The 256,695-nt window shown below is 51.5% G+C and overlaps 3 protein-coding genes and 1 long non-coding RNA gene across 6 annotated transcripts; 3 read left to right on the top strand and 1 right to left on the bottom strand.

The window, feature by feature from the left end:
• The first annotated feature begins 11,749 nt into the window (after positions 1-11,749).
• Positions 11,750-16,192, top strand: LOC134336985 (cardiotrophin-2-like). Its single transcript, XM_063031728.1, has 4 exons — positions 11,750-11,902; positions 12,848-12,949; positions 13,038-13,205; positions 16,016-16,192. Exons 1-4 carry the CDS (start codon positions 11,750-11,752, stop codon positions 16,190-16,192), a joined length of 600 nt encoding a protein of 199 aa, XP_062887798.1.
• A 64,918-nt stretch (positions 16,193-81,110) lies between these two features.
• slc43a2a (solute carrier family 43 member 2a) lies at positions 81,111-163,552 on the top strand. 3 transcript variants are annotated; one of them, XM_063031043.1, is made up of 14 exons: positions 81,111-81,258; positions 89,992-90,169; positions 98,812-99,019; positions 100,370-100,425; positions 100,522-100,598; positions 119,856-119,948; positions 123,186-123,319; positions 144,895-145,094; positions 146,234-146,380; positions 151,307-151,448; positions 152,937-153,111; positions 156,553-156,626; positions 159,674-159,797; positions 161,619-163,552. In XM_063031043.1, the coding sequence occupies exons 2-14, from the start codon at positions 90,010-90,012 to the stop codon at positions 161,778-161,780; spliced, it is 1,752 nt and encodes a 583-aa protein (XP_062887113.1). In that variant the 5' UTR covers positions 81,111-81,258; positions 89,992-90,009; the 3' UTR covers positions 161,781-163,552. The 3 variants fall into 3 exon arrangements, with proteins under 3 accessions (XP_062887113.1, XP_062887112.1, XP_062887114.1); XM_063031042.1 differs by lacking the exon at positions 81,111-81,258 and adding an exon at positions 89,040-89,197; XM_063031044.1 differs by lacking the exon at positions 81,111-81,258 and adding an exon at positions 89,041-89,197 and having other exon boundaries at positions 152,985-153,111.
• On the bottom strand, positions 161,894-173,324 carry LOC134336687 (uncharacterized). Its single transcript, XR_010015851.1, has 2 exons — positions 173,218-173,324; positions 161,894-172,575 (listed from the first exon to the last, which is right to left on the bottom strand). It is a non-coding gene; the product is annotated as an uncharacterized LOC134336687 (long non-coding RNA).
• A 50-nt stretch (positions 173,325-173,374) lies between these two features.
• LOC134336686 (phosphatidylinositol transfer protein alpha isoform-like) lies at positions 173,375-252,724 on the top strand. Its single transcript, XM_063031045.1, has 12 exons — positions 173,375-173,501; positions 203,416-203,446; positions 225,524-225,669; positions 230,991-231,082; positions 236,765-236,772; positions 237,542-237,616; positions 238,535-238,618; positions 242,253-242,330; positions 243,630-243,740; positions 244,388-244,510; positions 251,857-251,925; positions 252,598-252,724. The coding sequence occupies exons 1-11, from the start codon at positions 173,482-173,484 to the stop codon at positions 251,902-251,904; spliced, it is 816 nt and encodes a 271-aa protein (XP_062887115.1). The 5' UTR covers positions 173,375-173,481; the 3' UTR covers positions 251,905-251,925; positions 252,598-252,724.
• The last annotated feature ends 3,971 nt before the right edge of the window (positions 252,725-256,695 follow it).

Raw genomic sequence — 256,695 nt, 5'->3', positions numbered from 1 at the left:
TCCTCAGTACCTACTTCCCAGCATCTTAAAACTGTGCCCTCTTGTGTTAGCCATTTCAGCCCTGGGAAAAAGCCTCTGACTATCTACACGATCAATGCCTCTCATCATCTTATACACTTCTATCAGGTCACCTCTCATCCTCCGTCGCTCCAAGGAGAAAAGGCCAAGTTCACTCAACCTATTCTCATAAGGCATGCTCGCCAATCCAGGCAACATCCTTGTAAATCTCCTCTGCATCCTTTCTGTAGTGAGGCAACCAGAACTGAGCACGTTACTCCAAGTGGGGTCTGACCATGGTCCTGTATAGCTGTAACGTTACCTCTTGGCTCTTAAACTCAATCCCACAGTTGAAGGCCAATGCACTGTATGCCTTCTTAACCAGAGTCAAACTGCGCAGCAGTTTTGAGTGCCTACTCAAGGTTGAAAGAGTACAGAGAAAATTTACAAGGATGTTGCTGGGCGTGGAGGACCTGAGTTATAAGGAAAAATTGAATAGTTTAGGACTGTATCTTTAGAATGTAGAAGCTTGAGAGAAGATGCAAAATTATGAGGAGTACAGATAGGCAAATGCAAGCAGGCTTTTTCCACTGCGGATGGGTGGGCCTACAACCAAAGGTCATAGCTGAAGGGTGAAAGGTGAGAAGTTTAAGGGGAACATGAGGGGTAACCTTCAATCAGAGCTGCCGGCTCGATTTCAATTTTTAAAAGAGTTTGGATAGGTATAAGATGGTAGGGGTATGGAGGGCTATGGGATTAGGCAGATTAAATGATTTTGGCATGGACTAGATGGGCAAAGGGCCTATTTCTGTGCTGTACTTCTCTATGACACAATAACACCTCACTAAAGTCCATTTAGTCAAGTTTGTAAGACTTGAACTGTCCCACACAAAGCCAAGCTGTCTGTCTTTAATCAGGCCATGCTTTTCGAAATCAGCACTAATCCTATCCTGAAGAATTCTCTCCAATAGCTTCCCTACCACTGATGTGAGGCTCACCAGCCTATAATTTCCTGGATTTCTCTATTTCCTTTCTTGAACAAAGGAACAACATCAGCTACCGTCCGGTTATCCGGTCCTTGCCGGCTGCCTGTGAGGGCACAAAGACCTTGGTTAAATTGGTGTTGCTTGTGTTGTTTGGCTGAACACGGAACATTGAAACATACTGTATCTCTCCATTTGTCAGTCATCCATCTGCCTTACTAAGAGTCTCTTAAATGTCCCTGATGTATCTCCTCTACCACCACCCCGGGTAGGGTGTTCCACCACTCCGTGTAAAAAAACTTCCTTTGACATCTCCCCTCCCTCACCGTACTTTCCTCCAATCACCTTACATTATGGTAACAATTGAACATTGTGAGCATGCTATGTTGGTGCCAGAATATGTGGCAACACTTGCGGGCCGTCCCCAGCACATCCTTGGGTGTGTCGGTGATTGATGCAAATAATTTCTATAGAACATAGATCAATACAGCACAGGAACCAGCCCTTCAGCACACAAAGCTGTGCCGAAACAAACGAATTAGTAATCAAATGGCCATCTAAACTAATCCCTTCTGACTGCACAACGTCCACATCCTCCCATTTTCCTCACATTCATCTGCCTATATTGCCACAGATAGCTGCACGGGCTCTCATTGGGTATACTTAAGTCAGAGGCTGATCATCATCACCGTCATTATGTCCTGTTATATGACATTATTATTATGTGCCATGTCATATGACATCATCAATATGTGCTGTGTCATATGACAACATCACTATGCACTGTGTTTTATGACGTGGACGATCATGATATTCGACCCTGATTGTTCTTGCCAAATTTTTCTGCTGAAATGGTGCCATTGTCGTCTTCGGGGCAGTGTCTTTACAAGACAGGTGACCCCAGCCATTATCAATACTCTTCAGAGATTGTTTGCCTGGCGTCAGTGGTCACATAACCAGGACTTGTGATATACACCAGCGGCTCATACGACCATCCACCACCTGCTCGCATGGCTTCACGTGACCCTGATCATGAGGTGCTACACCTTGCCCAAGGGTGGCCTGCAGGCTTACACCTCCTTCGGCAGAGGCGTATCTCCATCCTGCCAACCTAGAGGTTGATAGGTCAGGGTGTCAAAGGTTACCGGGAGAGGGTAGGAACATGGGTTGAGAGGCATAATGAATCAGCCATGATGGAAAGGTAGAGCAGACTCAATGGGCCGAGTGGCCTAATTCAGCTCTTATGGTCTTTTATAAACATTTCTTAGAAATCTCTAATGTATCGGCCTCTACCACCACCTCAGGCGCTCACCACTCTCTGAGGAGAAAAAGCTTGCCCTTCACATCTCCTTTGAAGTTACCTCCTCTCTCCTCAAGCACATGCCCTCTGGTATTAGACATTTCAACTCCGGGAAAGAAGATTGTCTCACTGAATGTTTCTGTGTACATGTGATAAATAAATGAATCTGAATCTGTAACTGTGGGGCTGCTGGCGTCGAGCTTCCGGGGCTGAGCTGTCACTTCTGCCGGCCGGGAGGAGCAGGGCAGACTAGTTGTAGGTTCCTCTCTGCTGCTGTACGTTAGACCATGGGCTCTAGCTGTGAGTGTGATGTCCTTATTGTGATCACGTGATCGGAAACCTCAGGCAGAGAACAGATAAGCAAGATCTTGATACCCAATGACAGCATGGAGAGTATTTCTAAGGCAGTTGAAAGAATTTCAGATAATGGGGAAGTGCAGGGCTGCGGTGTCAGACTGCAACCTCTACACATATCCAGTCTGAGTTCTGAGAGGGAATTGGGAAAGCCCTCATATGAGGGGTACCTACTAGAAATCTCAAAACAGCAGTCAGAATGAGAGAAGCTCAAGAGGATTCTGTCGTCACTAATATGTCAAGAAAGAGATTCATCCCTTAAAATTAAACCACCCCTATTATGAGAAAGACTCTGAGCCTGGGATATCTGGGACTTTTGGCAAGAGGTGGGGGTCCTGGCTGAGCTATGGGGTAGGGGGGGATTTCAAGAAAAACAGGCAGGGAGCTCAAAACCTCAAAGTTCAAAGTAAAATTTATTATCAGAATACATCATGTCACCACATACAACCCTGAGACTCTTTTTCTACAGGCATACTTACCAAATCTACAGAACAGTAATTGTAAACAGGATCTGTAAACTGTAAACATCAGGAACTGTAAACAGTGCAAATGCAGATATTAATAAATAGCGGCAGGAAGGCAGGATGGCTATGAAGCCAAGGCTGGGTTTGGGTGAAACGTTGCGTATTGCCTGTTAGGTAATATCATTTGCTGGGTTTGGGCCAATTGTTGGGTATTGCCTGTTAGATAATGTGTAAAGGATCTGTTTCCTTTCTGGCTTTTTTCCCTCTCTTACTGTACCATTTAAATGGCTGCGGTGTGCTCTTCGTGCCAGATGTTGGAGAAGTGGGAGACACAGCGTCACCCAGGGGAACGACATCTGCGTGAAGGTGCATCCAGCTACAGTTCCGTGTTAGGGATCTGGAGCAGCAGCTGGATGACCTTCAGCTTGTATGGAAGAGCCAGGAGATAATTGATTAAATTTACAGGGAAGTAGTCACCTCGAAGTTGCAGGAAGCAAGTAGCTGGGTGGCTGACAGGAGGAATGGAAATAGGCAGTTAGGGCAGAGCACCCCTGTGGCCATTCCCCTCAAAAACAAATATACCACTTTGGATACTTTTGTGGGAGATGACCTCCAGGGGAATGCCACGGCAAGACCGGGTTACAGGCACCGAGCTTGGGTCCGTGATGCAGAAGGGAAAGAGAGAGAGAGAAGGGAGTGGTAGCGATAGTGGACTCAGTAATGAGGGGAACAGACAGGAGATTCTGTAGATGGCAGTGGGACACCCGGTTGGTATGTTGCCTCCCAGGTGCCGGGGTCAGGGATGTCTCAGATCGCGTCGTGATCGTGGAGAAGGACGGGGAGCAGCCAGACGTCTTGGTACATATTGGTACCAATGACATAGGAAGGAAAAGCAAAGAGGTCCTGAAAAGAGAGTTTAGAGAGCTAGGTAGAAAGCTGAGAAGCAGGGTCTCAGGGGTAGTAATTTCTGGATTGCTGCCTGTGCCACGCACCAGTGAAGGTAGAAACAGGATGATTTGGCAATTAATGTATGGCTGAGAAGCTGGTGCAGAGGGCAGGGCTTCAGGTTCTTGGATCATTGGGATCTCTTCTGGGGCAGGTATGAGCTGCTCAAAGGTGACGGGTTGCACATGAACCCGAGGGGGACCAATATTCTCGCGGCAGGTATGTTAGAGCTGTTGGGGAGGGTTTAAACTAATTTGGCAGGGGGGTGGGAACCAGAGTGAAGGGACTCAGGACAGGACAGATGGTAAAAAAGTAAAGATAGCATACAGTCAGATTGTCAGGAAGAGCAGGCAGGTGATGGGACTTAGTTGCAGCCAACAGGCTGAGTATCAAATTATTAGGGATGCAGAGTCAGAAAGGACAGCAAATATGGTACTCAAGCTGTTGTATCTAAATGTGCGTAGTATAAGAAATAAGGTGGATGATCTTGTAGCACTATTACAGATTGTCAGGTGTGATGTTGTGGCCATCACTGAATTGTGGCTGAAGGATGGTTGTAGTTGGGAGCTGAATGTCAAGGTTACATGTTGTATCAGAGGGATAGGAAGGTCGGCAGAGGGGGTGGTGTGGCTCTACTGGTAAAGAATGGCATCAAATCAGTAGAAAGATGTGACATGGGATCGGAAGATGTTGAATCCTTGTGGGTTGAGTTAAGAAACTGCAAGGGTAAAAGAACCCTGATGGCAGTTATCTACAGGCCTCCAAGCAGTGACTGGGAGGTGGACCACAGGTTACAACAGGAAATAGAAAAAGCGAGTCAAAAGGGCAATGTTATGGTAGTCATGGGAGATTTTAACATGCAGGTCGATTGGGAAAATCAAGTTGGTAATGGATCTGAAGAGAGTGAGTTTATTGAACACCGATGAGATAGCTTTTTAGGGTAGTTTGTCGTTGAGCCTATAGGCGATCCGCTATACTGGATTGGGTGTTATGTGATGAACCAGAGGCGATTCGGGAGCTTAAGGTAAAAGAACCCTTAGGAGCCAGTGATCACAATATGATTGTGTTCAACTTGAAATTTGATAGGGAGAAAGTAATGTCTGAGGTAGCAGTGTTTCAGAGGAGTAAATGAAATTACAGTGGTATGAGAGAGGAGTTGGCCAAAGTAAATTGGAAGGAGCTGCTGGCACAGATGTCAGCAGAGCAGCAATGGCATGTGTTTCCGGGAAAAATGAGGAAGGTGCAGGACATATGTATTCTAAAAATGAAGAAATGCTCAAATGGTAAAATAATTCAATCGTGGTTGACAAGAGAAGTCAAAACCATTGTAAAAGCAAAAGAAAGGGCATACAACAAAACAAAAATTAGTGGGAAGATAGAGAATTGGGAAGTTTTTAAAAATCTACAGAGGGCAACTAAAAAAATCATTAGAAGGAAAAGATGAAATATGAAAGCAAACTAGCAAATAATATTGAAGTGGATAGTGAAAGTTTTTTTCAAGTATGTTAAAAATAAAAGAGAAGTGGAAGAAACTAGCAGTATGCCTGATGTTGAAGTGTGTGAGGGAAGAGAAGTGGGTGCAGTTACTATTACAAGAGAGAAGGTGCTCAAAAACCTGAAAGACCTAAAGGTACTTATGTCACCTGGACCAGAGGAACTGCATCCTCAGGTCCTGAAAGAGGTAGCATTCGAGATTGTGGTGGCATTAGAAATGATCTTTTAAAAATCATTGGACTCTGGCATGGCGCCAGAGGACTGGAAAATTGCAAATGTCACTCCACTCTTTAAGAAAGGAGGAAGGTAGCAGAAAGGAAATTATAGACCAGTTAGCCTGACCTCAGTGGTTGGGAAGATACTGGAGGCAATTGTTAATCATGAGGTTATGGAGTACTTGGTGACACAGGACAAGATAGGACACAGTCAGCATGGTTTCCTTAAGGGGAAATCTTGTCTGATAAACCTGTTGGAATTCTTTGAGGAGATTACAAGTAGGATAGATGTTTGACAAGGTGCCACACATGAGGCTGCTTACCAAGTTAAGAGCCCATAATATTACAGAAAAGTTACTGACATGGTTAGAGTGTTGGCTGACTGGTAGGAGCCAGCAACTGGGAATAACAGGATCATTTTCTGGTTGGCTGCCAGTGACTAGTGGTGTTCCGCAGGGGTCAGTGTTGGGACCACTTCTTTTTATGCTGTATATCAATGATTTAGATGATGGAATAGATGGTTTTGTTGCCAAGTTTGCAGATGATACAAAGATTGGTGGAGGAACAGATAGTGTTGAGGAAACAGGTAAGATGCAGAAGGACTTAGACAGATTGGGGAAATGGGCAAGAAAATGGCAAATGAAATACAATGTTGGAAAATGCATGGTCATGCACTTTGGTAGTAGAAATAAATGTGCAGACTATTTTCTAAAAGGGGAGAAAACCCAGGAATCTGAGATGCAAAGGGACTTGGGAGTCCTTGTGCAGAACACCCTGAAGGTTTACTTGCAGGTAGAGTCGATGGTGAGGAAGGCAAATGCAATGTGAGCATTCATTTCAAGAGGTCTAGAATACAAGAGTAAGGATGTGATGCTGAGGCTTTATAAGGCACTGGTGAGGCCTCACATTGAGATTGTGAACAGTTTTGGGCCCCTCAACTTAGAAAAGATGTGCTGGCATTGGAGAAGGTCCAGGAGGTTCACGAGGATGATTCCAGGAATGAAAGGATTATCATACGAGGAACGTTTGATGGCTCTGGGTCTGTACTCGCTGGAATTCAGAAGGATGAGAGGGGATCTCAATGAAACCTTTCAAATGTTGAAAATCTAAGACAGAGTAGATGTGGAAAGGATGTTTCCCATAGTGGGGGAGTCTAGGACAAGAGGGCACAGCCTCAGGATAGAGGGGTGCCCTTTCAAAACAGAGGGGCGGAGAAATTTCTTTAGCCAAAGGGTGGTGAATTTGTGGAATTTGTTGCCACATGCAGCTGTGGAGGCCAGGTTGTTGGGCGTATTTAAGGCAGAGATTGATTGGACATGGCGTCAAAAGTTACGGGGAGAAGGACAGGAACTGGGGTTGAAGAGGAGATTTTAAAAAAAGGATCAGCCATGATTGAATGGCGGAGCAGACTCGATGGGCCAGATGGCCGAATTCTGCTCCTATGTCTTATGGTCTTATCACCAATCACTGGGTTTGGGCCAATCGTTGTGTATTGCCTGTTAGAGAGTGGCAGGTGACAGAATTCTTCTGTTGCAAGTTTCATCTTGCTGCTTTCAGCGTCCTGTACCTCTACAGATCCAAACCGTGGTTGGGAAGTTAGAGATCATGAGGCTGGTACTGAGGGAGAGTCACACTGTGGGAGGGGTGGTACCGAGGGAGGGTCACACTGTGGGAGGGGTGGTACAGAGGGAGGGTCACACTGTGGGAGGGGTGGTATTGAGGGAGGGGTGGTACTGAGGGTGTCACACTATGGGAGGGGTGCTACTGAGGGAGGGTCACACTGTGTGAGGGTGGTACTGAGGGTAAGTCACACTGGGAGGGGTGGTACTGAGCGAGCCCTGTGCTATGGGAGGTACATGTTGTGTGACATTGTTGAAAGTGGTATCTATCAGATAGAAAATAAACCAGGAACCCTTAAATTGTCTCACGTATGGGGGAGAACTGGTGATGCTGTCAGCTTCAATGTTTTACCAGTAACATCAGGTCAGAGATCCCTGGATCGAGTTGTTGCTGTTCCACACTTTCCACTTCCAAAGGACTGCTCGTCCTGGGGGGGGTTGCACCCCATTGTCTCTGAGGTGTCCCGCACTGACAGCTGGGTATGTGACCATGGAATTAGTAAGGTTCTTTATTTTTCTGCTGGTCACATTGCACTTTGCAAAAGCATGACACAGCTACTGTGAAATGTGCCCCTCTTTGCCCCAAAACCCTGTGGTGACACGGGATGCTGAGAACCTCTGCTCAATGTCCAACAGGGAGACATAGACTGTGTGTGCTGGGTGCAAGCATTCGATGGCTCCACCCAACCCAAATGCCCTGCAGTTTTCCAGGGCGGGGTATCTTGAGATCAGCGGTTCCAAACCTTTTTTATGCCATGGACCAATACTGTTACGCAAGGGGTCCATGGACCCAAGTAGGGAGCCCCTGCACTCGAGAAAGAACACAGGCACCAGGAGGGTGTTGAGGCCTAGATAGGGTGGATGTAGAGAGGATGTTTCCAGTAGTGGGTGAGTCTAGGACCAGAGGATACAGCCTCAGAGTAGAAGAATATCTTTTTAGAATAGAGATGAGGAGGAATTTCTTTAGCCAGGGTATGGTGAATCTGTGGAATTCATTGCCACAGACGGCTGTGGAGGCCAAGTCATTGAGTGTATTCAAAGCAGACGTTGATAGATTCTTGATTAGTCAGGGCATCAAAGGTTACGGAGAGAAGGTAGGAAAATGAGGTTGAGAGGGATTTGTTATCTCAACAAATACACTCAAAAACGTCTATAGTTGTACTGTGGAGAGCATTCTGACAGGCTGCATCACTGTCTGGTATGGAGGGGCTACTGCACAGGACCGAAAGAAGCTGCAGAGGGTTGTAAATTTAGTCGGCTCCATCTTGGGCACTAGCCTACAAAGTACCCAGGACATCTTTAGGGAGCGGTGTCTCAGAAGGGCAGCATCCATTATTAAAGACCGTCAGCACCCAGGGCATGCCCTTTTCTCACTGTTACCATCAGGTAGGAGGTACAGAAGCCTGAAGGCACACACTCAGCGATTCAGGAACAGCTTCTTCCCCCCTGCCATCCAATTCCTAAATGGGCATTGAACCCTTGGACACTACCTAACATTTTTAATGTGTATTATTTCTGTTTTTTGCACAATTTTTAATGTATTCACTATACATAATTGATTTACTTAGTTATATTTTTCGTCTATATTACGTATTGCATTGAATTGCTGCTAAGCTAACAAATTTCACGACACATGCTGGTGATAATAAACCTGATTCTGATTCTGAAATCAGCCATGTTGGAATGGTAGAGCAGACTTGATGGGCTGAATGGCCTAGTTCTGCCTCTGTCTTATTGTCCTATGGCCTCTAACATGCACCTAGTAGGCAGAGTCAGTGAGTTGGGCAGAGGGCAATGAGAGTCAGGAAGCAAGATGGAAGATGGTTTGGTGGGAGTTCATCAAAGAGCAGAGGGTGGGATAGACCAGTGGGTAAGGTCGAGGACCAAAGACGCGGACATGGGACATCCATTGTCTGGTGTCAGATGTCAGGCTGGCACAAAATGGACAAGGTCAGTGGCTTCCAGAGCTGGGGTTCTTTGTGGGCAGGAGGAACGTGTTCCAGTGACCCTTTGGGTTTATGATTCAGTGAGACCGAAGTTTGGGTCCTGCCATCGGTAAGACCAGAGTCTGAGGCCAGTGTTTGGTGTTGGGCAGATCCTGCAATCAATGTCAAGGGTCGAATAAAGATTCCAGAAATTGAAGCCCATTGGTCGGAGCAGAGACTGCGAATCTCTGCGAGGTCACTGGAGAGGTTGAAGCCTGACTCTACATCCACTGGAGTCTGGAGGCTTGAGACTTGCCCTACGTTTAAAGGAATGTGTATGTGTGTGGATGGCAGGGAGGAATGGTGCTTGTTTTTGCTGTTGTACTCTGAATTGTTCTGCTGAGCATTGAGGACATGCTATGTCGGCATCAGAAAGTGAGGCGATACTTGTGGGCTGCCTGCAGCACGTCCCTGGGTGTGCTGGTTGTTGATGCAAGGGACACAATTCACAACAGGTTTCCATGTTCTCAGGATCAATAAACTTGAATCTTCCATCTTGAATAAGCTTGAATCTTGCCTGTGTCTCTAACAATCATTGGGGACGGCCTGGGGTTCCCTGGAGTGTTAGGAAGGAAAAGTGTTTGTATACATTAACAGCAACTTTCAGATCATTTCTTGGAGTTTCCTTAAACTGCGCTGTTTAATTCAAAGCTGAAACTTGAGGTCTTGCGAAATTCAGAAAATTTACGGTGTGGGAGGCTGCAGTCCTACAAAAGGAAGCAGGTTGTGTTGGCTACTACAAAGCGAGGCCAGGGGAGCAAAGGAACACAGGCCCTCCACTCCAAGCCCAGCCACAGACACATCTCGAGACACCGGTGAGGAAGACCAGGTGAGTGTGGGATCCAGGAAGGGATAATCCATTCCATTTGAGGGGATAAGATCATGAGATTATCTCTCATTCGTTACGTGCCATGTCATATGATATAGGCAATCACAGGTCGTTCCATGCCCATGAGCGCTCCTGGCAAATCTTTCTACAGAACTGGTTTGCCATTGTCCTCTGGGCAGTGTCCTTGTCTTTACAAGACGGGTGACCCCAGCCATTATCAATACTCTTCAGAGATTGTCCGCCTGTTGTCAGTGGTCGCATAACCAGGACTTGTGATGTGCACCAGTTGCTCATCTGACCATCCACCACCTGGTCCCATGGCTACACGTGACCCTGATCGGGGGGCTAAGCAGGTGCCACACCTTGCCCCAGGGTGACCTGCAGGCTAGTGAAGGGAAGGGGCACCTTGCAGTCCCTTAGGTAGAGACGTATCTCCACCCCACCACTCCTATAAGACATAGGAGCAGAATGAGGCCATTCAGCCCGTCGAGTCTGCTCTGCCATTCCATCATGGCTGATTATTATCCCTCTCAACCCCATTCGCCTGCCTTCTCCCTGTAACCTTTAACACCCTGATTAATCAAGAAGCTATCAATCTCCACTTTAAATATACCCAATGTCTTCATCTCCACAGCCATGTGTGGCAATGAATTCCACAGATTCACCGTCCTCTGGCTAAAGAAATTCCCCCTCATCTCTGTCCTAAATGGACATCCCTCAATTGTGAGGCTGTGCCCTCTGGTCCTAGACTCTCCTGCTACTGCAAACATCCTCTCTACATCCAGTCTGTCATGGACTTGGAACAGCTCCTTGATGCCCAGGTTTTTTCTTGAGAGCTACCAGGGCAAGAAGCCATCCCTGGACAACTGCAGGGCATTTGGCCCAGGTAGAGCCATCGACTGCTTGTCTCGGCACCCAAACTCTGTCTCTCTCTGTCAGACAAACCTCTATTCTGAGGCTGTGCCATCTGGTCCTAGACTCCCCCGCTGTAGGAAACGTCCTCGCCACATCCACTTTTTCAATATTCAATAAGTTTCAGTGAGATCCCCCTTCAGCCTTCTTAACTCCAGCGAGTCTCTAACTGAGTAGAGACCCTGTGTAGCAATGGACTCCCCAGCCAGGAAACACAGGGGAAGGATGTGGGATGGTGGCAGCTACTGACAGCTCGTCCTTGGCTCGGCTGAGCGAGCATTCAGTGAATCCGTAGCAACAACCCCATCCCAATCTCCTGATCTCTCTCTTTCTTCCCTCTTTTTTGACCAGTCCGTAGTACTCTCACTTCCTTCACCGTGAGAGTGTTAGAGTTGGCATCGGGGTTGCGGTTGCGGTTGAGTTCAAGGTACGAATTGCAGTATCCATTGCTGTAGTTGCTTAACTGCTAATGTCTCTCTTCCTCCATCTCTCCCCCTCTCTCCCCTCTTTCTCCCTCTCTCCCCCTCCCCTCTCTCCCTCCCTCCCTCCCCTAACACTCTCCCTCTCTTCCCCTCCCTCCCTCTCTCCTTCTCTCCCTCCACCTCTCTCATCCTCTCTCTCCTCCTGCCGCTCCTCCTCTCCAGGCCACACAATGAATGCTGCCTTCACACTAATTTTCTTCTCACTGGGAACTCTGGCCAGCGCTGCTCCCTTGGGTCGCGGAGGCCTGCACAGATCCTTCAGCAAGAGCGCCGCCCTTTCCATGAAAGTCCAGCAGGATGTGCAGACACTCCTCACCAAATACGTAAGTCCGGGTGGGCCGATGGGCTTTTTCTGAGGGGGTCTCTCAACGTAGGAGCAGGAACGGAGGGTGGAGGGAATGGTACAAAGGAGCTGAGGTTGCGGTTTTACCGAGTGGTGGGACAGGTTTGACGGGCTGAGTGGCCTATTGTGCTCCTACTTATCAGTGTGACAATAGACAATAGGAGCAGGAGTAGGCCATTCGGCCCTTCGAGCCAGCACCGCCATTCACTGTGATCATGGCTGATCATCCACAATCAGTATCCAGTTCCTGCCTTATCCCCATAACCTCTGATCCCGCTATCTTTAAGAGCTCTATCCATCTCTTTCTTGAAAGCATCCAGAGACTTGGCCTCCACAGCCTTCTGGGGCAGAGCATTCCATTTTTTCCACCACTCTCTGGGTGAAAAAGTTTTTCGTCAACTCCATTCTAAATGGCCTACCCCTTATTCTTAAACTGTGGCCTCTGGTTCTGGACTCACCCATCAGCGGGAACATGCTTCCTGCCTGCAGCGTGTCCAATCCCTTAATAATCTTATATGTTTCAATAACATCCCCTCTCAGCCTTCTAAATTCCAGAGTATACAAGCCCAGTCGCTCCAATCTTTCGACATATGACAGTCCCGCCATCCCGGGAATTAACCCGGGAACTTGCACATAAAGAGCGCGGGGAGACCAGAGCAAGTCACCTGGGTTCAGTTGCCGCCGCTGCGTGGAAGGAGTTTGTACGTAATCCGCGTGGCCGCGCGGGTTTCCTCCCACAGTCCGAAGACGTACGGGTTAGGATCAGTGAGTTGTGGGCCCGCTATATTGACATTGGAAACGTGGAGACACTTGCGGGCTGTCCCCAGCACATCTCAGACTGTGTTGGTTGTCACTGCATGTTTCGGTGTATATGTGACAAATAAAGCTAATCTTTAAATCTTTATGATGGTTTTCTCTGCTGCAGAAGGTGGTGAGGTTTGGGACGTCATCATTTGAAGACAACTCGCTGTTCCTGAGCAGCCTCCCAAGCAGCCGGATGAGTTACACACACTGGCTGGATATGCAGGTACGGTCCCCCCGCCCCTCCAACCCCTCTCCCGGTGCTCCGTCCCTTCCCCAGCACTGCCCTGGCTAACCTCCAATCCCCTTCGCAGGACGCGGAACGCCTGACGCTGGACTGTCGGGATCTCCAGGCCTTCTGGATCCACGTGGACTCCAGGCACCTCCAGGAGCTCAGCCAACCGTCGGTCTCAACCCTGGTGCGTTTGATGGAAGTTGTTTCGCTGGACCTGAGAGACCTGATTTCCCAGCTCAGAACTCAGGTGAGAGCTGACTCGTACACGGCACAGAAACAGGCCCTTCGGCCCAACGCGTCAATGCCAGCCAGGATATCTATCTCTGCTAATCCCTTTTGCCTGCATTTTAATCCTTTAAAACCTTTCCCATCTATCGCTATTACAAATGTGCTTTCAGTGTTGCCATGGTACCTGTCTCGGCCACCTTCGCAGGCAGTTCGGTCCACCGACGTTCCACTCTCTGTGTGAAAATCTTGCCCTCAGGTCCCTGTTAATTACAGAGGAGCTTTACTTGTCACAAGCACATCGAAACATACAGCGAAATGCGTCATTTATCTCAATGGCTATGACAGTACCAGATTGTGCTCATTTCTGACACAGATAGAGCACGCCCACAGTTTACTGATCCCAACCAGGTCTGTGGGAGGGCACGCATACGGTCATGGGGAGAGTGTAAGGTCGTTACAGGGAGCGGGAATTGAAACCCGATCTGTGATCCCCCGCCTCTTCAAAGCGCTCAGCTACCAATGACAACACCATCCAGTGGGACTCTGTCTCCAAAGCTGGCTGACTCAGGAAGCAAAGGCACAGCTCCGAGGTTCTGGACAGGTGGGATATTGTCTCTGCAGTGTCTAACCCCCTGGAGACAAAAGCAAGCAGAGAATGTCTAGATGCCAGCCAGAGAGCGAGCCAAGGGCGGCAGTGTGGGATGCTGGGATCACCCTGGTAGGCGAACTCCTTCCTGATCCCTGATCGGTGAATTCCTTCCTGATCCCTGATCGGTGAACTCCTTCCTGATCCCTGATAGGCGAACACCTTCCTGGTTCCTGATAGGCGAACTCCTTCCTGGTTCCTGATAGGCGAACTCCTTCCTGATCCCTGATAGGTGAACTCCTTCCTGGTCCCTGATAGGCGAACTCCTTCCTGGTTCCTGATAGGTGAACTCCTTCCTGGTTCCTGATAGGCGAACTCCTTCCTGGTTCCTGATAGGTGAACTCCTTCCTTGTCCCTGATAGGTGAACTCCTTCCTGGTTCCTGATAGGCGAACTCCCTCCTTGTCCCTGATAGGCGAACACCTTCCTGGTTCCTGATAGGCGAACTCCTTCCTGGTTCCTGATAGGCGAACTCCTTCCTGGTTCCTGATAGGCGAACTCCTTCCTGATACTTTTGATAGAACAGGGAACTGAATGATCACAGTGAGGAACCTCGTTTGTCTTCAGTTGTGAGAAGAATTTCATTGCTCGCCAGCACCCTCCTCAGACCTCACTTCACTCCATCTGCTGCTTTCTCATTTTCCTCTTTCTGTCTTCCCCCAGAAAGATCTCGATGAGATCGAAAGAGTATAGAGAAAATTCACCTTCATAAGTATTGAATAAAGGAGTTAGGATGTTATGTTATGCCCACAAGAAAATGAATCTCAGGGTAGTATATAGTAACACACATATACTTTGATAATAAATTTACTTTGAACTTTGAAGTTGATTAAGACAGTTGTTTAAGTTGTCTAATTTGGAGTATTCTGTCCAGTTCCCAACTCCTGCCTGCAGGAAATATGTAAAGAAGTTTGTAAGAGTGCAGAGAAAATTTACAAGGATTTTGCTGGGACTGAAGGACCTGAATAATAGGGAAAGGTTGAATAAGTTAAGACTTTATTCCCTGGAGCATAGAAGATTGAGGGGAGATTTGATTGAGCTATACAGAATTATGAGGTGTATAGATAGGATTAATGCAAGCAAGCTTTTTCCACTGACATTGGGTAAGACTAGAACTAGAGTTCATGGGCTAAAGGTGAAAGGTGAAAAGTTTAAGGGGAATATGAGGGAAAACTTCTTCATTCAGAGAGTGGTGAGAGTGTGGAACGGGCTGCCAGTGGAAGTGGTGGATGTGGGTTGTATTTCAACATTTAAGAGAAGTTTGGATAGGTACCTGGATGGGAGGAGCATACGGGGTGATGGTCCGGGTGCGTGTTGAGGGGACGAAGCAGAATAGCAGTTCAGCATGAACCGGATGGGCTGAAGGGACTGTTTCTGTGCTGTATTGCTCTGCCTTCAGTGACACTATCACTCATCTAACCTCTGCTCCTCTTCCTTACCAACCTACCTGTCATCTTACACCGATCCTCAGTCCAGCAATCACCTCAGCATCCTTCCCCACCACCTTCTCCCCTCTCTCCATGTCTACCATCTCCCCCTGTCCACTCTCAGCCCTGATGCAGGGTCTCGGACCTGAAACATCAGCCTGAAGCATGGACCCAGCGTGAGATGAGGAACTGTTGTATGCTTGTTCTTGCAGAAATGTGGCTTCAGGGCAACATCCCCTGCACCCGTCCATCCAGCATCCTCCTTGACTTTGTACCTTCAGGCAGGAGACTCCGGTGCATAAAAACAAGAACGCTCGGGATGTGAAACAATTAATCTTCTGAACTCCCTGCCACGTCACATTCAAAGTGTCATCAGTTATTCTGTTCTGTACCTTACAATATTGAATTTATGCTCTTTCCTTTGTTTATTTATGTGTAATTCTTACTTTCCTAAGTTATTGTGTGTGTGTGTGTAGGTGTGTTATGCTTTACACCCTGTCCTGGAGAAACGCCTCACTTGACGATATACATGTGCGGTAAAATGTCAATATATCTGACCATCAGTCTACAGGTTGCGCCATTCGCAGACTGGGCTAATAATGGATCACAATGAGATGTGCTGTGTGTGACTGTATGTACTGTGTTTTGTACCCTGGCCCAGAGGAGCAATGTTTTGTTTACCTGTATATGTGTGTGTGTGGTTGAATCACAATAAACTTGAGCTTGAACTCAATCTCCTTGTTCCCTCTGCCTTCAGATCCGAGCCTTGAATGGCACCGTCCTGGATCCCTCCGATGTCAACTACTCTCTCCTGGCCCCAAGCGCTGAAAGTGATTGGACCAGCAACTTAAAGGGATACATCATCTTCCGGGACCTGGAGATCTACCTGAACAAGGTTGTCCGAGACTTCCTCCTCCTAAAGACCAAATACTGAAAATCAACTGACTGAAGCCCACACAGCCATCCCTGCACAATCTTCCTCTCCACCCGACCCCCCAATGCACATCGTGAAATAATGCAAAGATTGACATATTTTTGATATACTTGACCCATATTTATGTATTTGTAATAATTTATTTTATTTAAATAAACTACACTTATTACAATTCTGCGTGAATAGATGTCAGCTGGGGTTACTGCGTGTAGTTCTGGTCAGAACTAGAGGAGGATGTGGTAGATTCATTTATTTATCACGTACATCGATACATACAGTGAAATATGTCATTGGTGTAAGCAACCAACACAACTAAGCTGGGAGCGGTCTACAAATGTCGCCGCACATTCTGCCGCCAACATCACATGCCTACACTTCTTAGCTTAATTGACCTGATTACGTGCAGTACATACTAATCCTTGCAAAGCCAGCAAGCAATGAAATTGTTACACTTTTACAAGATCACTTGAGCCCTAAACTGCTGGTAATAGCTGAGAAATTTAGATTTTACAATAGGAAACCAGTCAAAAGATGAAAGCCTTTCAGAATACATTGCAGAACTGCGTAAACTTTCCCAGAACTGTGACTTTAGAGATGTACTTTCTGATGCATTAGGGTTGTCTGTGGCATGCATAGTCAAAGCACTCAAACGAGGCTACTGGCAGAAGGAGACCTAACCTTAGAAGGGCTATTGACCATTGCATTATCATTAGAGACTGCAGCAAAGGATGCAGAACTACAGAAAAGGAGATTAGAATGTGAAAAGCACAAAAAGTCCCTGAATGGTGCAAAAAGCCAAAAATGTTATCGATGTGGCAAATCCTCCCATGATGCAAATAACTGTTGGTTCAAAGAACAAGTCACAGACAAGGTTACATGGAGAGAGTGTGCAAGGCAGACAAAAAGCAAACCGAGTGAAAGATCTCAAACATAAAACTAAGCAAATGCATAAAGTTACTGGATGTAAAACAGAATTAGATAGCGCAGAGTCTGACAAAGGTGAACTGTCCTGCCTAGAACTGCATAGTATAACTGAAGCAGACCACAAAACCATCTGGATTACAGTAGATGTGTCCAGTGTAAAACTGAAAATAGAGCTGGATACAGCATCAGCTTTGTCCATAATTCCAGAGGCCAAGTACAAAAGACTGTTTTCTAGGCTACCTTTAGAAAATACCTTAATGCTGCTAAAGACTTACACAGGTGAAAAAGTGTCTCTCAAAGGCAAACTGAAAGTAAATACGACTTATGGAGGCAAAACACAACAGTTAGAGCTCTATGTATTGAAAACTGGAGGGTCAGCACATCTCAGATGTGAATGGTTGAGAAAAATCCAACTAGCCTGGCACTCAGTCAATGTATCATCAACAGGTAACAGCAACCCAAATGGGAGAACTAACCAGAGATTGTGACAGCTGCTTAATGCTAATGAGAAGGTGTTTGAGAAAAGGATTGGAAAAGTAAAGGCATGTAGACCAGAAATGAACTGAATGAAGCAGCAACACCAAGAGTCAGTAAAGCATGTCCATTTGTTTATGCACTACGTCCTAAAGTGGATGCTGAACCACAGAGCCTGGAGGCATCTGGCATTCTCTCCAAGGCTGAGTGGAGTGGTTGGGCCATGCCCATTGCCCTGGTGATCAAGAAAGAGAAGGCCAGAGCCACTCTCATATGTGGGGATTTCAAGGTGAACATCAACCCTGTGCTGCATACTGTGCAGTATCCCCTGCCCCGAACAGAAGACTTCTTTGCAACACACATCAAAGTTCCTGGTGAATGCAGCAGGCCCGGCAGTATCTATAGGAAGAGGCGCAGTCGATGTTTCAGGCCGAGACCCTTTGTCAGGACTAACTGAAGGAAGAGTGAGTAAGGGATTTGAAAGCTGGAGGGGGAGGGGGAGATGCAAAATGATAGGAGAAGACAGGAGGGGGAGGGATAGAGCCGAGAGCTGGACAGGTGATAGGCAAAAGGGGATACGAGAGGATCATGGGACAGGAGGCCTAGGGAGAAAGACGGGGGGGGGGGTGACCCAGAGGATGGGCAAGAGGTATATTCAGAGGGACAGAGGGAGAAAAAGGAGAGTGAGAGAAAGAATGTGTGCATAAAAATGAGTAACAGCTGGGGTACGAGGGGGAGGTGGGGCCTAGCGGAAGTTAGAGAAGTCAATGTTCATGCCATCAGGTTGGAGGCTACCCAGACGGAATATAAGGTGTTGTTCCTCCAACCTGAGTGTGGCTTCATCTTTACAGTAGAGGAGGCCGTGGATAGACATGTCAGAATGGGAATGGGATGTGGAATTAAAATGTGTGGCCACTGGGAGATCCTGCTTTCTCTGGCGGACAGAGCGTAGATGTTCAGCAAAGCGGTCTCCCAGTCTGCGTCGGGTCTCACCGATATATAAAAGGCCACATCGGGAGCACCGGACGCAGTATATCACCCCAGTCGACTCACAGGTGAAGTGATGCCTCACCTGGAAGGACTGTTTGGGGCCCTGAATGGTGGTAAGGGAGGAAGTGTAAGGGCATGTGTAGCACTTGTTCCGCTTACACGGATAAGTGCCAGGAGGGAGATCAGTGGGGAGGGATGGGGGGGACGAATGGACAAGGGAGTTGTGTAGGGAGCGATCCCTGCGGAATGCAGAGAGGGGGGAGGGAAAGATGTGCTTAGTGGTGGGATCCCGTTGGAGGTGGCGGAAGTTACAGAGAATAATATGTTGGACCCGGAGGCTGGTGGGGTGGTAGGTGAGGACCAGGGGAACCCTATTCCTAGTGGGGTGGTGGGAGGATGGAGTGAGAGCAGATGTACGTGAAATGGGGGAGATGCGTTTAAGAGCAGAGTTGATAGTGGAGGAAGGGAAGCCCCTTTCTTTAAAAAATGAAGACATCTCCCTCGTCCTAGAATGAAAAGCCTCATCCTGAGAGCAGATGCGGCGGAGACGGAGGAATTGCGAGAAGGGGATGGCGTTTTTGCAAGAGACAGGGTGAGAAGAGGAATAGTCCAGATAGCTGTGAGAGTCAGTAGGCTTATAGTAGACATCAGTGGATAAGCTGTCTCCAGAGACAGAGACAGAAAGATCTAGAAAGGGGAGGGAGGTGTCGGAAATGGACCAGGTAAACTTGAGGGCAGGGTGAAAGTTGGAGGCAAAGTTAATAAAGTCAACGAGTTCTGCATGCGTGCAGGAAGCAGCGCCAATGCAGTCGTCGATGTAGCGAAGGAAAAGTGGGGGACAGATACCAGAATAGGCACGGAACATAGATTGTTCCACAAACCCAACAAAAAGGCAGGCATAGCTAGGACCCATACGGGTGCCCATAGCTACACCTTTAGTTTGGAGGAAGTGGGAGGAGCCAAAGGAGAAATTATTAAGAGTAAGGACTAATTCCGCTAGACGGAGCAGAGTGGTGGTAGAGGGGAACTGATTAGGTCTGGAATCCAAAAAGAAGCGTAGAGCTTTGAGACCTTCCTGATGGGGGATGGAAGTATATAGGGACTGGACATCCATGGTGAAAATAAAGTGGTGGGGGCCAGGGAACTTAAAATCATCGAAAAGTTTAAGAGCGTGAGAAGTGTCACGAACATAGGTCGGAAGGGATTGAACAAGGGGTGATAAAACAGTGTCGAGGTATGCAGAAACGAGTTCGGTGGGGCAGGAGCAAGCTGAGACAATAGGTCGGCCAGGACAGGCAGGTTTGTGGATCTTGGGTAGGAGGTAGAAACGGGAAGTGCGGGGTGTGGGAACTATAAGGTTGGTAGCAGTGGATGGGAGATCCCCTGAGCGGATAAAGTCGTTGATAGTGTGGGAGACAATGGCCTGGTGCTCCTTAGTGGGGTCACGATCGAGGGGTAAATAAGAGGAGGGATCCGCGAGTTGTCGCTGTGCCTCGGCAAGGTAGAGGTCAGTACGCCAGACTACAACAGCACCCCCTTTATCAGCGGGTTTAATAATAATGTTAGGATTAATGCGGAGGGAGTGGAGAGCAGAGCGTTCCGAAGGAGTGAGGTTGGAATGGGGACAAGGTGCGGTGAAGTCGAGACGGTTGATGTCCCGTCGGCAGTTGGCAATAAAGAGATCCAGAGCAGGCAGAAGACCAGAGCGGGGTGTCCATGAAGAAGAGGAGGGTTGAAGACGGGAGAAGGGGTCATCGGTGGGGGTGGAAGAGTCCTTGCCGAAGAAGTAGGCTCGGAGACGGAGACGGCGGAAGAAAAGTTCCGCATCGTGGCGAACACGGAACTCGCTGAGGTGTGGGCGAAGGGGGACAAACGTGAGGCCCTTACTGAGAACAAAGCGTTCTGCCTCCGACAGTTGAAGGTCGGAGGGGATGGTAAAGACCCGGCACGGATGAGAGCTGGGATCAGAGGGGGGAGGGGGGAGGCTGGGGGTGTCAGTGGAGAGGGGAGGGTTGGGGTGAGAGAAAGATGGAGCCTCTGAGGGCCCAGGAGCTGACGGTGGGATCTGAGGAAGACGGGGCTGCGGAGTGGTGGTGGGGGAAGGGGAGACGGGAGTCACAACAGCAGCACATAAAGACCCGGCCTGGAGTTCAAGGCTGGAGTCGCAGTTGGTGGTTGCGTAATCACTTCGAATGTGTCCATGGTCGTTGCTGGAGTCCGGGCCCTGAACATGTCCCGAGGTGTTGGAGCCGCCGAGATCAACGGCTGGAGCCGCAACCGAAAGTTCATGCCTGCTAGCGTCGGGGCCGGCAGGCTCTGGAGTCCACAGATGCAAGATCTTGCGATCCTTGCCCAACATGACAAAGTCAAAAAAACGGCGATTGCAGGCGTGGATGAAATAACGGGTAGGACCATTACAGACGGCGAAGAAAGTGTCCCGAAGGTGTGGAAGGGTCTGGGATAGGCACACCAAATACCTCCTCATGGCGGAGAGCGTCGCCTTCAGAGCTTGACGGGAGAAGCGGCGAGAGGCAGAGTCAAGAAGACTTCTTTCGCATCTTTGGCTGGCGGGGAGAGGTTTTCAAAGATTGACTTGTTCCAAACATATCTGTAAATGGAGATTGAGGAGTTAGGCAGGAAGATCCTCACAATCAACACTCACAGGGGACTGTTCCAGTACAATTGTCTCGCCTTTGGTTTCGCATCAACTCCAGCATTTATGGCAAAAGCAATGGCCCAAGCACTCTCAGATATCCCCAGAAAACAATGTTACCTTGACGACATCATTGTGACTGGTGAAAATGACGAAGAGCACCTCCAGAACCCTGGTAAAATGCTTACCAGGCTGAATGAGTATGGTCTGCGTGTAAAGAGGGACAAACTGAGTTTTTCAAGAATAGAATTTCATATTGTGGACATGGCATTGACAAGCACGGCTTACATAAGTCACAAGAGAAGACTGAAGCAGTGTTACAGGCACCCAGACCAGAAAATGTGTCACAACTCAGGTCATACTTGGGCCTTGTAAACTACTACCACTGGTTCTTCCCAAACATTGCTACAGTGCTGCACCCATTGAACATACTGACCCAGACAGGAGCCAAGTGGGAATGGTCAGAAAGATGTGAAAGAGCACTCAAGGAAACAAAGGGACAGATAACATCTGACAAACTGCTCACCCACTGTGATCCACCTGGCCCATCTGTGCAATGTGTGCCCTCATGGCATTGGAGCCATTTTGTCACACATTATGAAACGCTTGATTGCATTTGCTTCAAGATCACTGACAAGCGCAGAATGCAACTACGCACAGATCGACTGGGAGGCCCTTAGTCTAGCATGGGGAATAAGGAAGTTCTACCACTACCTCTCCGGACAAAAGTTTACACTAGTGACAGATCACCAGCCCCTAGTGTCCATTTTCAATCCCAGGAAGGGGATTCCGGTGATGACTGCCACCCAGTTACAAAGCTGGGCACTGCTCCTAGGAGCCCACTCTTATGACATAGAGTTCCAGAGTACCAAACAACACAGCAACACTGATGGCTTGTCACATCTCCCACTACTGGCAACTGAAGAAGAAACGTCTTCATTCTGTGACCCAGCAGAAGTGTTCCACACAGCATTGGTGGACCAGTTGTCTGAAACAAATTCTGAAATACAAAGAGAAACAAGGGATGACCCGACATTGTCAACAGTCAGTAATATCACCATACAAAGATGGCTAGCTCATTGTCACCCTGTGTTTCCAGAGTTCTCAGCAAGACGAGAACACAGTTGGTATGTCAAAGAACCCTGACGAGTGGGTCTCATGTTGTGTTTCCCTCTGAACTGCGCAACAGAGTGTTAGAAAATCTGCATGAAGGACACCTGGGTACAGTCAAGATGAAGAGTCTCTCCTGGAGCTACGTGTGGTGGCTGGGAATAGATAAACAGAATGAAGACTTGGCCAAAAGCCAAAAAATTCAAAATACACCCCTACAGGCACTGTTACACCCATGGGAGTGGCTGTCTGTCACCATGGCAAAGAGTACATATTGACTTTGCTGGGCCAGTCATGGACTCCATGTTCCTGATTGTTGTGGATGCTCATTTGAAGCGGCCAGAGGTTATACTAATGAAGTCAACCACCTCAGTAAAGACTTTCTCTGCTCTGAGGACTACTTTTGCCAGAAGTGGCTTACCAGAACAAATTGTGGGTGACAATGGACCACAGTACACGTCAGAAGAATTCCATCTGCTCATGAAGAAAAATGGCACCAGACATTTCAAGACAGCTCCTCACCACCCAGCAATGAATGGGTTAGCTGAAATATTTATCCAAACCTACAAGAAGTCCATTAAAGTGATGATCGAGGAGAGCATTTCTCTGCAGCACAAAGTGGACAACTTCCTTTTTGTCTATCGGAACTCTGTTCATACGACGACAAATCAAACACCTGCAATGTTGTTCATGAACAGGAATCTGAGATCTCACACAGACTCCTGAAAGCAGATCTACGGAGGAAGTGCAGAAAAAAAAAACAGTTCAGCCAGTTTCCAAGTGAAGCAGCAAGGACCTTCGAGATTGGGCAGGGAGTCCCAGCGCGTGATTACCGAGAAGACAAGTGGACACTCGGTCAGAAAGCTACAGAAACTGGACCACTGAGGTATACAGTTGATGTTGGAGATCAGACATTGATATATCATGTAGACCAGATACTGGATGCTCAACTGAAGAACATACATGAGTCAATTGCATCCAACAAGATGGACACATTACAGTCACTGGACTTGCCTCTCAGTGATGACCATGTCACTGACAGCAACGTGACACTGGAAACCGAGAACATAGTCTTAGACAAAGCACCCAAACCTGATGTCACTGCGCAAGTCCAGAGATGCTATCCTTAAAGAAACAGAGCATCACCCAAAACACTGAATCTTTAGAACTGTGAAGTTAGTTATAGACTGTTATTGTGAAAGCATGTTCATTTGGAATATGGGTTTATGAAAGGAAAATTGAATGTTGCATTAATCTAAAGGGGGAGGAAGTGTAATGTATGGATCTATTTCTTTTAGAGCAATAACCCCCACTCCAGCACTATGTATTGATCTGTTGTCTGTGCACGTGCTGTACCCACCCCCCACCTCTCTCGTTGCAATGTGAAAACACCATTAAAGCCATCTCCCGCATGTGTGATTTTATTTAATATATAGGTAGTTGTGAACAGACACAACAGAAGATGTCCTCGATGCTGGGGAGGCTGGTGCCCATGATGGAGCTGGCTGAGTTTACAACTTTCTGCAACTTTTCCCGATCCTGTGCAGTGGCCCCGCCACACTAGACGGTGATGTAGCCAGTTAGAATGCTTCCCATGGTATATCTATAGAAATTTGTGAGAGTCTTTGGTGAAACACCAAATCTCCTGAAACTCCTAATGAAATACATTCAGTTTTGCGCTTTCTTGTAATTGCATCAATATGTTGGGCCCAGGATAGATCCTCAGAGATGCTGACACCCAGGAACTTGAAATCTTTTCCGTTTCAGTTCAGTCCCTCGATGAGGACCAGTGTGTGTTCCCTCGAGTTCCCCTTCCTGAAGTCCACAATCAATTTGAGAAGAGAAGGGGTAAGAGAGGAGCCAGAATACACAGCCCTCCCCTCTCCTTCTACAACCAGACCCACCCAGGTCAAAGTTCAAAGCAGAGTTTATTGTCACCCGCACAGATACAATGAAAAGCTTACTTGCAGCAGTATCTCAGGCTCAGATAATCAGCATTCACAAGAAAAACATAAATTAAACCATTTTTACAAGAAAGAACAATTGGAACTACAAAAAGACCATTTTAGTGCAAGTTGTAATAGTGTAAAGTGGTAATGGTGATATTATACTGAGGCAGTGACGGGGTTGTGCTGGTTGGTTCAGGAGCTGAATGATTGAAGGAAATTCTGAACCCGGTGGTGTGATTACAACTGTTGTTCATGGACATCTGGGGTCTGGGCTTAAACCGGGCGGGAGAGATGTCACTCAGATCAGTAACTATATTGTTGGAGGTATCGAGGTGTGCTAGTGGTGAAGAGATTATGTTTAATTAATTTATTTATTTTCGAGATACCGTGTGGGACAGGCCTTTCGGGCTGCACCGTTCAGTAAACCACGTATTTAACCCTTGCTTAATTACAGGACGATTGACAATGACCAGAAACGTACTGACGAGAGTCAAGGTGGTGGACCCAAGCCCCAAGGTTTGATTGATTTAAGGGATGAGGTTGTGGCCTGCACCTAACGGGCTCCTGGACTGGCCGTGACGGGTTCCGTGACTGTGACTGGCTCCATACCTGTGACTGGGCTCCGTCACTGTGACTGGGCTCCATACCTGTGACTGGGCTCAGTGACAGTGACTGGGCTCCGTGACTGTGACTGGACTCCGTGACTGTGATTGGCTCCATACCTGTGACTGGGCTCTGTGACGGTGACTGGACTCCATCCCATGACTGGGCTCCGTGACTGTGACTGGACTCCGTGACTGTGATTGGCTCCATACCTGTGACTGGCTCCATACCTGTGACTGGGCTCCGTGACTGTGACTGGGCTCTGTGACTGTGACTGGACTCCGTGACTGTGACTGGACTCCGTGACTGTAATTGGCTCCATACCTGTGACTGGCTCCATACCTGTGACGGCTCCGTGACTGTGACTAGGCTCCATACCTGTGACTGGCTCCATACCTGTGACTGGGCTCCGTGACTGTGACTGGGCTCTGTGACTCTGACTGGACTCCGTGACTGTGACTGGACTCCGTGACTGTAATTGGCTCCATACCTGTGACTGGCTCCATACCTGTGACTGGGCTCCGTGACTGTGACTGGGCTCTGTGACTCTGACTGGACTCCGTGACTGTGACTGGACTCCGTGACTGTAATTGGCTCCATACCTGTGACTGGCTCCATACCTGTGACGGCTCCGTGACTATGACTGGGCTCCATACCTGTGACTGGCTCCATACCTGTGACTGGGCTCCATACCTGTGACTGGGCTCCGTGACTGTGACTGGGCTCTGTGACTGTGACTGGGATCTGTGACTGTGACTTGACTCCGTGACAGTGATTGGCTCCATACCTGTGACTGGGCTCCGTGACTGTGACTGGGCTCTGTGACTGTGACTGGACTCCGTGACTGTGACTGGACTCCGTGACTGTAATTGGCTCCATACCTGTGACTGGCTCCATACCTGTGACGGCTCCGTGACTGTGACTGGGCTCCATACCTGTGACTGGGCTCCGTGACTGTGACTGGGCTCTGTGACTGTGACTGGGATCTGTGACTGTGACTTGACTCCGTGACAGTGATTGGCTCCATACTTGTGACTGGCTCATACCTGTGACTGGGCTCCATACCTGTGACTGGGCTCCGTGACTGTGACTGGACTCCGTGACTGTGATTGGCTCCATACCTGTGACTGGGCTCTGTGACGGTGACTGGACTCCATACCTGTGACTGGGCTCCGTGACTGTGACTGGGCTCTGAGACTGTGACTGGATTCCGTGACTGTGACTGCACTCCGTGACTGTGATTGGCTCCATACCTGTGACTGGCTCCATACCTGTGACGGGCTCCATGACTGTGACTGGGCTCTGTGACTGTGACTGGACTCCATACCTGTGACTGGGCTCCATACCTGTGACTGGACTCCGTGACTGTGACCGGGCTCCGTGACTGTGACTGGACTCCGTGACTGTGATTGGCTCCATACCTGTGACTGGGCTCTGTGACTGTGACTGGGCTCCATACCTGTGACTGGGCTCCGTGACTGTGACTGGACTCCGTGACTGTGATTGGCTCCATACCTGTGACTGGGCTCCATACCTGTGACAGGGCTCTGTGACTTTGACTGGGCTCCGTGATTGTGACTGGACTCCGTGACTGTGATTGGCTCCATACCTCTGACTGGACTCCGTGACTGTGATTGGGCTCCGTTTTTTTTTTAACAAAATTCTTTATTATAAATGTCGGTACTATACAATAGTTACAAAACCAGTGACTAACATATTTACTACACTACAAACAGACAATACATCTTAAACCAATATATTGCCATCCTCATCAATGATGGCATTTACACCCCGCGGAGCCCAACGGTCCCGGAACACCTCTACGGTCGCCGTGTACTGTGCGTATTCCTTTTCAATGTTCACCCGGGCACGAACATACCCCCTAAACATAGCCAGGCAGTCCGCCCAGAGAGAACCTCCTGCCACCCTTTTCCAGGAGCCACAGATGGCAATTTTCGCCAGTCCCAGGAGCAAGTTGACAAGGACATCCTCATCCCTCTGTGCCCCCCTCCTTACTGGATGACCATATATGAATAGGGTGGGACTGAAATGCAACCAGAAGGCGAGAAGCAGCCCACGCAAATACGCGAAAAGGGGCTGCAGCCTCACACACTCCACGTACATATGGTACACGGTCTCCTCCAGCCCGCAGAAGTGACACGCGGCTGGGAGATCCGTGTACAGACTAAAGAACTTATTGCAGGGCACCGCTTTATGCAGCACCCTCCAGCCGAGATCCCCAAGGTGCATGGGGAGGACTCCCTTGTAAAGGGACTTCCATTGGGGACCCCCCTCACCTCCAGGTGGGAAGACCGACCGCCATAGCGTGTCGGGACGGTGGACAAAGGCTAGGAAATGGAGGGTGTGGAGCAACAGCCCATAAAGGTACCTCCTGCCTGCATCCCTGAATGGGATTGTGGGTGTCGATGAGAGACGGCTCAAGTTGTGTGGATTCGTCTCTCGGGTAAGGCTGCGGGGCCTGGGCCCGACGAGCAGCTCAGCCTGAGTCGATCCACACACACGAGCTGCACCGACATCCGCTGAGGCAGGGCAAGGGTCGGCCAGGACTCCGCCCTCTGCCAGAGGAGGGGATTCCCGGCCTGAGGCAACCATGTTCCAGACTCTCAGTAGGTCCTGACAGAAGCCTGGCAGCCTTTGCAAAGCAGCACGGCTGACGCCCGCCGGTGGTAGCTGCATATCTTCGGCAAGGCAGCAGCCCCTCCGGAGGAAGAAAGTCGCCAACACGTGCCACCTGGGAGGGTGCTCGGCGTACAGGAATCTCTGCAGAGTCCTGAGGCGGAGAGCCGCCAGTCGTGTGCGTGCACACACCAGCGACTGTCCGCCCTCTCCTACTGGGAGACTCAGAACCGCTGCAGAGACCCAGTGTTTCCTGTTTCCCCAGAAGAAGTCCACTAGCTTCCTCTGCATTCTCGCAACAAAAGGGGCAGGGGTGGCCAAGGTGACCATCCGGTACCACAACATGGAGGCCACCAGCTGGTTTATGACCACCACCCTGCCTCGATAGGAAAGCACCCTGAGAAGGCCTGACCAGCGCCCTAGCCGGGCCATGACCTTTGTCTCCAGGTCCTGCCAGTTCGCCAGCCAGGTCTCCCCAGAAGGACTCAGGTAGACTCCCAGATAGAGAAGACCTCTGGTGCTCCACTCAAAAGGTCTCATCTCCTCCGGCAGGGAGTCCATCTGCCACTGGCCTACTAAGAGTCCGGAACATTTCGCCCAGTTGATCCTGGCGGAGGATGCCGCCGAGAAAACATCTTGGCACTCGCGCATCCTCCGCAGGTCACAGGGGTCTGTCATCATGAGGGGTACGTCATCGGCGTAGGCCGAGAGGACCACCCCCATGTCCGGTTCGCGCAGAACCAGACCTGTCAGCCTTCGCCGAAGAAGGCTGAGGAATGGCTCGACACAGATCGCATACAGTTGACCGGACATGGGGCACCCTTGACGCACTCCTCTTCGGAAGTGGATAGGTCCTGTCAATGATCCGTTAATCTTAACTAGGCACTATGCGGCAGAGTACAGGAGCCGAACTCGGGCCACAAAGTGTGGTCCGAGCCCAAAAGCCTGCAGGGTGCCCAGCAGGAAACCGTGGTCCACCCGGTCAAACGCCTTCTCCTGGTGAAGAGAAAGAAACGCTGCCGGGGTCCCAGTCTCCTGGAGTAAGTGGATCAGGTCCCGTACTAGGTGGACATTGTCCTGGATGGAGCGGCCCGGGACTGTGTAAGATTGGTCAGGATGGACCACCTGTCCAATTACCGAACCCAGACGGTTGGCCATTGCCCGGGCGAAGATCTTATAGTCCGCGCACAAGAGGGAGACCGGCCGCCAGTTCTTTAGCAGGCGGAGGTCTCCCTTCTTGGGCGGTAGGACCACAACAGCTCTTCGCCATGAGAGGGGCATTCCTCCGGTGGCTAGGCTCTCCCCCGGGACAGGGCTGTAATCATCCCCCAGGACATCCCAAAAAGCCTGATAAGACTCAACACTCAGTCCATCCAAACCAGGGGACTTGACCCTCCGGAGTTGCCGAAGGGCAGTGGACAGCTCCTCCCGAGTCAGGGGGGCATCCAGACGCACTGCATCCTCTGGACTGACCTTAGGCAAATCCTTCCAGACCTCATTACACGCCTCCGCATTTGACGGATCAGGCGAGACTAAGGACCGATAGAATGAACGAACCTCGTTGTTAATCCCATCAGGGTCCGTGATGGAGGAGCCATCGGCAGCCAGCAATTCCACTAGCTGCTTTTGAACTCCCCGCCACCTCTCCAACGAGTAGAAGAAGGGTGAGCCACGGTCCAAATCCTGCAGCATTTGGATCCGTGACCTCACGTACGCACCTCGGAACTGCTGAAGCTGCAGGTCCCTTAGTGCGTCCTTCTTCTCCTGGTATTCCTGCCACAGCTGCTGGTCTCCAGTGGTCGGACCGAGGCGGGACTCCAGGTCAAGCAATGCTCTCTCAAGCCGCTCAATCTCAGAGCCCCGCCCTTTTGTCGACCCCCTAGTGTACTCACGACATAAAAACCGGATGTGGGCTTTACCCACATCCCACCATAGCCGTAGGGAGCAGAACTCTCTCCGCCTCTCCTTCCAGGAGACCCAGAACGCTCGAAACGAATCCCGGAATCGGCTGTCCTCCAGCAGCCGGTTGTTAAAATGCCAATACCCGGATCCCACCCGAGGGTGCAGAGGAATAAATTCCATCCACACAAGGTGATGATCCGAGCACCACACTGGCCGCATGGAGGACGCCGACAAGCGGGAGGCGTAGGGTGACTGGGCTCCGTGACTGTGAATGGACTCCGTGACGGTGATTGGCTCCATACCTGTGACTAGGCTCTGTGACTGTGACTAGACTCCATACCTGTGACTGGGCTCCGTGACTGTGACTGGACTCCGTGACTGTGATTGGCTCCATACCTGTGACTGGGCTCCGTGACTGTGACGGGTTCTGTGACTGTGACTGGGGTCTGTGACTGTGACTTGGCTCCGTGACACTGACTGGACTCCATGACAGTGATTGGCTCCGTACCTGTGACTGGCTCCATTCCTGTGACTGGGCTCCATACCTGTGACTGGGCGCCGTGACTGTCATTAGCTCCGTGACTGTGACTGGGCTCTGTGACTGTAACTGGACTCCGTGACTGTGACTGGCTCCATACCTGTGACTGTGCTCCGTGACTGTGACTGTGCTCCGTGACTGTCACTGGGCTCCGTGACTGTGACTGGACTCCGTGACTGTGACTGGGCTCTGTGACTGTGACTAGGCTCTGTGACTGTGACTGGATTCCGTGACTGTGCTTGGCTCCATACCTGTGTCTAGCTCCATACCTGTGACTGGGCTCCATACCTGTGACTGGGCTCCGTGACTGTGACTGAGCTCTGTGACTGTGACTGGGATCTCTGATTGTGACTGGACTCCATGATGGTACTTGGCTCCATACCTGTGACTGGCTCCATAGCTGTGACTGGGCTCCATACCTGTGATTGGGCTCCGTGACTGTAATTGGGCTCTGTGACTGTGACTGGACTCCGTGACTGTGATTGGCTCCATCCCTGTGACTGGCTCCATACCTGTGACTGGGCTCCGTGACTGTGACTGGGCTCTGTGACTGTGACTGGGCTCTGTGACTGTGACTGGACTCCGTGACTGTGACTGGACTCCGTGACAGTCCTTGGCTCCATACCTGTGACTGGGCTCCGTGACTGTGACTGGGCTCTGTGACTGTGACTGGGCTCTGTGACTGTGACTGGACTCCGTGACAGTCCTTAGGTCCATACCTGTGACTGGGCTCCGTGACTGTGACTGGGCACTGTGACTGTGACTGGACTCCGTGACTGTGCTTGGCTCCATACCTGTGACTGGCTCCATACCTGTGACTGGGCTCCATACCTGTGACTGGGCTCCCTGACTGTGACTGGGCTCTGTGACTGTGACTGGACTCCGTGACTGTGATTGTCTCCATACCTGTGACTTGCTCCATACCTATGACTGGGCTAAATACCTGTGTCTATGCTCCGTGACTGTGGCTGGGCTCTGTGACTGTGACTGGGCTCTGTGACTGTGACTGGACTCCGTGACTGTGCTTGGCTCCATACCTGTGACTGGATCCATACCTGTGACTGGGCTCCATACCTGTGACTGGACTCGTGACTGTGACTGGCTCTGTGGCTGTGACTGGCTCCGTACCTGTGACTGCCTCCATACCTGTGACTGAGCTCCGTGACTGTGACTGGGCTCCGTGACTGTGACTGGACTCCATGACTGTGACTGGGCTCTGTGACTGTGACTTGGCTCTGTGACTCTGACTGGGCTCCGTGACTGTGACTGGGCTCTGAGACTCTGACTGGGCTCTCTGACTATGACTGGACTCCGTGATTGTGCTTGGCTCCATACCTGTGATTGGGCTCCGTGACTGTGATTGGCTCCATACCTGTGACTAGCTCCATACCTGTGACTGGGCTCCATACCTGTGACTGGGCTCCGTGACTGTGACTGGGCTCCGTGGCTGTCCTTGGCTCCATACCTGTGACTGGGCTCTGTGACTGTGACTGGGCTCTGTGACTGTGACTGGACTCCGTGACTGTGATTGGCTCCATACGTGTGACTGGCTCCATACATGTGACTGGGCTCCGTGACTGTGACTGTGCTCCATACCTGCGACTGGGCTCCATACCTGTGACTGGGCTCCGTGACTGTGACTGGTCTCTGTGACTGTGACTGGACTCCGTGACTGTGATTGGCTCCATACCTGTGACTGGCTCCATACCTGTGACTGGGCTCCATACCTGTGACTGGGCTCTGTGACTGTGACTGGGCTCTGTGACTGTGACTGGACTCCATACCTGTGAATGGGCTCCGTGACTGTGACTGGGCTCCGTGACTGTGACTGGGCTCTGTGACTATGACTGGACTCCGTGACTGTGACTGGGCTCTGTGACTGTGACTGCCTCCGTGGCTGTGACTGGCTCCATACCTGTGACTGGCTCCATACCTGTGACTGGGCTCCGTGACTGTGATTGGCTCCATACCTGTGACTGGGTTCTGTGACTGTGAGTGGACTCCATACCTGTGACTGGGCTCCGTGACTGTAACTAGCTCCATACTTGTGACTGGCTCCATACCTGTTTCTGGGCTCTGTGACTGTGACTGGGCTCCGTGACTGTGACTGGCTCCATACCTGTGACTGGCTCCATACCTGTGACTGGGCTCCGTGACTGTGACTGGGTTCTGTGACTGTGACCGGGCTCCGTGACTGTGACTGGACTCCGTGACTGTGATTGGCTCCATACCTGTGACTGGCTCCATATCTGTGACTGGGCTCTGTGATGGTGACCAGGCTCTGTGACTGTGACTGGACTCCGTGACTATGTTTGGCTCCATACCGGTGACTGGCTCCATACCTGTGACTGGGCTCCATACCTGTGACTGGGCTCCGTGACTGTGACTGGGCTCTGTGACTGTGAGTGGACTCCGTGACTGTGATTGGCTCCGTATCTGTGACTGGCTCCATATCTGTGACTGGGCTCCGTGACTGTGACTGGGTTCTGTGACTGTGACCGGGCTCCGTGACTGTGACTGGACTCCGTGACTGTGATTGGCTCCATACCTGTGACTGGCTCCGTAGCTGGGATTGTGCTGTTACTGTGACTGGGGTCTGTGACTATGACTGGACTCCGTGACTGTGACAGGGCTCTGTGACTGTGACTAGGCTCTGTGACTATGACTGGACTCCGTGACTGTGCTTGAATCCATACCTGTGACTGGCTCCATATCTGTGACTGGGCTCCGTGACTGTGACTCGACTCCGTGACTGTGACTGGGTTCTGTGACTGTGACCGGGCTCCGTGACTGTGACTGGACTCCGTGACTGTGATTGGCTCCATACCTGTGACTAGCTCCATATCTGTGACTGGGCTCCGTGACTGTGACTGGACTCCGTGACTGTGATTGGCTCCATAGCTGTGACTGGGCTCCGTGACTGTGACTGGCTCCATACCTGTGACTGGCTCCATACCTGTGACTGGGCTCCGTGACTGTGACTGGGCTCTGTGACTGTGACTGGGCTCTGTGACTGTGACTGGACTCCGTGACTGTGACTGGAATCCGTGACAGTCCTTGGCTCCATACCTGTGACTGGGCTCCGTGACTGTGACTGGGCTCTGTGACTGTGACTGGGCTCTGTGACTGTGACTGGACTCCGTGACAGTCCTTAGCTCCATACCTGTGACTGGGCTCCGTGACTGTGACTGGGCACTGTGACTGTGACTGGACTCCGTGACTGTGCTTGGCTCCATACCTGTGACTGGGCTCCATACCTGTGACTGGGCTCCCTGACTGTGACTGGGCTCTGTGACTGTGACTGGACTCCGTGACTGTGATTGGCTCCATACCTGTGACTTGCTCCATACCTGTGACTGAGCTCAATACCTGTGACTATGCTCCGTGACTGTGGCTGGGCTCTGTGACTGTGACTGGGCTCTGTGACTGTGACTGGACTCCGTGACTGTGCTTGGCTCCATACCTGTGACTGGATCCATACCTGTGACTGGGCTCCATACCTGTGACTGGACTCCGTGACTGTGACTGGCTCTGTGGCTGTGACTGGCCTGCCTCCATACCTGTGACTGAGCTCCGTGACTGTGACTGGGCTCCGTGACTGTGACTGGACTCCATGACTGTGACTGGGCTCTGTGACTGTGACTTGGCTCTGTGACTGTGACTGGGCTCCGTGACTGTGACTGGGCTCTGTGACTGTGACTGGGCTCTCTGACTATGACTGGACTCCGTGATTGTGCTTGGCTCCATACCTGTGATTGGGCTCCGTGACTGTGATTGGCTCCATACCTGTGACTAGCTCCATACCTGTGACTGGGCTCCATACCTGTGACTGGGCTCCGTGACTGTGACTGGGCTCCGTGGCTGTCCTTGGCTCCATACCTGTGACTGGGCTCTGTGACTGTGACTGGGCTCTGTGACTGTGACTGGACTCCGTGACTGTGATTGGCTCCATACGTGTGACTGGCTCCATACATGTGACTGGGCTCCGTGACTGTGACTGTGCTCCATACCTGCGACTGGGCTCCATACCTGTGACTGGGCTCCGTGACTGTGATTGGCTCCATACCTGTGACTGGCTCCATACCTGTGACTGGGCTCCATACCTGTGACTGGGCTCTGTGACTGTGACTGGGCTCTGTGACTGTGACTGGACTCCATACCTGTGACTGGGCTCCGTGACTGTGACTGGGCTCCGTGACTGTGACTGGGCTCTGTGACTATGACTGGACTCCGTGACTGTGACTGGGCTCTGTGACTGTGACTGCCTCGGTGGCTGTGACTGGCTCCATACTTGTGACTGGCTCCATACCTGTTTCTGGGCTCTGTGACTGTGACTGGGCTCCGTGACTGTGACTGGCTCCATACCTGTGACTGGGCTCCGTGACTGTGATTGGGTCCATACCTGTGACTGGGCTCCGTGACTGTAACTAGCTCCATACTTGTGACTGGCTCCATACCTGTTTCTGGGCTCTGTGACTGTGACTGGGCTCCGTGACTGTGACTCGCTCCATACCTGTGACTGGCTCCATACCTGTGACTGGGCTCGGTGACTGTGACTGGGTTCTGTGACTGTGACCGGGCTCCGTTACTGTGACTGGACTCCGTGACTGTGATTGGCTCCATAGCTGTGACTGGCTCCATATCTGTGACTGGGCTCTGTGATGGTGACCAGGCTCTGTGACTGTGACTGGACTCCGTGACTATGTTTGGCTCCATACCGGTGACTGGCTCCATACCTGTGACTGGGCTCCATACCGGTGACTGGGCTCCCTGACTGTGACTGGGCTCTGTGACTGTGAGTGGACTCCGTGACTGTGATTGGCTCCGTATCTGTGACTGGCTCCATATCTGTGACTGGGCTCCGTGACTGTGACTGGGTTCTGTGACTGTGACCGGGCTCCGTGACTGTGACTGGACTCCGTGACTGTGATTGGCTCCATACCTGTGACTGGCTCCGTAGCTGGGATTGTGCTCCGTTACTGTGACTGGGGTCTGTGACTATGACTGGACTCCGTGACTGTGACAGGGCTCTGTGACTGTGACTAGGCTCTGTGACTATGACTGGACTCCGTGACTGTGCTTGAATCCATACCTGTGACTGGCTCCATATCTGTGACTGGGCTCCGTGACTGTGACTCGACTCCGTGACTGTGACTGGGTTCTGTGACTGTGACCGGGCTCCGTGACTGTGACTGGACTCCGTGACTGTGATTGGCTCCATACCTGTGACTGGCTCCATATCTGTGACTGGGCTCCGTGACTGTGACTGGACTCCGTGACTGTGATTGGCTCCATAGCTGTGACTGGGCTCCGTGACTGTGACTGGCTCCATACCTGTGACTGGCTCCATACCTGTGACTGGCTCCATACCTGTGACTGGGCTCCGTGACTGTGAATGGGCTCTGTGACTGTGACTGGACTCCGTGACTGTGACTGGGCTCCGTGACTGTGACTGGACTCCGTGACTGTGATTCGCTCCATACCTGTGACTGGCTCCATATTTGTGACTGTGCTCCGTGACTGTGACTGGACTCCGTGACTGTGATTGGCTCCATAGCTGTGACTGGGCTCCGTGACTGTGACTGGCTCCATACCTGTGACTGGCTCCGTGACTGTGACTGGGCTCCGTGACTGTGACTGGGCTCTGTGACTGTGACTGGACTCCGTGACTGTGACTGGGCTCCGTGACTGTGACTGGACTCCGTGACTGTGATTGGCTCCATACCTGTGACTGGGCTCTGTGACTGTGACTGGACTCCATACCTGTGACTGGGCTCCGTGACTGTGACTGGACTCCGTGACTGTGACCGGCTCCGTGGCTGTGACTGGCTCCATACCTGTGACTGGCTCCGTACCTGGGACTGTGCTCCGTGACTGTAACTGGACTCCGTGACTGTGACTGGGCTCTGTGACTGTGACTAGGCTCTGTGACTGTGACTGGACTCCGTGAGTGTGCTTGGCTCCATACCTGTGACTCGCTCCATACCTGTGACTGGGCTCCGTGACTGTGACTGGGTTCTGTGACTGTGACCGGTCTCCGTGACTGTGACTGGACTCAGTGACTGTGACTGGCTCCATACCTGTGACTGGCTCCATACCTGTGACTGGGCTCTGTGACTGTGACTGGCTCCATACCTGTGACTGGGCTCCGTGACTGTGACTGGGCTCTGTGACTGTGACCGGGCTCCGTGACTGTGACTGGGCTCCGTGATAGTGATTGGCTCCATAGCTGTGATAGGGCTCCGTGACTGTGACTGGCTCCATACCTGTGACTGGCTACATACCTGTGACTGGGCTCTGTGACTGTGACTGGCTCCATACCTGGGACTGTGCTCCGTGACTGTGACTGGGCTCCGTGACTGTGACTGGACTCTGTGACTGTGACTGGGCTCTGTGACTGTGACGAGGCTCTGTGACTGTGAGTTGACTCCGTGACTGTGCTTGGCTCCATACCTGTGACTTCCTCCATACATGTGACTGGGCTCAATACCTGTGACTGTGCTCCGTGACTGTGACTGGGCTCTGTGACTGTGACTGGACTCCGTGACTGTGACTGGACTCCGTGACTGTGATTGACTCCATACCTGTGACTGGCTCCATACCTGTGACTGGGCTCCGTGACTGTGACTGGGTTCTGTGACTGTGACCAGGCTCCGTGACTGTGATTGGCTCCATACCTGGACTGGCTCCATACCTGTGACTGGGCTCCGTGACTGTGACTGGGTTCTGTGACTGTGACCGGTCTCCGTGACTGTGACTGGACTCAGTGATTGTGATTGGCTCCATATTTGTGACTGGCTCCATATCTCTGAATGTGCTCCGTGACTGTGACTGGGCTCCGTGACTGTGATTGGCTCCATAGCTGTGATTGGCTCCATAGCCGTGACTGGGCTCCATGACTGTGACTGGCTCCATACCTGTGACTGGCTCCGTACCTGTGACTGGGCTCTGTGACTGTGACTGGCTCCATACCTGTGACTGGGCTCCGTGACTGTGACTGGGCTCTGTGACTGTGACCGGGCTCCGTGACTGTGACTGGGCTCCATGACAGTTATTGGCTCCATAGCTGTGACTGGGCTCCGTGACTGTGACTGGCTCAATACCTGTGACTGGCTCCATACCTGTGACTGGGCTCTGTGACTGTGACTGGCTCCATACCTGTGACTGGGCTCCGTTACTGTGACTGGGCTCTGTGACTGTGACTAGGCTCTGTGACTGTGACTGGACTCCGTGAGTGTGCTTGGCTCCATACCTGTGACTCGCTCCATACCTGTGACTGGGCTCCGTGACTGTGACTGGGTTCTGTGACTGTGACCGGTCTCCGTGACTGTGACTGGACTCCGTGACTGTGACTGGCTCCATACCTGTGACTGGCTCCATACCTGTGACTGGGCTCTGTGACTGTGACTGGCTCCATACCTGTGACTGGGCTCCGTGACTGTGACTGGGCTCTGTGACTGTGACCGGGCTCCGTGACTGTGACTGGGCTCCGTGACAGTGATTGGCTCCATAGCTGTGATAGGGCTCCGTGACTGTGACTGGCTCCATACCTGTGACTGGCTACATACCTGTGACTGGGCTCCGTGACTGTGACTGGCTCCATACCTGGGACTGTGCTCCGTGACTGTGACTGGGCTCCGTGACTGTGACTTGACTCCGTGACTGTGACTGGGCTCTGTGACTGTGACTCGGCTCTGTGACTGTGACTGGACTCCGTGACTGTGCTTGGCTCCATACCTGTGACTTGCTCCATACCTGTGACTGGGCTCAATACCTGTGACTGTGCTCCGTGACTGTGACTGGGCTCTGTGACTGTGACTGGACTCCGTGACTGTGACTGGACTCCGTGACTGTGATTGGCTCCATACCTGTGACTGGCTCCATACCTGTGACTGGGCTCCGTGACTGTGACTGGGCTCTATGACTGTGACTGGGCTCCGTGACTGTGATTGGCTCCATACCTGGACTGGCTCCATACCTGTGACTGGGCTCCGTGACTGTGACTGGGTTCTGTGACTGTGACCGGTCTCCGTGACTGTGACTGGACTCAGTGATTGTGATTGGCTCCATATTTGTGACTGGCTCCATATCTCTGAATGTGCTCCGTGACTGTGACTGGGCTCCGTGACTGTGATTGGCTCCATAGCTGTGATTGGCTCCATAGCCGTGACTGGGCTCCATGACTGTGACTGGCTCCATACCTGTGACTGGCTCCGTACCTGTGACTGGGCTCTGTGACTGTGACTGGCTCCATACCTGTGACTGGGCTCCGTGACTGTGACTGGGCTCTGTGACTGTGACCGGGCTCCGTGACTGTGACTGGGCTCCGTGACAGTTATTGGCTCCATAGCTGTGACTGGGCTCCGTGACTGTGACTGGCTCAATACCTGTGACTGGCTCCATACCTGTGACTGGGCTCTGTGACTGTGACTGGCTCCATACCTGTGACTGGGCTCCGTTACTGTGACTGGGCTCTGTGACTGTGACTGGGCTCAGTGACTGTGACTGGACTCCGTGACTGTGACTGGCTCAGTGGCTGTGACTGGCTCCATACCTGTGATTGGCTCCATACCTGGGACTGTGCTCCGTGACTGTGACTGGGCTCCGTGACTGTGACTGGACTCTGTGACTGTGACTGGGCTCTGTGACTGTGACGAGGCTCTGTGACTGTGACTGGACTCCGTGACTATGATTGGCTCCGTACCTGTGACTGGCTCCATACCTGTGACTGGGCTCTGTGACTGTGACTGGCTCCATACCTGTGACTGGGCTCCGTGACTGTGACTGGGCTCTGTGACTGTGACTGGGCTCAGTGACTGTGACTGGACTCCGTGACTGTGACTGGCTCCGTGACTGTGACTGGACTCCGTGACTGTGATTGGCTCCATACCTGTGACTTGGCTCTGTGACTGTGACTGGACTCCATACCTGTGACTGGACTCCGTGACTGTGACCGGCTCCGTGGCTGTGACTGGCTCCATACCTGTGACTGGCTCCGTACCTGGGACTGTGCTCCGTGACTGTAACTGGACTCCGTGACTGTGACTGGGCTCTGTGACTGTGACTAGGCTCTGTGACTGTGACTGGACTCCGTGAGTGTGCTTGGCTCCATACCTGTGACTCGCTCCATACCTGTGACTGGGCTCCGTGACTGTGACTGGGTTCTGTGACTGTGACCGGTCTCCGTGACTGTGACTGGACTCAGTGACTGTGACTGGCTCCATACCTGTGACTGGCTCCATACCTGTGACTGGGCTCTGTGACTGTGACTGGCTCCATACCTGTGACTGGGCTCCGTGACTGTGACTGGGCTCTGTGACTGTGACCGGGCTCCGTGACTGTGACTGGGCTCCGTGACAGTGATTGGCTCCATAGCTGTGATAGGGCTCCGTGACTGTGACTGGCTCCATACCTGTGACTGGCTACATACCTGTGACTGGGCTCTGTGACTGTGACTGGCTCCATACCTGGGACTGTGCTCCGTGACTGTGACTGGGCTCCGTGACTGTGACTGGACTCTGTGACTGTGACTGGGCTCTGTGACTGTGACGAGGCTCTGTGACTGTGAGTTGACTCCGTGACTGTGCTTGGCTCCATACCTGTGACTTCCTCCATACATGTGACTGGGCTCAATACCTGTGACTGTGCTCCGTGACTGTGACTGGGCTCTGTGACTGTGACTGGACTCCGTGACTGTGACTGGACTCCGTGACTGTGATTGACTCCATACCTGTGACTGGCTCCATACCTGTGACTGGGCTCCGTGACTGTGACTGGGTTCTGTGACTGTGACCAGGCTCCGTGACTGTGATTGGCTCCATACCTGGACTGGCTCCATACCTGTGACTGGGCTCCATACCTGTGACTGGACTCCGTGACTGTGACTGGACTCCGTGACTGTGATTGGCTCCATACCTGTGACTGGGCTCCGTGACCGTGACTGGACTCCGTGACTGTGATTGGCTCCATACCTGTGACTGGTTCCCTATCTGTGACTGGGCTCCGTGACTGTGACTGGGCTCCGTGACTGTGATTGGCTCCATAGCTGTGACTGCGCTCCGTGACTGTGACTGGCTCCATACCTGTGACTGGCTCCATACCTGTGACTGGGCTCTGTGACTGTGACTGGCTCCATACCTGTGACTGGGCTCCGTGACTGTGACTGGGCTCTGTGACTGTGACCGGGCTCAGTGACTGTGACTGGACTCCGTGACTGTGACTGGCTCCATGGCTGTGACTGGCTCCATACCTGTGACTGGGCTCCGTGACTGTGACTGGGCTCTGTGACTGTGACCGGGCTCAGTGACTGTGACTGGGCTCTGTGACTGTGACGAGGCTCCGTGACTGTGACTAGGCTCTGTGACTGTGACTGGACTCCGTGAGTGTGCTTGGCTCAATACGTGGACTGGCTCCATACCTGTGACTGGGCTCCATACCTGTGACTGGACTCCGTGACTGTCACTGGACTCCGTGACTGTGACTCGGCTCCGTGACTGTGACTAGACTCCGTGACTATGATTGACTCCGTACCTGTGACTGGCTCCATACCTGTGACTGGGCTCCGTGACTGTGACTGGGTTCTGTGACTGTGACCGGTCTCCGTGACTGTGACTGGACTCAGTGACTGTGATTGGCTCCATATTTGTGACTGGCTCCATATCTCTGAATGTGCTCCGTGACTGTGACTGGGCTCCGTGACTGTGATTGGCTCCATAGCTGTGATTGGCTCCATAGCCGTGACTGGGCTCCATGACTGTGACTGGCTCCATACCTGTGACTGGCTCCGTACCTGTGACTGGGCTCTGTGACTGTGACTGGCTCCATACCTGTGACTGGGCTCCGTGACTGTGACTGGGCTCTGTGACTGTGACCGGGCTCCGTGACTGTGACTGGGCTCCGTGACAGTTATTGGCTCCATAGCTGTGACTGGGCTCCGTGACTGTGACTGGCTCAATACCTGTGACTGGCTCCATACCTGTGACTGGACTCTGTGACTGTGACTGGCTCCATACCTGTGACTGGGCTCCGTTACTGTGACTGGGCTCTGTGACTGTGACCGGGCTCAGTGACTGTGACTGGACTCCGTGACTGTGACTGGCTCAGTGGCTGTGACTGGCTCCATACCTGTGATTGGCTCCATACCTGGGACTGTGCTCCGTGACTGTGACTGGGCTCCGTGACTGTGACTGGACTCTGTGACTGTGACTGGGCTCTGTGACTGTGACGAGGCTCTGTGACTGTGACTGGATTCCGTGACTATGATTGGCTCCGTACCTGTGACTGGCTCCATACCTGTGACTGGGCTCTGTGACTGTGACTGGCTCCATACCTGTGACTGGGCTCCGTGACTGTGACTGGGCTCTGTGACTGTGACTGGGCTCAGTGACTGTGACTGGACTCCGTGACTGTGCTTGGCTCCATACCTGTGACTTCCTCCATACATGTGACTGGGCTCAATACCTGTGACTGTGCTCTGTGACTGTGACTGGGCTCTGTGACTGTGACTGGACTCCGTGACTGTGACTGGACTCCGTGACTGTGATTGACTCCATACCTGTGACTGGCTCCATACCTGTGACTGGGCTCCGTGACTGTGACTGGGTTCTGTGACTGTGACCGGGCTCCGTGACTGTGACTGGCTCCATGTCTGTGACTGGGCTCCATGACTGTGACTGGACTCCGTGACTGTGATTGGCTCCATACCTGTTACTGGCTCCATATATGTTACTGGGCTCCGTGACTGTGACTGGACTCCGTGACTGTGATTGGCTCCATAGCTGTGACTGGGCTCCGTGACTGTGACTGTCTCCATACCTGTGACTGGGCTCCGTGACTGTGACTGGGCTCTGTGACTGTGATTGGCTCCATACCTGTGACTGGCTCCATTTCTGTGACTGGGCTCCGTGACTGCGACTGGACTCCGTGACTGTGATTGGCTCCATACCTGTGACTGGCTCCATATCTGTGACTGGGCACCGTGACTGTGACTGGGCTCTGTGACTATGACTGGCTCCATACCTGTGACTGGGCTCCGTGACTGTGACTGGGCTCTGTGACTGTGACCGGGCTCAGTGACTGTGACTGGACTCCGTGACTGTGATTGGCTCCATACCTGGACTGGCTCCATACCTGTGACTGGGCTCCATACCTGTGACTGGACTCCGTGACTGTGACTGGACTCCGTGACTGTGATTGGCTCCATACCTGTGACTGGGCTCCGTGACTGTGACTGGGTTCTGTGACTGTGACCGGGCTCCGTGACTGTGACTGGACTCCGTGACTGTGATTGGCTCCATACCTGTGACTGGCTCCCTATCTGTGACTGGGCTCCGTGACTGTGACTGGCTCCATACCTGTGACTGGCTCCATACCTGTGACTGGGCTCTGTGACTGTGACTGGGCTCTGTGACTGTCACTGGCTCCATACCTGTGACTGGGCTCTGTGACTGTGACGAGGCTCTGTGACTGTGACTGGACTCCGTGACTATGATTGGCTCCATACCTGTGACTGGCTCCATACCTGTGACTGGGCTCTGTGACTGTGACTGGCTCCATACCTGTGACTGGGCTCCGTGACTGTGACTGGGCTCTGTGACTGTGACTGAGCTCAGTGACCGTGACTGGACTCCGTGACTGTGCTTGGCTCCATACCTGTGACTTCCTCCATACATGTGACTGGGCTCAATACCTGTGACTATGCTCTGTGACTGTGACTGGGCTCTGTGACTGTGACTGGACTCCGTGACTGTGACTGGACTCCGTGACTGTGATTGGCTCCATACCTGTGACTGGGCTCCGTGACTGTGACTGGACTCCGTGACTGTGATTGGCTCCATACCTATGACTGGCTCCATATCTGTGACTGGGCTCCGTGACTGTGACTGGGCTCTGTGACTGTGACCGGGCTCCGTCACTGTGACTGGGCTCCGTGACTGTGATTGGCTCCATAGCTGTGACTGGGCTCCATGACTGTGACTGTCTCCATACCTGTGACTGGGCTCCGTGACTGTGACTGGGCTCTGTGACTGTGATTGGCTCCATACCTGTGACTGGCTCCATTTCTGTGACTGGGCTCCGTGACTGTGACTGGACTCCGTGACTGTGATTGGCTCCATACCTGTGACTGGCTCCATACCTGTGACTGGCTCCATATCTGTGACTGGGCACCGTGACTGTGACTGGGCTCTGTGACTATGACTGGCTCCATACCTGTGACTGGGCTCCGTGACTGTGACTGGGCTCTGTGACTGTGACCGAGCTCAGTGACTGTGACTGGACTCTGTGACTGTGATTGGCTCCATACCTGGACTGGCTCCATACCTGTGACTGGGCTCCGTGACTGTGACTGGGCTCTGTGACTGTGATTGGCTCCATACCTGTGACTGGCTCCATTTCTGTGACTGGGCTCCGTGACTGTGACTGGCTCCATACCTGTGACTGGCTCCATACCTGTGACTGGCTCCATATCTGTGACTGGGCACCGTGACTGTGACTGGGCTCTGTGACTATGACTGGCTCCATACCTGTGACTGGGCTCCGTGACTGTGACTGGGCTCTGTGACTGTGACTGGACTCCGTGACTGTGATTGGCTCCATACCTGGACTGGCTCCATACCTGTGACTGGGCTCCATACCTGTGACTGGACTCCGTGACTGTGACTGGACTCCGTGACTGTGATTGGCTCCATACCTGTGACTGGCTCCCTATCTGTGACTGGGCTCCGTGACTGTGACTGGCTTCATAGCTGTGACTGCGCTCCGTGACTGTGACTGGCTCCATACCTGTGACTGACTCCATACCTGTGACTGGGCTCTGTGACTGTGACTGGGCTCTGTGACTGTCACTGGCTTCATACCTGTGACTGGGCTCCGTGACTGTGACTGGGCTCTGTGACTGTGACCGGGCTCAGTGACTGTGACTGGACTCCGTGACTGTGACTGGCTCCATGGCTGTGACTGGCTCCCTATCTGTGACTGGGCTCCGTGACTGTGACTGGCTTCATAGCTGTGACTGCGCTCCGTGACTGTGACTGGCTCCATACCTGTGACTGGGCTCTGTGACTGTGACTGGGCTCTGTGACTGTCACTGGCTTCATACCTGTGACTGGGCTCCGTGACTGTGACTGGGCTCTGTGACTGTGACCGGGCTCAGTGACTGTGACTGGACTCCGTGACTGTGACTGGCTCCATAGCTGTGACTGGCTCCATACCTGGGACTGTGCTCCGTGACTGTGACTGGGCTCCGTGACTGTGACTGGACTCCGTCACTGTGACTGGGCTCTGTGACTGTGACGAGGCTCTGTGACTGTGACTGGGCTCCGTGACTGTGATTGGCTCCATAGCTGTGACTGGGCTCCGTGACTGTGACTGGCTCCATAGCTGTGACTGGGCTCCATGACTGTGACTGTCTCCATACCTGTGACTGGGCTCCGTGACTGTGACTGGGCTCTGTGACTGTGATTGGCTCCATACCTGTGACTGGCTCCATTTCTGTGACTGGGCTCCGTGACTGTGACTGGACTCCGTGACTGTGATTGGCTCCATACCTGTGACTGGCTCCATACCTGTGACTGGCTCCATATCTGTGACTGGGCACCGTGACTGTGACTGGGCTCTGTGACTATGACTGGCTCCATACCTGTGACTGGGCTCCGTGACTGTGACTGGGCTCTGTGACTGTGACCGAGCTCAGTGACTGTGACTGGACTCTGTGACTGTGATTGGCTCCATACCTGGACTGGCTCCATACCTGTGACTGGGCTCCGTGACTGTGACTGGGCTCTGTGACTGTGATTGGCTCCATACCTGTGACTGGCTCCATTTCTGTGACTGGGCTCCGTGACTGTGACTGGCTCCATACCTGTGACTGGCTCCATACCTGTGACTGGCTCCATATCTGTGACTGGGCACCGTGACTGTGACTGGGCTCTGTGACTATGACTGGCTCCATACCTGTGACTGGGCTCCGTGACTGTGACTGGGCTCTGTGACTGTGACTGACTCCGTGACTGTGATTGGCTCCATACCTGGACTGGCTCCATACCTGTGACTGGGCTCCATACCTGTGACTGGACTCCGTGACTGTGACTGGACTCCGTGACTGTGATTGGCTCCATACCTGTGACTGGCTCCCTATCTGTGACTGGGCTCCGTGACTGTGACTGGCTTCATAGCTGTGACTGCGCTCCGTGACTGTGACTGGCTCCATACCTGTGACTGACTCCATACCTGTGACTGGGCTCTGTGACTGTGACTGGGCTCTGTGACTGTCACTGGCTTCATACCTGTGACTGGGCTCCGTGACTGTGACTGGGCTCTGTGACTGTGACCGGGCTCAGTGACTGTGACTGGACTCCGTGACTGTGACTGGCTCCATGGCTGTGACTGGCTCCCTATCTGTGACTGGGCTCCGTGACTGTGACTGGCTTCATAGCTGTGACTGCGCTCCGTGACTGTGACTGGCTCCATACCTGTGACTGGGCTCTGTGACTGTGACTGGGCTCTGTGACTGTCACTGGCTTCATACCTGTGACTGGGCTCCGTGACTGTGACTGGGCTCTGTGACTGTGACCGGGCTCAGTGACTGTGACTGGACTCCGTGACTGTGACTGGCTCCATAGCTGTGACTGGCTCCATACCTGGGACTGTGCTCCGTGACTGTGACTGGGCTCCGTGACTGTGACTGGACTCCGTCACTGTGACTGGGCTCTGTGACTGTGACGAGGCTCTGTGACTGTGACTGGGCTCCGTGACTGTGATTGGCTCCATAGCTGTGACTGGGCTCCGTGACTGTGACTGGCTCCATACCTGTGACTGGCTCCATACCTGTGACTGGGCTCTGTGACTGTGAATGGGCTCTGTGACTGTGACTGGCTCCATACCTGTGACTGGGCTCCGTGACTGTGACTGGGCTCTGTGACTGTGACTGGTCTCCCTGACTGTGACTGGGCTCTGTGACTGTGACTGGACTCCGTGACTGTGATTGGCTCCATACCTGTGACTTGCTCCATACCTGTGACTGGGCTCAATACCTGTGACTGTGCTCCATGCCTGTGACTGGGCTCTGTGACTGTGACTGGACTCCATGACTGTGACTGGACTCCGTGACTGTGATTGACTCCATACCTGTGACTGGCTCCATACCTGTGACTGGGCTCCGTGACTGTGACTGGGTTCTGTGACTGTGACCGGGCTCCGTGACTGTGACTGTACTCCGTGACTGTGATTGGCTCCATAGCTGTGACTGGGCTCCGTGACTGTGACTGGCTCCATATCTGTGACTGGGCTCCGTGACTGTGACTGTGCTCTGTGACTGTGACCGGGCTCAGTGACTGTGACTGGACTCCGTGACTGTGAATGGCTCCATACCTGTGACTGGCTCAATATCTGTGACTGGGCTCCGTGACTGTGACTGCGCTCTGCGACTGTGACCGGGCTCATCGACTGTGACTGGACTCCGTGACTGTGACTGGCTCCATACCTGTGACTGGGCCCTGTGACTGTGACTGGCTCCATAACTGTGACTGGGCTCTGTGACTGTAACCGGGCTCAGTGACTGTGACTGGACTCCGTGACTGTGATTGGCTCCATACCTGTGACTGGCTCCATACCTGTGACTGGCTCCATATCTGTGACTGGGCTCCGTGACTGTGACTGGGCTCTGTGACTGTGACCGTTCACCATGACAGTGACTGGACTCCATGACTGTGATTGGCTCCATACCTGTGACTGGCTCCATATGTGTGACTGGGCTCCGTGACTGTGACTGGACTCCGTGACTGTGATTGGGTCCATACCTGTGACTGGGCTCCGTGACTGTGACTGGCTCCATACCTGTGACTGGGCTCCGTGACTGTGACTGGGCTCCGTGACTGTGACTGGACTCCGTGACTGTGACTGGCTCCATACCTGTGACTGGCTCCATACCTGTGACTGGGCTCCGTGACTGTGACTGGCTCCATACCTGTGACTGGGCTCCGTGACTGTGACTGGGCTCCGTGACTGTGACTGGACTCCGTGACTGTGACTGGCTCCATACCTGTGACTGGCTCCATACCTGTGACTGGGCTCTGTGACTGTGACTGGCTCCATACCTGTGACTGGGCTCCGTGACTGTGACTGGGCTCTGTGACTGTGACCGGGCTCAGTGACTGTGACTGGACTCCGTGACTGTGATTGGCTCCATACCTGTGACTGGGCTCCATACCTGTGACTGGACTCCGTGACTGTGACTGGGCTCCGTGACTGTGGACTCACTACTGTAAACTTCATCTGTTTGCTGTTGCTCGATTAGTTTGTTTCCTGCACATTGGATGTTTGGCTGTCTACTTTTATTTTAATGGGTTCTGTTTGCGTTTTTTATTTTGTGGCTGCCTGTGTTGATACTTTGATAATTAATGTACGTTGAACTTTGAACTAGTACGTCTTTAGAAAGAAACCGGAGGAAACCCACGTGGACACAGAAAGAAGGTACAGACTTTGTACAGATAGTTCTGTAATTGAACTCTGAACTTTGACCCCCCTAAGCTGTAATACCAGAAGCCTCGACCAATAATCTAGAGGACTGATTTCGAATCCCACCATGGCACCTGTGGGATTTAAATTGAAGTCATAATCCCGAACAAGTTAGTGTTAATAGTAGTACTGCGTTGTTGGAGAACCCGGCTGACTGGCTGTGGAGTCCTGTTCATTGGTTCATTGGTGAGACCAATGGCGGGAGAGCAGAGCCACCTCGATTGTTCCAAAGACCAGGCCCTCGTGCTGGGGTATCACCTGATACAACCACCCAGAGGAGGAGGTGTGGGAGACAACAGGGGTGTGGTGGGCGCTGGAATCCGGGCTGGGTTGGGGACTGCCCCCTGCAGGTCAGCTCTCCCTTGGGTGCTGCTCTCCAGTGTTCGCTCCTCGGAAGACAAGCTGGATTGCCTTCATCGGTGCAAGATGAGAAACTGCAGCGTACTTGTTCTTGCAGAAACGTGGCTCCAGGACAAGATCCCATGCACCATCAATCTTCAAGATGTGCCACTCAGGATTTGTGCTAATATTATTTTGTGACTATATGTGCTGCATTGTAACTATATGGACTATGTGTGACTATGTGGACTGTGCAGGACTATGTGCTGTGTGTCACTCTATGTACTGTACAACATACACAAAGCTCAGCAGGCCGGGCAGCATCCATGGTGGGGAATAAATGATCAGCGTTTCAGGCTGAGGCTCTTCTTCAGGACTATGTGTACTGCGTTTTGCACCTTGATCCAGAGCAACGCAGTCTCGTTCATCTACATACACGTGTACGGTTGAAGGACAATTAATCTTCAATCCTTGCCTTTGGAAGGATCTCTCTCCCCCCAAACCTCCATCACCTCCTCTCCCTCTCTCTCTCCATCTCTCTCTTCCCTCTCCCCCTGCCCTCCATCTCTCTCTCTCTCTTTCTCTATTTCATGATCAGGCTGGGATAAATCGGGTTTGTCAGGGGTCGTTGGGGAGGTGCAGCTCGAAGGACTGCAGGGGCCCACTCCAAGCTCCATCGCTAAGTAAACAAATAAATAAATAAATGAGATCGGGTGGGACGCAATATCAAAATGGAATGTTTTATATGATTGCTGTCAGTAACGGGAGAACCTATAATGGGGAACAGAGTAAATACATACACTCCTCAGTTCTGCTTTCACAGAAGTGAATACAAAGTACTTCCCAGAAATGTGACAGAATCAGGAAAAGGAAAAGTTAAAATAAATCAAATGTTGGTATCAAACCGTCCTGCAGTTGTGGGTAGCATGGCAGTATAGTAGTCAGCGTAGTGATAGACATTGGGCCACTGTCTGTAAGGAGTTTGTCCACCGTCCGCTTGACTGTCTGGAGTTCCTTCGCGATTCCGCTTTCTCCCAGAATCCAAACATGTGTGGGTTACGGTTGGTAAATGTGTGGGTTAGGGTTAGGAAATGTGTGGGTTAGGGTTAGTAAATGATGGGTTACGGTTAGTAAATGATGGGTTCGTGTTAGTAAATGATGGGTTCGTGTTAGTAAATGATGGGTTATGGTTAGTAGATGATAGGTTAGGGTTAGTAAATGATGGGTTATGGTTAGTAAATGATAGGTTAGGGTTAGTAAATGATGGGTGTGCTACCTCCGCAGGAAGCACGGCGACACTTGTGGGCTGCCCCCGGCACATCCTCAGACTGTGTTGGAAGTTGATAGAAATGACACTTTTCACAGTGTGCTTCCATGTACATGTGACAAATAAAGCTCATCTTTAATCTTCAGACAATGGAGGTGCTAAGCCCTAATAAATCCCAGGGTTTGGTGGTGTGCATCCCGGAATAGTGCAGGTAGCCGTGGGAGGAGTGAAGGTATAGGCTTAATTGTCATTCTACCATGCATGAATACAGCCAAACAAAACAGAGTTACTCCAGGGCCAAGGGTCAAAACACAGTACCAACAGTCACAGACAGCACAGCACATATACAGTAGCAGTAAACATACAGTCACAGTCAAATAAAACACACACTGAGTCCCTAAATCCAGGACTGTTGCAACAGTCTGCAGTTGAACACGTTGCAGCTCGTTTTCTGCTGAGTGAACACTGGGGGGCAGCACCAGCTCCAGCATGAATGCCATGGGCACCCACTCTCCTGGGTGACACTGGGGCTTGAGACTCCCCACCGTCTGCGCCCGCATTCACCAATAAACCAGTGAATCGGACTTGCAGCATTCCACACTAACAGGGTCTGGTGATCACAAGAAAGGTGACCAGGACAATCACTTGCTGCTAGACTGCACGCCTCTTCCACCCCAGGCCCAGCTCCTTCAATCTCTCCGCCAATAGCAGCTCGTTGGTGGGACAGACCTGCAGTATTTTCCGTGCTTAATGACCAGCAGGGTCTTGCAATCGTTTAAAAACGACAATGTCACCTTTGGTTGGCCCTGTAGGGGTCGCTGCGTCCGAGCACACTGCCATCTTACCAGTTATCACCTTCCTGAGCTCTGCAGGTTGCAGAACGGTTCCTGCAGATTAGAGAGGGGCAAATGTCACGCCGGGGTTTGAAAACGAGAAGAGAGAAAAAATATCACGAACTCTGGAAATTCTGCAGATGCTGGATATCCAGAGCAACACACACACACAAAATGCTGGAGCAACTCAGCAGGTCAGGCAGCATCTGTGGAGGGGAATAAACAGTCAACATTTCAGGCCGAGACCCTTCATCGGGACTGGAAAGGAAGGGGGCAGCAGCCAGAGTAAGAAGGTCGGGGGTCGGGGGAAGTACAAGCTGACAGGTGATGGGTGAGACCAGGTGAGACAGAATGTGGAGGGGTGAGTGGGGGAGGGGGATGAGGGAAGGTGGGTGGTGAGGTGGATGAGGGAAGGTGTGTGGGGGAGGAGGTGGATGAGGGAAGGTGGGTGGGGGAGGAGGGGGATGAGGGAAGTTGGGTGGGTGGGGAAGGAGGATGAGGAAAGGTGGGTGGGGAGGGGGATGAGGGAAGGTGGGTGGGGAGGAGGGGGATGAGGGAAGGTAGGTGGGTGGGGAGGGGGATGAGGGAAGGGGGTGGGTTGAGAGGGGATGAGGGGAGGTGGGTGGGGGAAGAGAATGAGGGAAGGGGGTGGGTGAGGAGGGGGATGAGGGAGGGGATGAGGGAAAGTGGGTGGCTGGGGAGGGGGATGAGGGAAGGTAGGTGGGAGAAGAGGATGAGGGAAAGTGGATGAGGGAAGGTGGGTGGGTGGGGAGGGGGGTTGAGGGAGGGGATGAGGGAAGGTGGGTGGGGGAAGGGGATGAGGGAAGGGGGTGGGTGAGGAGGGGGATGAGGGAAAGTGGGTGGCTGGGGAGGGGGATGAGGGAAGGTAGGTGGGAGAAGAGGATGAGGGAAAGTGGGTGGGGAGGTGGTTGAGGGAAGGTGGGTGGGAGAGGAGGGGGGTGAGGGAAGGTGGGTGGGTGGGGAGGGGGATGAGGGAAGGGGTGTGGGTGGGGAGGGGAATGAGAGAAGGTGGGTGGGTGGGGAGGGGGGTTGAGGGAGGGGATGAGGGAAGGTGGGTGGGGGAAGGGGATGAGGGAAGGGGGTGGGTGGAGATGGGGATGAGGGAAGGTGGATGGGTGGGGAGGGGGGATGATGGAAGGTGGGTGGGTGGGGAGGGGGATGAGGGAGGGGATGAGGGAAGGTGGGTGGGGGAAGGAGATGAGGGAAGGGGGTGGGTGGGAAGGTGGATGAGGGAATGTGAGTGGGAAGGGGGGATGAGGGAAGGTGGGTGGGGAGGGGGATGAGGTAATGTGGGTGGGGGAGGGGGATGAGGGAAGTTGGGTGGGGGAGGGGGATGAGGGAAGGGGGTGGGTGGGGAGGGGGATGAGGAAGGTCGATGGAAGGTGGGTGGGGCGGGGGATGAGGGAGAGGATGAGGGAAAGTGGGTGGGGCGGGGGATGAGGGAAGGTGGGTGGGGAGGGAGATGAAGGAGGGGATGAGGGAAGGTGGGTGGAGCGGGGGATGAGGGAGGGGATGAGGGAAAGTGGGTGGGGCAGGGGATGAGGGAAGGTGGGTGGGGAGGGGGATGAAGGAGGGGATGAGGGAAGGTGAGTGGGGAGGGGGATGAGGGAGGGGATGAGGGAAGGTGGGTGGGGAGGGGATGAGGGAGGGGATGAGGGAAGGTGGGTGGGGTGGGGGATGAGGGAGGGGATGAGGGAAGGTGGGTGGGGCGGGGGATGAGGGAGGGGATGAGGGAAGGTGGGTGGGGAGGGGGATGAGGGAGGGGATGAGGGAAGGTGGGTGGGGAGGGGGATGAGGGAGGGGATGAGGGAAGGTGGGTGGGGCGGGGGATGAAGGTGGGTGGGGAGGGGGATGAGGGAGGGGATGAGGGAAGGTGGGTGGGGCGGGAGATGAGGGAGGGGATGAGGGAAGGTGGGTGGGGAGGGGGATGAGGGAGGGGATGAGGGAAGGTGGGTGGGGCGGGGGATAAGGGAGGGGATGAGGGAAGGTGGGTGGGGCGGGAGATGAGGGAGGGGATGAGGGAAGGTGGGTGGGGCGGGGGATGAGGGAAGGTGGGTGGGGAGGGGGATGAGGGAGGGGATGAGGGAAGGTGGGTGGGGAGGGGGATGAGGGAGGGGATGAGGGAAGGTGGGTGGGGCGGGGGATGAGGGAAGGTGGGTGGGGAGGGGGATGAGGGAGGGGATGAGGGAAGGTGGGTGGGGGGTATAGGGGTGAGGAACTGAAGAAGGAATCTGATAGGAGAGGGGAGTGGACGTGGGGAAAAGGGCAGGAGAAGGAAAAGCAGAGTCAGGTGAGGAAAGAGACTGGATGAGCAGGGAATCAGAATAGAGAATGGAAGAAGAGATGTGTTAAATCTGATAACTGTGAGATGATTAACACAAGGGATTCTGCAGGTGCTGGAAATTTGGAGTAACATTCAAAGTTCAAAGTACAAAGTAAATTTATTATCGAAGTACATATATATCACTGGATGCAACCCTGAGATTAGATTAGATTAGTTTAGATTATGAGGGCACGCAGTCCTCTTTTATTGTCATTTAGTAATGCATGCATTAAGAAATGATACAATGTTCCTCCAGAAAGATATCACAGAAACACATTACAAACCGATGGAAAAACTGACAAAAACCACATAATTATAACATTTGTTACAACAGTGCAAAGCAATACTGTAATTTGATAAAGAACAGACCTTGGGCACGGTAAAAAGTCTCAAAGTCTCTTGAAAGTCCCATCATCTCACACAGACGGTGAACCTCCAGTGTCGCCAACTTGCCAATGCAGCATCCTGAAAGCATCCGACCGCAGTCCGACTCCAAGTCCATCCGAAAACTCCAAGCCTCCGACCAGCTCCCCCACACCGAGCACCGAGCACCATCTCCGCCGTGTTCCGACCCCGGCCCCAGCAACAGGCAATAGGCAAGGCCGAGGATTTGGGGCCTTCCCCTCTGGAGATTCTCGATCGCACAGTAGCAGCGGCAGTGAAGCGGGCATTTCAGAAGTTTCTCCAGGTGTTTCTCCAGGTGTTCCTCCATGCTCTCCCGGCTGTATCCATCAAACCCGGATTGTGCATTTTCTTGCAGGCATTCTCAAAAAAACCATAACAGAATCAATGAAAGCCCACACCAACCAGGCATCCGACCAGACTGGAAGATACAACAAACAGTGCAAATACAAAAGGAAAGAAATAATAATAAATAAACAAACAATAAATATCGAGAACACGAGATGAAGAGTACTTGAAAGTGAATCCATAGGTTGTGGGAACAGTTCAATGATGCAGCAAGCAAGTTATCCCCTTGGGCTCAGGACCCTGACGGTTGAGGGGTAGTAACTGTTCCTGACCTGGTGGTGGGAGTCCTGAGGCTGGTTGTGGGGTAGTAACTGTTCCTGACCTGGTGGTGGGAGTCCTGAGGCTGGTTGTGGGGTAGTAACTGTTCCTGACCTGGTGGTGGGAGTCCTGAGGCTCCTGTACCTTCTTCCTGATGGCAGCAGTGGGAACAGAGCACATCCTGGGTGGTGGGGGTCGCTGACGATGGATGCTGCTTTCCTGTAACGACGCTCCATGTAGATGTGCTCAATGGTGGGGAGGGCTTTACCCGTGATGGACTGGGCCATATCCACTACTTTTATAGGAGTTTCCATTCAAGGGCGTTGGTGCTTCCATGACAGACTGATGCCACCGATCAATATACTCTCCAGCACACGTCTATAGAAGTTTGTCAAAGTTTTAGTTGACAAACCGAAGCTTCACAAACTCCGAAGGAAGTTGAGGTGTTGCCGTGTTTTCTGCATAATTGCACTCACCTGATGGGCAGAGGACTGGCCCTCTGAAGTGATAACACCGAGGAGTTTAAAGATGCTGACCCTCTCCACCCCTGGTCCTCCGATGAGGACTGGGTCACAGACCTCCAGTTTCCTCCTCCTGGTCAATAATCAGCTCCTTGGTCTTGCTGACATTGAGAGAGAGGTTGTTGTCTTGACACCACTCAGATTCTCAATCTCTCTCCTGTATGTTGATTTGTCACCACCTTTGATTCGGCCCACGACCAGTGGAGTCATCAGCAAACTTGAATATGGCATTGGAGCTGTGCTTAGCCTCAGGGTCATCAGTGTAAAGTGAAAGAGTAGGGGCTGAGCACACAGCCCTGTGGTGCTACTGTGCTGGTGGAGATCGTGGAGCAGACATTGACGGCAATCCGAACTGACTGGTAACTTCCATGAGATTCAAGGAATCAAGATTGTTTAATGTCATTTCCAGCACACCAGGGTAAAGAGGAATGAGATCATTGTTACTCTGGTCTGATGCAGCACAAAAAAACCAACAAAATAAAGAACACAATAATAAAAAACACAATAAATACATAACGTAGCTTCTCTACACTGATTGATTGTCTGTCCATAAAGTGACACTGGGTACAGGAGTGTCTGTACACAAGGTGACTGACAGGAAATGATAAAGTAGTGGTGGTTGGGGTGTAGAGTGGTGGGTGAGTGGGTGGAGGTGTTGATCATTCTTACTGCTTGTGTGACTGTTTTTGAGTCTGGTGGTCCTGGTGTGGAAGCTACGTAGCTTCCTCCTGGATGGGAGTGGGACAAACAGTCCATGAACAGGGTGTGTGGAATCCTTCATGGTTTTATTGGCCCTTTTCTGACACCTTTCTGTATATGCGTCCTTGATGGGGAGTGGGGAGTGGGGAGTAGGCAGGTGCCAGTGATACACTGGGCAGCTTTGACTACTCGTTTTAGACCCTTCCTCTCCACTGCAGTGTAGTTTCTGTACCAAGCAGTGATGCAGCTTGTTAGAATGCTCTCTATTGCAAATCTGTAGAATAACGTGAGTATGAATGTGCAAAGTCTAGCTCTCTTCAACCTTCTCAGAAAGTAGAGGCATTGGTGAGTTTTCCTGACTGTGCAGGATGTGTTCTTGGACCGTGAGAGGTTGTGTGTGATAGACACACCCAGGAGTTTGAAGCTGCTTGCAGTTTCCACTGCTTTGTCGCCGATGTAAAGCGGGTGTGAGTTCTCCCAACTCCATAACCATCTCCTTTGTCCTGTTGATATTGAGGAGGAGTCTATTTGCCAAGCCCCTGGGTTCCAGCTCTTCCACCTCCTCTCTGTAAGCCACCCCCTTGTTTTTGGGAATGAACCCCACCGCTGTCGTGCCATTGATACTTAGATGTTTGAAAGTGCTGGAGGAACTCAGCAGGTCAGGCAGCATCTATGGAGAGGAACAAACACTCAGACACTTCATCAGGACTGTGAGATGATGCATTTTGGGAGCACTGATGAGGATAGGATGTAAGAGTGATGGGGTCCAAGGAGAACTGAGGAACAGAGGGACTTTGATGTATGGGCCCAAAGGCATCAGAATAAAGCAGATAGGGTACTGGCCACTGAAAACAAGAGAAGGGAGGCTTTGTTCCCACATTATAAACCATTGGTCAAAGGTCAAAGTTCAAAGTAAATTTATGATCAAAGTACATAGACGTCACCATATACAACCCTGGGCTTCGTCTTCTTGTGGGCGTACACACAGTAAATCCAAGAAAAATAATAGAATCAATGAAAGGATGGACAAACAACCAGAGTGCAAAATAAAAACAAACTCTGCAAACACAAAAAGAAAGAGAAAAAAGAGAAATAATAATAATAAAGAAGCAAGCAATTAATATGAAGAATATGAGATGAAGCGTGCATGAAATCAAGTGCAGTTCGGTGATGCGGTGAATGAAGCTGATTGAAGCTATCCCCTATATATAGCTCAGCTGGAGCAGTCTGGGAGCACTGGAGACCATGCAGAGAGTGTTGCCTGGGTTAGAGTTATGAGTTATGCAGAGAGATTGGGGAAGCTGTGTCTGTTGTCCCCAGAGCAGAGGGGCTTGAGGGGACATGGAGTCACAGAAATTCACAGAGTTATAGAATAGGGAGACAATTCCCAATGGCTCTACATTTCTGTGAGAAGGTGGTGGGGTTTGATTGTCGATATACAAAAGCACTGTCTTCCGAACACATAAGCTGTAAGTTCCAGTTCAGTCCCACCAGGAAGAGGTCCCAGTTCAACTTTCAGACTTCCAATTCAACCTTCAGATCCTCAGCATCGCCGCCAGAAACCGCTGATCACCATACACTAGGTCTTGAACTCCAGACTCGACAATGAGGGACCCTGAACACCAGGCCTTGAACTCTGGTCTTGCCAATGACAGGACCCCGAACTTCCCAATCCATGAACCCCAAGGGTCATCAAACCTTGTTCCCACTAACTACATGGAACTCCAACTCCAGAACTTGCCAACAACTCGCTGAGCTGCACTCATCCACATTGGCCTGCTCGTCCATCATCCGACCACGGATGTCTCACGTCCACGTTGTCGGCCTTCAAACATGGAGCAGAGAATTAAAACTCTGGCCTAACATTTAATTCCCCCACATCCCTAACCCAGCCCCTAACTCCCTTCCTGTCCTTCAAACTATCCCCACAAACTCAAAAAAAACCTGAATGTGTTTTGTCTAGTGTGGGGAGTTTAGGACCAGAGGGCGCAGCCTCGCACGAGAGGGACATCCATTTAGAACGGAGATGAGAAGGAACTTCTTTGGCCAGGAGGTGGTGAATCTGTTGAATTCATTGCCACAGACAATTGTAGAGGCCACGTCAATGAGCAGATTTAAAGCAAAGGTTGCTAGGTTCTTGCCAGCCAACTGGTGGGAGTATTCAAGGACATTTTCAATATCTCACTGCTACAGTCAGAAGTTCCCACCTGCTTCAAACGGGCAACAATTATACCAGTGCTGAAGAAGACCACTACTATTGTCCAGTACTGCTCACATCTATGGTGATGAAATGCTTTGGGAGGTTGGTCATGACTAGACTGAACTCCTGCCTCAGCAAGGACCTGGACCCACTGCAATTTGCCCATCACCACAGACACAATCTCAATGGTTCTTCACGCAGCCTTGGATCACCTGGATGACACAAGTACCTGGTCCCAACACATCAAATCAGCTACAAGGGAGGCAAGACAGAGACTATATTTCATTCAGGGTTTGAGGAGATTTCACTTGTCAACTAAAACACTGGAAAACTTCTACAAATGTGCCATGGAGAGCATTCTGATTGGCTGCATCACCGTTTGGTATGGGGGGGGAGAAGGGGGAACTTCTGCACTAGAGCGAAATAAGTTGCAGAAACTTGTAAAATTAGACCACCCTATCATGGGCACTAGCCTCCGCAGTGTCCAAGACATCTTCAAGGAGCCGTGCTTTAGGAAGGCAGCGTCTTATCACTAAGGATGCTCATCACCCAGGGCGTGCCCTCTTCTCACTGTTACCGTCGGGGAGGCCCTCGCTCAGCGATGCAGGAACAGCTTTTTCCCCTCTGCCATCCAGTTTCTAAATGGACCAATGAAGACTACCTCACTACTTTTTATTTCTGTTAATTTGCACAACTTATTTTAACTCAATTATTTATGTGTGTATATATATACAGAGAGAGAGAGAGAGAGAGAGAGAGAGAGACTTCATGTAATTCTGTTTTTTCCTCTGTATTATCATGTATTTTATTACTGCTGCTATAAAGTTAACAGATTTCATGACTTACACCAATGAGTCAGAATCCGAATCAGAATCTGATATGAAATCTAATTCTGATACTGATTAGTCAGGGTGTCTAAGGTTACAGGGAGAAGGCAGAAGAATGGGGTTGAGAGGGATAATGAATCAGTCGTGACGGAATGGTACAGCAGACTCGATGGCCCGAATGGCCTAGTCCTGCTCCAATGTCTTGTAGACAACGAAAACCAATCTGTCTGCTCTGGAGGTCGCAGCTCGGCGCCATCTGCTGGTTGTTAGCACCGCCTGACAGTGAATGGAGGGCAGTGTGTGGAGTTGCCCTTCACGGTTTCAGGGTAGCTCCAGACTCCCAGAGAGTCAGGGTGGCACCCAGGTCTGGAAAGTTCACAGAATGACGCTGGGATAAACCCAGTAACCACAGACCAGTCAGATTGACCTCGGCATTGACACAATAATCAGGGAGAAGGTTGAAGAGAGGAATCACAGACAAAGTGATATACAGACTTTTGAAACACCACTGATAAAGTACCCAGTCAAAATGATATATACAGACTTCTAAAAGACCATGAACAGAGACACTTAGTTGATGTCATACACATGGACTTCTTGAAGATGTAGTTGACTGTGTTCCCACTAAATCATTCAGTCTTCCCCAGTCAGAAGCCCTGAATGAACCGTGAGAACTGAAATCTGCTGTGCACCAGATCAGAAGCATTCAAGCCTGGAGACCAAGGAAGCTACAAGAGGTGCAGGTATGATCTCCAAAAACCAACTCACGGCTGAAGTGGAAATTCCGTATCAAACGTAAATCAATGAGGGACGCCTGACTGCTGTGGCAGGCCTTGAATGTTATCACCTCCTACAAAATTAAATCCAGGGACAGAAGTGATAACTGGACTTCGCTTCCAGGTGAGCTCAATGCCTCTGTGTGTGCTTTGACTGTCCAAACATGGAGGAGATATCTCAAAGCCCCACATCTCCCAATAATCCTCTGAGCTCAGTATCTGAAGCTGATGTGCGGGCTGAATCCAAGGAAAGCATTCGGACCGTACGGGGTACCTGGCCACGTGCTGGCCAATGGGCTCGAGTGCTCACTGGATCTTTAACCTCTTGCTTTGGCAGTGTCTGGTACACCCACCTGCTTCAGTTATGTCAGTAGCAAGAAGAGCGTGGTGACCCGCTTCAATGTCTGTCACCCAGTGGCACTTTCACAGTGATGAGGTGTTGTGAGAGGCCGGTGATGAAACATACCGGCTCGTGCCTGAGAGGTGACTTGGATCTGCTCCAGCCTGCCTACCATCACTTCACTGGCCCCTCACTCAACTCTGGAACACCTAGACAGCAAAGACGCATACATCAGGGTACTCTTTATCAATCACAGCTCAGCATTCAATACTATTATCCCCTCAAAACTAATCAATAAGCTTCAAGACCTTATCCTCAATATCTCCTTGTGCAATTGGACATTTGATTTCCTCAGCTGCAGACCCCAGTCAGTTCAGATTGGCAACATCTCCTCCACAATCTCCAGCAGCACAGGAGCACCACAGGGATGTGTGCTTAGCCCCCCTGCTGTCCTCACTTTACACCTGTGACTGTGTGGCTAAGCACAGCTCCAGCACCATATACCAGTTTGCTGATGACACCACTGTTGTGGGCTGTATCAAAGGCGGTGATGAACCAGCATACAGGAGGGAGATTGAAAATTTGGCTGAGTGTTGTAATAACAACAACCTCTCACTCAATGTCAATAAGACCAAGGAACTGATTGTAGACTTCAGGAGAAGGAAACCAGAGGTCCATGAGCCAGTAATCATCTGAGGATCAGAAGTGGAGAGGGTCAGCAAATTTAAATTCCTGGGCATTACTATTTAAGAGGATCTGTCCCGGATCCAGCACACAAGTACAATTGTAAAGAAAGCACGGCAGCACCTCTACTTCCTTAGGAGTCTGCGGAGATTCAGCGTGACAGCTAAAACTTCGACAAACTTCGATAGATGATGAGTGGAGAGTGTATTGACTGGTTGCATCATGGTCTGGTATGGAAACACCAGTGCCTTTGAATGGAAAATCCTACAATAGGTAATGGATTCGGCCATCTACATCACGGGTTAAACCATCTACATGAAAGGCTGTCGTAAGAAAGCAACATTCATCATCAGACATGCCCCACCACCCACACCATGCTGTTTTCTCACTGCTGCCACCAGGTAGGAGGTACCTGAGCATCTTCCTGGACTCCCTGCTCTTGTCTTCTGCCTGCCCTGGATCTTTTCGTTGCTAACTGCTGACGGCTCATGAACTGTCTGGACTTTAGCACTCCTTTCCCCAATTCTAACCTCAATCTCTCTGAACACACTGCTCTCTACTCTCTCCACACCAATCCTACCCTCACCATCAACCCTGCATGTAAGGTGAGTGCTGTAGTAGTTTGGCAGACTGACCTCTAAATTGCTGAGGCCAGAAATCAGCTCTCAGACACCTCCTCTTACTTACCCCTCAAACAGGACCCAACTAGGGAGCACTAGGCCATTGTCTCCCACACTATTGCTGATCTTATTAGCTGTGGGGATCTCCCATCCACTGCCACTAATCTCATAGTTCTGCATTGGTGCTGCTTCCTGCACCCATGCTGAGCTCGTTGAATTCATCAACTCTGCCTTCAACTTCCACCATGCTGTCAAAGTTACCTGGTCCATTTCCGACACCTCCCTCCCCTTTCTCAATCTCACTGTCTGTATCTCTGGAGGCAGCTTATCTACTGATATATTTTATAAGTCAACTGATTCTCACAGCGACCTGCACTATACCTCTTCCCACCCCGTTACTTGTAAAAAATGCCACCCCCTTCTCTCAGTTACTCCGTCTCCGCTGTATCTGCTCCCAGGGTGAGCCTTTTCATTCCAGAACCGTCCTCCTTCTTCAAAGAAAGAGGCTTCCCTTCCTCAGTGTTGCCCTCAACTGCATCCCTTCTATTTCATGGATGTCTGCCCTCACCCCATTCTCCCACCACACCACCAAGGGTAGGGTTCCCCTTGTCCTCACCTACCATCCCACCAGCCTCCACGTCCAACACATAATTCTCCGCAACTTCCACCATCTCTAACCTACCAAGCACATCTTTCCCTCCCCCCGCCACCCCCATTACTCTCCGCTTTCCACAGGGATCGCTCCCTACGCTCCTTCCACACATCCCTCCCCACTGATCTCCCCCCAGCCGTTATCCTTGCAAGCGGAACAAGCTCCACACCTGCCCCTACACCTCCTCCCTCACTACTATTCAGGGCCCCAAACAGTCCTTCCAAGTGAGACGACACTCCACCTGTGAGTCAGTTGGAGATATCTACCGTGTTTGGTGCTCCTAATGTGGCCTCTTGTATATTGGTGAGACCTGACGCAGACTGGGAGACCTCTTTGCTGAGCATCTAAGCTCTGTCAGCCAGAAAACGCGGGATCACTCGGTGGCCACCCATTTTAATTCGACTTCCCATTCCCATTCCGACATGTCAGTCCATGGTCTCCTCTACCGTCGCAATGAGGCCACACTCAGGTTGGAGGCGCAATGCCTTGTACTCCATCTGGGTAGCCTCCAACCTGATGGAATGAACATTGACTTCTCAAACTTCTGGTGATCGCTCACCCACTTCACCATTCCCCCATTCCCATTTCCCTCTCTCACCTCATCTCTTTACCTGCCCATCATCTCCTTCTGTGTTCTTCCCCTTCCCTTTCTTCCATGGTCTTCTGTTCTGTCCCATCAGCTTCCCCATTCTCCAGCCCTTTATCTCTTTCACCGATCACCTTCCCATCTCCGTACGTCACCGCGTTTCACCTGTCTCCTACCACCTCGCCTTCCTGCACACCCTTCTCATCTTTTTCTCCAGTCCTGGTGACGGGTCTCGGCCCTAAACATGGACCGTGTACATTTTTCCACAGACGTTTCCTGGCCTGCGGTATGCCTCCAGCATTTTGTCTGTGTTGACAAGAGCCTCGGGACTCACACAACCGGGTTCAAGAAGAACTGTCAGGCTCCCGTTTGAAGCTGAATGACGACACTCAGTTGCCCATCCACTGAGGTGTTCCCACAACGAGTGATCTCACTTTGAAAACTCTTTATCTCATATTCTCCTTATTTATTGCTATTTGTTTATATTTTCGGCGGCGCAGTTTATCCTTGCGCCGCCGTGCCCTGGGTTCCCCCCGTCCCGCTGCCCCCGGCTATCCCCGTCCCGCTGCCCCCGTCTATTCCCGTCCCACTGCCCCGGTCTATCTGTCCAGTTGCCCCCGTCTATCCCTGTCCCGCTGCCCCCGTCTATCCCTGTCCCGCTGCCCCCGGCTATCCCCGTCTATTCCCGTCCCACTGCCCCGGTCTATTTGTCCAGTTGCCCCCGTCTATCCCTGTCCCGCTGCCCCGGTCTATCTGTCCAGCTGCCCCCGTCTATCCCCGTCCCGCTGCCCCGGTCTATCTGTCCAGCTGCCCCCGTCTATCCCCGTCCCGCTGCCCCGGTCTATCTGTCTCGCTGCCCCGGTCTATCTGGCCCGCTGCCCCGGTCTATCTGTCCCACTGCCCCGGTCTATCTGTCTCGCTGCCCCGGTCTACCCCTGTCCCGCTGCCCCGGTCTATCCCTGTCCTGCTGCCCCGGTCTATCCCCGTCCCGCTGCCCCGGTCTATCTGTCCCGCTGCCCCGGTCTATCTGTCCTGCTGCCCCGGTCTATCCCCGTCCCGCTGCCCCGGTCTATCTGTCCCGCTGCTCTGTTCTCCCCTGAGCCGCTGCCCTGGTGGGCGGGGTGCGGTGTTAAGGAGAGGCTGCTGAAGCCGGCTATGTGAGTCACCGTGGTGTGTGCTGTGGGAGGTAGACACGGTGACCTCCAGGTGCCTGTGGTGGCGAGAGACGGAGCTTGCGCTGGATTTGGCACCGAGCTCTGTGGTGACAAATAAATAGTAATATGTAAATTATGCCAGGAAATAAGTCCAGGACCAGCGTATGGCTCAGGGTGTCTGACCCTCCAAGGGAGGAGTTGTAAAGTTTGATGGCCACAGGCAGGAATGACTTCCTATGACGCTCTGTGTTGCATCTCAGTGGAATGAGTCTCTGGCTGAATGTACTCCTGTGCCCACCCAGTACATTATGTAGTGGATGGGAGACATTGACCAAGATGGCATGCAACTTAGACAGCATCCTCTTTTCAGACACCACCGTGAGAGAATCCAGTTCCATCCCCACAACATCACTGGCCTTACGAATGAGTTTGTTGATTCTGTTGGTGTCTGCCACCCTCAGCCTGCTGCCCCAGCATACAACAGCAAACATGATCGCACTGGCCACCACAGACTCGTAGAACATCCTCAGCATCGTCCGGCAGATGTTAAAGGACCTCAGTCTCCTCAGAAAATAGAGACGGCTCTGACCCTTCTTGTAGACAGCCTCAGTGTTCTTTGACCAGTCCAGTTTATTGTCAATTCGTATCCCCAGGTATTTGTAATCCTCCACCATGTCCACACTGACCCCCTGGATGGAAACTGGGGTCACCAGTACAGCTCTCTTCAGGTCTACCACCAGCTCCTTAGTCTTTTTCACATTAAGTTGCAGATAATTCTGCTCACACCATGTGACAAAGTTTCCTGCCGTAGCCCTGTACTCAACCTCATCTCCCTTGCTGATGCATCCAACTATGGCAGAGTCATCCGAAAACTTCTGAAGATGACAAGACTCTGTGCAGTAGTTGAAGTCCAAGGTGTAAATGGTGAAGAGATAGGGAGACAAGACAGTCCCCTGTGGAGCCCCAGTGCTGCTGATCACTCTGTCGGACACACAGTGTTGCAAGCACACGTACTGTGGTCTGCCAGTCAGGTAATCAAGAATCCATGATATAAGGGATATTATTAAAGCCATATTGCCCCTTAATCACGTCCACCAGCCCATTTACGCGCGCGCGCGCGTGTCCACAGCTTGTGTGTGCGTGTGTGCGTGTGTGTGTGTGTGTGTGTGTGTGTGTGTGTGTGTGTGTGTGTCCATACCAGCGTTTGTGTGTGCATCAAATTTCACATCGTATGTCAGTGATATTAAACCTGATTCCGAGTGTTGACTCGGCTCTGGACTCATTCGGGAATAGTGTCGCCCCCATGTGGCGATCTATGGATATCGGGGTCCAAACTGAGTTTATTGCCCGTGCGCATGTCCGCACAGGTACATCGAAAAACTTGCTTGTAACCGCATCTCAGGCACAGAGCATCAAATATGCAGCATTCACAAGAAATGCCTTAATTAAACACAAATTAACATCAATTTAACGCTATTTTTAATAAATAAAAGGACACAATTAGAACAAAAATACACGGTCTATTTCAGCTCAATGTGGTCAGAGTGTCAGTATTGCTGAACTCTAGTGATTAGGATTGAGTCGAGTGTTTGAAGGGTAGTTACTGCTCCTGAACCTGGTGGCCTGGGGCTTCGGGCTCCTGTACCTGGGAGCCGTGAGAAAATGGCATGGCGCAAATGGTGGGGATCTTTGATGATGGATGTGTGTGTGCGTGCGAGTGTATGTGTGAGTGTGTGTGTGAGAGGGTGTGTGATAGTGTGTGTGTGTGTGTGTGTGAGTGAATGTGTGTAAGAGTATGTGTGAATGTGTGTGAGAGAGTGTAAGAGTGCGTGTGAGTGAATGTGTGAGAGTGCGTGCATGTAAGAGTGTGTGTGAAGGAATGTGTGTGTGAGTATGTGTGTGAGAGACAGAGAGAGAGAGAGAGAGAGAGAGAGAGAGAGAGAGAGAGTGTGTGTGTGTGTGTGTGTGTGTGTGTGTGAGTGTGAATGTGGAAATGTGTATCAATCAGATGCAGCCTGACACAATGTTCCTTCAGCAATTATACAGATGGAAGCAAAGGGCAGGAACCTCCACCCAGGTCTCATCACATAATGAAGCGCCAGTAGCGTTATACTGGTTACTTTTTAACTTGTGTTGTAAATGCAGCTTCAGATAAATGTCAATCTCCTGAAATAAATTTTATCATTCTTTTAATATATACAGTCATAGAAAAGTGCAACACAAATACAGGCCCTTCAGCCCATCTAGTCTGTGCTGAACGATTTAAATTACCTAGCCCATTAACCTGCACCTGGACCATTGGCCTCCATATCTCTACCATCCATGCACTTCTCTCAAACATTGAAATTGAGCTCATATGCACCATTTGCACTGGTAGCTCATTCCACATTCACATCATCCTCCGAGTGAAAACAATTTATTTCATATTCACTTTAAACATTTCACCTTTTACCCTCAACACATGACCTCTAGTTGTAGTCTCACTCAACTTTCTTTTCTTTCCCTGAGAGTTTGACTGACTTCTCTGCTGTATCTGTGTCTCTGTGCATTTCCCCAGGCTAGTGGCTCACAGTTTACTACAATGTATCCACTTTTGGGTACAGTTTGAAGTTGTTGCCTAGCAACTTTAGCCAGATCACAGTTCGGCCTCATGCTGCCTACAGATAGCAACTAGCAAAGGCATTTTAGGTTGGTAAGTCTCTGAATATTTGTCATAGATATATGCAAACAAGAACAGTCTTACTGTAAATTCTTTCTTGTTGGGACTCTCACCTGGCCTGCAGCACCAACTCATCAATGATAAACCACTTCTGACATCATTTTTTGTTTGATATTGAGGGAGAGTGCAGAGCACACCAGGACACCAGCATGCAGGATATTTAACTGAACTTTATTGATCATTCTGCTTGAACAGATGGCTAACTGAGAGGAATAGGAATAATCCAATAACTAGCACTGCAGCTTGGAACAGTGGAAGGGATTTGGGACGATGGGAGGAGTTTGGGACATTGGGCGGGGTTTGAACAGTGGGACGAGTTTGGGACCTTGGGTGGAGTTTGAATAGTGGTCAAGATTTGGGACAGTGGGAGAGGTTCGAACAGTGGGAGCGGTTGGGATAGTGGGAGGGGTTTTGGACAGTGGGAAGGGTTTGGGACAGTGGGAAGGGGTTGGGAAAGTGGGAGGGGATTGAACTGAGGGCAGATTTCCTACATCTCTTTTCTTCGAGGGATTCACTTGAAGGAAACTCGTTTCCTCCTCCTTCCAGCCTCGTGATGACAGGGGTGGTGAAGGCAGGTACATTAGGGGCATTTAAGAAACGTGGAAGAATATGGGAAAGAGGAGGGTCAGATTGATCTTGGGGTAGGGTGAAAGGTCTGCACAACATTGTGGGCTGAATAGCCCGGGCTGTACTGTTCTATGTTCGTTCTAATGGGTACGTGTTTATCGATACATCACAGAAAACATCCTACCTGGACAACCTGGTACGGCAACTGGTCTGCATGTGACTGCTCTAAACCACAGAGTTGTGAACGGAGCTCAGCACCTCACGGAAACCAGCCTCTCCTCTACAGACCCCATCTACACGTGTCTCCGCCCCGGGAAACCAGCCAGCACAATCAACGTTCTCACCCACCCCAGACATTCTCCCATCGACAGGAATGCAAAAGCACGTCCCACCAGGCTCAAGGACAGATGCTGCCCACCGCTATAAGATTATTTTAACATTCCCTCGGGGGCGGGTGAGGTCTGGGCCTGACGTCCCGCTCACCCAGGGAAAGTGAACGCGCAATACCTCGCCTCTCCTTTCCCGGTGGGGTGATCGCTGCGTGGTCACTGTCTGGCCTGCTAGGCAGGATGCCACTGCAAATGGCCTCTCCTACGTTACTGCGCCCGTAGCAACACCTTCTCGCCGGTGCCCCCCGGTTCCACCGAGCTTGCTGCGTCATGGCGCGACCGGGTGTCCGGCGGTATAACTGGACAGGTAGGCTGGGCTCGTTAGCCTTGGTTGGCAGCCAGCCGAAGAGAAGGAGAACTCTGAATCCAAAACCGGGCAGGTGGGGCTCGTTGCCCTTGTCAGGCCATCCACCTCGGACAAGGATACTCCGACATAACTCCTACGACCCGAGGACCTCGCTGTCACCGTCCCAGCTTGCTAGGCTATGGCAGATGAACCCCGGGTGTGAAGGGTGGGGCCAGTACAGCGCACACTGCACTCCACCTAAAATCCACTGCGCAGGCCGAAGGAGACGCCCACGTCTATGACCATCCTCCCCGACCATTCATCAAGCCCTGTAGCGATGGGAAAGGGGCGAAGACGGCAGGTGGAAGATGACGCTGGAAGCCGCAGTTCCGATCCTGCATGCAGGCGGTTCAGGTGTGTGGGTCGTCTGATGTTGACCCCGGAGACGACGATATCATTCGGCAGCACCCTGAACGACCAAGCAGCCTTCTCTAGAGACAGCACTGCCTGCTCCACATGGAGAGGGGCCTGGAAAAGGTGGCCTAACCAAAGCCCGTTTCCATTTCCCCCAGCTGGCTAGCCGCGGTGAACGGGCATCATCCAATGTAGTCGAACAACAACAGCGAAGAAAAGGTACACACTTGCCTCACAAGGAGTGCCAGGTCTAAAGCTCACATGCTGGAACTTCAGAACCATGCTCGATACAGCAGACAGTGGTCGCTCAGAACGACGATCCGCTCTAGTTGCGCATGAACTTTCAAGACTGAATGCCCACATCGCTGCTCTCAGTGAAGTCCACTTCCCAGAGGAAGGGAACCTTCAAAAACATGGCGCCGGCTACACCCTCTACTGGTCAGGCAAGCCAGAGACTGAGAGACGCCTTTCTGGCGTTAGCGTTATGGTCAGGAACTCCACTGTCTCCAAACTTGAAAAATTGCCAACAGGTCACTCTGACCACACCATCTCCATGCGCCTCCCACTTCAAACCAAGCAGCATGCCACATTCTTCAGCGTGTACGCCCCCACTCTTCAAGCAGATCCTGCAGAAAAGGATAAGTTTTACACGGATCTGCGCAACCTCGTGCATAACGCCCCTGCAGACGACAAGGTCTTAATCCTTGGCGACTTCAATGCCAGAGTTTGCCAAGATTCAGAAGCCTGGAAAGGAGTACTTGGCAAACATGGTGTTGGAAACTGCAACGACAACGGGCACCTTCTGTTGGAGTTTTGCGCTGAGCAGCAACTCACCATCACTAACACCATTTTCCAGCAGAAAGACAGTCTGAAGACAACCTGGGTGCATCCTCGGTCCAAGCAATGGCATCTCATAGACTACATCTTGGTGCGCTAGAGAGACCTTCGGGACGCCTTACTCACCCGAGTGATGCCCAGCGCAGAGTGTCATACGGACCATCGCCTTGTCCGCTGCAAACTCAGTCTCCATTTCCAACCCAAGCCAAAGAGAAGAGGCGCTCCAAGGAAGAAGTTTCAGGTTGGCAACCCCCAGTCAGCTGAAGTGAAAACTGACTTCCAGACGAATCTTCAGTCGAGGCTTCAGGATCCCAGTTTCCCCACAGACTCCTCTCCAGAAGTGCTTTGGGAACACCTAAAAACCACCATCCTGCAAACCTCTGAAGAAGTCCTAGGGTTTTCTGCAAAGAAGAACAAGGATTGGTTCGATGAAAACAACCAGGAGATCCAAGAATTGCCGGCGAAAAAGAGATCTGCCCACCAGGCGCACCTTGCTCAGCCGTCTTGTCCTGATGAGAAAGCAGCCTTCCGTCTTGTATGCAGCAACCTTGTATGGGCAAGTTTCGAGAGATTCAGAACGTGTGATGGACCAACTTCGCAAAGAGAGCTCAGCTTTGCGCAAACACCGGTGACTACAGAGAGTTTTATGAAGCCCTGAGAGCGGTGTACGGTCCTTCACACCAGGTCCGCGTCCCTTGCGCAGTGCAGACGGTCAGGCGCTCTTCACAGACAAGGCGTCCATCCTGAACCGGTGGTCGGAACATTTCCAGACTCTCTTCAGCGCCAACCGCATGGTCCAAGACTCAGCAATTCATCGCATCCCACAACAGCCAGAGAAAACAGAACTGGACAAAATTTCAACCATAGAAGAGACAGTCAAGGCGATAGAGCAGCTGAAAAGTGGCAAGACAGCGGGAGTTGATGGAATCCCACCAGAGATTTGGAAACATGGGGGCCCAGTGTTACACACCAAACTCCACGAGTTCTTTGCCTGCTGCTGGGAACAAGGTAAACTACCACAGAACCTCCATAACGCAGTCATCATCGCCCTGTATAAGAACAAGGGGGACAAGTCCGACTGCTCCAACTACCGGCAGATAACTCTGCTCTCTATCGCAGGAAAAATCCTGGCAAGAGTACTCCTGAACAGATTGGTGCCCAGCATTGCAGAAGAACACCTCCCAGAGAGCCAGTGTGGCCTCAGAGCCAACAGGAGCACCGTCAACAAGGTATTTGTTCTCAGGCAGCTCCGAGAGAAATGTAGGGAACAGAACAAGGGATTGTACGTGACGTTTGTCGACCTTACCAAAGCATTCGACACCATGAGCAGGGAAGGTCTGTGGCAAGTCATGGAACGACTGGGATGCCCCCCAAAGTTCCTCAGCATGATTGTCCAGCTACATGAAGATCAGCGTGGCCAAGTCAGACACAACAGCGACCTCTCAGAACCCTTCCCAATAGGCAACAGAGTAAAGCACGGCTGCGTCCTCGCGCCAACTCTCTTCACCATCTTCTTCAGCATGATGCTCGAAAGGGCCACAGAAGACCTTGATGACGAGGACGGTGTCTACATCGGATACTGCACCGATGGCAGCCTGTTCAACCTGAGGTGATTACAGTCCCACACCAAGACACTGGAGCAACTCATCCGAGAGCTACTCTTCGCCGATGATGCTGCCCTTGTTGCCCACACAGAGACTGCCCTGCAGTGTATAATATCCTGCTTCGCAGAGGCTGCCGAGCCCTTCGGACTGGAAGTCAGCTTGAAGAAGACAGAAGTCCTCCATCAGCCCGCACCTCAGGAAGATTACCACCCTCCCCGCATCACCATCGGTGAGGTAGATCTGAAGAAGGTCCACCAGTTCAGCTACCTGGGGTGCACCATCTCGTCAGATGCCAAGATCGACAGAGATTGACAACAGACTGGCAAAGGCAAACAGCTCATTCAGCAGGCTGTACAAAAGAGTCTGAAACAACAAGCAACTGAAGAAAGGCACAAAGAGCGTGTACAGAGCCGTTGTACTGAGCACCCTCCTGTACAGCTCCGAGTCGTGGGTCACCTACCGTCACCACCTACGACACCTTGAGCGTTTCCACCAGCGCTGCCTCGGCACCGTCCTCAACATCCACTGGAGTGACCTCGTCACCAACATCGACGTCCTCAAACAGGCGGAGATCACCAGCATCGAGGCCATGCTGTTGAAGACGCAGCTGCGCTGGGCAGGGCACGTCTCCAGGATGGGGGATCGTCGCCTGCCCAAGATTGTGCTGTATGGTGAACTCTCCGCAGGCCACCGTGACAGAGGGGCACCGAAGAAGAGGTACAAGGACTCCCTGAAGAAATCCCTTGGTGTCTGTCACATTGACTATTACCAGGGGTCTAATCTAGCCTCCGATCGCGAGGCCTGGCGACACGCCATTCACCAGTCTGTCTCCTCCTTCGAGAATGCGCGCAGGGCTGGCATTGAGGACAAAAGGAGAAGGAGGAAGAACCGTGACACAGCAGCACCAAACCCAGAACAGAATTTCTCTTGCAGCCGCTGTGGCCGGACCTGCCTGTCCCGTATTGGCCTCGTCAGCCACCAGCGAGCCTGCAGCAGACCTGGGCAGCCCCCTTCCTAAATCTTCATTCACGAAGCCAAGCCATGATGATGATGATGAAAATGGACTCTTCACCTTCAAGTTCAAGTTTAATTGTCAATCAATAACACATGAATACCCACGAATACAGCCAAACGAAACAGCATTAACTCTGGAGCCAAGCTGCAAACCACAGTACCGATGGTCACGCAGCACAAAGCACATACAGCACATAGAATCACGACAGCAGTAAAATACAGTCACACAAAAATTATATATATATATAGTCCTGGTCCCCCGAGTCTGAAGTCAAACTCAATACAACTTGTCCTCTGCTAAGTGAACACCGGAGGGCAGCACCGACCGCAACATGTACGCCGCACAACACCACCTCCGGCACGCTGGGGGGAGCGCACCGACTCCGGCGCCTTCTCCCTGGGTGGCCACAAACAGGCAACACCGCGGCTTGAGACCTAGGCCTCGCTCCCCCGCCGGTCGCCAACAAATCAGTGAATCGGACTTGCAGCATTCCGCATTAACAGAGTCTTCTGTTCACAGTAAAAGCAGCAGATCTCAGGTGGTGATGAGAGGGCACACAGGAGTGAGATATGCCAACTAGTGGCGTAGTGCCACGGCAACAACCTGGCACTCAACGTCAGTAAGACAAAAGAGCTGGTTGTGGACTTCAGGAAGGGTAAGACAAAGGAACACATACCAATCCTCATAGAGGGATCAGAAGTGGAGAGAGTGAGCAGTTTCAAGTTCCTCAGTGTCAAGATCTCTGAGAATCTAACCTGGTCCCAACATATCGATGTAGTTATAAAGAAGGCAAGACAGCAACTATACCTCATTAGGAGTTTGAAGAGATTTGGTATGTCAACAAATATACTCAAAATCGTCTATAGTTGTACCGTGGGGAGCATTCCGACAGGCTGCATCACTGTCTGGTATGGAGGGGCTACTGCACAGGACTGAAAGAAGCTGCAGAAGGTTGTAAATCTAGTCCGCTCCATCTTGGGTACTAGCCTACAAAGTACCCAGGACATCTTCAGGGAGCGGTGTCTCAGAAAGGCAGCGTCCATTATTAAGGACCTCCAGCACCCAGGACATGCCCTTTTCTCACTGTTACCATCAGGTAGGAGATACAGAAGACTGAAGTCACACACTCAGCGATTCAGGAACAGCTTCTTCCCCCCTGCCATCCGATTCCTAAATGGACATTGAATCTACCTCACTTTTTATAAAGTATTTCTGCTTTTGCGTGCTTTTTTAAATCTATTCCAAATAATTGGTTTACTTGTTTGTTTATTTATTTTATTTATTATTTTTTTCTGCGCTATATTATATATTGCATTGAGCTGCTGCTGCTAAGTTAACACATTTCTCATCACATGCCGGTGATCGTGAACGACGATCACTCGCTGTGAGACACAGGAAAGAAAGAGATAGAGCTCTTAAAGATAGCGGAATCAGAGGTTATGGGGATAAGGCAGGAACTGGATACTGATTGTGGATGATCAGCCATGATCACAGTGAATGGCGGTGCTGGCTCGAAGGGCCGAATGGCCTACTCCTGCGCCTATTGTCTATTGTCTACACACCTTCTTGGCGCACCGGTGTGTCTCTGATGCATCCAGCCGCACATTCCGCACATTCTGCACAAAGTCCAGCTCGTCCAGTTTCTCCGCTAACGAGCAACTCACTGATGAGATAAACCTGCAGTACTTTTAGTTCTTAGTGTCCAGCAGGTCTTGTGATCATAAGTAATATGCTTAAAAAGACATTTTTTTTTTGTTTGGCCCTGTTCTAGCCGCTGCGTCCGAGCGCACCGCCATTTTACCAGAAGTAGAGCTCAGACTCTACCTCGTTATGGCCTTGCGCCTTGCCGTGCGCCTGCACTGCACTCTCTCTGTGAATGTAACACTTTATTCTGCATTCTGTTACCGTTTTACCTCGTTCTACTCAATGCTCTGTGCAATGAAATTATCTGTAATGCAAGACAAGATTTTCACTGTATGTTAGTACATGTGACATAATAAACAAATTATATAATATAATGATGACTGAATATAACCAAAAATATTAAAACAATTCTACATAAAGGGTTTAAGTGGCATTTGGATGAGCAAGGAATAAAGGGGTATCGATATTGTGCAGGCGGAAGCGTTTAATTTAGGTCAGCATTTAATTACGAACTGAATGAATTCAGCAGAACATTGTAGGGCCGAAGGGCCAGTTGTTGTGCTATACTGTTATTTATCTACTCACACCGTTGTAATTTAGGGCAGCAATGAAGGTCTCTGTTTCTGTCTGTCTGCAGTTGGTGGTGACATACATCTGCAGATATTTGTGCCAGCCAGCTAGTGTAGGACACGGTTCCTAACTTCTGAAAAAACAGTTTTGGTCTTGGTCTCGCCGTGTTCAGGGCTTCCTTCATCGTGCCGGTAACTTCCTCCCGGTTTTCACTACTGCCAGTCATGCGAGTCCCGGGTGGAGACTCGGGAGTACCGTCACACTCAGATGCAGAAGGAATCGTCATTGCCGCTTCCATTACAATTTTCTTTTGACCAGACAGGGTCGTTGACCCTGAGCTGAACCCCCGAGCCTGCAGGACCGATGGGCCGCTCTTAGTCTGACCTCTGCCCTTTGACCTGTTAGGCATGGGTGACCGTACCAAGACCCAAAGCATAAAACCCTGACTCCAGCCAACGCAAGCCTCCAAACCCTACAAGGCTGTGGTCCTCCTGGAGACTGCTGCGTTGTTCTATTGCCTTCAGAATCTGCCCTGCCCAGACTTAGAACTTTAACTTGTGGAGTTTGTGTAAAGAACCGTGTTTAATATCACCGGCATATGTCATGAGATTTGTCGACTTTGTGGCCGCAGCTCAAAGCGATACATAATAATAGAGGGAAAAAACGTGAATCACAGTAAATACAGTGCAAAAATAGAAATAGAAAAGTAACGAGGTTGTGTTCACGGGTTCAATGTCCATTCAGACATCGGATGGCAGAGGGGAAGAAGATGTTCCTGAATCGTTGAGTGTGTGTTTCTACATTTCAAAGTAAATTTATAATCAAATTACGATAAATTACCTTGAGATTCTTATTTTTTGCAGAAAATAGAATTTTACAAAAGACGAACAACCGAAGCGCAAATAAAAGGAAACCCAAGAACGTGCCTGCCTTTTCAGTATTTTAATGATCTCTGGGAATCCTTGGCCCTGTCGACCTCAGGAGGGTTCTGATACGGAAGCTCAGGAAGTCAAAAATTCCCCAACCATTGCAGGAAACAAGTAGGGCAAACAGAGGAAACGGTTCGGGCTGTTTGTTCAGCCTGAGACTGCACTTCACCGATTGTCTCCGCTGAACACAGCGACGGGACAGAGTGTAACAGATCCAACCAGTTGTTGACAGTGATTCACACAGGAGGTATTCTCTGCTGCATAAATGAGTGCAGCCACTCCTTGTAATGTAGACCTTCGCCCCATTATCGTGAACTGTTGCCCCTGGGAACACTTTATAGAGGACAGTGACCTCTGTGCTGTGCCACCCCCCGTGAACCGTGGAGTTCGGCAGCTCTGTGTCACTGGGGACAGCAGGCTCAATGCCAAAGGACAGGTCAGCGCTGTTGGAGACGACTGCAGTCTCATGGGGCACGCTTATGTGGACGTGATGTATTAATACATAATATGTCATGAGTCGGCGAAGTTCTCAGTTCCGTATCTGGTTCAGACAGAGTGTTCCGTCCGTCGCTATGGCAAGCGGTTGAAAGTTTCTGTAAACAACCCAAATCTCAAGTGTCCGCAGGGCACGAATTCTGCTGCCATTCTCAGACCTGGCTGGTTTCCCGGCTGAATACAGAGCAGATTTGTTCATGTTACCTGCTGTCAGAGTCAGGTTCCGAGTTCCATTCCGACTCTGACTGGATCAGAGTCTATAACGAGAGGGTGGACAAACCCGGGTTGTTTTCGATGGAGCGGCGGAGGCGGACGGAAATCTGAGAGGAGTTTAAAAGATTATGAGAGACATAGATAGAGGAGACAGACAGTGTCCTTTTCCCAGGGTTGAAATGTCTAATACCAGAGGGCATTGAGGTGAGAGGGGTCAATTTCAAAGGAGACGTGAGAGGGAAGTTTTTTACACAGGGTGCCCGGAATACGCTGCCGGGGGCGGTGGTAGAGGCCGATACATTAGGGAGTTTTAAGAGACGCTGAGACGGGCGCATGAATGTTCGGAAAATAGAAGGGTCTGGGCATTGTGTAGGCAGAAGAGGTTTAGTTTAGTTGGTCATTTGATTACTAATTGATTGGTTAGGCACAGTGTTGTGGGCCGAAGGGGCTGTTCCTGCTTATGCTCTATCACTCACACCTGCATCAAGTGAAATTCATTGTCATTGAACTAGAAACACGTTTACCATCGACCTCACTCCGAAGCGCATAACTCACACAACACGTAATAACGTGTGACGGTGGGGTTCGATTACACATCGATAAACAACCTGAAGTGCATAAATGCCGTTTGCATCAACAACCAACATAACCTACGGATGAGCCAGCAAGCGCCGCCACACATTCCGACACTGATATGCTGTGTCCTCAAAATTCGGCAGAACAGCAAATACGGGAAAACAACAACAAAACTACAACAAAAATAACAGTAACAACAAAACAACAAAACAAAGAAACATTTAAGATTAATTTTATTGGTCATGCAAGGAACTGCATCGTTTGTGACAAATCAAATCAGCGAGGGCTGTGCTGGGCAGCCCGCAAGTGTCTCCAAGCTCCCAGTGCTACACAGCATGTCCAAGTTCATTAACTCTGACCGGTACATCTTTGGACTGTGGGAGGAAACTGGAGCACCTGGAGGAAACCCACACAGTCACAGGGAGAACATACAGACTCCTTACAGACAGCAGTGAGAATCGAACTGCAATCTCACAGCTTCCGCTGTAAAACTAGCCACTTATTTCTCACACTCACCCAGCCACCCTCACAAATAGACAAGCCTCCAATCCCCGGACAGGCCATCTCCAGCCTTCATTCTCCAGTGGGCTTGCAGACTCAGGACCTCAGGATTTGCCAATTCCATCCAGGCCATGCTCTCTTCTCCCAGAAGGAGGGACAGGAGCCTTGGGTCCCACACCACCAGGCCAGGAACAGTTATTACCCCTCAACCATCAGGCTCACCCACCTCAACTCTGAACTGATTCCACAACTTATGGACTCTAGGACTCTGCAATTCATGTCCCCAGTATTATTTATTTATCTATTTTTATCTATCTATTTCTCTCTACCTATCTCTCTCCTTCTACCAATCTCTTGCTATCTCTCTGTCTATCTCAATTTATCTATCTATCTTTCTATCCATCTCTCTCTGTCTCCCTATTTCTCTTGCTCTCTCTCTCTATCTTTCTATCTCTCTGTATCTTTCTATTTCTCCATCTCTCTCTATCTCTCTCTCTATCTATCTCTCTCTACCTATATATCTAGCTCTCTCTATCTCTATCTATCTATCTCTCGTTCTCTATCCATCTATCATGGCTACTCAGAGGATTGAAGAATCTCGGAGTTGTACACTTTGATAATGAATTAACCTTTGAACCTTTGATTTCTTTGCTCTGCTGTGAATTCCTGCAAGAAAATGAATCTTAGGCTAATATTTGGTGACAATTATGTACTTTGATAATAAATTTACTTTGAACTTCGACCTGGGCCTCTGACTTCCTGCTCCCGCCTGGCGACATCCCGCTGGGTGTAGTCAGATTCCGCCCTCCCCAAAGCTCCTGACCACTTGTCCTGGTCACAACAGGCCTGCATTTCCATCGAGCTCCTCCTGACCTCAGGGCCTCAACAGCCAGTCAAGAGCTTCCTGAGTGGAGTCGGGTGCTGTGGCAGAAGCAGATTTGCACAAAACACTTTCTTGTAAGGCCATAAGATATAGGAGCAGAATTAGGCCATTTGGCCCGTCGAGTCTGTTCCGCTATTTCATCATGGCTGATCTAATTTTCCCTCTCAACCCCAATCTCTTGCCATCTCCCCATTCCCTTCATGCCCTGACCAATCTCTGCCTTAAATATACCCAAGGACTTAGCCTCCACAGCAATCTTTTCCAAAGCTCCATCAATTTTCCTCCAGTGATTGAGAGACAGACTCTGGCCCAGGACACAGAAAGAGGCACCCAGCAACTGCTAAACACAGGAGATTCTGCAGATGCTGGAAATCCAGAGCAACGCACACAAGATGCTGGAGGAACTCAGCAGGTCAGGCAGCATCTATGGCGGGGAATAAACAGTCGACATTTTAGGCCGAAAACCCTTCATCAAGTCCCGATGAAAGCATCTGGCCCAAAGCGTCAAAGGTATTCATTTCCGTAGATGCTGCCTGACATGTGCTTCCTCCAGCACCCTGTGTGTGTTACTCAATAACTTTGTCAAGCTGACAGGGCAGAGACGAGTTGCCATCTCATCATCCACATGAGATGTTGCTACCCTCCTGCTGCTGATACAAGAGGGGATGTCTGGCGTAGAACAGACTGGCTGAGGGAAATGAGGGCTGTTTAGATAGAGGTATGCACAATTATGAGAGGCATAGTTAGGGTAAATGCAAGCAGGCTTTTCCCCATCAGCTTGAGTGAGACTACAACTGGAAGTCACAGGTGAAAGGTAAAATGTTTCAGGGGAACATGAGGGGGATCTTGTTCACTCAGAGGGTGGCGAGAGTGTGGAACGAGCTGCCAGCAGCAGTGATGCATACACGTTTCAATTTAACATCGAGGGGACATTTGGGTAAGGACATAGATGGGAGGGGTAGGGAGGACTATGACCCAGGTACAGGCCGATCGTAGAGTAGCAGTTTGGCGCAGACTAGATGTACCTCCCGCCCGAAGGGAGCTGTGAGAAGATGGCCTGGGGTGTTACCTGCCCGAAGGGAGCTGTGAGAAGATGGCCTGGCCCAGATGGTGGACATTGCCTTCCTGAGGCAGCGCGTCCAGTAGACATGACCGATGGTGGGGAGGGACGTGTCCGAGATGAACTGGGCAGAAGCCACTATCCTCTGCAGATTCATACGTTCCTGCGCATTAGAATTGCTGTGGCAGGCCGTGATACAGCCAGTCAGGCAGTCTCAATGGCGCACCTGTAGGAGCTTGTTAGTGTTCGGTGACTAGCCAAACCTCCTTACCTTTCTCCTTCCTTACGTTTGCATCTGTGTGTCGGCCCAGGACAGTCACCTGGTATGTTAGTGTCCGTGAATTTACAGTTGCTGACCCTCTCCACCGCCAGTCCCCCCAGTACAGACGGCACACCTTCACCCTCCTACCCCTGACTGAAGTCAGCCGCCAGTTCTTTAGTTTTGCTGACTCTGAGCGAAAGGTTTTGCTGGTGCCCCGTCTGGCTCTGTGAGTCACTCCCCGGCACCGGGAGGACACGCTCGTCCTGGTGAGGGAGGGTGTCGCGGGGCAGCTGCCGGGGTCTCCGTTCAGGGAGGGGGGGCAGACGGCCCTCGGACCATCTTCGTGTGGGACGGAGGAGCACGTCCCTGGTGTGGGTGAACCAGTCGGAAATGGGGAATGGGTAACGGTAAGAGGCGGGCAGCAGTGCAGGTGTCACAGCTGTAGGTGGGCAGGGACCAGACCGGGGAGAGGGGGTCAGGGACAGAAGAAGTAAGATAATAGACAATAGACAATAGGTGCAGGAGTAGGCCATTCGGCCCTTCGAGCCAGCACCGCCATTCACTGTGATCATGGCTGATCATCCACAATCAGTATCCAGTTCCTGCCTTACCCCCATAACCTTTGATTCTGCTATCTTTAAGAGCTCTATCCATCTCTTCCTTGAAAACATCCAGAGACTTGGCCTCCACTGCCTTCTGGGGCAGAGCATTCCACATATCCACCACTCTCTGGGTGAAAAACTTTTTCCTCAACTCCGTCCTAAATGGCCTTCCCCTTACTCTTAAACTGTGGCCTCTGGTTCTGGACTCACCCATCAGTGGGAACATGCTTCCTGCCTGCAGCGTGTCCAATCCCTTAATAATCTTATATGTTTCAATAAGATCCCCTCTCAGCCTTCTAAATTCCAGAGTATACAAGCCCAGTCGCTCCAATCTTTCAACATATGACAGTCTCGCCATCCCGGGAATTAACTTTATGAAGCTTCGCTGCACTCCCTCAATAGCAAGATGTAGGGGCAAGAGGAGGCCGACTCACTGGATCTGGACAGAGAGTCCTGGGCTCTGCGGGTCTGTGAGGAGAGAAGATCTCCTGGCCTGACCGATGGCCCAGAGCCGAGAGGTGGTGTCTCGGAACAGACACTTGATTCCCGGGAGATGGAGTCGGTCCCCAAGTGACAACCGTACTTGTCAGCTGGCTGGAAGACCCTACAAGGGTTGTTCCTTAATGAGTGCGATGTTGCTAGTTCAGAAAGAGGTGGAGGAGTGAGGGGGTCAGCGTATATTGTACGGTCAGCACGGTCTGGGCAGTTCGTGGTGCATGGAACCAGGAGAGGGTGGAATGTCGAGCCACTGCCTGCTGCGTTTTAGGAGAGAGGGAGAGACTTGATTGAACAAACACACAGGAGATTCTGCAGATGCTGGAAATCCAGAATAACACACAAAAGATGCTGGAGGAACTCAGCAGGTCAGGAAGCATCTCTGGAAATGAACAAACAGTCAATGTTTCCAGCCAAGACCCTTCTTCGGGATTGGAAAGGAAGGGGGGCAGAAACCAGAATAAGGAGGTGGGGAGATGGGGGCAGTACAAGCTGGGAGTTGATAGGTGAGACTGGGGGGTGGGGGCGGTGGGACTGAAGTGAGAAGCCGGGAGGTGGAAAGGGTGAACGGCTGAAGAAGGAATCTGACAGGAGAGGAGAGTGGTCCATGGAGGAAAGGGAAGGAGGAGGTGTTCCAGAGGGAGGTGATGGGCAGGTGAGGAGAAGCCAGAATGGGGAATGGAAAAAGATGGAAGGGGAGGGGGAAGTTGGAGAAATCGGTGTTCATGCCATCAGGTTGGAGGCTACCCAGACCGAATGTGGGGTGTCACTCCTCCATCGTGAGAGTGCCTCTGTCATCGCAAAGGAGGAGGCATGTCAGCTCGGCAATGGGAAGCTGAACTGAAGTGGGTGGTCTCTGGAAAACCCCACTTGTTGTGGCAGAAATGTCACATCGTCGACCTGAACCTGCTGGAGCTGGGAACACCAGCTCCTGAGAGCGGAGTGGACGGGTCCCAACAGGGTGGGTGTGGAGAGCATGTCCTCCTCACGGTAACCAGACCATGTGCTGCAGATGTTCTGGGCCCATGTTCACACAGGGAATCCAGACAACTGTGGGGTCTCCACAGTTCACTACTCACCCGGTATTCGCTCTCCGAGCCTGGGTACGGAGTCAGGGGCCAGGATCCGTATTGAGGTCATGGTTAGCGACAGACACCTGGTATTGTGGCAGCAGTCAGTGTCAAGCTCGGTGGCAGGGGTCAGAGTCAAGGGTCAAGGCTCAGTGACAACGATCAGTGTCAAGGGTCAAGGCTCAGTGACAGGGGTCAGTGTCAAGGGTCCCATCACTCTTGATCCATTACCCCTGACCCATCACTCCTGTCCCATCACTGCTGATCCGTCACCCCACTCCCATGACCCCTGACCCATCAGCCCATTCCATCACCCCGACCCATCACCCCTGTCCCAGCCACCTCTTCCCATCGCCCCTGTCCCATCACTCCTGACTCAACATCCTTGACACATCACCCTGGTCTCACCCACCCCTGAACCATCACTCCTGACCCATCACCCCTGAACCATCACCTCTGAACCATCACTCCTGACCCATTACACCTGACCCTTCACCCCTGTCCCACCCACCCCTGTCCCAACACCACTGAGCCATCACCCCTGTCCCACCCCGAACCCATCACCCTGGTTTCACCCACCCCACCCCTGACCCATCACCCGTCTAATCTTGACCCATTACCCCTAATCCATCACCTCTGACCTATCACCTCTGTCCCACCCACCCCTGTGTCACCAGCAATTTGGGACAGACATCCCGGTTTGACCTTGATCTTGGGTGCTAGATGTGTGGAGTTTGCATATTCACCCTGTGATCCTGTGGGTTTCCCCCAGATTCTTGGCGTACGTTCACAGCTGTGAATTGCTCCCAGTGTGAAGAGGGGGTAGAATCTGGGACAGGTGACGAGGCGGGTGAAATGGGGGTGGAGAGCGATGGCTAGGAGTGGGCAGTGGATAGTCGGCAGGGCCTGTTACTGTGCTGAATCTTTGATTCCTCTATTTTCGTCATCCCCTCTCTTGGTTCCTCAATTCCCCATAATCTCTCTCCTCTCTCTCTCTCTCTCTCAATCCCCCACCCCTCTCTCTGATCTCTCTTTCTGCAATCTCTCTTCCCCCTCTCTCCCTCCCTCTGTTATTTATCTCTCTCTTTCCTTCCTATTTTTCTCCTTATTTCTCTCTCTCTCTCTCTCTATTTCTCTCTGAACTCACTCTCTCCCTCCCTCCCTCTCTCCCTTTGCATTTCTCTCTCCATCTCCTCTCCTCTCTCTGCATTCCCTTTCCAAACTCCCTCTTTCCATCTCTATCTCTCTCCTTTCCCTCTCTTTCTACATTTGTATTCCCTCTCGTTCCCTCTCTCTACGTTCTCCCTCTCTCCGTTCTCTCTCCCCATTCCCCGTCTGCGTTCTCTCTCTCTCCCCCCATTCTCTCTCTCCCCGTTCTCTCTCTCCGTTCTCTCTCTCTCTCTCTCTCTCTCTCTCTCTCTGCGTTCTCTCTCTCCATCCCGTCTTTCCCCATTCCCTCTATCCTCTGGCCACGCCCCTTCCCAGCTTGTTTTTCGGACTCTCTCTCAAATGCCTTGCCGCCGATTGGCTGAGGTTTGTCGCTAACGTCCCTGCTATTGGCCGGAGGGCAGAGATGGCAACCAATGAGAGCAGGGCTGGGTGGTGAGGAAATTGTAAAGGTAAAAGAAATAAATAGCAGAGGAAAGGGGGAGAGAGAAAACAGAGAGAGGAGAGAGAGAGAGAGTGTGTGTGTGTGAGAGAGAGAGAGAGAGAGAGAGAGAGAGGAGAGAGGGAAGGAAGAAGGGAAGACAGCGGACGACGCAGAGCTGTCCAGCTCGGATTGAGCCGCAGGTGAGGGGCCCCTCCCGGCCACTGGCCGCTGTCACTGCGGACGGTGACAGTGCGGGCTGGGCGCACCGGGGGACCGGGGGACCGGAGGACCGGAGGACCGGAGGCTGCGGGGATCGAGACGGCGCTGAGGGGGCGATGCGGGGAGGAGCCGCAGGATTCTGAGGCGCGGGAGGGGATACGAGAAAAGGGGTCGGGATGGAGAGAAGGAGGGGAAGAGGGGATGAGGGGAGAGACTAATCCCGACAACAGGAGTCCGGGGAGGAGAGAGAGTGGGCGAGGAGGGACCCGGAGAGGAGGGTTTGTTTTAAGACTGCAGTGGAGGTCCGGGCAGGAGGGAATGTGGAGGGAAGTGGAGGAATCCAGAGAGGATGGAGTGTGGGGAGGGTGAGGGGCTCCGACGAAGAGGTGAGGGGCTTGGAGGGGGAGGTGAGGGTGAAGGTGAGGGGCTGGAGGGAGGGGTGAGGGTGAGGACATTGGAGGGAGAGGAAGAGGATCAGGTCCGGATGAAGAGGTGAGGGTCAGGAGTAGAGGGAGAGCTGAGGGTGAGGATATTGGAGGGAGAGGTGATGATCAGAGGTCCAGAGGGAGAGGTGAGGGTCAGATCCAGAGGGAGCGGTGAGGATGAGGGGTCTGGAGGGAGAGGTGAGGGTCAGGAGTGGAAGGAGAAATGAGGATCAGGAGTGGAGGGAGATGTGAGAGTGAGGAGATTGGAGGGAGAGGTGATGATCAGAGGTCCAGAGGGAGAGATGAGGGTCAGATCCAGAGGAAGAGGTGAGGGTAAGGGGTCTGGAGGGGGGCAGAAGAAAGGCAGGGGAGGGAGAGGACTAGCCCAACATCTGCCATCACCTCGAACCCCACTGGACCCTGGACCGGGCACAGCTGGATGCCGTGGACTGGGGAGGATGTGGGGGTGGGAGGTGGGGTATGTGGGGAAGATGGGAAAATCTGTGGGTGACGCAAGGCATCGGGGAGATGGGGAGGCATGAGGGGGAGACGGAGAGATGGAGAGGTGTGTGGGGGACACAGATGGTTTGTGGGGGAGATGCGGAGATGTGTGGGAGAGAGAGAGATGGAGAGATGGGAAGGTATGTGGGGGAGACGGGGAGATGTGGAGGTGTGTGGGGGAGATGGAGAGATGGGGAGGTGTGTGGGGGAGATGGGGAGATGGGGAGGTGTGTGGGGGAGATGGAGAGATGGGAAGGTATGTGGGGGAGATGGGGAGATGGGGAGGTGTGTGGGGGAGATGGGGAGATGGGGAGGTGTGTGGGGGAGATGGGGAGATGGGGAGGTGTGTGGGGGAGATGGGGAGATGGGGAGGTGTGTGGGGGAGATGGGGAGATGGGGAGGTGTGTGGGGGAGATGGGGAGATGGGGAGGTGTGGGGGGAGATGGGGAGATGGGGAGGTGTGTGGGGGAGATGGGGAGATGGGGAGGTGTGTGGGGGAGATGGGGAGATGGGGAGGCATGAGGAGGAGATGGGGAGATGGGGAGATGGGGAGATGGGGAGGTGTGTGGGGGAGATGGGGAGATGGGGAGGTGTGTGGGGGAGATGGGGAGATGGGGAGGTGTGTGGGGGAGATGGGGAGATGGGGAGGCATGAGGAGGAGATGGGGAGATGGGGAGATGGGGAGATGGGGAGGTGTGTGGGGGAGATGGGGAGGTGTGTGGGGGAGATGGGGAGATGGGGAGGTGTGTGGGGGAGATGGGGAGATGGGGAGGTGTGTGGGGGAGATGGGGAGATGGGGAGGTGTGTGGGGGAGATGGGGAGATGTGGAGGTGTGTGGGGGAGATGGGGAGATGGGGAGGTGTGTGGGGGAGACGGGGAGATGGGGAGGTGTGTGGGGGAGATGGAGAGATGGGGAGGTGTGTGGGGGAGATGGGGAGATGGGGAGGTGTGTGGGGGAGATGGGGAGATGGGGAGGTGTGTGGGGGAGATGGGGAGATGGGGAGGTGTGTGGGGGAGATGGGGAGATGGGGAGGTGTGTGGGGGAGATGGGGAGATGGGGAGGTGTGTGGGGGACACAGATGGTTTGTGGGGGAGATGCGGAGATGTGTGGGAGAGAGAGAGATGGAGAGATGGGAAGGTATGTGGGGGAGACGGGGAGATGTGGAGGTGTGTGGGGGAGATGGGGAGATGGGGAGGTGTGTGGGGGAGATGGGGAGATGGGGAGGTGTGTGGGGGAGATGGGGAGATGGGGAGGTGTGTGGGGGAGATGGGGAGATGGGGAGGTGTGTGGGGGAGATGGGAGGCGTGTGGGGGAGACAGATAGGTGGAGAGATGGGGAGATGGGGAGGTGTCTGAGGGAGATGGGGAGGCATGTGGGGGAGACGGGGAGGCGTGTGGGGGAGATGGGAGGCATGTGGGGGAGACATAGGTGGAGAGATGGGGAGATGGGGAGATGGGGAGGTGTGTGGGGGAGATGGAGAGGTGTGTGGGGGAGATGGGGAGGTGTGTGGGGGAGATGGGGAGATGGGGAGGTGTGTGGGGGAAATGGGGAGATGGAGAGACATATGGGGGGAGACGACGAGATGGGGAGGCATGTGGGGGAGATGGGAGACGGGGAGACGGGGAGATGGGGAGGTGTGTGAGGTGTGTGGACAGATGAGGGAGGGGATTGAGGACATGAACAGAAAGGGTGTTAGTATGGTGAGACCATCTCAAAGGCTCCTGCACCCCACCATCGTTCTCCTGTCTGTGACCACCCCCCACCCCTCCTCACCTTCCTCCTCCCCTCAGCACACCCTGGGGTGAGAGGCTTTCAGAAGGTTGGGGGGGGGGAGTGAAGATGGAAAGGGTGGTGGAGATGTTCCTACAGAGTAAAGAGTCCCCAGCCGAGTTTGGATGTGGGGTGCAGCTCTGTATTCTATTTTATGATGGGTATTGATTGTAGGCGTCAGTATCCCCAGGGGACACGTCCTGTCCTGTGATGCTGGGGGTGGGGTACTCCTGAAATCTGCTCCCCTCCCTTCTGTAAGATCAGGTCTGACAGCAACCCCAGCCCTGCATTCCTCCCCACTCTGTATGATCTGCTGATGAACCCCCAGATTCCCACTTACCCTTGGTAATCAGGGACCCATCCTGAAAATGTTTGAAGACTCTATCCCCTCTTCCCCCAAGACAGTTCCACAGTCTCAGCAGCTCAGGATAACAAAATTCACCTTGTCAGCCCCTCGTTTTTAAACCACGATGACCTGGTTCCAGACTGTCCATCAAGAGGCAACCCACCTGGTCACTACTAACAGCATCTTACATGCTTCAGGAAAGTTCTCTCCCATTCTTTAAGTTCAAGTATAAGTTTATTGTCATCTGTCTGTACATAAATACAACCAAATGGAGCAGTGTTCCTCCAGACCACGGTGCACCCACAAAACATCTACCACACACATCACATAAACCAGGAGACAGGTGCTCGCCATCTTCTCCAGGTGTGGCCACACCAGTGCCCAGTTACCTGTAGTACCACATCCCTGTTTTGTATCTTGCCACCAGCCCGCCCTACAATAACATGCACCGATAACCCCCACCAGCCAGGACATGCTCTCTTCTCACTGCTGCCATCAGGCAGGAGGGACAGGAGCCTCAGGTCCCACACCACCAGGTTCAGGAGCAGTTATTACCCCTCAACCATCAGCTCCTGAACCAGCGTGGATAACTTCACTCAACTCAGCTCTGAGCTGTTCCCACAGACTACAGACTCAATCTACACCTCGTCTTCACAATATGACTTTTTATCTGTACAATTTGTCATCTGTTGCTTGTTGGCTGTTTGTCATTTTTGGTTTATGTGTAGTTTTGCAGGAATTCGATAGTATTTCTTATTTTCTGGTGGATGCCTGCGAGAGAAATAGTCTCAGGATAGTAATGGTGACACATGGAGAATATGTTTACTTCGGCTTTGATCTGATACTGTTAAATAGGTGTGGTGAGGATGTTTCCTATAGTGGGGGAGTCTAGGACCAGAGGACACAGATCGAGTGGATGTGGAGAGGATGTTTCCTATAGTGGGGGAGTCTAGGACCAGAGGACACAGATCGAGTGGATGTGGAGAGGATGTTTCCTATAGTGGGGGAGTCTAGGACCAGAGGACACAGATCGAGTGGATGTGGAGAGGATGTTTCCTATAGTGGGGGAGTCTAGGACCAGAGGACACAGATAGAGTGCATGTGGAGAGGATGTTTCCTATAGTGGGGGAGTCTAGGACCAGAGGACACAGATAGAATGGATGTGGAGAGGATGTTTCCTATAGTGGGAGAGTCTAGGACCAGAGGACACAGATCGCGTGGATGTGGAGAGGATGTTTCCTATAGTGGGAGAGTCTAGGACCAGAGGACACAGATCGAGTGGATGTGGAGAGGATGTTTCCTATAGTGGGGGAGTCTAGGACCAGAGGACACAGATAGAGTGGATGTGGAGAGGATGTTTCCTATAGTGGGGGAGTCTAGGACCAGAGGACACAGATCGAGTGGATGTGGAGAGGATGTTCCCTATAGTGGGGGAGTCTAGGACTAGAGGGCACAGATAGAGTGGATGTGGAGAGGATGTTTCCTATAGTGGGGGAGTCTAGGTCCAGAGGACACAGATGGAGAGAGTGTGGAGAGGATATTTCCTACAGTGGGGAGTCTAGGACTAGAGAACACTGCCTCAGAATGGAAGGATGTCCATTTAGAACAGAGAGGTGGTCTTATCTCCAGAGCTAATGAAATCCCACAAATCAGTCTCCCTACCAGACTCCCTCGTTAAGGAGTTGAAGTGGAAAGAGTTTGGAAAAGATTCACTTCACTGATACCTGATATGGTTGGGTCCATAAAACACAGGAGCAGAATTAGGCTGTTCGGTCCATCAAGTCTGCTCTGCCATTCCATTGTGCTGATTTATTATCTCTCTCAACACCATTCTCCCGTCTTCTCCCCGAAACTTTGACACCTTTAGTAATTAAGACGCTATTAACTTCGCTTCAATATACCCAGTGACCTGGTCTCCACAGTTATCCCTGGCGATGAATTCCACAGATTCACCGCCCTCTGGCTGAAGAAATTCCTCCTCGTCTCCGTTCTAAAGGAACGTTCTTGTATTCTGAGGCTGTGTCTTCAGGTCTTCAACCCTCCAACCATAGGAAACATCTTCTCCACCCCCACTCTACTTAGAACTTGCAATATTTAGCAGGTTTCAATGAAATTCCATCCCGTTATTCTAAACCCCAGTGAGTACAGACACAGAGCCATCAAATGTCCCTTTCATCCCAGGATCATTCTGAGAAACCTGCACTGGACCCTCTCCAATGCCAGCACATCCTTACTTTGGTAATGAGCCCAAAACTGCTCACAGTACTCCAAGTGAGGACTGAACAATGCCTTCTAAAGTCTCAACATTACATCCTTGATCTTATATTCTTGTCCTCTCGAAATGGGTGCTAACATTGCATTTGCCTTCCTCACCACTGACTCAACCTGCAAGTTAATATTTAGGGAATCCTGCAGGGGACTCCCAAGTTCCTTTGCACCTCTGATTTTTGACTTTTCTCCCTGTTTAGAAAACAGTCCATGCCTCTATTCCTTCTCCCAAAGTGAATGACCATAGACTATATTCCATCTGCCACTTCTTCACCCGTTCTCCCAATCTGTCCAAGTCCTTGTGCAGACTCCCTGTTTCCTCAACACTACCTGCCCCTCCACTATCTTTCCTCAGTAAACTCAAGGCAGCACAGTGGCGGAAGCAGTTAGCCCAATGCTATTACAGCTCAGGACACGGGAGTCTGGAGTTCAATTTCAACGTCATCTTGAAGGAGTTTGTGCCTCCTCCAGGTGGTCTGGTTCCTTCCACAGGCCACAGACGCACCAGTAGGTTCATTGGACTTTGTAAATTGTCCCATGACTAGTCTAGTGTTAAATTTAGGGTTGCTGGGTGGCGTGGCATGTATTAGGCTCCTGAATCAGCTTTATGGAACTTCACTCACCCCAACACTGAACCGATTCCACAACCAACGGCCTCACTTTCTGGGCTCGGCAACTCATCTTCTCAAGATTCAAGATTCAAAGATTCAAAAAACTTTATTGTCATTCTAACCGTACGTCAGCTCTGCAGGGCAGAATGAGACAGCGTTTCCCAGGAGCAGTGCGATCATAACGTAACAAATGCAACATTAAATAATAAACCTAACAATAAATAGTAAAACACAACAGCCACATGTCAGTTAAAATCAGTTATAAGTGTCCAGTCCAAGTTAAAAGTGTCCAAAGCAGAGTCAGGTGGAGCAGCTATTTAGCAGTCTGACTGCCTGTGGGAGGAAGCTGTTTAGTAGCCTTGTGGTTTTAGTTTTGATGCTCCTGTAACGTTTGCCTGATGGCAGAAGAACAAACAGTTCATGGAGAGGGTGTGAGGGGTCTTTAATGATGTACCGTGTCTTCTGGAGGCATCGACTCTGAAAGAGGTCTTGGACAGAAGGTAGGGAGACCTCAATAACCTTCTCTGCTCCCCTAACCACCCTCTGCAAGGCTTTTTGGTCGACAGCACTGCAGCTGGAGTACCAGGTTGTGATGCAAAAGGTCAGCACGCTCTCAACCACGCCTCTGTAGAATGCAGTTAAGGTGTTAGTGGGGAGTGATGCTTGTTTAAGCTTCCTCAGAAAGTGCAATCTCTGCTGGGCCCGTTTCACAATCCCAGTGGTGTTCCTGGACCAGGTGAGATTGTCCGAGATCTGCACCCCAAGGAACTTGATGTTTTCCACTCTCTCCACTGTGGAGCCGCTGATGCTGAGGGGTGTGTGCTCAGGCTGAGACCGTCTGAAATCGATGATCATCTCCTTGGTTTTGGTGACATTAAGCATCAAGTTGTTATCCCTGCACCAGCTCTCTAGGTGTTTGACCTCCTCCCTGTACATTGTTTCACCACTCAACATTTAAAAACACCACTCAGTATTATTTATTACTTATTATTATTTAGTATTTTTGTAGTTGCACAGTTTATCATCTTTTGCACATTGGTTGCTTGTCAGTCTTTGCGTATAGTTTTCAGAAATTCTATTGTACAGTATATGGAATGCCCACAAGAAAATGAACCTCAGGGCAGAATATGATAATAAATTTACTTTGAACCTTGGTCTCACGCCATTTCCTGGCGCTAGATCCACCCTGTGCCAGAGTCTGTGAGGGTAACCTCCTGAGCCTCAGACAACCAGGGTATCACAGTGGTCGCTCCCCACGGAACCCCAAACCTTCCCCATCAATTCCACACCGAGCCTCGCCCCTGGTGAGTGGTGGCGGGGGGCGTGCAACTTCATTAAAACCTGCAGAAGCTGAGGCAAGGTCTGGTCCAAAGGTCAAAGAGAGAACGTGTCTTTGAAGAATTTGAAGAAAATAAACTGTTGCTATCAGTGGTTGTAAGGGACATCCATCTGGGGACTGATACTAAACATCCTGATAGGCAATGAGAGGTAAACGGTCCCCAGGCAAACAGCACACCAAAATAATCTGGGACCTTGACAACAAAAATATTGGTTCTCTTTAAAAAAACAGAATGTGACCTTTGTGTAGGTCATTGTTTTCAAGGAGGCAGCCTGTAAAGATTAAGTGTATAGAAGGCATTCCGTAAAGATTTAGTAGATTTAAAAACAACATTATAATATCATCTTATCAGGGAGTGAAGTCCACAAGTTGGGTGTTATTTCTAAGGAGACCTGGAGATTGGCTGAGAACTCTGTAAGCAAAATTACAGTGTAGATACCAGATGCTGAAACATTGTGTTCAGCAAGAACTTGATCAAAGTTTATGGGGATTATTCTTACAATCAGAGCTGAGTTAAGCACTTATCACAAAGTCACATGTTAGTACAGATCATCAGCCGAGGAGTTCCGACACAATAAAAGGGAAGGTGAAAGCAGCCTCTTCCTCTTCCTCGTCCTCGTCCTCGTCAGGGCCACACGGAGTCTGTGTCAGAGCTGCAGGTAGGAGAGGCAATGGCACTGGGGCTCTTTCCGAACTGTCCTGTCTTATGTGTCAGTGTGTGTGTGGGACCATCCCCCAGTGAGGGTCTGTGTGTGTGTGGGACCGTCTCCCAGTGAGGGTCAGTGTGTGTGTGTGTGTGTATAGTTTAGAGAGAGTCTGTGTCAGGGGTGTGGGCTGTCCTGTCTCTGATGAACAATACTGATAATTCCTTGAATCTCCGAACTGAAGTCCTGAACTGAACAAGTTGTAGCTCCTGTTTGGATGCTGGGCTGTTGGGGTGGGGGCGTTGTTGGGAGATAAGGGTGCAGAGCCGAGTCAAGGAGAGGCTACTGTTGCTGGAGAGGTCAAGGAGGGGGTGGGTTTACCAGCGAGGGGGTGGGTTTATCAGCGAGGGATGGGTTTACCAGCGAGGGGGTGCAGAGTTTGATGGAGAGAAGTGCTTATCAATGTAGATGGCAGTTAGTTTAATGAGGGGGTGTCTAATGCTGGTGGGGGTTTGATTTAGGGGACAACGGTGGGTTTGGGGAGGGGATGTCTGAATCTGGTGGGGGTTTGATGGAGGGGACGGCAGTGGGTTTGGTGAGGGGGGTGTCTGCAGTTGCACTGAGCTGGATGACAATGATAATGTGTCCTGGGGGGTGGGAAGGAGAGGAGGTTGAGAAGGGGGTTGTGGGGAAGAGGGGTTGGAGAGACAGTGAGGCTGAACACACAAGGTGGGTAGTTGGGTCCAGACGAGGCTCACTAACCCTGTGTCTTTCTCCTCTCTCCCCATCCACGTCCACTGCTCCCACAGTGACCACCCACAGCAGACATGGCTCCGACACTGGCTACAGCCCACCGCCGCCGCTGGTGGATGGCGTGCACGGCCGTGCTCGAAAACCTGCTCTTCTCGGCCGTGCTGCTGGGCTGGGGGTCCCTTCTGCTCATGCTGAAGTCCGAGGGCTTCTACTCCTACTTGTGCCAGGAGCCAGGTAAGGTCACCCCCCGCCCCCCCAGTACCTCCCGAGCTCGTGTCCTTCGGAAAGCAGTTCCTTCCCCAGATTGATCAACACCTCCACCCACTAACTCTATCACTATGTATCATTTCCCGTCAGTCACCCAGCGTCTCTTTATGGACATACAGTCAATCCATTAGCTATCTTCTGTATGTATATTTATCGTGTTTTTTTTATTATTGCTGCGTTCCTTATCTTATTCTGTTTTTTTGAGCTGCATCAGAGATCCAGAGTAACAATTATTCTGTTCTCCTTTACATTTACGTACTGGAAATGACGTCAAACAAACTTGAATCTTGAACAAGATCCCACAAAAAAACGGCAACATGATAATGACCAGAAAACTTGACCTCAGGACCCCGGGGTCTGTGGGATTGTTTACCCCCAGGGGTGGAAGAGGTGACACACGGGGAGGGAGCCAGGTCACACCCCAGGTTTGTATAGCAGGAATCAGCAAATCGCCTCTTCACAGCAGTGTGGTCCATAGTCATTCTGGGATCTAGCTGTTCAAGTTCAGCTTACTGTCACTCAACTGTTCATATGTAAACCACCCAATATTCCTCTGTACGTATAACTCACACACAACCATACACGTGTATACCACAAACAAAACAACGTTCCCCCAGGCCAAGGTGCACAACACAGTACATATAACTCACAACGGTACACGTGTACAGTATACTGCACCACCAAATGAAATATCATTCCTCTGAGGCCAGGGTGCTCAGTACATATAGCTCACATACAACTGTACACATGTATACCGCCAAACGAACCAACGTTCCCCCAGGCCAAGGTGCACAACACAGTACATATAATTGACACAAAACACAAAGCACAAGTTAGCACAAATAAATTAACAAATAAGGTGCATTTACAACACATATTAAGAAGTAAACAGTAGGCACTACTGGCATTTCATATGTGATGAGGCCCGGGTGGTGTCAGGGAGTTCAGTTGTCTCACGGCCCAGGGGAAGAAGCTGTTTCCCATTCTAACACTCCTTGTCCTCGTGCTACGGTACGCCGAGCGTTGTTATGGTGGAAATGCAATTTCAGAACGCTGGTTTGTGAAAGGCTTGGTGTGTGGGGGGGTGCCCACTTGTCAGTGGGTATCAGGCCTGAGCCTCCCAGAGCCGGCTCGACAGTGACTCCCTTCCTCCAGCCTGGGCTGCTCTGTGAGGGTACAGGGAGGCCAAGGTGGAATAGGAATTGGTTTATTGTTGTCTCTGTTACAGATACAGATCAAACCACTGCACAGTGTGTTGGGTAGAACGAGGTAAAACTACAACAGAATGCAGAATAATGTGCAGCAGATACAGAGAAACTGCAGGACAGGCAAACAGTAAGAAGCAAAATCAGAACAGTGTAGATGAAGGTTGAGTGTCCAGCGTATCGGGCTGGGGGACCACTCAATTGACTGACTATAGTCTGGCAGAATCTGTCCTTCAGCCTGGTGGGACGTGCTGTTGTATCTTCTGCCCGATGGGAGAGGGGAAAAGAGAGAAACTCTGGGTGGGTGGGGATCGTTGATTATGCTGGCTGATTTACCGATGCAGTGGGAAGTGCAGACAGGGTCCATGGAGGGTGAGGGCGAGGGGGAGGCTGGTTTCTGTGACGTGCTAAGGCATGTCCACACCTCTCTGGAGTTCCACAGGGTCACAGGTCGAGCGGTTACTGTATCAAACCGTGCTGCATCCCGGTAGGATGCTTCCCGTCGTGCGTTGGTAAATATTGTTAAGGATCACCCGGGATGTTCTGAATTGCTGTAACCTCCTGAGGAAGTGGGGGCTGGGGAAGGTGGTGTCAGTACGTGTGGCAGCTGGCCACACTGCATTCCTTTGGCTGTGTGGAGTTGGGATCAGGGGGCTCCCTCTCTTTTCCCAGGACACATTCCAACCCCTGGTGTGCCCACCGGGCCCAGAACACTGCCTCTCCAATGGGACACAGAGCTATCTTTGGAAAAGGGAGAGGCCCCCAGCTGGCTCACAGCCTGCCGCCGGTTATAAACAGGAGAGATTCTACAGACGCTGGAAATCCAGAGCAACACACCCAAAACGCTGGAGGAATTCAGTGGGTCAGGCAGCATCTCTGGAGGGGAGTAAACGGCCAGGACATCGCCGGTTATTTCTTCTCCATGGCCTGCTGAGCTCATGCGACTGGCCACCTCATCCAGCCCAACCAGGAACCGCCCACAGACTGCCCCACCCCTCGCGGTGCCCAGAGCTCAGCAGTGTGGGGCTGGCTTACAAGGGGACCTTGAGGAAACGCTGGCTGGGGGTGGGGACAGACTCCTATAGTCAGGGGGTGTCCGTGATATGGCCCCACCCTGTGCCGCGCTGTCTGCGCCAGGACCCCGAGGTTTAGGGAGACCTCGAATGGAGGAACCCTCCTCATTCCCGACGGCAGGACAAGGCCAAGGAAGTGTTGAGTGTGAAGGAAACTCCTTTGTGAAGTGTAAACGACTCGGGGGAGAGGGGGGGATTAACCTGCGTCTTACATTGATGGGTTGGCTCTGACGTGCTCCGGGCTGACATTTTATGGACGTGATTTGTTGGTGTGTGGAATGCGTCAGTCTCCTCCTTGCCCCACTCAAAGTTGTTTGTCAGAGATAATCCCTCACCACTTTTAATTAACTGATGTCATTTCAAAAAGCTGAGCTCAGCGACAGACAGCAAGCTTTGACCCACTGGAGTGCAATCCAGCGGCTGTTCCCCACAGAGCTCTGGGTCCCTGCCAAGGAGCAAATCTGAGTCAGCAGTCTGGCCCTTGATTCTTACCGGCTGTCAGAACACAGAACAGTACAGGCCCTTTGGCCCACAATCTTGTGCTAAACATTTAACCTACTCCAAGATCAACCTAACCCTTCCCTCCCTCGTAGTTAGTTAGTGCCTCCCTGCACCTTGTGGCGTATCGGGAGGCAGCCTTGCAAATTTCTGTAGCGTTTGTCTGTTTTTCACAAGGCAGAGTTATCAGCTCGTGCTCAATGCAGCAGGGACAGAGAGCTTGCAAGGAACTGGTCGGATTTCAACCCAGGACCAGTCTCCTCGAAGTCCAGTGTGGGCCTCACCACCGGCTGTATAGCCCCCTATTTGTTTGTCATCCGTGTGCTGTCGAAGAGTCCCTTAAACGTCCCTATCAGCCTGTCCCACCATCTCCCTACCACCACCCCAGAGGCACATTCCGCACACTCACCACCCCCTCTAAAAAACCTACTGTGACATCCCCGACACTCCCCTCCAATCGCTCGATTGAGGTGCATCCCCGACACTCCCCTCCAATCACTCAATCGAGGTGCATCCCCGACACTCCCCTCCAATCACTCAATCGAGGTGCATCCCCGACACTCCCCTCCAATCACTCAATCGAGGTGCATCCCCGACACTCTCCTCCAATCACTCGATTGAGGTACATCCCCGACACTCTCCTCCAATCACTCGATCGAGGTGCATCCCCGACACTCCCCTCCAGTCACTCGATCGAGGTGCATCCTCGACACTCTCCTCCAATCACTCGATCGAGTTGCATCCCCGACACTCCCCTCCAATCACTCGATCGAGGTGCATCCTCGACACTCCCCTCCAATCACTCGATCGAGGTGCATCCTCGACACTCCCCTCCAATCACTCGATCGAGGTGCATCCCCGACACTCCCCTCCAATCACTCGATCGAGGTGTATCCCCGACACTCCCCTCCAGTCACTCGATGGAGGTGCATCCCCCGACACTCCCCTCCAATCACTCGATCGAGGTGCATCCTCGACACTCTTCTCCAATCACTCGATGGAGGTGCGTCCCCTCCAATCTCTCGATGGAGGTGCGTTATAAGAGGCAGATTGACTGGACAGATGGAGACAGGTTTATCATTACTGACCTGTCATGAAATGCGTTGTTTTGTCATGGACAGTTCAGGAACCTGATTGCAGAGGGGAAGATCATTGTTACGTGCCGTGTTGTATGACGTGTGTGATCACAGTCTTTCCAACACCATGATTGCTCTCGGCAAATTTTCCTCCAGAAGCAGTTCACCATTGTCTTCTTCTGGGCGGTGTCTTTACAAGACGGGTGACTCCAGCCATTATCGATACTATTCAGGTAGACAGTCTCTGAAGAGCATTGACAATGGCTGGCATCACCTGTCTTGTCTGCAGGCACTACACCTTGCCCGAGGGTGACCTGCAGGCTAGCGGAGAGAAGGAGTGCCTTACCCTCCTTTGGTAGGGACGTATCTGCACTCCAACACCGAAGAGGGGAAGAAGCTGTTTGTAAAATCTGAAGCCTGGTCAGTGCATCCCTGCCTGTAGCCTTGGTGTCTATGTGGTCAGGGGTGACCCCAGACGTTGACGAGGGTGTCTTTGTGACAGGGTTGCTAGTGAATAGATAAAGCTGGTTAGTTAGTTAGTTAAGGTCCAGTTGATTGTCGTCTGCACAGGGAGCTGTGTGTACAGGAGCAGTGAAAAGTTTCCCTGCAGCCCCGCAGTTGTCACAGTCTCGGCTCAGCTCTGTTCCACTGCATCCCTGGTCACTTCCCAGCCCACCATCGCAGCATGCTGACCCCCCTCCCCCAACCAACGGCGTATGGATAGGGAACACAACACTCAGACCAGAGACATGACAGACCCAGACACTGGACAGAGACGTGAGGGGCCCAGACGCTGGACTGAGACGTGAGGGGCCCAGACGCTGGACAGAGACGAGAGGGGCTCAGACACTGGACGGGGACATGAGGGACCCAGACGCTGGACGGAGACGTGAGGGGCCCAGACGCTGGACGGAGACGTGAGGGACTCAGACGCTGGACAGAGACGTGAGGGACTCAGACACTGGACGGAGACGAGAGGGGCCCAGACACTGGACGGAGATGTGACGGGCCCAGACGCTGGACGGTGATGTGAGGGACCCAGGCGCTGGATGAAGACATGATGGACCGAGACGCTGGACGGAGATATGAGGGACCCAGACGCTGGACTGAGACATGAGGGGGCCCAGACGCTGGACTGAGACGTGAGGTGCCCAGACGCTGGACTGAGACGTGAGGGGCCCAGACGCTGGACGGAGATGTGAGGGACCCAGACGCTGGATTGAGACGCGAGGGACCCAGGCGCTGGAACTCCATGGGTTGGGCGGTGGGGAAGGAATTGTCGATTCTTTCATTGAGGGGTAACTACTGTGATGAATTTCCCTCGTCACTGAAAGATGACAAAGATGGGCTACATCGAAATGTCCAGTGAAATGTGTCACTGAGGATGAGCTGGGGGGCAGCCCGCAAGACTCTGGTGCCAACACAGCACACCCACAACTTACTAACGTGAACCGGTATGCCTTTGGACTGTGGGAGGAAACCGGAGCACCCGGAGGAAATCTACATGGTCACAGAGAGAATGTATGGGCTCCTTACAGATAGTGGTGGGAATTGAACACTGATCTGTGAGCGATGGTACTGCACAGTGTTACACTCACCAGCACAGTACTGTATTACCCATGTTGCATGACAAATACAGTTTAAAATCTCAACCCCACCCTGACAGCGTAGACACAGCTCCCTCTGAACTGTCAGGTACAAATTCCCAGGCTGGTCCTGAACCAATACACACTCAGCCCACGTTTAAAGCGTCAGCAGTCTGCCTCTTCAGCAGAAAATGTGTTTTCTGAAAGGCAGCTTCAGTTTGACAGAGAATGTTTAACAGCATTGGCACACACACACAATGGAGTGAAGTCCAGGACCGAGACAGCAGTGCTAGCTTCCAAGCACGTTAATTCAATCAGTTCCGATGGCTGAATGAGCCTTCTTTCGAAAGGCACAGATTCCTCGGGCACAGTCAGCGAGGATTTTGAGTCACAGATACAGGCCCTTCGACCTTCCACATTTCCGGAGGACTGGAACATAGAAACAAGGATGTGACGCTCAGGCTTTATAAGACATTGGTCAGACACTTGAGCTATTGTGAGCAGTTTGGGACCCTGTCTAAGAAAGGATGTGCTGGTATTGGAGAGGGTCCAGGGGAGGTTTACACGAATTGTCCCAGGGATGAAAGGGTTAATGGATGAGGAGAGTTCACTGGCTGTGCGCCTGTACTCGCTGGAGTTTCGAAGAATGAGGCGGGGGGCGGAATCTCATTAAACCTACAGTATCAAATATTGAATTATCTGGAGAGGATGTTTCCTGTAGTGGGGGCGACTAAGACCAGAGGGCACAGCCTCAGAATAGAGGGACGTCCCTTTAGAACAGAGATGAGGAGGAATTTCTTCAGCCAGAGGGCGATGAATCTGTGAAATTCATTACTGTACCACAGATGGCTGTGGAAACCAAATCATTGGATGTATTTGCAGTGGAGGTTGATAAGTTCTTGATTAATCAGGGTGTCAAAGGTTACAGGGAGAAGGCAGGAGAAAGGGGTTCAGAGGGAGAAGACATCAGCCATGATGAAATGATGGGGCAGACTTGATGGGCCAAATGGCCTCATTCTTTTCCGGTGTGTTATGGTAGAGATTGCATCTGATCTCAGCTTCTCCTCTCCTGTGAGTTCCTAGTACTGACGTGTGAGAGTGAGAGTGAGAATGTGTGTCTGCTCTTTGAGAGTGATGTGTGCATGTGAGTGTGTGATTCTGTGAGTGTGTGTGAATGTGATGTGAGTGTGTCTCCCCATCTCCCTCCCCCTCTCCCTCCCCTCCCCTCTCCCTCCCCTCCCCCTCTCTCCCCTCCCTCTCCCTCCCCTCCCCCTCTCTCCCCCTCCCTCTCTCTCCCCCACCCCTCTCTCCCCCTCCCTCTCTCCCCCTTCCCCCTCTCTCCCCCTCCCTCTCCCTCCCCTCCCCCTCTCCCTCCCCTCCCTCTCCCTCCCCTCCCTCTCTCTCCCCCACCCCTCTCTCTCCTTCTCTCTCTCACACCCCTCCCCTCCCTTCCTCTCTTCCCCTCCCCTCTCTTTCTCCCTCCCCTCTCTCCCTCCCTCCCTCTTCCTCTCCCGCTCTGTGTTTCCATATTTCTCTGCCTGGAACTATGTGTATTTCTGTGTTCATGACCTTTCCCTCCTGTTCTCTGTTCTGGTTTACAGGTTCAGGAGAGGGTGAGTGCTGTCCTGGGGTGCCTACCAGGCAGACACACCAGGGAGCAGAACGGTGGTGGGGGGGGGGGGGTCACTCAGGACAACTGACCAGACCTTTTCTGTGTGTGTGTGTAAGTTTGTGTGTGTGTGTGCGTGGAAGCCTGTGTATGTGTATAAGTTTGTGGTGTGTTTATGTGTGTGTGTATAAATTTGTGTGTGTGTGTGTGTGTGTGTGTGTGTGTGTGTAAGTGTAAGAGAGAGTGTGTGTGCATGTGTGGAAGTCTGTGTATGTGTATAAGTTTGTGGTGTGTTTATGTGTGTGTGTGTATGTGTATATAAATTTGTGTTGTGTTTATGTGTGTGTGTAAGTGTAAGAGAGAGTGTGTATGCGTGTGCACCCGGGAGCAGGCAGTCTGTGCTCGTAAGTGTGGCACTGAGCTCAAAGTGAATCTCTGAATGAAACTAACACCCTGCTCTGCTCCCCACCCACGTCACCACATCACACCCACGGTCGCTGGGCTGTCCAGCTGGGTGCGTGCTCACCCTCGTGCCAGTGTCCAGCGCTCTGACGTCTGGTCACACCTTGTCCCGGCACATCGTGGCAATGGACTGACCTGTCCAGGCTCGGGAAATGGGAGATGTGACTATTCGGTTAGGCTCAGGGGTCTAGGAAAGGTGAAAGGTCAGGGATAAGTAGACCAGGTGACCAGTTTGAGGAAGGTCAGTGGAAAACACTTCTTCAAAATAACAAGTCTATGTTGCCAAGCAGATGTGGGTGAGCGAGCAGGCAATTGGTGGTTATTTTTAGCAGCTTGGCGCTATTACAATCAAAGCGAGTTGTTTTCGAGCAGGGGCCATGAATGTAAAGTTGGACTGATGTGTTTAGTCTCGATGGTGGATTGCCTCATCAGCCCTGATGTTTATCCAGTCCAAAACCTAGTCCCCAGATCAATAACAACCGTCAGCAAGCTGGTCTCTGATCCGAACAGACCCGGCAGAGGGATGAGGAAAGAGAGGGGGTGAGGGGGAGGCAAGGCGAGGGAGAGAGGGGGAGGCAGGGCGAGGGAGAGAGGAGTGGGGGAGAGAGGGAGAGAGAGAAGGCGAGTGAGACCTGGGGGGAGAGGAGAGAGGGGGAAGGGGAGGCAGGGCAAAGGAGAGGGGGGAGAGATGGCGAGGCAGGGTAAGGGGGACGAGGGGGAGATGGAGAGGCAGGGTGAGGGGGACAAGGGTGAGGGCGGCGAGGGTGAGAGGGGGAGAGGGACAGACAGAGGGAGAAATGGAAGAGGAGGAGGCAGGGCAAGAGAGAGAGGGTGAGGAAGAAAGGGACAGGGAGAAGGCGAGGGAGAGATGGAGGGGCAGATGGGAGTGAGGGAGAGACATTGAGAGAAGACGGGCTGTGGGGTGGTTCGAGGTTCCCATGCCATACTGCGTACTAGGGTTGCAGGCTAAGGTTGGACTGGGTGGCACTGGGGTCACGGGTCGTAGTTCAGACTGGGTGGGATGGGGTCACAGCTCAGGCACAGTCTCATGTCACAGATTGGATTGCAAAGGTTCAAATCCTCCTCGTTCCCGTTACCAGAAAACACCACAAACAGCAGTGGGGTAGAGAGCGACGGGACAGAGGTGGAGCTGGTCCTGAGGATGAACGGCTGGCTTATCTGTAAGGACCAGGACGAGATGCTGAACCTGGCCTTCACCGTTGGCTCATTCCTGCTCAGCGCCATCTCCCTGCCCCTCGGCATCGCCATGGACAAATACGGGCCCCGTAAACTGCGGCTCATAGGCAGGTAAGTGCCCAGGGCAACGTCCAGCCCAGTGGCATTCACCCCCACCGTGTGCGCTCCGACCGCGAGTGCGTACATGCGGACTGTGGGTTCACACACGGACTGCGGGTGCACTGACCACACACACATTTGTCTACACGGCACGCTGTGTTAGCACCGGAAGTGTAGCTCCACCTGTGGGCTGCCCCAGCACATCCTCGGACTGAGTCGGTTCTTGACGAGACATCGCTTTTCGCTGTGAGTTTCCATGTACACGTGACAAGGAAAGTGAATCTCATGTGCTGTCGATGTCAACAACGTAGCACGGCCACAGCTCACTAACCTTAATCCCCACGTCTTTGGAATGTGGGAGGAAACCAGAGCACCCGGAGAAAACCCATACGGTCACATACAACCTCCTTACAGCCAGTAGCAGGAATTGAACCCCGATTATCGGCACTGTAAGCTGCCACACTGACCACAATGCTATCACGAGACAGTTCCATTGTCTCCCCAACACTCCCTTGTCCAGGGAGGGAATCCCAGACTGGTGCTCCCAGCACTCGGCTGGCGGTTGGGTCAGTGAGTCTGGGGGCCCCCGTGCCTCCCTACGCAGCTCTTGCCATGAGGGGAGTAACAATGGTCCAGGGAGGGAGGTGATGGCCAGAGGGGTGAAGTATCCCACAGTTACCAGGACAGCTGGGCAATCTGATCTTCAGCGATGAACAAGTGAAATATGTTGGCCAGGTGACCAGACTCACCGACGGGGCTGCAGTTTAATACTTCATCAGAAAATGGGTGCTCCCTCCCTGTCTGCCCCTCCAGTGGCACCACACTCCCTCCCCTTTTGCCACTCCAGTGGCACGACACTCCCTCCCCTTTTGCCCCTCCAGTGGCACAACACTCCCTTCCCATCTTCCCCTCCAGTGGCACGACACTACCTCCTCGTCTTCCCCTCCAGTGGCACGACACTACCTCCTCATCTGCCCCCCCAGTGGCACGACACTCCCGCCCTGTCTTCCCCTCCAGTGGCATGACATTACCTCCCCATCTGCCCCTCCAGTGGCACGACACTCCGTCCCATCCACCCCACCTGTGATGCATGGCAATCCCTCACTGTTCTCCCCACATACACGCACAGCGATCCCTGCCCAGCTACCCCTCCAGTGTCACGGCGTTCCCTCCCACACGCGTGGCACTCCCTCCCCGCCTGCCCCTCTGGCGGCACAACTCCCCCTCCCTGCTGTGGGCAACAGGTGTGGAAGTGAGGGCTTGGGGAGGCTGTTGGTGGGAGACACCCCTCCCCTGTCTGCATTCGGAGGGAACCACCCCTGTGGTCCTGGCCCACTGACTCTCCTTCTCTTCCTTTTCCAGCACCAGCTTTGCACTCTCCTGCCTGCTGATCGCTTACGGAGCCAGTAACCCTGACGGTGAGTGTCTGCGTCCTCACACTGACCCAAACCCCTTCTCTTCGTCTGCTCGGGCTTACTGATGCTCCCTCTCACTCCTGCCCCTTCCCCCTGCAGATCTCTCCATCCTGATCTTCATCGCCCTCTCACTCAACGGCTTTGGAGGCATGTGCATGACGTTTACCTCGCTCACGGTAAGCATGGGGAAAATAACTGAGAATTTGTAGACTGTTGTCTGTGTTCTCGGACCACAGAGGGATCGACTTTCTCTCGGGTCCAGTACCTGACAGGACCAACTCTCCCCAGGGTCAAACCCCGACATCCCAACTCTGCCTGGGGTTAAACCCCGACATCCCAACTCTCCCCAGGGTCAAACCCTGACATCCCAACTCTGCCTGGGGTTAAACCCCGACATCCCAACTCTCCCCAGGGTCAAACCCCAACATCCCAACTCTCCCTGAGGTCCAGCCCTGATGTACAAGCTCTCCCAGGGTCTAACCCCTGAAGATACAAACCCACGCTGGTTTACAGCCCTCCAAAGGGGAAGAGACACCCCAGGGGTCTGGCCCCTGAAGGTACTGACTCTCCCCAGGGGTCTGGCCCCTGAAGGTACTGACTCTCCCTGGGGGTCTGGCCCCTGAAGATATTGACTCTCCCCAGGGGTCAGGCTGCTGAAGGTACTGAGACTCCCCAGGGGTCTTGCCCCTGAAGATATTGAATCTCCCCAGGGGTCTGGCCCCTGAAGGTACTGACTCTCCCCAGGGGTCTGGCCCCTGAAGGTACTGACTCTCCCTGGGGGTCTGGCCCCTGAAGATATTGACTCTCCCCAGGGGTCAGGCTGCTGAAGGTACTGAGACTCCCCAGGGGTCTTGCCCCTGAAGATATTGAATCTCCCCAGGGGTCTGGCCCCTGAAAATATTGACTTTCCCTGAGGGTCTGGCCCCTGAAGGTATTGACTCTCCCCAGGGGTCTGGCCCCTGAAGGTACTGACTCTCCCCAGGGGTCTGGCCCCTAAAGGTACTGACTCTCCCCAGGGGTCTGGCCCCTGAAGGTACTGACTCTCTCTGGGGGTCTGGTCCCTGAAGGTACTGACTCTCCCCAGGGCTCTGACCCCTAAAGGTACTGACTCTCCCCAGGGGTCTGGCCCCTGAAGGTACTGACTCTCCCCAGGGGTCAGGCTGCTGAAGGTACTGAGACTCCCCAGGGGTCTTGCCCCTGAAGATATTGAATCTCCCCAGGGGTCTGGCCCCTGAAGGTACTGACTCTCCCCAGGGGTCTGGCCCCTGAAGGTACTGACTCTCCCTGGGGGTCTGGCCCCTGAAGATATTGACTCTCCCCAGGGGTCAGGCTGCTGAAGGTACTGAGACTCCCCAGGGGTCTTGCCCCTGAAGATATTGAATCTCCCCAGGGGTCTGGCCCCTGAAGGTACTGACTCTCCCCAGGGGTCTGGCCCCTGAAGGTACTGACTCTCCCTGAGGGTCTGGCCCCTGAAGGTATTGACTCTCTCCAGGGGTCTGGCCCCTGAAGGTACTGACTCTCCCCAGGGCTCTGGCCCCTGAAGGTACTGACTCTCCCCAGGGGTCTGGCCCCTGAAGGTACTGACTCTCCCTGGGGGTCTGGCCCCTGAAGATATTGACTCTCCCCAGGGGTCAGGCTGCTGAAGGTACTGAGACTCCCCAGGGGTCTTGCCCCTGAAGATATTGAATCTCCCCAGGGGTCTGGCCCCTGAAAATATTGACTCTCCCTGAGGGTCTGGCCCCTGAAGGTATTGACTCTCCCCAGGGGTCTGGCCCCTGAAGGTACTGACTCTCCCCAGGGCTCTGGCCCCTGAAGGTACTGACTCTCCCCAGGGGTCTGGCCCCTAAAGGTACTGACTCTCCCCAGGGGTCTGGCCCCTGAAGGTACTGACTCTCTCTGGGGGTCTGGTCCCTGAAGGTACTGACTCTCCCCAGGGCTCTGACCCCTGAAGGTACTGACTCTCCCCAGGGGTCTGGCCCCTGAAGGTACTGACTCTCCCCAGAGGATACGATTTGACTCTGACCTTGAAGGAGTTAGGTTTGAGCTTTTCAACAGCGTAAGGAGCCGGGGTGCCAGGCTGGGTGTCCCAGCACCATCCTGAGGGAGATCCACACTCCCCGGGATCAGGGTCAATGTCCTCTCTGGTCCTATGCTGCTGAGATAAATAACGTGCCGGCTGTGTGCGTGATCCCACTGGGCCCAGTCCAGCTGTGCTGTGCTCGCCAGGGCCCCTAGTTACTGATTCAGGTGCTGGTGAAGGAACAACGTCTTACACCCACTAACATAGGAGATTCTGCGGATGCAGAGCGACACACGCTAAATGCTGGAGAAACTCGGCAGCTCAGGCAGCATCTATGGAGATGAATAAACCCTTGTCAGTTCAGGCTGAGACTCTTTGTCAGGGCTAGAAAGGAAGGAGGGGAAGATTCCAGAATAAGGTGGCGATGGGGAGGGGAAGGTGGTCAGGCTGGCAGGTAAAACACCCCACCCACCCCTCCCATGGTCTCACTATCCCCTCCAGCTTGTACTCACCCTGTCACGTTACAGTGCCGAGGACTGGCCTTCGATTCTCATCACTGTGTGTATGGAGTTTCTACGTTCTCCCGGTGACCACGTGTAGGTTTCCTCCGGGTGCTCTGGTTTCCTCCCACAGTCCAAAGATGTACGAGTTACGGTTAGTGAGTTGTGAGTGTGCAGGTTACGGTTAGTGAGTTGTGAGTGTGCAGGTTACGGTTAGTGAGTTGTGGACGTGCAGGTTACGGTTAGTGAGTTGTGGACGTGCAGGTTACGGTTAGTGAGTTGTGAGTGCGCAGGTTAGAGTTAGTGAGTTGTGAGTGTGCAGGTTAGCGTTAGTGAGTTGTGGACGTGCAGGTTAGAGTTAGTGAGTTGTGAGTGTGCAGGTTAGAGTTAGTGAGTTGTGAGTGTGCAGGTTAGCGTTAGTGAGTTGTGGACGTGCAGGTTAGCGTTAGTGAGTTGTGGACGTGCAGGTTAGAGTTAGTGAGTTGTGAGTGTGCAGGTTACGGTTAGTGAGTTGTGGACGTGCAGGTTACGGTTAGTGAGTTGTGGACGTGCAGGTTACGGTTAGTGAGTTGTGAGTGTGCAGGTTAGAGTTAGTGAGTTGTGGGCGTGCAGGTTACGGTTAATGAGTTGTGGACGTGCAGGTTACGGTTAGTGAGCTGTGGGCGTGCAGGTTACGGTTAGTGAGTTGTGAGTGTGCAGGTTACGGTTAGTGAGTTGTGGACGTGCAGGTTAGAGTTAGGGAGTTGTGGACGTGCAGGTTACGGTTAATGAGTTGTGGACGTGCAGGTTACGGTTAGTGAGTTGTGGGCGTGCAGGTTACGGTTAATGAGTTGTGGACGTGCAGGTTACGGTTAGTGAGTTGTGGGCGTGCAGGTTACGGTTAGTGAGTTGTGAGCGTGCAGGTTACGGTTAGTGAGTTGTGGGCGTGCAGGTTACGGTTAGTGAGTTGTGGGCGTGCAGGTTACGGTTAGTGAGTTGTGGACGTGCAGGTTAGAGTTAGTGAGTTGTAGACGTGCAGGTTACGGTTAATGAGTTGTGGACGTGCAGGTTACGGTTAGTGAGTTGTGAGTGTGCAGGTTACGGTTAGTGAGTTGTGAGTGTGCAGGTTACGGTTAATGAGTTGTGGACGTGCAGGTTACGGTTAGTGAGTTGTGGGCGTGCAGGTTACGGTTAATGAGTTGTGGACGTGCAGGTTACGGTTAGTGAGTTCTGAGTGTGCAGGTTACGGTTAGTGAGTTGTGAGTGTGCAGGTTAGAGTTAGTGAGTTGTGGACGTGCAGGTTACGGTTAGTGAGTTGTGGACGTGCAGGTTAGAGTTAGTGAGTTGTGGACGTGCAGGTTACGGTTAATGAGTTGTGGACGTGCAGGTTACGGTTAGTGAGTTGTGAGTGTGCAGGTTACGGTTAGTGAGTTCTGAGTGTGCAGGTTAGAGTTAGTGAGTTGTGGACGTGCAGGTTACGGTTAGTGAGTTGTGGACGTGCAGGTTACGGTTAGTGAGTTGTGAGTGTGCAGGTTAGAGTTAGAGAGTTGTGGACGTGCAGGTTACGGTTAGTGAGTTGTGGACGTGCAGGTTACGGTTAGTGAGTTGTGAGTGTGCAGGTTACGGTTAGTGAGTTGTGAGTGCGCAGGTTACGGTTAGTGAGTTGTGAGTGTGCAGGTTACGGTTAGTGAGTTGTGGACGTGCAGGTTACGGTTAGTGAGTTGTGAGTGTGCAGGTTACGGTTAGTGAGTTGTGAGTGTGCAGGTTAGAGTTAATGAGTTGTGGACGTGCAGGTTACGGTTAGTGAGTTGTGAGTGTGCAGGTTAGAGTTAGTGAGTTGTGGACGTGCAGGTTACGGTTAATGAGTTGTGGACGTGCAGGTTACGGTTAGTGAATTGTGGGCGTGCAGGTTACGGTTAGTGAGTTGTGAGTGTGCAGGTTACGGTTAGTGAGTTGTGGGCGTGCAGGTTACGGTTAGTGAGTTGTGGACGTGCAGGTTATGGTTAGTGAGTTGTGAGTGTGCAGGTTAGAGTTAGTGAGTTGTGGACGTGCAGGTTACGGTTAGTGAGTTGTGGACGTGCAGGTTAGAGTTAGTGAGTTGTGGACGTGCAGGTTACGGTTAGTGAGTTGTGAGTGTGCAGGTTACGGTTAGTGAGTTGTGAGTGTGCAGGTTAGAGTTAATGAGTTGTGGACGTGCAGGTTACGGTTAGTGAGTTGTGAGTGTGCAGGTTAGAGTTAGTGAGTTGTGGACGTGCAGGTTACGGTTAGTGAGTTGTGGACGTGCAGGTTAGAGTTAGTGAGTTGTGGACGTGCAGGTTACGGTTAATGAGTTGTGGACGTGCAGGTTACGGTTAGTGAGTTGTGAGTGTGCAGGTTACGGTTAGTGAGTTGTGAGTGTGCAGGTTAGAGTTAGTGAGTTGTGGACGTGCAGGTTACGGTTAGTGAGTTGTGGACGTGCAGGTTACGGTTAGTGAGTTGTGAGTGTGCAGGTTAGAGTTAGTGAGTTGTGGACGTGCAGGTTACGGTTAGTGAGTTGTGGACGTGCAGGTTAGAGTTAGTGAGTTGTGGACGTGCAGGTTATGGTTAGTGAGTTGTGGACGTGCAGGTTACGGTTAGTGAGTTGTGGACGTGCAGGTTATGGTTAGTGAGTTGTGAGTGTGCAGGTTAGAGTTAGTGAGTTGTGGACGTGCAGGTTACGGTTAGTGAGTTGTGGACGTGCAGGTTAGAGTTAGTGAGTTGTGGACGTGCAGGTTACGGTTAATGAGTTGTGGACGTGCAGGTTACGGTTAGTGAGTTGTGAGTGTGCAGGTTACGGTTAGTGAGTTGTGAGTGTGCAGGTTAGAGTTAGTGAGTTGTGGACGTGCAGGTTACGGTTAGTGAGTTGTGGACGTGCAGGTTACGGTTAGTGAGTTGTGAGTGTGCAGGTTAGAGTTAGTGAGTTGTGGACGTGCAGGTTACGGTTAGTGAGTTGTGGACGTGCAGGTTACAGTTAGTGAGTTGTGAGTGTGCAGGTTAGAGTTAGTGAGTTGTGAGTGTGCAGGTTACGGTTAGTGAGTTGTGAGTGTGCAGGTTAGAGTTAGTGAGTTGTGGACGTGCAGGTTATGGTTAGTGAGTTGTGGACATGCAGGTTACGGTTAGTGAGTTGTGGACGTGCAGGTTATGGTTAGTGAGTTGTGAGTGTGCAGGTTAGAGTTAGTGAGTTGTGGACGTGCAGGTTACGGTTAGTGAGTTGTGAGTGTGCAGGTTAGAGTTAGTGAGTTGTGGTCGTGCAGGTTACGGTTAGTGAGTTGTGAGTGTGCAGGTTAGCGTTAGTGAGTTGTGAGTGTGCAGGTTAGAGTTAGTGAGTTGTGGACGTGCAGGTTACGGTTAGTGAGTTGTGGGTGTGCAGTTTAGAGTTAGTGAGTTGTGGACGTGCAGGTTACGGTTAATGAGTTGTGGACGTGCAGGTTACGGTTAGTGAGTTGTGAGTGTGCAGGTTACGGTTAGTGAGTTGTGAGTGTGCAGGTTAGAGTTAGTGAGTTGTGGACGTGCAGGTTACGGTTAGTGAGTTGTGAGTGTGCAGGTTAGAGTTAGTGAGTTGTGGACGTGCAGGTTACGGTTAGTGAGTTGTGGACGTGCAGGTTACGGTTAGTGAGTTGTGAGTGTGCAGGTTACGGTTAGTGAGTTGTGAGTGCGCAGGTTACGGTTAGTGAGTTGTGAGTGTGCAGGTTACGGTTAGTGAGTTGTGGACGTGCAGGTTACGGTTAGTGAGTTGTGAGTGTGCAGGTTACGGTTAGTGAGTTGTGAGTGTGCAGGTTAGATTTAATGAGTTGTGGACGTGCAGGTTACGGTTAGTGAGTTGTGAGTGTGCAGGTTAGAGTTAGTGAGTTGTGGACGTGCAGGTTACGGTTAATGAGTTGTGGACGTGCAGGTTACGGTTAGTGAGTTGTGGGCGTGCAGGTTACGGTTAGTGAGTTGTGAGTGTGCAGGTTACGGTTAGTGAGTTGTGGGCGTGCAGGTTACGGTTAGTGAGTTGTGGACGTGCAGGTTACGGTTAGTGAGTTGTGAGTGTGCAGGTTAGAGTTAGTGAGTTGTGGACGTGCAGGTTACGGTTAGTGAGTTGTGGACGTGCAGGTTAGAGTTAGTGAGTTGTGGACGTGCAGGTTACGGTTAATGAGTTGTGGACGTGCAGGTTACGGTTAGTGAGTTGTGAGTGTGCAGGTTACGGTTAGTGAGTTGTGAGTGTGCAGGTTAGAGTTAGTGAGTTGTGGACGTGCAGGTTATGGTTAGTGAGTTGTGAGAGTGCAGGTTAGAGTTAGTGAGTTGTGGACGTGCAGGTTACGGTTAGTGAGTTGTGAGTGTGCAGGTTAGAGTTAGTGAGTTGTGGTCGTGCAGGTTACGGTTAGTGAGTTGTGGACGTGCAGGTTACGGTTAGTGAGTTGTGAGTGTGCAGGTTAGCGTTAGTGAGTTGTGAGTGTGCAGGTTAGAGTTAGTGAGTTGTGGACGTGCAGGTTACGGTTAGTGAGTTGTGGACGTGCAGGTTACGGTTAGTGAGTTGTGAGTGTGCAGGTTAGAGTTAGTGAGTTGTGGACGTGCAGGTTACGGTTAGTGAGTTGTGGACGTGCAGGTTAGAGTTAGTGAGTTGTGGACGTGCAGGTTACGGTTAGTGAGTTGTGGACGTGCAGGTTATGGTTAGTGAGTTGTGAGTGTGCAGGTTAGAGTTAGTGAGTTGTGGACGTGCAGGTTACGGTTAGTGAGTTGTGGACGTGCAGGTTAGAGTTAGTGAGTTGTGGACGTGCAGGTTACGGTTAATGAGTTGTGGACGTGCAGGTTACGGTTAGTGAGTTGTGAGTGTGCAGGTTACGGTTAGTGAGTTGTGAGTGTGCAGGTTAGAGTTAGTGAGTTGTGGACGTGCAGGTTACGGTTAGTGAGTTGTGGACGTGCAGGTTACGGTTAGTGAGTTGTGAGTGTGCAGGTTAGAGTTAGTCAGTTGTGGACGTGCAGGTTACGGTTAGTGAGTTGTGGACGTGCAGGTTACAGTTAGTGAGTTGTGAGTGTGCAGGTTAGAGTTAGTGAGTTGTGAGTGTGCAGGTTACGGTTAGTGAGTTGTGAGTGTGCAGGTTAGAGTTAGTGAGTTGTGGACGTGCAGGTTATGGTTAGTGAGTTGTGGACATGCAGGTTACGGTTAGTGAGTTGTGGACGTGCAGGTTATGGTTAGTGAGTTGTGAGTGTGCAGGTTAGAGTTAGTGAGTTGTGGACGTGCAGGTTACGGTTAGTGAGTTGTGAGTGTGCAGGTTAGAGTTAGTGAGTTGTGGTCGTGCAGGTTACGGTTAGTGAGTTGTGAGTGTGCAGGTTAGCGTTAGTGAGTTGTGAGTGTGCAGGTTAGAGTTAGTGAGTTGTGGACGTGCAGGTTACGGTTAGTGAGTTGTGGACGTGCAGGTTACGGTTAGTGAGTTGTGAGTGTGCAGGTTAGAGTTAGTGAGTTGTGGACGTGCAGGTTACGGTTAGTGAGTTGTGGACGTGCAGGTTAGAGTTAGTGAGTTGTGGACGTGCAGGTTACGGTTAGTGAGTTGTGGACGTGCAGGTTATGGTTAGTGAGTTGTGAGTGTGCAGGTTAGAGTTAGTGAGTTGTGGACGTGCAGGTTACGGTTAGTGAGTTGTGGACGTGCAGGTTAGAGTTAGTGAGTTGTGGACGTGCAGGTTACGGTTAATGAGTTGTGGACGTGCAGGTTACGGTTAGTGAGTTGTGAGTGTGCAGGTTACGGTTAGTGAGTTGTGAGTGTGCAGGTTAGAGTTAGTGAGTTGTGGACGTGCAGGTTACGGTTAGTGAGTTGTGGACGTGCAGGTTACGGTTAGTGAGTTGTGAGTGTGCAGGTTAGAGTTAGTGAGTTGTGGACGTGCAGGTTACGGTTAGTGAGTTGTGGACGTGCAGGTTACAGTTAGTGAGTTGTGAGTGTGCAGGTTAGAGTTAGTGAGTTGTGAGTGTGCAGGTTACGGTTAGTGAGTTGTGAGTGTGCAGGTTAGAGTTAGTGAGTTGTGGACGTGCAGGTTATGGTTAGTGAGTTGTGGACATACAGGTTACGGTTAGTGAGTTGTGGACGTGCAGGTTATGGTTAGTGAGTTGTGAGTGTGCAGGTTAGAGTTAGTGAGTTGTGGACGTGCAGGTTACGGTTAGTGAGTTGTGAGTGTGCAGGTTAGAGTTAGTGAGTTGTGGTCGTGCAGGTTACGGTTAGTGAGTTGTGAGTGTGCAGGTTAGCGTTAGTGAGTTGTGAGTGTGCAGGTTAGAGTTAGTGAGTTGTGGACGTGCAGGTTACGGTTAGTGAGTTGTGGGTGTGCAGTTTAGAGTTAGTGAGTTGTGGACGTGCAGGTTACGGTTAATGAGTTGTGGACGTGCAGGTTACGGTTAGTGAGTTGTGAGTGTGCAGGTTACGGTTAGTGAGTTGTGAGTGTGCAGGTTAGAGTTAGTGAGTTGTGGACGTGCAGGTTACGGTTAGTGAGTTGTGAGTGTGCAGGTTAGAGTTAGTGAGTTGTGGACGTGCAGGTTACGGTTAGTGAGTTGTGGATGTGCAGGTTACGGTTAGTGAGTTGTGAGTGTGCAGGTTACGGTTAGTGAGTTGTGAGTGCGCAGGTTACGGTTAGTGAGTTGTGAGTGTGCAGGTTACGGTTAGTGAGTTGTGGACGTGCAGGTTACGGTTAGTGAGTTGTGAGTGTGCAGGTTACGGTTAGTGAGTTGTGAGTGTGCAGGTTAGAGTTAATGAGTTGTGGACGTGCAGGTTACGGTTAGTGAGTTGTGAGTGTGCAGGTTAGAGTTAGTGAGTTGTGGACGTGCAGGTTACGGTTAATGAGTTGTGGACGTGCAGGTTACGGTTAGTGAGTTGTGGGCGTGCAGGTTACGGTTAGTGAGTTGTGAGTGTGCAGGTTACGGTTAGTGAGTTGTGGGCGTGCAGGTTACGGTTAGTGAGTTGTGGACGTGCAGGTTACGGTTAGTGAGTTGTGAGTGTGCAGGTTAGAGTTAGTGAGTTGTGGACGTGCAGGTTACGGTTAGTGAGTTGTGGACGTGCAGGTTAGAGTTAGTGAGTTGTGGACGTGCAGGTTACGGTTAATGAGTTGTGGACGTGCAGGTTACGGTTAGTGAGTTGTGAGTGTGCAGGTTACGGTTAGTGAGTTGTGAGTGTGCAGGTTAGAGTTAATGAGTTGTGGACGTGCAGGTTACGGTTAGTGAGTTGTGAGTGTGCAGGTTAGAGTTAGTGAGTTGTGGACGTGCAGGTTACGGTTAGTGAGTTGTGGACGTGCAGGTTAGAGTTAGTGAGTTGTGGACGTGCAGGTTACGGTTAATGAGTTGTGGACGTGCAGGTTACGGTTAGTGAGTTGTGAGTGTGCAGGTTACGGTTAGTGAGTTGTGAGTGTGCAGGTTAGAGTTAGTGAGTTGTGGACGTGCAGGTTACGGTTAGTGAGTTGTGGACGTGCAGGTTACGGTTAGTGAGTTGTGAGTGTGCAGGTTAGAGTTAGTGAGTTGTGGACGTGCAGGTTACGGTTAGTGAGTTGTGGACGTGCAGGTTAGAGTTAGTGAGTTGTGGACGTGCAGGTTACGGTTAGTGAGTTGTGGACGTGCAGGTTATGGTTAGTGAGTTGTGAGTGTGCAGGTTAGAGTTAGTGAGTTGTGGACGTGCAGGTTACGGTTAGTGAGTTGTGGACGTGCAGGTTACGGTTAGTGAGTTGTGAGTGTGCAGGTTAGAGTTAGTGAGTTGTGGACGTGCAGGTTAGAGTTAGTGAGTTGTGGACGTGCAGGTTATGGTTAGTGAGTTGTGGACGTGCAGGTTACGGTTAGTGAGTTGTGGACGTGCAGGTTATGGTTAGTGAGTTGTGAGTGTGCAGGTTAGAGTTAGTGAGTTGTGGACGTGCAGGTTACGGTTAGTGAGTTGTGGACGTGCAGGTTAGAGTTAGTGAGTTGTGGACGTGCAGGTTACGGTTAATGAGTTGTGGACGTGCAGGTTACGGTTAGTGAGTTGTGAGTGTGCAGGTTACGGTTAGTGAGTTGTGAGTGTGCAGGTTAGAGTTAGTGAGTTGTGGACGTGCAGATTACGGTTAGTGAGTTGTGGACGTGCAGGTTACGGTTAGTGAGTTGTGAGTGTGCAGGTTAGAGTTAGTGAGTTGTGGACGTGCAGATTACGGTTAGTGAGTTGTGGACGTGCAGGTTACGGTTAGTGAGTTGTGAGTGTGCAGGTTAGAGTTAGTGAGTTGTGGACGTGCAGGTTACGGTTAGTGAGTTGTGGACGTGCAGGTTACAGTTAGTGAGTTGTGAGTGTGCAGGTTAGAGTTAGTGAGTTGTGAGTGTGCAGGTTACGGTTAGTGCGTTGTGAGTGTGCAGGTTAGAGTTAGTGAGTTGTGGACGTGCAGGTTATGGTTAGTGAGTTGTGGACGTGCAGGTTACGGTTAGTGAGTTGTGGACGTGCAGGTTATGGTTAGTGAGTTGTGAGTGTGCAGGTTAGAGTTAGTGAGTTGTGGACGTGCAGGTTACGGTTAGTGAGTTGTGGACGTGCAGGTTAGAGTTAGTGAGTTGTGGACGTGCAGGTTACGGTTAATGAGTTGTGGACGTGCAGGTTACGGTTAGTGAGTTGTGAGTGTGCAGGTTACGGTTAGTGAGTTGTGAGTGTGCAGGTTAGAGTTAGTGAGTTGTGGACGTGCAGGTTACGGTTAGTGAGTTGTGGACGTGCAGGTTACGGTTAGTGAGTTGTGAGTGTGCAGGTTAGAGTTAGTGAGTTGTGGACGTGCAGGTTACGGTTAGTGAGTTGTGGACGTGCAGGTTACAGTTAGTGAGTTGTGAGTGTGCAGGTTAGAGTTAGTGAGTTGTGAGTGTGCAGGTTACGGTTAGTGAGTTGTGAGTGTGCAGGTTAGAGTTAGTGAGTTGTGGACGTGCAGGTTATGGTTAGTGAGTTGTGGACATGCAGGTTACGGTTAGTGAGTTGTGGACGTGCAGGTTATGGTTAGTGAGTTGTGAGTGTGCAGGTTAGAGTTAGTGAGTTGTGGACGTGCAGGTTACGGTTAGTGAGTTGTGAGTGTGCAGGTTAGAGTTAGTGAGTTGTGGTCGTGCAGGTTACGGTTAGTGAGTTGTGAGTGTGCAGGTTAGCGTTAGTGAGTTGTGAGTGTGCAGGTTAGAGTTAGTGAGTTGTGGACATGCAGGTTACGGTTAGTGAGTTGTGAGTGCGCAGGTTACGGTTAGTGAGTTGTGAGTGTGCAGGTTACGGTTAGTGAGTTGTGGACGTGCAGGTTACGGTTAGTGAGTTGTGAGTGTGCAGGTTACGGTTAGTGAGTTGTGAGTGTGCAGGTTAGAGTTAATGAGTTGTGGACGTGCAGGTTACGGTTAGTGAGTTGTGAGTGTGCAGGTTAGAGTTAGTGAGTTGTGGACGTGCAGGTTACGGTTAATGAGTTGTGGACGTGCAGGTTACGGTTAGTGAGTTGTGGGCGTGCAGGTTACGGTTAGTGAGTTGTGAGTGTGCAGGTTACGGTTAGTGAGTTGTGGGCGTGCAGGTTACGGTTAGTGAGTTGTGGACGTGCAGGTTACGGTTAGTGAGTTGTGAGTGTGCAGGTTAGAGTTAGTGAGTTGTGGACGTGCAGGTTACGGTTAGTGAGTTGTGGACGTGCAGGTTAGAGTTAGTGAGTTGTGGACGTGCAGGTTACGGTTAATGAGTTGTGGACGTGCAGGTTACGGTTAGTGAGTTGTGAGTGTGCAGGTTACGGTTAGTGAGTTGTGAGTGTGCTGGTTAGAGTTAATGAGTTGTGGACGTGCAGGTTACGGTTAGTGAGTTGTGAGTGTGCAGGTTAGAGTTAGTGAGTTGTGGACGTGCAGGTTACGGTTAGTGAGTTGTAGACGTGCAGGTTAGAGTTAGTGAGTTGTGGACGTGCAGGTTACGGTTAATGAGTTGTGGACGTGCAGGTTACGGTTAGTGAGTTGTGAGTGTGCAGGTTAGAGTTAGTGAGTTGTGGACGTGCAGGTTACGGTTAGTGAGTTGTGGACGTGCAGGTTACGGTTAGTGAGTTGTGAGTGTGCAGGTTAGAGTTAGTGAGTTGTGGACGTGCAGGTTACGGTTAGTGAGTTGTGGACGTGCAGGTTAGAGTTAGTGAGTTGTGGACGTGCAGGTTACGGTTAGTGAGTTGTGGACGTGCAGGTTATGGTTAGTGAGTTGTGAGTGTGCAGGTTAGAGTTAGTGAGTTGTGGACGTGCAGGTTACGGTTAGTGAGTTGTGGACGTGCAGGTTAGAGTTAGTGAGTTGTGGACGTGCAGGTTACGGTTAATGAGTTGTGGACGTGCAGGTTACGGTTAGTGAGTTGTGAGTGTGCAGGTTACGGTTAGTGAGTTGTGAGTGTGCAGGTTAGAGTTAGTGAGTTGTGGACGTGCAGGTTACGGTTAGTGAGTTGTGGACGTGCAGGTTACGGTTAGTGAGTTGTGAGTGTGCAGGTTAGAGTTAGTGAGTTGTGGACGTGCAGGTTACGGTTAGTGAGTTGTGGACGTGCAGGTTACAGTTAGTGAGTTGTGAGTGTGCAGGTTAGAGTTAGTGAGTTGTGAGTGTGCAGGTTACGGTTAGTGAGTTGTGAGTGTGCAGGTTAGAGTTAGTGAGTTGTGGACGTGCAGGTTATGGTTAGTGAGTTGTGGACATGCAGGTTACGGTTAGTGAGTTGTGGACGTGCAGGTTATGGTTAGTGAGTTGTGAGTGTGCAGGTTAGAGTTAGTGAGTTGTGGACGTGCAGGTTACGGTTAGTGAGTTGTGAGTGTGCAGGTTAGAGTTAGTGAGTTGTGGTCGTGCAGGTTACGGTTAGTGAGTTGTGAGTGTGCAGGTTAGCGTTAGTGAGTTGTGAGTGTGCAGGTTAGAGTTAGTGAGTTGTGGACGTGCAGGTTACGGTTAGTGAGTTGTGGACGTGCAGGTTACGGTTAGTGAGTTGTGAGTGTGCAGGTTAGAGTTAGTGAGTTGTGGACGTGCAGGTTACGGTTAGTGAGTTGTGGACGTGCAGGTTAGAGTTAGTGAGTTGTGGACGTGCAGGTTACGGTTAGTGAGTTGTGGACGTGCAGGTTATGGTTAGTGAGTTGTGAGTGTGCAGGTTAGAGTTAGTGAGTTGTGGACGTGCAGGTTACGGTTAGTGAGTTGTGGACGTGCAGGTTAGAGTTAGTGAGTTGTGGACGTGCAGGTTACGGTTAATGAGTTGTGGACGTGCAGGTTACGGTTAGTGAGTTGTGAGTGTGCAGGTTACGGTTAGTGAGTTGTGAGTGTGCAGGTTAGAGTTAGTGAGTTGTGGACGTGCAGGTTACGGTTAGTGAGTTGTGGACGTGCAGGTTACGGTTAGTGAGTTGTGAGTGTGCAGGTTAGAGTTAGTGAGTTGTGGACGTGCAGGTTACGGTTAGTGAGTTGTGGACGTGCAGGTTACAGTTAGTGAGTTGTGAGTGTGCAGGTTAGAGTTAGTGAGTTGTGAGTGTGCAGGTTACGGTTAGTGAGTTGTGAGTGTGCAGGTTAGAGTTAGTGAGTTGTGGACGTGCAGGTTATGGTTAGTGAGTTGTGGACATGCAGGTTACGGTTAGTGAGTTGTGGACGTGCAGGTTATGGTTAGTGAGTCGTGAGTGTGCAGGTTAGAGTTAGTGAGTTGTGGACGTGCAGGTTACGGTTAGTGAGTTGTGAGTGTGCAGGTTAGAGTTAGTGAGTTGTGGTCGTGCAGGTTACGGTTAGTGAGTTGTGAGTGTGCAGGTTAGCGTTAGTGAGTTGTGAGTGTGCAGGTTAGAGTTAGTGAGTTGTGGACGTGCAGGTTACGGTTTGTGAGTTGTGGGTGTGCAGTTTAGAGTTAGTGAGTTGTGGACGTGCAGGTTACGGTTAATGAGTTGTGGACGTGCAGGTTACGGTTAGTGAGTTGTGAGTGTGCAGGTTACGGTTAGTGAGTTGTGAGTGTGCAGGTTAGAGTTAGTGAGTTGTGGACGTGCAGGTTACGGTTAGTGAGTTGTGAGTGTGCAGGTTAGAGTTAGTGAGTTGTGGACGTGCAGGTTACGGTTAGTGAGTTGTGGATGTGCAGGTTACGGTTAGTGAGTTGTGAGTGTGCAGGTTACGGTTAGTGAGTTGTGAGTGCGCAGGTTACGGTTAGTGAGTTGTGAGTGTGCAGGTTACGGTTAGTGAGTTGTGGACGTGCAGGTTACGGTTAGTGAGTTGTGAGTGTGCAGGTTACGGTTAGTGAGTTGTGAGTGTGCAGGTTAGAGTTAGTGAGTTGTGGACGTGCAGGTTACGGTTAATGAGTTGTGGACGTGCAGGTTACGGTTAGTGAGTTGTGGGCGTGCAGGTTACGGTTAGTGAGTTGTGAGTGTGCAGGTTACGGTTAGTGAGTTGTGGGCGTGCAGGTTACGGTTAGTGAGTTGTGGACGTGCAGGTTACGGTTAGTGAGTTGTGAGTGTGCAGGTTAGAGTTAGTGAGTTGTGGACGTGCAGGTTACGGTTAGTGAGTTGTGGACGTGCAGGTTAGAGTTAGTGAGTTGTGGACGTGCAGGTTACGGTTAATGAGTTGTGGACGTGCAGGTTACGGTTAGTGAGTTGTGAGTGTGCAGGTTACGGTTAGTGAGTTGTGAGTGTGCAGGTTAGAGTTAATGAGTTGTGGACGTGCAGGTTACGGTTAGTGAGTTGTGAGTGTGCAGGTTAGAGTTAGTGAGTTGTGGACGTGCAGGTTACGGTTAGTGAGTTGTGGACGTGCAGGTTAGAGTTAGTGAGTTGTGGACGTGCAGGTTACGGTTAATGAGTTGTGGACGTGCAGGTTACGGTTAGTGAGTTGTGAGTGTGCAGGTTACGGTTAGTGAGTTGTGAGTGTGCAGGTTAGAGTTAGTGAGTTGTGGACATGCAGGTTACGGTTAGTGAGTTGTGGACGTGCAGGTTACGGTTAGTGAGTTGTGAGTGTGCAGGTTAGAGTTAGTGAGTTGTGGACGTGCAGGTTACGGTTAGTGAGTTGTGGACGTGCAGGTTAGAGTTAGTGAGTTGTGGACGTGCAGGTTACGGTTAGTGAGTTGTGGACGTGCAGGTTATGGTTAGTGAGTTGTGAGTGTGCAGGTTAGAGTTAGTGAGTTGTGGACGTGCAGGTTACGGTTAGTGAGTTGTGGACGTGCAGGTTAGAGTTAGTGAGTTGTGGACGTGCAGGTTACGGTTAATGAGTTGTGGACGTGCAGGTTACGGTTAGTGAGTTGTGAGTGTGCAGGTTACGGTTAGTGAGTTGTGAGTGTGCAGGTTAGAGTTAGTGAGTTGTGGACGTGCAGGTTACGGTTAGTGAGTTGTGGACGTGCAGGTTACGGTTAGTGAGTTGTGAGTGTGCAGGTTAGAGTTAGTGAGTTGTGGACGTGCAGGTTACGGTTAGTGAGTTGTGGACGTGCAGGTTACAGTTAGTGAGTTGTGAGTGTGCAGGTTAGAGTTAGTGAGTTGTGAGTGTGCAGGTTACGGTTAGTGAGTTGTGAGTGTGCAGGTTAGAGTTAGTGAGTTGTGGACGTGCAGGTTATGGTTAGTGAGTTGTGGACATGCAGGTTACGGTTAGTGAGTTGTGGACGTGCAGGTTATGGTTAGTGAGTTGTGAGTGTGCAGGTTAGAGTTAGTGAGTTGTGGACGTGCAGGTTACGGTTAGTGAGTTGTGAGTGTGCAGGTTAGAGTTAGTGAGTTGTGGTCGTGCAGGTTACGGTTAGTGAGTTGTGAGTGTGCAGGTTAGCGTTAGTGAGTTGTGAGTGTGCAGGTTAGAGTTAGTGAGTTGTGGACGTGCAGGTTACGGTTAGTGAGTTGTGGGTGTGCAGTTTAGAGTTAGTGAGTTGTGGACGTGCAGGTTACGGTTAATGAGTTGTGGACGTGCAGGTTACGGTTAGTGAGTTGTGAGTGTGCAGGTTACGGTTAGTGAGTTGTGAGTGTGCAGGTTAGAGTTAGTGAGTTGTGGACGTGCAGGTTACGGTTAGTGAGTTGTGAGTGTGCAGGTTAGAGTTAGTGAGTTGTGGACGTGCAGGTTACGGTTAGTGAGTTGTGGACGTGCAGGTTACAGTTAGTGAGTTGTGAGTGTGCAGGTTAGAGTTAGTGAGTTGTGAGTGTGCAGGTTACGGTTAGTGAGTTGTGAGTGTGCAGGTTAGAGTTAGTGAGTTGTGGACGTGCAGGTTATGGTTAGTGAGTTGTGGACGTGCAGGTTACGGTTAGTGAGTTGTGGACGTGCAGGTTATGGTTAGTGAGTTGTGAGAGTGCAGGTTAGAGTTAGTGAGTTGTGGACGTGCAGGTTACGGTTAGTGAGTTGTGAGTGTGCAGGTTAGAGTTAGTGAGTTGTGGTCGTGCAGGTTACGGTTAGTGAGTTGTGGACGTGCAGGTTACGGTTAGTGAGTTGTGAGTGTGCAGGTTAGCGTTAGTGAGTTGTGAGTGTGCAGGTTAGAGTTAGTGAGTTGTGGACGTGCTATGTTGGCACCAGAAGTGTGGTGGCATTTGCAGGCTGCCCCCAGCACAGTCCTCACTGATTTGATTCGATGCAAATGATGCATTTCACTGCTTGTTTAAATGTACATGACAAATAAAGCTAATCTTTAATCTGTTCACTGTTAATATCCTGCCTTTGACTTCCCAAAATGCCTCATATTTTGGAGTTAATTCCATCTGCCGACACTCTGCCCAGTGGAAAGTTAGCCGGAGTTTAGTGGAGATAATTTAGTCCCACCCAACATGTAGGCCCATCTGCTGTGGCCTTGGTCAATCCTTCAGGTACAAAGCATCTGCTGTGGCCTTGGGCAATTTTCCTCAGGGTAACCGCCACTTTAGTAATGTCTTTAAACTAATAGTTATCCCTCCTGTATTCACAATTCCAGTTGTGAACAGATATCATGAACAGCGAAGGTCCCAGCACTGACCCTCCAGTATACTAGTCCAATTTCTAACCATGAAAATACCCTCCCAGGGTGCCCCTCCACGTCCTCTCACCCAGGCAGTTTTGGATTCAATCAGCCCCTTGACTTAGGTCCCACGTGCCTTGCTGACGTCTATAAAACAGCATCTGCTACCCTACCCTATCCAATGTTCTCAGCTCCATTGTCTCCCCCATTCCCAGCTGTACTTCTCTCATTGTGTATGCTTTTGTTTGTTCCCTCTCCCATTCTCTCTCTCCCTCCCATTCCCTCTCCCTCCCATTCTCTCTCCCTCCCATTCTCTCTCCCTCCCATTCTCTCTCCCTCCCATTCCCTCTCTCCCTCCCATTCTCTCTCCCTCCCATTCCCCTTCTCTCCCTCCCATTCCCTCTCTCTCCCTCCCATTCCCTCTCTCTCCCTCCCATTCCCTCTCTCTCCCTCCCATTCCCTCTCTCCCTCCCATTCCCTCTCTCCCTCCCATTCCCTCTCTCTCCCATTCCCTCTCTCTCCCTCCCATTCTCTCTCCCTCCCATTCTCTCTCCCTCCCATTCCCTCTCTCTCCCTCCCATTCCCTCTCTCCCATTCCCTCTCTCTCCCTCCCATTCCCTCTCTCTCCCTCCCATTCCCTCTCTCCCTCCCATTCTCTTTCCCTCCCATTCCCTCTCTCCCTCCCATTCCCTCTCTCCCTCCCATTCCCTCTCTCCCTCCCATTCTCTTTCCCTCCCATTCCCTCTCTCTCCCTCCCATTCCCTCTCTCCCTCCCATTCCCTCTCTCTCCCTCCCATTCCCACTGTCTGCCATTCCCTCCTGCTCTCTCTCCCATTCCCTCTCTCTCTCATTTTCTCTTGCTCTCTCATATTTTCTCTCTTTCACATTCTCTCAATATCTCTCTCTCTGTTTCTCTGTCTCTCTCCTCTCATTACCTCTCTCTCTCTCTCTCTGTCTGTCTGATTTTTCTCATCCTCTCTCTCCTTTCCTAGTGGCTGCCCTGCCTCTGCCAGTCCGTGGACTTTCACCTGTTCCTTTCTGCTTGTTGAAGTGTGGAAGTCTAAGTGTATTGACACAGCGATTGTGATGAATAACTCAGCTCTGGTCCAGATGTTCCTTCTGCTCGCTGTCAACAAGCTTCTTGCTCCGTACTTTTCCATCCGCAGATACCCCCTGTGGAAAATTTGTAGCAGGGAGCCATAAGTTATTTAATAATCTCCTAACAGTGGAGTTAACGCTGTTCTTGCTTGTAAGCACCAGAAGGTGAGGCTGGGGGAATCGGTGTTAATGCTTTGAGAGCACCGGTTCTGGTGAGGGGGCAGCACTCCCTCAGCTCTGTCCCTTCCAGAGTGCGGCTCCTCTCAGTAACAGGGCGGGCTAGGCCCCCGAGTCCTGACCAGGTGGTGTGAGTGGGGCAGCAGAGTGTTCTGTGAATTCAGAATCAAATTCAGGTTTATTATCACTGACATACGTCACAAAACTTACTGTTTAGCAGGATTACTCGAGGAAATAGATGAAAACAAATGCAAACAGGGAGCAAAATGGTGAGGCTGTGTTCATGGGTTCACTGTCCATTCAGAAATCGATGGCAGAGGGGAAGAAGCTGTTCCTGAATCGTTGAGTGTGTGCCTTCAGGCTCCTGGACCCTCTCCTTGATGGTAGCAGTGAGAAGAGGGCATGTCCTGGGTGCTGGGGGGCCTCAGTGATGGATGTTGCCCCTCCTGAGGCATCGTCTGTTCAAGATCATGGGGAGACTCGTTCCCATAAAGGAGCTGGCTTAGTTTACAGTCCTCTCAACGTTTTCTCCTCTCCGTTGTCATTTCCACATCAGCCGGTTAGAATGCTCTCCACAGTACATCTGTACAAATTTACAAGTGTCTTTGGTCACGTACCAAGTCTCATCAAACTCCAATGAAATGTAGCCACTGTCACGCCTTCCTGGTAACTGCATCGGTATGCTGGGCCCAGGATAGATCCTCAGAGACGTTGGCTCCCAGAGGTGGCCGTGCTTTGGGGTAAGAACGAGGTGGGCGGCTAGGCATGTGGGGGGACACACCCGCAGGTCTAGCTCTTTACTGACGGCAGACTGTCTCCCGCAGTTGCCCAACATGTTCGGAGACTTGCGATCTACCTTCATCGCTCTGATGATTGGCTCCTATGCCTCATCGGCCGTGACATTCCCCGGCATCAAGGTGAGGGTGAGGGGTTAACTGGGTGGTGGATGGAGGGTTTGGGGTTCAGGGCGGTCGGATGGGTTCAGCTCGGATGTCCAATGGCGCCATCTGCTGGGCTCGATGATTCACCCTCTGCTCTTCACAGAGTTTTACCACATGGAAGTAGATCCGTCTGCCCAATTTACACATGGCATCTGTCAAAGCCAGCCCCACATTTGTCTGATGGCAATCCAAACCTTTCTTATCTATGTTCCTGTCCAAATGACTTTTAAACGTAATTGTATCCAGCTCTGGCAGCTTGTGCCACACACCTACCACCCTCTGTGTGGAAAATGTTGCCCCTCACATCCCATTTAAAATCTATCCCCTCTCACATCACACCTATACCCTCAAGATTTAGATTCCCCTATCCTGGCCAAAAAGATTGTGACCATGCACGTGATCTACACCCTCAAGTTTATGCACTTCTATAAGGGCATACGACATAGGAGCAGAATGAAACCATTCAGCCCATCAGGTCTGCTCCACCTTTCCATCATGGCTGACTTATTTTCCTTCTCAATCACATTATCTGCCTTCTCCCTGTCACCTTTGACACCCTGACTAATCAAGAACCTATCACTCTCCATCTTAAATGTACCCAATGACTTGACCTCGACAATAAATTCCACAGAGTCACCACCATCTGACTAAAGAAATTCCTCCCCATCTCTTTTCAAAATGGACGTACTTCTATTCTGACTCTGTGTCCTCTGGTCATAGACTCCCCCACGACAGGAAACGTCCTCTCCACATCCACTCTATCTGTGCCCTCTGGTCCTAGACTCCCCCACTATAAGAAATATCCTCTCCACATCCACTCTATCTGTGCCCTCTGGTCCTAGACTCCCCCACTATAGGAAACATCCTCTCCACATCTACCCTATCTGTGTCCTCTGGTCCTAGACTCTCCCACTATAGGAAACATCCTCTCCACACCCACTCTACCTGTGTCCTCTGGTCCTAGACTCTCCCACTATAGTAGAGTGGATAGGGGAGAACCAGTGGATGTGGTATATTTGGATTTTCAAAAGGCTTTTGACAAGGTCCCACATAGGAGATTAGTGTGCAAACTTAAAGCACACGGTATTGGGGGTAAGGTATTGGTGTGGGTGGAGAATTGGTTAGCAGACAGGAAACAAAGAGTGGGAATAAACGGGACCTTTTCAGAATGGCAGGCGGTGACTAGTGGGGTACCGCAAGGCTCAGTGCTGGGACCCCAGTTGTTTACAATATATATTAATGACTTGGATGAGGGAATTAAATGCAGCATCTCCAAGTTTGCGGATGACACGAAGCTGGGTGGCAGTGTTAGCAGTGAGGAGGATGCTAAGAGGATGCAGGGTGACTTGGATAGGTTGGGTGAGTGGGCAAACTCATGGCAGATGCAATTTAATGTGGATAAATGTGAAGTTATCCACTTTGGTGGCAAAAATAGGAAAACAGATTATTATCTGAATGGTGGCCGATTAGGAAAAGGGGAGGTGCAACGAGACCTGGGTGTCATTATACACCAGTCATTGAAAGTGGGCATGCAGGTACAGCAGGCGGTGAAAAAGGCGAACGGTATGCTGGCATTTATAGCGAGAGGATTCGAGTACAGGAGCAGGGAGGTACTACTGCAGTTGTACAAGGCCTTGGTGAGACCACACCTGGAGTATTGTGTGCAGTTTTGGTCCCCTAATCTGAGGAAAGACATCTTTGCCATAGAGGGAGTACAAAGAAGGTTCACCAGATTGATTCCTGGGATGGCAGGTCTTTCATATGAAGAAAGACTGGATGAACTGGGCTTGTACTCGTTGGAATTTAGAAGATTGAGGGGGGATCTGATTGAAACGTATAAGATCCTAAAGGGATTGGACAGGCTAGATGCAGGAAGATTGTTCCCGATGTTGGGGAGGTCTAGAACGAGGGGTCACAGTTTGAGGATAGAGGGGAAGCCTTTTAGGACCGAGGTTAGGAAAAACTTCTTCACACAGAGAGTGGTGAATCTGTGGAATTCTCTGCCACAGCAAACTGTTGAGGCCAGTTCATTAGCTATGTTTAAAAGGAAGTTAGATATGGCCCTTGTGGCTACAGGGGTCAGGGGGTATGGAGGGAAGGCTGGGTTCTGAGTTGGATGATCAGCCATGATCATAATAAATGGCGGTGCAGGCTCGAAGGGCCGAATGGCCTACTCCTGCACCTATTTTCTATGTTTCTATGTTTCTATAGGAAACATCCTCTCCACATCCACTCTATCTGTGTCCTCTGGTCCTAGACTCCCTCATTATAGGAAACATCCTCTCCACATCCACTCTATCTGTGCCCTCTGGTCCTAGACTCCCCCACTATAGGAAACATCGTCTCCACATCCACTCTGTCTGTGTCTTCTGGTCCTAGACTCTCCCACTATAGGAAACATCCTCTCCACATCCACTCTGTCTGTGTCTTCTGGTCCTAGACACCCCCACTATAGGAAACATCCTCTCCACATCCACTCTATCTGTGTCCTCTGATCCTAGACTCCCCCACTATAGGAAACATCCTCTCCACATCCACTCTGTCTGTGTCCTCTGATCCTAGACTCCCCCACTATAGGAAACATCGTCTCCACACCCACTCTATAGAGAACTTACAATTTTTGATAGGTTTCAATGAGACCCCCCCCCCATCATTCTTCTAAAGTCTAGTGAGTTTGGGCCCAGAGACATCAAACGCTCCTCATAACCCTTTCATTGCTGGGGTCTTTCTCATATTCCTCCTCTGGATGTCTATAAGCTCCCTTCACTCTAGTCCAGACTCTCCTCGTTCCCTTGAGTCCCGGTACCATCCTCCGGACTATTCTCTGTGCCCTGTCCGGCTCAGTGACATCACCCTTTAGCTTGGCGACTGGAACTGCCCCATACTCCACGGTAACACACAAAATGCCGGAGGAACCCAGCAGGTCCGGCAGCACGTATGGAGAGCAATGAACGGTCGACGTCTCAGGCCGAGACCCCAGGGCTGGAGGCGAAGGGGCAGAAGGCAGAATAAGAAGGTTGGGAGACGGGGGGATCTCAGCCAAGTTGCTCCTTTCTCTGCCACTCTTGCTCAGTGGCTCTGGGACCACAGCAGGATATTGCTCATCGGTGGGGTCAGCAGGGTAGGGGTGCAGGGGTGGGGCCGGGAGATGTTGGGCAGGTGTTTTGGAGGGGAGGGGCGCTGTCAGCTGTGGTTAATGGGATGTGCTTGCAGGTGATCTACGACCTGGGAGCCCCGTTTATCAGCATCCTGCTGGTGTGGGCAGCCTGCGCGGGCCTCCTCTTCATGAACTGTTTCCTGAACTGGCCCCTGGAGCCCTTCCCAGGGCCCGAGGACATGGATTACACGTGAGTCATAGCCCTGAGCTGGACCGCGGGCTTCAGACTGACCCCCTCACCCTGTCCTCCCCCCCCACACCCTGTCCTCCCCCCCACACCCTGTCCTCCCCCCCAACACGCTGTCCTTCCCGACTCACCCTGTCCTCACCCCCAACACCCTGTCCACCCCCCTCACCCTGTCCTCCCCCCTCACCCTGTCCTACCCCCCCCACACCCTGTCCTCCCCCCCTCACCCTGTCCTACCCCCAACACGCTGTCCTTCCCGCCTCACCCTGTCCTCACCCCCAACACCCTGTCCACCCCCCCTCACCCTGTCCTCCCCCCCTCACCCTGTCCTCCCCCCCTCACCCTGTCCTCCCCCCACACCCTGTCCTCCCCCCACACCCTGTCCTCCCCCCCTCACCCTGTCCTCCCCCCCTCACCCTGTCCTACCCCCCAACACCCTGTCCTCCCCCAACACCCTGTCCTCCCCCCACACCCTGTCCTCCCCCCCACACCCTGTCCTCCCCCCCACACACTGTCCTCCCCCCCTCACCCTGTCCTCCCCCCTCACCCGGTCCTACCCCCCCACACCCTGTCCTCCCCCCTCACCCTGTCCTCCCCCCAACACCTGTCCTTCCCCAGACACCCTGTTCTCCCCCCAACACTCTGTCCTTCCCCCCCACCCTGTCCTCCCCCCCAACACCCTGTCCTTCCCGCCTCACCCTGTCCTCACCCCCAACATCCTGTCCTCCCCCCCTCACCCTGTCCTCCCCCCACACCCTGTCCTCCCCCCCACACCCTGTCCTACCCCCCCACACCCTGTCCTCCCCCCCACCCCATCCTTCCCCCCCCACACCCTGTCCTTCCCCCCCAACACCCTGTCCTCCCCCCCACCCCATCCTCCCCCCCACACCCTGTCCTCCCCAACACCCTGTCCTCCCCCCCAACACCCTGTCCTTCCCCCCCAACACCCTGTCCTCCCCCCCACCCCATCCTCCCCCCCACACCCTGTCCTCCCCCCCTCACCCTGTCCTCCCCCCTCACCCTGTCCTCCCCCACACACCCTGTCCTCCCCCCAACACCCTGTCCTTCCCCCCTCACCCTTTCCTCCCCCCAACAGCCTGTCCTCCCCCACACACCCTGTCCTCCCCGCCTGACCCTGTCCTACCCCCCCCACACCCTGTCCTCCCCCCCTCACCCTGTCCTCCCCCCAACACCTGTCCTTCCCCAGACACCCTGTTCTCCCCCCAACACTCTGTCCTTCCCCCCACCCTGTCCTCCCCCAACACTCTGTCCTTCCCCCCCACCCTGTCCTTCCCGCCTCACCCTGTCCTCACCCCCAACACCCTGTCCTCCCCCACACACCCTGTCCTCCCCCCCTCACCCTGTCCTCCCCCCCTCACCCTGTCCTACCCCCCCACACCCTGTCCTCCCCCCCTCACCCTGTCCTCCCCCCCTCACCCTGTCCTTCCCCCCCAACACCCTGTCCTTCCCCCCTCACCCTGTCCTCCCCCTCACCCTGTCCTCCCCCACACACCCTGTCCTCCCCCCTCACCCTGTCCTTCCCCACACACCCTGTTCTCCTCCCCACACCCTGTTCTCGCCCCCACACTCTGTCCTTCCCCCCTCACCCTGTCCTCCCCACACCCTGTCCTCCCCCCTCACCCTGTCCTTTCCCACACACCCTGTCCTTCCCCACACACCCTGTCCTCACCCCCTCACCCTGTTCTCCCCCCAATACCCTGTCCTCCCCCCTCACTCTGTCCTTCCCCCACACACCCTGTCCTCCCCCCCAACACCCTGTCCTCCCCCCTGCACTCTGTCCTCCCACCCACCCTGTCCTTCCCCACACACCCTGTCCTCCCCCCAATACCCTGTCCTTCCCCGTCTCCCACACCCTGTTCTCCCCCCCACACTCTGTCCTTCCCCCCTCCCAAACCCTGCACTCTGTCCTTCCCCCTCTCCCACACCCTGTCCTCCCCCCGCACTCTGTCCTTCCCGCCTCACCCTGTTCTTCCCCCCACACCCTGTTCTCCCCCCCACACTCTGTCCTCCCCCACACTTCACCCCGTCTTTCCCCACACATGCTCTCCTCCCCCCCCCCGGCACTCTGTCCTCCCCGCTTCCACCCCTCCGGATTCAGACTGACCCCCACACTCTGTCCTCCCCCCCTCACTCTGTCCTCCCCACCCCACACCCTGTCCTTCCCCCCAACACCCTGTCCTTCCCCCCCTCACCCTGTCCTCCCCCTCAACACCCTGTCCTCCCCCACTCACCCTGTCCTCCCCCCCGCACTCTGTCCTCCCCCCCTCACCCTGTCCTCCCCCTCACCCTGTCCTCCCCCCCACACCCTGTCCTCCCCCCCTCACCCTGTCCTCCCCCCCCTCACCCTGTCCTCCCCCCCTCACCCTGTCCTACCCCCCCACACCCTGTCCTCCCCCCTTCACCCTGTCCTCCCCCCAACACCTGTCCTTCCCCAGAGACCCTGTTCACCCTGTCCTCCCCCCACCCTGTCCTCCCCCCACACCCTGTCCTTCCCGCCTCACCCTGTCCTCACCCCCAACACCCTGTCCACCCCCCCTCACCCTGTCCTCCCCCCCTCACCCTGTCCTACCCCCCCACACCCTGTCCTACCCCCCCACACCCTGTCCTCCCCCCAACACCCTGTCCTTCCCCCCAACACCCTGTCCTCCCCCCCACCCCATCCTCCCCCCCACACCCTGTCCTCCCCCCCAACACCCTGTCCTCCCCCCCTCGCCCTGTCCTCCCCCCCTCGCCCTGTCCTCCCCCCCTCACCCTGACCTCCCCCACACACCCTGTCCTCCCCCCCAACACCCTGTCCTTCCCCCCCTCACCCTGTCCTTCCCCCCTCACCCTGTCCTTCCCCCCCTCACCCTGTCCTTCCCGCCTCACCCTGTCCTCACCCCCAACACCCTGTCCTACCCCCCCACATCCTGTCCTCCCCCCCCACCCTGTCCTTCCCCCCAAACACCCTGTCCTTCCCCCCAAACACCCTGTCCTTCCCCCCTCACCCTGTCCTTCCCCACACACCCTGTTGTTCTCGCCCCCACACTCTGTCCTTCCCCCCTCACCCTGTCCTCCCCACACCCTGTCCTCCCCCCTCACCCTGTCCTTTCCCACACACCCTGTCCTTCCCCACACACCCTGTCCTCACCCCCTCACCCTGTCCTCCCCCCAATACCCTGTCCTCCCCCCTCACTCTGTCCTTCCCCACACACCCTGTCCTCCCCCCAACACCCTGTCCTCCCCACACCCTGTCCTCCCCCCTGCACTCTGTCCTCCCCCCCCCACCCTGTCCTTCCCCACACACCCTGTCCTCCCCCCAATACCCTGTCCTTCCCCGTCTCCCACACCCTGTTCTCCCCCCCACACTCTGTCCTTCCCCCCTCCCAAACCCTGTCCTCCCCCCTGCACTCTGTCCTTCCCCCTCTCCCACACCCTGTCCTCCCCCCGCACTCTGTCCTTCCCGCCTCACCCTGTTCTTCCCCCCACACCCTGTTCTCCCCCCACACTCTGTCCTCCCCCACACTTCACCCCGTCTTTCCCCACACACCCTCTCCTCCCCCCCCCGGCACTCTGTCCTCCCCGCTTCCACCCCTCCGGATTCAGACTGACCCCCACACTCTGTCCTCCCCCCCTCACTCTGTCCTCCCCCCCTCACTCTGTCCTCCCCACCCCACACCCTGTCCTTCCCCCCCAACACCCTGTCCTTCCCCCCAACACCCTGTCCTTCCCCCCCTCACCCTGTCCTCCCCCTCAACACCCTGTCCTCCCCCACTCACCCTGTCCTCCCCCCCGCACTCTGTCCTCCCCCCTCACCCTGTCCTACCCCCCTCACCCTGTCCTACCCCCCCCCCACCCTGTCCTCCCCCCTCACCCTGTCCTCCCCCCCACACCCTGTCCTCCCCCCTTCACCCTGTCCTTCCCCCCCTCACCCTGTCCTTCCCCCCCTCACCCTGTCCTTCCCGCCTCACCCTGTCCTCACCCCCAACACCCTGTCCTACCCCCCCACATCCTGTCCTCCCCCCCACCCTGTCCTTCCCCCCAAACACCCTGTCCTTCCCCCCAAACACCCTGTCCTTCCCCCCTCACCCTGTCCTTCCCCACACACCCTGTTCTCCTCCCCACACCCTGTTCTCGCCCCCACACTCTGTCCTTCCCCCCTCACCCTGTCCTCCCCACACCCTGTCCTCCCCCCTCACCCTGTCCTTTCCCACACACCCTGTCCTTCCCCACACACCCTGTCCTCACCCCCTCACCCTGTCCTCCCCCAATACCCTGTCCTCCCCCCTCACTCTGTCCTTCCCCACACACCCTGTCCTCCCCCCAACACCCTGTCCTCCCCACACCCTGTCCTCCCCCCTGCACTCTGTCCTCCCCCCCCACCCTGTCCTTCCCCACACACCCTGTCCTCCCCCCAATACCCTGTCCTTCCCCGTCTCCCACACCCTGTTCTCCCCCCCACACTCTGTCCTTCCCCCCTCCCAAACCCTGTCCTCCCCCCTGCACTCTGTCCTTCCCCCTCTCCCACACCCTGTCCTCCCCCCGCACTCTGTCCTTCCCGCCTCACCCTGTTCTTCCCCCCACACCCTGTTCTCCCCCCACACTCTGTCCTCCCCCACACTTCACCCCGTCTTTCCCCACACACCCTCTCCTCCCCCCCCCGGCACTCTGTCCTCCCCGCTTCCACCCCTCCGGATTCAGACTGACCCCCACACTCTGTCCTCCCCCCCTCACTCTGTCCTCCCCCCCTCACTCTGTCCTCCCCACCCCACACCCTGTCCTTCCCCCCCAACACCCTGTCCTTCCCCCCAACACCCTGTCCTTCCCCCCCTCACCCTGTCCTCCCCCTCAACACCCTGTCCTCCCCCACTCACCCTGTCCTCCCCCCCGCACTCTGTCCTCCCCCCTCACCCTGTCCTACCCCCCTCACCCTGTCCTACCCCCCCCACACCCTGTCCTCCCCCCTCACCCTGTCCTCCCCCCCACACCCTGTCCTCCCCCCTTCACCCTGTCCTCCCCCCCTCACCCTGTCCTACCCCCCCTCACCCTGTCCTACCCCCCCTCACCCTGTCCTCCCCCCAATACCCTGTCCTCCCCCCTCACCCTGTCCTCCCCCAATACCCTGTCCTTCCCCGTCTCCCACACCCTGTTCTCCCCCCCACACTCTGTCCTTCCCCCCCTCACCCTGTCCTTCCCCACACACCCTGTCTTCCCCCCCCCCCGGCACTCTGTCCTCCCCCCTTCTACCCCTCCGGATTCAGACTGACCCCCACACTCTGTCCTCCCCCGCCTCACTCTGTCCTCCCCCCCAACACCCTGTCCTCCCCCCTGGCACTCTGTCCTCCCCCTTCCACCCCTCCGGATTCAGACTGACCCCCACACTCTGTCCTCCCCCCCTCACTCTGTCCTCCCCCCCAACACCCTGTCCTCCCCCCCCCCGGCACTCTGTCCTCCCCCCTTCCACCCCTCCGGATTCAGACTGATCCCCACACCCTGTCCTCACCCCCTCACTCTGTCCTCCCCCCCCACACTCTGTCCCCTCTCCCACACACTGTCCTCCGCCCTGCACTCTGTTCTTCCCCCCACACCCTGTTCTCCCCCCACACTCTGTCCTCCCCCACACTTCACCCCGTCTTTCCCCACACACCCTCTCCTCCCCCCCCGGCACTCTGTCCTCCCCGCTTCCACCCCTCCGGATTCAGACTGACCCCCACACTCTGTCCTCCCCCCCTCACTCTGTCCTCCCCCCCTCACTCTGTCCTCCCCACCCCACACCCTGTCCTTCCCCCCAACACCCTGTCCTTCCCCCAACACCCTGTCCTTCCCCCAACACCCTGTCCTTCCCCCCCCTCACCCTGTCCTCCCCCCCACACCCTGTCCTCCCCCCTCACCCTGTCCTCCCCCCTCACCCTGTCCTACCCCCCCTCACCCTGTCCTACCCCCCCACACCCTGTCCTCCCCCCTTCACCCTGTCCTCCCCCCAACACCTGTCCTTCCCCAGACACCCTGTTCTCCCCCCAACACTCTGTCCTTCCCCCCAACCCTGTCCTCCCCCCAACACCCTGTCCTTCCCGCCTCACCCTGTCCTCACCCCCAACACCCTGTCCTCCCCCCCACACCCTGTCCTACCCCCCCACACCCTGTCCTCCCCCCAACACCCTGTCCTTCCCCCCAACACCCTGTCCTCCCCCCCACCCCATCCTCCCCCCCACACCCTGTCCTACCCCCCAACACCGTCGCCCCCTCGCCCTGTCCTCCCCCCCTCGCCCTGTCCTCCCCCCCTCACCCTGTCCTCCCCCACACACCCTGTCCTCCCCCCAACACCCTGTCCTTCCCCCCTCACCCTGTCCTTCCCCCCCTCACCCTGTCCTTCCCCCCTCACCCTGTCCTACCCCCCCCACACCCTGTCCTCCCCCCTCACCCTGTCCTCCCCCTTCACCCTGTCCTCCCCCCAACACCTGTCCTTCCCCAGACACCCTGTTCTCCCCCCAACACTCTGTCCTTCCCCCCCACCCTGTCAACCCCCCAACACCCTGTCCTTCCCGCCTCACCCTGTCCTCACCCCCAACACCCTGTCCTCCCCCCCACACCCTGTCCTACCCCCCCACACCCTGTCCTACCCCCAACACCCTGTCCTTCCCCCCCAACACCCTGTCCTCCCCCCCACCCCATCCTCCCCCCACACCCTGTCCTCCCCCCCAACACCGTCCTCCCCCCCAACACCGTCCTCCCCCCCTCGCCCTGTCCTCCCCCCCTCGCCCTGTCCTCCCCCACACACCCTGTCCTCCCCCCCAACACCCTGTCCTCCCCCCCCTCACCCTGTCCTTCCCCCCCTCACCCTGTCCTACCCCCCCCACACCCTGTCCTCCCCCCTCACCCTGTCCTCCCCCCCACACCCTTTCCTCCCCCCTCACCCTGTCCTCCCCCCCTCACCCTGTCCTACCCCCCCTCACCCTGTCCTACCCCCCTCACCCTGTCCTCCCCCCAATACCCTGTCCTCCCCCCTCACCCTGTCCTCCCCCAATACCCTGTCCTTCCCCGTCTCCCACACCCTGTTCTCCCCCCCACACTCTGTCCTTCCCCCCCTCACCCTGTCCTTCCCCACACACCCTGTCTTCCCCCCCCCCGGCACTCTGTCCTCCCCCCTTCTACCCCTCCGGATTCAGACTGACCCCCACACTCTGTCCTCCCCCGCCTCACTCTGTCCTCCCCCCCAACACCCTGTCCTCCCCCCTGGCACTCTGTCCTCCCCCTTCCACCCCTCCGGATTCAGACTGACCCCCACACTCTGTCCTCCCCCCCTCACTCTGTCCTCCCCCCCAACACCCTGTCCTCCCCACCCCCCGGCACTCTGTCCGCCCCCCTTCCACCCCTCCGGATTCAGACTGATCCCCACACCCTGTCCTCACCCCCTCACTCTGTCCTCCCCCCCCACACTCTGTCCCCTCTCCCACACCCTGTCCTCCGCCCTGCACTCTGTTCTTCCCCCCACACCCTGTTCTCCCCCCACACTCTGTCCTCCCCCACACTTCACCCCGTCTTTCCCCACACACCCTCTCCTCCCCCCCCCGGCATTCTGTCCTCCCCGCTTCCACCCCTCCGGATTCAGACTGACCCCCACACTCTGTCCTCACCCCCTCACTCTGTCCTCCCCCCCTCACTCTGTCCTCCCCACCCCACACCCTGTCCTTCCCCCCAACACCCTGTCCTTCCCCCCAACACCCTGTCCTTCCCCCCCTCACCCTGTCCTCCCCCTCAACACCCTGTCCTCCCCCACTCACCCTGTCCTCCCCCCCGCACTCTGTCCTCCCCCCTTACCCTGTCCTACCCCCCTCACCCTGTCCTACCCCCCTCACCCTGTCCTACCCCCCCCACACCCTGTCCTCCCCCCCACCCTGTCCTCCCCCCCACACCCTGTCCTCCCCCCTCACCCTGTCCTCCCCCCCTCACCCTGTCCTACCCCCCCTCACCCTGTCCTCCCCCCAATACCCTGTCCTCCCCCCTCACCCTGTCCTCCCCCAATACCCTGTCCTTCCCCGTCTCCCACACCCTGTTCTCCCCCCCACACTCCGTCCTTCCCCCCCTCACCCTGTCCTTCCCCACACACCCTGTCTTCCCCCCCCCCCGGCACTCTGTCCTCCCCCCTTCTACCCCTCCGGATTCAGACTGACCCCCACACTCTGTCCTCCCCCGCCTCACTCTGTCCTCCCCCCCAACACCCTGTCCTCCCCCCTGGCACTCTGTCCTCCCCCTTCCACCCCTCCGGATTCAGACTGACCCCCACACTCTGTCCTCCCCCCCTCACTCTGTCCTCCCCCCCAACACCCTGTCCTCCCCCCCCCCCGGCACTCTGTCCTCCCCCCTTCCACCCCTCCGGATTCAGACTGATCCCCACACCCTGTCCTCACCCCCTCACTCTGTCCTCCCCCCCCACACTCTGTCCCCTCTCCCACACCCTGTCCTCCGCCCTGCACTCTGTTCTTCCCCCCACACCCTGTTCTCCCCCCACACTCTGTCCTCCCCCACACTTCACCCCGTCTTTCCCCACACACCCTCTCCTCCCCCCCCGGCACTCTGTCCTCCCCGCTTCCACCCCTCCGGATTCAGACTGACCCCCACACTCTGTCCTCCCCCCCTCACTCTGTCCTCCCCCCCTCACTCTGTCCTCCCCACCCCACACCCTGTCCTTCCCCCCAACACCCTGTCCTTCCCCCAACACCCTGTCCTTCCCCCCCTCACCCTGTCCTCCCCCTCAACACCCTGTCCTCCCCCACTCACCCTGTCCTCCCCCCCGCACTCTGTCCTCCCCCCTCACCCTGTCCTACCCCCCTCACCCTGTCCTACCCCCCCCACACCCTGTCCTCCCCCCTCACCCTGTCCTCCCCCCCACACCCTGTCCTCCCCCCTCACCCTGTCCTCCCCCTCACCCTGTCCTACCCCTCACCCTGTCCTACCCCCCCTCACCCTGTCCTACCCCCCCACACCCTGTCCTTCCCCCCCACACCCTGTCCTCCCCCCTTCACCCTGTCCTCCCCCCAACACCTGTCCTTCCCCAGACACCCTGTTCTCCCCCCAACACTCTGTCCTTCCCCCCCACCCTGTCCTCCCCCCAACACCCTGTCCTTCCCGCCTCACCCTGTCCTCACCCCCAACACCCTGTCCTCCCCCCCACACCCTGTCCTACCCCCCCACACCCTGTCCTACCCCCAACACCCTGTCCTTCCCCCCAACACCCTGTCCTTCCCCCCCAACACCCTGTCCTCCCCCCCACCCCATCCTCCCCCCCACACCCTGTCCTCCCCCCCAACACCGTCCTCCCCCCCTCGCCCTGTCCTCCCCCCCAACACCCTGTCCTTCCCCCCCTCACCCTGTCCTTCCCCCCTCACCCTGTCCTTCCCCCCTCACCCTGTCCTTCCCCCCCTCACCCTGTCCTACCCCCCCCACACCCTGTCCTCCCCCCTCACCCTGTCCTCCCCCCCACACCCTGTCCTCCCCCCTCACCCTGTCCTCCCCCCTCACCCTGTCCTACCCCACCTCACCCTGTCCTACCCCCCTCACCCTGTCCTACCCCCCCACACCCTGTCCTACCCCCCCACACCCTGTCCTCCCCCCTTCACCCTGTCCTCCCCCCAACACCTGTCCTTCCCCAGACACCCTGTTCTCCCCCCAACACTCTGTCCTTCCCCCCCACCCTGTCCTCCCCCCAACACCCTGTCCTTCCCGCCTCACCCTGTCCTCACCCCCAACACCCTGTCCTCCCCCCCACACCCTGTCCTACCCCCCCACACCCTGTCCTACCCCCAACACCATGTCCTACCCCCAACACCCTGTCCTTCCCCCAACACCCTGTCCTTCCCCCCCAACACCCTGTCCTCCCCCCCACCCCATCCTCCCCCCACACCCTGTCCTCCCCCCCAACACCGTCCTCCCCCCCTCGCCCTGTCCTCCCCCCTCGCCCTGTCCTCCCCCCCTCGCCCTGTCCTCCCCCACACACCCTGTCCTCCCCCCCAACACCCTGTCCTTCCCCCCCTCACCCTGTCCTTCCCCCCCTCACCCTGTCCTTCCCCCCTCACCCTGTCCTTCCCCCCCTCACCCTGTCCTACCCCCCCCACACCCTGTCCTCCCCCCTCACCCTGTCCTCCCCCCCACACCCTGTCCTCCCCCTTCACCCTGTCCTCCCCCCTCACCCTGTCCTACCCCACCTCACCCTGTCCTACCCCCCCTCACCCTGTCCTACCCCCCCACACCCTGTCCTACCCCCCCACACCCTGTCCTCCCCCCTTCACCCTGTCCTCCCCCCAACACCTGTCCTTCCCCAGACACCCTGTTCTCCCCCCAACACTCTGTCCTTCCCCCCCACCCTGTCCTCCCCCCAACACCCTGTCCTTCCCGCCTCACCCTGTCCTCACCCCCAACACCCTGTCCTCCCCCCCACACCCTGTCCTACCCCCCCACACCCTGTCCTACCCCCAACACCATGTCCTACCCCCAACACCCTGTCCTTCCCCCAACACCCTGTCCTTCCCCCCCAACACCCTGTCCTCCCCCCCACCCCATCCTCCCCCCACACCCTGTCCTCCCCCCCAACACCGTCCTCCCCCCCTCGCCCTGTCCTCCCCCCTCGCCCTGTCCTCCCCCCCTCGCCCTGTCCTCCCCCACACACCCTGTCCTCCCCCCCAACACCCTGTCCTTCCCCCCCTCACCCTGTCCTTCCCCCCCTCACCCTGTCCTTCCCCCCCTCACCCTGTCCTCCCCCCAACAGCCTGTCCTCCCCCACGCACCCTGTCCTCCCCCCTCACCCTGTCCTCCCCCCACCACCTGTCCTTCCCCAGACACCCTGTTCTCCCCCCAACACTCTGTCCTTCCCCCCCACCCTGTCCTCCCCCCCAACACCCTGTCCTCCCCCCTCACCCTGTCCTCCCCCTCACCCTGTCCTACCCCCCCCCCCCCTGTCCTCCCCCCCTCACCCTGTCCTCCCCCCCTCACCCTGTCCTCCCCCCAACACCCTGTCCTTCCCCCCAACACCCTGTCCTCCCCCCCACCCCATCCTCCCCCCCCACACCCTGTCCTCCCCCCCAACACCCTGTTCTCCCCCCTCACCCTGACCTCCCCCACACACCCTGTCCTCCCCCCCAACACCCTGTCCTCCCCCCCCAACACCCTGTCATTCCCCCCTCAGCCTGTCCTCCCCCCCACCCTGTTCTCCCCCACACACCCTGTTCTCCCCCACACACCCTGTCCTCCCCGCCTCACCCTGTCTTCACCCCCAACACCTGTCCTTCCCCAGACACCCTGTTCTCCCCCCAACACTCTGTCCTTCCCCCCCACCCTGTTCTCCCCCCACACACCCGGTCCTCCCTGTCCTCCCCCACACACCCTGTCCTCCCCCCCAACACCCTGTCCTCCCCCCCTCACCCTGTCCTTCCCCAGACACCCTGTTCTCCCCCCCGACACCCTGTCCTCCCCGCCTCACCCTGTCCTTCCCCACACACCCTGTTCTCCTCCCCACACCCTGTCCTTCCCCCTCACCCTGTTCTCCCCCCAACACTCTGTCATTCCCCCCTCACCCTGTCCTCCCCAACACCCTGTCCTTCACCCCCTCACCCTGTCCTTCACCCCCTCACCCTGTCCTTCACCCCCTCACCCTGTCCTTCCCGCCTCACCCTGTCCTTTCCCACACACCCTGTTCTCCTCCCCACACCCTGTTCTCCCCCCCTCACCCTGTCCTTCCCCCAACACCCTGTCCTCCCCCCCAATACCCTGTCCTCCCCCCTCACTCTGTCCTTCCCCACACACCCTGTCCTCCCCCCCAACACTCTGTCCTTCCCCCCCACCCTGTCTTCCCCCCAACACCCTGTCCTTCCCGCCTCACCCTGTCCTCACCCCCAACACCCTGTCCTCCCCCCCACACCCTGTCCTACCCCCCCACACCCTGTCCTACCCCCAACACCCTGTCCTTCCCCCCAACACCCTGTCCTTCCCCCCCAACCCGCTGGCCGTCCCCCCCACCCCATCCTCCCCCCCACACCCTGTCCTCCCCCCCAACACCGTCCTCCCCCCCTCGCCCTGTCCTCCCCCCCTCGCCCTGTCCTCCCCCACACACCCTGTCCTCCCCCCCAACACCCTGTCCTTCCCCCCCTCACCCTGTCCTTCCCCCCCTCACCCTGTCCTCCCCCCAACAGCCTGTCCTCCCCCACGCACCCTGTCCTCCCCCCCTCACCCTGTCCTCCCCCCAATACCTGTCCTTCCCCAGACACCCTGTTCTCCCCCCAACACTCTGTCCTTCCCCCCCACCCTGTCCTCCCCCCCAACACCCTGTCCTCCCCCCTCACCCTGTCCTCCCCCCCTCACCCTGTCCTACCCCCCCACACCCTGTCCTCCCCCCAACACCCTGTCCTTCCCCCCAACACCCTGTCCTCCCCCCCACCCCATCCTCCCCCCCACACCCTGTCCTCCCCCCCAACACCCTGTTCTCCCCCCTCACCCTGACCTCCCCCACACACCCTGTCCTCCCCCCCAACACCCTGTCCTCCCCCCCAACACCCTGTCCTTCCCCCTCACCCTGTCCTTCCCCCCTCACCCTGTCCTCCCCCCCTCACCCTGTCCTCCCCCCCACCCTGTTCTCCCCCACACACCCTGTTCTCCCCCACACACCCTGTTCTCCCCCACACACCCTGTCCTCCCCGCCTCACCCTGTCTTCACCCCCAACACCTGTCCTTCCCCAGACACCCTGTTCTCCCCCCAACACTCTGTCCTTCCCCCCCACCCTGTTCTCCCCCCACACACCCGGTCCTCCCTGTCCTCCCCCACACACCCTGTCCTCCCCCCCAACACCCTGTCCTCCCCCCCTCACCCTGTCCTTCCCCAGACACCCTGTTCTCCCCCCCGACACCCTGTCCTCCCCCCCTCACCCTGTCCTTCCCCACACACCCTGTTCTCCTCCCCACACCCTGTCCTTCCCCCTCACCCTGTTCTCCCCCCAACACTCTGTCATTCCCCCCTCACCCTGTCCTCCCCCAACACCCTGTCCTTCACCCCCTCACCCTGTCCTTCACCCCCTCATGTCCTTCACCCCCTCACCCTGTCCTTCCCGCCTCACCCTGTCCTTTCCCACACACCCTGTTCTCCTCCCCACACCCTGTTCTCCCCCCCTCACCCTGTCCTCCCCCCAACACCCTGTCCTCCCCCCCAATACCCTGTCCTCCCCCCTCACTCTGTCCTTCCCCACACACCCTGTCCTCCCCCCCAACACCCTGTCCTTCCCACACCCTGTCCTCCCCCCTGCACTCTGTCCTCCCCCCCCCGCACTCTGTCCTCCCCCCTCACCCTGTCCTCCCCCCCAACACCCTGTCCTCCCAACACCCTGTCCTCCCCCACACACCCTGTCCTCCCCCCCTCACCCTGTCCTCCCCCCCTCACCCTGTCCTCCCCCCCTCACCCTGTCCTACCCCCCCACACCCTGTCCTCCCCCCCTCACCCTGTCCTCCCCCCAACACCCTGTCCTTCCCCCCCAACACCCTGTCCTTCCCTCCCAACACCCTGTCCTTCCCCCCTCACCCTGTCCTCCCCCCCTCACCCTGTCCTCCCCCACACACCCTGTCCTCCCCCTCACCCTGTCCTTCCCCACACACCCTGTTCTCCTCCCCACACCCTGTTCTCGCCCCCACACTCTGTCCTTCCCCCCTCACCCTGTCCTCCCCACACCCTGTCCTCCCCCCTCACCCTGTCCTTTCCCACACACCCTGTCCTTCCCCACACACCCTGTCCTCACCCCCTCACCCTGTCCTCCCCCCAATACCCTGTCCTCCCCCTCACTCTGTCCTTCCCCACACACCCTGTCATCCCCCCCAACACCCTGTCCTCCCCACACCCTGTCCTCCCCCGCACTCTGTCCTTCCCGCCTCACCCTGTTCTTCCCCCCACACCCTGTTCTCCCCCCCACACTCTGTCCTCCCCCACACTTCACCCCGTCTTTCCCCACACACCCTCTCCTCCCCCCCCCGGCACTCTGTCCTCCCCGCTTCCACCCCTCCGGATTCAGACTGACCCCCACACTCTGTCCTCCCCCCCTCACTCTGTCCTCCCCCCCTCACTCTGTCCTCCCCACCCCACACCCTGTCCTTCCCCCCAACACCCTGTCCTTCCCCCAACACCCTGTCCTTCCCCCCCTCACCCTGTCCTCCCCTCAACACCCTGTCCTCCCCCACTCACCCTGTCCTCCCCCCCGCACTCTGTCCTCCCCCCGCACTCTGTCCTCCCCCTCACCCTGTCCTCCCCCCCAACACCCTGTCCTCCCCACACCCTGTCCTCCCCACACCCTGTCCTCCCCCTCACCCTGTCCTTCCCCACACACCCTGTCCTCACCCCCTCACCCTGTCCTCCCCCTCAACACCCTGTCCTCCCCCCGCACTCTGTCCTTCCCGCCTCACCCTGTCCTTCCCCCCACACCCTGTCATCCCCCCCAACACCCTGTCCTCCCCACACCCTGTCCTCCCCCGCACTCTGTCCTTCCCGCCTCACCCTGTTCTTCCCCCCACACCCTGTTCTCCCCCCCACACTCTGTCCTCCCCCACACTTCACCCCGTCTTTCCCCACACACCCTCTCCTCCCCCCCCCGGCACTCTGTCCTCCCCGCTTCCACCCCTCCGGATTCAGACTGACCCCCACACTCTGTCCTCCCCCCCTCACTCTGTCCTCCCCACCCCACACCCTGTCCTTCCCCCCCTCACCCTGTCCTCCCCTCAACACCCTGTCCTCCCCCACACACCCTGTTCTCCTCCCCACACCCTGTTCTCCCCCCTCACCCTGTCCTCCCCCCAACACCCTGTCCTCCCCCCCAATACCCTGTCCTCCCCCCTCACTCTGTCCTTCCCCACACACCCTGTCCTCCCCCCCAACACCCTGTCCTCCCCACACCCTGTCCTCCCCCCTGCACTCTGTCCTCCCCCCCCGCACTCTGTCCTCCCCACTCACCCTGTCCTCCCCCCCAACACCCTGTCCTCCCAACACCCTGTCCTCCCCCACACACCCTGTCCTCCCCCCCTCACCCTGTCCTCCCCCCCTCACCCTGTCCTACCCCCCCACACCCTGTCCTCCCCCCCTCACCCTGTCCTCCCCCCAACACCCTGTCCTTCCCCCCCAACACCCTGTCCTTCCCTCCCAACACCCTGTCCTTCCCCCCTCACCCTGTCCTCCCCCCCTCACCCTGTCCTCCCCCACACACCCTGTCCTCCCCCTCACCCTGTCCTTCCCCACACACCCTGTTCTCCTCCCCACACCCTGTTCTCGCCCCCACTCTGTCCTTCCCCCCTCACCCTGTCCTCCCCACACCCTGTCCTCCCCCCTCACCCTGTCCTTTCCCACACACCCTGTCCTTCCCCACACACCCTGTCCTCACCCCCTCACCCTGTCCTCCCCCCAATACCCTGTCCTCCCCCTCACTCTGTCCTTCCCCACACACCCTGTCATCCCCCCCAACACCCTGTCCTCCCCACACCCTGTCCTCCCCCGCACTCTGTCCTTCCCGCCTCACCCTGTTCTTCCCCCCACACCCTGTTCTCCCCCCCACACTCTGTCCTCCCCCACACTTCACCCCGTCTTTCCCCACACACCCTCTCCTCCCCCCCCCGGCACTCTGTCCTCCCCGCTTCCACCCCTCCGGATTCAGACTGACCCCCACACTCTGTCCTCCCCCCCTCACTCTGTCCTCCCCACCCCACACCCTGTCCTTCCCCCCCTCACCCTGTCCTCCCCTCAACACCCTGTCCTCCCCCACTCACCCTGTCCTCCCCCCCGCACTCTGTCCTCCCCCCGCACTCTGTCCTCCCCCTCACCCTGTCCTCCCCCCCAACACCCTGTCCTCCCCACACCCTGTCCTCCCCACACCCTGTCCTCCCCCTCACCCTGTCCTTCCCCACACACCCTGTCCTCACCGCCTCACCCTGTCCTCCCCCTCAACACCCTCTCCTCCCCCCGCACTCTGTCCTTCCCGCCTCACCCTGTCCTTCCCCCCACACCCTGTTCTCCCCCCCACACTCTGTCCTCCCCCCCACTTCACCCCGTCTTTCCCCACACACCCTCTCCTCCCCCCCCCGGCACTCTGTCCTCCCCGCTTCCACCCCTCCGGATTCAGACTGACCCCCACACTCTGTCCTCCCCCCCTCACTCTGTCCTCCCCACCCCACACCCTGTCCTTCCCCCCCTCACCCTGTCCTCCCCCTCAACACCCTGTCCTCCCCCACTCACCCTGTCCTCCCCCCCGCACTCTGTCCTCCCCATTCACCCTGTCCTTCCCCACACACCCTGTCCTCCCCCCAATACCCTGTCCTTCCCCCTCTCCCACACCCTGTTCTCGCCCCCACAGTCTGTCCTTCCCCCCTCACCCTGTCCTCCCCCCCAACACCCTGTCCTCCCCACACCCTGTCCTCCCCCCTCACCCTGTCCTTCCCCACACACACTGTCCTCACCCCCTCACCCTGTCCTCACCCCCTCACCCTGTCCTCCCCCCAATACCCTGTCCTCCCCCCTCACCCTGTCCTCCCCCAATACCCTGTCCTTCCCCGTCTCCCACACCCTGTTCTCCCCCCCACACTCTGTCCTTCCCCCCCTCACCCTGTCCTTCCCCACACACCCTGTCTCCCCCCCCCCGGCACTCTGTCCTCCCCCCTTCTACCCCTCCGGATTCAGACTGACCCCCACACTCTGTCCTCCCCCCCTCACTCTGTCCTCCCCCCCAACACCCTGTCCTCCCCCCTGGCACTCTGTCCTCCCCCTTCCACCCCTCCGGATTCAGACTGACCCCCACACTCTGTCCTCCCCCCCTCACTCTGTCCTCCCCCCCAACACCCTGTCCTCCCCCCCCCGGCACTCTGTCCTCCCCCCTTCCACCCCTCCGGATTCAGACTGATCCCCACACCCTGTCCTCACCCCCTCACTCTGTCCTCCCCCCCCACACTCTGTCCCCTCTCCCACACCCTGTCCTCCGCCCTGCACTCTGTCCTCCCCCCCACACCTTGTCCTCACCCCCCCACACTCTGTCCTCCCCCTTTCCACCCCTCCGGATTCAGACTGACCCCCACACTCTGTCCTCCCCCCCCATCACTCTGACCTCCCGCCCCACACCCTGTCCTCCCCCCACACCCTGTCCTTCCCCCCACACCCTGTCCTTTACCCCCACACTCTGTCCCCTCTCCCACACCCTATCCTTCCCCCACCAAACCCTGTCCTTCCCCCACCAAACCCTGTCCTTCCCCCCCACACCCTGTCCTCCCCCCCACACCCTGTCCTTTACCCCCACACTCTGTCCCCTCTCCCACACCCTGTCCTTCCCCCCACCAAACCCTGTCCTCCCCACCAAACCCTGTCCTTCCCCCCCACACCCTGTCCTCCCCCCCACACCCTGTCCTCACCCCCAACACCTTGTCCTCCCCCCCAACACTTTGTCCTTCCCCTCGCGCCCTGTCCTCCCCCCCACGCCCTATCCTTCCCCCTCTCACGTTGTCCTTCCCCCCCACACCCTGTCCTTCCCCCGCTCACCCTGTCCTTCCCCCCCTCACCCTTTCCTTCCCCCTCCCACACCCCGTCCTCCCCCTCACCCTGTCCTTTCCCCTCCCACTCCCTGTCCTTCCCCCTCCCACACCCTGTCCTTCCCCCTCCCACACTCTGTCCTCCCCCCTCACTCTGTCCTTCCCCCCTCACTCTGTCCTTCCCCCCACACTCTGTCCCTCCCCCCACACCCTGTCCTTCCCCCCACACTCTGTCCTTCCCCCCTCACTCTGTCCTTCCCCCCACACTCTGTCCCTCCCCCCACACCCTGTCCTTCCCCCCACACCCTGTCCTTCCCCCCTCACTCTGTCCTTCCCCCCAATACCCTGTCCTTCTCTCCCACACAGTCATTACCCCCACACCCTACCTTCCCTCCCACACCCTGTCCTTCCCCACCACACCCTACCTCCCCCCCACACCCTGTCCCTCCCCCCACACCCTGTCCCTCCCCCCACACCCTGTCCCTCCCCCCACACCCTGTCCTTCCCCCCCACACCCTGTCCTTCCCCACCACACCCTACCTTCCCTCCCACACCCTGTCCTTCCCCTCCCGCACCCTGTCCTTCCCCTCCCGCACCCTGTCCTTCCCCACCACACCCTACCTCCCCCCCACACCCTACCTCCCCCCCACACCCTACCTTCCCTCCCACACCCTACCTTCCCTCCCACACCCTGTCCTTCCCCCCCACACCCTACCTCCCCCCCACACCCTGTCCTTCCCCTCCCACACCCTGTCCTTCCCCTCCCACACCCTGTCCTTCCCCACCACACCCTACCTCCCCCCCACACCCTACCTTCCCTCCCACACCCTGTCCTTCCCCTCCCACACCCTACCTCCCCCCACACCCTGTCATTACCCCCACACCCTGTCCTTCCCCCCAACACCCTGTCCTTCCCCGTCACACTCTGTCCTTCCCCCTCCCACACTCTGTCCTTCCCCCTCTCTGTCCTCCCCCTCCCCCTCTCCTTCCCCCACACCCTGTCCACACTCTGTCCTTCCCCCCCACACCCTGTCCTCCCCCCTCACTCTGTCCTTCCCCCTCACTCTGTCCTTCCCCCCACACTCTGTCCTTCCCCCCAACACCCTGTCATTACCCCCATACCCTACCTTCCCTCCCACACCCTGTCCTTCCCCACCACACCCTACCTCCCCCCCCACACCCTACCTTCCCTCCCACACCCTGTCCTTCCCCTCCCACACCCTGTCCTTCCCCTCCCACACCCTGTCCTTCCCCCCCACACCCTACCTTCCCTCCCACAACCTCTCCTTCCCTCCCACACCCTCTCCTTCCCCCCACACTCTGTCCTTCCCCCAACACCCTGTCCTTCTCTCCCACACACTGTCATTACCCCCACACCCTCTCCTTCCCCCCACACCCTGTCCTTCCCCCCCCACACCCTGTCCTTCCCCCCCCACACCCTCTCCTTACCCCCACACTCTGTCCTTCCCCCCCACACCCTCTCCTTCCCCCCCACACCCTGTCCTTCCCCCCCCCACACCCTCTCCTTCCCCCCCACACCCTGTCCTTCCCCCCCCACACCCTGTCCTTCCCCCCCCACACCCTCTCCTTCCCCCCACACTCTGTCCTTCCCCCAACACCCTGTCCTTCTCTCCCACACACTGTCATTACCCCCATACCCTACCTTCCCCCCCACACCCTGTCCTTCCCCCCCACACCCTGTCCTTCCCCCCCACACCCTCTCCTTCCCCCCCACACCCTGTCCTTCCCCCCCACACCCTCTCCTTCCCCCCCCACACCCTCTCCTTCCCCCCACACTCTGTCCTTCCCCCAACACCCTGTCCTTCTCTCCCACACACTGTCATTACCCCCATACCCTACCTTCCCCCCCACACCCTGTCCTTCCCCCCACACCCTGTCCTTCCCCCTCCCACACCCTGTCCTTCCCCCTCACTCTGTCCTCCCCCACACCCTCTCCTTCCCCCCACACCCTGTCCACACTCTGTCCTTCCCCCCACACCCTGTCATTACCCCCACACCCTACCTCCCCCCCACACCCTACCTTCCCTCCCACACCCTGTCCTTCCCCCCCACACCCTCTCCTTCCCCCCACACTCTGTCCTTCCCCCAACACCCTGTCCTTCCCCCAACACCCTGTCCTTCCCCCCCACACCCTGTCCTTCCCCCTCCCACACCCTGTCCTTCCCCCAATACCCTGTCCTTCCCCCTCCCACACCCTGTCCTTCCCCCTCCCACACCCTGTCCTTCCCCCCACCCTCTCCTTCCCCCACACTCTGTCCTTCCCCCAACACCCTGTCCTTCCCCCCCACACCCTGTCCTTCCCCCCCACACCCTGTCCTTCCCCCTCCCACACCCTGTCCTTCCCCCCAATACCCTGTCCTTCCCCCTCCCACACCCTGTCCTTCCCCCTCCCACACCCTGTCCTTCCCCCCCACACCCTGTCCTTCCCCCTCCCACACCCTGTCCTTCCCCCTCCCACACCCTGTCCTTCCCCCCCACACCCTGTCCTTCCCCCTCCCACACCCTGTCCTTCCCCCCACACCCTGTCCTTCCCCCCACACCCTGTCATTACCCCCACACCCTACCTCCCCCCCACACCCTACCTTCCCTCCCACACCCTGTCCTTCCCCCCCACACCCTCTCCTTCCCCCCACACTCTGTCCTTCCCCCAACACCCTGTCCTTCCCCCCAACACCCTGTCCTTCCCCCTCCCACACCCTGTCCTTCCCCCTCACTCTGTCCTCCCCCTCACCCTCTCCTTCCCCCACACCCTGTCCACACTCTGTCCTTCCCCCCACACCCTGTCATTACCCCCACACCCTACCTCCCCCCCACACCCTACCTTCCCTCCCACACCCTGTCCTTCCCCCCCACACCCTGTCCTTCCCCCAACACCCTGTCCTTCCCCCCACCCTGTCCTTCCCCCCCCCACACCCTGTCCACACTCTGTCCTTCCCCCCAACACCCTGTCATTACCCCCACACCCTACCTCCCCCCCACACCCTACCTTCCCTCCCACACCCTGTCCTTCCCCCCCCACACCCTCTCCTTCCCCCCACACTCTGTCCTTCCCCCAACACCCTGTCCTTCTCTCCCACACACTATTACCCCCATACCCTACCTTCCCCCCCACACCCTGTCCTTCCCCCCCACACCCTGTCCTTCCCCCTCCCACACCCTGTCCTTCCCCCTCCCACACCCTGTCCTTCCCCCTCACTCTGTCCTCCCCCTCACCCTCTCCTTCCCCCCACACCCTGTCATTACCCCCACACCCCACCTCCCCCCCACACCCTACCTTCCCTCCCACACCCTGTCCTTCCCCCCCACACCCTGTCCTTCCCCCTCCCCACACCCTGTCCACACTCTGTCCTTCCCCCCCACACTCTGTCCTCCCCCCTCACTCTGTCCTCCCCCTCACTCTGTCCTTCCCCCCAACACCCTGTCCTTCTCTCCCACACACTGTCATTACCCCCATACCCTACCTTCCCCACCACACCCTGTCCTTCCCCACCACACCCTGTCCTTCCCCTCACACCCTGTCATTACCCCCACACCCTGTCCTTCCCCCCCACACCCTACCTTCCCTCCCACAACCTCTCCTTCCCTCCCACACCCTCTCCTTCCCCGTCACACTCTGTCCTTCCCCCCCACTCTGTCCCCCCTCCCACACCCTGTCCTTCCCCTCCCACACCCTGTCCTCCACCCTCACACAGCTCAGGATTCAGACTGATTCCCAAGCCCAGCTCTTTGCCCCCACCATTTGCTTCCCTCTCATCTGTTCTAATTCTTCCTCTGTCCTTCCCCCTCCCTCCCTCCCTCCCTCCCTAACTACACTCTTGTGCTCTGTCTGTCTGTTTCTCTGTCTCTCTCTGTCTCTGTCTCCCTGTGTCACTCTGTCTCTCTGTCTGTCTCTCTCTGTCTCTCTGTCTGTCTCTCTGTGTCTCTGTCTCTCTGTCTGTCTCTCTGTGTCTGTCTCTGTCTCTCTGTCTGTCTGTCTGTGTCTCTGTCTAACTATGCTTTGCTCCCACTCTCCTCCATCCCCCGTCCCCCAGGGTGAAGATCAAGTTCAGCTGGCTGGGCTTTGACCACAAGATCACGGGGAAACAGTTTTACCGCCAGGTGACGACAGTAGGCCGCCGCCTCAGCCTTGGCAACTCCATGAAGCCCCAGGACAAGCTGTGTGTGCAGGACGGAAACAAACTCTGCCTCTCCACCTTCGACCTGGAGCTCAAGTGCCAGAACCAGGAGCAAGGTAGGTCTGACCTGGGACCCCAGCCCCTGGGGCACCTCGGCAGGGTAACCAGTTCCCCTCTACCACCACTCTCCTCCGTCTAGCGGAATTAGTCCTTACTCTTAATAATTTCTCCTTTGGCTCCTCCCACCTTCCTCCAAACTGAAGGTGTAGCCACAGGTATGGGTCCCAGCTATGTCTGCCTTTTTGTTGGCTTTGTGGAACAATCCATGTTCCAAGCCTATACTGGTATAGGAGACGGAGAGGTGACCCTACGGGAGTCTGAGAGGTGACCCTACAGGAGTGTATAAAGCCATGGAGAGGGTAAATTCCCCAGACCGGGGAATCAGAGGGCATAGATTTAAGGTGAGAGAGGAGGGGAGCTTGAAGGGCAACTTTTCCACACAGTGGAACAAGGTAACAATTGACTTTATTTGGCACATGAACATCGAGGCGCAGTGAAATGCCTCAGCTTGCGTTAACGACTAACACAGTCCGAGGATGCGCTGGGGGCAGCCCGCAGGTATTGCCGAGCTTCTGGCGCCAACATAGCGTCTGCACAGCTCAGTAACCCTCAGCTGTAGGTCTCTGGACTGTGGGAGGAAACCGGAGCACCCAGAGGAAACCCACGCGGTCACGGGCAGAGCGTACAAACTCCTTGCAGACAGCAGTGGGAGATGAACCCCAATTGCTGACACTGGGAAGTGTTACCCTACCATGCCACCCTCGAGAGCAACGCGAGGTTTACCCGATCGCAGCTTCTCAAAGAGAGTCAGGCAGGCACCCGGACTGGAAGCCTTTCTGCGGCATGTTAGTGTAGCGGCTAGCGTAAAGCTTTACAGCACCTGCGTTCAATTCCTCTGTATGTTCTCCTGCTGACTGGGTGTGTTTCCTCTGCGTGCTCTGCTTTCCTCCCACAGTCCAGGAAGGACTGGTTGGCATTAGTGAGTTCAGGGCATGCTGGCACTGTAAACTTACGGACTGCCTCCAGCACATCCTTGCACTGTGCTGTTTGCTGACACAAACGATATATTTCAGCACATATTTCAATGTAAAGTGGACTTCTCTGTATAGGGTTAGGGTAAGCACAGGGCAGGTGGGCGGAAGGGCCTGGTTTCCATGCCGTGTGATCTCTGATGGTGTGTCTGTCTCCCCCGCAGATTCCACCTCCTTCATGCAGAGCATCTTCAGCCCCGTCTACATCCTGAGCCTGGTCACCATGTGTGTCACTCAGCTCCGTCTCATCTTCTACATGGGCGCCATGAACAACATCCTTGAGTTTCTGGTGGAGGGCGACATGGTCACAGGTTGGTCCCCTCAGCCTCCGGGGAGGGTCCGGGCTGGGGAGTAGTGTTCGAAAGAGAGGATGAGGCAACAGTGGCTGACAAGGGAAGTCAAAGACAGCAGAAAAGCAAAAGAGAGCGGATAGCAAAAGTTAGTGGGAAGGTAGAAGATTGGGAAGCTTTTAATGAACAGAAGAGAACTAAAGAAAACATAAGGAGAGAAAATATTAAATATGGTAAGCTAGCCAGTAATATCAAAGAGGATACCAAAAGATATTTTTTCAGATATATAGAGAATAATAGAGAGGCAAGAGTGGATATTGGACCGCTGGAAGATGACTCCATTATTGGAGGTAGTAATGGGGACAAGGAAATGGTGGACAAACCCAGGAAGTATTTTGGTTCAGTCTTCACTGTGGAAGACACTAGCAGTGTGCCAGAAATTCGAGAGTGTCGGGAGTAGAAGTGAGTGTCGTAGGGAGAAGATGCTTGGGAAACTGAAAGGTCTGAAGGTGGATAAGTCAGAGGGACTACGCCCCAGGGTTCTGAAAGAGGTGGCTGAAGAGATTGTGGAGGCATTAGCAGTGATATTTCAAGAAGCACTGTATTCTGGAATGGTTCCTGAGGACAGGTATTGCAAACATCACTCAATTCTTCAAGAAGGGAGGGAAGGAAAAGAAAGGAAATTATCGTCCAATTAGTCTGACTTTGGAGGTTGGAAAGATGTTGGTGTAATCACTAAGGATGAGGTTTTGGGGTACTTGGAGGCACATGACAAAATAGGCCGAAGTCAGCATGGCTTCCTTAAGGGGAAATCCTGCCTGAAAAATCTGTTGAAATTCTTTGAGGAAATAACAAGCAGAATAGACACAGGACAGTCAATAGGTGTTGCTTTTCAGAAGACCTTTTACAAGGTGCCGCGCATGAGGCTACTTAACGAGATAAGAGCCCAGAGTATTACAGGAAAGATACAAGCATGGATAGAGCATTGGCTGATCGGCAGGAGGCCAAGAATGGGAATCGAGGCGGCCTGCTGCCTGGTTAACAACCTCTCCAGATAGGGCAAACTACATGGGCCAAAGGGCTGTCTCTGTATTACAGTGCTGTCTGACTGTGATCCACACCCACCCTCCATTCTCGGTGTATTCAATTGCCTGTCTAAAAGCCTTAAGCATAACTGTTCTATCCTGGGGTAAGAGATTTTGGCTCTCCATGTCTAAAAGATTAGTTTTATTTGTCAATTGTACGTTTAAATGCCTCACTTGTGACAACACAACCCTGGGCGAGGGGGGGCTGGCCCTCGTGTCTCCATACTTCCAATGCTGACATAGCAAGCCCACAGCTCACTGACCATAACCAGCACGTCTTTGGGATGTGGGAGGAAACTGGAGCACGTGGAGGAAACCCAGGCGGTCACAGGGAGAACGTACAAACTCCTTACAGACAGTGTCTAAACTGAACCCAGGTCACTAGCACTGTAAAGCATTATGCTAGCCACTACACTAGCGTGACGTCACTTTACCAGTTTGTATCAAGTCTCCCCCCAGTCTCTGCTGTACAGAAAGCAACCCAAAGTTAGTACAGCCTCTCCGGATAGAACGTGCCCTCTAATCCAGACAGCATCCTGGTAAACTTCTTCCACACCCTGTCCAGAATCTCCACATCCTTCCTGTAATGAACCGGCCAGAACTGCACACTCTGTTTAGCCTAACTAATGATTTATACAGCTTCATCTTGAGTTCTTTACTCTCATTTCCTTTGTCCCAGCGATGAAAACCAGCGCACCACACACTTCATCTACACGCTATCTACTTGCATCACCTCTCCCCCTCTCCGGGAGGGATAGTCTTGGATCTATTTATCGCAATTCCAACAAAGCATACAGTGAAATGTGTCGTTTGTGTCAACAACCAGCACATCCCAGGGGCCCTGAGATCCCTCTGTACATCATTATACTGTTAAGGATCCTGCCATTAACCGTATACTTTCTCCTTTCAAATCATCTGCTCAGTATGCAACACCTCACACTTGCCCGCATTAAACTCCATCTGCCATTCTCTGCCCATATCTATAACTGATCGGCTTCTTGCTTTGACAGCCCCCTGTACTGTCCACAACTCCACTGATCTGCAAACTTACTAACCCACCTCTCGAGATTTTCATCAGCTCGCTGATCATTTTCATCAGCAGAGATCCCAACACTGATCCCTGCAGAGCAGCACTGGTCACAGATCTCCAGCCAGGATAACACCTCTCCACCACTGCCCACTGTCTCAATAGACAACAGGTGCAGGAGTAGGCCATTCGGCCCTTCAAGCCAGCACCGACATTCACTGTGATCATGGCTGATCATCCACTATCAGTATCCAGTTCCTGCCTTCTCCCCATATCCCTTAATTCCACTATCTTTAAGAGCTCTATCTAACTCATTCTTGAAAGCATCCAGAGAATTGGCCTCCACTGCCTTCTGAGGCAGAGCATTCCACAGATCCACAGCTCTCTGGGTGAAAAAGCTTTTCCTCGACTCCGTTCTAAATGGCCTACCCCTTATTCTCAACTTGGTCACCTGTGGGCAAACCAGCTCAGAATGCAAACTATCAATTCACCGTTGCATTCTGCACCACTGATTGGGGTTCCATTCCTGCCACTGTGTGTGGGGAGTTTGCGCGTCCCTCCCATGACACATTTCACTGTTTCAATGTACACGTGGTAAATAGGTTCAGGAGCAGTTATTACCCCTCAACCAACAGGAACCCCACAGTCCAGACCACGCGATCTTCTCACTGCTGCCATCAGATAGAAGGTACAGGAGCCTCAGGACTCACACCATCAGGTTCAGGAACAGTTATTACCCCTCAACCATCAGACTCCTGAACCAAAGAGGATAACTTCACTGAACTTCACTTGCCCCATCACTGAACTGTTCCCACAACCTATGTACTCACTTTCAAGCACTCTTCATCCCCTGCTCTCAATATTTATTGCTATTTATTTATTATTATTTCTTTCTTTTTGTATTTGCACAGTTTGTTGTCTTCTGCATTTGGGTTGAACACCCCGTTGGTGCGGTCTTTCACTGTTACTATTGTGGTTATATTATTCTATGGATTTATTGAGTATGCCCACAAAAACTGAATCTCAGGGTTGTATATGGTGACGTATATGTGCTCTGATAATAAATTTACTTTGAACTTTAAATGAATCTGCTGTCTGACCGTGTGGGTTTCTTCCGGGTGCTCCAGTTTCCACCACATGACGGGTTGGGGTTAGCAAGTTGTGGACGTGCTATGTTGATGCTGGAAACATTGTTGACACTTGTGAGTTGCCCCCAGCAAATGTCTGGATAGTATTTGCCTCTGCATTTCCACGTGCACGTGACAAATACAGCTAATCTTTAATCTTCTTTATGAAGCTACCATGAGGGACCACGTCCCGTTCCTTACTAGAATAATTAAACTCTTGTGCTCAGTTCTGGTCTGCTGGCTAAAGGAACAATGTAATTAAACTGGAAACGGAGCAGAGGGTTACTGAGACAGAGGGTGTGAGTTACAAGGAGAGTCTAGGCAGGCTGGGGTTTGTATCCCTGAGGTGAATGAGGCTCGGGGTAATGCGCCGGAGGTTTATAAAATCGTGAGTGCTGTTTTTTTTCATCCCCCAGGGAGATTAAATCTTTCCTGTCTCAACTTAGGCCTCTGGTTTTAGAGGGGACCTTCAGAGCAACGTTTCACAGGTGGTGGTGGGTGTGTGGGACAAGCTGTCAGAGGAAGTGGTAGAGGCAGGTACAATCACAATGCTTTTGATCAGATAGGAACGGTTCAGAGGCAAATGGGAGAAGGCCAGGTCGGCAGCTTGTCTAGCATGGACAAGTTCAACCGTAGGGCCTGTTACAGTGCAGGGGCTGGGAAAGGGAGATCAAACACCCTGTATGTGGAGACAGAGCATCATCTACACCCCCTCCCCCTGGGGTCAGAGACAGCCTCTCGGGAGGGGGTGAGCAGGTGGATCTGTGTTCTGTGACACCGGACGCTGTTCTCAGAGGGGACACAGCCCAGTCGAGTGTTCAGACACGGCCAGGAGGGGGAAGCCTGCTGGGTCTTCACTGCATCATCCATCTCCTCCTTGGCTGCTGATAACTCTTGTTTGCTGGTATTGCTGCGGATCTCCATTTGTGCGGTGTTCTCTTTGGGCTTTTCCCTGCATCGGTGGAGGAATGTGTCTGCTCGCTGCTCTGTTAATGCATCTTCTCTCTCTCTCTCTCTCTCTCTCTCTCTCTCCTGCTCTGTCCCCAACTTCCCTGTCGGCTGCTCACCCTGCCTCTTTCTGCATCCCTTCCCCTCCCTGTCCCCTCCCTCCCCCCCCCCCATGATCTGCTGCTCTCTGACTGGCGGTGGCAGTGATGGAGACGGGTAAGGGCCCAGGATGGGGTGGAGTGGAGTGGGTTGGTGGGATTTGCCACACTCTGATCTGGGGTCAGCTGTCGGACAGGAGGGGTGGGGTATGTGCCCCATTGACGGAGGGGTACGGTGCTGCTTGTTCCCAAAGACTGTGTCCCTGCACACCTTCCTGATGGAAATGGGCCAGGGCAAAGGTACCCTACCCCGAGGGAGGGTCACACTGAGGGAGGGGTGGTACCGAGGGAAGGTCACACTGTGGGGGGGGGGTGGTACCGAGGGAAGGTCACACTGTGGGAGGTGTGGTACTGAGGGAGGGTCACACTGTGGGAGGAGTGGTACTGAAAGAGGGTCACACTGTGGGAGGGGTGAGGAGTGTTACTGAGGGAGGGTCACACTGTGGGGGTGGGGGTGGTACTGAGGGAGGGTCACTGCTGTTCCGGGGCTGGCTGGAATCGTGTGTTTGCTCAGGGGGAGGGTGCATGCCTGTGTGTGTGGGGTCAATGCCTGTGAGTGGGGTTGGTGTCGGTGACTAACTGGGTCCGTGCTCCCCCCACAGTCAGCCTGTACTCGTCCATTTTCGGCGTGCTGCAGCTCCTGTGCCTGATGACGGCGCCGGTGATCGGCTACATCATGGACTGGCGGCTAAGGGACTGCGAGGACACTGACTCCGCCGAGAAGGAGCCGCCGGCTGGCGCCAAGTAGGTGGTTGGGTGAGGCGAGGCGGCAGCAAGAGATCCTCCGTAGCAAGTCAGGCTGGGCACAACCCCATCCGCACCCTTTGGGCACTTGCCCCTCCCGGGTACAGTGCCAACCCGCCACAACCACAACCCGTCAGCGAGGGGCTGGTGAGGGCAAGGAGAGGCTGGTTGTAGGGAGCGTAAGAGGGAGGGGAGGGTTAGACAAGGGAAGGGGAGTGTAAGGGGACCGGGTGGAGGGTGAGGGATGTGAGGCGGACGGAGGGTGAGGAAAGAGAGGCGGACAGAGGGGGAGGGATGTGGGGTGGACGGAGGGTGAGGGATCTGGGGCGGGCGGAGGGTGAGGGATGTGGTGTGGACGGAGGGTGAGGGATGTGGTGTGGACGGAGGGTGAGGGAAGTTAGGTGGACGGAGGGTGAGGGAAGTCAGGTGGACGGAGGGTGAGGGATGTGAGGTGGGCGGAGGGTGAGGGATGTGGAGTGGACGGAGGGTGAGGGAAGTCAGGTGGACGGAGGGTGAGGGAAGTGAGGCGGGCGGAGGGTGAGGGATGTGGTGTGGACGGAGGGTGAGGGAAGTGGTGTGGACGGAGGGTGAGGGAAGTGGTGTGGACGGAGGGTGAGGGAAGTCAGGTGGTCGGAGGGTGAGGGAAGTCAGGTGGTCGGAGGGTGAGGGATGTGAGGTGGTCGGAGGGTGAGGGATGTGAGGTGGGCGGAGGGTGAGGGATGTGGTGTGGACGGAGGGTGAGGGATGTGGTGTGGACGGAGGGTGAGGGATGTGAGGTGGGCGGAGGGTGAGGGATGTGGTGTGGACGGAGGGTGAGGGATGTGGTGTGGACGGAGGGTGAGGGATGTGAGGTGGGCGGAGGGTGCGGGATGTGGTGTGGGCGGAGGGTGCGGGATGTGGTGTGGACGGAGGGTGAGGGATGTGGGGCGGACGGAGGGTGAGGGATGTGGGGCGGACGGAGGGTGAGGGATGTGAGGTGGGCGGAGGGTGAGGGATGTGGTGTGGACGGAGGATGAGGGATCTGGGGCGGACGGAAGGTGAGGGATGTGGGGCGGACGGAGGGTGAGGGATCTGGGGCGGGCGGAGGATGAGGGATCTGGGGCGGGCGGAGGGTGAGGGATGTGGGGCGGGCGGAGGGTGAGGGATGTGGGGCGGGCGGAGGGTGAGGGATGCGGGGCGGACGGAGGGTGAGGGATGCGGGGCGGACGGAGGGTGAGGAAAGTGGGGCGGACGGGGGGTGAGGGATGTGGGGCGGACGGAGGGTGAGGAAAGTGGAGCGGACGGAGGGTGAGGGATGTGGAGTGGACGGAGGATGAGGGATCTGGGGCGGGCAGAGGGTGAGGGATGTGGAGTAGACGGAGGGTGAGGAAAGTGGAGCAGACGGAGGGTGAGGGATGTGGAGCGGACGGAGAGGGAGGGATGAGGCAGTGCAGCTGGCATGGGGAGAGTGGAGGGGCGGGTGGTGCAGTAATCTGGGAATGTCCACAGGATCCCTCAGGACAATCCCTCTGACCCCTGCACCCCCCGACCCCCCAGGCCGGCCGGGAAGAAACGGGACCGAAAGATTCAGAAGATCACCAATGCCACTCGGGCCTTCGTCTTCACCAACATCCTGCTGGTGGGCTTCGGAGTCACCTGCCTCATCCCCAACCTCCCTCTGCAGGTAACCAGCACGTGGGGGGTGGTACCGAGGGGGGGTCACACTGTGGGAGGGGTGGTACTGAGGGAGAGTCACACTGTGGGAGGGGTGGTACTGAGGGAGGGTCACACTGTGGGAAGGGTAGTGCTGAGGGAGGGTCACATTGTGGGTAGGGGTGGTACCGAGCGAGTGTCACACTGTGAAGGGTGATACCGAGGGAGGGTCACACTGTGGGGGGTGGTATTGAGGGAGGGTCTCACTGTGGGAGGGGTGGTACCGAGGCAGGGTCACACTGTGGAAGGGTTGGTACCGAGGGAGGGTCACACTGTGGGAGGGGTAGCACCGAGGGAGCGTCACACTGTGGGAGGGGTGGTACCGGGGGAGGGTCACACTGTGGGAGGGGTGGTACTGAGGGAGGGTCACACTGTGGGAGGGGTGGTACAGAGGGTCACACTGTGGGGGGGGTGGTACTGAGGGAGGGTCACACTGTGGGAGGGGTGGTACAGAGGGTCACACTGTGGGAGGGGTGGTACTGAGGGAGGGTCACACTGTGGGAGGGTGGTACCGAGGGAGGGTCACACTGTGGGGGGTGGTATTGAGGGAGGGTCACACTGTGGGAGGGGTGGTACAGAGGGTCACACTGTGGGGGGGGGTGGTACTGAAGGAGGGTCACACTGTGGGAGGGGTGGTACTGAGGGAGGGTCACACTGTGGGGGGTGGTATTGAGGGAGGGTCACACTGGGAGGGGTGGTAACGAGGGAGAGTCACACTGTGAGAGGGGTGGTACTGAGGGAGAGTCACACTGTGGGAGGGGTGGTACTGAGGGAGGGTCACACTGTGGGAGGGGTGGTACCGAGGGAGGGTCACACTGTGGGAGGGTGGTACCGAGGGAGGGTCAGACTGTGGGAGGGTCAGACTGTGGGAGGGGTGGTACTGAGGGAGGGTCACACTGCGGGAGGGGTGGTACTGAGGGGGGGTCACACTGTGGGAGGGGTGGTACCGAGGGAGGGTCACACTGTGGGAGGGGGTGGTACCGAGGGAGGGTCACACTGTGGGAGGGGTGGTACCGAGGGAGGGTCACACCGTGGGAGGGGTGGTACAGAGGGTCACACTGTGGGAGGGGTGGTACTGAGGGAGGGTCACACTGTGGGAGGGTGGTACCGAGGGAGGGTCACACTGTGGGGGGTGGTATTGAGGGAGGGTCACACTGTGGGAGGGGTGGTACAGAGGGTCACACTGTGGGGGGGGTGGTACTGAAGGAGGGTCACACTGTGGGAGGGGTGGTACTGAGGGAGGGTCACACTGTGGGGGGTGGTATTGAGGGAGGGTCACACTGTGGGAGGGGTGGTAACGAGGGAGAGTCACACTGTGAGAGGGGTGGTACTGAGGGAGAGTCACACTGTGGGAGGGGTGGTACCGAGGGAGGGTCACACTGTGGGAGGGGTGGTACCGAGGGAGGGTCACACTGTGGGAGGGTGGTACCGAGGGAGGGTCAGACTGTGGGAGGGTCAGACTGTGGGAGGGGTGGTACTGAGGGAGGGTCACACTGCGGGAGGGGTGGTACTGAGGGTGGGTCACACTGTGGGAGGGGTGGTACCGAGGGAGGGTCACACTGTGGGAGGGGGTGGTACTGAGGGAGGGTCACACTGTGGGAGGGGTGGTACCGAGGGAGGGTCACACTGTGGGAGGGGTGGTACTGAGGGAGGGTCACACTGTGGGAGGGGTGGTACCGAGGGAGGGTCACACTGTGGGAGGGGGTGGTACTGAGGGAGGGTCACACTGTGGGAGGGGTGGTACCGAGGGAGGGTCACACCGTGGGAGGGGTGGTACAGAGGGTCACACTGTGGGAGGGGTGGTACTGAGGGAGGGTCACACTGTGGGAGGGTGGTACTGAGGGAGGGTCACACTGTGGGAGGGGTGGTACAGAGGGTCACACTGTGGGGGGGGTGGTACTGAAGGAGGGTCACACTGTGGGAGGGGTGGTACTGAGGGAGGGTCACACTGTGGGGGGTGGTATTGAGGGAGGGTCACACTGTGGGAGGGGGTGGTACTGAGGGAGGGTCACACTGTGGGAGGGGTGGTACCGAGGGAGGGTCACACTGCGGGAGGGGTGGTACCGAGGGAGGGTCACACTGTGGGAGGGGGTGGTACCGAGGGAGGGTCACACTGTGGGAGGGGGTGGTACCGAGGGAGGGTCACACCGTGGGAGGGGGTGGTACCGAGGGAGGGTCACACCGTGGGAGGGGTGGTACCGAGGGAGGGTCACACTGTGGGAGGGGTGATACCGAGGGAGGGTCACACCGTGGGAGGGGTGGTACTGAGGGAGGGTCACACTGTGGGAGGGGGTGGTACCGAGGGAGGGTCACACCGTGGGAGGGGTGGTACTGAGGGAGGGTCACACCGTGGGAGGGGTGGTACTGAAGGAGGGTCACACTGTGGGAGGGGTGGTACTGAGGGAGGGTCACACTGTGGGAGGGGTGGTACTGAGGGAGGGTCACACTGTGGGGGGTGGTATTGAGGGAGGGTCACACTGTGGGAGGGGGTGGTACTGAGGGAGGGTCACACTGTGGGAGGGGTGGTACTGAGGGAGGGTCACACTGCGGGAGGGGTGGTACCGAGGGAGGGTCACACTGTGGGAGGGGGTGGTACCGAGGGAGGGTCACACTGCGGGAGGGGTGGTACCGAGGGAGGGTCACACTGTGGGAGGGGGTGGTACCGAGGGAGGGTCACACTGTGGGAGGGGGTGGTACCGAGGGAGGGTCACACTGTGGGAGGGGGTGGTACCGAGGGAGGGTCACACTGTGGGAGGGGGTGGTACCGAGGGAGGGTCACACTGTGGGAGGGGGTGGTACCGAGGGAGGGTCACACCGTGGGAGGGGTGGTACCGAGGGAGGGTCACACCGTGGGAGGGGTGGTACCGAGGGAGGGTCACACCGTGGGAGGGGTGATACCGAGGGAGGGTCACACCGTGGGAGGGGTGGTACTGAGGGAGGGTCACACTGTGGGAGGGGGTGGTACTGAGGGAGGGTCACACCGTGGGAGGGGTGGTACCGAGGGAGGGTCACACCGTGGGAGGGGTGGTACCGAGGGAGGGTCACACCGTGGGAGGGGTGGTACTGAGGGAGGGTCACACTGTGGGAGGGGGTGGTACTGAGGGAGGGTCACACCGTGGGAGGGGTGGTACCGAGGGAGGGTCACACCGTGGGAGGGGTGGTACTGAGGGAGGGTCACACTCCAGTGCTCAGGGAGGCCTGTATTTTTGCATTGTGTACTGAGTTGCCCTCCCCTCCCCTCCCTGTCGCTGTGGCAGTTGTGGAGGGAACCTGGTTGGTGTGTTGCTCCCAGCTGCCACGGTAGAGGCTGGGAGTGGGGAAGGATGGGGAGAGCCTGGTCGCTGTGCTGTGATCTCTGTAGGAATGGGTATTGCCCATTAACTCCTCGCTGAGCTCTCTCTCCATCTCACAGATTTTCTCCTTCATCCTGCACACGGTGGTTCGAGGCTTCATACACTCGGCAGTGGGCGGACTCTACGCTGCAGTGTAAGTGCTGTGGAAAGGGTTCAGGCGACGCTGGGTAGGGCACGAAGCTGGAGGCTGGGTTGCTGTGCACGCAGTGGATGCCTCTGCCTTTTGGCAAGGTGAATGTGTTCCTTGTGCTTATGGGATGTTGCCAGCGGGCCGGGGCACGGGCAGGGTGTTGCTGGCAGGCATGGTGTTGTGGTGAGATGTACGACATTGGATAGGGAAGCTTCTAAAAACCAACAGAAAGCAAATAAAAAAACAATTGGGGCAGAAGAGATGAAATATGAAGGTAAGCTGGTCAATCATTAAAATTGGTTAACAGCTGTATAAAACCCTGGTTAGATCACACTGGGAATATTGTGCTGAGTTGTGGTCGCCTCACTACAGGAAGGATGTGGAAGCTTTAGAGAGGATGCAGAGGAGAGTAACCAGGATGCTGCCTGGATTAGAGAGCGTGTCTTATGAGGAAAGGTTGAGTGAGCTCGGGCTTTTCTCTTCGGAGCAAAGGAGGATGAGAGGTGACTTGATGGAGATGATAAAAGGCATAGATCGAGTGGAAAGCCTGAGGCTTTACCCCAGGGTGGAAATGGCTGCTACCAGGGGAACGTCTCGGCAGCATGTCAGAGGTAAGTTTGGTACACAGTGAGTTGGGATGCGTGGAATGCTCTGCCAGGAGTGGTGGGAGAGGCAGATACATTAGGGGCCTTTAAAAGACTCTTAGGCACATGGATGATAGAGAAATGGAGGGCTGTGTGGAGGGAAAGGTTAGATAGATCTTTAGAGTAGGTTGGAAGGTTGGCACAAGAGGGGCCTCCACTGTCCTCTCTATTGTACTGCGCTATGTTCTAGAATATAAATAACTTGCAGAGAAATAGTGATTGCTCAAATTAGCAGCAAACAATTCAGATTCTTTTATTTCAATAGGTGCAATATTTATCACAAGTACTTAAAATATAGAGAAATGTTAACGTCAACAACCAACACACCGGAGGATGCGCTGGGGGCAGCCCACAGGTGTCACCACACCCTCCGGCACCAAAATAACTAGTCCACACCACTCAGCAGAACAACAGGAACAACAGAAAGTTTGAGAAAGGTGGGAACATGTGAAACTGTTCATATTGGAAGAACAAATTTTAATGAAAAACTCCAGAAAGCTGCAATGCAAAAGCGGTTTTAAACTAAATATTCTGCAGAAGCTGGAGATCTTGAGCAACACACACTAAATACTGGAGGAACTCAGCAGGCCAGATGGTGCCTATAAAATAACCCTCCACGGATATTGCCTGACTTGCTGATTCCTCCAGCATGCTGTGTGACACAGAGATTTGGAGATTTGTGCCCAAGACAACCAGCTAGCACATTGGTACTTTGAGTGGTAACGATGTCCAGAAGGTTGGGCCTTACTTCAATGGTTCTACAGCTTAAAAGTTATGAAGTCTTGGTGTAACTATGTGGACACTAGTGAGCCCAGAAACCCCTCCCTTAAGGTCAGTAAAACCAAACAGTGTGTCATTGACTTTGGAAGCGAGATGGACCATGTGCCCCCGTATGTATCAACGGTGGAGATGGTTGAGAACTTCAAATTCCTCATCCAGCTACGTAGATGCTGTGTCCGAGGAAGCACGCCAGCGATGGGAACGTATCAAATTTGTTCAGCAGGAGCCTGAGGAGAGTCAGCATGCCCCTATTGACTCATTCGATGCCCTTCACAAAGCATCTTTTCTGGGTGGATCACAGCTTGGCACAGCAACGGCTCTGTACGCGGCCATAAGAAACTGCCGGAAGTTGTGGACGCAGCTCAGCACGCCAAAGAAATCAATCTGCCTGGGTCCAGAGCACATTCACGAGAATGATCCCAGGACTGAAAGGGTTAATATATATAGCTCTTTAGCTTTATAGCGCCAGCGATCAGGTTTTAATTCCCACCGTTGTCTGTAAGGAGTTTGTACATTCTCCCTGTGACTGTAAGGTGCCCTCCTGAGGCTCTGGTTTCCTCGCACAGTTCAAAGACGTATAGGTGAGGGTTAGTAAGCCGTGCTGGGAATCGAACACTGATTGCCAGTGCTGTAAAGTGTTAAGCTGACCACTACGCTACTGCGCCTCCTTAAAACTTTCAGCTTCAAACATGCATGATCTTCCACGGGCTTTCCAGGGTAAACACTGAGATGGCAGAACCCAGAACAAACAACTTAGCTTCAGAATCCTGGTGTGAGAAATTTCTCCTCTGAGGATGCATGTCTGAAACTCCTTCCAGAGAGTGCTGTGAGCCAGGGCCAGGGCCAGGGTCAGGGTCAGGGACTGGGTCAGGGCCAGGGTCAGGGTCAGGGTCAAGGTCAGGGACTGGGTCTGCGTCAGGATCAAGGTCAGGGTCAGGTTCATTATCACTGACCGATGTGCTGAAATCTGTTCTTTTGCAGCAGTGCATTGCAATTCATAAACTATACTCTATATTACAATGAGAATATACGGTGTATTAAATAAAGAGAGAGCTATATAGTGCAGTAGTGTTCATGGGTACAATGTCTGTTCAGAAATCTGGTGGCAGAGGGGAAGAAGCTGTTCCTGAATCATTGAGTGTGTGTCTTCAGGCTCCTGTACCCCCTCCCTCATGGTAAAATGAGAAGAGGGTAAATCCCAAAAGACGAGGGTCCTCCATGGTCCTCCACCTTCTTAAGACATCTCCTTTTGAAGATGTCCTCGATGCTGGGGAGGCTGGTGCCCATGATGGAGCTGGCCGAGGTTACAACTTCCTGCAGCTTTTTCCAATCCTGTGCAGTGGCCCCTCCACACTCTACATGTACATCTGCAGAAATTTGTGAGTCTCTGGTGACAAACCAAATCTCCTCAAACTCCTAACGAAGTAGAGCAGCTGATGTATATTAAAGGCCGAAGTTAATAGATTGGAGGGCAAAGGGATATAGAGGGATACGGGTAAAGGACCCCAACAAAGTTGGTTCAGACAAGGTTCTATTGAATGGCAGAATGATCTAGGGGGGCTGAATGGCCTTCGTTCCGGTGACAGCCGATTGTGATGTGTGGCCGATCTTTTCTCCCCACCACAGATACCCCTCAACGCAGTTTGGTAGCCTGACGGGAATGCAGTCGCTCATCAGCGCTCTCTTCGCTCTGCTGCAGCAGCCACTCTTCCTGGCAATGATGGGCCCTCTGCAGGGAGATCCCCTCTGGGTGAGCAAAAGAGTGGTCCTCTCCGACACCATCCTTCCTCAACCGTCCCATCACACACTCCCGGGGTCAGACACAGAGCGAAGCTCCCTCCACACCATCCCATCACACACTCCCGGGGTCAGACACAGAGCGAAGCTCCCTCCACACCGTCCCATCACACACTCCCGGGGTCAGACACAGAGTGAATCTCCCTCCACACCGTCCCATCACACACTCCCGGGGTCAGACACAGAGTGAATCTCCCTCCACACCGTCCCATCACACACTCCCGGGGTCAGACACAGAGTGAATCTCCCTCCACACCGTCCCATCACAAACTCCCGGGGTCAGACACAGAGTGAAGCTCCCTCTACACTGTCCCATCACACACTCCCGGGGTCAGACAGAGTGAAACTCCCTCCACACCGTCCCATCACACACTCCCGGGGTCAGACACAGAGTGAAGCTCCCTCCACACCGTCCCATCACACACTCCCGGGGTCAGACACAGAGTGAAGCTCCCTCCACACTGTCCCATCACACACTCCTGGGGTCAGACACAGAGCGAAGCTCCCTCCACACTGTCCCATCACACACTCTCAGGGTCAGACAGAGTGAATCTCCCTCCACACCGTCCCATCACACACTCCCGGGGTCAGACACAGAGCGAAACTCCCTCCACACCGTCCCATCACACACTCCCGGGGTCAGACACAGAGTGAAGCTCCCTCCACACTGTCCCATCACACACTGCTGGGGTCAGACACAGAGCAAAGCTCCCTCCACACTGTCCCATCACACACTCTCAGGGTCAGACAGAGTGAATCTCCCTCCACACCGTCCCATCACACACTCCCGGGGTCAGACACAGAGCGAAACTCCCTCCACACCGTCCCATCACACACTCCCGGGGTCAGACACAGAGTGAAACTCCCTCCACACTGTCCCATCACACACTCTCGGGGTCAGACACAGAGTGAATCTCCCTCCACACTGTCCCATCACACACTCCCGGAGTCAGACACAGAGTGAATCTCCCTCTACTGATCTGCATTACCTTCTGACCCACTAATGTCTTCCATCCTTCTGTTCAGGCCCGTCCCTTCTCTCTCTCACCCTGCCCCTTCCTCCATCCCTCGGAGAGCATAGCATGCCCCAGTCCTGGCCTCATGTCTGTCCAACTGCTTTGTCTCCCTGACCCACGGGTCGGAGGTCCTTAGTGTGAAATGCTGCTGGTGCCTGCCCCAGGGAGCTGAACTCCATGGGCTGTGTTGTGTCTGGGCTCTCGTGGCGGCCTCCTCTACTGCCACCTTGAGGCCACTCTGCTGTTGGAGGAGTGACATCTCCTATCCACCTGGGTAGCCTCCAACCTGATTTCATAAACATAGATTTTTCCAGCTTCTGGTAATCTCTCTCCCCTCCTCCCCTTTCCTTCTTTTTCCATTCCCCATCCCAGTTCCCCTCTCTTCTCCTTGCCTGCCCATCACCTCCCTTGGCGCCATGCTCCCTCCCTATCTCCCATGGTCCACTCTCCTCTCCTATCAGATTCCTCCTTCTTTACCTTGACCACCTATCACCTCCCAGCTTCTTCCTTCATTCTTTCCTCTCCCCTTCTCCCTTTCCCGCTGTCTCCTATCACCTGCCAGCTTGTGCTCCTTCCCTTCCTCCTGCCACCATCTTCCCCCTTCCTTTCCAGTCTCGGCCCAAAACGTCAACTGTTTATTCCTCTCCATAGATGCTGCCTGGCCTGCTGGGTTCCTCCAGCAGTTTGTGTGTGTAGCTCTGGGTCTGCAGTGCCTGCAGACTCCGTGTGTAACTGGTGTACCCCCTCTCTGTGTGCAGGTGAACATCGGCTTGCTGGGTGTTAGCATGTTGGGTTTTTGCCTGCCTGGTTACCTCCTCTTCTACCGGCACCAGCTACTCAAGCAGAAGGCACGGCAAGCCAAGGACGCCCAGCTCTTCATGAAGATCAACGGCAGCTCTAAACATGAGGCCTTTGTGTAGGCGGCCAGCCCCCACCTGGGACAGGACTGTCGGCACTGGATCCCTCTCACTCCATTCTGGATGGTGCTGGAACGTATATCTCAATATCACTTGTTAATCACCTTATTTATGGAGGGGGGGGAATGCCCCTCCCCGGGTTCCTCCCTCTCATTAATGGGCCAAAGTCGCAGTGTTTGTGGTCTCTCTGACCCCAGGGAGAGACCCCAATTCTGTTGGATCATCCGTCCAGAACTTGCAACCTGGTGCGAGAAAGTTCATCCCCTCTGGCCTTTCTGGGAATTTCTCCTGCCTCCCTCCCTCCAAGTCTGTAGTCAGGGGAGGAGGTGGGGTGAAGCTGAGCACGAGATGGCTGTGGTCTGTGAGGGTCACCCCCCCACCCCGGATGTCCCCTGTGAGATGACAGCTGAGCCCGGAATCAGTGTCTGGGGTGAGACCAGCCCTCCTGGCTGTCCCACAGGCTCCAGCCACCAGGTGGTCACTCGTACCCCCAGGGTGGTGGCAGGAACAGATTGGACAGTACCTTCCCCCAAAGGGTTAAAGTTTCTACCCCGGGTTAAAGTTTCTATGCCGGGGTAAACCAGTGCCCCCTCCCTTCCTCAGGAACATGGGGAGAGTAGGGTAGAAAGCACCCCCCCGCCTCCCCGTCCCACCACTGACTCCAGGGAGGATGTCCTCCATTTCACCCTCTCTCTTGAGCACTGAAACCCCAAACTTGCCTCCTGCCTCGCACCCCTCTCACCCAGGAACCCTGATGACCCCTCCCTGGAGTCGATTGTCCCAGTGGTGGGGTTGGGCAGGGAGGACACACTGACCCCTCTGGTGACACACAGCTGGAGCATGGGTGTAGCCTCCCCTCTAACACAAAGATCTGCCCTTTAACGAGGGGCAACCTTCCCTTTAACCCTTGCAATGAGAGCCAGAGAAGGTGCGGTGTACTGAGTTAAAGGGGAGGTTCCCCTCTTAAAGGGGCAGTGTTTTGTGTTCAAGGAGGTAAGTCTTCAGTTGAAGGGTTCCGTGTAAAAGGGGAAGTTGTCCATCATTAAAGAGACAGTATTCTGTATTAAAGGGGAGTTTCCTCTCTCGAGGAGAAGGTTCCCCTCTTAAAGGTGCAGCATTCTGCTTTAAAGGGGAGGTTCTTCATTAAAGGGGCAGTGTTCTGTGTTAAATGGTAATTGGTGTAGCTCCCCCACCCACAGTATGCTATGTTAAAGGGGATGTGCCACATTGCCAAGGGGAACAGATATATTCCTTGCTGCGTGGCTGTCTCGGGATTCAGCGTGACCTCGAGGGGCTGGATGATGGGACCACGAAAAGCAGAGAGCACGAACTCCCCAGGCCCCCACCCACTGCATGGGACTGTTAGCAATAAAAGCCTCCACAGAGAGCCGTTTACCCCTCGACCTTACAGACAGCAGTGGGTAGGGTGAGCCCCCGTTCCTGCCCACTCTACATGCAACCCCACTGCCCAAAGGGAAATGGCCACTTCAACCACCTGCCTTTGGGGGCAAGGCTCCCCCATGATCTCATTGGACAGCAGGGAGGTCGAGGGGCCAAATAGCCCAGTATTGCAAAACATTCAGTTTTTTTTGTAACTGATGTCACTTTATCCAGGGATGCTGTGAATGACATCAATATCTCACTCACAGGAGATTGATTTCTCCTGATCTCGGTCATTTGCCTGTTCTATAAATGTGTATGTATGGATTATCCTATGAACTCTATATTTCACAGTTAGCTTTTATCAGGATATACATATGTATTAATAAATTTAAAACACACACAAGCTGAGCTGGGACCTGACCCTCACTGTGGCTGACCAACAACAATTCTGCATTCACACAGCACCCAGTCTCAGCCCACACCCTCCCTGTGACTTTGCAGCGGGAGTGGACGCAGGCTCTGGGGACACGAGGGACAGCCCAGCTCGAAAGCTGATGGAGGACCTTTCTTTTCAGCTGTTTAGGATGTTGGAGACCACTTTTGGAATCTGGTGTTCATTTTTGGCCAACCGCACCCCCCCCCCATGGATTTGTTCGTGATGCACTGTGTTACATGACGTGGGTGATCACAGTCTTTCAATGACCATGATTGTTCTTGGCAAATTTTTCTACAGAAGTGGTTTGCCATTGCCTTCTTCTGGGCAGTGTCTTTACAAGACGGGTGACCCCAGCCATTATCAATACTCTTCAGAAATTGTCTGCCTGGCGTCAGTGGTCGCATAACCAGGAATTGTGATCTGCATCAGCTGCTCATCTGACCATCCACCACCTGCTCCCTTGGGTCCACGTGACCCTGATCGGGGGCTAAGCAGGTGCTACACCTCGCCCAAGGGTGACCTGCAGGCTAGCGGAGGGAAGGAGCACCTTACACCTCCTTTGGTGGAGACAAACCTCCAGCCCTGCCATCCTGCCACTATAGGAAAGATGCTGTTAAGCTGGAAAGAGTGCAGAGGAGATTTATGAGGATTCGAGGGATTGAGTTAGGGAGAGGATGAACAGCCTGGGACTTCATTGATTGGAATGACGAGGCGTATAAAACCACGAGGGGCACAGATCAGATGAGTGCACTCAGTCTTTTCCCCAGGGTTGATTAATCAAGAACCAGAGGGCACTGGTTAAAAGTGAGAGAGGAAAGAATATGAGGAACAACTTTTTCACCTAGAATGTGGTTTGTAGGTGGATTCAGCTGCCAGAGCCAGGTACATTTACGACATTTAAAAGGCACTTGGATGGAGAGTTGGATAGATCAGATGAGAGATATGGGTCAAACACAGGCAAAAGGGACCAGCTTGAACAGGAATCCTGGTCAGTGTGGACCAGTTCAGCTGAATGGACTGTTTCCAGGCAGAGTGACTGTGATTTACACGGCGTTTGTCCCCTCCCTTGTTATCCCTGTCACCACCCCCACTGCATATGACAGTGGAATAAATGATCCCAGGAATGAAAGGGTTAATGTGTGAGGCGCATTTGATGGCTTGGGGCCTGTACTCACTAGAGTTTAGAGGAATGGGATCCTTGAGATCCATTGAATGGTGAAAGGCCTGGATAGAGAGGATGTTTCCTATAGTGGTAGAGTCTAGGGCCAGAGGACACAGACTGGATATGGAGAGGATGTTTCCTATACTGGGGGTGTCTAGGACCAGAGAACACAGATAGAGCGGATGTGGAGAGGATGTTTCCTATAGTGGGGGAGTCTAGGACCAGAGGGCACAGATAGAGTGGATGTGGAGAGGATGTTTCCTATAGTGGGGGAGTCCAGGACCAGAGGACACAGATAGAGCGGATGTGGAGAGGATGTTTCCTATAGTGGGGGAGTCTAGGACCAGAGGACACAGCCTCAGACAGAAGGATGTCCCTTTAGGGCAGAGATGAGGAGGAATGTCTTTAGTCGAAGGGTGGTGAATCTGTGAAATTCATTGCCACAGACACCTGTGGAGGCCAAGTCATTGTATATATTTAAGGCAGATGTTGATAGGTTCATGATTAGCCAAGGCATCGAAGGTTACAGGGAGAAGGCTAGGGAATGGGGTTGCGAGGGACAATAAATCAGCCATGATGGAATGGTAGAGTGGACGGGATGGCCCGAGTTCTAATTCTGCTCCCATGTCTTACAGTCAAAGAGAGGCCACTCAGCCCTCCGTGTGTCAGGTTGATAAGATTGTGGGAGAGGCCGCCCCTTCCCCAGCAGCTTGGCGAGGGCTGAGCTCAGGGACTTGGCCATTTGACTCACCTGGTCCACATCTGACCCCAAGTAATCAACTATTGTGGAGCTACTGATACGCAGGAGAATTCTGGGGACTTGCACTCTGGTGCTTAACAGCTATCTCGTACAAGGTGTTGGTGAGGCCTAATTTGGAGCATTGTGTGTCGTTCTGTCACCTGAATAGGAAAGATATCAATAAACTTGAAAGAGTGCAGAGAAAAGTTACAAGGATGCTGCCGGGAATTGAGCTGAATTATAGGGAAAGGTTGGATAGGTCAGAGTTTTATTCCTGGAGTGTAGGAGAATGAGGGGAGATTTGATAGAAAATCAAAGAGGGGAGATTTCATCCAAAATTATGAGGGTATAGGCTTTTTCCACTGAGGTTGGGTGGGACTAGAACTAAAGGTCATGGGTTAAGAGTGAAAGGGGAACCAGGGAGGGGGAAGGTTTTCACTGAGTTGCTGGTGGGAGTGAGGAATGAGCTGCCAGTGGATGTGAGTTTGATTGCAATATTTAAGAGATGTTTGGATAGGTACATGGAAGGGAGGGGTATGTTGGGCTAATGTCCGGGTGCAGGTCGATGGGACTGAGTAGAGTAACTGGTCGGCATGGACTAGATGGGCTGAAGGGCCTGCTTGCATGCTGTGGTGTTTGATGACTCTGTGATACCCAAGGGAAACCCTGGTGGTCACAGGGCAAACCTGGAAGCTGCACACAGAGAGCACTGGCGGTCGGGATTGGGAATTGTGAAGTGCTGCAGTTCTGAGGGATACTGAACCGCTCTTTATTCACATTGTTCTTTAACGTAATTCAGCCAGAATACATAATGTCGTAGATCACTAAGCACAGAAACACTCACCTTGTCCATGCCGAGGTGCTATTCCCATCGACCTGTACCTGGACCATTGCCCCCCCACTCCCAACACACGTATACCTGTCCAAATTTCTCTTTAATGTTGAAATCAAACCTGCATGCACCACCTGCACTGGCAGCTCGTTCCACCCTCTCACCAACCTCTGAGCGAAGAAGTTCCCCTCATGTTCACCTTAAGCATTTCACCTTTCACCCTTAACTCATGACCTAATCTCCCCCAATCTCAGGGTAAATGCCAGCAGGCTTTGTCCATATCTATACCCCTCAGGATTTTGTATACCTCTGTCAGATCTCCCCTTGTTCTCCGATACTCCAGGGAATAATGATGCAGGTACCTATTCAGCCTTGCCCTGTAACTCAGGTCCTCAAGTCGCGGTAACATCCTTGTCAATTTTCTCCGTACTCTTTCAATCTGATTGATATCCTTCCCGTCGGTAAGTGACAGGAACCGTACACAACACTCAAATTTGGCCTCACCAAAATAATCATGGAGTACCATAGCACAGAAAGAGGCCTTTTGGCCCATCTAGTCTATGCCGACCTGGTCGTCTGCCTAAGTCCCATTGAAAGGCATCAGGACCATTGCGCTCCATACCTCTCCATTCATGTACTTATCCAAACTCCTCTTCAATGTTGCAATCGAACCTGCAGGTACCACTTCCACTGGTGAACTGTTTTCCTGTAATCGGAGCAGGAACCATAGGGTTGGATACAGTAGGGTCTTTTGAGACACTCTTAATGGATCTTGGAAAAATAGAGGGCTGGGCGGTAGGGTAATCTTAGGCAGCTCTAGAGCAGGTTACGTTGTGGGCCGAAGGGCCTGTAATGTGCTGTGGATTCTCGATGTTCTAACCACATGAACACAATCCACTCTCCTTACTTCACTTCAATAACGTGCCAGGCTCTCTGTTGGTCTGGGTTGACCAGGGATGTTGTGTTCTAGCTCTCTCCAAGACGCGCAAACCTGGGCAGAACAATTTGGAGAGCAAACTGTCGCTCATGTAGCTAATTCCCCCTCCCCAGGCATCTGATGAACCCAAAGGAATGGCAGAGATCAACACAGTTGGGCACCAGCAGCATCGCAGGAGTTGCCAGTCAGCACTGAACTCAACGTAGGACTGCCTTAGGGACTCCAGCTCCGGATTTTTCCCTCGGGGTTTACTCTCGAAGCCTTCCTCATGAGTGGGTATAGCCTCAAGGCAGCGGAGGTTTCAGATCAGAGTTTTCCTTTTCCTAGATAAGCTGCCAACCATGTCTGACGAACCCCATCTGCCCAAAGTGGCTGGTTTTAAGGCTCCTTAAAGCCGGTTTTAACATGAAAGCTATTAAAATGACAACTCTGCAATGGTTTGTAGCCGTAATCAGCCACTGTCACCTGCAGTAACAGTCACCTGTGGGGGGAGGGGGGGTTCATCCCCACTGTAGCTGAACACAAGGAATATTTGGGAAGTTGGGGCAGAAGGCACACCTCGGGGTTGTGTGCTTGGCACACTGCTCTACTCTCCCTACACCCACCACTGTGTGGCTCGGCACAGCTCAAATGCCATCTATAAATTCACCAGTGACACTCCTGTTGGCAGGATCTTGGATGGCAACGAGGAGGTGTAAAGCAGCGAGACAGACTAGCTGGTTGAGTGGCGTTACAACAGCAACCTTAAAGATTACTTTTACTTCTCACGTGGGCATTGAAACATCGAAACATACAGGGAAATGTGTCGTTTGTGTCAGCGACCGACTTAGTCCGAGATGTGCTGGGGACTACGCTCCCAAAACCAACATGGCATGCCCACAACTTACTAACCTTAACCCAGGATAGGCTTTTTCCATTGAGAGTGGGGGAGATTCAAACAAGAGGACATGAGTTGAGAGTTAAAGGGCAAAAGTTTAGGGGTAACATGAGGGGGAACTTCTTTACTCAGAGAGTGATAGCTGTGTGGAACGAGCTTCTAGCAGAAGTGGTTGAGGCAGGTTCGATGTTGTCGTTTAAAGTTAAATTGGACAGCTATATGGACAGGAAAGGAATGGAGGGTTATGGGCTGAGTGCAGGTCGGTGGGACTAGGTGAGAGTAAGAGTTCGGCATGGACTAGAAGGGCCGAGATGGTCTGTTTCCGTGCTGTAATTGTTATATGGTTATATGTCTTTGAAATGAAGGAGGAGACCCACATGGTCTGGGGGAGAATGTAGAAACTCCTTACATACGGCATTGGGAATTGAACTCTTGCATTCTCCCTGTAATGACATGACCAGAACTGTGTACAAAACTCCAAATGTTTTATAGAGCTGCAACAAGACTACCTAACAATCATACTCCCTGTCCTGCCTGGTGAAGGTCAGTGTGGGTTTTGCCTCCTTGACCACCTCTGTGGCCACTCTTAAGATGGCGACCTCCACCCCAAGATCCCTCTGTACATTAGGGCTCCGAAGGCTTCTGTCATTTACTGTACATGGAACACAGGACCGTCCAGTGCAGGAAATGCCTTCTGGATCATCCTGCGTCAAACTAATTGGCTTAGTAATTAAATACCTAACAAAACTAATCCATTCTACCTGCGTGATCAAGATCAAAGTCTGTATGCATTATACAACCCGGAGATTCATCTCCTAACAGGCAGCCACAAAACAAAGAAACACAAAAGAATCCCCAAAAAACGACCACCAAACACCCCGATGTGCAGAGGAAAAAAAAACAAAACATGCACATAATGACGGCAAGCAAATAGCATTCTGAACTGAAGGTCACAGGGAGGGTCCGAGACCCCCAGTTCGGCGCAGAGCCGAGCAAACGTCCAAACTCTGACATTCCAAAATGCAACACCTCACACTCGTCCCGATTAAATTCCATCGCCCAAATTTCCAAATGCATCCACAGAATCAGGGTTAATATCACTGTGGTATATCGTGATATTTGTTGTTTTGTGACAGATATAAAAATTTACCATAAGTTATAATAGAGAATGTAGGTAATGCATAAAGAGAGCAAAATGGTGTTGATGGGGAAGACGAGTCACGCACATGTGGAGGCCTGCCTGCTGGCGGTTCTCCCAACAGCAAGCACATTTGAGCGTTTGATGCCCAAAGGTGTTGGAAATAATTGCGAAGACGTGTAACTCAAGCAGTGGTTGGACCACCGGAGCTACCCAGCTTCTGAATTATTTCCAGTGAGGTAGTGTTCATGGGTTCATGCACCGTTCAGAAATCTGGTGGTGGTGAGGCAGAAGCTGTTCCCAAAACATTGAGTGTGTGTCTTCAGGCTCCTGTACCTTCTCCCCGATGGTAGCCATGAGAAGATGGCGAGGGTTCCCAATAATGGACGCCATCTTCTTGTGGCATCGCCTTTTGAAGATGTCCTGGATGCTGGGGAGGCTGGCGCTGTCTGAGTTTACAACTTTCTGCAGCTTTTTCCGACCCTGTGCGGTGGATCCCACTGAATCAAGGCACAACCTTCCTCATTATCCATAACTCCGTCAATTTTCATCTTGCCTGCAAACTTACTAACCTCCATTTTCATCTGGCTCACATATCTTACAAACAGCAGAGGTTCCCCAGATGATCCCTGTGGAACCCTACTGGTCATGGACCTCCAGTCAGAATAACACCCCTCCACCACTGCCCTCTGCCAACTTAGTACTCGACTGATTCAGAATCAGGTTTTTTATCACTGACGTAAGACATGAAATCTGTTGTATTGCGGCAGCAGTATAGTGCAATACATAGAAACACATAAGTGTCAGAAATAAATAATTTGTACAAAGAAAGAGGGATAATGAGATGGTTCAAAAAGGTTCAAAGTATGTATGCAGTATACAACTCTGAGATTCCACTTCTCCAGATAGCCACGAAACAGAGAAAAACCATGAAAGTCCATCAGGGAGAAACAGCAAACAAACCCCCCCGCAAAAAAAAACATCAGCACGATCGACTCCAAAACCCCCCACCACCCCGCTCGAAACACAACAAGAACATCAGCCCCCAAATCCTCCTCTCCTGCACAAAAAAAATGAGAAAGAACATGCGAAAACACAGACTACAAAAAAAACTGTGACTGAAAAAAAGTGCATAGCCCATTGTCCAAATGCATAAACACAGGAAACCTTGATAACATCCTGCGGGCACAGCAACAGGCCACACGCGCTCCTCTCTTTGGCAGCGAAGCGATCCCACCAGCGATCAGAAAGCAGGCAGCTGGCGTTCACCCTCCACATTCACGATGGTGTGTGTGGCTTCATTGCCCAGACAGCAATCTGATGGCCGAGGGGAAGAAACTCGCTGAATCAGAATCGGGTTAAATAACACCGGCGTATGTCGTGAAATTTGCTGTCTTTGCCGCAGCAGTACAATGCGATACATAATAATAGAGAAAAATCAGTGAGGTACAGTAAGTATATACATTAAATAGCGCAAAAATAGAAATTAGGAAGTAGTGAGGTAGTGTCCAAGGGTTCAATGTCCATTTAGGAATCAGATGGTAGAGGGGAAGAAGCTGTTCCTGAATCGCTGAGTGTGTGCCTTCAGGCTTCTGTACCTCCTACCTGATGGTAACAGTGAGAACGAGACATGACCAGGGTGGTGGGAGTCCTTAATGATGGACGCCATCTTTTTGAGGCGTCGCTCTTTGAAGTTGTCCTGGATACTACGGAGGCTGGTGCCCATGATGGGGCTAAGTTTACAATTCTCTACTGCTTACTTCGATCCTGTGCAGTAGCCCCCACCAGCCCCCACCTCCCATACCAGACGGTGACGCGGCCAGTAGAATGCTCGCCAAGTTACATCTGTAGAAATTTTCATGTGCTTTTAGTGAGTGTGCTTTCAGGCTCCTGTACCTCCTCCCTGATGGTAGTAATGACAATAGATAGATAGATAGATATACTTTATTGATCCCGAGGGAAATTGGGTTTCGTTACAGCCGCACCAACCAAGAATAGAGCGTAAATATAGCAATACAAAAACCACAAACAATCAAACAACAAAATGCAAACTATGCCAGATGGAAATAAGTCCAGGATCAGCCTATTGGCTCAGGGTGTCTGACCCTCCACGGGAGGAGCTGCAAAGTTCGATGGCCACAAGGGGGCACTTCCCAGATAGTGAGAGTCCTGAGTGATCAAACCACCACTTGAAGATGTCCTAGATGGAGTGAGGAATAGAGCCGATGTTGGGACTGGCTGAGTTTACAACCCTCCGCAGCTTTCTCTGGTCCTGTGCACTGGCCCCTCCGTACCAGGCAGTGAGACAGCCCGTCAGAATGGTCCCCGTGGCAAATCTGTAGAAACTTGCTAGAATCTTTGGTGACATGCCAAATCTCCTCAAAATCCTAATGAAGCGTAGTCACCAATGTGCCTTCTCTGCAATTCGTCAATGTGTTGGGCTCAGGATAGATCTTCAGAGACATTGACACCCAGGGACTGGGTGCTTACTCCTTCCACCGCTGACCCCATTTTTATACGCTTTTATACTGTATATAACGTATTAGTTAAATTAAAGTACAACTCAAATCATAGTTTTAACTGACATAATTTGTATTTTTAACAAACTCATCTATTTTTCACAGTATGGTGGCTTATCCCCACCTTACTAGCAGAAGGTGATATATCTTTTCATTTTTAATTGGCTAAGTATTAGCACATTATACACGTGTTATATTTGTTTTAATTATATAATTTTTTGATTGTATTCTGTTATCAAAGGAATTTCTGTTATCTCAAGGATGAAGGTGATAGATTTTTCAAAGGCGCCATCTTCTTTTTGTTATTGAATCTGTTGAACCTCTGCTTTGCTTCTCAGCTCCTTGGTTAGTTTCAAATGCTCTGTATCTTTGTTTAACTTTAAAATAAACAATCATGAAGAATCAAAGATCCTCACTCATTCCTGAACTCCTTAAAGAACCCAGGGATCAAAAATGACAGAAATTTGACGGTAGGTCAAGGTGATCTACTTCACTCCTGTACACCCTCTTTGCTGCCAGTATTCTACCTCATTGTGGATATCATGTACACAATTTCCCTCGGGATCAATAAAGTATGTCTATCTATGTGCCCCCATCTCTGAACTAGCCTACCTTGAAGATCTTGTCAGATGTTTCACTGGTCCCTGTAGGCAATTTCTATTGCCGCAACCTTATCAATCACCCTCGTCACTTCCTCAACGAACTCCATCAAGGCTGTGAGATAGGGAATGCCAGGAAACAAACTGCTGGAGGAACTCACTGCTTCGAACAGCATCTGTGGAGGGAATGGTAATGATAACGTTTGAGGTCAATATCCTGGTGATGGGACCTGAGGCAGGTCTCCAACAGGAACTGGGGACCCTGTGACTACCCTGCTACACTGGATAGCCAGACCCCTGGGACCACCCTGCTACACTGGATACACAGATCCCCAGGACTGCCCTGCTGCACTGGATACACAGACCCCTGGGACCACCCTGCTACACTGGATACACAGATCCCCAGGACTGCCCTGCTGCACTGGATACACAGACCCCTGGGACCACCCTGCTACACTGGATACACAGATCCCCAGGACCGCCCTGCTGCACTGGATACACAGACCCCTGGGACCACCCTGCTACACTGGATACACAGATCCCCAGGACCGCCCTGCTGCACTGGATACACAGACCCCTGGGACCACCCTGCTACACTGGATACACAGATCCCCAGGACCGCCCTGCTGCACTGGATACACAGACCCCCGGGACCACTCTGCTGCACTGGATACACAGATCCCCAGGACCACTCTGCTGCACTGGATACACAGACCCCCGGGACCACTCTGCTGCACTGGGTATCCAGACCCCTGGGACCACCATGTCACACTGGAAGCTCGGACCGTCGAGGATGCCCTGCTACACCGGATGCTTACACCGCCAATTGCCCTGGATGTCCCAGGACCCGGACCCTGCGGCTCTACTCTGCTACATTAGGCGCTGCGGACCCAGGACAGTCGCTGGTGGGCCCGCTTTAAGGTCGAACCGCATGACGTCAGGCGCTCATTAATAATCAATCAGGCGCGGTCGACGCGATGTGGTGAGGCGTCGGCGTCACGACGCAGGTTGGCCAGGTGATGACGAATGGCCCACCCTCCCCTTTCCCGTAGTAGCGGCGGCCAGAGCGGGCGTTCGGCAGGATGGTTCTTATCAAGGAATTGTGAGTGGGGCCGGGGGATAGAGAGGGAGAGGGGCGACCGGGCCCCCCGGGGGAAGGAGCGGGAGAGGGGCGGCCGGGCCCCCCGGGGGAAGGAGCGGGAGAGGGGCGGCAGGAGCCGGGGGGAAAGAGAGGGAGAGGGGCGGCCGGGCCCCCCGGGGGATAGAGAGGGAGAGGGGCGGCCGGGCCCCCCGGGGGAAGGAGCGGGAGAGGGGCGGCCGGGCCCCCCGGGGGAAGGAGCGGGAGAGGGGCGGCCGGGCCCCCCGGGGGAAGGAGCGGGAGAGGGGCGGCAGGAGCCGGGGGGAAAGAGAGGGAGAGGGGCGGCCGGCTCCCGGGGGACGGAGAGGGGCGGCCGGCTCCCGGGGGACGGAGAGGGAGAGGGGCGGCCGGAGCTGTGGGAAGGAGCGGGAGAGGGGCGGCCGGCCGGCCCCTGGGGGACGGAGGGAGAGGGGCGGCCGGCCGGCCGGCCCCTGGGGGACGGAGGGAGAGGGGCGACCGGCCGCCCGGGTGACAGAGGAAGAGGGGCAGCCGGCCCCTGGGGGACGGAGAGAGAGAGAGAGGGGCGTCCGGCCCCCCGAGTGACAGAGGGAGAGGGGCATCCGGGACCCGGAGTTAGTGGGAGGGACACGGCGGCCCCGTCCCGGAGTGGGGGTCGGGGGCGGGAGGGGGTATGTGGAGGAGAGAGCGAGGTGGAGTAAGCGGAGGGCCTGGACAGGAGGGTGTGGGATCAGTGTTCTTGGGGGTGGTTGCTGCAGAGAGCTGTTGAGGAGAAGGGTAGGTAGGGAGAGGGGAGGCTGGAGGAAGGAGGAGTAATGTTAGGAGGGATGGATGGGGTATAGGAGGGCCATTGGGTTGGGGGAAGGAGGAGGATTGGGGGCGAGGGCAATTTGAGCTAGGTGAAGGGTTTTGATATGAAGCTTGGGGGAGGTTGATACTGGGGAGATGGCAGAGGGTTGCTGCTGGGCTCAGGGTGGGTGGGTGTCTATCTATCTGTGATGGCCTTGTGTTTTCGAACTCCTTTTGGCCCCTCTGTGGTTCCCTTTTTTTCCCCCATAATTTGGTTACACCCTCTTCCACCTGCACCTCACCTCATGTTCTGGCTTCCTGCTTTCCCTCCCTGTCTCTCCCATTGCCCTATGTTCTTGCATCCCCTCATCTCACTCTGGGTTTCCCCCGTGCTGTCCAGTCTTGTCTCTCGTTGCTATACTGATCCATATTTTTTTAAAAAGTGCTTTATGGCCATTCTTTTTGACACTTTAGGTTGTCTTTTTATTCACTTTAACTCCCCATTTCACTGTGAACCTTGTACATGCCTTTATTTTCATTATAAATTCAAGAATCTGCATCAATGTGTGATTTCCTTAGATACCAGTGTCATGTGAGGGTTGTTTTCTGTAACTAGGGGTGGTTCTGTTTGTGACTGTGTCACTGTTGGTCTATTCTCTCCCAGACTGTTCTTCCCAACGTGGTTCACAGTTTTATTGTAAATAATCTCCATTTCGCATGTTGAATATCCCATTTATTGAGCTTTGAATACATTTTGGAATGGACTAGGATGAATGTATTGCAAAAAATTGCTAGGTATTTGGTGAGAGCAGCAGGCAGTGGTTAGGTAAAGGTCTCATTCAGTGAGGTAGGATTGCCTCAGTGGGCCGAAAGGTCTCGTCCATTGTAGAAATGTGTTGGTGTGTGAATTGTGGTGAGCCTGTTGCCTCGAGTTGGGATTGGCCTCTGCGAGGTTAATTGTCCTCTGCTTTCTCAAGATGGCTGAATTGGTTTGACTTTGCTTTCCGTATTAGGTCATGAGGCCAACTTTTTTTTTGTGGTCTATTTAAGGGCAGGCTGAGCGAGTAAGGATTTCCTTCCTGGTGAGCAATTTTCACCAACCTCACGCAAGCTTTGCATCAGATGTTCAGGAAGGAGACTGCGACCCTGGGCTGCTGAAACACAGCTGAGTTCTCAGAGTCAGAACCAGGTTTTATTATCTGACATGTTTTGTGCCAGGCATAAAATATTAATATAATATTTAATATAAATATCAATAGAAGTTACAAAAGGAAATATAAATATGTGGAAAAAAGAGCAAAATAATGAGGTAGTGTTCATGGGCCGTTAAGAAACCGGGCTGTTCCTAAACGGTTGAGAGTGCATCTTCAGGCTCCTGTACCTCCTCCGTGACAGTAGCAATGAGAAGAGGGCATGACCTGGGTGGGGAGGGTCCCGAACCATGGATGTTGAAATCTTGAGGCATTGCTCTTTGAAAATGTGCACTAGTGGGTCGCCACTGCCCATGATGAACTTCTCTTACTGCAGAGCGGTTATGGCCAGATTTTCCTCTACACTGTCAACATAGAATGGGGCAGCCCAGGCCCTTCGGCCTGCAGTGTAATACTAGCCCCACCCTTTAACCTCAGATCAACCTAACTTTTCCCTCCCACATGATCCTTCATTTTCCATCATTTATGTGCCTATATAAAACTTTCTGAGATGTTCCTGATGTATTTGCCTCTCCCACCACCCTGTCAGTGTGATCCACACACCCACTACTCTTGTGTGGAAAACCTACCTCTGACATTCCCCTCTATCCTGTCCGATTCATTGCAGTGATGCCCTGATCGGGGGAGGATTAGAGAAGAAAATGGCTTCTGACAATGATAGTATCCGAATTTGCTTCAAGCTGCTCATGGCAAGGTCCTTGGTTTCCCCTTGAATTCTGCTCAAGGATTCAGTAATTCTTTGAATCACCTGCTCACATTATTCTGCCGGTATTGAGTCACACTTTACAATGTTTGTACAAAAGGATTAATGATGCACTGAGACGTCTTCCTATAACACCAGATATTTGGGACTTGGATTTGTATATTTATTAGTCGTGTTGTCTTGGTAGCAAGGGGCAGGATTGAAAAATGGACTGCACCAGCATTTATGTAACTTTGTCTACCCTCTAACTGAGAGACTTGTCTCATTATAATGCAGAACAGTAAATGTGAACTTGAATCAAATACGAGCCCTGAGATCGGATCTAGTTAGCGTGTAAACTTGTTGACCATGCTGAAATCAGTTGTTAACACTCTTCTCCGCAATATCTCCTCATCGTTCACAGAGCAACCACAGTGAGAGGGGTGAGACAGTGCCTTTGTGGGACTGTCACAAAGACACAGGGATCACTCAGGTTTCTGGCTGTGAACGTTGATGGCCCTGTTGTACTTGGAAACCAGCTTTCTGCTGAGCGTTGGCCTCTGATTCACCGAGTTCGGATAAAGATCCTTTCAGCCTTCTCTCATCCACAGCTATGATTTTGTCAGGCCTTACAATGTCATATCTGTGCTCTACAATTCAGTGCATTCCCACTCAGATCACTGCTGTGCCTTTAAACTCTGGAACTGCCCGCCCAAACCCTTTACACTAAATTGTTTCATTTTTCAAAATACAGATATTATTGCGGGCTTTTTGGTGCTGGATTACCTCACTTGAATTCCTATGAGAGAAAATGTTCAAAAATTTGAATCCTTGATGGCACCATACCCTGCCTGACATCTCTGCAGGACGTGTTGATAGGTACTCAACTGTACAACATCACAATACTAACAGTACACACCTTGTTCCAGTCTACAGTGACAGTGTTTCACTATGCATCATACCAGCCTATCCCCAAAAGTACCGTGGCCCGGTGTTACACAGAGACAGACCCGTCCCCTACACCAGTACCGTACCCCGGTGTTATACAGTGACAGACCCATCCCCACCGGTACCGTGGCCCGGTGTTACACAGAGACAGACCCATCCCCTACACCAGTACCGTACCCCGGTGTTATACAGTGACAGACCCATCCCCACCGGTACCGTGCCCCGGTGTTACACAGAGACAGACCCGTCCCCTACACCAGTACCGTACCCCGGTGTTATACAGTGACAGACCCATCCCCACCGGTACCGTGCCCCGGTGTTACACAGAGACAGACCCGTCCCCTACACCAGTACCATACCCCGGTGTTACACAGTGACAGACCCATTCCCACCAGTACCGTACCCGGGTGTTGTACAGTGACAGACCCGTCCCCACAAGTACAGCACCCCGGTGTTGTACAGTAACAGACCCGTCCCCACAGGTACCGTACCCTGGTGTGATACAGTGACAGACCCGTCCCCACCAGTACCGTACCCCGGTGTGATACACTGACAACCCATCCCCACCGGTACCGTACCCCGGTGTTACACAGTGACAGACCCGTCCCCACTGGTACCGTACCCCGGTGTTACACAGTGACAGACCCGTCCCCACTGGTACCGTACCCCGGTGTGATACAGTGACAGACCTGTCCCCACCGGTACCGTGCCATGGTGTTACATAGAGACAGACCCGTCCCCTACACCAGTACCGTACCCTGGTGTTATACAGTGACTGACCCGTCCCCACCGGTACCGTACCCCGGTGTTATACAGTGACAACCCATCCCCCCGGTACTGTACTCCGGTGTTATACGGTGACAGACCCGTCCCCACCGGTACCGTACCCCACTGTTCTACAGTGACAGACCCGTCCCCCCCCGGTACCGTACCCCAGGGTTATACGGTGACAACCCATCCCCACCGGTACCATGCCCCGGTGTTACATAGAGACAGACCTGTCCCCCACACCAGTACCGTACCCTGGTGTGATACAGTGACAGACCCGTTCCCACCGGTACTGTACCCGGGTGTTACACAGTGACTGACCTGTCCCCACCAGTACTGTACCCCGGTGTTACACAGCGACAGACCCGTCCCCACCGGTACTGTACCCCAGTGTTACACAGTGACAGACCCGTCCCCACCGGTACCGTACCCCGGTGTTATACAGTGACAGACCCATCCCCACCGGTACCGTACCCCGGTGTTATACACTGACAACCCATCCCCACCGGTACCGTACCCCAGTGTGATACAGTGACAGACCCGTCCCCACTGGTACCATACCCCAGTGTGATACAGTGACAGACCCGTCCCCACTGGTACTGTACCCCAGTGTGATACAGTGACAGACCCGTACCCCGGTGTTATACACTGACAACCCATCCCCACCGGTACCGTATCCCACTGTTCTACGGTGACAGACCCGTCCCCACCGGTACCGTACCCCACTGTTCTACGGTGACAGACCCGTCCCCACCGGTACTGTACCCCGGTGTGATACGGTGACAGACCCGTCCCCACCGGTACCGTACCCCGGTGTGATACAGTGACAGACCCGTCCCCACCGGTACTGTACCCCGGTGTTATACATTGACAGACCCGTCCCCACTGGTACCGTACCCCAGTGTGATACAGTGACAGACCCGTCCCCACTGGTACCGTACCCCCGGTGTTATACACTGACAGACCCGTCCCCACCGGTACCGTACCCCGGTGTTACACAGTGACAGACCTGTCCCCACCGGTACCGTACCCCGGTGTTGTACAGTGACAGACCCGTCCCCACCGGTACCGTACCCTGGTGTTGTACAGTGACAGACCCGTCCCCACCGGTACCGTACCCCGGTGTTGTACAGTGACAGACCCGTCCCCACCGGTACCGTACCCCGGTGTTACACACTGACAGACCCGTCCCCACCGGTGCCGTGTCCCAGGGATGTGGTATGGTGGAACTGCTGCTGAGCTCCTTCGCCGAGTATGTTGTTTCTGGATGCTCTGATTTCTGCTGTATTTCTGTGCTTGTTTCTTGACCACTTGCCCACATGAGTTGTCCTTTGTGTGGAATGCGTGAGTGGTCTGATTGTGTTGTGTGGGAGAAATATGGCATTTAATTCGTGGAGGTTGGGCAGTGGGAGCTGAAGAACCTTTCCTGTGTGACTCTGATACGCTAACTCAGTGGTCCCTAACCGCCAGGCTGCGAGGAAACCATATGATTTGGCTTTGGTGATATGAGCCGATATGCGTCAGCTGCACCTTTCCTCATTCCCTGTCACGCTCTGTTGAACTTGAACACCCCTCCAGTCGGCCAGTCCACAAGAATATCGTCAATATTGAACTGGTCCGCGGTGCGCACATGTCGGGGACCTCTGCCCCTGGCTCGCCGCTGTGTGCTGTACCAGCTGGCCCACCGCTGTACGCTATATTTACTTCTGATGAGATGTGGCATGGTTGCAGCTCCTTCTGGCCCAATATGCCTGCGCTGCCCAGTTACAGCCTTGTTAGCAAGTAACCTGCTGACCTGCATGTCTCTTGGTTGTGGGAGGGTCTGTATGCGGTCCCGGGAAGAATGTACAAACTCCTGTCAGGCAGCAGTGAGAATTGAACCCTGGTCAAATTCCAGTTTATAGTCAGTCAGCTATATGCGTGTCTACCTCTTTTAAAAAACATTGTTCCTCGGTGACCAATGTGGAAAGCACAGTATATAAAAAAAATATTAACAGATTAAAAAAATTGGAGAATTGTGTGCAGTTTTGGTTTGCTTGCTGCAGGAAACCTGTAAACAAGATTGGAAGAGTACAATGATTGCCAGGACTGGAGGACCTGAGTTATAAGGAAATGTTGAATAGGTTAGAACTTTATTCCTCGAAACATAGAAGATTGAGTTGAGATTTGATAAGAGGTATATAAAATTAAGGGGTGTAGATATGGTAAATGCAAGCCGGTATTTTCCACTGAGGGATGAGACTAGAACTCAAGGTCATGGGTTAAGGATCAGAGGGTGGTGACCACGTGGAATGAGCTGGAGTGCAAGTGGTGAGTGTGGGTTCGTGTTTTTTTTTTCCAGAGGTCTGGATAGATATGTAGATGGTAGGGGTGGATATGGGTTTGATTTTATTTGGTTTCAGAGGTCTGGATAGATACGTGGATGGTAGGGGTGGATATGGGTTTGATTTTATTTGGTTTCAGAGGTCTGGATAGATATGTAGAATGTAGGGGAGTGGTCCAGCTGCATGTTGATGAGACTCGGCAGTCTAAGTGGTTTGGGACAGAAGGGCCTGTTTCTGTACTGTAGTTTTCTATAACTGCAATCTCTCTATGTATAAAGCGCATATACAACACAGTAAAATATCCAACAGTATAATTGTAGACATTAGCAGTATTACACTAGTCACTGCCGTGCTGTCCTAATACAGTGAAGATCCGGCCCCACCAGTGCTGAACTGGGGACCCGTTTGTGATTATTTTCTGTGGACGTGCCTACGTTGGGAATGTGAATGTACAGAACTTCGTTGCTGGCTGAGTGAGGTTGTTCACACACTCAGCTTCAGAGTTTATTTGTTAATGCCAATACTGCAGAAGGCTGCTGAATCCTTTTCAGTCCTTAAAGGGAGTCTCACCTTGGTGAGAATTTACAATGCATCAGTGATGCTTTAGATTCATGAAGATCGCACATGAAATAGTGGGGTTGTCAAGAAACCTGTCTCCCAACTGCACAAAGGTACTCTGGTACCTGTGGCTAAAGCAGAGCGGCAGACGCTGGGGGCGATCTGAGAGAGGTTTATAAGATTGAGAGGCACAGGTGGAGCAGACAGATAATATCTTTTTCCCAGGCTTGAAATTTCTAATGCCAGAGGGCGTGCATTTAAGGTGAGAAGGGGATTGGTTCAAAGGTGATGCAAGGGGAACTCTCTTTTTACAGAGTGCTGGATGCCTGGAATGCACTGTCTGGGGTGGTTGTAGACATTAGAGACTGTTAGAGACATTTGGATAAGCACAGCAATGCTGTGTAGGCAGCAGAGTTTAATAACCATTTGGTTACGAATCGGTTGGGCACAACATTGTGGGCTGAAGGGCCTGTTTCTGTGTTGCTCTGCATTCTCTGATCATAAATTTTATTTCTGACAGAAAGCCGGTGAATAAGTTCTTGGTAGCTGTGAGCAGCAGTTGCCAGGGACAGGACTAAAGTTGTGCAAGAGTATGAAAATCTTGAAGGATGGCAGAGGGTTTGGTTATTAAGGAAGGAGGTTAAGTCCCTGAATTTTTTCCCCATCACATGGATGGTGACCATGTAATCTCACTGTGGAGAGAGAAGCAGGGGTCCATAATGTAAGGTGGGTTGGTGGTCACGTCCTCAGTAAAGCACTCAGTGCTGGAGGAACCCAGCAGCAAATAGGGAGGGGAATACTATCGGAGTGCTGATGAAGGGTCTTGACCCAAAATGTTGACTATTTATTTCTCTTCGTCGATACTGCCTGACTGCAGAGTTCCTCCAGCATGTTGTGTGCATTGCTCTGGATTTCTGACGTCATAAGAGATAATATCAGAATTAGGCCACTGAACCCATTGAGTGTGGTCCACCATTCCATCATGGTTGATTTATGATCCCTCTCAACCCCATTCTCCTGCCTTCTTTCAAATCTGCAGAATCGTTTGAGACCACAATGGATTCCTTGGTTTCAGTGGCGCTGCGTGTGAGGTTCCTGTGACACCACTTAAGCAGCTGATCTGTCTTGCTCCTGTACACCTCCTCGTTACCATCTGCGATTCTGCCAGCACTGATGCTATGAGTGAATTTATAGAAAATGTTTAAGCTCAGTACTCCTAGTCCAGAGGACGAGGGGACTTTGAGTTTGTTCTAAAAATAAAACTGCCATCAGTAAAATTGAGCCTGAGCTTCTCACATTCCGTTTTCCCCGTCCTCCATTACACTGAAACCCTCCTGCCCTCTCTGGAAGATGTCAACGATTCCACGGTACTGTTTCCAAGAGAAGCCAGCTAAGTGTCCGGGAGTATTTATCACGAAAATGGAGTCACTGGTCATTACTGTGTTGCTGTTTATGGGAATTCCGGCATCACAAGCGTGTCTGCATGTCGGGAGTTGCAGGTGTCTTGAGACACCCAGTGATGGTGAACCCTATTAAAGAGGGGGTTCCTCAACTTTTATGCCGTTAACCGAGGGGCCTATAGACCCCAGGTTGGGACCCCCATGTTAAAGCAATGCCTCCTTCCAGTCATTGTATCTACTGTCTGCCTCTCCACCTTCCTTTTTGCGTGACAAACAGCGGTCTACATCCAGTACGTCATCTGCCTACATTCCTTCTTGAAGACTGGAGTGATATTTGCAATTTTCCAGTCTTCTGGAACCATTCCAGAATATAGTGATACTTGATCATTATTAATGCATCCATGATCTCTTTCAGAACCCTTGGGTGTGCACCATCTGGTCCAGGTGACTTATCTACCTTCAGACCTCTCAGTTTCCTAAGAACCTTCTCTTTAGTTATGGTGACTCCATGACCCCTGACACCTGGAACTTCCACCATACAGCTCGTGTCCTCTACAGTGAAGACCTGAGTAAAATATTTTGGTTTGTCTGCCATTTCCTTGTCCCTATTACTACCTCTCTAGCATCATTTTCTAGCGGTCCAACATCCACCCTCACCTTACTTTTACACTTTTTAGTATAAAATTGGTTTAGGATGAGAGGAAAAAGATTTAAAAGGGATCTGAGGGGTCGCACAGAAGGTGACTTTATGGAACAAAGTGCCAGGTAGAAAGTTGAGGCAGGTACAATAGTACCAATGAAGGACTTGTCATATGAGGAGTGTTTGATGGCTCTTGGTCTCTACTCACTGGATTTCGGAAGAATAAGGGGTGACCTCATCGAAACCTATTGAATGTTGAAAGGCCTTGATAGAGTGGATGTGGAGTGGATGTTTCCTATGGTGAGGGAGTCTATGATCAGAGGACACAGCCTCAGAATAGTGGTGTCCTTTAGAATGGAGATGAAGAGGAATTTATTGAGCCAGAGAGTGGTGAATCTGTGGAAGTCATTGTCACAGGCAGCTGTGGAAGCTAAGTCATTGGGTTTAGAAAGGCAGAGTTTGATGGATTCTTGCTTAGTCAGGGCAGGAAGGGATACGGGGAGATGGCAGGAGACTGGGGCTGTGAGGGAAAGGGGTCAGCCATGGTGAAATAACGGGGAGATTCGATGAACCAAATGGCCTAATTCTGCTTCTATGTCTTGTTTTATTTACGAATGGAGGGGTGGGGTTTGGAGAGAAATGGACTGAACCCAGCAAGTTGGGACTAGCTGGGTGAACACTGGTCAGCACGGACTGATTAGGCTGAATGGCCTGTATCTGTATTGTACTACTCTGACTCAGCAGGCAAGTAAAGGGGGGAGGGAGAGAATGTGATTCGGATTGCTGTGGGCTAGTACACAGTGGGCCAAATGGTTTCCTATGTCATAACATGAGATCTGAGCGATTGTTTGTTCTGCAATTCTTGCTTTAAGAACTAAAGAGGAAATCGAGTCTCTGCCAGAGTTTCAGGTTGAGTCATGCACAGTATCTGTGGTGTGAATCTCTTGGCGTGTTCTTAGCTTTTTTCTTTACTGAGTGCTAAATTCCAAGAGAGTAGTTTGCAAGAGGTTGTCCAAGGACCTGTACCCTATGCCGACTACAACCCGAACACAACTTCAGGTTGTCCTGGAAGCAGCCACTCTAAGCTAGAGCTGGGAGGGAAGTGCTGTTTCAGATGAGCACCACCTTCCTGTTTAAATCAAAGCCACTGAGTCACTGCCACTTGCTGTGGCATTTAAGCAGTGCCCTGCCATTTGCCTATCGTGAGTCTCAGCGGTGTGATTCTCTCTCCACTAACAATTGTGTTTTGGCCTCCACTTCCTTGGCGAGGGCAGGTGGAAGTCCTTTCCCTGAGGGAATTCTTTCCTGTCTTCCTCTAAAACCGTGAAACCGAGGGGTAGACCAGGGACCTGTCCATCCACAGCAGCAGTCTCTCCTCCTCACTCCCATACAGGCCTGTTGGTCCATGACCTTCTCCATTGCTAACAAGAGGCTAAACATAACTTGGAAAAACATCTTATTCCACCGGGTAGCTGACAGCAAAAAGGTGTGAGCTCTAATTTTATTCAGCAATAAAGTGTGGAACAAGCTCTACTGGCCCAACAAGCCTTGCTGGCCAGCAACCCTTAATTTAACCCTAGCTTAATCGCAGGGCCAATTAACCTACTAGCCCGTCTTTGGAATGCAGGAGGAAACTGGAGCCCTTGGAGGAAACCCATGCAGTCACAGGGAGAGTGAGCAAACTCCTTACAGACAGCAGAATTGGTCTCCGAACTTCAGAACTTCAGAAGTACCCGAGCTGGGATAGCGTTGCACTGACCATTGTGCTACCGTGGTGCCTTGTTAATTCAATGCCCCAGTTTCACCTAACCTACACCCCGGACACTCCCTGCCCAACCAACATCAGTCTACCTCGTTTTCTTCACCCTGTTCCTCCCTCCATCCTCTCTCCCACCTTGTTCCATCTGTCCATCCACCCTCCCCTTTTGGCACCTGCTGTCACCAGCCAGAGTCCCTGTCACAGACTGTCCCTTTACACTCTCCAGTGGCCTTTTCTGATCCATTTCAGTCCTGATGCAGGGCCTCCACCTGGAAACTCTGCTCATGCCTCTGCCTCTGCAGATGCTGCTCGGCCTGCTACAGTTTTCCTGTGGTTCAGGCAGTTTTGTAGTGGAGGGGAAGTTGATAGCTTCGCGACACAAAAGTGCTCTCAATATCTGGTTTGCTTATTGTTGCGCTGCGGATATTGTTATGATGAAGCCCAGTTGGAATTGATCACCGTCTAAGAGGATATTATTCCTGTAAAAGTGAATGCTGGCAGGCATTGTAACTGTTGAGTGCACCATCCTGAGCCTTATTCTCAATCCTGGGCAAACAGCCCACTGCTGTCGGAATTCAGGAATCAGGCAGCATCTGTGAAGCGAGAGGGGTGGTTGACACAGGAATGAGAATGTAGAGACCGTGAGATATTGAACCGAATGGTCTAATTCTGCTCCGCACTGTCTTATTTATTATCCCTCTCAAACCCGTTCTCCTGCCTTCTCCCCGTAACCTTTCACGTCCTGACCAGTCATCACCCTTAGCTTTAAACACACCCAATGGTGTCTTCCACAGCTGCCTGTGGCAATGAATCCCACAGATTCACCACCCTCTGGCTAAAGAGATTTCTTCTCAAATCTGTTCTGAACTGGACATCCCTCTATTTTGAGGCTCTGTCCTCTGGTTGTAGACCCCCCCCACTATAGGAAACATCCTCTCCACATCCACTCTGTCTGTGTCCTCTGGTCCTAGACTCCTCCACTATAGGAAGCATCCTCTCCACATCCACTCTATCTGGGTCCTCTGGTCCTAGACTCCCCCACTATAGGAAACATCCTCTCCACACCCACCCTATCCAGGCCTTTCAATATTCGATAGATTTCAATGAGATTTCCTCTGTCTCCCCCCCCCCCACCCCATTCTTTGAAAGTCCAGTGAGTACAGGCCCAGAGCCATCAAAAGCTCTCCTATGTTAACCCTTTCATTCCCAAGGTCATTCTCATTGACCTCTAGATTTCAGGCCTGATTAGGGAAACTGGTCCAAAACGTCGATTGTTTATTCCTCCCCGTGGATGCTGCCTGACCCACTGAGTTCCTTTAGTATTTTGTCTGTTACTCTTGATCCATGGACCCCTTGCTTAATGGTGTTGGTCCATGGCATAAAGGTTGAGAACTGCTGCTTTAGATGGAGTTGGAGGTGAGGGGTAAGGGGTTGGTAGATGATAGGTAAGGAGTGAAATGTTGGGGAGATGGAGCTGGGAGGAGTGGAGTTGGCAGATGGTGGCTGGTGAATGATTGGAGACCAGGGGAGTACATGGAGGTAGATGGGGGGAGGGGGCAGAGGGCAAGGTGGAGATGAGATGAAAGTGGACAAGAGGTGCAAGAGCCTTCAGATGCTGGAGTCTAGTTGCTGGTGGCAATTGGAACCAGGGCTGATGAGCAGATGGAACCGATTTGGGGAAGATGTAGACCCCAGTAGCTTCAGTGGGTGGGTTAGAGTCAAGTGGCTGCAGAAGGCTTAGGGTAGGGTTAGTGTGAGAAAACTAGGTGGATCAGAAGGTGCTCCCACTCTTCCAGGGCCCGTCTCTCTTCCCCCAACTCCGTCATCCACCATGCCAGCATTAAAACCACTCATTCCCAAATGGCCTTGTTATCAAGACAGTTGGTCATCTACATTGGCTGAAACCATAAGATGCAGAAGTAGGCCATTCAGTCCATCAAGTCTCCTGCACAACTCAATTGCTTGTGGAGAAGAAATCAACTTCTCCACGAGAAGTCAACAGGCCAAGGCTTGCATTTTCTTTGGATTAAAAATTGTTAAGAGTGGAAAATGGGAAAGACAGTGAGCAAGAATTCACACTGTTCTGACAATTCCTTGATTTTAATTTGAAATTTATTTATATTAATCAGAATATTTGTAAGTCGTACCTTTTCATCCCTGCTCAAGATGGGGAGTGTTGTGGAACACAGGGATCCAGGAGTTCGTGCAGAGTTTGCTGAAGTCGGCCTCGGGGTAGACGGGGTGGAGAAAGTATTTGACATGCTGACCTTCATCGGTTGAGAGACTTTGAGAATAGGAGCTGAGGTGTTATGTAAAGATATTTATCACATCTACATGAAAACAGTGAAATGCGTCATCTGCATCAGCGGTCATCGCAGTGCAAGGATGTGCTGGGGACGTCTGCAAGTGTCATCATTATTCCAGCACCAACATGGTGTGCTCACAACTCACTCATGCTAACACGTGGCTTTGGACTGTGGGAGAAAACCCACACAGTTATGGAGAGTTCGTGCAAACTCGTTACAGACAGCGGTGGGAATTGAACCCGGTCACTGGCGCAGTAAAGCGTGCTAACCGCTATGCCACTGTGCCGTCCTGTGCTTCTGCTGGAGTTGTACACAACGTTGGATTGATTGCACTTGTGTGCAGCTTTTGTTGCCATCTTGTGGGAAATACTGATTTAATATTACCGTCATATATCGTGCAACTTGTTGTCTTTGGGCAGCAGTACAATGCAATACATAATAAAAACTGAATTGCTGTAAGTATATGTTAAATAGTTTAAGTAGTGCAAAACTAAAAATAAAGTAGTGGGGTAGTGTTCGTGGGTTCATTGTCCACTCAGAAATTGGATGGCAGAGGAGAAAAAGCTGTCTCTGTATCACTGAGTGTGTGCCTTCACACCTCTGTCCCTCCTTCCCAATGGTAGCAGTGAGAGCAGGGCATGTCCTGGCTGGTTGGAGTTCTTAATGATGGATGCCACCTTTCTGAGGCATCATTTCTTGAAGATGTCCTGGACACTTTGGAGGCTGCCGGTGCCCATGGTGGAGCTGACTAAGTTTACAACTCTCTGCAGTGTATTTCGATCCTGTGCAGTAGCACCCCCCCCCCCACTACCCTGCCCCTTATACCAGACAGTATTGCAGCCAGTTAGAATGCTCTCCACAGTATATTTGTAGACATTTTCAAGTGTCTTTGACATACAAAATCTCCTCAAACTCCTAATGAAGTATAGCTGCTATTGTGGCTTCTTTATAGCTGCATCGATATGTTGGGTCCAGGAGCTAGAAGTTGCACACTCTTTCCACTTCTGATCCATCTGAGGACTGGTATGTTCCCTCCTCTTACCCTTTCCAAAGTCCACAATCAGTTCTTTGCTGTTACTGAAGTTGAGTGCAAAGTTGTTGCCACACTATTCAACTAGCTGAAGTATCTCACTCCTGTACACCCTCTTGTTATCATCTGAAATTCTGCCAACAATAGTATTGTCAGCAAATTTATAGATGGCATTTCAGGCTGTGCCTGGCCACCCCGTCATAGGTGTGGATTTGTGTCAAATCAAATCAGCGAGGATTGTGCTGGGGCAGCGCACGAGTGTCTTACTCACCAACATTCTGAGTTGTCCACAACTCACCAACCCTAGCCTGTATGTCTTTGGAATTGGGGAGGAAATCCTTGGGGCAATTTCCAGCATACAAACTTCTGAAGCCTGATCACTGGTGCTGTAAAGTGATTGTGCTAACTGCTACACTACTGTAGTGTTCAATTGTAAATAGTTTAAAGGTGTCATTAAATGAGTAAGATTTCAAAAGATGTGAGTGCTTACGGACCAATTTATAAGGAGTGGTTGGACAGACTAGGACTTTATTCCTTGGAACATAGGAGATCTGGCAGTGATTTTAAGGAAGTATAAAATCATGGGGGGTATAAACACACAGCCTTTTTCCCAGGGAGGGGAGCTAAAAACTACAGGGCATCAGTTTAAGGTGAGAGATGAGTGATGTGAAACGTCACCTGGAGGGTGGTGAGGATATAGAATGAGCTGCTGGACAAAGTAGTTGAGAAAAGTACAACATTTAAACTAGAAGTAGGCCCTTCATTGATTGGGGTCAATGGATGTTGTCTCCTAGCTGTCTACGCAAGACGGGGCAGTACAATATGGAGAGCAAGCTGTTGTCCATGCAGCAGGCTCCCCTTCTCCATGCAGTCAATGAATCCAAAGGTACGGCAGAGACCAACACAGTTTGGCACCAGAGGTGTCACAAGAGTTACCAGTCAGCATTAAACTTAATGTAGGACTGCCTTCGGGACTCCAGCTCCGTATTTTTCCTTGGGATTTATTCGTGAAGCCTTCCCCGTGAATGGGTATAGCTGCAAGGCAGTGGATGTTTGAGATCAGTTTTCCATCTAGAAAGTGACAGGATTAAGATGCTGGTAATCAGCCTTTATCCTTCTCCTGTCAGTAGAAATGATTCTGCTAGGCTTAGTGGCTAAGCCACACATGAAGGCCGGTAGCCCCCATGAACCACAGGGCTGGAGTACCCACCACTCACTAAAGATCTCCAGAGAGCTGGTCGCACTCTCCAGGGGCACCCTGGTATCTTGAGGGTGGCTACTGACTAGATAGAGATGGAACCGGCCAGCCCCAGCTTCCAACATTCAGTATTTAAGATTTAGAAATCTTGTAAAATCTGCGTGCATTTTTAAAAGTGGCCAGATGGCTGCCAAAATGTTTCTTCTCCAGGCCATTGATGGTCATCACACTGGGAATGTGTCTGTCGTGTTTACTTTGGCCTACTTATTTCCGATGTCTGCACATTTCCTTAGCGAGGGGCTGGGAGACGGCCCACTTATCACGTGGCAGAGAAGTTATCAGGGAGAGGACTGACAAAAGGAAAAGTTGTAAGGCTTGTGCTGAGCAGATCACAGAATTACTGGTTGTGCCTTGGGCTGAGTGGTCATCGGGCTGTATCACTGTAATGACAATAGAAGCTGAAAGTGCTGGAGGTGTTCTGCAAGGATCAACTTTATTCGCTATATACATTAAACATGTTAGCAAATTGATCATGTTACTGTTTATACAAGACTTTTTCTTTGGAGCGGGTAGTCAAAACTACCCAGCGTATCACTGGCACCAGCCTACCTGTCATTGAGGATACACTGTATATATAGGGAAAAGGCCAGTAACATAAAGGATACCACTCACCCTGCTTACGGACTGTTTGTCCCACTCCCATTACATAGCATCCACACCAGGACCACCAGACTCAAACAGTTCACCTCCACCCACTAAACCTCCGCTCCACACCCCCAACCACCGCTACTTTATCATTTCCTGTCAGTCACCTTACGTACGGACACTCCTGTCTCTGGTGTCACTTTATGGAATACAATCTATCTATGTCTACAATCAGCCTCTAGCCCCTGGCCTGGATTTGCAGACACCTGTCCTCCGGCTTCCAGACCCTTGTCTGCAGGACTTGATCTACAAGCTTTAACTCCAGACTTCCACGGGCTTCTGACCCTTGGACTTACTGACCTTTGGACTTACTGACCTGGGGTTTGTCCCTGACCTGCACTCAGATTCACAGATACCTACACACCCTGACCCAGGGCTTTGACCGTCAGGGCTCACTGACTCTGTCTGCTCAGACATCAAGTGCAGACGTGTCATACTTGCCCTGAGGAACCACCTAGGAAAGATTTTCAGTGTTTGTCAGGAACAATTTATATCTCGTTTCACAAGTTCCTACATGGCACCCACTTCTCAGAGGCTGTTGGGCAGCAGGCATATGGAAATGTCACAAATAAATAACTTAAAGTGCCTTGAGCCAAAAACAATCACTCCACATTCTTAAAGTTAATTTCTCAAATGAAGTCTCCAACACTGACCAACATGAGATATTAAAGCAAGTGACTGGAGCTTGGGTCTCACCTGCCTCATTAGGAGAGTGGGATGTAGAGAAGGGTTTGATATCTTCAAAAGGTGATGCCTCGATAAGGCTGCATCTGTAATTAAGGACCCCTGTCACCCAGGGCATGCCCTCATGCATCCACTCAATGTTAAAGGAACAGCTTCTTCCCCCCGCCATCAGATTTCTGAAAGGACCATGAACCCATGTACCCTACCTCATAATGTTTTTCTTGCTTTACTTTTTTATATATTATATATAAATATATAAAAAAATAAAAATGTGGCCAAGTAGTTAAAGCATCCGACTAGCGATCTGAAGGTCATGAGTTCGAGCCCCAGCTGAGGCAACATGTTGTGTCCTTGAGCAAGGCACTTTATCACACATTGCTCTGCGACGACACTGGTGCCAAGCTGTATGGGTCCTAATGCCCTTCCCTTGGACAACATTGGTGTCATGGAGAGGGGAGACTTGCAGCATGGGCAACTGCCGGTCTTCCATACAACCTTGCCCAGGCCTGCACCCTGGAGAGTGAAGACTTTCCAGGCGCAGATCCATGGTCTCGCAAGACTAACGGATGCCTTAATAAATATACACACAATTGTAATTTACTTTTTTATTAAGTATCACAATATACTGCTGCCATGAAGCAAGAAGTTTCACAACATATGCCAGTGATATTAAACTTGATCCTTCAGCTGACAATAGCCAGTGGAGGGGTGATTACAGTAAAGTTCAAAGTAAATTTATTATTGAAGTACATATGTCACCATATACAACTCTGGGATTAATTTTCTTGCGGGCATACTCAATAAATCGATAATGGAATAATGACCATTATAGAATTAATGAAAGACTGCACCAACTGGGCATTCAACCAGTGTGAAAAAAAACAATAAACTGTGCAAATACAAAAAGAAAACTTATAAATAAATAAGCAATAAGTATCAAAAATGTGAGATGAACAGTCCTTGAAACTGAGTCCGTGGGGTGTGTGAACGTTTGGGTGAGTGAAGGTATCCCCACTGGTTCAGGAACCTGATGGTTGACGGGTAATAACTGTTCCTGAACCTGGTGGTGTGGGACCCGAGGCTCCTGTACCTTGTTCTTGGATGGCAGCAGTGAGAAGGGAGCATGGCATAGGTGTTGGGGGTCCCTGATGATGGATGCTGCTTTCCTGCTCCGTGTAGATGTACTCAGTGGTAGGAGAGGCTTTACCCGTGATGGACTGGGCTGTATCCACTACTACTGTATACCAGTGTTCAAAGTAAATTTATTATCAAAGTACCTATATGTCACCATCAGCTGCCCTGAGATTCATTTTTCTTACAGGAAAATTAAAATGCCATAGACTTTATGAAGATATACATAAATACTGACAATGTGCAAAAGACAAATTGTACAAATAGAACTAATACTGAGAATGAGTTGTAGAGTCCTTGGAAGTGAGTCTTTAGGTTGTGGAGTCAGATCAGTGTGGAGGTGAGTGAAGTTATGCATTCACGCTGGTGTTTCCATACCAGACTGTGATGCATCCAGTCAGGATACTCTCCACTCTGCATCGTTAGAAGTTTGTTGAAGTTTCAGATGAGATGCTGAATCTAAGCAAACCTCTGCGAAAGTAGAGGTGCCACTGGACCTTCTGTGAAGGCACTTAGGGTTAGTCCCAGAACTGATCCTGTGAAATGGAAATGCCAAGGAGTTGAAAGTTATTGACTCTCTCTTGCAGGGTTGTAGATCTGGAAGAGGATGGAAATTACAGACAGCAAGACAATGGTAGAATTAGACAAAGCTGATGGATCAGTTATGGTTTAACTTGGAGACATTTTCAGAATCACGTTTATTATCACTGGCATGTGATATGAAATCTGTTAACTTAGCAGCAGCAGTTCAATGCAATACATAATCTAGCAGAGAAAAAAATGAATAAAATAAAAATAACAATCACTAAACAGGTAAATCAATTGCATATATTGAATAGATTTTTTATACTGTATATATAAAAAAAAGTGAGGTAGTGTCCAAAGATTCAATGTCCATTTAGGAATTGGATGGCAGGGGGGAAGAAGCTGTTCCTGAATCGCTGAGTGTGTGCCTTCAGGCTTCTGTACCTCCTACCTGATGGTAACAGTGAGAAAAGGGCATGCCCTGGGTGCTGGAGGTCCTTAATAATGGATGCTGCCTTTCTGAGACACCGCTCCCTAAAGATGTCCTGGGTACTTTGTAGGCTAGTACCCAAGATGGAGCGGACTAGATTTACAAACCTTCTGCAGCTTCTTTCAGTCCTGTGCAGTAGCCCCTCCCCACCATACTAGATAGTGATGCAGCCTGTCAGAATGCTTTCCACGGTACAATTGTAGAAGTTTTTGAGTGTTATTTTGTTGACATGCCAAATCTCCTTAAACTCACAATGAAGTATAACAGCTGTCTTGCCTTCTTTATAACTACATATGTTGGGACCAGGTTAGATCCTCAGATCTTGAAGCTGCTCACTCTCTCCACTTCTGATCCCTTTGAGGATTGGTATATGTTCCTTCATCTCACCCTTTTTGAAGTCCACAATCAGCTCTTTCATCTTACTGACGTTGAGTGCCAGGTTGTTGCTGTGGCACCACTCCACTAGTTGGCATACCTCACCCCTGTATGCCCTCTCGTCACCACCTGAGATTCTACCAACAATGGTTGTATTGTCAGCGAATTTATGGATGGTATTTGAGTTATGCCTAACCACACAGTCGTGTGTATATGGAGAGTAGAGCAGTGGCCAGTGACGATGGGATGGTTCAGCAGGTTTGCATGTGTCCAGGGCTGAACGAGGGACTACGGCATTGGATTAGTGCGGCTGCTGACAGCACAGGATGTTGGAGCTGAAGATGGGCGTCTTTCATTCTCCTTCAGTAAGACAACCAAAGGTGACATCAAAGTTGCGGTGTCTGGCTTTGCTTCAGACAGTGTCACCGAGAGAGATCAAATCCGGCCAAAGTCACGGTGTACCTGGGCCAGACTTGGGTGTCAGATTTTCTGATAGTCAGTTGAAATTTCAGCTTGTCTGTGTCTGACCCCAGGAGTGTGTGATGGGACACTAGAGAGAGTTTCACTCTGTGTCTGACCCCGGGAGTGTGTGATGGGACGGTGTGGAGGGAGTTTCACTCTGTGTCTGACCCCGGGAGTGTGTGATGGGACACTAGAGAGAGTTTCACTCTGTGTCTGACCCCGGGAGTGTGTGATGGGACGGTGTGGAGGGAGATTCACTCTGTGTCTGACCCCGGGAGTGTGTGATGGGACGGTGCGGAGGGAGTTTCACAGTGTCTGACCCCGGGAGTGAGTGATGGGACAATGTAGAGGGAGCTCCACTCTGAGAGGTGATGTGAACGAGTGTGTGATGTGACAGTGTGTGTTGGTGTGTGGCCAAGTGGTTAAGGCGTCGGTTTAGTGATCTGAAGGTCGCTAGTTCGAGCCTCAGCTGAGGAAGCGTGTTGTGTCCTTGAGCAAGGCACTTAACCACACATTGCTCTGTGACAACACTGGTGCCAAGCTGTATTGGCCCTAGTGCCCTTCCCTTGGACAACATCAGTGGCGTGGAGAGGGGAGACTTGCAGCATGGGCAATTGCCGGTCTTCCATACAACCTTGCAGGCCTGTGCCCTAGAAACCTTCTCACAAGACTAACGGATGCCTATTATTAATGTGACAGTGTAGAGGGAGGTTCACCCTGTGCCTGACCTCAGGAGTGTATGATGGGATGGTGTGGAGGGAGCTTCACTTTGTGTCTGTCCCCAGGAGTGTGTGATGGAATGGGGTGAAGGAAGTTTCGCCCTGTGTCTGACCTTTTTTTTTTAATCCTTATTTTCAGGCCCACATTTTGTGCATTCTTTTTTAACATTAAAAATTTATGAAAACAATATTACCCAATGTATTGAATATAATTTTTATCTTACCTTAAAATAAGGAATATGCTTGTTTTTGAGGGCATGCTGCCAAGATGCATCGGTGATTCCTGATTTGACAGGTACTTGAGAGCTTGAGTGAAATACTAGGATTAGTTTTTAGACTTTCGAAAAGTGAGGGGTAGCATGAGTGAAATTTTCAGCGGACAGGACTGAGTGATTAGAATTGGATTTCCCTTTATTGTCTTGTCCAGACCTGGTGGTCAGGGTCTCTGAAATGCTGGTACTCTGGTAGGACTGCAGTGTGTTTTTCATAAAGTGTATGTGGAGAATTCTGTTTCAGGAGGCCATTGAAACTCAGTAATACAGATGTAAATGGGTTGGAGAATGAATGGGGCAGGGAAGTAGTATCAAGGTAGATCAGTCTTGATCTCGTTGAATGGAGAAGGCTTTAGGGGCCTAGTCCTGATCCTATTTCTTGTTATATAAGTGTTCCGTAAAGCTAGCTGAATAAATCATTTTAATCTGCTGAGCAGACTTTATTTTCACTGGGAATAAAGGGTCTGGAAGCAAACAATGGTTAGAATTAAGTGGGGGATTTTGCTGTCCGATCACTGTGTTGCACTTGTGTCAGAACCCCCACTCCTGGTGTACGTGACGAGCAAGATGGCACATGCAGTCTTGTTGCAGCACGGACCTTCAATACGTACCAGTCCCATTAAACGCGGCATTCGAGTGTAGAGGTTGGCATAACGCTATTACAGCTCTAGGGGCCCAGGTTCAATTCCCGCTGTTGTCTGTAAGGTGTTTGTACGTTTAATTATCTAGAAATTCCTCACGGAATAGGCTCTTCCAGCCCTTTTGAGCCACACTGCCCCAGCAACCCCCATTAAACCCAATTAGCCCTAAGCTAATCACATGACAATTTACAATGACCAGTGAACCAGTCTTTAAACTGTGGGAGGAAGCCCACTCATTGCATGGGGAGGACGTACAGACACTGCTTACAGATGGCACCGGAAGTGAACTCTGGAGTTGAAATAGTGTTAGACTAACTGCTACACTACCATAGTACCCACTTTCCCTGTGACCTTGTGGATTTCCTACAGGTGCTCTGGTTTCCTCCCACATTCCAAAGACCTCCAGATTAGGTTAATTGGTCACAGGTGTAATTTGACTTGCTGAATCTCTAAATAAAATCTCATCATTACCAGTCCCATATCCTTTGTAACTCTGCAAGTTATTGTTTGGTGTTTGAATCTTTGAAAGGCCTAACTAACCAGTCATAACCTCTACTGATGGGTGAGAAGGTTTTTGCTAATTCCATTTGACCAGAACTTTGTCCATTAGACTTGGGTGCAGAAATAAGCCATTCAGCCCATCGAATCTGTTCTATTATTCAATTTATTTTCCCTCTCCCTCCCATTCTCCTGCCTTCTCTGCACAATCTTTGATGCCCTTGCTATTCAAAAAGCTATCAACCTATACTCTAGATATTCCTAATGACTTAGCCTGCACAGGTTCCCGGTTCATGAACTATTCTTTGTGTGTGTGTTTTACTCTGGCTTTCCAGCATCTGCAGAATCTCTTGTGTTTACGTTCCCTGTACCCTCAGTTAACTGGGGTTAAGCTTGCATGTTTCTGTCGCATCTCCCTTCAGCCGTCTTTGCTCCAAGGCAGGGGATTGTCTTCTCCACTTCAATATTACAGCTGAGCTCCCCTCTTCCCTGGCGTTGTGGAGTGAATCTGTCCTGCAGTACGTGAGGGATCACTGTAACTTTCTGAAAGTGCGACCAGAATTTGACACAGTGGTGTGCAGCCTGTGCTTCAAAATCGGGTTCAATATCATCGGCACGTCATGAAATTTGTTAAATTTGCGGCAGCAGTACAATGCAATACATGATAAATATAGAAAAAAAAAGAATTACAGTAAGCATATGTCTATTAACTAGTTTAAATTTAGTGCAAAATCAGAGTAAAAGCATTGAGGTAGTGTTCATGGGTTCAATGCCCATTTAGGAATCGGATGGCAGAGGGGAAGAAGCTGTTCCTGAATCGCTGAGTGTGTACCTCTGTACCTCCTTCCGGATGGTAACAATGAGAAGAGGGCATGTCCTGGGAGACAGGAGTGATTAATGACAGACACCGCCTTTCAAAGGCACTGCTCCTTGAAGATGTCCCTCTTCTTTTCCCACCAACGCTGAGCAGCAAGGTCAGCTCTATTGCCAAATGCACAGGTGCATGAAAACTCAGCGGCATCAGTACATGATAATTTTATTCCATATCTGTACTTTATCCTTTATGCTTATATTGATAAAGTTTAAGGGAATGGGGGATTCTCAGATCCCTGTAAATAATGAATTAAGTACTATGTCTGTGACTGCAGTGTGTTTGAATAATGTCTCACAGCTGCTTTCTTTGGAGCAAGATGATTAAAGTTCGCCCAAATCCACATCAGATGACTGTGGGCTTTTCACACCTTTTGATTTTGACAAAAAGCAGTACCTGATGCAAATTAGAACATTCCTTTCTTAATTAAAGCACAAATTTGACAGATGTTCTTATCTTTGTAATTAAGTTGTGGCTCCAGCAAACCAGGTAGGACATTCTTTTCTTTAAGGTGGCTGGAGTGTCTGACAAATTGATAGCACTTCTGTATCAATAGTCCATTGACTTGACCAGAATGGTTATCAAACTGATTGTTCTTTTGTATCGGTGGCCTCATAACTTCTCACAATTCTGACATCGGGCAGTGAACTTGTAGAACCGCCGGGAAGATGAGAAAGGGTCTCTCCCTGATGTCGGGTCCGAGTTCACTCGCCGGCTGAGCTCGAAGAAATAAACGGGTGAAAAGATAAGTGACGATCGTGCTGTCGTTATTTGATCCAGCAAAGTTACGTTTACAATATAATTCTTCGTTCTTTAGAGTTGTTCAGTGTGTTTTGTTGCGTGTTGTGCCCTGACCCACACAGTCAGATGTAAATGTCAAAGGTGAATGCAGGTGATCCTTGATTGTAAGCATGTATAAGCAGCATTGACAAAAGCATAAATTAAATTTAAATTATGTACAATGTCTACAAGAAAGACAAGTGGAACAGAAGAAAAGTTCATTTAAGTGCAGAATAGTCGTGTTTTTGCTAAATTGCAGTGATGAGGGTTTTGCCGGTTGGTGCAAGAACCAAAGGTTGAAGGAGAGTGTCTGTTCCTGAACCTAGAACCTGGTGGTGTGGGACCTCAGTCTTCTGTCCCTCCTGCCTGAAGGAGCTCTGAGAAGATGGCATGGGGTGTTACCTGTCCGAAGGGAGCTGTGAGAAGATGGCATGGGGTGTTACCTGTCCGAAGGGAGCTGTGAGAAGATGGCATGGGGTGTTACCTGCCCGAAGGAGCTGTGAGAAGATGGCATGGGGTGTTACCTGCCCGAAGGAGCTGTGAGAAGATGGCATGGGGTGTTACCTGTCCGAAGGGAGCTGTGAGAAGATGGCATGGGGTGTTACCTGCCCGAAGGAGCTGTGAGAAGATGGCATGGGGTGATACCTGCCCGAAGGGAGCTGTGAGAAGATGGCCTGGCCCGGATGGTGGATATTGCCGCCTTGAGGCAGCCCCTCCTGTAGATACTCCTGATGGTGAGGGACATGTCCATGACGGATTGGGCTGAGTCCACTATTCTCTCCAGCGCACTTGAATAGCTGTCCCAGACCATGATGCAGCCAGTCAGGATACTTTGAACGTAGATCAGGATCAGGAGCCGTGATCCTGGGTGTGCTTTGCCCATGGTGTTTGTTTTTCTCAGTGCAAGTATGTGTTGGGAGGGTGGAGTTGTGTGTGGTGTAGTGGGACAGCCTTTGAGTAATTCCCTTCTGAGGTCTAAGTCTTCGAGGTTTGTAGGGAGCACTATTACCGAAGCAGAGATTTTATCTTTTTGAATTAAAATCATAGTTATTTGTTGCTATTTAAAAAATAATACATTGCACAATCCCTCAGTATATACTTGATTTTCCAGCCTGTGTTTTGCTCAGCTGGTTGCTGGCCAAGTGGTAGAACGCCCAAACTTGCTGAAATCAGCAGTAGTGCGATATCCTGCATGTGGTCTTGGCAGCTGAGGGATATTGTGCTGTCAATAGCAAGTCCCTCCACCAAAATGTCTTACAGTGGAAGGGCTCCTCTGTATCAGATCAGAGATTCCCTCTGCTCAAACTGGTTCAGACACAGAGTTCTGAATCCCCCAGCTCTTTAATAAGGAATGGCTGTAAGCTGTAAGCCAAGCATTGGCCGGAGTCCTTAATTCCTTTAACTCTCAGGCCACCAGTTTTTGGAAAGCGACGTCTCATCCCTTAAATACAAAGGATAAATAATGCAGATGCTGGAATTGTGAAGTGAAAATAGATCCTGGAAATAGCGGGATAGGCAGCATTTGTGGTACCAAACAGACGACCTTGAGAGGTCGTTCCGTAGCATAGCCAAATGAGGTTCAATATCACTGACATGTTTTGTGGCAGCAGTACAGAGCAAGACGTTAATGTTACAATAGGAAATATTAAAAAGAGGAATGCTTGAAGGAAGTGAGCTAGTGTTCATGGATCATTCAGAAATCAGATGGCAGAGGGGAAGAAGCTGTTCCTAAAGTGTGTGTGAGTTTTAAGGCTCCTGTACCTCCTCCCTGATGGTAGCAATGTGAAAGTGGCATGTACTGGGTGATGAGGGTTACTAATATCCTAGAATATTACCTGACACGAAATCTGCAGATGCTGCAAATTCAGGCAACACACACAAAATGCTGGTGAACGCAGCAGGCCAGGCAGCAGCTCTAGGAAGAGGTACAGTCGACATTTCAGGCCAAGACCCTTCGTCAGGACTAACTGAAGGAAGAGTTAGTAAGAGATTTGAAAGTGGGAGGGGGAGATCTGAAATGATAGGAGGGGGAGGGATGGAGCCAAGAGCTGGAAAGTTGATTGGCAAAAGGGGTATGAGGCTGGAGAAGGGAGAGGATCATGAGACGGGAAGCCTGGGGAGAAGAGAGAAGTGGGGAGGGGAGCCTGGAGGGTAGAGAGCAGGCAAGGAGTTATAGTGAGAGGGACAGAGGGAGAAAAAAAAGAGGAAAAAAGGGAGGGAGGAATAAAACAAAATAAATAAGGGATAGGGTGTGAAGGGGAGGAGGGGCATTAACAGAAGTTAGAGAAGTCGATGTTCATGCCATCAGGTTGGAGGCTACCCAGACGGAATATAAGGTGTTGTTCCTCCAACCAGAGGAGGCCGTGGAATTAAAATGTGTGGCCACTGGGAGATCCTGCTTTCTCCGGCAGACAGAGCGTAGGTGTTCAGCAAAATGGTCTCCCAGCCTGCATTGGGTCTCACCAATATATAGAAGGCTGCATCGGGAGTACCGGACGCAGTATATCACCCCAGCCGACTCACAGGTGAAGTGTCGCCTCACCTGGAAGGACTGTCAAGGGCCACACATTTTAATTCCACATCCCATTCCCATTCTGATATGTCTATTCACGGCCTCTACTGTAAAGATGAAGCCACACTCAGATTGGAGGAACAACACCTTATATTCCATCTGGGTAGCCTCCAACCTGATGGCATGAACATTGACTTCTCAAACTCCCGCTAATGCCCCTCCTCCCCTTCACACTCCATCCTTTATTTATTTATTTAATATATTTCTCCCCTCCCCCCTTTTTTTTCTCCCTCTGTCCCTCTCACTACAACTCTTTGCCTGCTCTCCACCTGCTGGGCTCCCCTCCCCTTTCTTTCTCCCTAGGCCTCCCGTCCCATGATCCTCTCCCTTCTCCAGCCTTGTATCCCTTTTGCCTATCACTTGTCCAGCTCTTGGCTCCATCCCTACCCCTCCTGTCTTCTCCTATCATTTCAGATCTCCCCCTCCCCCTCCCCCTCCCACTTTCAAACCTCTTACTAGCTCTTCCTTCAGTCGGTCCTGACGAAGGCTCTTGGCCTGAAACGTCGACTGTACCTCTTCCTAGAGATGCTGCCTGGCCTGCTGCGTTCACCAGCATTTTTTGAGAATATTAGCTGAGCGGGTTTTGACCCAAAACGTCGACAGTTCCTTTCCTCCCATAGGTACAGCCTGACGTGCCAGGTCCCTTCAAGTAACTTGTTCCTCCGGATTCCGGCGTCTGCTGTCCCTTTGTGCCTCCATTTGAAACATTACCTGTTTCTGCTGCCTGATCTTCTGAACACTTCCAGCAATTTTCTGCTTTCTGTCAGCTGCTGGCCTTGCTCACGAACACCTTTACCAGGAGTGGTTATGGAACATTACAGCTCAGTACAGGCCCTTCGGCCCACAATATTGTGCCCACCTCTCAACTTACTCCAAGATCAATCTAACCCTTCCCTCCTGTATGGCCCTCCAGTTTTTTATTTGCACAATTTGTCTCTTTTGCACGTTGGTTGTTTGTCAATGTTTGTGTAGTTTTTCATAAATTCTATCCTATTTTATTATTTTCCTCTGAATGCCTGCAGGAAAATGAATCTCATGGTAGTGAATGGTGACGTACAGTACTGTGCAACAGTTTTGGGTATATATAGTACTATAGTAGTTTTGTATATCGCGCTGTACTGCTGCTGCAGCAAAAAAAACCAAATTTCATGACATGAGTGATAAACCTGGTTCTCATATGGGTCTTCATTGTGGACTGAGAGTGTGAAGGGGGCAAAGGGAAGGGTATCATGGTTGGGAAAAGGGGAAGGGAGAGGGGAGGGAGCAGGAAGCACCAGAGAGACTTTCTGTAATGATCAATAAACCAATTGTTTGGAATCAAATAACCTTGCCTGGTGTTTCAGGGCTGGGTGTGTCTGCTCTCTAATCCAGACAGCATCCTGGTAGATTGCCTCATGAAGCAACCAGATCTGAAGATAGTGATGGTTGAAGAAGGACTGTGAGGCACAGGTTGATGTTAATCTCTAGACATTTGTTCCAATCCAGGCAGCATCCCGGTAATCCAGCTCTGCACCTTCATGTATGATGCTGCAGGCAAACTACACAAGCAGTGTTGCTCTGGTGATAGACTCTTGAAGGGTCAGATACTGGTGTCCTTGCTTTCAGACTTTCCGTTCAAACTGTACATTTTTAATTTTTACATCGGCAGTAGTGGGAACCGGTTTTGGAAAAGAAACCTGCACTCTTTCATGATCTGTACATCGAGGAAATTGATGTGTTCTCCGAGGAGCCTGCACACAGTAAAGGTGACATTTCCTGGCGGGCTGCAGAGGTATTGAATTTCAGGGCCGACAGTTGTCCAATAGTAGATAAGTCTTGGGCTTTGTACAATAGGTTTATCTGAAGGCACCTGACTCTCTCGAAGTAGAGATTAAATATACTTCATAAGATTGTCTAAACCTTTATCGGTAACCAAGGAAGCAAAGGAAAAGTAAGACCCAAAGTGCTGGAGGAACTTGGGTCAGGCAGCATGTATGGAGGGGACGTTTCGGGTGAGATCCTCAAGAACTGGAAGAGAAGGGGGAAGAAGCCAGAATAGGAAGGTCGGGGGAGGGGAAGCAGTCCCAAGCTGGCGGGTGATGGGTGAGACCAGGTGGGGGTGGAGTAAATATGATGGGTGGAAAAGGTAAAGGGCTGAAGAAGATCTGATAGGAGAGGAGAGTGGACCATGTCATCAGGTTGGAGGCTACATGAGATGTTGCACCTCAAACATGAAAGCAAAAAGCTGCAATTGTCACAGCCACTGGACGAAACAGACTGATTTATAATGAAGGGACTTTTAAGTGTATTCACAGATTATACAACCACAAGTACCTATTGGTCCACAAACAGAATCTGCTTTAAGTATTGCCTGAGTTAAATGTTAGCTTGTGTTCTGGGGAAAATACCCCTGCTTCAGATTGTAATTGCAGTCTTTTCAGTCCACCTGAGTGTGCATTGGAATTAGTTCAAAGTAAATTTGTCATCGAAGTACATATGTTGCTGTATTGTTGCCTGAGATTTATTTTCTTGCAGGCATTTACAGGAAAAATAAAGAAATGCAATAGAATCTACAGATTGACAAACAATGCAAATAAAAATATACTGGAACACCACTGGCAAAATGTCTGTGAAAGCGAGTCTCAGTCCTAGATAGAGTTCAGCTGTGGTGAGTGAAGTTACTCACACTGGTTCAGGAGCCTGACGAATGAGGAATAATAACTGTTCCTGAACCTGGTGGTGTGGGATGGCTTCTGTACCTCCTGCCCAAAGCACTGAGTGATGCCTCTCCAGTGAAGTCCAACATAAATTCAGGAGCATCATCTCATCTTCCATCAGGTGAAGCTGTCAAGCTGCTGTGAGACAATGTTAGAGATGACTGGCCTTTCTATATCAGCCTGCAGCTCAGTTTGTTCTCAGACGCTGCCTAACCTGTTGGGCTTTGCCAGCACTGCTTTTTTTTGGATTTGCAGCAACTACTAGTTTGTCTCACAGATTGGGCCCTTTCCTTCCTTTCCCTCCCCCCCTGCATCCATCTCCCTGTTTACATTTCCAGACGGATTAGCTGTCATAACACGAGATTCTGCGGATGCTGCAAATCAGAACAATATTGGAGGAACTCAGCAGGTCAGGCAGCATCTATGGATAGGAATAAACAGTTGATGTTTTGGTCTAAGATCCTTTGGCTATTTTTTTTTCCACAGAAGAGTCCTGATGAAGGGTCTCGGCTCAAAACGTTGACTGTTCATTTCCCCTTCATAGATGCTGTCTGACCTGCTGAGTTCCTCCAGCATTTTGTATGTTAACTGCATTAACAAGCCTTCACCTCACAGATAACTAAAGTCATTTTCTTTTGGACACCATTCAATCACGGATGTTTTCTCTGATTTCTCCATGCTCTTCCCTGCCTCTGCAAATAATTCTCAGGATTCAAACTTTTCCTCGTTCTGATGAAAGGTCATTGCCTTGACGTTAACTTTCTCTGTCCACGGCTGTTGTTTGACTTGAACACTTCCAGGATTTTGTGATTTTTTTTTTGTGTGATTAATATATGTTCTGTTTTCAGCTCCAGATGCTTATGTGTTTTTTTTTCTTCTCTTTCAGTCGAGTAGTCCTTCCAATCTCTGTGGAAGAGGTGAGTGATCTCCTGGTCCTGTTTGTTCAGTAGAACTTACTTCCTGACGTGGTATTGATGTCAAATCCTGTCATCGTGTGTCTAATTTACAGCAGGTCCCCTTCACCCGGTGTTCCTGTTCTCAGCTGACAAGCCGGCTCACAGCCTGGTGTAGCCTCCCTTTTAAAATCTTTGTCCTTTAAATCTCTCTGCTGCTTTGTGCTTTGGAAGGTCAGACTTGAAGACAGAGTACAGGATTAATGGCAGGATTCTTCGCAGGTGGGTGAATGAACGATCTTGCAGTCTATGTCCATAGATCACTCAAAGTTTCCACACAAGTTGATAGGGCAGTAATGAAGGCGTGTGGTGTGTTAGCCCTCATTAGAGGGATGAGTTCAAAAGCCACAAGGTAATGTTGCAGCTCAACAAAACCTTAGTTAATCTATGTTTGGACTATCAGGTTCATTTCTGGTTGGCTCATTGTAGGAAGGATATTTTAGAGGGTACAGTATGCTGCCTGGATTGGAAAGCATGTCTTATGAGGAAATTTGAACAAACTAAGGCTTTTCTCTTCAATGGTTGGATCACTCCAAGCACCAAGCATATTGTGGCGCAGAGGCTGCTGTGTTTTTGGTGTGATGAATTGGGACTGAGGCTTGGGCCTACTTTGCCTGCTCCAGGAGTGGATCTGGGGACATTCTGGTTGGAATACTGTTGGCTGGCTTCTATTGTTTGCACGATTTGTTGTTTTTCCTCTTTCTCTGCACAATGGTTTTTTTAAATTGGTTTATTCGGGTTTCTTTGTGGCTGCCTGTAAGCAGGCAAATTTCAAGATTCAAAATGGCTGCCTCTTTGAGCTCATTTGTGGAAACAACTTAAATTCCTGTCTTTAATGTCTCTTTTCTCCTTTTCAAGGTGGCTGGGGTTCTATCGAGGTCCCTGATCTGCAACGGCACTCAAAACTGCATTTTCTTCATGGTGACTTCCCGTACTGGGAGCTCACTGACTGGCCGTTTTCATTTCTCCAGCCACGGCATGGAAGACACCGGGTGCAGCCCTGCGTGGCCCTATGGACAACCGATTCCAGGATGGTACTGCCGACTGAGGTGTCGTGGAGAAGGAACGTCAGGATTTTGCGGTGGCAGATGCTGCGGGTGGAGGTCTCTGTAGCTGAGCGACAGTGGTCTCTCTTTCTCTCAATGGTGGGAGAGTTTGCTGCCGATTCTCGAGTCGATGAATCTCGGAATAAAAAGCAACGCGGCAAACTGTAATATCGTAACAGCAACTGTCAGTCTCCGCTTTCACCCTGAAAATGGTGAGAGAGAGCCTGTGGCATGTCGAACTGTTGACTAGTCTTTGTTGACTGCACATTATGGTCTCGCTTTGGTTTTGCATGGTGGGTGCTGACACTTTTTGCTGGACTGGGAGGGGGCAGTTGATGCTTTGCTCAGGGAAGAGGGAACTGAACATTTTTCTGTCATCCATTCTTTTGAGGTTCTTCTGTTTTTCGTGAATGTTTGCAAAGACTAAGTATTTCAGGTTGTATACTGCTACATTGATAGTAAGTGAAACCATTTAATCATCAGAATGTATACAGTATAGAACCTGAAATTCTTGCTCTTCACAGACATCCACAAAACAGGAAAAGAAACAACTGAAACGAATGAATGGCAAAATGTTAGAACCCCGAAGCCCCCCTCCCCTTCCCACACACAGGCAGCAGGGATAGCAAAGCCCACCGAGACCATGATCTAGAGTCTACCCAAATCTACTGTCCATCCCAGCACCTCGACATCTCAGACAGGCGCTCTCTAGTGAGGGGAGAGGGGGTTCTGCTCCTGCAAAAGCAAGAGGGGAGACCGACAGCTTGCTGTTTCGATGTTAAAATCTGCCGTGTTGCTTTGAGTCCCCTGACTCAAGGACCAACAGACTGGCACTCAGTGGTGGAGAGCACTTCCAACAGCATCGTACACCACCTGCTGTCTCGCTGTTTCCATCTCCCACGACTCTCCAGTCGGCAACATTGATGAGGAATCGAGCCGCCCACAGGCCCGCACCCGAAGGCCACATCTGGAGATATCAAAATGTCAGGCTGCTCAGTGAGTCCGAGGCGAGAGCCCAGCACCCATGAACAACTGAGGTCTGAACTGTAGATCATGGACTCCGACAGGACCCCAGCCACCTGAAGAAAAAAGTGACACAAGAAGAAAAGAGTGAGCTGGTTCATGGGCGAACTGGGGGTAAATCACCCAGGTCTGCAAAACCTATAACACTTTAACTGCTCTCACTCTTTGGAGTGAAGGAGGATGAGAGGTGATTTGATGGGTGTACAAGATGATAAGAGGCAAAGATAGAGTGGACGGTGGAGATATTTTTCCAGGACAGAAATGGCCAATATGATGGGGCATAATGTTAAAATGATTGGAGGAAAATATGCAGGAATATCAGACGTAACATCCTTGAAAGTCTTCCATGTGGCTGATGGTTAATGTTTGTCTCGTTCACAATCCTTTAGGATATTTTCCTGTGTACTGGTGCTGTGGAAGATGCATTTTGATGCTGGGCTTTGACTGTCCTGGGAGTCCTCTCTGTGCTCAGACTGTAGCTGCCTTGCAGTTATGGTCATCACTGAAGTCTCAGTGTCAGCCTTTAGAAGCTTTCACTTGGTGTTACATGGTGCTCACGAGAGGCACTGACAGGGTTCCTAGCTTAACAGAGGAGGAGCTACAGCATGCAGAGCTGCTCATTTCCCCTTTCTGATGAGACTTGATCGAAAGCTGCGTACCATGCTGTGCTGTGCTGATGCACTTTTACAGAACGGTGTGATTGTACTCGGAGCTGTGGACACTTTCGGTTGCCCTGTTATAGAGTCGATTGATTAAGCAATTAGCTTTATTTATCACATGTACATTGAAACAGCGTGAAATGCATCGTTTGTATCTGAAGATGTGCTGGGGGGGGGTGGTGGGGGGTGTCACCATGCTTCCAGTGCCACCATAGCATAACCACAACTTACTATCCTAACCTGTAGATCTTTGGAATGTGGGAGGAAACCAGAGCAGGCAGAGGAAACCCATGTGGTCCCAGGGAGAATGTCCAAACTCCATACAGACAGTGGCGGAATTGTGATTGGCGCTGTAAAGCGATCGTACTGACTATTATAGTACTGTGCTGTCTTTTTATGCTACACTACCACCCTAGTTTAATACAACGGCAGCAGAGCCGCATATTTCCAGTTCACAACTGGAATGTTAAACTTGATTGTTGCCGAATGGAATCTGTCTCTGCCTGTCAGCTAGGTCTCCAATTTGCTTTCAGTTCCTTGGTCCTTCACTTCAGAATTTGATATCTAATGAGGGACATCATGGTTTAGTGCAGATTTAGTCTCCTTATGGATGGACTTGCCATAACAGGAGTGTAGAGTCGAATTTCACCGGTTTGTATGTTCTTCCTGTGACTGTGTGCGTTTCCGCGCACTGTCCAAAGACATGGGGTCAGGGTAAGTGAGTTGTGTTAGTGACAGAAGTGTGATGACACTTGGGGCTGACCCCAGCACATCCTCAGATTGTGGTTGTTGACTCAAACGATGAATTTCACTCTGTTTTGGTATACACGTGACAAATAAAGCTAACCTTTTTAAATGAAGGATAGATTCACCGTAAGAGAGTGTTCAGCAGAGATTCACCACACTGATTCTTGTGATGGCATGGCTGTTGTGTGTCAGATTGACTGGGGTTGTATCAGAATCAGGTTTAATATCACCTGCATACATTGCAAAATTTGTTGGTTTGCAGCAGCAGTATGTTGCAATGCATAATAATAAAAACTATAAATTACTATATATATGGTGCAAAATTACGGATTAGTGTTGCTGGGTTCATTGTCTATTCAGAAATCTGATGCTGGAGGGGAAGAAGCTGTTTCTCCATCACTGGTCTTCAGGCTCCTGTACCACCACCTCAATGGTAGCTATGAGAAGAGCGCACGTCCTGGGTAATGGGGGTCTCTAACGCTGGATGTTGCCATTTTGAGGCATCACCTTTTGAAAATTTCCTCAATGTTGGGGAGGCCAGTCCTCGTGATGGAGTTGGCTGAGTTGACAACTTTCTGCAGCTTTTTCCGGTCCTATGCGATTGTCCCTCCATACCAGACAGTGATGCAACCAATTCAAATGCTCTCCACAATACATCTGTAGAAATTTGCGAGTGTGTTTGGTGACGTACCAGTTGTCCTCTGAAATATAGACACTGTCTTGCCTTTGTAATTGGATCGATATGTTGGGCCCAGGATAGATCCTCAGAGATGTGGATGCCCTGTGTCTTGAAACTGCTCACGCTTTCCACTGCTGATCCCTCGCTGAGAACTGATGTGTGTTCCCTTGTCTTACTCTTCCTGCAGTCCACAATCAATTCTTTGGTCTTATTGACGTTGTGTGGGCACGTGGCCAAGTGGTTAAGGCATTGGACTAGCGACCTGAAGGTTGTGAGTTCGAGCCCCAGCCGAGGCAACGTGTTGTGTCCTTGAGCAAGGCACTTAATCACACATTGCTCTGCGACAACACTGGTGCCAAGCTGTATGGGTCCTAATGACCTTCCCTTGGACAACATCAGTGTCGTGGAGAGGGGAGACTTGCAGCATGGGCAACTACTGGTCTTCCATACAACCTTGCCCAGGCCTGCGCCCTGGAGAGTGAAGACTTTCCAGGTGCAGATCCATGGTCTCGCAAGACTAACGGATGCCTTTAAATTTAATTAACATTGAGTGCAAGGTTGTTGCTGTGCCTAGAGGATTGAGACTTTGAGTTCAACTTTAATTGTCATTCAACCATACCTGAATGCCCGTGAATACAGCCAAACGAAACTGTGTTCATCGTAGGGCAAAACAGTCCCAACAGTCATACATAGCACAAGGCATATGTACAATAGCAGAAACATAGTCACAGAAGAAAATAATATAACCCAAATCTGAGTGCCATGTTCTGTAGATTGGTGTATTGCTGGCAAGAACAAGCCCACAGCAGTCTGATTATCATGCACTAAAATAAAGATTGGCTGTAGACATACAATCCACCTCCTCTTCCACCAAGTGAGTGCTGGAGGGCAGTACTGATGGGAGGGGATGGTTCGCAGCCCAGCGTGGACACCTACCATGCCACACCATCTCCTGGGTAGCTGCAGCCTCGGCATGAGGCCCTTGTCCACACTACTGCCGTCATCTCGCCAATGAACCGGTGAAGTGAACTTGTACACAACTCTGACACGGCTTAACAGGTACAGTGAGAAGCTGGGAGCTGCCATCACGGTCGTAAGGCTGATGTCAGCTGAGGAAGCCGATGGAATTCACTGCTGCAGAAGTCTTGAATTGATTTTAAAGGTGAAAGATTTTGGCACAGTAGGCATTATGGGCACTGCCATTTTGTCACCATATTCTTCCTCATGGTAGTTTGTGATCATTTTGCTAAATACTTGTCATAGATTCAGTTTTAGAGTCACAGAACCCAGAGGCCTCCGTTGGTTAGGGTCGACCATGGATGTTGTGTCCTGGCTGTCTACACGATACGCAAGCCAGGACAGTACAATGTGGAGAGCAAGCTGTAGACACTAGTACAGTACATAGAACACTACAGTACAGAAGCAGGCCCTTCGGCCCAACTAGTTCATGCTGAACTAATCCCATCAGCCTGTACCTGGGCCGTAGCCCCCCCATACCCCTCCCATCCATGCACCTATCCAAATTTCTCTTAACTGTGTTATCGATCCCTCATCCGGCAGTTCCGCTGACAGCTTTTGATTTTCTTGGGGTGTCCAGGATACTGTCTCCTAGTATCTGTAACCCACTCAAAGTAACCAGGCTATCACAGGAACTCAAGTAGTTGAGCAAGATCAGCAGGAGGAAGGGAATTGTCAACATTGTGTCGAAACCTTTCATCAGGTCCTCTTCTGAACAGGAAGATTCTGAAGTTAAACCATGCCACAGAGTAGAGTGGGCTTTGCTGTGTTGTGCACTCAACATGAACTCTGAGCAGTATTCAAAGTTGAAAGTAAGCTTATTGTTAAAAATGTACTTCGAAAGGCGGAGCCTCGAGAAGGCGGCATTTGTCATTGGGCACCCTCACCACCCAGGATGCGCCCTCTTCTCATTGCTACCATCAGGAAGAAGGTACAGGAGCCAAGGGGACACGCACAATGTTTCAGGAACCGTTTCTTCTTCTCCACCATCAGATTTTTGAACAGTCCATGAGCCTTTGAGCACCTCCTCACTATTTGCTGTCACTTTGCCCTGTTTATTTTTTATATATTTGCTAGTGTAACTTGCAATAACTTTTTTTTGTATTGCACTGTTGTGTTGTAGGATGAGAGGTGACTTGGCATAGATGGAGTGGACAGTCAGAGACTTTCCCAGGGTGGAAATGGCTAATAGGAGGGGGCGTAATTGTACGGTGATTGCAGGACAGTATGAGGAGGATGACAGAGGTAGGTAGGGCCGGTACCGTGCTGTAGTGTTCCAACTGAGGAGGGGAGAAAACAATCAGCCATGATCAAATGGCGAGCAGATTCGATGGACCAAATGGCTTAATTCTGCCGCAAAAAAATTCACGATATATGTCTGGTAACGAGCCTTATTCCAATTCTGTCTCCCAGGCTTGTCCCTTGACTGCTGTGGAACTGTTTTGGGAAGGGTATCAAGAGCATGTTCAGTGCTGGGAGTTCAACCAACTGACTTCTGTATTGAAGGGCTCTTTAAAAATTATTTGTATAAATAATTACTGAACAGCTTTAAGTAGTGGGTCTCGATCTCAGCCGTGACTGCATGTCATGTAACTGGAGGGTTGCAAAGGCTAAGTACCTGAAAGGGAGTTAGTGGCTGTGCTGTAATCCTGGTTTATTTGATTAGATTACTGCCTGCTAATTCGTTCCTAGGCATCCATGATCCTCGGTGTACTAGAATCTGAATCGCCACTGTGCTGGCTGAGCCGATTGCACTGACCACCAGCTCAAAGCTGATTTGCTTGCTCTGACCCTTTGTGCTGTAATCTTTAAATCCCACGCTCTCGTTGTGCGAGGGGGTGCAGGGGAAAGCGGCAGGAATGTAGACGCTGGAGATTCCGAAGATGCTGGAAATCCAGAGCAACTCTCACACAATGCTGAAGGAACTCAGCAGGTCAGGCAGCATCTGTGGAGAGAATAAACGGTGGAAGTTTCTGGCTGAGACCCTTCAGCAGGACAGGAAGGAAGGGGGGAGGTGGGGGATGGGGAGAAGTACAGGCCGGTAGGTGCGAGGTGAGGATGTTGGTGGGTCGGGGACGGGGGTGAAGTGAGAAACCGGCGAGTGTGATCGGTAGACTGGGAGAAAGGGAGGGAGCAGCACCACCAAGAGGGAGCTGATAGACAGGTAAAGAGCACATCCTCAGACTGTGGTCATTGACACAAATGGCATATTTCACTGTTTCAAATAAACCTAATCTTTAATCTTTGTTGTCAAGGGCTACTCAGGTCCATTGTCCCTGCCATCACCCCCCCCCCCCCCCAGGGTCCATCTTACCGCTATTGGAATCAATTCTTATTTACTGTCTCAACTCTTCACAATTTTAAACGTTGTGGGCCAAAGGTCCTGAACTGCACTGTCATGTTCTGCCTGTTTCTGCACTGCATTTAAACTTTGTTTTACTTTCTGGTGTCCCTCTCATTCCTCAGAGCTTGTCATTCAGCTACCCACTGTTTGCTTATCATCTTGTACACCTCTGTCAAGTCACCTCTCATCTTCCTTCGCTCCAGAGAGAAAAGCCCTGGCCTGCTAAACCTGTCCTCAAGACATGCTGTCTAACCCAGGCAGAATCCTGGTAAATCTCCTCTGCATCCTCCCTGAAGCTCCACATCCTTCCTATAATGAGGCGACCAGGACCGAAGACAACAATCTACCCTGGTAGATCTGCCAATCTACCACAGCAACCCTGGTGGTCGAACCAGGGTTTTATCGAGCTGCAGCATTGCCTTGCAGCTAGGAATGTGTGTTAGTAGGTCAATTGGTCATTGTAAATTGTCCTGTGATTAATGGCTAAATTTGGGGTTGCTGGGCAGTGTGGCTCGAAGAACTGGAAGGGCCTGTTCTGAATTGCATGTCAATAAATAAATAAATAACCAATTTATAAATAGAAATGCTTCTCTGATTTCTCCTTCAGACCTGCCCACCAACCTCTGACCAGATGATGTCTGTTAAAGCAACTTGTCTATTTTTAGCAGCACAGACTGATTGAATTTTGTTTCAGAATGCTCTCACGCTGTCAGCCTGTGTACCAGGTTCCATCCCACTCAGAGCTGCAATCTGTCCCTTCATTTTCTCAGCAAGGAACATGGTTGATAGGGTGTTTAAGGCAGCGTATGGTGTGTTGACCCTCATTAGTTGAAGGGTTAGGTTGAAGAGCCGTGAGGTAACGTTGCAGCCCTGGTTAGACTGCACTGGAATATTGTGCTCAGTTCTGGTCGCCTCATAGGAAGGTTGTGGAAACTTTAGAGAGTGCAGAAGAGATTTACCAGGATGCTCTCTAATCCAGACAATGTGCCTTATGAGAATAGGTGAGCAAGCTAGGGCTTTTCTCTCTAGAGCGGAGAAAGATGAGACTTGATGGAGGTGTATAAGATGATGAAAGGCATAGACAGACTGGACAGTCGGAGACTTTTTTCCAGGATGGAAATAGCTACCATGGGGTGATAACTTTAAAGTGATTGGAGGCAAGTACAGTTGGGGGGAGGGGGTGGTGGGAGATGTCAAAGCTAGGCTTTTTAGTGGTGGATACATGAAATACTGCATTCCATGTTGGAATACAGATACATTAGAAGATACTTCAGGGACATTGAAGAAACAGGTACATGGATGAACTAAAAATGGAGGACTGTGGGAGGAGAGGGTTAGATTGATCTTGGAGTAGGTTAAAAGGTTGGCACAGCATTGTGGGCTGAGGGGTGTGTACTGTTGTATGTTCTGAGAGCAAGACACTCCCAGTCTTTGTCTTGTCTGTTCAGCTTCTTGTCTCCTTTACCCAACTTTTGTATATCCTCGATTATCCAACAAGACCTTCCTGATGAAAGTCCATCGGGCTCCCAGCTTTTTGAGGAAACACTCAAGGCTTCCATTTCCTTGTGTGTAGGAAGGTGCTTCCATCACCTTCATTTTCACTGGCCCTTCCCATCTACCTTATCAAGTTGAGCTCAAAAGTGAAAATGAACAGATGTTTAGCCGATTTAAGCGCCAAGCTAGATTTAAATGATTAAGGTGTTGAGGCCGAGGGCAGAGGACGAACCAGTGTTCAGCTCACTTCTGCCTGTGTTTCTTCTGGCTGCTACCATTGATGCAGGAGTCTTGGGTCCACATCGGCATTTTTGAGAGCAGTTTTTACCCTGAAGCCTTCAGGCTCCTGGACCAGCTTCACTCACCTCAGCACTGGACTGGTTGTGACTGTGGCCTGTAGCCATCGGGCCCTGGACCGGTTTCACTCCCCTCAGCACTGAACTGGCTCTGTGACTGTGGACTCTACAGTTCATGTTCTGTGTGTTATGTTGTTTTTTGTTTGCACAATTTGTTTGTTTCTCCACACATTGGGTGTTTGACAGTCTTTGGGTTTTTAATGGGTTCCATTGGGTCTTTGTTTTGTGACTGCCTGCAAGAAGATGAATCTCGAGGTTGTATACAGTCTACGTACTTTGAACTTTGAAGTCATTTGCAAGTGAAAATAACTGCAGGCACTGGAAATCCAAAATAGAAGTGCTGGAAAAAAACGCAGCAGGTCAGGCTGTGGAAGGAGAAACGGGTAACGTTTCAGGTTCCAGATGCTTCATCAGAACTGACAGCTATCTGAGCTGAATTTTACCAGCTTTTTCTGTTTTTTCAAAGATGAGCTTTGTTTGTCACAGGTACATCGAAACATCCAGTGAAATGTGTTTGTTAGGACCAACGCAAAGCACGTGCTGTGGGCAGCCCACAGGTGGTGCCACGTATGGTCACCAGCGTAGCATGGCCCATCACGCTCTGCTAGCACGCTTGTCCTTGGAGTGCGGGAGGAAACCGGAGCATCTGTCATGGTCAGGACACCGAGTGGCCACGTCATACCACAGGGCACATAATGACGTGGATGGGACGGGTATGGAGGGCAGTGTTCCAGCTGTGGGTTGATGGGACTAGGCAGATTAATGCTTCAGTATGGAGTAGATGGGCCGAAGGACCTGCTTCTGTGCTGGAGTGCTCTGACTGAGGACATGCAAACTCCGTACAGACAGTGGGAGAATTGAACGAGAGTCGCTGTGTAATATGATTGCACTAACCACTATGCTACTGGGCCACTCCTCCTGATTGTGTATAACAGGAGTGACGTACTGCCGGCTCTGAGCTGTATCACAGTATTAAGGCCTTAGCATAATCATGCTTTGAAAGGAATTTATGATTAAAGCTCTGATTATCCTCCCCTTTCCCTGAGTAATGTCTGTAATATCCATAGTCCACTGCATAGTCAGTGCAAGGTGAAGCTGTAGGTGTGAGTACACTCCTGTATTTTGGGTCTGCCTGGTGGCACCTTGGCTCAGTCAGTGTTTTATCTTGTCATTAGCATTGTTCATTCTGAGAACAGTCATTTCCTTTCATTATGCCAGCTGTTTAGTTATTCTGTACAGTGCTGGCAACCTTCACAAGCTGTTTAGACCATAAAACATAGCAGAATTTGACCATTTGGCCCATTGAGTTTTCTCTGTTCCATCATGACTGATATATTAATTTATCTTCTTACCTCCTCCCTGTAGCCTTTGATACCCTGGCTAATCAAGAACCTATTATTCCCTATTTTAAATGACTTGGCCTCCACATCCGTCCATGGCAATGAATTGCACAGATTCCTGAAACTCTGGCTAAAGAAATTCCTCCTCATCTCTGTTCTAAAGGGAAGTCCTTGTATTGTGTCCTCTGGTCCTAGACTCCCCCACTATAGGAAACATCCTCTCAACGTCCACTCTGTCTGTGTCCTCTGGTCCTAGACTCCCCCACTATAGGAAACATCCTCTCTACATCCACTCTATCTGTGTCCTCTGGTCCTAGACTCTCCCACTATAGGAAACATCCTCTCTACACCCACTCTATCTGTGCCCTCTGGTCCTAGACTCCCCCACTGTAGGAAACATCCTCTCAATGTCCACTCTTGGCTTCTAAAAACGGTGCCTTGTAAAAGTATTCAGCCCCCAACCAGCTGAAGTTTTATTTGTGAACAATATGCTCCTTTTTTCACAGTCGGGCCAGAAAGAGCAGGGACAATCCCTGGTTGTAATACTTGAATACTTTTACAAGGTACTGTATTTGGTGGGTTTCAGTAAGGTCCCCTCTAGCTAGATAATAAGAAGAAGGCTGGTCACTGGTGAGGGCCCTTCATGATCTGAGGGTCTATGCATGTTGCATCAGATTTAGTTAAGAGTTTCTACGTTGAGTCAAGTGTTTTTTCTGCCATTGGATTGGTGCTAATTAACAATTTCTTCATGCATCATGACATTAGTTCCACCTTGATAAACTGGGGAACTTGGCTCCCCTTGTAAAATCGGAAGTAACAAGCCTGGGTGTTACCCTTGATTCAGATTTGAATTTTAAATTCCACATGAAGAAAGTGACTAGAGCACTTAACAAATATTGTAACGGTATGTCCGTTACTGTCAGGTAACGATGCTGAAAATTAATTCACTGCTTTATATCAGATAGACTAGATCACTGGCCTTCCAAAGCAATCTACTGACAAACTTCAACCTCATTCAGAACACTGCTGCTAGACTTTTAACCAAAACCAGGATGAGGAACACATTCCCTTCCTAACTACTCTGCAATGGCTTCCTGTGTCATTTAGAATTGATTTTGAAGTTTGCTTACTTGTTTTTAAAGTTCTTAGTAGTCTGGGAGTGGAGTACATCACAGAATTGTTTTTGTTCTATAATCCTGTTCGAGCTCTCAGATAGTTTTCCACAGGTCTCTTAAATGTAAACAATCTATCAAAAGATAATTGGTAGGTCATAGCTGTATAAGCTGAGGAGAGGCATTGATTCTGTGCACAGTCAGAGGCTTTTTCCCAGGGCTGAAATGGCTAACATGAGGGCACAGTTTTAAGGTGCTTGGAAGAAGGTACAGAGGAGATGTCAGGGGTAAATTTTTACACAGAGAGTGGTGAGTGTGTGGAATGGGCTACCAGCGACAGTGGTGGAGGTGGATACAATAGGGTCTTTTAAAAGGCTCTTGGACAGGTACATGGAGCTTAGGAAAATAGAAGGCTATGGGTAACCCTAGGTTATTTCAAAGGTAAGGACATGCTTGGCACAGCTTTGTGGGCCAAAGGGCCTGTATTGTGCTGTAGGTTTTCTATGTTTCTATGTTTTGATCTTGAAGCACCTTCAATAACTCCAAAATACTGAGGTTGGGTAAAATACTGAAAGGCTTTTATTCGCTGTACAATACGACCTGCACAGTGAGTGTCTGCCCCCAGACTGAGGGGGAGGGGCAAGGCAAAAACCTTTATTCAGGATCTGTGGGAGAAGCCACAGTCAGCAGAGGGGCGTGTCCAGACAGTTAACCCAGTTACAACATATATACATGGCTTACCACAGATCTATGCTCCTAAACTTTGGAACTCACTACCTAAAACTGTAAGGGATGCAGACCCTTGATGCTTTTAAACTCCAGCTCAAGACTATTTATTTAACCTTGCCTTTAACTAATATCCATTTCTTTTATTTTTGTTTTATTGTTACGTTCACACTTTATCCCATTGTAAAGCACTTTGAACTACATCATCTGCATGAAAAGAGCTCTATAAATACGTTAATGTTTATTTATTTAGGGATAGTGTGGATGAACTCCTTTGGACCTAGCAATGGTAAAGATGGAGCCTGGTGGTTTGTGTGTGTGTCAACAAATCAGACTGGCCTCGCCTTAGTATCGAGGCACATCCTGTAGACGGAGTGTTTAGGTCGCACACTTCCTGCCCTTGATACCACAGTCACAAATGTACAGGCTTCACATTGTGTCTGACAGATTTGTATCTGCTTTAAATGGAGTGGCTGTGCCACAGATTGAGAAGTGTGTGTTCAAGAAACAAAGGCTTGGTTTTGATCCTCTGGTGAGAGAACACCAGGTCACCTTCGGTGTGGATGTCCCAGGATTGTGCTTCACTGTTCAACCAAGGCTGACTTAATATCCTTCTGACCCCATTCTTGTGCTGTAACTTTTGATGCCCTAACTAATTAAGAACTTATCCACCTCCACTTCAAATATACCCAATAACTTGGCCGCCACAGCCGTCTTTGGCAATGAATTCCACAGATACTCCACTCTGTGGCTAAAGAAATTCCTGACCTCTCTTTTAAAGGGACATCCTTTATTCTGAGGCTGTGCCCTCTGGTTCTAGACTCCCCCACTATAGGAAGCATCCTCTCTACACCCACGCTCTCGAGGCCTTTCAATATTTATAAGTTTCAATACAATCCCCCTTCATTCTTCTAAGCTCCAGCAAGTACAGGCACAGAGCCACAGCTCACATGTTAACCCTTTCATTCCTGGGGTAATCCTCATCAACTTCAGAATCAGGTTTAATATCACCGGCACATGTTGTGAAATTTGTTGTTTTGTGGCAATAGTACAATGCAGTACAAAATAATAAAAACTGTAAGTTACAAAATGTATCTTGCCAAGATAAGTAAGTAGTGCCAAAGGAGAGGAGAAAATAGTCAGGTAGTGTTCATGGGTTATTTGTCCATTCAGAAATCTGGCAGAGAGGAGGTTGTTTCTGAAAGGTTGAGGCTCCTGTTCCTCTTCCCTGATGGCCGAGAGGGCATGTCCTGGGTGATGGGGGTCCTGAATGATGGATGCTGCATGCGGAAGTCAATGGCCCAGTGTCTGTGAACCTGAGTCCACTGATGCTGAGGAGAGCCTGCTCTGGGTTGGAAGGAGTGTGTATGTGTGTAGGTGGGCAAGAGGGAGAAATGGGGGCTTGTTTTGCTGTTGCTTTTCTGCTTGGCACATTCTGTGTTGTTCAGCTGAACACTGTGGCATGCTATATTGGCATCAGAAGGTCAGGTACCTGTGTGCTGCCCCCAGTACCGTACCCCCTTGGGTTGTGTTGGTTATTAACACAAATGACATACTTCACTGTTTGTCTCAATGTACACGTGATAAATGAATGGTGAATCTGGCAACAGTGTGCTGTTCATTTTTACGGGGAGCAGTGTTACAGTATTTCCTCTGAAGGTTGCTAATCCAGAGTGCAATGTCCTGTCGATCCTCTGGTAACTGTTCCTTTAGGATGGAGATGTCATTAAATCAGTCATTGAAAGGATTAAGAGGAGGGAAACGGTTCGGTTCTCTGTATTCACTGAAGGCTCTCTGATTTATAATCATCCAGGCAGTCTCTGTTCTCTCCCTCCCAGTCACGTCACATCACAGTGTGAGATCTGCTGATTGTTGAAATCGAGCTGTTGCTAAAGGCTGCCTGACCTTCTCGACAGCTCCCTCCATCATAAAGGGCTCCAGTGCTCTGCAGTATTGTTTTTTGTACCCCAAACCCATCCTGGGCCAGCATTCTCAGAATCAGATCTATTACGGACGTGCCTACAGTATGTCGTGAAATCAGTTGTTTTGTGGCAGCAGTGCGGTGCATATAAACTACAATAACTGATTGAGTGCCACAGTCCTGTTTCGGTTAGCGCTACGTTATTGCAGCTCACTGCATCAGAGTTTAATTCCAGTGTCCTTTGTGCGTTCTTCCTGTGTGCGCTAGCTTTCTCCCACTGTCTGAAGATGTACCGTTAGTAAGCTAATGTCATTGGAACAAGACCCATAAGATATAGGAGCAGAATTAGGCCATTTGGCCCATTGAGTCTGCTCCGCCATTTCATCATGGCTGATCCAATTCCCTCTCAACCCCAGTCACCTGCCTTCTCCCCAAAGCCATTCATGCCCTGACCAATCAAGTACCTATTAAACTGCCATTGACTTGGCCTGCACACCTGCCTGTGGTACCAAATTCTGCAGATTCACCACACTCTGGCTGAAGAAATTCTTCCTCAAGCTTAGGGTTAAATCGGTGGTTTGCTGGGTGGTGTGGGTCGCTGGGCCGGAAGGGCCTGTTCTGAACTGTATCACTAAATAAAATAAAACAGCGCAGATCGGAGAGGTTATGCTCATGAAGATCTGTTGGCAGAGGAGAAGCTGTTCCTAGTTGTTAAATCAGATATTTTCAGGGAATAGAAACATAGAAAACCTACAGCACAATACAGGCCCTTCGGCCCACGAAGTTGTGCCGAACATGTCCCTACCTTAGAAATTACTAGGCTTACCTATAGCCCTCTATTTTTCTAAGCTCCATGTACCTATCCAAAAGTCGCTTTAAAAGACCCTATCGTACCCACCTCCACCACCGTTGCTGGCAGCCCATTCCACACACTGAATGTTGGATCCTATCTCTCGTTCCCCAGGCAGAGATAGCACGGGCTCGGTACAGAACCATGTACCATGCAGTTAGTTACAGTCATCGTCTACCCTCTGTCTTCGATCACCAAATCAATTAGCCAGCGTGGGTAGAAACCACTGTTTACATTAAATTGAACTTAAATCTTACATCCATCCCACACCACGAGGGAGTAAAAATCTTTGTGCTATGACTCTGTCGCAATATACAGACGTGAATTTATAAGTCTCACAGCTGTTGATCTTGGCTTTAATGCTGCGGTAGCGTTTGCCAGACAGAAATAGCTGAAAGTTTCTGGTTGGGGTGACTGGTGTCCCTGATGATCTTCCAGGCCTTCTTTCCACCCCTGCTGCTGTAAATGTCCTCAGTGGAGGGAAGTTCACACCCACAGATGAGCTGGGCTGCCTGTACCACTCTGTGCAGTGCCCAGCGATCAAAGTTGGTTCAGTTCCTGTACCAGGCGGTGATGCAGCCAGTCAGGATGCTCTCAATGGTGCCCCTGTGGACGGTCTTGATGATTTGGGGGCCCATGCCAAACTACTTCAGTCGCCAGAGGTGGAAGAGACGGTGTTATGCTTTTTTTTTTGCCACAAAGCCGGTATGTACAGTCCAGGTGAGATCTTCGGTGAAGTGTATACTGAGCAACTTGGAAACTACTCACCCTCCCAACTGCAGACGCATCGATGTTGATCAGGCCAAGCCTGTCTCCGTTCCTCCTGTAATCCACAATCAGCTCTTTTTGGACATTGAAGGAGAGGTTGTTATCGTGGCGCAACTGTGTCGGGGTGGGTCAACCTCTCTCTGTAGACTGTCTCGTCACTGCTAGAAATAAGGCACAAATCAGATGGACAGTCAGAGCTTTTCCCCAGGGTGGAAATGACTACTATTAGGAGACATAATCTTAAGATGATTGGACGGAAGTGTGGGGGTGGGGGAGTCGGGTAGGTTTTCTACAGAGTGGGGAGTGTGTGGAACTTGCTGCTGGGGTGGTGGTGGAAGCAGATACATTAGGGCATTAAGAGACTTTTAGATACAATGCCCGTAAAAAGTATTCACCCCCTCCCATCCAGAAAGTTTTTGTTATGTGTTTTACAACATTGAATCACAGTGGATTTAATTTGGCTTGTTTTAAGACTCTTCTGTGTCAAAATGAAAACAGATCTCTACAAAATGATCTAAAACACAAAGTAATTGATTGCATAAGTATTCACCCTCTTCAGTATGACACACCAGATCATCGCTGGTGCACCCAATTGGTTTTAGAAGTCACATAATTAAGTTAAATGGAGATCACAGTGTGTAGTCAAGGTGTTTCAATTGATTGTAGTAAAAATACACCTGTATCTGGAAGGTCCAACTGCTGGTGAGTCAGATTCCTGGCAAAAATCACACCATGAAGACGAGGAACACTCCAAGCAACTCCATGAAAAGGTTATTGAAAAGCATAAAAGATGGATACAAGAAAATGTCCAAGTCACTGAATATCCCTTGGAGTACAGTTAAGTCAATCATCAAGAAATGGAAAGAATATGGCACAGATGTAAATCTGCCTAGAGCAGCCATCTTCAAAAACTGAGTGACCGCGCAAGAAGGGGACTCGTGAGGGAGGCCACCAAGAGACGTGTGACAACTCCGGAGGAGGTACAAGTTTCAGTGGCTGAGATGGGAGAGCCTGCACGTACAACAACTGTTGCACAGGTGTTTCGCCAGTCGCAGATTTGTGGGAGAGTGGCAAAGAGAAAGCCACGATTGGAAAAAAAAACTCTAATGAAATCTAGACTAGAGTTTGCCAGAGGGCATGTGGGAGACTCTGAAGTCAGCTGGAAAAGGGTTCTTTGGTCTGATCAAACCAAAATTGAACTACTTGGCCATCAGACTAAACGCTATGTTTGGTGTAAGTCAAACTTGGCACATTATCAAAAACACACCATCTCTACCATGAAACATGGTGGTGGCTGCATCATGCTGTGGAGATGCTTCACTGCAGCAGGTCCTGGAAGGCTTGTGAAGGTAGAGGGTAAAATGAATGCAGCAAAATACGGGGAATCCTGGTGCAGTCTGTAAGAAAACTGTGACTTGGGAGAAGATTTGTTTTCCGGCAAGACAATGACCCCAAGCATAAAGGTAAAGCTACACAGGAATGGCTTAAAAACAACAAAGTCAGTGTCCTGGAGTGGCCAAGTCAGAGTCCAGACCTCAATCCAATTGAGAATTTGTGGCCGGGTTTGAAAAGGACTGTTCACTCGCGATCCCCATGCAATCTGACAGATTGAACAATTTTGTAAAGAAAAATACGCAAAATTGCAGTGTCCAGATGTACAAAGCTGACCAAGGCCTATCCACACACTTGAGGCTGTAATTACTGCCAAAAGTACAACTACTGAATACTGACGTGAATATTGGGATGGAGGGTCTTGTGTTCTGTTGTGTTTGGGCAGTGTTTGTTGGAAAGAATGTTCGTTTGTCACCTTGAAATCTGCTTTTACATATTTGTGTAGTCGCAGTTGCTAATGTAAGTAGAGCTTTAGATCTAACATTAATCCGAATCTTAAATAGAGCCATTGTCAGAGGTCAGAATTGATTGTTCAACTCCATTGCAAAAGAGACCAAAATTCTTTCAACAACTTAGTGTTGAAGTAATCTGCTGTCAGTAACTGACCTCCAGAGAACTGCAGCTGGGCATGTCACAGCGTCACCAGCGTGGGCTCTGACCTGGTCACGTTGCTCATACTCTATGTGTATTTAAAAAAAACTACCTCTGACATTCCCTCTACACTTTCCTCCAATCCCCTATTGTACTAGCCCTTTCCACCCTGGGAAAAAATCTCTGGCTGTCCACTCTGTGCCTCTTATCTTGAACATCTCTATCAAGTCACCTCTTATCCTTCGTTCCAAAGAGGAAAGCCCTAGCTCACTCAATCTATCCTCAAAGCCATTTATCACAGAAATGGTCACCTTATTGGAAGTGGGGCTTTGCTATCTGCCCATTGGCTGTGGTGCTTTCTGCATCATGATACTGGCTGCATTTTAACGGTGTTTCAGTGACTATAAACAAGAGTTTCTGCAAATGCTGTAAGTCCAAAGCAACAGACACAAAATGTTGGAGGAATCAGCAGGTCAGGCAGCATCAACAGAGAGGAATAAACAGTTGTTTATTCCAGCATTTGTGTGTGTTGCTCTGAATTTCCGACATCTGCAGAATCTCCTGTGTTTATGTTGTAAAATTTTGTTGTTTTGTGACATCAGTGCAATAATGCTTAAAAGTTACTATAAATTATAGTAAATAGTGCAAAAGAGAACCAAGGAGTGTTCATGGGTTCATTGTCCATTCAGAAACCTGATGGCAAAGGAGACGCAAGCTGTTCCTGAAATATTCAGTGTGGCGCTATTGGTGAGAGATGGAATTACATCTTTAGAAAGAGGTGACGTGGGCTCAGAGAATGTCAAATCTTCATGGGTGGAGTTAAGAAACTGCAAGGGTGAAAAAAAATTACAGGAATCGTATATCAGCCTCCAAATAGTAGCCAAGATGTGGGGTTGAGATTGCAAAGGGAGCTGGAAAAGGCATATAATATGGGTAATGGGTGACTTGAATATGCAAGGAGATTGGGAAAATCAGGTTGGTGTTGTCTTAGTTTGCGTAATAACCTAGATTTTATTCGTCAGCTTAACGTAAAGGAACCCTTAGGAAGCAGTGATCATAATATGATTGAATTCGTACTGCAATTTGAGAGGGAGAAGCATAACTCATGTATGAGTATCGCAATGGAATAAAGGGAATTACAGAGACATTGAGAGAGGAGCTTGCCCAGGTAGATTGGAGGAGGATACGGGCAGGGATGATGGCTGAAGTTTCTGTGAATGGCTCACAGAGTTGCAGGGGTAGGCACTGGTGGTTGACCAGCGAAGTTAAGGACTCCAAGGAAAGGGCATATAAAGTCGCAAAATTGAGTGGGAAGGTGAATGATCGGGAAGCTTTTAAAATCCAACAGAAGGCAAGTAAAAAGGGCTATAAGATGGGAAAAGATGCAATATGAGGGCAAACTGGCCAATAATATAAAGCAGGATTTTTTTTCAGTTATATAAAGTATAAAAGGAAGGTGAGAATTGATATTAGACCACTGAATAACGATGCTGGTGAGGTAGTAATGGGGGACAAAGAAATGGTAGTTGAACTTAATAAGTACTTTGCTTCAGTCTTTACTGTGGAAGACACTAGTTGTATGCCACAGATTGAGTATCAGGGAGCAGGAGTGAGTGCCTTTGCTGTTACAAAGGAAAAAGTGCTAGGCAAACTGGAAGGTCTTAAATTGGACCAGATGGACTACATCCCAGAGTCCTGAATGAGGTTACTGCAGAGATGAGATGCATTGGTCATGATCTTTCAATAATCACCTGATTCTGGCAAGATTCCAGAGGACTGGAAATTTGCAAAATTGCCAGTCCACTTTTTAATAAGGGAGGAAATTAAAAGAAGGGAAATTATCGGCTAGTTAGCCTAACCTCAGTGGTTGGGAAAGTGTTGGAGTCTATTATTAAGGATGAGGTTTTGGAATACTTGGAGACTAATAATAAGTCAAAGTCAGCATGGTTTTTGTCAAGGGAAAACTTGCCTGACAAATCTTAGAATTCTTCGAGGAAGTAACAAGAAGAGTGGACAAAGGAAAGGCAGTGGATGTCATTCACTTGGATTTTCAGAAGACATTTGATAAGGTGCCACATATGAGGCTGCTTAACAAGATAAAATCCTGTGGTGTTACAGGAAATATGCTGGCATGGATAGAATGGCTGACAGGCAGGAGGCAGCGTGTAGGAATAAAGGGGGCTTTTTCTGGTTGGCTGTCAGTGACTAGTTGTGTTCCTCGGGGTCTGTTTTGGGACTGCTACTTTTCACATTGTCAATGATTTAGTTAATGGAATTGATGGTTTTGTGGCAAAGTTTGCGGATGATATGAAGATAGGTGGAGGGGTAGGTAGTACTGAGGAAGCAATGCAATTACAACAGGACTTAAAATAAATTGGATGAATGGGCAAAAATAGTGGTAGATGGAATACAGTGTTGGGAAATGCATGATAATGCATTTTAGTAAAAGGAGCAAAACTGCAGACTATTATCTAAATGGGGAGAAAATTCAAATATCAGAGGTGCAAAGGGACTTGGGAGTCCTTGTGCAAGACTCCCAGCAGATTAATTTACAGGCTGAGTGGTAAAGGCAGCAAATGCAATGTTGGCATTTATTTCAAGAGGAGTGGAATACAAAAACAAGAAGATAATGCTGAGTAAGACAATAGTCAGGCCGCACTTGGAGTACTGTCAACAGGTTTGGACCCCTTATCTCAGAAGGGACGTATTTTTGGTGGAGAGAGTCCAGAGGAGGTCACAAGGATGATTCCAGGAATGAAGGGGTTAACATTTGAGGAGCATTTGATAGCTTTGGGCCTGTACTCACTGGAATTTAGAAGAATGTAAATGGGGATCTCATTGAAACTTGCCAAATGTTGAAAGAACTAGATAGGGTGGATGTGGAGAGGATGTTTCCTATGGTGGGGGTATCCAGAACTAGAGGGCACAGCCTCAAAATTGAGGGGGCAACCTTTTAGAACAGAGATGAGGAGGTAAGAGTGGTGAATCTGTGGAATGCTCTGCCACAGACTGCAGTGAAAACCAAGTCCGTGGGTATATTTAAAGTGGAAGTTGATAGATTCCTGATTGGTTAGGACATCAAGGGATATGGTGAGAGGGCAGGTGTATGGGGTTGAATGGGACTGGGATCGGCAATGATGAAATGGCAGAGTGGACTTGATGGGCTGAATGGCCTGATTTTGCTCCTATGTCTTATGGTCTTTTGGCTCCTGTAACTTCCCTATTGGTAGTAATAAAAAGAGGGCATGCCCTGGCTGGTGAAGATCCTTCATGACAGGTGCCCGCTTCCTGAGACACAGCCTTTTGAAGATGTGCTTGTTGGTGGAGAGGCTAGTGCCCATGAGCTGGCTGAGCTTACAACCCTCTGCAGCCTTTTCCCAATCCTGTGCATTGGTCTTTCCTCTGCAGTCCTGATGAAGGGTCTTGGCTCGACATGTCAACTGTTCATTCCTCTCCATTGATGCTGCTGGGCCTGCTGAGTTCCTCTGCATTTTGGTGTTTCTGGTTTAGATCATATTGGAGAGGTACCTGAAGTTCCATTTGTAACACAAACCAAAATATTGAAGTTTGGTTGAGCAGTCTGTGGACTCAATCAGATCAGTTTTATTTGTTGTACGCACGTTGAAGCATACAGAGAAATGCGGCTTTTCGATCAACAACCAACACAAGTTTCACCACGCTTTCAGTGCTGACATAGCATGGCCCACAATTTACTAACCCCCGCTCGTATGACTTTGGATTGTAAGATGAACCCCGTGTGGTCATGGGGAGAATGTACAAACTCCTGACACACAGTGAATGGGAATTGAACCCGAGTCACCAGTGCTGTGAAGTGTCACACTAACCGCCATGTTACAGTGCCAACTCACCGACGCATGCACAAGGTAGTGGTGTGTGCATTCCATGTAGAATACCGATTTTGAAAGAGCTGTTTTCTTGTAAAATTAACGTTTGTTTTCTTTGTTCGATGTTGCAGTACCAGGTGGGGCAGCTATTTTCTGTGGCAGAGGCAAGTAAGAACGAGACTGGCGGCGGCGAAGGAGTTGAGGTGTTAAAAAATGAACCGTACGAGAAAGATGGCGAGAAGGGACAGTATACACACAAGATCTACCACCTTCAGCGGTAAGGACCGATCTCTACCAACCGCCAGACTAGAGCTGCGGCAAGGTCGGAATAGACCTGCCCCTCTATCTCTCTGGGCAGCCTCTCCAGTTAGCTGCTAGAGTAGTGTCACAGGATGAGGTGCTCGGTGTAGCGTGGCAAGGTTAGGAGAAGGCACAGATTGATCTTGGGTTAGAAGGTTGGTACGACATTGTGTCCAGTTCCATGTTCCACTGGTCTTTGTGAATCCCTGAGCCAGTTTCACGCTATTTCATACTCCCACTCTGGACCCTTCTGAACGGAAGAAGTTGTTTTTTTCCATCCACCCACACAAACCCTTCGAGCATTTGAAAAACCTCAATACAATTGCCTATCCTACCACTAAAATGGAGAGCTTACAGGCCAGCTCTGGTAACTTTCCCTGTCATTAAGTTCTTTCACTTGCAGTGGTGTACCGAATCGGGGGTCACACCCCAGCTGATAGCGCGTGTCTGTGGGCTGATAGTGTTCGTGAGGGTCTGGGAGTAGCTGACAGGGTGCTGTTGTTGGGAGATACTGGGCTGGAATACAAAGAACCACGTACTCGTGTTATTGTGAAGCTTGTGGGGAGCAGAAGGTGAGTGGGTGAACTTTGCATTTGGAACGGGTTTCCAACACGAACAGAATAGTATAGAGAGGGAACTGCAGTTTACTTTCAGATACCAAGTGCTGGCGCAGATCAGAGAATGATTAATATATAACTTCAGGAATGAGTTATTGATATGGTTAGAAGGAGCAACCCACAAATTTAACCCTATCCTAATCACTGGACAATTTACAATGACCTATTAACCTACTGACTGGTATGTCTTTGGACTGTGGGAGGAAACTGGAGCACCCGGAGGAAACACACACGCTCATAGAGAGAACATACAAACTCCTTACAGAGGACGTGGGAATTGAACTCTGAACTTTGCTCTGAGCTATAATGTTGCGCTAATCACTACACTACCGCAGTGCCCTTCTTTAGTTAAAGTGGAAAAGTGACACTTGATCAAGCTGTTTATCAAAGATGGGAAGAATTTGGTTTGGAATATCTTCTTGAAGCACATACCTTTGGCTGGTTCCATGAGTATCTGTCAGAAAATATTTCTGCAGGTAAAGTGTCTAGGGAGAAGCATGCTTACAACAGCTCAGAATATTCTGTCCATTCCGTATGTACCTGCTGTCAGAGCAAGCCCACCCACCCATTTCTCTAATCTCCCAATATCCTCCCCTCTGGGAGCAATTTAATGCAGCCAGCAAACAAATGCTTTGGAAACAGGAGCACTGGGGGAGCGGGGGAGCCCACATGGTCACAGGGACAACTTGCAGACAGCACTTGATTGACCCAGTGTCCCTAGAACTGAGACAGCAGCTCTACCTGCGCACACTGTAGCCTTTGGATTGTTCCAAGTTCATCTGTCAGTTTAGATATTAATAAGCATTAAAGATCTGAAAGGTTAGCTTATTTATCACATGCTCATTGAGACATAGTGAAGTGTGTCACTTTTGTATCAACTCAAATCAGTGAGGATTGTGCTGGGCAGCCCGCAAGTATTGTCGTGCTTCTGGCGCCATCATGGCAGGCGCACAACTTAAATAACCATAACCCGTATGTCTTCGGAATGTGGGAGGAAACGGGCACCCGGGGGACCCACATGGTCATGAGGAGAACGTACAAACTCATTACAGACAGCAGCAGGTATCGAACTTAAATCTTGCAGCTGGCACTGTAAAGAGTTGTGCTAACTGCAACGTAGCCATGCCCCTCTTTGCCAAAATTTGCTTGGTAGGCTACACCGTGTTGATTGGCATATGATGAGTTAATGGAGGGAAACTCACTGTTACTGTATGTGGACACTGGGCAATGAGGCAGAGGCAGGCAACTGTGTGATAACAGCCTTTTCCTATCTATACAGAACAGATCCCCAGAATACATGCCTTTCCCCAAGAGCTGAGGCAAGAAGAAAGAAAAACTCAGGAGTGGTAGTAGAGGCAGATATGTGAGGGACAGTTAAGAGACTCAGCTAAGCACATGGATGGTAGAAAAATGGAGGGTAATGTGGGATGGAAGGATTAGAATGATCTTGGAGCAGGTTAAATGGTTGGCACAACGTCGTGGGACAAATGGCCTGTACTGTGCTGCAGTGTTCTTTGTTCTAAAGAATACAAGCTAAATATTAGGGATTTGTAAATATATTTAGTTGCTTTGCTACTCGCTGGTGAGCCAGCTGTGTTGCTGAAGTATCCAATCTCACATGCCCATCTCAGTAGCACAGATTCATTCCTTTTATGTACTGAACTTGAGAACAGAAAGAAAAACTACTTGGCCTAAATTTTCTGCTCTACACCAGCATCCTATCCCATTCCATCTCTTCCCATTGAAGTCTCCTATTCTCTCGTTGTGCTTTTACAAAGTCAAGTTTACGGTCAGATGCCCAAGTCCACATGTGCACAGGTATAATGAGAAACTGTCTGTGGTAACATCACAGGCACAGAGCATCAGATCATCAGCATTCACAAGAATAACAAATAAAATTACACAAATTACATAGGAAGAAACAATAAATAAAGTCCATTACAACACAAAATAATCTGCAGATGTTGGGGTCAAAGCAACACTCACAACACACTGGAGGAACTCAGCAGGTCGGGCAGCATCCATGGAAAAGATTGGTCGACGCTTTGGGCCAGAACCCTTCGTCAGGAACTCCTGACGAAGGGTCGTCAGGAACTCCTGACCTGCTGAGTTCCTCCAGCATGTTATGAGTGTTGTAAATAAAGTCCATTTTAGTGCAAAATGATCAAGGTAGTCACTGGTGCTAAAGTAGTAATTAGAGTTTTGGTTGGTTGAAGATCCAAATGTCGGAGTAAAGCGAATGAACCTGGCAAAGGTGTTTTTGACCAAGTTCCCCTTCAGGGCTCCTCTAATGTTTACCCCAGATTTTGTGGGAGAAGGGGGTTATTTACCCCTAGATTTTGCCTGTGGGAGGGATTATTTACCCTGGATTCCATCTGTGGAAGGGTGTTTTTTACTTCTCGATTCTGGCTGTGGGAGGGGTGTATTTACCCATGGACTCTGCCTGTGGGAGAAGGGACTATTTGCCCTTTGGTCCTACCTGTGGGAGAGATCAACATTCCCATCTCTGGGTGAAGAGGGATCTCCACTGAATACACCATCATTATCTGTTTTGTAGTGTAGACAGTGAAATTGTGAAGGTGAATTCCTGGGATGGTTGTGAGATGGACAGCTTGTTCAAGTTGTCCTGTCTTCAAAGACCTTGGCTCCCTTTGAAGTGACCCAAATGAGTGACATTGTAGTGCTGTCTTGCTCCAAGAAGCTGGGGCTGATCCTGCGTGTTATTTGTATGGAGTTTGTATGTTCTCCCTGTTATCATGTGAGTATTCCCTGTGTTCCACCCACATACCAAAGATGTTGGTTAGTTAAGTCCATCACCCCTGCTGGGGCACAGACTGTGGATGGTAGCTCACCAGAATCCTCTATCCGTCACCCCTACTGGGGCACGGGCTGCGGATAGTAGCTCACCAGTGTCCCCTGTCCTGGGCCAGTCTTTCAGGCTGTCCCCAAGTGTAACCCATCTTCGAAGCTCCTCCTCCCAGGGGTGAGGTCTTTGGATGGGGTTGCTAGTGCCATGCCCAACCCTCCTCCTTTCGCAACCATGATGGAGTTATCCCAACAAAGTGCTGATTAATTGGCTGTCTATACCCCCAGTGTAAGCAAAAGGATGGGTTGGGTATGTGTTAGTGCAGGGATACAGAGAAATGTGTAGAGAGGGAATAGGTTTACCACAAGAAGCTATCAGGGATGAGATGGAATGCATGACCACCGTGTGTTATTTAAAAGCATACGGTATACTGAATTGCAGGGTATACACAGTGGCCACTTTATTAGTACAGGAATGGAACCCGGTGAGGTCTTCTGCTGCTGTAGCCCATCCACTTCAAGGTTCAATGTTTGTGCATTCATCGATGCTCTTCTGCACATCACTGTTGTAACGTGTGGTTACTTGAGTTACTGTCACCTTCCTGTCAGCTTGAACCAGTCTGGCCATTCTCCTCTGCCCTCTCATTAACAAGGCATTTTTGCCCACAGAACTGCTGCTCACTGTGTGTTGATATGTTTTTCGCAGCACTGTCTGCAAACTCTAGAGACCTGTGTGTGAAAATCCCAGGAGATCAGTTTCTGAGATACTCAAATCACCCCATCTGGCACCAACAATCATTCCACAGTCAAAGTCACTTAGATCACATTTCTTTCCCGTTCTGATGTTTACAGCAACTGAACCTCTTGACAATGTCTACATGCTTTTATGCATTGATTAGCTGTAGCATGATTGGCTGGATATTTGCATTAACAAGCCGATGTACTGTAAAGTGGCCACTGAGGGTAAATTGGGTAAATGCAAGCAGGTTTTTTCACTGAGGCAGAGTGAGACTAGAACTGGAGGTGATGGGTTAAGTACGTAGGGGATTGTTGAGGGGAACCTGAAGGAAAGCTTGTTCACTCGAGAGGGAAGTGTGAGTGTGGAACGAGCTGTCAGCAGAAGTGCTGAATATGAAGGGCTATCGTCCAGATGTGTCAACGACCAACATCATCAGAGGATGTGCTGACTGTCACTAATTTCGGTGTCAACACAGCATGTCCACAACTTATTATATACATGTTTGAAACGTGGGAGGAAACCCATGCGGTCATGGGGTGAACGTACAAACTCATTGCAGACAGCAGCTAATTGAACCCGAGTCGCTGATGCTGTAAACTGTCACTCTGCTATGTCATTAGCTCGGGAAAAGATATGGTCCGACCATATCTAAAGTGTCATTAAATATAGGATCAGAATTGGGCTGTTCTACCCATCGAGTCTGTTCTATCATTCCATCATGGCTGATTTATTATCCCTCTCAATCCCATTCTCCTGCCTTATCCTTGTAACCTTTGATGCCCTTACTAATCAAGAACCCTCACCCTCTGCTTTAAATATACCCATTGTCTAGGCCTCCACAACCATCTGTGGCAATGAATTCCATAGATTCACAGCTCTCTGGCTAAAGAAATTTCTCCTCGTCCCTGTTGTGAAGGAACGTCCTGGTATTCTAAGCTGTGCTCTCTGGTCCTAGACTCCCCCCACTATAGGAAGCGTCCACTCTATCCAGGCCTTTCAATATTCGGTAGGTTTTGTTCAGATTCTAACTCCCACCGTTGATGACCATGTCCCTGTCCTCGGGCTGTGTGTGAGAAGCTTGTTGATGTCAGACTTGATGTGACTTGCGAGGCAGTTAAAAGCATGTTATTCTTTCAGCAAAGTACCAAAGTTTGTGCAGATATTAGCCCCCGAGGGAGCCCTGAATGTCCACGAGAAGGCCTGGAACGCATATCCGTACTGCAGAACTGGTGAGTGAACCAGAGAACTGAAGCAGGGTGGTCTGTGTGAGTGTGTGTTGAGGGCTTGGGACACAGTGTAGGTGAAACCACTGGAGTAGAGGTGTGTGTGTGTGTTAGGAAATCACCCACTGCCCAAGACATGCCCTCTTTTCATTGCCACCATCAAGGAGGTGGTTCAGGAGCTTAAAGACACACACTCAATGAATCAAGAATGGCTTCTTCTCTCCACCATCAAATTTCTGAACGGACAATGAGCCCATGAACACTACCTTACTTTTTTTTGCTCCCTTTCTGCACTACTAATTTTTTTTCATATGCATTTTGTATTGTAATTTAGTTTTTTTTTAAATTCTGTATTGCAATATGCTGCTACTGCAAAACAACACATTTCACAACATATGCCAGTGACATTAAACCTTCTGAAAATTACCCATGTTCTTAAATTATGTGACTATCCAGAATATTATTTTCATTATTATCGTTCATCAGCCGTACAAGCCAGGTTAGTCAGATTACAGATAGGGTCAAATATTAGCTTGGTTGTTGGAGCCATTTTTGGAATGGGGATCAGAGCTAAATTGCTTGGGAGTAGCATGTGCACAATGCTCGGTAAACGACAGCAAAACAAGTGTTCACCCCCTCCCCCCCGACTGACCCACTCAGACAGACAGGCCTCCAAACCCAGGACAGGCTGCCTCCAGGTCTCTGACTTCCAGTCCCTGGCCCAGACTCTCAGACATTGGGCCTCCATCCTCCATTCCCTGGGGGTTTTGTGTCTCAGCTATAAAAAAAAGCGGTTTAATTTCACTAAATCACAAGTAAAACCTGTGTTGTGAGAATGACAACGGAGTGTTATGATTGAGCGTTTTTTTTCTGAGTCATGTTACTAACAGGACACGCTGGGCATCTCACGGTGTGGGAGTGATAGCCCCTCACGCCCAAAAGCCCACAACCCTCCACTCACAGGAGGACCAGTCAATTTACCGCCCAATCGATCAGCCGTATGCACACCCACCACATTCTGGCAATCAGTTGGATACTGTTCAAAACAAACAGAAATCTAGAAACTCATTAATGGAGCAGTTATTCAGTCACACACTTTGGTTGTTAACGGGAACCTATTAAGCCATCCATCTGTACAAGGAATCCCTGCCTCCGCGTGACGCACAGTAACCAGGTTGGTCAGATCAGCAGGTTATTCTGCTGGCTTGGAAAAGAATGTCCAAACACCCTGATTCTCCAAGCAAAACGTCAGTGACATAAATCATAGACATGGGATTTTGCAGATGCTGGAAATCCAGAGAAACACACACACTGGAGGAACTTAGCAGGTCAGGTAGCAGCTATGGAGGAGAATAAACAATCTCCATTCTCAATTTAGTTACCGTTTCTCATTTTAATTATGTTGTCCACGATTTCCTCACCCCCGAATGATCCCTAACACAGTTCAGGCTCCTCACAGTCTGGATCCAATCCAACACTTTCCTGCTCACTTTCCCCAAGACCAGTGTTTTATTTACAGTGTCACTCAGATTCAAGTGTTCTGAATATATTCAGATAGAGTGGATGTGTGAGGCATTAAGATGAAGTTCTGCAGATGCTGGAAATCCAGAACAACATGCGCAGAATGTGGGAGGAACTCAGTAGGCCAGATAGTATCTATGGAGAGGATGTCTTGGGCTGAAACCCTTCGTCATGATTGGAGAAGAAGGGGGCAGAAGCCAGAATGAGAAGACTGGCAACCCTCTCACTCCTTTCCTTCTCCTCACCAACCCATCACCTCCCTTTGGTTCACCTCCAACTTCCCTTTCTTCCATGGTCCGCTCTCCTCCCCTATTCGATTCCTTCCTCAACCTTTACCTCTTCCACCTCTCCCCGCTCAGCTTCTTTCCTCATCTCCCTCCCCAACCCACCCAGCTTCCTCACCTGGTCTCACCTATCATCTGCCAGCCTGTTCTCCTTCCTCTCCCCCGCCTCCTTATTCTGGCTTCGTCCCCCTTCCTTTCCAGTCCTGGTGAAGGGTCTCGCCCCAAAGCATCGATTGCTTATTGCTCTTTATAGGTGCTGCCTCACCTGCTGAGTTTCTCCTGTATTTTGTGTGTGGTGATAGAGAACCACTGCCCCCCCGGTGACGGCCAGACCCTGTTCTCGAATCAGAGTGCTGACTGCTGGCCCTGTTATTTTTGACTTTTCTCAAAGTAAGACGGTTTCGCAGGTTTCCGGCTCTTACTGCTTCAGGCATGTCGATCACCTGATGGCTGAGGTGCAAGTTGACCAAAGTTCAGATCGGAGCAAAATAAGATCATTCAGCCCATCGAGTCTGCTCTGCCATTCCATCATGGCTGATTTATCATTCCTCTCAACCCCGCTCTCCTCCCTTCTCCCTGTAACCTTTGATACCCTGACTGATCAAGAACCAATCAACCTCCGCTTTAAATATATCCAATGATTTGGTTTCCACAGCCATCTGTGATAATGAATTCCACAGATTCACCACCTCTGGCTAAAGAAGTTCCTCCCCTCTTTTCTGAAGGGACGTCCCTCTGTCCTGAAGCTGTGCCCTCTGATCCTAGACTCCCCCACTATTGGAAACGTCCTATCCATGGCCAGGAGTTCCCATCCTTTTTTATGCTGTGGACCCCAGGTTGGATTACCCCTCCCTCATCTAGGCCTTTCAGTATTCAATAGGTTTCAATAAGATACACCCCCCCCCCCCCCCCATTCCAGCAAGTACAGGCGCCCAGAGCTCCTCTTTTCCCTGCAGAAAGTGGCCTCTTTCAGAATGTCACAACTAAAAAAACGCATGGCTGGAGCTTCCACACGATAACCTGAGCTGCAGCTTCTCATATTAAATGAGGTATTTGTTTCAAAGACAAGTGTATGTCTCCTTGCCGACTTTCAGAAGTATAATATGCTGCAGCTGAGCAGCCGTAACAAAGATCGCACGCTGGATATTCCTTTCTAATTTATCAGCCTTGTTCCTGCGCTGGTGGTGTGTGACATTGCTATGACACTGAGGTGATACTGGATCCCTGCAGTATGGTTAAACCACACACTGCATTACTTCAGAGCTATGTAAATATTTCATTAAGCCTGCTGATAAATGCTCAAGATTTTAAATGTGGGAAAGGGACTTTAAAATACGATGGTGCCGTCTCTCATTTCAGTGCAGTCAGAATGACTTCCACACTGTAGTGTATGGAGAGGGAGCAGCTATACTGGATTCCACAGGCAGCAGTTACCTAATCCCTTAGTGCTGGCATCCCTTAAAATGGCAACCAGGTTTTTCTCACTGCAGCAGAATCAGGTTCACTATCACTGACACGTCGCGAAATTTGTTATTTAATTTTATTTTAGAGAGTGCAAAACAGGGCCTGCTGGTCCAACAGCCCATCTGTTTACCCTGAGCCTAATCACAGGAGAATTTATAATGACCAATTAATTCACAGGACAATTGGCCTAATCACCGGACAATTTACAATGACCAATTAACCTACAAAGCAGTTCACTTTGGACTGTGGGCGGAAATCCATGTGCTTGTGGGAAGGATGTACAAAGTTTCTCACCGAGGACGTGGGAATTGAACGCTGACGCCCCGAGCAGTAATAGTGTCTCACTAACTATGCCACTGTGACACCAGGAGCACAGCTGCAGTATGGTGCCAGCCATAAAAACTACTTCCAATTACATTGAGAATATATATGCAGAAAAAGACCAAAATAGTTCATGGACTGTTGATGGCAGAGGGGAAGAAGCTGTTCCTAGAATGTGCATCTTCAGGCTCCTATACTTTCTCCTTGATGGTAGCAATGCAAAGAGGGCTTGTCCTGGGTGGTGGGGGTCCTTCATGATGGATGCATGGCCTGTTGAAGCTGTCCTCGATGGTGTGGAGGGTTGTGCCCATGACTGAGCTGGCTGAATTTACAACCTTCGAGCAGTGGCCCCTCCATACCAGACTGTCAAGCAACCAGTCAAAATGCTCTCCACAGTACATCTGTAGAAGTTTGCAAGGGTCTTTGATGGCATTCAAAATCTCCTCAAACTCCTCATGAAATCTAGCCACTGTTGTGCCTTTTTCATAATTGCATCAATATATTGGGCCCAGATACATTGGGTCAGTGGTGTTGACACTGACGACCTTAAAGCTGCTCACGCTTTCCACCGCTGATCCACCTCCTCGTGACCTGCCAGTCACATGGAGAATTTGTAAAGCCTTACGGCATTGCCCCTGGGAATACAGGCCTCCGTTCCAATGGATCAATTCCCAAAGAGAGCGTTGGTCTGTACAAACAGACCCAAGCCTGACTGCAGCATTATTCCTTCAATGTGCTACTGAATTCAAGACTGTTTAATGTCATTTCCAGTATGTAAGTGAATGGAAAAAGCAGTTTCTCAAGATCCAATACAGCATATAAGATAGTTTATATATGTTGATTGTATTCCATAAAGTAACACTAGGCACAGCATAGCGACTCTGACAGGAAATGATAAAAGTGGTGGTGGGGGTGTGTAGAGCAGTGAATTAGTGAACATGTTGATCAGTCTTACTGCTTGGGGAAAGTTTTTGAGTCTGGTGGTCCTGGTGTGGATGCTACGTAGCCTCCTCCCTGATGGGAGTGGGACAAACAGTCCATGAACAGGTTGGGTGGGATCCTTCATGATGTTACTGGCCCTTTTTCCAGCACTGTTCTGTATATCTGTCGTTGATGGCAGGTAGGCTGGTGTGGTAATACGTTGAGCAATTTTGACTACAAGTTGTAGAGCCTTCCTGTCTACCACAGTGCAATTTCCATCCCGAGCACTGAAGCAGCTTGTTAGGGCGCTCTCTGCAATGCGTCCAGAGAGTGACGTGAGTGTGGATATGAACTCCAGCCTGGCAATGTTCCAGCATTGTTTGGCTGTGAGCAAAGTCTCGGAGAGTTCACCGCACCCTCAATAAAGTGCCAGTACTCTTGTTTACTTTACAAAAGTTATGCTAACTATCCACTGATAGTGGGTCAGAGTTTCAGTCCTAACAAATGTGTATATGGAATCACAACTTTAGATGACCCAAAAATAAGCTTGAAAGGTGACAAATTATTCTTAAAAACTTCCCTTTCAATGCCCTTTAGTGTTTGTCCACCCAGTGCCATCATTAAGGACCCCCCTCACCCTTTTCCCATTGCTAGCATCAAGGAGGAGAGGTACAGGAGTCTGAAGACACACTCAACGTTTTAGTAACAGCTGCTTCTCCACTATCACATTTCTGAGCGGACAATGAACCCATGAACTCTGACTCTCAACTTCGTGCTCTCTTTCACTAATTTATTTTTTTATTTCTTACTGTGACTTAATAGTATTTTGTTTTATTATTTATTTGGACACACAGCAAGATAACCGAGCACAACGCCACACTGCCCAATTAAACCCGTGTGACCAGTTGATGGATTGCACTGTACTGCTGTCGCAAAATAGCAAATTACATCTTTCTGAAGAATGTAGCCCCTAATGACAGCATAATACCAGGGACATCCGTGTACTGAGATATTTAAAATGAGGGGCAAGATGTGCATGTGAAATGCTGCTGTGTCTGTGGTCCATGCTGCAGTGTTCCTGTCCTGGAGCCCAGCTCTATGTGATCCTTGCTGGTGTTGTCGGCAATGGCTAACCCCTCTCTCTCTCTTCTCTCCTATGTTGTTCTGCTGACTCCAGTCATCACGGTGAGTGTTTGGCCGCCAGTCGGCTGTGGCTAAATGGTGGAAGGGACGAGATTTGGTTTGACTAATGGGTTACCATGACGACATTTCCCAGTGATGGGCAACGGTTCAGTTGAGGAGGTGGAGAGGGATTTGATTATGGCAGAGAGAAGAAGCCAGTCTGCCATCTCAGGATGTCAATCTGGGTTTACCCCCACACAGAGCCAGTCTTCCCAGCTGCTGAGTGGGTCATGCAACATCTGGGCTGGTCCACATTGTCCACATGTAGGGTCAAACCCCTGCAGTTTCTTGTATCTCCGTGCTTTCCAGCAGCTGCCCTGGAATTGGAAGCTCCATTTATTTATTTATTAGGATACAGCACGGAACAGGCCCTTCCGGCCCTTTGAGCCGTGCTGCCCAGCAATCCCCCGGTTTACCCCTAGCCCTATCACAGGACAGTGGGCTTACTGCACCCAGTTTAGCTGAGTAAGCACGGGGTTGAAGGGCCGAATGGCCTTTTGGTCATTCTTCGCACCTGCCTCCACAAGGCCTAGCCACTGTTGGGTAAGGTGGGACTGAGCCCACCCATGACCTACCACCTCAGCAGGTAGTGGGCAGATCTGAAACGACACTCCTGTCGGGGGAGCTAGGGTTCCAGGGCCGGAGCTGGGAAGTTCAGCCCCACTGCATCCAGTCCACCAGTACTCACAAAAATGCTTTCTGGTTGGGTGGGGAGTTTGTAATTGTACTAGTGACATCATCCCAAGCACAACCCTTCTGCACTCTGTTACAGAACGAATACATGAAGGATGATTTCCTGCTCAAAATCGAAACTTGGCACAAACCTGACCTGGGCAATACAGAAAATGTGAGTCAGACCCACACCCACCCCGACCTGGACTGCAGTTTCTCTACAACCAAACCTGTGATGTTGTTTTCTGTGCCTCTGTATTTTGACTGATCTGTCAGGGTGGTATGCAGTCCAAACCTTTTTGTTCTGTCTCAGTACTTGCAACAAACAAAAATTAACAATTCATCCCAGTGTTACAAAGAGACAGACCCGTCCTCACCGGTGTTATACACTGACAGACCTGCCCCCACTGGTACCGTACCCTGGTGTTACACTGTGACAGACCTGTCCCCACTGGTACCGTACCCTGGTGTTACACTGTGACAGACCTGTCCCCACTGGTACCGTACCCCAGTGTTATACACTGACAGACCTGCCCCCACTGGTACCGTACCCTGGTGTTACACTGTGACAGACCTGTCCCCACTGGTACCGTACCCCAGTGTTATACAGTGACAGACCTGTCCCCACCGGTACCGTACCCCGGTGTTATACAGTGACAGACCCGTCCCCACTGGTACCGTACCCCAGTGTTATACAGTGACAGACCTGTCCCCACTGGTACCGTACCCCGGTGTTATACAGTGACAGACCTGTCCCCACCGGTACCGTACCCCAGTGTTATACAGTGACAGACCTGTCCCCACTGGTACCGTACCCCAGTGTTATACAGTGACAGACCTGTCCCCACCGGTACCGTACCCCGGTGTTATACAGTGACAGACCCGTCCCCACCGGTACTGTACCCTGGTGTTATACAGTGACAGACCTGTCCCCACCGGTACCGTACCCTGGTGTTGTACAGTGACAGACCCGTCCCCACCGGTACCGTACCCTGGTGTTATACAATGACGACTATCACATTCTATACTGACCTTGTGTCTGTGAAGTTGCTTGGACTCTCCCTGATAATCAGTCTCTCCTTCACCCTGAAAGGTACACTGCCTGGAACCCAATACGTGGAAAAACGTGGAGGTAGTTCATATAGATATCGCAGACCGGGACCAGATCGGTGCTCGGGTGAGTTGTTCACATATGAGCTTAGTCTAGCTCTTCTCCTGTGGAGGAGCACGAGGGAAGATGCAATGTTGAGGTAGTGTTCAGAGGAGATGTCAGGGGCAAGTTTTTTATGCAGAGAGTGGTGAGTGCATGGGATGGGCTGCCGGCGGCAGCGGAGGTGGAAACGATAGAGTCTTTTAAGAGACTCCTGGATGGATACATGGAGCTTAGAAAACTAGAGGGCTATGGGTAAGTCTAGGTAGTTCTAAGGTAAGGACATGTTCAGCACAGCTGTGTGGGCCGAAGGGCCTGTATTGTGCTGTAGGTTTTCTATGTTTCTGTGTTCATGGACCGTTGAGTCATTTTGGCGGAGGGGGAAAAGCTGTTTCTGAATCACAATGTGGGTCAAAGTTCAAAGTAACTGAAATATGAAAGTGTGTATATGTTCCAATGCTGTTCTCCCTGTTGGTAGAATTGGGACAAAGGTGCTGAGGGTCCTTCACAAGGCATCAGTTTCAACGATGGCCTGTGGCGAGGAGGCTAGTGCTCGTGAACCATTTACTCACTGCCTGTGATTTGTGAAACGGAGAGATTTTGGCACAGATCCATTCTGGGAGTTGCAGATTTAGCTAGGGGGAAACTCGGTTCCATATGGGCGCTAGCCTCCCCCCATTGAGGGCATCTTCAAAATCTGATCTTCATGAAGGACCTTCGCCACCCAGGGCATTACTACCATTAAGGAGAGTTACAGGAGCCTGAGGACACAGCCTGAGCCTTAGGACGGCTTCCCCTCCACCATCAGATTTCTAAATGGTCAGTGAGAACTCGCCATCATCATTATGTGCCGTGTCATATGATGAGGGAGATCACGGACCATCAATGTACCTGACAAATTTTTCGACAGAACTGTTTTGCCATTGCCAACTTCTGGGCAGTGTCTTTATAAGACGGGTGACCCCGGTCATTATCAATTCTCTTTAGAGATTGTCTGCCTGGTGTCAGGGGTCCCCAACTATTTTTGCACTGTGGACCGGTTTAATATTGACAATATTCTTGCGGACCGGCCGACCGGGGGTGGGTGTGTGGTGTTAATCACGACCGGAATATAGGTGATAAGTCAACAATATGACTAGAAGACAGGGGACTTTTGTCAGCCTCAGTTGTCTCTGCATTATCATCGTTAGTCCTTTTATGTCCCCTACCACCTCTTCCAAAGAAACTCTCAAGCGATGTTTGTTTTTTTACTCATCGAGTAGTTGTAGGTTAATGACTGACTGACTTTGAGTGGGTAATGACCTTGTGTGTGTTCAAGTTCAACAGTGGGCGTGGCAGGGAATGAGGAAAGGTGCAGCTGACTCGTTGTTTCATATTGCCAAATCATACCATTTCCTTGTGGCCCGGTAGCACACTCTTTGCGGCCCGGTGGTTGGGGACCACTGCCTTAGCAGAGTTAGGACTGGTATAGGTCATTCAAAGGTGTCACTAAGCAAATGGGGATATACAACCAGCCTAACAACTTGTGAATGTGGAACTGAGCCACAAACTATGCAACATCTCCTGCAATGCCCATCGCTAGAGGAACCCTGTACTGTTGCAGATCTTGCCGAATTCAACAACAAGGCACAAAAATGTGTCCAGTTCAGGCTGGGCCATGTATAGACTGTCTGTGGACACGATAAGAAAAAGAAGCCTCACTAATTTGCCTGCCTTTTTTAATATTGTAACCTAGTAATTTTTTTTATATTGCACTGTACTGCCACAAAATAACACATTTTCCATCATACATCAGTGATAAACCTGATGCTGAAATGTTTGAAAGTACTAATAATTGTGTGTTTCTAGCCAGCCAGTGGCTCTCAGCAGTGCGGGTGAGATCTCGCTGCTCCTGCATCACTGGCGCCCCCTGCTGGTAGAGGGCTTCCTTGCAGAAGCCTGCCTGTGGAGAGAGCGGAGGGGAGTGGGTGGTCTGGGAGAGGTGTCTGGCTCTCCAACTGTGCAGCACAGCAGTGATGCTGGTAATTGTTTTGATGTTATGGCCCTTCAGCTCTCACTTCCAGCAGCATCTCCAGCAGAAATGGCTGTCTGTGACCAGAACATTTTTCACACATAGTGCTGGAGGGACTCCGGCTCAGGCGGCATCTTTGGAGGGCAATAAAGAGTAGGCATTTCGGATCAAGACTCTTCCTCAGGACTGAATGGAACCAAGAACCGTACAATACAGGAACACAATGTTGAGCTGAACCAATTAAATTAGTAATGAAATGGCCAACTAAACTGATCACTGAAGTGGGTGGGTGAAGGAGGTGAAGAAAGAAGCTGGCAGGTGATGGGTGAAACCAGGTGACGAGGGAAATGGGTGGGTGGAGACGGAGGTGAAGTAAGAAGCCAACAGGTAAAAGGTGAGACCAGGTGAGGGGGGAAGTGGGTGGGTGGAGACGGAGGTGAAGTAAGAAGCCGACAGGTAAAAGGTGAGACCAGGTGAGGGGGGAAGTGGGTGGGTGGAGACGGAGGTGAAGTAAGAAGCTCAGGTGATGGGTGGAACAGGTAAAGAGCTGAAGGGGGAGGAATCTGGTGGGAGAGGAGGCTGGACCATGAGAGAAAGGAAAGGAGGGGAACCAGAGGGAGGTGATGGGCAGGTGAGAAGTGAAGAGATGAAAAGATATCATTTATTTGCAGTGTGATGTGTCGTATGACATGGGCAATCATGGTCTTGACCACTGTTGTTCTTGGCAAATTTTTTTTCTACAGAAGTGATTTGCCATTGCCACCTTCTGGTCAGTGTCTTTAGAAGCTGGGTGACCCCAGCCATTATCAATACTCTTCAGAGATTGTCTGCTTGGTGTCAGTGGGCACATAACTGGGACTTGTGATATGCACCAGTTGCTCCCATGGCTTCACGTGACCCTGATCCGGGTTTGGGGGGCGGGGGGACATCTCCTTTGGTGTGGACATGTCCCCACTTCGATGGCAAACCATGGCAGAAAGGGAAGGAGGAGGGGAACGAAGCTTAACCACTTACAGTGGCATTATCATGGTGATATTCTCCACATTTCATGTCCTGGGGTTGCCCTTGACCTTCACCTCAGCTGGACAAGTTGTGCACGTGTACATCACAGCCACATGAGCCGGTCACGGGCTTGGTGTCGAGGGACACGATGGTAGACTCCTGGGTTACCTGGATCAGTGTATGTCAAAGTCAAAATAAATTTATCAAAGTATGTATATGTTCCCTTTCTACTATCCTGAGATGCGTTAAGAAATACAACAGAATTTATTAAGAACTGTACATAAAGACTGAGAAAGAACTAATGTGCAAAAGACAAACTGCGCAAATAAAAAACGTACAGAGAACGTGGGTGTAGAGTCATCGGAAGTGAATCCATAGGTTCTGGAGTCAGCTCAGATCAGAGTTGTCAGTGAAGTTAACCATGCTGGTTCAGGAGCCTGAGGGATGTACAGTCATAATTGTTCATGAACCTGGTGGCGTGGGACACAAGGCTCCTGAATCTCCTGCTTGATGGTGGCAGTGAGAAGACAGCAAGGTAGAAGCCACCACAGTTTCCAGGGAGCAAAAGCTTCCTCTTGGGCCACAGCTGGATCTAGTTAATGTATGTATACAACTATCCGGCCTCACAGTGTCCCTTTCTCTCTCCAGGATTACAAACCAGAGGAAGATCCAGCAATATTCAAATCCGTCAAGACGGGTCGAGGCCTCCTGGATGCTAATTGGAAGGTGCAGACCATGTGACTGTTCAATCCCTTTTCGAGTCATTGGAGTTGAAACCAGTGTGTCACTAATTTAGAGGAGAAAGAGAGCTGACAGATGAGAATAAAGTTCCTGTACTGTACATCCCAGGGCAGGAACCCATAAGGTCTTGATACAGAATACCTCCTTCACTGCCCTTCAGTGCTATTGTCTTATCAAACCGCCAGATTTCCATCAGGTGCCATCTATCACCTTCCGTCCTTGATTCCAGTGCATCTCCCTACCCTGGGACCCTTTCCCTCCCTCCACAGATACCACTGAGTCAGTCACAGCACAGAATGGCCCTTCGTCCCATTTAATCCATGCTGAACTGTTACTTGACCACAGCCCTCCCGTCCATGTACATGACCAAATAACTCTTAAATGTTGAAATTGAACCTGCATCCAGCTCTTCCCCGGCACCTCATTCCACACTCACCACCGTCTGAGGGAAAAAGGTTTCCCCGCATGTTCCCCTTAAACATTTCACCTTTCATTCTTAATCCATAACCTCCACTTCTGGTCTCACGTAACCGCAGTGAAAAAAGCCTGCTTACATTTACCTATCTATACTCAGCATAATTTTGCACACCCCTATCAAATCTCCCCTCAACCTTCTACGTTTCAAGGAATAAAGTCCTAACCTTTTCAACCTTTCCCTATAACTCAGGTCCTCAAGACCCACCAACATCCTTGTAAATTTTCTCTGTACTCTTTCAATCTTATTGATATCTTTCCTGTAGGTAGCGGAGCAGAATCTTCAAATTCGGCCTCACCAACATCTTATAGAACTTCAACATGACATCGCAGTTCCTGCACTCAGTACGCTAATTCAAGAAGTCCAGTATTCTTTCAGCATTCTAGATATGATGTCTCTCATTTTTGCCTCCAATGTAGGCAATCAGGGTAGGAAACATTACAACACGGTACAGGCCCTTCAGCCCACGATGTATTGCCAACCGTTAAACCTATTCAAGGATCAATCTAACCCTTCCCTCCCACAGAGCCCTCCATTTTTCTGTTATCTATGCGCCTAAGAGTCAATTAAATGATGCTAATGTATCTTCCTCAACCACCAGCTCTAGCAGCGCAATCCATGCACCCACCATTATGTGTTTAAAAAAAAAACAACTGCCCCTGACATTCCCAAGCACCTTAAAGTTGTGTTCCCTGGAATTAGCCATTCCCCTGACCCCCCACCCCCAGCCCCCCGAAACACTGACCTTGCTGCCTGACCCATCCCCTCTGGGATCACTGGACGCTCACTGCTCTCTGTTGCCCCTGTAGAAAAACCTGCCGAAGAGGAAAGATTGGCCGCACATGTGTGCGTACAAGCTGGTGACCGTGAAGTTCAAGTGGTGGGGTCTGCAGAATAAAGTGGAGAACTTCATCCAGAAGGTGAGCGAGTGTCTGAGCCAGGGGACACCGGGCAGGGACAGGATGGTGGTTGTGAACAGACGGGGAGGTTAGAGGGCTGGAGTGTCGGGTGCATCCTCCTGAAGCTATTTCCAGTTACTAGCTTTGAAATGTCTTCCTTTAGGTAGGGTTCTACAGTACAGAAGCAGGCCCTTCAGCCCATCTCCATACTGACTGATCCATTTACCTGCGTATGCCCCATATCCCTCAAATCTAGGGGTTCCCAACGGGCCCGTTTCTGTGCTGTGGTGCTCTATGACTCTGACTTGGTTGTTCACAGCGTGGAATTTAGTGTCCAGAGTTCTCCCTCGTGCTGTGTGCCTGTTTGGAGATGTTCCTCGCGCTGTGTCTGTCTCATGGTGTGACTAACTGTCCGGGGCTATCCCTTGCACTACGTGACTGTCTCTTGCAGTGTGACTAACTGTCGTGTCTTCTCCCTCACACGGTGTGACTGTGTCTGGGGTTCTCCCGCGTGCTGTGTGCCTGTCTCTCACGGTGTGACTGTGTCTGGGGTTCTCCCTCACGCTGTGTCCTTGTCTGTCACAGTGTGACTGTGTCTGGGGTTCTCCCTCGCGCTGTGTGCCTGTCTCTCACGGTGTGACTAACGTCTGTTGTTTTTGTGTGAGCAGCAGGAACGGCGACTGTTCACAATCTTCCACCGGCAGCTGTTCTGCTGGATAGATCGGTGGATTGAGCTGACAATGGACGATATCCGGCGGATGGAGGAAGAGACCAAGAAGGAGCTCGAGGAGGTGGGTTAGCCTGGGTCACGTGGCACATCCTGAGCACCTGTTTGCTACCTTCCCCCATCCCCAGATGGAACATCAGCCTGTTCCCCACCGTCGTTGTGGTCAGTTCTGGTCACATGATGGGAACGACGTGGAAGTTTTAGCAGAGGAGATTACCGGGACGCTGACAGAATTAGAGAGCATGTCTTAGGATAGGCTGAGCAAGCCAGGGCTTTACTCTGTGGAGTGAAGGAAGATGAGAGGTAACTTGATAGAGGTAATAAGCATCAAATGAGTAGACAGCCAGAGACTTTTTCCAGGGGCAGAAATGGCTAATATGGGGGAGGCATAACTTTAAGTGGAGTGGAGAATTCATTGGTGTGTGTGGACCATGTGGTGGGACTGACTGCCTTTAAGGTGGCGGGGGGGGGGTGCTTAGCAGAACAGGAACTGGTTTATTATTGAAACATGCACTGAGATGCTCATCCAGTCACCTAAAACAAGGTAAAAGAATAACAGAATGCAGTATAAAGTGAGAAAAAAATGGGGCAGCAGACTCGATGGGCCAAATGGCCTAATTCTGCTCCTATATCTTATGGTTACAGTTATAGAGGAATTGTCTACCTGCATTGCACTAAGGTGTAAAGTCGAGGTGTGGTAGACTCGGGCCGAGAGTCCATCTCAGCATACTAGGAGCCATTCATAGTAACAGTGGGGTAGAAGCTGTTCTTCAGCTTGGTGGGACATGCATTCGGGCTTTTGTATCTTCCCGATGGGAGGGAAGAGAGAAAGTCCGGGGTGGGTGACGTCTTTGATTGTGCTGGGTGCTTTACCAAGGCAGTGAGAGGTATAGACATGGAGGGGGAGTTTGTTTTCTGTCTTGTGCTGAGCTGTGTCCATAACTCTCTGCAGTTTCCTGTGGTCACAGACAGAGCTGTACCAAGCTGTGATGTATCCGGATAGGGTGCTTTCAGTAGGAATTAGTAAGGGTCGACGGGACATAGAAACATAGAAAACCTACAGCACAATACAGGCCCTTTGGCCCACAAAGCTGTGCCGAACATGTCCCTACCTTGCTGAATTTCTTTTGCTTCCCAAGAAAGTAGAAGCATTGGTGAGCTGTTTTGGCCGTGATGTCTACATGGTTGGACCACGTAGAAAAGATACTAACATGGATAGAAGAATAACTGACTGGCAGGAGGCAAAGAGTGGGAATAAAGGTGTCCTTTTCTGGTTGGCTCCCAGAGAATGCTAATGTTCCGTGGGGTCGGTGTTGGGACCGCTTCTCTTCACGTTGTATGTCAACGATTTGCATGATGGAATTGATGGCTTTGTGGCCAATATGAAGAAAGGTGGACGGGCAGATAGTGTTGAGGAAGCAAGAAGACTGGCAGAAGATTGGGCAAAGAAGTGGCAGATGGAATATAATGTAGGGAAGTATATGGTCGTGCACTTTGGTAGAAAGAATAAAGCCGTAGACTATTTTCTAAATGGGGAGAACATTTAAAAATCAAAGGCCCAGGGCGATTTAGGAGTCGTCATGCAGGATTTCCTAAAGGTTGAGTCGGTGGTGAGGAAGGCAAATTCAATGTTGGCATTCATTTTGAGAGGACTAGAATATAAAAGCAGTGATGTGATGCTGAGGCTTTGTAAGGCACTGGTCAGACCGCATGAAGTATTGTGAGCAGTTTTGGGCACCTTATCTAAGAAAAGATGTGCTGGCATTAGAGAGTCATGAGAATGACTCTGGGAATGAAAGGGTTAACATGAAGAGCATTTGATGGCTCTGGGCCTGTACTTGCTGTAATTTAGAAAAATGGGGGGTGGGGGGGGAAGAATCTCACTTAATATTGAAGGCTGAGATAGAGTGGACATGGAGACGATGTTTCCTATAGTGGGAGAGTCTGGGACTGCAGCCCACAGGATGTCCCTTTTGAACAGAGATGAGGAATTTTGTTAGCCAGAGGATGGTGAATCTGTTGAATTCATTGCCACAGACATCTGTGGAAGCAAAGTGATTGGATATATTTAAAGCAGAGGTTGATAGGTTCTTGATTAGTCAAGGTGTCAAAGGTTGCAGGAAAATGGGATTGAGAGGGATAATAAATCAGCCATGATGAAACGGCAGAGCAAACTCGATGGGTCAAATGGCTTAATTCTGCTCCCATGTCTGATGATCAGGATGGGTTATTGATGATGCAAGTTTCTGGGAATTTGCATCTCTAACCCTCTTGACCTCAACACCTTTGTAGACAGGAGCTTCTGCACCAACCCCCTTTCCTGACGTCAATGACCAGCTCTGTTGTATTGTTGACATTGAGGGAGAGGTTGCTGTCATGACTGCAGCTTTTAACAATCCACATTAAGGAGTTGGAGCTGGACTGGATGAAATCGAGATCATTCGGGAGGCTGAGGAGTTGATTAGATACCAAAGTTTCTTCAGATACAAAAAGTATAAAAGAGAAGCAAGAGTCTATATAGGACTGCTAGAAAATGATGCTGGAGGGCTAGTAGTGGGGGACAACGAAATGGCAGACAAACTGAATAAGTATTTTGCGTCAGTCTTCACTGTGTAAGACACTAGCGGTATGCTAGAACTTCCTGGTATCAGGTCATGAAGTGTGTGAATTTACCATAACTAGAGAGAGAGTTCTTGGGAAACTGAAAGGTCTGATGAGTCACCTGGACCAGATGGTATACACCCCAGGGTTCTGAAAGACCATAAGATATAGGAGCAGAATTAGGCCATCTGGTCCATCGATTCTGCTCCGCCATTCAATCATGGTTGATCCTTTTTTTCCCTCCCCATTTCCTGGCCTTCTCCCCATAAACTTTGATGCCATGTCCAATCAAGAACCTATCAATCTCTGCCATGAATACACCCAATGACCTGGCCTCCACTGCTGCACATGGCAACAAATTCCACAAATTCACCACCCTCTTGCTAAAGAAGTATCTCCGCATCTCTGTTTTGAATGGACGCCTCTCTATCCTGAGGCTGTGCCTTGTTGTCCTAGACTCCCCCACCATGGGAAACATCCTTTCCACATCTATTCTGTATAGTCCTTTCAATATTCAATGAGATTCCCCCTCATCCTTCTATATTCCAGCGAGTACAGACCCAGAGCCATCAAACATTCCTCGTATGATAACCCTTTCATTCCTGGAATCATCCTTGTGAACCTCCTCTGGACCCTCTCCAATGCCAGCACATCTTTTCTAAGATGAGGGGCCCAAAACTATTCACAAAACTCAAGGTGAGGCCTCACCAGTGCCTTATAAAGCTTCAGCGTCATATCCTTGCTCTTGTATTCTAGACCTGTTGAAATGAATGCTAACATTGCATTTGCCTTCCTCACCACTGACTCAACCTTTAGGGTCCTTCTGCAGAAGACCTTTAGGGTCTTCTGCAGAAGGACTCCCAAGTCCCTTTGCATCTCAGATTTTTGGATTTTCTCCCCGTTTAGTAAATAGTCGGCACATTTATTTCTACTACCAAAGTGCTGAAGAAGTGGTTGAAGAGATCGTGGAGTCATTAATAATGATCTTTCAAGAATCACTAGATTCTTGAATGGTTCTGGAAGACTGGAAAATTGCAAATGTCACTCTACTCTTCAAGAAGGGATGTAGGCAGAAGAAAGGAAACTATCAGCCAGTTAGTCTGACCTCAGTAGTTGGGAAGATGTTGGAGTTGATTGTTAAGGATGAGGTTTCAGGGTATTTGGATGCACATGATAAAATAGGCCATAGTCAGCTTGGTTTCCTCAAGGAAATATCTTGCCTGACAAATATGTTGGAATTCTTTGAAGAAATAACAAGCAGAATAGACAAAGGAGAATCAGTTGATGTTATGTACTTGGATTTTTAGAATGCCTTTGATAGGATGCCACATGAGGCTGCTTAACAAGCTATGAGCCCATGGAATTACAGGAATAATTCTGGCATGGATAAAAGAGTGGCTGATTGGCAGGAAGCAAAGATTAGGAATAAAGGGAGCCTTTTCTGGTTGGCTGCTGGTAACTATAGGAGTTTCACAGGGTCTGTGTAAGGATTGATTCTCTTCACGCTATACTTTATATTTGGATGATGGAATTGATGGCTTTGTGGCCAAATTTGCAGACGATATGAAGATAGTTGGATAGTTTTGAAGAAATAGGCTACAGAAGGACTTAGACAGATTAGGAGAATGGGCAAAGAAATGGCAAGTGGAATACAGTGTTGGAAAGTGTATGGACATGCAATTTGGTAGAAGAAATGAAAGGTTTGACTATATTTTTAAATGGAGAGAAAATCCAAAAAACTGATGTGCAAAGGGACTTGGGAGTCGTTGTGTGAGATTCCCTAAAGGTTGATTTGTAGGTTGAGTCCATGGTGAGGAAGGCAAATGCAATGTTAGCATTCATTTCAAGAGTTCTAGAATATAAAAGCAAGGGTGTAATGTGGAGACTTTATAAAGCACTGGTGAGGCCTCACTTGGAGTATTGTGAGCAGTTTTGGGCCCCTTAGGATGTGCTGAAACTGGAGAGGGTTCAAAGGAGTCATGAAAATGATTCCAGGTTTGAACAGTTTGTCACGTGAAAAGCGTTTGATGGCTCTGGGCCTGTATTCACTGGAACTCAGAAGAGTGAGGGCTGACCTCATTGACACCTATCAAATGGTGAAAGGCCTCAATAGTGGGTGTGGAGAGGATGGTGGCAGAGTCCAAGACCAGAAGATGCAGCCTCAGGGTAAAGGAGCATCCTTTTAGAACAGAGATGAGGACTGTCTTTAGCCAAGCCTTTATGTATATTAAGGCAGAGGTTGGTCAGGGCATGAAGCGATACGGGGAGAAGGCAGGAGATTAGGGCTGAGTGGAAAATTGGATCAGCCATGATGGAATGGTGAAGCAGACTCGATGGGCCAAATGGCCTAATTCTTTCCTAAATCTGGCCAACATATCACTGCTCTCTCCATCTCCTTCCTGTACTTTAAATCTTCATTATTTGAGACATAGCCCACTACAGTGGGGTAATCTGCAAATTTGTAGACAGTCAGCAGAATCTGGCCTTGTTGCCAACAGTGTAGAGGGAGTAGAGTCTAGGGCTGAGGACAACATTGTGGAGCATCAGTGTTTAGGATAATTATGGCAGAGGTGTTGCTGCATCTCACTATTAATTTTCCACTTTTTGCGGGGATCTCTCCATACGTGACTCCCTTGTTCACTTGTCATTCCCACTGGTACTTATCCTTGCAAATGGAATAAGTGCTACAGCACCTCCCCCACTACCATCCAAGGCCCCAAACAGTCCTTCCAGGTGAGGTGACACTTCACCTGTGAGTCCGTTGGGGTCATCTGCTGTATCCAGTGCTCCTGGTGTGGCTTCCTGTATGTCGGTGAGACCCACCCTAGATTGGGAGACCACTTCACGGGCACCTTCACTCCGTCCCCCACAAAAAGTGGAATTTCCCGGTGGCCACCCATTTCAGTTCTACTTCCCATGGCCTCCTGTACTGCTACGATGTGGTCACACTGAGGTTGGAGGAACAGCACCTTGTGTCGCTTCTGGGTAGCCTCCAACCTGATTGCAGGAACATCAATTTCCCAAACTTCTGGTAATTGTCCCTTCCCCCCTTCACCTTTCCCCATTCCTGTTTCCCTCTTTCACCTCATCTCCTTACCTGCCACTTCCTGCTGATGCTCCTCCCCTTCCCTTTCTCCCATGACATAGAAATATAGAAAATAGGTGAGGAGTAGGCCATTTGGCCCTTCAAGCCTGCACTGCCATTCAGTATGATCATGGCTGATCATCCAACTCAGAACCCTGTACCAGCCTTCTCTCCATACCCCCTGATCCCCTTAGCCACAAGGGCCATATCTAACTCCCTCTTAAATATAGCCAATGAACTGGCCTCAACTGTTTCCTGTGGCAGAGAATTCCACAGATTCACCACTCTCTGTGTGAAGAAGTTTTTCCTCATCTCGGTCCTAAAAGGCTTCCCCTTTATCCTCAAACTGTGACCCCTCGTTCTGGACTTCCCCAACATCGGGAACAATCTTCCTGCATCTAGCCTGTCCAATCCCTTTAGGATTTTATACGTTTCAATAAGATCCCCCCTCAATCTTCTAATTTCCAGCCTAGTTGATCCAGTCTTTCATCATATGAAAGTCCTGCCATCCCAGGAATCAATCTGGTGAACCTTCTTTGTACTCCCTCTATGACAAGGATGTCTTTCCTCAGATTAGGGGACCAAAACTGCACACAATACTCCAGGTGTGGTCTCACCAAGGCCTTGTACAACTGCAGTAGTACCTCCCTGCTCCTGTACTCAAATCCTCTCGCTATAAATGCCAGCATACCATTCGCCTTTTTCACCGCCTGCTGTACCTGCATGCCCACTTTCAATGACTGGTGTATAATGACACCCAGGTCTCGTTGCACCTCCCCTTTTCCTAATCGGCCACCATTTCAGATAATAATCTGTTTTCCTGACACTCTGTCCTCTCCTGTCAGATTCCCCCTCTTTACCTCTTCCACCAATCGACTTCCCATCTCTGGGCTTCACCCTCCCCTTTTCCTGGTTTCACCTATCACTTCTTCCTCCCCTCCCCCCACCACCTTATTCTGACTCCTCCCCACCCCCCCCACCCCCCTTTCCAGTCCTGATGAAGGGTCTCGGCTCCAAATTTGACTTTTTATTCATTTCCACGGAGGTTTTCTTCCTGCTGAGCTCCTCCAGCATTGATTGTGTGTGTGTGTGTGTGTTTTCTCTCCTTATTGATCGTGATCTGTTGGTCAGGAGGTCAAGCATCCAGTTGCAGGCAGAGGGTGGGAATGGGAGGGCTGATGTAAGGGGTGGGGAGAGCCCATGGTTTGGGGTGGAATGGGAGGAAGGAGTTGATGTGAGGGATGGGAGGTGTGGGTGGAATGGGAGGTGGGGTTCATATGGGAGGTGAGGGGGGGACTGTGGGTAGGAATGGGAGGTGAGGAGAGTAGAGTTGATGTGAGAGATGGGGGGAGACTGTGGGAAGGGGTGGAAATGGGAGAGGAGGGTGGAGTTGATGTGAGAGATGGGATGGGAGAGGGGACTGGGTAGGGGTGGGAATGGAGGTGAGGGGAGACTGGGGAGAGGTTGGAATGGGAAGTGGGGTTAATGTGGGAAGTGAGGGGGGACTGGGTAGTGGTGAGAATGGGAGGTGAGGAGGGTGGAGTTGATGTGAGAGATGGGATGGGAGAGGGAACTGGGCAGGGGTGGGAATAGGAGGTGTGGAGAGTAGAGTTGATGTAAGAGATGAGGGGGGGACTGGGTAGTGGTGGGAATGGGAACCGGAGGTGTGGATGTGTGTGGGGACTTGCAGGGATGTGTGTACTGACTCATCTCCTCCTCTGCAGATGATCCAGAACGGACCTGTGAGAGGACTGACAGCCACTGATGAATAGTGCCGGACTGCTGTTCATGCAGTAAGTGTGACTCCGCCTGTGATCACCAGTCTGCCTGTATCTGTACACCAGCTGTCAGTCTGTACTTACAGCACTTGGGACTGTGTTGGTCGTTGATGACCCTGTCCCAAGGCCAGAAAGAGTTGGTGGAAGGCAGGGAGTCTCTCCCATAAGGAGAGGGGTTTGGGGTGGGAGGGTGACTGTATTCCCAAACATGGAGGGAATTGAGGGTGGCACTGTCTGAATGCTGGAGGAGGAGAGGGAAAGAACTGTCCCAGGGTTGGGGGTGTGAGGAGGATGGGTGGGGGAGACTCTCGTTGGATTGGAGGAACAGGAGGGGAGGGGCGTGGGTTGTGGAAATGAGGGACTGATGGTTCTACGTTAGGTTGGAGGGGCAGGAGGGGAGGGGAATAGGAAGAATCAACTCCCATGGGGGAGATGAGAGACTGGTGATTCTACGTTGGGATGGGTGGGTTGTGGAGAGGGGAGACTGGCGATTCTACGTTGGGGTGGGTGGGTCGTGGAGATGAGAGACTGGCGATTCTACGTTGGGGTGGGTGGGTTGTGGAGAGGGGAGACTGGCGATTCTACGTTGGGATGGGTGGGTCGGGGAGAGACTGACGATTCTATGTTGGGATGGGTGGGTCGGGGAGAGACTGACGATTCTAAAGTGGGCTTTCCTTTCTGTTGTAGCTGACGAGATTGTGTCCGAGGCTCTCACACTCCAGCGGTGAAGGACTTCCTGCCTCTGAGTAACCCCCTCCCCCTCCTCCTACTTCCCCCCGCCCCCTCCCCACCTCTCCATCACAGAATGATATTTTTAAACAAATCTTGGGATGTTGCTCGAAGAAATAGATTGTTGGGACCAGGCAGAGGAATACAAAAACACACGAAGGCACTAACTTTAATCCCATGCAGAATATACTGAGTGTTAGGGTTTGCTGTGCTCTACCTGCTATTATCGATATACTGTGTGTCTGGTCTGAACCAAACACTGAGTGACTGTGGTTCAAAGGTGGTGACCAATCTAAAATATTCCATCGAGTGGCCATGATGTGCTGTTCCAATTCGTTCCCTCCTTCCATCCGTGTGAGGTGATCTTACTAACGTTAATTTATTGCAGAATCGTTAATTTATTTGGTTGTCTTAAGTGCAATAAAACGCTCCCGAGGTGCCCCCTCCGGAGCAGACCAGCATTCCGTGTTTTGCAAAAGCCAGGTATATCCATTAGGAGATAGTTTATGAGGGGAGGTTGAGGGGGAGGATGGTGGGAAGGAGACACGAAGTGGGGCCATTACACACCCTCCTGGCTCTCGCTGCCGCACACCAAAGGAGAGGTTGGAACGTCCGTCGGTCTGGAGTGGGGTTCGGTGGGAGCAGTAGTAAAGAGGCTCGGACCTCTCCAGAGGTGTAGCCCCCAGCTTGCTGAGAGGGTCGTTGGGCCTACCAGGGGCATTTGCCTTGTATTGAGGACCTTCACGTACTGGGGACATTGTCGTCCGGCCACGTGAGGCTGTTGTCAGACCTAAGGAGCTTACCTCAGGGCTGAGGATCTATAGTGCTGCACCTCCTCCCCCTCGCCCCCTCATTCCCTGCTTACCCAGTTTACTCTGAGTGCTTAATCCGTGGTCTGTCACATTCTCTGTCTCTCAGAATCAACACCTTCCTGTCGTACTGTAACCAGTTTTTGGTTTTTTTCATTTCTTGAACAAAGCATCACTTATTTTTTTAAATTGTTTCACTCATGCAATAAATGAAAATGTCCAATAGCACTGTCTGCACTGTCTCCTTTGGGGTGTCGGGATGTCATTCTCAGAGTTTAAAGATGAACTTTACCTGTCACACGTACATTGAAACACAGTGAAATGTTTGCATCAACAACCAACGCAGTCCAAAGGTGTGCCCGCAAGTGTCGCCATGCTTCTGGTGCCAACGTAACATGTCCACAACTCTCTCACCCTAACCTTCGTCTTTGGAATGTGGGAGGAAACAGGAGCACCCAGGGGAAACCCACGTGGTCACAGAGAGAACGTACAAACTCCTTTTCGACAGCAGCGGGAATTGAACGTGGGTCACTGGCAGTGTAGAGCATTGTGCTAACCACTGCGCTGTCAGGCTGCCCTGTATGGCACGAGGGCTGGCCCTTCAACTCATCCTGTTCATGCTGACTGCTTGAGTCCTAAAGAAGGGTTTCTGTTTGAAACATCGAGTATCTGTTAATTTCCATAGATGCTGCCTGGCCTGCTGACTTCCAGCATTTTGTGTCTGTCTGTTTGTCCATATCCCACTTAATAACTATAACTATTCAGCAGGAAGCAGCCCCTTCAGCTGAATATTTCCATGCTGACCAAAATTCCCACCTACGTCCTATCCCTTTCTATGCCCTGTCCGGTTGTGCCTTTTGAGCGTAGAGATTGTATCCATTTCCACTGCCACCACCGTTGTCAGAGAGTTGAGCATGACTGGTTTTAAAACAACACGGCCTTTAAAACTGCTACCTCATGCCTTAAACCAATACCCTGTTGCAGTGGGTAAAAAGATTCACCATCTACCCTGTCTATGACTCTTGTCATTTATACACCTCCATCAGGTCAATCCCGCCCCCCCAGCCAGGACTGTCCAGTCCAGATAACATCCTGGTGAATGTCCGCTGCAACCACAGTATTGTCGCAATACCAACCTTGTACTCCGTATCATTAAGACCGAGGAATCGATTGTGGACTTCAGGAAGGAGAAGTCGGGAGACACACTCCGGTCCCTATCGAGGGATTGGCAGTTTCAAGTTCCTGTGTGTCAACATCTCTGAGAATCTGTCCTGGGCCCAACATGTTGATGCAATTACAAAGAGGGCACACCAGTGGCTCTAATTCATTGGGAGTTTCAGGAGATTTGGGACGTCGCAAAAGACTGGCAACTTTCTACAGGCGTACCATGGGGAGCATTCTAATGGGCTGCATCACCGTCTGGTGTGGAGGGGCCACTGCACAGGATGGGAAACGGCTGCAGAGGGTTGTAACTCAGCCAGCTCCACCATGGGCTCTGGCTTCCCCACCACTGACGACATTTTCAAAAGGCAGTGCCTCAAGCAGGTGACATCCACTGAGAACCCTCACCGTCCAGGACCTGCCCTCTTCTCATTACTGCCACCAACGAAGACCCACCTTCAACAGCTTCTTCCCCTCCACCATCAGTTTCCATCAACACTGTCACTATTTCACTCTTTTTGATATTTCTTATTGTAACTTCTATTAATTTTTATGCATTGCAGTGTTTGGGGCAGCAGTAACAGCAAATGTCACGACATGTCAGTGATGATGAAGCTGATTCTGTACCTTGTTGTGACCAGTGATTGGCAAAGTTGTAGAAAACCATTGAGTTTAAAAGTTTTTATGCCCTGACTTATGAAGGCAAGTATGCCCTATCTAGCCATGTTGCCATTTTCAGGGAATAATGGGCTTGGACCTGGGTCTCTCTGATCTTTAATAATCTCTCATCCCCTGCCATCTGTCCTATCCCATTTGACTTCCTGAAATGCAGAATCAGTTTTCTTATCACAGACATGTTACTTGAAATTTCTTGTTATGTGGCAGCAGTGTGTAAAAAATAATAAGTTGTACTGAGAATATATTAAAACCAAAAGGAGTGCAAAATAGTTTGGTAATGTTTGTAGCTTCATGGACTGTTCAGAAATCTGGTGGAAGGGAAGAGGCCATTCCTAAAACATTGAAAGTAGAGCAGCACAGAAACAGGCCCTTTGGCCCATCTAGTCTGTACTGAATTATTAATCTGCCTTGTCCCTTCAACTGTGGCCCTCCTCTGAATAAAGCTGTGAAGAATGTGCCATTTATTGTGCTAACTTTTATCACCCATCACTGTTCTTTCAGTCCCTGCTGACCTTAATAAATTTATTCGCTGGTTGCAATGATAGCAATTGGACAGTGATTCATCTCCACTGTCAGATTTCCGAAACTTGCAGACACATTTTGCTATGTCCTAGATTAGAACATGTACAGGCCCTTTAGCCAACAATGTTGTGTTGACCTTTTAACTTAAAGATCAATTTAACCCTTCCCTCCATCATCCAAATACCTAAGAGACTCTTGCCGTGTATTTGTTTTTTTAAAAAAATCCCTGACATTTTCCCCTCACAATAATCTTCGAGTTGACAAGTTGAAGCTCGTTGTCATTTGACTGTAGATGTATATACTACCACGCTAACAATGTTCCTCCGGACTAAGGTGTACAACACAGTGCGTATAACTCATATACACAGCACAGGAAGTAATATCATAAATAAATTAACAAATAAAAAGTAAACAGTATAATGCTACTGGCGCTTCATAAGTGATAAGACCTGGGTGGTGTCAGGGAGTTTAGTGGTCTGGGGGAAGAAGCTGTTTCCCATTAACACACAAAATGCTGGAGGAACTCGGCCAGCCAGGTAGCATCTATGGAAAAAAATGTTTCGGGCCGAGATCCTTCGTCAGTTCTTGTCTTAATGCTACCGTGGGGGGTTAAAGATTGTCGGACGGGCAGACACAGGTTGGGTCCGTCAGCGGTCACCCCACCCCTCCCAATACTGGTCACCCTTTCCAGACCCGTCACCCATCCTCAGACCAGTCACCCCTCACCCCCTCCCGTCACCCATCACCCCCTCCCCTCCCCAGACTGTCATCCCACCCTATACCAGTCACTCCCTCCCCTCCCCTCCCCAGACCATCATCCCACCCTATACCGGTCACCCCCTCCCCAGACCATCATCCCACCCTATACCGGTCACCCCCTCCCCAG

The sequence above is a fragment of the Mobula hypostoma genome, chromosome 23 (assembly GCF_963921235.1).
Source record: "Mobula hypostoma chromosome 23, sMobHyp1.1, whole genome shotgun sequence".
NCBI classification, from domain to species: domain Eukaryota; kingdom Metazoa; phylum Chordata; class Chondrichthyes; order Myliobatiformes; family Myliobatidae; genus Mobula; species Mobula hypostoma.
The sequence above is the reverse complement of the archived record's forward strand: the minus strand, read 5'-3'. Positions and strand labels throughout refer to the sequence as shown.

Bases quoted from the DNA above. Each gene is read 5' to 3' on its own strand.
- LOC134336985 (XM_063031728.1), top strand. From the start codon at position 11,750: ATGAATGCTGCCTTCACACTAATTTTCTTCTCACTGGGAACTCTGGCC. The intron at 11,903-12,847 runs GTAAGTCCGGGT...TCTCTGCTGCAG, and splicing joins AGACACTCCTCACCAAATAC to AAGGTGGTGAGGTTTGGGAC. The intron at 12,950-13,037 runs GTACGGTCCCCC...TCCCCTTCGCAG, and splicing joins CACACTGGCTGGATATGCAG to GACGCGGAACGCCTGACGCT.
- slc43a2a (XM_063031043.1), top strand. From the start codon at position 90,010: ATGGCTCCGACACTGGCTACAGCCCACCGCCGCCGCTGGTGGATGGCG. The intron at 146,381-151,306 runs GTTGGTCCCCTC...CTCCCCCCACAG, and splicing joins GGAGGGCGACATGGTCACAG to TCAGCCTGTACTCGTCCATT. The intron at 159,798-161,618 runs GTGAGCAAAAGA...CTCTGTGTGCAG, and splicing joins TGCAGGGAGATCCCCTCTGG to GTGAACATCGGCTTGCTGGG.
- LOC134336686 (XM_063031045.1), top strand. From the start codon at position 173,482: ATGGTTCTTATCAAGGAATT. The intron at 225,670-230,990 runs GTAAGGACCGAT...TTATTCTTTCAG, and splicing joins AAGATCTACCACCTTCAGCG to CAAAGTACCAAAGTTTGTGC. The intron at 242,331-243,629 runs GTGCAGACCATG...TTGCCCCTGTAG, and splicing joins TCCTGGATGCTAATTGGAAG to AAAAACCTGCCGAAGAGGAA.